Source organism: Anastrepha obliqua, chromosome 5 (genome assembly GCF_027943255.1).
Source record: "Anastrepha obliqua isolate idAnaObli1 chromosome 5, idAnaObli1_1.0, whole genome shotgun sequence".
Classification (NCBI taxonomy): Eukaryota; Metazoa; Arthropoda; class Insecta; order Diptera; family Tephritidae; genus Anastrepha; species Anastrepha obliqua.
This window is the reverse complement of record NC_072896.1, coordinates 119,985,515-120,191,310: the sequence shown is the minus strand read 5'-3', so window position 1 is coordinate 120,191,310 and position 205,796 is coordinate 119,985,515. Positions and strand designations below refer to the sequence as shown.

The 205,796-nt window shown below is 35.1% G+C and overlaps 3 protein-coding genes across 5 annotated transcripts; 2 read left to right on the top strand and 1 right to left on the bottom strand.

The window, feature by feature from the left end:
- Window positions 1–61,702: 61,702 nt before the first annotated feature.
- On the top strand, window positions 61,703–68,087 carry LOC129247985 (uncharacterized). Its single transcript, XM_054887375.1, has 3 exons — window positions 61,703–61,816; window positions 64,275–64,448; window positions 67,861–68,087. The coding sequence occupies exons 1-3, from the start codon at window positions 61,765–61,767 to the stop codon at window positions 68,085–68,087; spliced, it is 453 nt and encodes a 150-aa protein (XP_054743350.1). The 5' UTR covers window positions 61,703–61,764.
- Window positions 68,043–173,208, bottom strand: LOC129247983 (GTPase-activating protein skywalker). Of its 3 annotated transcripts, none has more exons than XM_054887371.1 (11): window positions 172,965–173,208; window positions 147,095–147,297; window positions 143,276–143,480; window positions 118,651–118,775; window positions 118,060–118,388; window positions 117,787–117,958; window positions 109,857–109,886; window positions 101,352–101,510; window positions 100,993–101,213; window positions 99,128–99,275; window positions 68,043–68,130 (listed from the first exon to the last, which is right to left on the bottom strand). In XM_054887371.1, exons 1-10 carry the CDS (start codon window positions 173,125–173,127, stop codon window positions 99,134–99,136), a joined length of 1,749 nt encoding a protein of 582 aa, XP_054743346.1. In that variant the 5' UTR covers window positions 173,128–173,208; the 3' UTR covers window positions 68,043–68,130; window positions 99,128–99,133. The 3 variants fall into 3 exon arrangements, with proteins under 3 accessions (XP_054743346.1, XP_054743345.1, XP_054743347.1); XM_054887370.1 differs by lacking the exon at window positions 68,043–68,130 and adding an exon at window positions 98,258–98,989 and having other exon boundaries at window positions 172,965–173,207; XM_054887372.1 differs by lacking the exons at window positions 68,043–68,130; window positions 109,857–109,886 and having other exon boundaries at window positions 99,001–99,275; window positions 172,965–173,201.
- LOC129247984 (uncharacterized) lies at window positions 74,615–85,195 on the top strand. Its single transcript, XM_054887373.1, has 4 exons — window positions 74,615–74,699; window positions 74,800–74,913; window positions 75,020–75,196; window positions 84,908–85,195. Exons 2-4 carry the CDS (start codon window positions 74,865–74,867, stop codon window positions 85,159–85,161), a joined length of 480 nt encoding a protein of 159 aa, XP_054743348.1. The 5' UTR covers window positions 74,615–74,699; window positions 74,800–74,864; the 3' UTR covers window positions 85,162–85,195.
- Window positions 173,209–205,796: the final 32,588 nt, after the last annotated feature.

Genomic DNA, 205,796 nt, shown 5'->3' with positions numbered 1-205,796 from the left:
GTTAGAAAAATTTACATATGCATGTAAATATGTATATGAAATTAAAAGCAAAACAAAAAATCACTTATATTAGCAAATATGTATATAGTAAGGAAATAGTTGGATAGAGGCACCTTACCTAAATAGTATCATAAAATCACAAATATCGGATTTTGATTACTTTGCATGCATTTCGAAATGCACCGGACGCATATACCGTCGTATACAGTTATTATGTGAGCCGTTTTCCACTAAACTTACCATGCAACTGACTTAAAATTTTCCACCTAAAAATTTCCCCTATATCTGCAATATTTCACTTTTTCCTATTGTTGAATATTCAACGAGTACTTTCAACAAACTCAACACTCGTCCCTTTCTACCACAAATCGTAGCCAACTCACTGCGTTTGCTGTAACTCACCAGCTCTATATTATTCGCCTACATACATTTGTATGCACTTACTTATTTACCTTAAGCCACGTGAAATCTTTATGCAAATGCTTTTATTGCCTTCGTCGCCGCCTTAACTACTACCACAACCGACTGCATACTTGTTTTTCCCGGCCGCTTTGGATGTTTGTTTTTATTTTTGTTTGTGTCACTTTGTTCCAGCCACAGTTGATGTTGTTGCTGTTGTTGACTTTTTCCCTCTTGCTGGCTGCCTTGCTCCTTAAGTAGGGATTTGCTGATTTGAAGCTCTGACGTAATTGATGGGTCGGTTTGCATAAGCATTCGTTGGCCAAATATTCGCTTCCTAGAGATTTTGAATGATTTTTTGTTTTTTCGTTTTTTTGTGTCTTTCACTTTTTTGGCTGGCGGCAGGTATTACCTTTTGTATTGTGTGCTTTTCATTATTGTTTTCCATTTGGTGCTTGCTTTCATTTCGCTGCCGCTAACGCATTGTTGCTTTGTGATCAGAATACAAACAACAAAACCTGTAGCATACATCCCGGCGCTTTAATGTGTCGCAAAGCGATTAGTAAGGTGAGGTAAGGCAGGGATAGCTGGTTGTTGTTTTGGGTTTTATGTTTTTTTTTCTTTTGGCTGCTTGACTGCTACAAAGTGTGAGGACATTTATTTGGCTTGAAGTTGCGCTTACTTCAAAACAACAGTCATTTTGCTTGTTGACGTTGTTGTTATGTTGATTTTAGCCAATTTGTTATTCCAGCTAAGCAGGCTAATTGGGTGGTTTTTTGTTTCGCATTGTTTTGCCGTGTGTTTACTTTGCTGAATCGGTGGTCATTTGTTTACGGCTAAAATAATTTACGCGCGGCTTGTTGACGCGCTAGGGGTTGTGAGTGCTGATGCTAGTGGTGGTGACAAAGGTGTTTTATGAGTTAAGTGGCGGGTGTGATGCCAATGATTTACGTCTAATGCCATACCAGTTTATCGACCTATATAAGTACTTAATTTGTTTATAAGCTGCGCTAAGGTCAGCTAATATTTCAAATTATAGTGGGAAGCAGTCAACTTAGTGGCCTTATGGCGAGGAGGTGTGAAGGACCCATTTGCTGTGGTATTGAAAATAAGGATTTATAAATATGTGTAAGCGAATATGTGTATGTATGTATGTATGTATATATGCAGTTATAATTAATATTTAAATTGAGCCATTTGAATGCTGTCATTGGCCTATGAAATATTAGCGGATTTCCCATTTTACCACATCCGCGTTTTTTCAGACGTGCCAATCATTCGAAATGGGGCGCAGCGCAGGCGAGTCAATCATACCACGCGCTGTATGTACTATAAGTATTTGTATGTATTGATATTTGCTTATTTATCTTACTTGGCTAGCGCGATTTTGCATACATTTCTATAACTTATAACGACAGGCGATGTTTTATCAACATTTATGTATCGCCGCGCAACTTGTGTGCCCCAACACACACCGCTTTGCTGCTGTTCAGCTCCATCGAACGTCTCGTATTTAACTCTCGTTCAGCTTTTACTGTAGGTGACATTAAAATCACATGCAGATCACATCGTCATAATCATTGGCTGCATTTGCGTTGTTTTTTTTATTGCTGTAAACTTTTTTGGGCCTTTAGCCGCTCAGCGGTGACATGTTGAACAAGGCAACTTTGTGTTTAACGCACACACGTACATACACACATACATGCATATATAAATGCAACTTTCAGCATCGTTGGGCACCCACACGCATATTCACCCACACACACGCACGCGCACCCATAATGGATGGATCTGCCTGTGTTGCATTTGTTTGCACATTTATCTGTTACAGAAAATGTAAAAAATGTAAATTTCGTTGCATTTGCAATTTTAATTGCATAAAATATGCGCGCAAACCATACAAACACCGCGTCGAACTAGTCAAATGGCGGTATGTTGTGATGCGGCGGCACGGCGCACTGTGGAAAGACTACGGCTAAAAATCTTATAATCGAAGCTAGATATGGAACTACTCGTAGAAATAATAGGTCAAGATTTCCACAACAAACAAACCAGATCTATGTACCGCAGGATAAAGAAACACACGAGCCAATTCCAGCCGAGATTGATGGCTTGCAAGAACAAGAACAAAAATGGTGATTTAGTGAGCGATAGAAGTGAAGCGCTCAATATCTAAAGCGTGGTTAAGTTTCAAGGGCCGATGTTGAATATGAACCACACCTAATCATCAACGACACCGTTGGACTTCTTTCTTTGCGGTTATATGAAAGAAAAGGTGTACGTCGATAAGCCAGCGACAATTCAAAAGCAAAAAGATGAGATCATTCAGCACATTAACGGCATAGAACCTCAATTATGCCTCAGCGTCATCGAAAATTTGGACCATCGGATCGAGGTGTGCCGCTGAGGCCGCGGCGGCTATTTCGCCGATATTTTGTTCTATACGTAATTGAGTCATACCAATATTATCATAATAAAGAGAAATGATAGTAACGCACTGCAACGCCAAGGTGATGATGAAGATATGGTAAGTCGAAGCAAAGATAAGTTTGAGGTCAATAAAATTAAAGCAATGTAAAAAAACATGGACATATCACGGATGAACAGATTTGAAGTACAATTTTTATTCTGATTTATGATTTTTCGTACGGTTGGCTTGTTTTTTTGGCCATAAACATTTCTTCAACTAAGAGAAATAAGGTAAATAAAAATAAGAAAGCCTTGATACGAAATTCGATATCCAAGAAAGAGAAGAAATTGCGGTAGCAAACACATTCTCTACCCTTTGATCAAAAAGTACCGGGAAGGTGATGTTGACTGTTTTTTTTCGATTGTCAAGTGGTAGTGCATCATGAGTACCTTCCATCGGGCCAGAAAGTCAATAAAGAATATTATTTATCCATTTTGAAGCGTTTGAGAGATGAAGTACGTCGCAAACGGCCGGAAATGTGGAATGTGGGCAAACAATTCTTGGATTTCTGTGTTGTGGCTGAACGAAGTCCATATATTTTTTAATATTTTTTTTATTATATATATTTATTTTTTAATATTATAGGTATTATATATATTTCTTTTTTCCGTAGTACGTTCTCGATGTATTTCTTTATCGCGCTCCAGCTGTCCTCGCGTTCGAGCATTTTGCTCATTATGTTGCTCGGCACGATGCCGCCAATCTGTCACAACTAAAAAACGTGTGTTCAGCGTCATCACTCGGCGTTTCGCCGTATATGCATTTGGAATCACTTACTTCGTGCCTCGAGAGGAACTGTGTTAAGAAGTAATTCACTTCCCCGAAGTTCCTTTGGATCCATTTGTATATTGATGGAATAAGTTTCGCCATCCATCTGCCACTCGATTCAGTGTACCATCGGTTTTGCCACTGCAGCATGGTTTGGCATCTCCGTTCCTCGACGCTAGTGATGGCGTGTTTCTTCTGGGAGTGTCATGCACCTGTTCGCTCCCAGGCCATGAGGTCGACGGGTATCTCCCCGCTGATCACAAAGACTGCTGCGCCAGAGAGAGCGCGCTAGGCTGAGGCAACTCTGAGTGCCGTTGTTCGTTTCACAGCTTCCCTGCTTATGCTGGGCTTTGCAATTTAGCTCATCTCCCCATACTTCCCTGCCATATAGGAGAATTGAGTTTGTGGTCACCATGTGCTAGACTACATGATGCGATGGTAGCCGCGTGCGTATTTGGGCCCAGAAAGTAAGCCTGCAGTCAAGTGGCAATGTGATCTCGTGTCATCAGGTAGACTTTCTCTATCAAATTCTCTCTATCAAATTTCATATTTTGACTTTTTGGGATAACGTAAAGCTATTTACGAAATTTCATTAAAATCCGAGCACTTTTAATTTTTCTGTACATTAGCGTAAGAGGCACGACAGTTGTACAATTTTCACCACATTTCAAGTTTCTGTTTTCTACTTCAAATGAAGTGCCTATAACGAAACCGGAACAAGCTAACTATTTTTGGCCGCAGCTCATGTAAGATCGCTTCACTGTGCGGCGTAAAGCTCTCGGCTGCTATGTATCTCGCCGTCGAAACGCTTGCAGGCTAAATGAAATTGCCGACGTCATAGTGTCAGCGGCATTGATGCTAGGATGAACGGATGGCACATAACATAACGAACATAACTTTAGCTTATACGCTAGCTCAACTGCCATCAGACGCACTTATGCATGTTTTTATCCCTGCGTACAGTTAAGTGAAAATCCTATGCAATTAAGGAAAAAAAAGCGAGGATATTTAAGAGCTACTTAGATACTGAGTAAATAAATATTTAGCTATTTAAGATATTTCTGTATAATAAAATATTAACATTCTTGATACTCAAAACGCTACCACCTAGGAAATGAGACTTCTTGTTCAATTTCAAACATTAACAAAAAATGGTTACAAATTTAATCTTCAAAATAATAGCCATCGCTAGCGGCACATTTTTTCCATCTTTCCCGGCAATTTGTGGATGCCGCGCCAAAAAAATTGGCCGTCTTTGGCCGCAAACCTATCATCGAGCCATTTTTTGGCTTCTTCGTGAGAATTGAAGCGCTGCTCGGAAAGTGCGTGGCCCATCAATGCAAACAAATTATAATCAGAAGGCGCCAAGTCTGGTGAGTAAGCCGCATGCACCAACGGTTCCCTATCGTACGTTTCCAATAAATTCCCGGGTCGCTCTTGTTCAAAATTTTTCAAATTTTCAAAAAATAAAAAAAAAAACTTTTTTCAAAATGTTTATTTTTAGTGAAAGTATTCTCTTTTTTTCTTTAATTTTAAGTAAAATATTAAAAAAAAGTAATTAAATATATTAATTCTGCTTTAATGAAGCTAGAAGTTTTTTATTCAGAATCATGATTTCCGTGCAAGCGAATGAAAAGTAAAAAAACAACTTAAAAGATAAAAAGTAAATAAAACAAAAAAATTCAAAAAGTAAAAAACAATTTTGATTCCAATTTCGATATTTTGATTTCTTTTTAAGTTGTAAGCCTAACAGTTGTCAACCTAAAAGAAAGTTTCTTCTTCTTCTTAATTGGCGCTATAATTGCTAACGCGAGTCGTTTCTTTTTCGTGCTAACCGGCAATTGGGCACACCAAGTGAAGCCAAGTCCTTCTCCACCTGATCTTTCCAACGCAGAAGAGGCCTTCCTCTTCCTCTGCTATCACCAGCTGGTACCGCATCGAATACTTTCAGATCCGGACGACATGACCCAGCCAACGTAGCCGCTGGATCTTTATTCGCTGCGCTATGTCTATGTCGTCGTAAAGCTCATACAGCTCATCGTTCCATCGCCTGCGATATTCGCCGTTGCCAACATGCAAAGGTTCAAAAATCTTACGCAGAATCTTTCTCTCAAACACTCCAATCGATGTTCTCATCGTCCACGCTTCTCCGCCATACATTAGGACGGGCATGATGAGAGCCTTGTAGAGTGTTACTTTTGTTCGTCGAGAGAGGACTTTACTGCTCAATTGCCTACTTAGTCCAAAGTAGCACTTGTTGGCAAGAGAGATTCTGCGTTGGATTTCCAGGCTGACATTGTTATCGGTGTTAATACTGGTTCCTAAATAAACGAAGTCTTTTATAGCCTCGAATTTATAACTGTCAACAGTGACGTGGGTGCTGATACGCGAGTGCGCCGACTGTTTGTTTGAAGACAAGAGGTATTTCGTTTTGTCCTCGTTCACCACCAGACCCATTCGCTTTGCCTCTTTATCCAGTTTGGAGAAGGCAGAACTAACAGCGCGATTGTTAAGGTCGATGATGTCAATATCATCGGCATACGCCAAAAATTGTACGCTCTTATGAGCGATTAAGTTCTGCGGCTCGTACGATGCTCTCCAACATCAGGTTAAAGAAGTCACACGACAGCGAATCACCCTGTCTGAAACCTCGTTTGGTATCAAACGGCTCGGAGAGGTCCTTCCCAATTCTGACGGCGCTGCTGGTGTTGAGCAACGTCATCTTGCATAGCCGTATTAGTTTTGCGGGGATGGTTCCATATGTAGAAGTACACGCAAGTGGGGAAAGTTACTGATCGCCATTCACTTGGGAGTGGCCAGGACGATTCTTCTGCGGATGGTTACTGATGATGACGCCTGCAAACGAAATAAGGAATATGATTTGAGGACGTGCACCATAAGTAGGCAACTGAGCAGTAAAGTCCTCTTTCCACGAACAAAACTAGCAATATACAAGGCTCTCATCATGCTCGTCCTAACGTATGGCGCAGAAGCTTGGACGATAACAACATCCGATGAAGCGACAAGATTTTTGGACCTTTGCATGTTGGCAACGGCGAATATGGCAGGCGATGACACGATGAGTTGTATGAGCTTTATGACGACATAGACATAGCGCAGCGTATAAAGATCCTGTGGCTACGTTGGTTGGGTCATGTCGTCCGAATGGATACAAACGCTCGGGCTTTGAAAGTATTCGTTTCGGTACCAGCTGGTGGTAGCAGAGGAAAAGGAAGGCCTCCTCAGCGCTGGAAAGATCAGGTGGAGAAGGACTTGGCTTCACTTGGTGTGTCCAATTCGCGCCGGTTAGCACGAGAAAGAAAGGACTGGCGCGCTTTATTAAGCTCGGCCAAAATCGCGTAAGCGGCTATCGCGCCAACTAAGAAGAAGAAGTACGATCTACACGATCAGCCAAGTCCAACCTAACCTAACCTTCATTCAGGCGGCTTTAGCAGTTTCTATTCTACCTCCTATTTCATTAGCATGGTCGTTCAGCTATACTCCTAGGTATTTGAAGTTGTTTACTCTTTCTATAGGTTAATTATTTTATAAAAAAAAAAATTGTTTTAGTTGCATTTTGCATTTGCGAAATTTGCCGAATTAAATAACTATTTGAAAGTTGCTTTCAAAGAATACAAATTGTTTTGAGACCGACTTAGTATTTGTACTCCCACAGAAGAATGTGCTTAATTTTTGCTCACTACTGTACGCAGGTATGCTTGGCGTGCGCTTATGAATAGGCTTGGCACAAAGTGGTATAATTTTTTACGCTACCGTGGCAATGGTGCCACTTTTTCCATGCACCTACAAACATACATTTACCTTCATATATTTGGTTATCTGCATACATACGCAACTAAGTAAGCATATATAGTATACACTTGGATGTATGTACTTATACAACTACATAAATACTTGTGTATACAAAGGAAGCTGTGCATCAGGCAGCGCGATTCCTGAGTAACCCGCATCTTCTTTGCCCTGGTACATAAATTTTACACGGCACGATTCGCACCGACCACCACCTACCGGTGTGGTGGAGTATGCGTGCGCCTCTACATTTGCTTAAACGAATAGGTACGTGTGTGTGTATGTACGTGAATTTTTCTGCTTATTCGCCTCTGAGCTGTGAGCTCTGTGTGCTTTGCATTTTGAATATTTAATAATATACAGAATTTTATTATTAATTAGGCAGTTGCAAATATTTGCGCTATCCTTACGATTTTTTGCCACTTCCTTTGTTTGCTTATTTTTTATGTTACTTTTTTCGTTTAATGACAATAATTTTCTTTTTTTGTCTTGTTTATTTTTGGTTAACACAGTGCTTAATTAATTTAATGGCACTGCCAATTATTTGAGGTGTTAATGAATGAGTTGACATATATTTACTCGCTTATGTACATACATATGTATGTAGTGAGGCATGCATTGGAATTCAATTTAAAAAAAGCTTCAACTAGTAGTAACGGTTATTCATAAGTGATTAGTTATTAAAGGCGAGTTTACATTTATGAAAAAGCTTGAATATTTATTTTTAGCTACCAACATTATTTTGTGTTGCTAGGTTAAAATAATTAAATCCCATAATTATTTCAAAATTTTTGTTTTCTCAAATCTTCTGTTTACACTTTATTAAGAATGTACGCATTCGCGAAAAAGTTCACTGCCCGCAGCTGATAATAGAATTCGAGTGTCGAAACAAAGCTTAGCAAATCAATATGAATGTATGTGGAGATTATGTATAAGAAAATAAGAGAATGCCAAGTACGTGTAAGGTATGTAGATGTCAGTGGCAAATAACTCCTCGGGCGGTACTGACAAAAAACTGGACACAAAGTATTGCTGAAAAACTTTCAACATCGATATCTCAACGTTCTCAACAATTAAGCATTCTTGAAGCGTCTGCTTAGCAAATTTTACCCGCGTCAAATTTGACAAATTTTTCTTTTTTTTTTTTTGAAAAACCCCTTATATGAGTCGCTCAATGCACACATCGATTAACTCCACTTTTTGAAATATCTTAAATTTGAGTGTCAAAGCCCTTGATATAGTCATAACTTTTTATATTTATAATAACTTTCCTGAATAATAAATATTAGCACCGTTAATGGCAAAGTTTTTTGGCAACTGAAGCCATTTCGCTTAACTCCATACTCTAATAAAGGGTGGTTAAATTTCAAGGGCCGATGTTGGATGTGAACCACGCCTAAACGTCAACGACACCGTTGGACTTCTTTCTTTGGGGTTATATGAAAGAAAAGGTGTACGTCGATAAGCCTGCAACAATTCAAGAGCTAAAGGATGAGATAATTCGGCACATTAACGGCATAGAACCTCAATTATGCCTCAGCGGCATCGGATGGAGGTGTGCCGCAGAGGCCGCGGCGGCCATTTGGCCAATATTTTATTTCATGCATAATTGAGCCATACCAATATTATCATAATAAAGAGAAATGACAATAATTTCCTAAAAAAATTGTATTTTATTCAAAATCAACACCGGCCCTTGAAACTTAACTACCCTTTATAAATCGTTTCAGTACATAAAGACTTACGCTGCAAACTTCGAAAAAATAATAACATATTCGGATTCGTGTACCGGTCAAAGCAGAAGTATTAAAACCGTCTTAAGTTTATTGAAATTTGTTCAAAGCACGGAAATCAAAGCTGAATCAATTGGCATGCAATTTTTGGTAAGTGGATACAGCTATTTTCCCAATGACTTAGATTTTGCCATTATTGAATCATGTGCGAAAAAAAATCAAAACATTTTTTCACCAGATGATTGGTACCATATAATCAAAACATGTAAAAAGAAAGCGCCGTTTCATCTAATCCAAATGATTCACCAAGATTTTTTGTCAACACAACCTTCAGAAGAGTCTATCATTAACAGAAAAGTAATCCTCACAGGGCTTCCAGTAAATTGGCTTAAAATACGCTGGATAAAGTTAGAAAGATCCAAAACCTCATACAATTCAAATGTGACTATAATGAAGATACAGAATTTCACTAAGAAAATCTTTAGTGGGTAGACCGCAAAGTTTGAAAAATATACAATAGATCAGCCTTTATTATATCCTAAAGGTAGAACTGTGACAAAAGAAAAATGGAGAGACTTGATGTACCTGTTAAAATTCATTCCTCCTGTTAAACACGATTACTTTAAGAACTTGTCAAAAAATCGAAATGATGAATCCTAGCATACAGCTGATGAAGAAGACATTATTTGTAATATTGCTGAATCATCCCAAAGAATAATGCCGCTAACATAAAGCTGCTATAAATTAATTACGAAAATTATTTCATAACCGAACTTCCAACATTAATTCTGAAAAGCTGTCATAAAAATGTATAATAACTAACTTTTTCTGTAATAAAAACTTAAAAATGAGAAGACTAAATTTAATTTTATTACTTTTTTCAGTTGCCAAATCGATTAACTCCATCAGTCACATAAGAACTGTAAAATTACTGACGATTTTTTATTGGCTATTCTTTCTTATTAATTTTATATACCGTTAAATGAAAGCTATATCTGCAATTATGCATTCCACATTATATATTTGAATTCGTATTATCAGAGGAATTTTTAAAAACAATATACATTACATTAATGCGTTTCTCAACTTTTCGTTTTATGCAGTTAATCGATGTGTGCACTGAGCGGCTCATATATTGGGTACGGGAATACGAGTAAGCTTCCGCCCTCGTAAAAGAGGTGTCTCTGCTGATATTTTTGTGTTCGGTCTACTAATATACTGGTGATTCGAAGGTGTATACGTGACGTCTCGATCGCAGTAGTTTATATTCGATTGAAGCGTAAATATCCTTTTTTATCTGACGTCAAAAATGTCTAAATGTTCGTCCCGAAAACACAGCATTTGCGGGAAGTCATGCTTCATTATTATCTTTTAAAGAAAAATGCAGCTGAAACGTGTCATATATAGATTGATATTTACGGTCATCATGCTCCACCAAATACAACTTGTAAAGATTAGTTTCGACGCTTCTAAAATGGCAATTTCGACGTGAGTGATAAAGATCTCGAAAGGGCACCAAAAAAAATTCGAAGATTCTCAACTAATATACAACAATTATTGGATGAAAACCATGTCGAGCCCTTGATGGCATGCCAAAAGAGTTGGATGCTGACAGATCAACCGTCGGTAAATGTTTGCATGCGATGGGAATGGTCCAGGAAGCAGATAAATGGGTGTCACATCAATTGAAAAAAAGAGATATCGAAAGACATTTGGTGACGTGTGGGAAGTTTCTTGAACAGTAGAAAAGAAAATGTTTTCTGTATCACATTGTCACTGGCAATGAAAAATGGATCTATTATGATAACCCTAAATGTCGAAAAAGTTGGAACCTGACAGGTGAACCAGGTCCATCGATAGCGAACAAAAATTAAACCATCTGATACCATCACTGGCGATCATTACGGCTGCAGGCGTTTGAATCGAGCTCTCTAAGAAAAGTGGCCGGAATGGGTCAGTAGACATGACAAACTGATTTTGCTGCATGACAACGCCAGTCCACATGTTGCTAAATCGGTACAGAGTAACTTACAGAGACTGAATTGGGAAATCTTGTCGAACCCGCTGTATTCTCCAGACATTGCACCTTCGTATTTCCATCTGTTCCTATCAATGCATTCATCCCTTATTGGAGAGCGGTTCACTTCTTACGAGAGCATCGCATAGTATAAATCTGAACCTACGAAAATGATCCAATACGTAAAAGGGCAAATATGGGTAAAAAGTTGAATTGTATACTATATTTAGCGCACACTTAAGGACAATTTGCATTTCTCTACTGAACTTTACAATTTGGATTTCTGGTTATTTTCACTTGAGCTCTTCTTTTAAGCAACGGTACTTTCGAACTAGAGAATAAAAGTGATTTACATTTCAGGTAATACTTCATGCTTTCAGTTACAAAAAAACAAACAAAATTACCACTGCTTGTAGTCACTTAAAAATGTTTGATTTTATTCAGAAAATATTTTTGATTAAATTTACTTGCCAAAAACGTTTGGGAATTAGTAAATTTCAGAGGAAATCCATATTTTTCTCTCCTGAATTCAAGCATACTCTTTTTCTATTTTAACCGCACTTTGTACTGTGCGTCATTGTCAGGTAACTGTGGTTCAGAAGGGCACACCGAAATTTCAATAACAATACAATTTCTATAAATAAAATGAAAAAAAAAATTGGGCCAGAAATTCTAAACGACAGAGTTGATGCCCCCGTTAACCTAATTCTAATGAATATCAACTCAACTGGATTGTCAGCTTAGCTAAAAAAGATTTGTGTCACGGAATGCAGAATAGGGTCGGATGAATGAATATTAAGCGACTGGAGTAAGCTATATGAATACTCTGTCCACAAGTTCGGCATGCAATGTGATTCGGCCATGGTAACTGTCGCAAAATCTCTGCCCATCAATATTTTTTGAGGTGTCTTCATTCAGAACATATTGGAAAATAGTTAAAATAGTCGCGTAATCTATTAGCAGTGCAGCGTGCAAAAAGTGGTTACCACCCATACACGCAATCAGCCAGCTCAGATCTCGTATTACTTTTAAACTGATACTGAATGTGAACGTAAAGATTGGGCTCGATTCGAATTAAATGTGTCACGCATTTTAATCAAATTTGCATGTTGCTCACGACGAGAACATTTGCCAAAAAATTTAAAACACAAAAAGCCAATGAACACATGTAGATGAAAATGAAATGAGGCCAAAGCCACGCCTATGAAAAAACGCCTATCCTAAATGACAGAGGTGTGACGCTCTTAGTGTCGAGCACTAATGATATAGTGACGACATGATGATGACGAAAGTGTGAAGAGTGGTCTTGAAGCAGCACACACAACACAGCCAATTTCGCTGCCACATACTAGGTTGTTCAACAAGTTTTGCGGTTCCATAAAAAAACACAAATACACTTTATTATTCTGTATAGTCTCCTTGAACATATAAATACACTTGTTCCAATGAGATTTCAATTTATGAATTCCAACCCTGCAGTGAGAATCTGGAAGGGCTGCAAACTACGCTTCCACAGCTGTTATGACCTCATCATTTGGTGAAATCCGCTTTCCACGCATGCATTTTTTTAGGTATGGAAACAGATGGAAATCGCTAGGGGGGCCAACTCTGGTGACTGCGGTGGGTGCTCCAACAATTCGAACTTTAATTAATGGATTTCAACCATTGTCAAAATGCTCTTGTGACGGTGCAGTGTCCTGATGAAAGATAATTTTGATCCTTTGCAAACTGGGTCTTTTTTCACGAATGTTTTCCTTCAGCTGGTCTAAAAGGTTTCGAAAATGTTCAGAATTTATTGTTTTACAATCCACCAGCATGTAAAAACTGTTTTGCTTTAGAATCATGGTAATAGACCCCCAAGTCTCATCCATTGTGATGAATCGAAGCACACAATCCACTTTATCCTTTCGTAAACGCTGCTGAGAAAGTCGCATTTGAATTCTGAAACCCAATACCTCAGTCAAAATATAGCTTAAACTGCCCAATGAGATGCCTTAGGCTTCTACTAAATATTTTTCGGTCACACGACGATTGCCGAATACGATATCCTGTATTTTTTCTACGATTTCTGGTGTTATTGTTGGTGATTTTTTAAGAGATATAGGAAAGTTTTTCAAAAAACACACGTAAAATTCAGAAAAATGCATGAAATTTTTATTTAAATCGATAGGATAGTCCATATAATTTAATGTTTAAAGACTATTTCATGCAAATGTTGACCGCTACTGCGCTTCAAATGGTCTATCCGCTTAGTCCAATTTTGGCATACTCTTTCCAATGTTTCGGCCGGTATCTCACATATAAATGCTTTAATGTTGTCTTCCAATGCGTTAATTGAAGCAGGCTTGTCTGAATAGACATGAGCTTTAACATAGCCCCACAAAACATAATCTAAAGGTGTTATATCGCACGATCTGGGTGGCCAATTGACAGGTCCCGAACGTGAAATAAAATGTTCACCGAACTCGCCTCTCAACAAGTCCATTGTTACACGTGCTGTGCGGGATGTGGTACCGTCTTGCTGAAACCACATGTCATGCAAGTCAAGCTCTTGCATTTTGGGCAACAAAAAGTTGGATATCATTTCACGGTAGCGCTCACTATTCACAGATACGTTACGATTCGCCGCATCTTTGAAGAAGTACGGTCCAATGATACCTCCATCCCATAAACCGCACCAAACTGGGACTTTTTCTGGATGCATTGATACATTGGTAGCTCTTGCAATTCTTCTGCCTGATCTTCACTCCAAAATCGACAATACTGCATATTTACGTACCCATTGATCCAAAAATGAGCTTCGTCGCTGAACACAATTTTTCGATAAAAAAGTGGATCTTCGGCCAACTTTCCAAGAGCCCATTCACCAAAAATTCTGCGTTGCGGTATGTCGTTCGGCTTCAATTCTTGCACCATCTGCATTTTGAAAGGCTTCACACCTATGTAAATGCTTTCGCAAAATTTTCCACGTTGTTGAGTAACAGAGGCCCAATTGCTGCGAACGGCGACGAATCGATAATTGGTGGTCATCATTAACACTGGCCGATACAGCTGCGATATTTTCTTCAGTTCGCACTCTACGAAAGCGTGTTGGTGGTTTGATGTCCAATAATGTAAATTTGGTTCTAAATTTAGTCACAATAGCTCGAATAGCTGCTTCAGTGGGTCGATTAAAATGACCATAAAATGGAAGAAGCGCGCGATAAACTTTCTTAACAGAACACGCACTTTTATAATAAAATTCAATGATTTGCAAGCGAAGATGTTCGACAGTGAAACAAAACACGAAACGTGCGTCAGCTGTTTAGACCAACTGTTTAAAAAGATAGTAACTAAAAAATCACCCTTATTTCTGGACGTCCTTGACGTGGATTGTCCTCAAGGATCGTCATTTTTCCACTCTACTAACTGATAGCGAAAAATTCTTATACACTTTTAACATTCGTTCATAAATTACCTTTGCTTTTCAACCTACCAACAATAAAAATTCAATCACTGCAGAATACTTGATACTAAATACTAAACTAAACTAGATACTAAATGGCTTGTGAAAAAAAAAAATGAGTTGACAGATTGAAAGCAAGAGTGTATGAAGTGGGCACCAACATAACAAACAATTGAGGTTATAGGCAAATTTAGTCTAAAGTAGCAACGCCCTCTCTTATCGAACCACAAAACTTATTGAGCAACCTAGTATAAGTACACACGCTCATACATACTTGTACATCACATACGCATAATGCATGCTTAAGGTAATGCAGCATACCGATAGGCTTAGTGAAATGGCAAAGTGTTAGGCAAAATGGCATGGAAAGGATATGAAAATCGTATTGAAAGCAATAAAATTGAAATGGAAAAACGTTTGTTGACAATTTCGATTATGTCGCTAATTTAGCGAGCTCACTTTACTCCGGCGTCAAAGTTGGACCAGAAATAGCATGAAGAGATGCTGATACATATTCGTCTCGCAGCATAATGTTGCATATTCGCATATGCGTGTGCTTATACATATACATTCACATTTTACAAAATCATAGACGTTTATGCTGGTGCGAGTTTGGCACTGCACTGTAGTGTGGGCAATTGAAATTGCGCTGCTGCAGCCGTGGAATTGTTTAAGCGGCCAAAAGTGACAGCAAAATTGGAAATGACAGGATGCTGCCGTTGGCAAGCAGCGTTCAGCAAGAGTCGTGCCGCATTGGCTTGTGCGCGGGCTTGTTTGTCGGAAAAAGCGCTTTTTGTCGGCTATGGCTGTTTAAGTTGTTATTTTTTCACATTATTTGTTGTTTTTTGTGCATTGCCTTCTCGTTTTTTTCCATATTGTGGAAATGCTGTTTAAATTTCCCAAAGGAAATTCCACTTTGAATACTTGTGTGCTGTGTGTGTGTGTGTGTGTGTGTGTGGGTATGTGATGCAGACACTGTATTGTTTATATTTGGAATCGTTGGGGATATGTACCTATATGATATTTTTCTTTTAGAAAATTACAAAATTTTGAAATATTGAAAGTGCAATATAATTGTATGTAAATGCAGATTTCTCTTACAAAGAAATGCTCTTGCGGATATTTAACGGTTGTGTTGCAGTTAAGGTGGAAAATGTTTGATATGGAAAGTTGTATTTCCAGAAAAATTATGTATTAAAAGAAATTTCTGCTCTATTCATTTCTGAGTTATTTGCTCATTTGTTGTTTATAGAAAAGTTGTCACGCATTGAAAATGATTGGAAATGATATGTGGTAATGTGGGTACTAAGAACAAGTTTTTGGCGGTGCACAGTTTTGACAGCAATAAAATAATTTTAAATAGAGGGTGAAAAATTTAGTGGTATCAGATTTTTGAATTGAAATAAAACAACGAAAACTCAAATTGATTGGGCAGTTTTCATTATTTTTGATATTTCAAAGATAATCCCTTTCAAATGTTGGCTGCAACTGCGCCGTAATTCGACCATCCGTAAACACCAATTTTGAATGACTCGCTGGAGGGCTTCGGTCGGTGTCTCGTGAATAACTTTAGTATTGTTGGCTTCCAAAGCCTCAATCGCAGCAGGTTTATCCACGAAGCAGTTAGACTTTACATATACCCATAAAATCCAAAAGCCCAAAGGTGTGATATCATATGTTCTTGGTGGCCAATCCACTGGTCCGAGACGAGCGATAAATTGCTTACCGAAACGACGACGAAATCCAATGTTTCACGAAGCGAAGTTATTCCTTCTAAAGTGTCAGTATGTTTGTGTCATCGGTGCAAAAATGGCTTTCGAACAAAGAGCTAATATTAAATTTTGTTTTAAAATCGGGAAAACGTTTACCGAAACATTTCAATTGATGAAAAAAGTCGTGCCAGAGTTTATGAGTGATGGTTGTGAGGACATAAATCAGAAATCACCGAAAACTCCATCGAAATTGTTTGTAAATTTATCAAAAATGAGCCGAAATTATGGTTGAAATTCATGAAATCGGAGTTGCATATCTCCAAAACATCATGTGATCGCCTTTTAACTGATCATTTGGGCTTACGAAAGGTCTGTGCATGTTTCATTCTGCACAAGTTAACTGAGGACCAAAAATTGCTTTGAATTCAACATTCGAAAGGCCTCATTAAAGAGACGAGGAAATACGAGAACTTCCTTTACATCAATGTAACTGGTGATGAAACGTGATGTTTCCAACATTAACTTGAAACTAAGCGTCAAAGTGCCGTATGGAAGACCCCAGACGAGCCAGCACCCACAAAATCGCATTAGGAGAAGTCAAAAATCAAGTCGATGCTCTTTTGTTTTTACGATTCCAAGGGAATTTTCCACAAGGAGTTCGTGCCAACGGGCCAGACCATCAATGACATTTTCTATCTTGGCGTTTTGAAGAGTCATCCTCATCGATCCACGCTTGTGACTGATTTTTTGACTAGAAATCGCATTTTAACCATCAAGCGCTCACCGTATTCATCTGATATGGCTCCCTGTGCCTTCTACCTATTGGAAAATTGCATTTGGCCAAAAAGCTTGCACCGACATCCTGAAGAACATTCCGGTCAATGACCTGAAACACTTTTTTGAAAAACTTTTAGATCGCGCAAAACAGTGTATCGAGGCCAGAAGGGACTTTTTGGAATAAATAAACTCGAAGTTATCAGAGCAAAGCTTCTCTGGTTTCTATTTTAGCTTATATATATATATAATATATAATTGGCGCGTACACCCTTTTTGGGTGTTTGCCCGAGCTCCTCCTCCTATTTGTGGTGTGCGTCTTGATGTTGTTCCACAAATGGAGGATCCTACACTTTTAAGCCGACTCCGAACGGCAAATATTTTTATGAGGAGCTTTTTCATGGCAGAAATACACTCGGAGGTTTGCCATTGCCTGCCGAGGGGCGACCGCTATTAGAAAAATGTTTTTCTTAATTTTGGAGTTTCACCGAGATTCGAACCGACGCGCACACGGCAAAATGAGGACTTTAGGAGGTCAAAAAGCGATTTATCAACTTGAAGATAAAGTCTAAATTAGTTTATATTTTTCGAGTCTGATAGTCGTTCCATCACAAAGCGAATAATTCACCTTTAATATGTTTACAATAAAGGAGTGGGAGGGCCCGGCAGATAAGCGAAATGATTGTACGTTTAATTTGCTTTCTACCGTCGAATGAACAATACGCATTGTTTCCTTCGCCTCGTGTTTAAATATCAACAGTAGTCAATAACATGGAATCTACAGGTATGTACATTTTATTAATACAGTAAAATTAAAAATAATGTAATCGTAAGTATTTAAATATCATATTGCATGTCTAGTTAAATTTCCTTTTATAATTCATGTTTACTTAGACTTACAAAAAAAGTTCCGCTAAGTACCGTTTTCTGTCTTCGATATTTGCAGTTAACAGTTAGTTGGCCGTTATTATTGTGAATTTTGAGAACTCAAACGAACTCATTGTGACACTATCCTCTTTTATTTACAGGTAGTCGGAGTGATCAAAGTCACTCGAAAATACATGTTAGAAAAATGGATCTGATTTTAGTGCTACAAAATGAAAACTTTTATAAATTATCATCGTCTAAGTGTGTGGAACGATTAACTAGTTACATATTGGACAATCATAGTATTTATAAACAATCAGAAGACAGTGCGTTACGAATAAAATGTGTTCTCAAAGTGTTTGTTTCTAACAAAATCTGGGAAAAGAACAGCTGCACGAATGGTGAACCTGGCATTGACCACCAGCCCTCGCAGATACAAACGCACAAAACAAATTCATGATACACCAAAGACTTCTGGTATCACACCCTATTCCCCTGAGGAGGCTTTAGCGTTCATCATTGACTCTGATATGGGTAAAGAAGATTACATTGACATGCAAAGAGGGGCGAAATCTCGGGGTGCCAATATATATCCTGCATACAATGTTATAGCGCAGACAAAGAAACAGTGCTACCCTGACAATATAAAAATATCAGAAACAGAAGTCCAAATCCCCGTCCAAGATGTTCTTGACCACACGGTACGCAGACTTGCAGATGTACAGCAGGATGTACTTCTTACACACCACGATCACGAAGAGAACGCACCCATTAAAGTGGTGTACAAATGGGGCCTTGACGGGAGTGGCGGTCATTCCATATACAAACAATGTTTTGTAAACAACTCATTATATGGTGACACTAACATTATTTTGTGTACTATTGTGCCATTACAAATGTCAGAGAACACAACAAGGAATGGAAAACAGATTATATGGCAAAACCCTAGTCCTTCCTCCTCAAGATATAGCCGCATTATTCGATTGCAAATTGAGAAAGAGACAAAAGAATCTGTGAAGCTGCATTACGACGAAATTGAAGAGCAAATATCGAGGTTAAAGGTTACGAAAGTAACTTTTAACGACAAAACATATACTTTCAAACATTATCCTATATGTACAATGATGGATGGCAAGACTTGCAACGTTTTAACTGACACATCATCAACGCAAGCTTGCAACATATGTAAAGCATCACCCAATGAGCTAAACAACATAGATTTGCTTTTGAGAAAACAATATTCCAAGGCTCCGTTCAAGTTTGGTATATCTGTGCTCCATTCGTACTTAAGGTGTTACGAGTATCTACTCCACATCTCGTATAAAATAGAGTTGCAGCAATGGCAAGCCAGGAGCACAGCAGCCAAAGAGAATATTAAAAAAAGAAAAAACGAGATAACTGAAAAGTTCTACAAAGAAATGGGATTGGTGGTGGATCAACCGAAACAAGGAGGGGGGAATTCCAATGACGGAAATACGGCCAGGAAATTTTTTGCTGAGCCTACCAAATCGTCTAATATAACAGGTATAGATACGGAAATCATCAAAAGATTCGCCAACACCCTAAGCGTATTATCATGCGGATTCAACGTAAATCACGAAAAATTCAAAAATTACAGTATTGAAACTGCAAAACTTTGCATTGATAGGTATGGCTGGTACAAAATGAGTGCTTCTGTCCACAAACTCCTGATACATGGAGCAGATATTATTAAGGAGCTGCCACTACCTGTAGGTTTATTCTCCGAAGATGTATTGGAGACCAGCCAAAAGGAATTTAAAAGCGTACGGCTTATCCATACTAGAAAGACCTCCAGGATCGACACCAATACCGACATTGCGCACTGGATGCTTATAGCTTCCGATCCTATAATTGCATCGAAGAGGAGGAGCCACTATAAAAGAAGGAAACCATTTGCTAAGGAGGTTTTAGAAATGTTGGAAAATCCTTCAATAGAAAACGTCATCAATAAAGATGATGATGACGAAAACGAAGATGATGGCCAAGAACATGAAGATGATGATGAAGCATCCAGATTACACTGGTTTACAGCCAAAATGCACCAGAGACGCCGTTATGAAATTCCTATGTAAAATCACCGTCTGATTCCGAAAATCAAGGTTATTTTTTATTCTATGGTAACGTTTTTGAGATATTTACGAATTACCGTTATTTCAAAAAAACAAAAAATTGGGCCCACTTAATCATATATATCTCGAAAACGAATTGAGCGATTCCAAAACCGTTTAAAGCTTTTAAAAGGTAATAAAATTTCCTATAAACTGTGTGTAAAACACTTTTTGCTAGGCCCTGCAGATTCAAAGATAACGAACTATCATAACGGATTTTTTAAATTTTTTTAGTAAAAATATAAAAAAAATTGTACTTTGAGAGAAAGGATCTCGAAAACTTTTTACTTTTTCGTGTATTTTTTGTTTTCACTCTAAGCTCTGTTTTATTACAAAAAAAATAAACTTTGATTAAACAAAATCGATGAACTAATACAAAAGTTACAAGCATTCAAGTAAATATATCCATATAGTAAAACTTAAGTATCCTACAAATAATAGCATATGTACTGTATGTATTCTGTCTTAACTCTATGATCTTATTTTATAATTGAAAAAGTTATGTGTCTTGTTTTGACGCTTATTTATATAAGGATCGGTTTCTCTTATGAGAAACCAACAGTAGTCACCCATCATAGCGACATCCCAGAATCCTTGATACCGACTTTCAATCATTTTCATTTGCTGGTGAAACCTTTCGCCATGCTCGTCACTTTCGTCGCCAAGATTTTGCGGGAAAAAATTTAAATGGGAGTGCATAAAATGAATTTTTAAAGACATATTTACTCCTGAAAGAAAATTAAAAAAGGAATTAGATAAATACGTAAGTGACACATTAGCATATAATTTTCTTAGGCTGGGTTAATCTTCCAATTCAGAACAAATTTTGGTCGTTCTTGTTTGTTCGGAGCAGGGCAATAAATTTAGATTAAGAGCTATATATTCTCATGTAAATTTAAAAATTTGCTTTAAAATTTTTTGTTTAGTTTTAAAGTTAACTGAGAAAACGGTCTTATATACATATATATATATATTGTATATATAACGGTCTTATATGTGTTTTTTATTTACCCATTTCCGCATTGTTTTTGATTAAATCGTTCTCTATCAGCTCGAAGGACTTTTGTGTTTGCCTAAAAAAGAAGTAACGACCTTTTCAAAAGAGTCCCACGCCGCTGCCTCCACTGGTGACAATAGTTCTTTGAAATGGGTATTGACCATTATTTTCCTTATTTGCGGCCCCACAAAAATCCCTTCCTTTATTTTTGCTTCTGAAATCTGTGGAAAGATTGTTTTCAAATAATGAAAAGCTTCGCCTTCTTTGTCCAAAGCCTTGACAAAGTTTTTGATAAGGCCGAGCTTGATGTGGAGCGGAGTATGAGTATTTTATGTTATCCACCTCAACTTGAAACGCGATTCGTTCTGGCCAATCCTTTATGATGTAGTGGTCTTGACGTGCTCGGCTATCTCATTTGCATAGAAAGCAACAGTATTTTGTGTATCCAGGTTGTAGACCACATAGCTTTCCAACGACTTTTAGATCGGTACATATTTTTCAATCATGTTCTTCGTATTTAATTAATTCAAGCAATTTTTGCATTGTCTCATATGTTTCCTTCGCATTTACTGCATGCGCGATCGGGATAGATGGCTTTTGGTTGCCAATATGCAATAATACGGCCTTTAAACTTAATTAATTGCCGTCTATGAACAATCGCCACTCTTTTGAATCATATGGTTCACCAAACTGTTTAAATAGACCAGCAATGTTTTTGCAATAACAAACACTGTTCTTCTTCGTATAGTGCTGGGAGAATTGTTCGTGACGAGTCCTATAATATGTTACCTTAACATCGGATGAAACAAATTTAAATTGTTGCATACGAGGGGCATGTAGTTCGGCCTTTTCTTTTGACAATTCCAAATCCCTTATCCAATCAGTGAGTTGTGCTTGTGACAAAGGGTTTCTTTCGTTTTCCGTTTGCAATTCAGTACAACATGATGCCGCGTAATCAGATACTGCTGTTGACAATGAAACTGGAGCCGAAACTAAAGTTAAATTTGATTCTGGCAATGTAGCTTCCGTTGAATTTAGTTCTGGTAATGACACTGTAGATACGCTCGCATAGGTTACTTTTCTTGACTTTCCAACCCCAAATACTTTTGTAGTACAAATATAGCAGTCCGTTGAATGGCAAGTTGGTTCCCTCCTCTTCATTGGTGTAATAAATTTCATATGTCGCCTAAATAGATAGTTTAAGAATCATATGTACATATGACAGAATCATATGTACATATGCTACTATTTGTAGGGTACTTAAGTTTTACTATATGGATATATTTACTTGAATGCTTGTAACTTTTGTATTAGTTCATCGAATTTGTTTAATCAAAGTTTATTTTGTTTGTAATAAAACAGAGCTTAGAGTGAAAACAAAAAATACACGAAAAAGTAAAAAGTTTTCGAGATCCTTTCTCTCAAAGTACAAATTTTTTTATATTTTTACTAAAAAAATTTAAAAAATCCGTTATGATAGTTCGTTATCTTTGAATCTGCAGGGCCTAGCAAAAAGTGTTTTACACACAGTTTATAGGAAATTTTATTACCTTTTAAAAGCTTTAAACGGTTTTGGAATCGCTCAATTCGTTTTCGAGATATATATGATTAAGTGGGCCCAATTTTTTGTTTTTTTGAAATAACGGTAATTCGTAAATATCTCAAAAACGTTACCATAGAATAAAAAATAACCTTGATTTTCGGAATCAGACGGTGATTTTACATAGGAATTTCATAACGGCGTCTCTGGTGCAGAAAAAAAGTTGAAATTTGTGATCCAGTGTTATTAATCATTATAAACTATAGATATACCTAAATAAGGGTCCAACCTATATATATTAGTATTGTATCATGTATAGGTATTGAAATATACTTACTTTTTTTCCTTTCCTAAATAAATATTTTTTATTTCTGTTAACTGTTTTGGTTAGTTGGTTGGTTGGTTGGTTAAAGTGGTGATTCTTCCAGAATCCAACTAGCGCTTTCGCGCCATTTTGTTGCCACATCCTCGTTGCCAACTTGTTTAACGGTTTTTTACAGCATAACTATATCCAGTCTGTGCGGTTAAGGAACCTTATTAGGTTGTTAACGTCGACGCCAGATAGTTGCTCGAGATTCTCGAACAGCGGTTGGCCCAGGGTTAACAGTCTGTCCTTCCATAGGGCAGGGCATTCACAGAGGAAATGGAAGATTGTCTCCTTTTTCTCCGGTTGTTTGCAACTGTGACAGTATGTATTGTGAGGGATACCCATTTTGGCTGCTTGTTCTCCGATAGACCAAAAGCCAGTTATGACCGCCGTTAGTCTCCAGGCATCCCGTCGTTTCATTCTTATTAATGCCGACGATTGCTTGAGGTTGTAGGTGGGTCATAACGTTCTGCTAATATTGCATTTCGTCTCCACTTTCCACCTACAGTCAGCGATTCGGAGGTATTTTTGGGAAATTGTGCTCTTGACTGCACCTAATGGTGTGAGTACCAATTCTGCAAGAGCGTTATTCATGGCAGATCCCCCTCTTGCCAGTTCATCTGCTTTTTCGTTACCTTCAATGTTCCGATGTCCCGGGACCCAGATTAAGGTAACTTTATAGTTTTCACTCAAGATGGTGAGGCTATTCCTACTTTGTTCCACCACTTTGGAGGTTGTTGTGGCGGAACCCAGTGCCTGGATTGCAGCTTGGCTATCCGAGAGAATAGCGATATTACCCTTAAAAGAGAACTCTGCGATTAGTAACCTGCAAGCTTCCCCAATCGCCAGTACTTCCGCCTGGAAGACACTGCTGGTATTAGGGAGCCGCACAGATTTCTCAATTTTAAGTCTGTAAGAATATATACCAGCTCCAACACCGCAGCCCATTTTACTTCCATCCGTATAGACTGTAGTGTCGAAGTTGTTTAGAGAGAATCCCTTATTCCATTCTTCCTTAGTTGGAAAGAGAGTGGCAAAATTCCTATTGAAAGTTACCGTCGGGACGATGTAGTCAGTTCTCACCGAGATTAACTGAGTTTGTCGCAATAATAGACTAGCATGACCATAAGTTTTTTCTCTCCAGCGACCCGCTTCGTTTAACCTAAATGCACTCATGGTTGCCGTCTTCTTAATATGTAGGTCTATTGGAATAACGTGTGTCAGTACATTGAGAGCCTCTCTAGGACATGATCTGATTGCACCGACCGTTATTGCACATGCTGATCTTTGTGTTCTGCCGAGTAGTTTGGTATTGTACTCTCTCCCTAGAGCCTTCCACCAAACTACCGAACCATACGATAGAATAGGTCGTATAACCGTCTTATACAGCCATAATGTATGTTTAGGCTGAAGACCCCATCTTCTTCCAAGCATACGTTTACAGGCATATAAAGCAATTTCTGCCTTCCTTACCCGTTCTTCAACATTTAATTTCCAGCTTAGTTTGGAGTCCAGAATTACCCCTAAGTACTTTGCGCTGGGTGATAGTGAGAGAGTTTGTCCGTTAATATTTGGTAAGGTAAAAGGTGGTACCTTATATCTGGTGGTGAAAAGCATAAGCTCTGTTTTACGTGGGTTTAAACCTAGGCCACAGCCTGTGGCCCAAGAGTTAAGCTCGCCTAATGCCCTCTGGATGATCCCACTGATCGTATTAGGACACAGTCCTGACGCCATTAACACCACATCATCAGCGTACGCCACCGCTTTTACCCCACCTCTATTAAGTTTTATTAAGATTTTGCTAATAACGCATAACCAGAGAAGTGGAGACAGTACTCCCCCCTGTGGGGTGCCTCTGTGGACCTTCTTGGTTATACTGATATTGCCCATATTAGCTTTGATGATCCTGGTTTTTAGCATAGAGATGACCCAATTACTGATGCAATTGTCCACCTCTAAGTCTATCAACGCCCGTTGGATCGCATCTGTACTAACATTGTTAAAGGCGCCTTCTATGTCCAAGAATGCCGCCATGGTATAATGTTTGTTCTCTAGAGAGCCCTCTATTGTTCCGATTACCTCGTGAAGCGCTGTCTCCGTAGATTTGCCTTTAAGGTATGCGTGTTGTGCAGTAGATATACCAGAGCTCTCCAAAGAGCTTCTAAGATATATATCCAAAAGTCTTTCAAAGGTTTTTAACAGGAAAGACGAAAGACTGATTGGCCTATAGTCCTTCGCTGATTCATGTCCCCTCCTGCCTATTTTTGGAATGAAGACGACCTTGACTAGTTTCCAACTATCTGGAATATGACCTAGGTTTAAACACGCATTAAAAATTTCCTCTAGCCATGGTAGGATACAGTCCAAGGTTTCCTGTAACATCTTTGGGATGATCCCATCTGGCCCCGGAGATTTAAAAGGTGAAAAAGATTTAATTGCCCATGCAACTTTCTCCTTTGTAATTATTTCTTTTGCGAGGTGCTGTGGATTATATTGGCTCCGCCTAATACTTCCCCTCCCACTTTCGTGGACGCTGCACCCCGGGAAATGCGTGTTTAGCAGAAGTTCTAGCGATTCCTCTGTCGTAGCTGTCCAAGTACCATCAGGTTTCTTGACCCAAGAAGCCATTGAATGATCTTTGGACAGAACACGGCTAAGCCTGGCAGAATCCCTGGTGGATTCGATTGACGAACAGAATTCGCTCCAGCTCTCTTTCTTGGCGGCCCTAATTGCCTTCTTGTACTGTCTCCGACTCTCTTTGTACAATTGCCAATTTCCTGTCGAGTAGCTGAGGTTAAACGTTGATCTGGATTTTTCCCTTAGTTTTGAGAGCTCACTGCTCCACCAAGGGGGATGGGATTTATTACTAAATTTTATGGGGCAGGACGTTTTGTAGGCCCTACTAAATGCCTTCTCCAGTGTTGTGACCCTACTCTCAAGGCTTTCGGTGAGAGTGATTTTGTGGATGGGAATCTCTCCTATCCTTTTATTGACTATATTTCTGAACCTTTTCCAGTTGGTTCTTAATGGATTTCTATACGGTAAGGGCGGATCAACATTAAGATCCAGATCGTACAGGATCCAGCTGTGATCCGAAAAAGACCTTTTATCAGAGACCCTCCAATTGTCTAACCTTACTGAGCTGCTTTCAGACATAAGGGTAACATCGATCACTTCCTCCCATCCCCTGAAGTACTCCGTACTCGGAAAGGTGAAAGTGGGAGTGTTACCCCTGTTACATACCGACAAGTTAGTGTTAATTATGAAATCATAAAGAGACTCACCTCGGTCGTTTGTTTCGGAGCTTCCCCATAGGGCATGCCTTGCATTGGCATCGCATCCGAGAAGCAGGGTTTTGTTCGGGTTTTCCTGCACAAGTTTACGAGCCTCCTCAGGCGGTGCTGGTCTTTCGTGTGCCATGTATATAGAGGCAAGCGTTATTCTGACTCCGTCAGTGGCTACCACCTCAACAGCCGTCACATCCTGTGAACTATATAATGGAATTAAAAATGTGTTTAAATGTTTTTTAGCTACAATACATGTTCTGGGATTACCTTCTATCCGTTTATAGTAGACATTGTAGGTTTTCCCAGTGAACCCTTTCACCTCGGTGCTCCGCACCCAGGGTTCCTGAATTAGTGCGATGTCCACGTCCTCCTCCGCCAGGAGAACGGTTAGGTTGTCCGTTGCACACCGTAACTGTTTTACTCCTATCACTTTTCCTTTTTAGTTATGTAGGTAAGTTTGTATAGGTTAGAAGTTAGGTACTTACAAGTATTTTTAAGTTCAAACACAATTAAGAAAATGTAGTAGTTAATGTACATAAATAATACGACACACACACCAACATTGTGCAAAAACAACATAATAAAAGTGCTTTGGGTAATAGGTACAGGCTTCCCGAGTACCCATTCATTCTTGTTTATCATTATTTTTCATAACGTATTGGTTAGGAACCCTAAAAAGTGCAAATGAATAATTTTTTTCAAATTTGTAGTTTTTGACCTCCTAAACTCCTCATTTTACCGTGTGTGCGACGGTCTCTCTGTGAATTGCGAATGGTAGTCACGCACCAACCCATTCAGCTACGGCGGGTGATCCATTTTAGCCATCTATTTAGCTTAGTCTTGCTTATTTTGGACTTCACCTTGTATATTATATATTGGGGGTCCAAAGTACCGAAACATATAAGTTCTAATGAGATCGGCCAAGTCAGCGAGTCATCAGCTGCGGTGAATTCATCGTACAGGCTTCGTCTTCAAGATTCTTTAGGTCGATATCCACTGCGTAAGCCTTGTAGATTCTAGTTTAAAAACATTCACCTGATGTCAATCGAACATTTTCGCAAAGTATGACCAATTCACCTGAATTTATGATCACGGATATCAATTCAAACTGGCATTTGCCTACCTCAGGTGAGGATTTGACACCCAGTTGTGGGGTCACATATGCACACAACAACTCTAAGACAGCGATTTATGAAGGTCTGCAGCCTTTTTTGTTGTTGTTTCATAGCCTTCTCGGAGTACTGCATTTACGTTGAACTTAAAAGTCCTTAGCTTCGTTTTCGTAGCTAGTTGTTTAGAATACCAAATACTTTTAGGTGAGGCAAATAATGCTCTGGCTTTAATTATTCTGCGTTCGATGTCAGCGTTATTTGGGTCATTTAGCGACTTAAGCAGGTAAATTTGTTGACATTTTCAATGGGTTGTACGTACAACGTGAATGCACCAGATCTGGAGCCATTAATGGCAATTGATTTTGTCTTGCTAACGTTTAAAAGGAAGCCAACGCCATCTGCATGCGTAGCTCCAGCGCCGAGCTTGCGTTTCATATGCCCCCTTTGTTGCGGCATCTATGCGATCTACATATTAGTAGATCAATAGCTAATCTATAAAAGATACTCCTCGCAGCATCGCTACAATTTGTTTTGTATTCCCATAACAAAGCCCATTAAATTAAATAAGTTACATTGACGGCCTCCTTCATGTCACAAAATTTGACGTATCCTCAGAATATTTCATCCTCACAGGCCATTAACGAGTACAACAAACGTTCAACATTTCATTTTCAATTACTTGTTTGCTGCAACCTTTGTGTTGTTGATGCCTTTGCACTTCAAACACTGCAGGGCACGTACAAACTAACAAACAAACAAACAAAGAAAAAATATAAAATAAGCGAACAATTTAGATTTAAATGATTTCCATTCAATCGTAGCCCTCGTCCTTCAATCGACTCCCTTGAGGTAGGCATAGCAATTTTTCCAGCCATTTCCATTTATTTCTATTTGCAATTCCTCATCAACCACTTTGTATTTGACAAGTTGTTGTTGTTGTTTTTTTTTAGTAAAATCGCTGTTGTCGCTGCAATGCAAGTAAATCCATTTGACATTTCAATACATAAAAGTTTTTCTATGCAATGCAAGGGACAGAATAAAACGAGCAAAATATTGGGCAAGACGGATTAGGAAACGTAGTGGGGGGATGCACATATATTCGAGCCGTTGGAGTTTTAGTTGAAAGTTTTTTTGCCGTCCAGCTTTCATAGAAAAAACTTTCTACTCATCGGCAACTGCAACATAGCAATGACGGAGCAATAACTGTCCGTGTAATAGAAATAATAATAACAACAGCACAACAAAATGTACAATCAACAACTTTTTCACAAATTTCCAAATTTGTTGTCAGTCAGAAATGCGATTTTCTGTAGAATTCTCTGCACGATGCTCTTAATTCCATTAGCATTTGAAGTACTCGCTTTTGCTGTTGTTATTGCATTCATTAGATTTATTTTTGACATTTCATTAGTTGGACTACACTGAACGAAATGATGTAGGGGAGAGCAAAAATATTCGGGAAACTTGCTATAAATCAAGGCGAATCTATTAAAGGTGGAGTTGGTAAATCAGCTGAGTTGCTTTTTTTCTTTCGCCGTGTCCACGTGGCTGTCAGCTCAGAATGAAACAAGGCGAATTCATTATTTGTTTCTAGTTTCTCAATACTTTGTTCTGACAATCAAACGTACAGAACAGTGTTGTTGGTCTAGTGCCACCACCTTTAATGTATGCGCCATGCTTTAAATTCAATGTTTCTTTATACAAAGTGGGGCAAAATTAATCCTCAGTTTTGTTTTTGATTAACTTTTTTAAAAATAACTTTTTTCACTAAATAAAAATAAAAGTTATTTTCAGTGATGGGAATATTTATCTTGACCTTTACCTCCTTCATTTCGTATCTGTTTGTATATTGCAGGTGTTTGTTTGCACAGCGCCATTTGCGAAGATTTCGATGGGGTGATTAATTTTGCGCCACCTTATTGTTGCACATGTATCAAGTAAAAGTTATGTAAGGAAAAGAAAATCGGAGCAGTTATATATACATATAGAATATTTGTGTCCTGGTACGTGTGCCAAATGTCATGTTACATGCGCAAATCTTCAGGCGCCTCATGCGTGAAGTCGGTATTGTTGTACAGAAGCGAAGCATGGCTGGTCTCTAACACCATCACACTGAGGCTGCAATCCTTCATCAACAAATGCCTCCGCATCATGTGCAAAATATTCTGGCCAAATATCATCCGTAACGATGCACTGTGGAGATTAGCGAACGAGGAACCCATTCTTGGGCAAATCAAACGCAGAAAGTGGCGATGGATAGGTCACACATTGAGAAAACCACCAGATAGCATCACGAGAATGGCACTGGACTAGAACCCGAAAGGGAGCAGAGGTCGTAGTCAGCCAAAAAACACTTGGAAAAGGTCGATGCTGCGCGAACTAGCAGATGCGGACATCTCATGGGACGGTGCGAAAACAACAGCACAGAACCGTGTACGATGGAAGAAACTTGTCGAGGTCCTATGCTCCCAAGAGGAGTGAACAAGGAAAACAAAAATATATGGAATATTTCATAGCTAGGCTAGGTTAGGTTAGAAGGTTGACCCAACGAAAAGAGGCTATTATTATTAGGTTACTGCGCACTGCAACCAAAAGCGATATATTGGCCAAAGCCTGCTGAGGTACCCTCTCTTTTAAGGCTTTTTTTAAATTTTAGCACATTCTGGGGTTTGCTTGGTTAGTTAAAGTGGTAATTCATTCAGAATCCAATTAGCGCTTCCGCACCGCATGACTACATCCAGTCTGTGCCGTTAAGGAACATTATTAGGTGGTTGACGTCTAAGCCTGACTGTCGCTCGAGACTCTTGCATAGTGGTTTGCCAATCGCTTCCATTTTCTCTGGTTCTTTACAACTCTGACAGTGTGTGTGTTGTGAGGGATGCCCATTTTGGCTGCTTCTTCCCCAATAGACCAAAAGCCAGTTATTACTGTCGTGAGTTCGCAGGTATCACTTCGTTTCATATTAGTCAATGTTGGTTGTAGGTGGGTAATAACGTTCTGCTAACTTTGGATGTTGTCTAGAGTCTTCCGCAATTCGGTGGTAGGGAAATTGCTTTCTTGATTGCATCCAGTGGTGTGAATACCGATTCATTCAGGGGTTTATTGTGCCGCACTTTATATGGATGCACGGCAGTACCACCAAGCCGTCTTCTGCCTAGTGCAGGATATTTACAAGGAATATGATTTGAATTTTCAGTGTCCATTTCACAGAATCGCCAGATGATGGTCCAATTTTCTTTAAGTGGCAGCTCAGACTACAATGGTCTGTAAAGTAACAAGTTAAAAGCCTTAAGTCTACTCTGCTGAGTGAAAGTAGCTTATCCGCGATTTCTTTGTACGGCGTTGAGAATAGTACTTGTCTTACCTTATCGCTGACCGATAGAATTTCGCCAGTGTTCAACGAATTTCTTCCCTTCCCTCATCTCTGAATAAGTGTCCAGTAAAATATGACTGGTTTCCTCTGGGTTTTTTGGAGTAGCTACCAATTGGTTTTTTCATATACTATATACCTATGTGTTTTTTTAAAGAATTTTTCGTTGGACATTTTTTATGTTTGTGTGAAGTAAAAATTTTAATTTTTTTAGGATAAAATATTCTTCTTCAATAAACTTTTGTTTATTTTATTTTATTTTTTTTATGAAAATTTTCGAATTAAAAATTATCTTCAATTATTTCTAACATTTTAAAACCTTTTGTAGCCAGTTTGCTAATTAAGTTAGGGTTATATTGTAAAGGGTTTTCCAATAAGAGGTGTTATGATCAATTGTTTCGTTGCTTGTGTGGCACTTAGCGCCGTCTTATTGAAACGTTGTCCAGATCAATACCATCCAATTCCGGTCATAAAAAGTCGTTAATCATCTCTGGATAGCGCAATCCATTCACTCTAACTGTTGCTCCAGCTTCATTTTCGGAAAAGTAAGGTCCAATGACTCCGCCGGACCATAAACCGCACCAGGCTTTTCAACAATAACTTTTTGATTTTCTGAGCGACAATTTTGCTTGTTGACGAAGCCACCGAGGTGAATGTAATGACGTTTGTGGAATGCCTAATTCCAAAGAACGACGAGGAATGGGCAAACCTGGGTTTTCTTCAACACTTTCGGCTATTACAGCAATATTTTCGGCTGGTCTTGAGCGACATGCACGGGTTTTATTCTTCACATCACTAACTCGTCCCAACAGCTCAAATTTTTTTCACCAAATTCTGTATTGCGGTCCGACAGGGTGTTTCACGGTGACCCAAAAATGTTCGAGTTTTACGAACCATCTCTGCCAAATTTTCACCATTTTCATTTAGTGAATTTTGTAATTTCAATACGTTTTTTAAGCGTGTATCGTTCCATTTTTATTAATGGCGTAGTTTCTACTTGTCAAATATCAAAAAATGACAGCTTGAAAAGTGGCATCTACCGAAATAGCGGGTTACTCAAAATAATACCTGTTATTGGAAAACCCTTTATATATCAGCTACGAGTAATAATAAAACTAATTTTGTATTTTTTAGAAATTTTTGTGGAATTTTTAAATTTTTTTTACTAAAACATGTTTTTTCGAATTTTTGAAAAACTACCCGATCAGATGTTACCAGTTTTTTTTTTTTTTTTTAATTACTGAGACAATGCGGCTCAGTAATGCCTGTAAGCTTCATAGTGGGATTCCCATAACTTTTCGAGTTGTATTTAAACTCCTACAGCGAACCAGTGAATCACTCTCCCTTAGAGGAGCATTGCCTTTCTAGCTTTTACTCTTCACTAAAAGTTCGAACATTTGTGAACAGCTTCACTGGATCCTGTTTACAGATTTTACCGATGCACTGCATTACAAAATCCTAAATGAAGATGGCATGCCTTTGAAAATTTGGGCATCGATTTTTTTGATAGAGCTGTTGTGACACCTTCAGCGCATACGAGTACTTTGAAGTTCAGTTGCTTTTTCGAGTTTTAGTGAAATTTCTTTTGAGGAATTTTTTGAAGTGTATCAATTTCATAGAAAAATTGTAATAGATTAATAGAACTTGAAAATTTAGAAATTTTGACTGGGGGCTGCATACATATTTCGCTTCTCGACTCTCCCTCTCGCTGTCGAAAGGCGGCGAGTATTATGCGGTCCAATACTTTTTTCTTACTTTTTTCACGATTTCGTTGATTTTTTATGCAGCAATTGAATCTGATGTAATAAATGCAAATAGGAATTGAGGCAGAGATCAACAATAGCAACAACAATTACAGCTGCAATATTAAAAGTACATATATCTATATCCGAGTACGGGTATATTCACTCAAATCACCAGTGCGCCAGGGAGAAACGCAAAATGTAATGAAAAGAATGAAATTGAATGACTGAATGATTGAATGAGCTAAGCTGAGCCGGAGCTGTATAGGGAGGCGAACTTGAATCAGTAGATTGGTAAAAGGTAGTAAATAAATAGCTGGGCGTTCGGTTGGCTTTGGAGTGATTGGGCTGGTTGTATAGCATGACTGCTTCGAATGGCTGGCGTTTCGCGTTCAGGGGCAGTGTGACAAATTTTACAAAAACGTCCATATCCTCAAGGGGCGAGCTAGGCGTGTGGTAAGGTGCTGAGGTTAGGATGATGCGCAAAGCGTGAAGGCGAAACAATTTAGTGTGGCCCATTACATTTGCTCAACTCACAGCAGCATGGCATCTGGAATCCGTTGTACGCCTCATATATGTATGTATGTATGTATGCACGGGCACATAGCAGAATGGCTGTGCAGTTGAGTTGAGTTGCCACTTTTTTGGCAATTCTCGTTCTTTTTGTGTTTCATTTTTTATTGTTGGCAATTTGTATGGGATTGGTAATTGAATGAAATTATTTGTGCTGGAACCAAAAATAAATTTGTTTATTTTGATTACTTTCCTCAATAACGCCCTTAAGCACAATAATTGTATACTTGTGGGCGTAAATATATTTGTGCGTGTATTGTGATTTTTTTTAAAAGGATATATATATAGGTTAACTAGATTGTTGACTTTTTAAGACAAGCTGGGTGTGGGTGCATCGACATCTTAAAGAAGAAAATTTACAATTTACATTTTTATTAAAGCACTAACTAAATAACAACATTTCTATTAAAGCGATAGCTGATGGCCGCAGCTTCAGCTGCGTATAAAATGAAATGCAATCGACTCTCGTTAATTCAAACCTGCGATATTTCGAAGCTCTCATTAATTCAAAGTTATCACGAGTCCCCTACAAAATCTATTTATATATCGAATTATGTCCATACATTTTTATGCACTCGGTAATTCGAACGAAAAAATTATTGCTTCGAACTCATATAGTCAAACACTCGACAAGTTAAATTTGCAAAGTTTCTTGGTGTGTTAGTAAGAACTTGGGACTTTGGGACTCCCCTGAAAATGCCTTTACTGTGCGTGGTTGCGTGTTACGCATAAAATATAGGCACATTTGGACGCACGCTTCCGCACGAATCGCTTCGTTGGTATACCGATTAAAAATTTGTATTAAATATGAGTCCTAAAAAGTATAAATGTTGACGATTGCTGAAAAGAAGAAATTAATTGAAAAAGTAGAAGGAGGTAAGAAGAAAAGCTATGTTGCAAAAGAATTTAAGACTCAGCACTCTCTCAGCCATAATAAAGAACAAGGAGAAAGTGACTGCTTCTCAAATTGCTGGAGCATGGAAAAGAACAACTAAAGGTGAATTTCCTCGTCTGGAAAAGAGCCTGGTCATTTGGCTTAGATAGTGTAGAGGACAAAAAAATTATCTATTAGCGGAACTTTGTTAAAGGAAAAAGCAAAAGAGTTCGCGTCTACTCTTAACATACAAAACTTTGCGGCAAGTGAAGGGTGGCTTACAAATTTCAAAAAGAAAAATGGAGTCGTGTTTAAGAAAGTTTGTGAAGAAAGTGGAACTGTTAATGATGCTGTTTGCTCAGATTGGCATGGTAAATTGAAGACACTGATTGAAAACTAAGATGCCCGATACATTTTTCAGTACTGATGAAACTGGCCTATTTTTCAAATGCTTACCGGACAAGACGCTTACTTTTAAAGATGAAAAGTGTCATAGTAAAGAGAAGTTGCCAGTTCTACTTGCAGTAAATATGAATGGATCGCAAAAACTTAAGCCTTTAGTAATAGGAAAAGCAATGAAATCGCGATGTTTAAAAGAGCGAAATCATTTCCTATTGGTTGCTGTGCTAACAAATTACTGTGCTTGGATGGCAACAGAACTTTTTAACGATTGTTAACGGAACTTTAACTGTTAATGGAAACATGAAACGACAAAACAGACAAATTTTACTATTTTTAAACAATTGCACTGTCCACAACACTCCTCCTACATTGTGCAACATAGAACTCTACTTCTTTCCGCCAAATACAACTTCCAAACTGCAACCATTGGAACAAGGGATCATCCATAATTTAAAGACGTTGAATCGCGAAGAAATTGTTAAGATCGTTATGAAATCTCTCGACAAGCAGCTACCTACGAATATCACGGTTCTGGCAGCTATTTTACTGATTGGAAAGGCATGGAGAGCTGTAACACAACTAACGAACGAGAGCTTCAAAAAATCGGGTTTCGTAAAAAAAGATCAGCACAATTCGCAAATAATTATAGTAGTTGACATCAGCGGCGTGAGTTTTTCTGACTATGTTCAAGTGGATGAATATATAGCTGTCTCAGGATCACTAACCGATGGCGAAATTTTATCTGCGACAGACCCGAATGAAAAGAGCAACAATGAAGATGAAGACGATACTTCAGAATCTTTGGCAGATGTGTCAGTTAAGGTAGCAAGATCCCCTTTCGATAACTTACAAAACGTTTGTCTACAAAACAAAACTGATGAAACATCATATCAGGCACTTTTTCCCCTTAAAAAAATTATTGAAAAGTCTGAGCAGCAGCAATGTGCTTCGAAGCAAACCCGTATAAATGAGTTCTTTTCAAAGATAAATAAATTCGAAGTTTTATTTATTTTCTTTCAAAAATTTCAAACCATTTAATATTTCAAACACTCGATAATTCGTAATATTTTAAGAGTCCCTCGAATCTCGAATTAACGAGAGTCGACAGTACTTTTAATAAAACCAGTTACCAGCATTTATTTTTTTTGTTTTAAGGGTAAACAGTTTTTAGTTTTAGCTGAAATTTTTGTTTTTTAAAGTATGCACATTTTTTTGTTCAGTGAAGTGCTTCTCTATACACTTTATTAAAATTATAGGCATCGCAAATCTGTGAGTTGCATACTCAGTCGGGTATATTCAATGTATAATTCACAGTTAGTACGCAGCTCAATACCTGCTCTTTGTTTAATTATCTGATGTGCCTTCATAATTGTTATCGCAATCAGCAACTGAAGTCGCTTTAATTTAAGTGGATCATTTGTTTGGATAATTGGAATTCGAGAAAGTATGACAGATTCTTTCTCACCGCAACCAGACAAATTAGTTGCTTAAAACATATTCTTTTGTGTTTTTTTTACCTCTCAAACGTGGTTCACTGCAACTTGGAGGCTGAAAGTATCTTAAAAGTATTATCGGCACTAAAATTTTTGATTTGGTTCGATGTGCCAGTACTCCTGAAGTTTTCAAGCTACTCAAAAATTCGACTGCGAACACTATCGTGAACAATTTTCATTTCGCTCAACAGCTGCATCTTTCGAAGTATAGGGGAGACCGGGGATGATTGACTAACTTTTGACTTAAGCTCGTATATCTCTGATGTTTAATTTAATATAACAAAAACAACAATTTCTACCGATAAAAGAACTATTCAGGTACCTAAAATACTATAATATGACCTATATATTCACTATTATAATACTTATTTTGCTGATTTTATAAACCCCTGAAGCTTGGTCAACCTACCCCATGTCCGGGGCAGGTTGACTATATGCATGCGGTATGTTGACTTAGGCAGTAATTAGTATAAATTAAGAGGATTGGTATAAAATAAAACAAGCGGCGAAATTCCGGTGACCCTGAATCCAGACTGTATATTATCGATTGTGGCCGCCATTGGAAGAGAAGTTTTTAACAATTCCGGAATATCATATATTGTGATCGTTTTTCCGGGGTGACGGGCTAGCCAGTTGTCGCTGGCTTTATTGAAATATGTATTGAGAGGGCCGTAAACGCTTCTGTGAAGTGGTTGTAGCTTATGGCTACAGTGAGGGGGGAATGACAAAACAGTCTTTGAAAAAATTAAGCACCTCCATAGATAAATGCAAGTCGTGGTTATCGAAGAGAAGAATAATAGGCTTTTCTTTACTAGGTTTGACGTGTTTCACAAAATCCTTTGCGTATTTCATGAAATTTTCTTCTTTCATCCAGCCAGATGGGTTAGCGTCACCTTCTGAACCTACAGGACCCGCAGTAAGAAAATGGTTCTTGAAGTGACCCCTTGGAAAAAAAAAGGAGGAACCATGTTGCCGAGAGCTGATATAGGTACGGCAATCGTTACTAAAGTGCCTCTTTCAGCCGATGTCATTTGCCTCAAGTTTTTAATACCTCGGTGATCTTATTGATAATGAGGGATGACGTTTTAAAAAATTACTAAGCCAATCTTCGCCAGCCATTAATTTTGTTTTCCAAGATCCAGGCATAGTTTTATTATTCTTTTTTGCGTATTCAAATGCAAACTTGCGTGCCTCATACGGTGTCAATCCATAATAAATATCAGCAGCCGTCTTCAAATAAGCTGCCAGTTTGTTTTCTTCCTCATCGCTAAATATCTGCCTATTTCTTATGTACCCGGCCGTGTCCAGGGCCAAATCAGCTCTCGTGAGATTACTTTCTAACTTATTTTTTAGTTTAGTTACATAACGATGCAACGTTTTGTACGGGATTTGGTATTGCTTTGACGTGGCGTTTATGCTTTCATTATCAAAGATAATCGCGTGGCAAGCTCTTTCTATGATATCTTTTGGAGAATTACCCCTTTCAGATTCTCTTTTGTAAGTCCTCATTGTCTGTATAAATACAACAGTAAATTAGAATGTGACAGAAGACTATAGAGCAATTTCATGAGAGATGATCATGAAAGTAGGAGCGACTGGGGTTGGTTGACTAATTAGTCAACCTGCCCCGAACAAAATTTGTCAACCAGCCCCTGACGCTATTTTGCATTTTAATTGCTCATAATATGCAAACTCTGGCACTAACATAGGAGCAATACTGCGTTATATATAATAGAACTATTATGTTTTTATTTGGCATAAGAGCAAAATTGTTTGTAACAGATACATAGGCACAATAACAATAGTCTACCTACCCCTATAGCCAACCATCCCCGGTCTCCTCTACGCGACTTCATCTCCGTTTATTTTTTCTAAAATTGTATGGTTTGTTACATAGTTCTTGAGTGCTCAATTTCCTACGTTAACAGAGCCCGTTCGTAAAGTCATGAGTTCTTGTGGTTCTACTGCTTTTCGTTTATGGGCAAAAGGCATAATTTATATAATTCCAATTGCAATACTTTTTGTATTAACAAATAAGTGGCAACTGCATTCAAAAAACTTTTTTTGATTAAAACGCTTCCAACTCAAATTTCAAGTCATCTGTACCATTTTATCTGCTATTCACCATTCTCGCTATAAGAATTACCGCTTTAAAATAATTGCAGCGGACAGCGGGTAACGGGTGATTGCGTACGCGCTGTCAAAATTAGACCACATTTAATACCATGAAAATTCACATAATTGTGGCGGGAACGGATTTCTTGCCGTTGGTTTTTTTACGGCCGCAAGATAATTACATTTATTTCTATTTTCTTCGACAGTTTGATGATACAGGGTTGCCTTTCTGACCACTTGATCGCAATTCGTTTGCTTACAAGCAACAGCAGGCAAATGACAAGCCAATAATATTCGATTTGCACAAGAAAACACGCAAAATATCGATAATTTAGAAAGAAGTTGTTTCTTTTGTAACAATGAGTTTCAATGATTTGCTTCACAAACAAAACAAACGAAAAGCTTTCATAACAAAATTAGTTTTATTGTAACCCCAAAAAGTCAGCTAAAAGCCGGCCCATCGCAATAGTGTTTTCCGTCTCCGTTGCAATTGTGTTTAACCGCCCGAATTTCCAACAGAAGTGGATCAGCTGACCAACACCCATCAATCCGCTGTCCCGGTGCAATTCTGTTCCGAACCTTAGGTGCTAACGCCATATACAAATAATTTTCACTAAAGCTTTGTTCATTCTTTCGAATACATTTTACGTGATACCCCTATCCTAATTTCCAATAAAATTTTGTTGTTAATGGAAGCGTTTGCTTTAAAATTAGGTGGCAACGCCATCTAAGTGTATTATTGGATTAAAACTATCTATACCTTTCCAATGAAATACGAGTTTGTTCATATTTTTTAAATTAATATTCGAATTAAGAAAAAATTTTAATTAATTTTCTAATTAAAAAAAGAGGTGGCAACACCAGTTAAAAATATGTTTTATTAAAACTTGTTTAAACAAAATATTTTTTTATTCAAGCCTGCTTAATAACTTTTAATTTAATACTTCTAATATATATCAATATTCCAGCGAGATCTTCGATAAGTCTCCATTTTACAGTAAAATGAACTGCAATTCTATATTTTTATCGAGAAATTTGGTATTTTTAAGTTAAACTTAGATATAAAACTGCAATTCTATATTTTTATCGAGAAATTTGGTATTTTTAAGTTAAACTTAGATATAAAACTCTCACTTACGAGCTTATTTGTTCTTCTTTCAAACTCTTCTCGCCCAAAAGATGGATTAATACGTGAAAGTTTTCGTGTGAAGATTTATTACGATTTTCGATGTGGATTATCGAGACAGGAGTGCATTAATCCTCTTACTTCGACTTTTGGTGTTCACACTTGATCACTGTGAAACGCTGGTACAACGAACTCCAATGCGTTCTAACGTGGTCATCGATTCTTTCAGAATGAATTTCGTGGAAGCCATCCAAGAACTGTTGTTGTGCTAGAAGCAATCGATAATGTTCGTCAATTGATAACGCAAGATCGTAGTATGTGACATATGGCAAGACAGAGGCATCCTTGAGCATTAGTGAGATCAGCAAACATTCAAAATGAAATTTGCATGAACATTTGGCCATCAAACAGATTTACCAATGACCCAAAAAAGACTCGTGTCGTTTGGTGCAAACAAAAAGGTTGAAGAAATTCAGCTGCGATAATTCAAAGTTTGTCTATGACATCGTAACGAATTTTGGATCTATGCATATGAGTCGGAAACAAAACAACAATTAACAGTATTAATATTAAAAGGCTAGTTTAATCCAATAAAAGTTGATCGCAGAAGAAGCACCTCAAAGCAAATTATGGCCTGTTTTTTCCAGATATTCAGTCGCAATTGAACGAGCACCACAAGAGAAACTTAAAATAGTCAATTGTAAGTGAAACGAGTACACAACCATTTGTTTGTCAGAAGTTTTCGCAGAATTAAGGGAAACGAGCTGCCAAAGATACATCATCCTTCACCAAGTCAATACTAGCTCTCACGTACCGGCTCACGCAATAGGGTCTTTGAGCACTCAAATTTTCTCATTAATGGGCTATGCGTCTTATCTGATTGCCTGATTTGGCACTTAATGCTTTCTTTTCTCTCCAAACATTAAAAATAAAATGCGAGGCTAACGCTTTTCCACGACTGAAGAAGCTGTTGAAGTCTTTAAACAGCTCGTTTTAGAGGTGTTCACTTCTGTGTGGCAAAAGTGCTTTGAAAATTGTTTCAAGAGTATCCAGAAGTGTATTGATTCCGAAGAGTGGAAATTTCTACGTTAATAAATTAAAATTTCTTGGCAAGAAGAGTCTTTTAATAATCAATTTTTTTCGGGAGTAACTGCGCACAACCTCAAATTATATTGGGTATGGGAATTAATTTCCGCCTCCGTAAAAGAGATGCCTCTGTTGATACTGAGCGAACACAGAAGCTCTACTAATATACTGGTGATTTGAAAGCTTATATGGCGACCGCCGTAGCCGAATGGGTTGGCCGCATGTCGAACTCTTGATGATATGTCTACAGAGTTGGATGTTGACAGATCAACCGTCGGTAAACGTTTACATGTGATGGAAATGGTCCAGAAAGTTGGTAACTGGGTGCCACATCAATTGAAGGAGAGGGATATCGAGAGACGTTTCGTGGCGTGTGAGAAGTTTCTTGAACGGTAGAAAAGAAAAGGTTTTCTGTATCACATCGTCACTGGCAATGAAAAATGGATCTATTATGATAACCCTAAATGTCGAAAAAGTTGGAACCTGCCAGGTGAACCAGGTCCATCGATAGCGAAAAAAATATGCATGCTTCAAAGGTTATGTTGTGCTGGTTGATCTGGTGGGATCAGAAGGGTGTCAGCTATTATGAACTCCTTAAACCTTCGGAAACCATCACTGGCGATCGTTACGGACTACAGCTAATGCGTTTGCATCGAGCTCTCAATGCAAGGCGGTCGGAATGAGACGATAGACATGACAAACTGATTTTGCTGCATGACAACGCCAGGCCACAAGTTGCTAAATCGGTACAGAGTTATTTATAGAGACTGAATTGGGAAATCTTGCTCCACCCGCCATATTCTCCAGATATTACACCTTCGGATTTCCATCTGTTCTGATCAATGGAGTCAGCCCTTATTGGAGAGCGGTTCGCTTCTTACGACACCATCGTAAACTGGCTCAATGAATGGATCAAGTCAAAAGAACTCGAATTTTTCTTCAAAGGAATAAAATAATACGAAATTCTTCTTTACTTCGAAATTTACTTCTTTACTAAATATTTTTCTTCATTTAAACTATGATAAATTTTCATTTAAGACCTTAATTGAATTTTACTTAAGTTCATTGCCATCGTCGTGTAAGAGCAAATAAAATACAATGACTTATAGCCACTTAGCACGGACAGACTAATAGAAGTTTATTAATTTCGAGATTTTCTGCCAATAAAGGACCCCCATCGCCTCTACCCTTTATTCCGCGAATGGGTCATTATCAAAGTACCGTTCACCAACAGTAATCAGCCATAAATTTTTGGCTGTCATTGCCAATGCCGCCGTTTCCTATGCTGCAAAGGTTGGCAGCATACGAGTTAAAGCGTACACACACATACAAACACACATACATACAAACGCAAGTATTCATGTGTGCATGCTTTGCTCCACCCCACTTTGCTGCTGTTGTTGTATGTATGTAGCTGGGTAGTAAATAGTAGCGAATGCTGCAAAAGTTGGCAATCGTAAGAATCCTAATTTCGGTCAGGTGTTGCACGGCTGTACTAAGCGAAGCGCCACAACCTACACGTTTGTAAGATGCCAACTACTACAAACAATAAGTCGCACATTTGTAATGGTGTGAAAAAATAAATTACGTTGTCATCTAAAGACCTAAGTACCTACAGCAGCAGCAATAAAAACAACAACAAATAGAAATTGTAATAGCGACAGCAACATCGACAGCAGTCGCCACATCGCCACAAAATCTATGAACAGCAGTATTGCATGCAACATTTGGCTTACAGATGTACGTAGCTACTTAACTGTGGCAAGGAAAGTGGCTAAAAAGCTGACACAAAACAAGGCAACACACTCCACCCGAGGCAGAACATTGGCAGCAACAAAGGGATGGTCAGCGTGTGTGCGCCACACAGAAGGTGCCATGCAGTGCAGTGGGTACCAATCTGCCATAAATAAAGGATAACAATTTGTAAGGCTCAACAAGTGGGTAACTAAATCAACGACCAACTACAACTTGCCTGGCTGCTTGCCCAACGACATGAATGCTTGGCTCGCAATGTAAGCTTACATATATTTGGGTGTGTGTGCGTGCTTATGTCTGAGTGGCTACACAGGGTTGGGTCGAGTGGCTGAGGAATTGAACAGGCATAGTTCTTAACGTTCAACAAGCTTTGTGGCATTTTTGTGGTGACACTGGCCATTGTGCTGCCCAGCAGGTGCGACAGAGTAGAGCAAAACGTAGCCAGCATAGGGAAGTATTGGTATGTTTAGTAGAAGAAGTGAGGGTTGACTTACACTTAGTAGATGTGTTTGACTTAACAGACTTTTAAGACAAAAGTAAGCGCTCTGCCTTTGATAACTCTGAAGTATTTGTGTAGCGTAAATTACTATGATACTTAAAGGAAAATTAAAAATGTGTCAGCTGTACTTGCAAACATCGACTTCCATTTGATTGGTGCCATAAGCCAACTGTGCTATTGGGCCAAGTTCCCAGCATCCAACCGAACTCAAGTGAATAGAGTTAAAGAAAAAATGTCCCTAGTGATTCTACAGTAATAAACACGTTGGCTATACCTTATATGCCACCTTGTCTAAAATTTATTACTTCAAAACAAAAATATCCTTTAATATTACGTGTTAAATTTCAATAAAAAATAGCACTAATAATTCTTTGAAAGTGTAATTCCAATGTACTATAATTATTGTCCCTCAAATGTTGCATAAATAATACTTTTTTTTAGTTTCATATTAATACAGTCTGTTACATAAGAGCGTGGTCACTGTTAAATAATAACAAGAATTGATTTTTCGAAAATTCGCAAATTTATTGATAATTTGGTCGTCAATACTCAATGCAAATACCTCAGTAGCAAGTCCAATCTCTTGCATTGTCACTTATGGCCTGTCACCGTCGGGGCATACTTTCCACTAGTTTTTCTGCATATTCTACCGGAAAAGACTTCCAAATTTTCCGAATTTGTCGAGAAAGTTGATCTAAATTACATGGTTTGCGTCTGCGAAGCTGCATTTTCATCAGAACCCACACATTTTCTATGGGATTTGCATCCGGCCAATCTAAAGTGACAACTCCGTTTTGCGCCTTTCACTCGCTACACGCTCCACTCCGATGTTTCGGATCGTTGTCCTCTTGAAGGATTCAGCTTTCATTTTTCTTGATACACCATTGCTTAGCAGATGGTAACAAAGACTTTTGATATATTTTATTCATTTTTTCGGCATTTAAATCCTCGATAAATAAGAACAAAGTACCGAAACCTTTGTTTGAGAAGCACCCCCAAATATGGACCTTGACGGAGTGTTTAACAGTCCGTTGAAGCATCCTACTGGTGGAGGTTGTCCAGGCGTGTTTGATGCTCGGAAATGCCCAGAAGGAGGATTCCATTCCACTCGTTTTTCAACCTGATTTGCACTCAACATTGGTTTTTCCAAAGTACTGCGATATTTCAGTTTATTGGCAAGCAAGTGCCTGCGAATCGTTCCGTAAGATATGTCAACACCTTTTGCTTTCAATTTCACAGCAGCTCCACGTAAAGTCAAAGTTGGATCTTTCGAGAACAATGCGAGAATCTTTTTTTCGTCTTTTTTTTGAGACTTTGCTTGCACTTCCGCGATCAGGAAAATCATCAACGTTACCGACCTTTTTATAGTGATTTATCCACTTGCTAACGAACTGCTTCGACTTTCCCCATATATTTCGCAGCAGCAGTTTGCGTTAATTTTGGTCCTTTTTCATGCAAACATAGAAAAATTGCCTCAAAGCGAGAGGCGTAAACAGCACTCTTTCCAAAAACCACTCAATTGAAGATTAAATTTGACAAACAGCTGACTTTTTACAAAAAGCATGAAGGACTGAGGTGCCCTCTATGTCATAGAAAAAGAAACAGAACGCTCTGAGTAGTAGTAGTAGTAATTCTTTATTTATTTACAAATATTGCCTCTTACATTTCAGTAATTTATACAATAATTCATTTAAATATGTAAATACATAAAGAAAGAAATAATAAATTTGTGGCAACAACAATGTTGTCTGTGACAGGTCGAAAATTAATCAAAAATAAACTCTGCAATAGGAAATTCTCTATAGCGTAAAGCTAAGTATATAAAGCAAGTTAGTATTTTCGAACTGTGGCCATTAAGTAGGTATATGTATATGAGCCCTTGATTTCGAAAGTGGTATAAGTCATATTTTCCTTGTTTCGAGATATTTAGAGTTTTGCATTTTAAAGGATTAAAAAATGTTCTCGTATTATGGAATATGATTTTGCGACAGTAAAGTAGTGCCAACAAATAAGAATTTATTATGATTGTGAAGTTTATAACCATTTTTAAAAGGAAATGTAGTTTTGAAAGATTGAAATGACTTATACCACTTTCAAAATTAACTGCATTACTTTAAAAATGGCTTATACCATGAAGGAAACATTTTTATTACAATAATAATTAACATTTTATTCAAACTCACTTCATTGTATCTAAGTAAATTATTTATTACAATAGTATTTAGGGAAATAAAGTGTTTGTGAAAAATTGGTGCGATATAGGGTAGTAAATCCATCCATCTTTAAGTTATTCTTCTGTTATTATTGATCTAATGGTTGTGCATAATGGAAGCAAATCAATATTTTCGTATATTCTAGGTCTTCCTCTTTTAGGTGAGAGGCCTAATACTTTGAATTCGGAATTGCCATCCAAGGACGTTTTATAAAACATTTTATATGGAGCTTTTTTTAGAAATCTGACCCATTGTATTTTTAGCCGAGACACAGCTTCTCGATTGGTTTTTTTCTTTCTACGAGGGGTGCCTTTTATTTGGCAGGATTTGGCAACCCTGGTGTTGCAATCTGGCAACTGACAGCTGTATCGCAAAGTTTGAAATTTTTTGGCTTTTACGTACTCAGAAAGTTTTGAAATACCAGCGCCATTTGTGTTGTTTACAGTAGCTTAAAAGATTCATCTCGGTCCAAAAATGGAATTAAATCGTGAACATTTTCGTGCGATTATTTTTTACAACTTTCGACGTGGATTAACTCGGCAACATTGCATGGATGAACTTAATTCATTTTTTGGCGATGAAGCTCCATCAAGGACCAGTGTTTATCGATGGTATGGTGAATTCAATCGTGGTCGTAGTTCACTCCAAGACGAATTTCGTGAAGGTCGTCCAAAATCAGTTGTTGTTCTGAAAACCATTGATGCTGTGCGCGAACTGATATTGCAAGATCGTCATGTGACCTATCGTGAGATTGAGACAATCTTAGGCATTAGTGGGACCAGCATACATTCAATATTGCATAAACATTTGACTGTCAAAAAAATTTGTTCGCGTTTGATCCCACACAATTTGTCAATCGCTCAAAAAAAAGGCTCGTGTCGATTGGTCGAAGGAAATGCTCAAAAACTACGATCGCGAGGCTTCGAAACATGTCTATGACATCGCGACAGGTGATGAATCATGGACTTACGCGTATGAGCCCGAAAGTAAACAGCAGTCGACTGCCTGTCGATGAGCCAAATCCAACAAAAGTTGTTCGCGCACGAAACACTTCCAAGCAAATGGTCGCCTGTTTTTTTCGCAAAAACTGGACATGTCGCAACCGTACCACTAGAACAACGCAGAACAGTAAATTCTGAGTTGTACACAACCATTTGTTTGCCAGTTGTCTTCCAAGAAATTAGGAAAACCAATCGCCAAAGACGGATCACTCTTCACCAGGACAATGCGAGCTCTCACACATCGGCTCAAACAACTGCATTTTTGAGCACCCAAAACATCGAATTAATGGGTCATCCGGCGTATAGTCCTGACTTGGCACCGAATGACTTCTTTTTATTCCCGTACGTAAAAAACAAACTGAGAGGTCAACGTGTTTCGACACCTGAAGAAGCGATTGCGGCATTCGGAATGCATGTTTTGGAGGTACCTCATTCAGAGTAGCAAAAGTGATACGACAATTGGTTCAAACGCATGCAAAAGTGTACGAATATAGATCTTCATGGAGAATATTTTGAAAAACAACAAAGTGATTTTCGATGATTAAAATTTGTTTTTGTTCTCTAATCCCGACATATAAAAGGCACCCCTCGTATTATTCGTTGATTCTTTTAGTTGTTCTGCCAAGATGACCATCCGTTCCAGGTATTTTAGCATTTAAGACACGGCTTAATCTTCCGTTAGATATTTTGAAAGTATCCAAAAAAAAGGTTTTGCTAACATAAACTTCTGAATTCCGTACATTTACATGAAACTTAAAACTACATTTTCTCATATATCCTTCGTAATTTCTGGATCGCCTTTGTTTTATTGATTTTTTTCGAACCAAACCATACAGAAATAATTTCTGTTTTTCGAGACTTGCTAATTTCCAAAAATAATCAAAATTATAGGACTATGAATATTCAAAGTATTGTCCATCGCTTACTACTACTTTTTCCCATCTTTCTGGCAATTCACGGATTCCCTTTGTGAAAAATTCGGTCGGTTTTGCCGCAATCCACGAATCGATCCATTTTTTGACTTCATCGTAATTACGGAAGTGCTGGTCAGCCAGGCCATGTTGCATCGATCGGAAGAGATAGTAATCGGATGGCGCAAGGTCTGGACTATACGGCGGGTGGGGTAGAACATCCCATTTGAGCGTTTCTAAGTATGTTTTGACCACTTGTGCAACATGTGGCCGAGCATTGTCATGTTGCAAAATAACTTTGTCGTGTCTATCGGCGTATTGCGGCCGTTTTTCTCGCAGTGCTCGGCTCAAACGCATCAATTGTCGTCGGTAGACATCCCCCGTAATCGTTTCATTCGGTTTCAGTAGCTCATAATACACAACACCCAGCTGGTCCCACCAGATACACAGCATAACCTTCAGGCCATGAATATTCTGCGCCGACGTCGATGTTGAAGCATGGCCAGGGTATCCATACGTTGCCCGACGTTTTGGATTGTCGTAATGGACCCACTTTTCATCGCCAGTCACAATTCGATGCAAAAAACCCTTTCTTTTGTGCCGTTGAAGCAGTTGTTCGCATGCCATAAAACGGCGTTCAACGTCTCTTGGCTTCAATTCATACGGCACCCAATGGCCTACCTTTCGGATCATTCCCATGGCTTTTAAACGTTTGGAAATGGTTGATTGATCAACTCCCAAAGTTTTTGCAACCTCTTCTTGCGTTTGAGCCGGATCTTGATCGAGCAATTCCTCCAATTCGGTATCCATGAACTTTGGCGGCGCACCCTCGCGTTCTTCGTCTTCCAAGCCAAAATCACCACTTTTAAAGCGTGCAAACCACTTCTGGCACGTTCGCTCAGCTAGAGCATGCTCACCATAAACTTCCACCAAGATACGATGACTTTCGGCTGCTTTTTTCTTCATATTAAAATAATGAAGAAGAATTCCCGCAAAAACACATTATTTGGCACGAAATTCGACATTTTCAAGTGTGGTAAAAATATTGTTGTTTACGCTTCAAATAAAAAACTTATACTGACGTTTGTGCCTTACGACAGTAGCTCTCCAATGAATGTTTGGAAATGTGGATCGATGGAATAATAATCAAGTTACGCCATCTGTTGTAAAACCGCACGAACTTATTCATAGTCCTATTAGCTTTCCTGTCTTCATATCCGATTCCATTTATACACTTTTTGAAACAAAGGCAATCTTTATTTTCGAAAAGTTCACCACTCGCATGCTTAGACTCTTTTGATTCATATTCCTCTCCACTATATCTATTCATTTTTCTTATATTTTGTGCATAATTATGTTGATTTCGTGTTCTCTTTATTGATTTCATGTTGCTTTCTTTCATTAGTAAGGGTTCTGTATTTACTTTTAAAGTATAATATAAACTGATTCATCAGAAGGCGATATTAGTCTTATTCGTTTCCATTTATTGGGAGCATTACTTATACTTCTTCGCCGTATAATGTCTACAATTAACTATAAATAGTAAGTTTTTACATTAAAAGGATTACTTGATCATACTTGAACCGATATCTGAAGACATTTACTAATTATTTTGGCATGCTTTGTGAACAGACTGGCTTATATACATATACATATATATATAATTGGCGCGTACACCCTTTTTGGGTGTTTGGCCGAGCTCCTCCTCCTATTTGTGGTGTGCGTCTTGATGTTGTTCCACAAATGGAGGGACCTACAGTTTCAAGCCGGCTCCGAACGGCAGATATTTTTATGAGGAGCTTTTTCATGGCAGAAATACACTCGGAGGTTTGCCATTGCCTGCCGAGGAACGACCGCTATTAGAAAAATGTTTTTATTAATTTTGGTTTCACCGAGATTCGAACCAACGCTCTATCTGTGAATTCCGAATGGTAATCACGCACCAACCCATTCGACTACGGCGGCCGTCGACTGACTTATACCACTATCAAAAAAAAAATAGTATTTAACCGTATTTTGTTTACCAACCAAAAAATAAACACATTTTATCGAGTTAACTTTTATGGCTTACTGCTAATCTCTTCAGATTATGTTATTTTATTAGGATTTGATATGAGATAGCTGATAAACTATGTAGATTTTAAAAATTTTTGACTTATACCACTTTCAAAATCAAGGGCTCATATATTACTTCTGCTTCATTCAGCTTCGCTGCGTTTAGGTTTCTTGTTCTGATCTACTTCAATACCGGACATCTTCCTAAGCAGTGCTTTGAAAATTGTCGTAATATCAGCTAGTCGCATATTTTCTTTAATATATTATATGATTCCCTTTTCGAGTAGTCTAAATGTTTATAAATTCGCGTCGCGCTTAACTGCGCTTTTTGCCTTTCCATGTTGAGATCTTTTATTTTCATTTTGGTAAGAAGTTGCTCACAGTGATCTTGCCAGTCTATAGCGGTGATGTTTTCTTCAAACTATAGACCAAACTCCATTGCCATGTCATTCGGATGCTTAAGCCAAAACACATTATTACTTCAGATGCCGTGTGCTAATTTGTGTGGGAGTCTGTTGCAATTGTATTTATCATATAAATGGTTTTCCAGATATACTTCATGTGCAGTTCTAAAGAATAAATGTGGCTATCTTCTAAATTAGTTTCTAGTGTTATTGCATAATTCGGAGTGAACTCGGGTAGTTTGAGGATTCTTTTCATGAAGTAACGTTGAAGTTTATTTACTTCGTCGAATAAGGGATACCCCCAAACTTGCGCTGCGTAGGTTTGTATCGCTTCCATTTTGATTTTAATGAAATGAAAGGCTTCGCTAAATAATCGTTCCATGTGCAATTAATACTAGCTGTTGCTGAAGTATTTCTGCCACTTTGGCATCGCTAACAGGATGTGCAACAAACTTTCTCTTATCGTTTCTGGCCGATTTCTTTACTTCCTTCGTCACCTCTATGTAGGCTGGCCGAAGGGAGCCATCGCTGATAAGTTGCCTTTGAAGTTCGTTTCTGCGTTGCATTATGCGCCAAGTGGTGTCAGAGATCCATGGTTTGCCGTTGGTGGTCTTTATTGTGCCAAGCTTTTCCTGAGCGATCTGCCTGAGCGTGGCATTTGTAGCTTCCCAATCAGTGTTGTTGTGGTTGATGAGCACCTTCTCGCGAAAGGCGCTAGTTGTTTCTTTTTTGGTCGCGGGATCGCGCAGCAGCTGGACGTTGAGTCACTTATGCCTGCGTGGTGTATAGTTTTTGTTACTGCATTCCAGCTTGATCTTGACGTCACTGTTAATTAGCTCGTAGTCGCTGTCTATGTCGGCTTCCCGTCTGTTCCTGACATCAAGCAACGAGCCTCTCCACTTTCGACTCACGTAAATATGGTCTATCTGGTTACGAGTCGCCCCACTGGGTGAGGCCCAAGTGTATTTATGGATTTCCTTGTGGGGGAAAATTGAACCTCCAATGATAAGCTCAAACGTCTAGCTCACATTAATTAGTCTGCTGTCGTTGTTGTTGCATAATCCTCAGCCATGCGAGCGGTCTGAGATTGGCTTCGAAGAATGCAAGGTGTTACTCATTTTCCTAGAAATTATAAGGCCGCTGTGCAGTTCTATGTTACCACACGCTGGCGTGCTTTCACCGCTGCCGTTCCATCTCATTTCTATGCCGATGTTCTAGATCGCCACCTGCAGAGAGAGTAATAACGTTCCATTGTACTATTCATGTCCTGGTATGTGTGCCAAATGTCACCATTAGAGGAGATCGCAGGAGATCCGAGGCTTTTGGTGCCAACACTCACAACCGTAAACGCAGGTCCCTGTCAGCTGTTACGATCAAACTAATGAGAGTCCCAAGTAAATGAAAAATTACTTTCTTTCCGTATCGTAGACTTTATCGCAGGATTTTTGAAAATTAAGGATTGCTCTCTCACCACACACTGTTGCCAAACAATACATTTCGAAATCATTTACAAAATAAACTTGGAAAAATTTCAATTTTTGTTAAAATAACTTCAAAACAATGTTGAATAATCTTAATTATAGATAAATTAACTATTTGCATTTGTTGGTTTTTGGCTTTGGTTTATTAAACAACAAAAAATTGTAACTGATAAGGCAGTTGTGTGAAAAAGTGTGTATGCAAAAATATCAATGGCAAAATCACACACAAACCGATGCATCCTGTAAATATGTAACTAAGAAAACGCAGTTGTTCACTACGGGATAAGTTTTGCTAAATTTTGTGTTCTCTACGGGATGAGTTTTGCTCAATTTAGTGTTCTCTACGGGCTGTGGTCAGGGACGTTAGTCAGTGCGCGAACCATTTCTCTTGCGTTGGTTACGTTAATATATTAGATTACTGACAGGGTACGTGATTAGCCTGCTGCTCCCAGTCCTAAATAGTGGAAATGCCCACCAGCCGTTGCTTAGGCACAACGCCTTCTTATTGCTTGGAGCGCCAACTGTGTTTTACTCTTTTCAACACAGTTGGTTGAGCACTTCGCTAAATGTGGTGTGTCTGCGCTATTACCGCGATTGCCCGCTTGCTCTTGCTGGCGCCACTGATGGAATGTGTAACCAGAGAATGTTAATGGAATGGAATGGATTCCATTAACATTCTCTGGTGTAACTGTGGGGTTTCCTTTGTGTTTGCTTATTTTCGCAGCCACAATGCAAATAATGCGCTGACTATTGAGCGGGAGTAAAGAAGGAAAGGATAAATTTTTGGTTTTTTAGAAACAGCTAAAGTAGGTAAATTTGGAAACGTGCGAGGATTCGAACCCACAACCTCTGGGATGGCAGGCTAGGATGGCCTGAAATTTCGACACGTCATTGCAGATGCGTCAGTATTTCTAAATATGCAACAATCATGAAAATCGGTTGGCAAAACAAACAAAACTGTCAAATCTCCTCTGTAAAAGTGCTGTAACTCCCTCAATTTTGCTCTGATTGGCCTGAAACTTTGACATATAGCCTTCCCGAGGAGATAGAAAGGCTGACGCTTCTGCAATTACGTGTCGAAATTTCAAGCCAATCAGAGCAAAGCTGCTATAAAACAACTAAGTAGAGAGCGACCGAATTTAGCATTCGGCCATGATCAGTGCTTTAAATTTCAGTTCGGGTTCGGTTCGGCCCTTTTTTGGCCGAGTATTGCTGTAGATATTTTTATGAAAATTTATTCCTATTATACTTTTAGTTTTTATAACATTTTCTCTCTCTCTCGTGCTTACCGGCGCCAGTTGGACACACCAACTGAAGCCAAGTCCTTCTCCTTCGTCTTCCTCTGCTACCACCAGCTGGTACCGCATCAAAAACTTTCAGAACCAGAGCGTTTGTATCCATTCGGACGACATGACCCAGCCAGCCTAGCCGCTGGATCTTTATCCGCTGCGCTATGTCTATGTCATCGTAAACCTCATACAACTCAACGTTCCATCGCCTGTGATATTCGCCGTTGCCAACGTACAAAGGTCCAAAAATCTTACGCAGAATCTTTCTCTCAAACACTCCAAGCGATGTTGTCATCGTCCACGCTTCTCCGCCATACATTAGGACGGGCATGATAATAACTTTGTCGAGTGTTAGTTTTTTTCGTCGAGAGAGGAGTTTACTGCTCAGTTGCCTACTTAGTCCAAAGTAGCACTTGTTGGCAAGAGAGACTCTCCGTTGGACAAGGCTGACATTGTTATCGGTGTTAATGCTGGTTCCTAAATAAACGAAGTCCTTTACAACCTCGAAATCATAACTGTCAACAGTGACGTGGGTGCCGATACGCGGGTGCGCCGACTGTTGGTTTGATGAGAGGAGGCTCTTCGTTTTGCCCTCGTTCACCACCAGACCCATTCGCTTTGCCTCTTTATCCGGTTTGGAGAAGGCAGAACTAACAGCACGATTGTTAAGGCCGATGGTCGAATGGTTTAACATTATAATAAAACATTGTTCACAACAAAAAAAAAAAAAAAATATTGTAAAAGAAAATTACTATATCTATACAAGTAAAAATAAATTTTTTGATATTTTTATAAACAAATTCCATTTGCCTTTTTTTCTTTTACAGGCTGGTTAAATTTCAAGAGCCGATGTTGAATATGAACCACACCTAAACGTCAAGTTTTTTTCTGCATTTGATTCGACATTTTTCAATTTCAGACTAACTCAATTTGAACCATGGAAGGATACACAATCGAGCAACGCATTAAAGTTATTCAGGCTTATTATGAAAACGGGCGTTCAAATCAAAATGCATATAGCGCACTTCGTGATTTTTTCGGTCAATTTAATCGTCCAAGTGTGCGTACAATCGGAAAAAATGTGCAAAAGTTTGAGGGTCTGTAGGAGATGTGAAAACACCAGTGCATGCTCGTACAGCTCGTACTGCAGAAAATATTGCTGCTGTTCGCGATAGTGTGGTTGAAGAACCGTCCACCTCAACTCGTCGTCGTGCCCAACGACCTCTCACGCTCGTCGTTGATGAACATTATGTACGAGGGGTGCCTTTTACATGTCGGGATTAGAGAACAAAAACAAATTTTAATCATCGAAAATCTCTTTATTGTTTTTCAAAATATTCTCCATGAAGATCTATACTCGTACACTTTTGCATGCGTTTGAACCAATTGTGGAAGCACTTTTGCCACTCTGAATGAGGTACCTCCAAAACATGCATTCTGAATGCCGCAACCGCTTCTTCAGGTGTCGAAAAACGTTGACCTCTCAGTTTGTTTTTTACGTGCGGGAATAAAAAGAAGTCATTCGGTGCCAAGTCAGGACTATACGCCGGATGACCCATTAATTCGATGTTTTGGGTGCTCAAATATGCAGTTGTTTGAGCCGATGTGTGAGAGCTCGCATTGTCCTGGTGAAGAGTGATCCGTCTTTGGCGATTGGTTTTCCTAATTTCTTGGAAGACAACGGGCAAACAAATGATTGTGTACCACTCAGAATTTACTGTTCTGCGTTGTTCTAGTGGTACGGTTGCGACATGTCCAGTTTTTTCGAAAAAACAGGCGACCATTTGCTTGGAAGTGTTTCGTGCGCGAATAACTTTTGTTGGATTTGGCTCATCTTGAAACACCCATACAGTCGACTGCTGTTTACTTTCGGGCTCATACGCGTAAAACCATGATTCATCACCTGTCACGATGTCATAGACGTGTTTCGAAGCCCCGCGATCGTATTTTTTGAGCATTTCCTTCGACCAATCGACACGAGCCTTTTTTTGAGCGATTGACAAATTGTGTGGGATCCAACGCGAACAAATTTTTTTGACAGTCAAATGTTTATGCAATATTGAATGTATGCTGGTCCCACTAATGCCTAAGATTGTCTCAACCTCACGATAGGTTACATGACGATCTTGCAATATCAGTTCGCGCACAGCATCAATGGTTTTCGGAACAACAACTGATTTTGGACGACCTTCACGAAATTCGTCTTGGAGTGAACTACGACCACGATTGAATTCACCATACCATCGATAAACACTGGTCCTTGATGGAGCTTCATCGCCAAAAGCTGAATTAAGTTCATCCATGCAATGTTGCTGAGTTAATCCACGGCGAAAGTTGTAAAAAATAATCGCACGAAAATGTTCACGATTTAATTCCATTTTTGGACCGAGATGAATCTTTTAAGTTACTGTAAACAACACAAATAGCGCTGGTAATTCAAAAGGTTCTGAGTACGTAAAAGCCAAAAAATGTCAAACTCTGCGATACAGCTGTCAGTTGCCACATTGCAACACCAGGGTTGCCAAATCCCGACATATAAAAGGCACCCCTCGTATAAAGACTTACATTTACTCGCTTACAAGGTGCAATTGACTCAAGAACTAAAGCCTCTTGACCATTTCAAGCGTCGTCAATGGTCAGAATGGTGGCAGGGAATGGGATCAGTGAATGACTAATTTTCGAAGAAAGTCATCTTCAGTGGTGAGGCACATTTTCACGTCAGTGGATTTGTCAATAAGCAGAATTGCCGCATTGGGGCGAATGATAATGCAAGAGTGATTGCCGAAAAACCAATGCACCCAAAAAGAGTGACTGTTTGGTGCGGTTTATGGGCCGACGGCATCATTGGGCCGTATTTTTTCCAAAATGAGGCCGGTCAGGAAGTTACTGTGAGTAGTATTCGCTATAGTGAGATGATAACGAACTTTTTATTGCCCGGATTGGAAGATATGGATGTGGACGATATGGGGTTTCAACAGGACGGTGCCACTTGTCACACAGCTAACGAAACAATGGCTCTTTTGCGTGAAAAATTTGATGGCCGAATAATCTCACGTCGCGGCGATGTCAATTGGCCGCCAAGTTCATGTGATTTGACACCGTTGGACTTCTTTCTTTGGGGTTATTTGAAAGAAAAGGTGTGCGTTGATAAGCCAGTGACAATGCAAGAGCTAAGGGATGAGATAATTCGGCACATTAACGGCATAGAACCTCAATTATGCCTCAGTGTCATCGAAAATTTGGACCATTGGATGGAGGTGTGCACACGAGGCCGCGGCGGCCATTTGGCCAATATTTTGTTCCGTACGTAATTGAGCCATCCCAGTATTATCATAATAAAGAGAAATGACAATCATTTCCTAAAAAAATTGCATTTTATTCAAAATCAACACCGCCCCTTGAAACTTAACCACCCTTTATTAAAAAAAATACTACATCAAAATCCATTTATTGCTTGAGCCCTTAAAAATATTTTGTTCGATTTCCGTACGATTTCAGCTGAAGTTGGCTTCGCCTGTAAAAATTGATGTTCGCTCGTTCACTACATCTAATCATTATAATTACGTATACGCCTCGTATACTTGTAGGTTGTACCTCAATAATCAGAGAGGACTTGACTTGGAAAATTCTTATAATTTAAATTTGTTTTGAAGTTGTATTATAATCATAAGGGAAGCATATTCAGTTTCAAAAAGCCTTATATCCAAGTTATCTCTCAGTAGACTACCAGATATTTTCAATTTTGTGCATCTACGTTATCAAATTTGCATATCGCTCGTATACTACAATATGGCCATAACTAAAAAAAGCAAAATCTCGAGAAAAACGGCTTCAATATTTTCAATTTAGTATGCCTCTCTAAGTAAAAGTAAAAACAAATTTTCATCTCATGAGGTGCTGTTAATGAGCGACGAGCCAGTTCAACTAATAAAGAGCGAAAATGTTATACGTTTCATCAAAGCGCAGCGGTTAAGATGGCTGGGTCACATTACAAGAATGGACGGTCCGAGGGCGCAGAAGAAAATCTTAGAAGCCAGAGCGTTCAACACGAGAGCAAGAGGAAGGCCGAGAACAAGATGTACCGACGAACTAGAGGACTACATCAAGAGACTTAGGATAGCGAACTGGAAAAAAGTCGCAAGCGTTCGAGACGTATGGAGGTCCCACGTGCAGCAGGCCAAAGCTCACAAAGAGCTGTAGAGCCAAAAGATGATGATGATGATGAGGTGGTGTTAATATATATCGATATGCATTTTTTACGCAGCATAAAAAAGAGCTCTTGGTCATATCTGCAAACTTATCTACTATAAATTTACATTTTTTATTTGGTTTATGACACTACTGAAGTAAATGAGTGATAGCTTAGGTTAGCCTGGTCGGCATTAAGCCCCCCATAGACCTTTTGGTCCCTAGCGATAAGTGTAGCGAGTTTCATCGAAAATATCTTAGGGAAACAATTATAAATATTTTTGGAAATATTTTTCCACTAATATCCGCCCTTTTTTAATCATAGAGCGGGTCACTTTACTTTCGTGAATGCTGAGCGTAAATCATAATTTTGAGCAGAAAAAGTTGTCAATGACAAAATAGCCTAAAATACCAAAAGATACTTGTCTTCGAACCACCCTATATTCGCTTAAAAAATTTCAATGCAAAGTTATTTGAGCAAATATCCACAGTACCTCAAATTGTATAGCTGCCAAGTCGCCATGCAGGGCAGTTTAAGCCCAAAACATAATAAAAAATGGATTTTCTGTGACAATTCACAACCTTTTTGTGCTAATCACTGAAAACCATCTACATTTTATTCTAACTAAGTAGTTAATTGAAATCCACTTGTCAGTGATAAATTGCCTGGTTATATGCCATAGACCGCACAACCTCTCTATTTGTGTGTGGCATTTAAACAAATTAACAGACACCCCCATGAACATTTCAGCAACAGTGGACACTCAGCAACAGGCGCCTGAAAAACACAAACAATAAATAAATAAAAATAAAAAAGGAAGGAGAGAGTTTTTCAAGACAAAAATGTAGGCCAAAGTAGGTCAAAGCAAGCGGGAGGGGTTTATGAAAATATCCAGATAAAATGAGGTCTAAAGTTTGGGTAACAGAAGTTATCAATGGCACAAAGTGTCCATAAAGGCGACACACAAACAAGCAAATGTAGGTATCCACACCCGCTATGAATCTATAACTCGCTAACATTTTGTTGTATTTAGTGAATTTTTTTAATTTTCTTTTTGTGATTCATAAGTCTAGACAAATTGACATAAATGTGAGTGGATGTAAGCGCAAGCCCTGTAGGAAATTAGAATGTTTAATTTACCAGAATTGGGTTTATAACGGAATACATGATAAAAAAGCTATGAATACAAATGCCTGCTTTTGAACAGCAAGAAATTGATTTCACTGAGCTCAGTTAAAATAGAAATTCTTGTACTGCAGTCAACGGTCACATTTGAAGTTTTAAACCTTTGCTTTTGTATGCTTTAACTTTTATTAAGGTCAGTAAGGAATAATGAATAATTTGCATTTGCTAGAGAGAGAGAGAGAAAAAATCTTGGAACACCACCAATTTCCTCTATGACTAAAAACAATGAGATACCAAATTTTTAATTTTTTCTTTTTTTTTTTTTTTGAAAATTACCATTGAATTTGCATAAGGAAAAAAGCACTTTTGTGTTAGTTTGATGTTATTTGATCTTCTCTTTTGATTTCCTAGTGCCAAGTGTCATTTTTTTGAATTGCCAAACTATTTTTTATGAATATTCTAAAAAAATTACAAATTTCTAGGTAGGTTAAAAAAAGTTATTGAAAATCAAAAATAAACCGTCTTGGGAATTTAAAAAAACATTTGCAACCAGATTTTCTTTTGTTATTAAATTTTTTAACCAAAACACTTTGAACATTTTTGTTTTCTGAGTTCTGAAATTATGTACATTTTGGAAGTTTTCAGTGCCCCTATAAAAAATTGCATAAAATTTTAAAAAGAAACAAGAAAAATATGTTTGTTTTTGAGCTTTTGAAATTTTTGAATATTTTTAAATATTTGTATTTTTTAATTTTTTTTAATTTTGTAGGTTTTCAGTGTCCTTATAAAAAATCGTAGAAAATATTAAAAAATCGAGTTAAATATTTTTGTTTTGTAACTTTCAACTTTTTTAGCCAAAGAAACGAGAATAATATTTTTGTGTCTTAACTCCTATTTTTTTCAGTTTTCCTCTAAAAATATTTTAAGCTATTAAAAAAACGAAATAAATATTTTTGGCTTTTAACTTCAAAAATTTGTTAACAGAAAAAAAACGAGATAATATTTTTTGTATTTTCACTTCTGAAATTTTTTAAAATTTTGTGAATTTTCAGTGTCCCTATAAAAAATAGTATAAAATATTAGAAAAAACCTGATACTATTTTTTGTGTTTTAACTTCTGAAATTTTTTTAAATTTTGTGGGTTTTCGATGTCCCTATAAAAAATAGTATAAAATATAAGTGGGTCATGTAAAATTTGCTTTTTGAATCGGCTATTAAAAAAAACGAATCAATATTTTTTGAAACTTTTTTTTGTGTTTTGAAGATTGAACATTATCATTTATGAATGAAGAATAATATCTTTCTGACTGCTACGATTGGCTTTACAGTAGGTCATTCGATAAACCCAATTTTTAAGCACATTTTCGATTGTTTTTGCTCCAATTTCACGAATGGCAACTTCGATTTTTTGTTTTAAAGCATCAATCGTCTCTGGATGGTTCGCATAGCATTTGTCCTTAACGACTCCCCACAAAAAATAGTCCAACGGGCTTAAATCACAACTCCGAGGCGGCCAATTGATATCGGAATTCAAAAACGGTAGCCAAAAGTTCGAGTGTAACTTTGGCAGTGTGACAAGTTGCACCGTCCTGTTGAAACCAAATGTCGTCCATGTCATCCTCTGCAATTTTTGGATACAACTCGTTGAGCATGTCACGGTAACGCTCGCCATTTACTGTAACCGCGGCTCCTCGCTCATTTTCGAAAAAAAATGGCCCGATGATGCCGCCAGACCAAAAACCGCACCAAACAGTGACTCGTTGTGGATGCATTTGCTTCCCTACAGGAACGTGTGGATTTTCTGAGCCCCAAATCCGACAATTTTGCTAATTGACGTAGCCACCGATGTGAAAATCAGAAAAGAAGAAGAAGACTCACCACTTTGGAAATAGGTTTTCAATATTTCCCAATTTTGTTCAAGCGTATAGCGTCCCATTTCGTAAATGTCAAACCTTTAAGTAAATTATGAACACATTTGACATGTCATTTGTGTTACCATTCTCAAAAAAATAGGTGGTTCAAAAAGCAAAATCTATATGGCCCACCCTGTATTAAAAAACGAGATAATATTTTTTGTGTTTCAACTTTTGAAATTTTTTAAAATTTTGGAGGTTTTCAGTGTTGCTATAAATTGATTTTTTTTTAAGTATTAAAAATAAACTACGACATAAATATTTTTGTTTTTTAACTTATAAAACTTTCTAAAATATATTTTTAATTTTTAATTCCTGTTTGTTTTTGTTTTAGAGGTCTCCAGTATACCTACAAAAAATAGTTTAAAACATTGTTCTTTGCTTTTTTAATTAAGCATAGGGTATCAATTTTCGACATTAAATAATATCGATATGCAAACAGTTTAAGCCAAGTTTAAGGAAAAGTAAATTTTTTTTATGCAAATTCAATGGAAAGTTTTAACAAAATAAAATATGTATAAAAATCTTTAGCATAGAACAAATTTAGCGGCTGTAAGAAGAAAAAACCTTTTTTATTTTCCCAAATTGCCGCTGAAACAGAAGTCTGAAGGCTTTGAAAATCTATTTCCAATTTGGATGAGTTTGGTTGAAATTTACCACATTCGAATTTTAAAGCCATAGAAAAGACATCTACATAAATGGTCTACAAAAAGTGACGCCTAGAAGTCAGTAGTGAATAATTCCTAAACGGTACCGTTTTTTATGTCATCTTTGGCATTTGTCAAATAGACAGATGTACAATTTTAGGCGATAGAACAACGCGTTAAATTATTGAAACTTATTATGAAAATGGGTCGAACTTTAAGCACAACACATCGTAAAATTCTTTGTTTTTGGTGGAAATAATTACCCAAGTGAGTCGGGAGTGAAAGGTTGGTGAAAATATTTCAAGAAAGTGGTTCTGTTGAGGATAGAAAAAAGAATGACAGACCAAAAACTGGACGTTCTGCTGAGAATATTGCAGCTGTAACGCAAAGTGTTGCTGAATAACCTACACCCAAAAACATCGATATTTCGACGTTCTCAATAATTAGGCATTCATGAAACGACTGTTTGGCAGACAAATAGAGAAACCTGAAGGAAACTAATTTTTTCTATGTTTTGTATTAAAACAACATCTAGGCGCGACTTTTGAAAGACTCTCTTGGTATGTTATTGTAACAAGAATCGATTTTGATATGAGTATATAATTTTTATTAGATCTCTTATAATTTAATATCAAAAGTTTATTCACAACTATTTTCTTCATCAACTGCCAGCAAAATAATTCAGTGTCGCCACACGCATATGCAACAGGCGACTCTTGTTTACAAATTTCCAGCAGGGCACGCACACACACATACCCACCTTAATATTTGTGGCCTGCCCAACAGGAGGTGACCGACAGTTGCATGCCAAAGAGTAATTAACACTGGCTAGCGCAGGCCACTCTCCCCTCCAAACAAACAAACACCAGCACTGATGAGCACTGCGCCTCGGCTAGCAAAGGAGAATATGGGCGAACGTCAACAGATGAATGGATAAGTCCGCTATAGTGCAAGAAAAAGAAGAAGAGAGGCAGCAAAAGAAAAAGTAATAGTGGAGAAAAATCTGACTGACAGCGTACATCTACATACACATAGACAAGGTGAATGCGGCAGAGGAGAACTCTACGTAAGAGATACCTCAAACGGACGGGAAAACATTTAAAAATACGATTGCAAATCTATGCAGGAAATTATTAATGTTAGCATGAACGCGCGTGTGTGCATGTGTGCAAATCTATATGTATGTACATACATACATATAATTTTAATTATTTTCAGCATTTATTGATGTGTAAAAGTTGTCTTTGGGTGTTTGGAAAATTCTCACATATGCCAGTACAAATTCGGACGCGACTTTGAGCGGTCCAAAAACGAAAGTCTCAAGAAAAAAATAATTAATTTTGCATGAAAGTGGCAGAAAGTGAGAACAGAAGGGTGGAAAACGCGCGAATGAAGTGAAGAAAAAGAGCGTGGATGATATGTGGAAGTTCATAGGAGATCGTGAGGTGGCGTAAGAGAGAAGCGTGGGGAAACTGAGAGACGATAAAGGCAAAGAAAACGTGATAATAAAATTTTTTAAGATATAATAAAAGTATTAAAATTGCATAAACAGAAAAATTTTAAAAAAGAATTTTAAGTACTTTGAAGTAAAAGCCAAATTGAACACACACATTCACAAATAGAGGAATATTTATACACAAATTTTCGTATTCTGCAGACCAGAGTATTCTTTTTAAATTCTTACGCTCTAGTACATGTATAAAGAATCTTTCGCCGCGTGAGTTTTTGAAAGCTAAAAAAAATAGCAAATGAAAAAATAGCAAATGAAAAAATAGCAAAAACGGAAATATACAGAAGTGGAAATTGCATGCCTTACAGCAAAAGTGCAAATTCCAAAATTTGAAGCAATTATTTACGTACATACATACAACATACCAAACATACACTTTTGTGAATTATACTTTTGGCGTGGAAGCGATTCAAAATTAATTGTGCAATCAATCTTTGCGTCTTCTTATAAATCATCGACATTTTAAAAACTCGCAAGCCCATAGTGTACGTATTGTATATAAACACACACACATAAGTGACATTTTGCGAGTGAGTGAAAGAAAGCTGCAGCGTACAAGCAAAAATGCAGCGATTCGTGTGCATAGGACTCTTGCTGCTTAGCTTGGCCACTAACGGTTGGTATTTTTTTAAATAATATTATTTATGAGAATTTCATAAATATATTTTCAGTAACACTATACATCACAGATTTTTCGATCAAAAAGATATTAGTTGGTTTTTGTAGATTTCTTTTAATTTTTTGTACTTCAAATACGATTCCGGTTTCTCGGCCTGGTTGGTTGTTTGGCTGTAGCGGTGATTCATCCAGAATCCAACTAGCGCCTCTGCACCATTTGGTGGCCACATCCTCGTTACAACTTGTTTAACCCTTATTTACAGTGCAACTGTATGCAGTCTGTGTGGTTCAAGGACTATATTAGGTTGTTGACATCTAAGCCAGACAGTTGTGTGAGACTCCCAAACAGTGGTTTGCCCAGGGTTGACATTCTCTCCTTCCATAAGGCAGGACATTCACAGAGGAAATGGAAAATCTGGATGACGACTTTGGCTGTTTGTTCCCTGACAAACCAAAAGTCAGTTATGACTGCCGCAAGCCTCCAGGCGTCTCATCGTTTCATGTTTATTAATCTTGACGTTTGTTTAAGGTTGTAAGTGGGCCACAATTTTCTGCTAATTTTGCATATCGCTTAGTATCTCCATCTACAATCCTCGATTTGGAGGTATTTTGACAAAATTGGATTCTTGATTGTACCCAGTGGTCTGAATACCTATTCTGCTAGAACGTTATTCATAGCAGATCCTCCTGTTGCCAGTTCATCTGCTTTTTCGTTACCGATGAGTGTTCTAGCCGAAAGTAGTACCTGGATTGCAGAATAGCGAGAGATAAGTAACCTAAAAGTTTCCTAATTGCCAGCACTTCGCCCTGTTCCAACACTACAATCCATTTAAGGGCCATCTGTATAGACTGTAGTGTTGTAGTTGTTTACTGAGAGAGTAGCAAAATTCCTGTTGAATGTTACCGGTAAGACCTCTCCGAAGTGTACTAAGTTTATCGCGATAATAGACTGGCATGACCATAAGTTTTTCCTTTCAGCGTTCCGCTTCATTTAACTTAAATGCACCCTTGGTTGCCATCTTTTTATACCACATCTTATTTAACAGATAATTTTGGCCAACAAATACATTTTTTCTGTTTTTTTTTACATTTTCGCCACTTTTTTTTTACATTTGAAATTGAAAATAGATCACTAAAATGTTGCTAAAATTTAGTAGTGGTTGAAAATTCAAGTTAATACTATGCTAAATTGCTTTTATTTACCTAACAATTGTACACAAGCGCTTTTCAAGAGCCACAAACATATAACAGCGTGTGTTAACATAGAGCTGTTAACTTACATAGATTGCCAGCGAACGAAATGGGCTGACCAAAGTGGCTAGAAGTTTAAATAGTGTTCGTGGAAGTCTGAGCAGAGATACTATGTATATTAAAAGAAGGAAAAACTAAGATGCCTCAACATTCATAAATTCATTATGAATGTATAAATATATAAGGTACAGCTGCTACTAGGTACCCATTTTGGCTTTTACGCTTTAGCCGCCGACGATGAGTATTTGGCAGTAGTATTTGGTATATAGCAGTAGTTTGTTGCTCGTGGACCGGTAAGTCATGCGTATACAAGAGGTATAGGAGAGGGCCTAGGATGCTTCCTTGAGGTACCACCGCGCTTGCTTTATGTAATGAAGAATAGGCGTTCTCAAATCGGATACAATGTCAAGTGGCACACCACAAATTGGAGGAGAAGTTCTTTTACTTTTTATTTCATTCTTCTAAATTCTATTTAATTCCGGGCTTCCTCACTTAAATGACTCTGTTCTCCGGCCCATGTTCTTGCATATTTGCAAAAATTGATTCAATTAACTTGACACTATATGGACTTGTCTTCTCTCTTTACAAGTACATATTTTTACTATATAATATGTCACTCAAATGTTTACGAGTGGGTTTACAATTAGAATGTGATTTCAACACTTTTGCTTTGTTTCCTCCTAAAATTCGAAAACTTTGATCGTTTGTCAAATTGGAGTTGAAAATGTTCTCTTCTATCATTATTGAAAAAACATTATATGTCATTGGAATATTTCTATCTACATATATGTATCTGTCATCCATTTCTATCTCAATCTCTATTTGTTTATTTTTTCTAATAGTAGGAAAGCGTCAAAAGCCTACTTTGCCAGTTGACCGTCAGTGTGGGAATTTAACCCTAACTAAAACCTCTTCTCGTCCGAGCGGTTGCTCTTAACGGAACCTTACGTCGGGACCGTTATCGTATATACATACATATCAATAAATAGTAACACCTTCGCTTCGTTTGCGCATACTTTTTCTTTCTCACACAACTGTACTTAGAAATTCTCGACCCTTTTAGCAAAATTTTCAGAAAAAATTTACGCAGATGTCTTGTCCCATCTTATCAAAGCTGTACAGTTATTTCGATTTACATACTTGTAGATAATTTATGTATGCACCTACCATTGCTAATCCTCTTTGGTTTCATCGTTTCTTCATAGCCTGGGCCATTCAATGTTACTCATGTGAATCTATTTACAACGAAAATTGTGGTGCTGATTTCGACTTGGATGATGATTTTAAGTGGGACTGTTCGCGCGTTGCGCCGCCTCGTTATCTAGAAAGCGACTTGGATGTACGAAATGCTACAGCTTGCATGAAACGGGAATACAAAGGTGAGAAACCATAATTTACAATGTACGTATGTATGTAGTATGTTGCTGTAACAGAGTTTTCAATCACAGTGTCTTATGTTTTTGAACTGTCATAAAGACAATGATTTTATTTTAATGCTAGATGGGGTATGTTTTTTTCTGTTTTTATTTTTTTATTTTGTTTCTCACAAATCGCAAATTAATCATCAACTCAGAATACGTATAGAATGTATGCACACATATAAACACATATATACAAGTAGCCACTTTCAACGCATTGAAGGGGGGGTAAGAGTTTGCACTTTCAAAAAATTGATTTTTTTTTTGTCTTATCTTATTGTTTAACATTTCAAGAATATATTCCCAAAATTTTAAGCCGATCTGAGCAAAACTTTGGAGTTATTGTCCAATTAGTCTCGGGTCTTAGCTCTGACTGGTGCGAGCGTTCGGGAAGCCAGCGCGGCTGACTCTTAAACTTTTAAACGTGTTTTCCCCAAAACTACTTTTTGAAAGTCGGTGATCACTGCCATTTAAAAACTACTGGACCGATTCATTCCAAACTTAGCACACATTTTCTTCATATAAAATGTCTCTCCTCAACGTTTAATTTATTTTGGTTTTTTGACATGAAGGGGGTTTCCCGCTCACAAACTGGCGTAAATTTTCCTTGAAAATAGAAGTTTTAACTTTAGACCGCCGCCAAAAATTTTTAAACGAAGAAAAAAATAAGCGGACAACGTTGGGGGGAAGATTTAATGATACTCTGACCAAATTTGAATTGGTTTTGGTTTCAAATAATATCCGACCGAGTTACAGTGATCACTGCAAAATGTTTTTTTTTTTCAAGACGTTTCCGGATATGGTCTGTCGCCGGCTTAGTTTTAAATAATTCCGCATGAAAAAATTACAGAATATAGTTAAAAGTATGCTTAATAACGTACAAAGGGTTTTAATAAATTTGCTCAATTCGTATTTAAGAAAAAAATTCCCAAAAATAGGGTTTATTTTTCCGCTAAAAAAATTAATTAAAAAAAATAACAACAAAAAATGTATAAGAAAAATTAAAAAAAAAATTAATAAAAAAAATTTAAGAAGAATTAAAAAAAAAATCAAAAAAAAATATTTCCGTCCCTTGGACGGACTTTTTTTCTACACCAAGCCTTAGGTATATCTGTTTGATCTGAATAGGTCTCACATAGACCACAAGGGACCGCCGTGTTTCCAGTGTTGTTGGAGTCGTGTTAGACATAGTTCATGACACACGTCTTGGCGAGTTTCAACAAACAGCTTAAACTTTTGTCAGCAACATCCTTGAGAGATGAAAAGTATACCGATCACAGGCAGTTGAAACGAGTTCTGCTCAGAGCAGGGCAGTGGCAAAGAAGGTGCTCTAACGTACCCCTTTTAAGCCGAGCCTTAGGTATCGGCACAAATTTTCCTGTTTTAAGCGGTAACCTCTCTTGGGCGGACAAAAAATGACTGACGGTGCGAGTCCGCCACAAGAAGGTTTGACTGTACAGTGTAACCTCCCCTAACGAACACCTTTATTAGACGTCTACTTGCCTTGGATGGATGATATTTTCTAAACCAAGTCTTAAGCATATCGAAACAAATGTTTATATCTTTAGCGGAAACCTCTTTTGGGTGAACAAAAACTGATTGACGGTGAATGTCTGCCAAAGGGAAGCTTCACTGTGTTTATTACAAATATTTTTCGCGCTTTCATTTTTTTACTTTTTATCGGAAGTTACGGAAAAAATCCTATTAAAAACATTCATTTTATTTTCTCATAGACTAACAGATATAATATTTGATTTACCAAACAAAAATCGAAATTGTGAACCCCTAAAACTCTGACTGTTTGCTAACCCCCCATTTGTACAATTCATGCTTATTTCCAAGAAAGTATTTCAGTATCTTAAATGTGGCTACTTTCGGCATAAACTTGCGTTTTGATATATCGTACACATATATAAGTTCAATGAGTCCGTTACTTTGGGATAGTACGGAATATTCACAAAATTTCGTCAAATTCGAAGTGGTGTAGGTCTTAGGCGGGTACAGTTGACGTGTTTTTGTAATTATGAAATAGCAAACAAATTTTTGTGTGTAAAGGCTCAGTATAGTAGCTGCAAAATTTAGTTAATGATTCCGTTCTTCTTTGTATAGTTGTGGCACTGAGTGCGCCTGAATTCATCTTATACAAAATGCCTACATTTGTAATTTATTCTTATAAATTTTTATTTAATCGCACTAACTACCAGGGCTATCGGCTTAGCCCAACATAATTGAGTCAAATTCATCCAAAAGTTAGTTAACATGCTCTAGTGCAAAAATAATTTCAAGGGAATTTGATCATTTACAGGGTCCTGTACTCGAAGTGTAACCAATTAAAAAGGTCATAAATTTAGTTTGGAAAATTACTTTTATTCAAAGTAAAAACTGTGTGAAAATAATACAAAATTAAGAATCAATTTACTTCTGCCCGATATGACCACCTTTTGGCTGGGCTATGGCCTTGAGACGGTCCAGAAACGAATCGCAAGCTACGCGAATGTTACTTGCAGGTATTTTGGCCCACTCGCAGACAATGACTTTTTTCAGCGCCTCGAGACTGGTGAATCGTTTAGTTCAGATTTTACTCTCCAAAATGGCCAAAAGAGAATAATCCATCGGATGCGCGTCTGGTGAACTTGAGAGCCATTGAGTGGACTTTATGAAGTTGGGTACGTTGTTTTTTAGCCGTTCTAGGTTCACTCGAGCTTTGTGAGACGATGCCGAGTTGTGTTGTAACGTTCATGGTCTGCCACCAAAATGTTTGTCTGCCTGCGGGTTCAAAGCAACCTTCAGAATACGTTCCCGATAATATTTCGCATTTATCTTGTCGCCAGGCTCGATGAAAACGATTGCAGAGCGCCCGTCTGTGATTACAGCGGCCCAAACCATTACTTGTAGCGGGTGCTGCCTCCTGGTGGCCAATCGATGACTTAAATTCTCGTATGAACAGTCGGTCAAATAAACCCTATCCTTTTGGGAGTTTCCGAGTTGCTCAATTTGAAAAGTTTTCTCGTGAGAAAACCCCAATGTTCGGAAAGCTCCGCTTTAGGACAAGCAATTCCTTCGCTCTCTCAAGTCATCCCTTAAATGGAAACTTACAGCCGTCCGAATTTTTATGTCCAAAAAAAAAAAAAATTTCAAAATCTGACGGCCAATGTCAATGGTCGACAGAGAAGCCATAATGACTTATGCTTCCCTATTCAGTTGTTTTTTTTTTATTTTTTGCTGCACTATATTCAACACGTTCAAAATTTGTTTGCAAATAAATTTCATAATTTTACTATAAAGCATTGGTTGCCTGTACATGTATTTGTATATGTATATATGTACAATGTATTAGTTGCATACTTGTTCAATATGCCTTTTCCATCCACAGTGAAAGATCTGCTTAGAATCGAACGCAGCTGCTTCTTCGGTGACGTCAACGATACGGTGAGCGGTTGCCAGTTGGATCCAACGCTAGAGGAGGCGGAGCCGTTGTCGTGTCATGTTTGCGACAATGAAGACTTTTGCAATCACAGTAATCAGCTGAAGGCATGGCCACAGTATTTAGCGGTTGTGGGATTTGTGTTAACAGCGAAACTCTTATATTGGCTGAGGTAAAACTTATGCAATGGAAGGGAATCATGGAGCTCAATCCGCTTATCTGGTGCCCAACACAATCGATACCAAAGGATAGAAATAGAATTATGTAAATTAATTAAAATATTTATTTATTATAATTTATTATTAAAAGTGGGATGATGTGCAACACTTACTTCGTGGTTGAAGGAACAGATCGATAAACTAGATTTTTTAATATAATCGACTATGCCATATAAAGAAATGGAAGTACAAAATGTTTACATTATTGAGTTTTCTAAACTTAAATATTTTTATAATAATTTTTAAAGAAATTAATAAAGTCAAAATTTCTGCACTATTAATTTTTTTTTTATAAAATGTAGGTAAAAAGATTATGCATGATTAGATTTTTGTAATAATTTTTTAAAGAAACAAATAAAGTATAAAATTTACGCAACATTAATTTTGTAAAACTTAGTATTTCATTATAAAATGAAATTAGGAAAGTAAAAATTTCTGCATTATTAATTTTTTAAAGAAAGCGGCAAATTAAAATTTTCTGGCACATTAATTTTTCAAAAATTAAAATTTTTTGTCTAATGTATTTTAAAGAAAACACGAATGTAGAAAAATTCTACATTTTTATTTTGTTTATCACAATTTTTGAAGGAAACTATAAAGCATTGTTAATTTTTAAAAACTTTAATTATTTTATAATAAATAAAAAAAATATTTTTTAAAATTTTTTTTAAAGAAATGAGTAAAGTGAAATAAATCTGACGCATTAATTTCTCCAAAAATTAAAATTTTTTTAAAGAAAATCTGAAAGTAAAAAATTTCAAAATTTTCAAAAATTAGAAAAAATAAGGAAAATAAAAACTTCTGCATTATTAATTTCTTGAAGAAAAGGAAAATTAAAAAATTTCTGGAACATTCATTTTTTAAAAATTAAATTTTTTGGTGTAATAAGTTTTTAAAGAAATAAGGAAAGTAAAAAAAAATCGGCTTTATTGATTTTTTGATAGTAATTTAAAAAAAATTATAGTGAAAATTTTCTGCAACATTAAACTAAACTATCAAAAACTAAAACTTTTCTTAAATGATTTTTTGAAGGAAAAGAAAAATACAAAATTTCTGCATTATTAGTTTTAAAAAATATAAATTTGTTTATCATAACTTTTTAAAGAAATACGGAGAGTAAAAAATTCTGCATCAATATTTTTTTATAATAATTTCTTAAAGAAGAGAGTAGTGAAAAGTGTCTGCAATATTAATTTTTCAAAAACTAAAATTTTTTTAATAACTTTTTGAAGAAAAAAGAAAAATAAAAAAAAATTCTGCATCGATATTTTTTTATAATAATTTTTTAAGCAAAGAAGGGAATACCAAAATTTCATACAAATTGCATTATTCATTTTTCAAAATTTAATTTCTTTTATCTAAATTTTTTAAAGAAATCAGATATATAAAAAAATGTTTCATTATTAATTTTTTAAAATAATTTTAAATTTTTGAGGAAAATGATGAAAGCACACAATTTTTATTATTTCTTTAAAACCTACTCTTTTAAAATAATTTTTAGAAATTTCTGAATATGCGAGTACTTTTAGGTGTTTTCCAAAAATGTGACGTAATATGCAACAACAGTGAGAGTACTGTAATGCATACAATATTATTCACATAAGTGCCTATAAATGATAAAGATGGAATTACTAAATAGAAACTGAACGAATTTTGAAGAAAATAAAAGTTTCAAATGCTGTAATTGAAAGATGGAAATTTATAAAAAAAACCATTAGGATTTATCCGATGCGCTTTCTTATTTAGATATAAAACATTTACAAATTCAAAACTTTTACTCAAACATTTTATTCAAATACGTTCAAAAAGTTACCATTCATCTGAATAAAATGAAGCGACCTTGCATGTAGACAAATTTCAAGAGCTGTGGAATGTCACCCAGTGTAGTGTAAGGAGGCAAGTAAGGAAGCCCCAGTAGCAGTTATGTAAGATAATCACACATGCATTTCGGCTGTTTGAAGGTATATGAAAAATAAATAATACAAATCTTTCACACAATAACAATGAATATGAAGTACAATAAAAACTGAGTCCGAAAAATGTCACTTGAATTTCATACAGCAAAACAATGTGCGTTTTACTTCGTATGTTACATTTATATGGCATGTAAAAAACAAAAACACTGTCAACAAAACAGTTGACTGTACGCGAGCCTGCTAAAATGTCGATGTGCAGACCAGATACGAATAACATTGCACATCACCCCACTTGACCCTATATGTATGCTAGATATGTTATCATACTTAAACAAGTATTTTAATTTTCGTTTTGGTAGACTGTAGTGCTGTAGGAAAATTGTATGTATTAATAAAGAATGTAAAAACATAACAATTCAAACTGTGCGAGCGAAGATGACTTATTGAAATTTACACAAATGGATTGTACACGAGGAAATGGTGTTAAGCAGCGCAGCTTTTTTCCACCAAATAAAGTCAAAGGCGCACTATAAAGGGTGGTTAAGTTTTAAGGGCCGGTCTTGATTTAGGAAATTATTATCATTTTTCTTCATTATGATAATACTGGTATGGCTCAATTATGCATAAAATAAAATATTGGCCAAAGGACGCCGCGGCCTCGGCGGCAAAACTCCATCCGATGGTCCAAATTTTCGATGACGCTGAGGCATAATTGAGGTTCTATGCCGTTAATGTGCCGATTTATCTTATCCTTTAGCTCTTGAATTGTTGCTGGCTTATTGACGTATACCTCTTCTTTCAAATAACCCCAAAGAAAGAAGTCCAACGGTGTCAAATCACATGATCTTGGTGGCCAATTGACATCGCCGCGACGTGAGATTATTCGACTATCAAATTTTTTGCGCAAAAGTGCCATTGTTTCGTTAGCTGTGTGACAAGTGGCACCGTCCTGTTGAAACCACATATCGTCCACATCCATATCTTCCAATTCGGGCCATACAAAGTTCGTTATCATCTCACGATAGCGAACACTATTCACTGTAACTGCTTGACCGGAATCATTTTGGAAAAAATACGGCCCAATGATGCCGCCGGCCCATAAACCGCACCAAACAGTCACTCTTTGTGGGTGCATTGGTTTTTCGGCAATCACTCTTGGATTATCATTCGCCCAAATGCGGCAATTCTGCTTATTGACGAATCCACTGAGGTGAAAATGTGCCTCATCACTGAAGATGAGTGCGCGATATGCATTTTGATTTGAACGCCCGTTTTCATAATAAGACTGAACAACTTTAACGCGTTGCTCGATTATATATCCTTCCATTGTTCAAATTGAGTTAGTCTGAAATTGAAAAATTTCAGATGAAATGCCGAAAAAAACTTGACCTTTAGGTGTGGTGCATATTCAACATCGGCCTTTAAAATTTAACCACCCTTTATGACCAACACAAGAGTCGATTTACGAGTATGTACTTAGCAAACGATTTAAAAGAAAAAGTTGAATTTATTTTAGTATTGCTGTAGCCGATTTAGAGCTTATGTATATGATACAAATCAACAACGACATTATTAATAACTAAAAATTCATTGGAGGCAGTCAATTTGATGAATAAATTTTTAGTCAATTAAATATTTTTCACTAAGAAGTGATTATTACGTTAGTAAATGAATTCTTTCGTGCACAATTTCAGTGCAAGCAAACCTTAATTAAGGAAATTGTGACTTATGTATGTTCGGGATAGTAGATTACTCCGAGGACACACACATACGAATGAAATGCTTCACGCTTGAAAGTAGTCGATGGAGCTTCCGCTGGTGATGGCATAGAAAGGTATAGGCAGCTACTGTATTGATTGTGGTTGGTGTTAAAATATCATAAAATCATTCCTATAAATTTTTGGATAGTTCTCCTGAAATGGCAGCTTTTGGCAGGCCAACAAAATGAAAATAATTTTTAATCTCACAGGCTTCTTAGTATTTTTCAAAAGAAAAGAAAATAAGAGGCAGGTTCAAAAAGTCCATGAAAAGTCAGAGAGATGGCACTACTGGAGCGTATCAAAGTCATGTTCAGTTAGTAGCATCTATTGAAAAACACACACTAAGTTTCAGGCATTTTTTCTTACATTCGCTTGAATCGAGAAAGCCGAGGGATAGGGTGACTAATTTTATGTCACCTTGTATAATTTGAGTAGCGCTGAATGAGTCCAATTGAAGCGTAGAAGACAAACTTGTGCAATGAATAAAACACCTCAAAGGTAGGTTCTGAATTCAAAACAAAAATTTATAAGTATGAGTAAATTGCAAAAAGTTATAAATATTTAAATATATTTCTTTTTATTTTTAAGTTTTCAAACGAAAACACCCGAACTATTCTCTAGCAAGGTTTTAGTTTCTAGTTGGCATTTTGAACGCATCATTAAAAAAATATTAATTCTAAAACTCTTTATACTCGTAAATGGAAACCTCTCTCTCTCTCTCTCGTCTAGCCACTGCAGAACGCCAACACAAATATGTAAATATATATTCATATATGTAACTAGAAATAAATTTACCTTTTATTTTTATCTGTTGCCTCTTGTTTTGTCACTTCTACTCGCGTAGATATGCAAAAGAGAAAATCTCCAGATGAGTCAATAAGAAAGACGCCACTTATACTACAAACATTTATTAGGGTGAGCCGTTTAAGCGGCTTTCAGCTCTCGTGCACACACACACATAACTTGAAATTGAAAGTAGCCTGCAAGCCATAATTTTAAAGTTATCTGCATAGAAAAGAGATGTTAAAGAATTCCCTTTCCGACTTTTTGCCATATTTTCAAAGATGAAATGTGGCGGGCAGGTATTGAGAGTATAATAAAGTTGTGGCGCACTAAAAAATCTGTTTTCTTGGGAGTTTGTGTTGCAAAGGTTTAATGAAGATAAGGTTTGGAAAAACTTTATTGAGGGTAAGTTTGGATATTTCGATATCAAATTATTGCAAATATTTCTTTGAAAAGGTGTCAAAGCAAGCGTTTAGAAAATCTTTTGAAAAAAGGAAGCCCAAAAATCTTTAAATTTTTTTTAGATTTATTTCAGAAGGCAAACACAATATTTTTATTGAAATCGTTTGTATCTTTATTGCGGAAAGTAAGCAAAATATTCTCAAGAAACCTCTTAGAATTTTCGTTCTGAAAGTAGGCAAAATATTCTCAAAAAAATCTTTTAGAATTTTCGTTCAGAAAGTAGACAAAATATTCGCTAAAAAATCTGTTAGAATTTTCTTTCAGAAAGTAGACAAAATATTCTCAAAGAAATCTTTTAAAACTTTCTTTCAGAAAGTAGACAAAATATTCGCTAAAAAATCTGTTAGAACTTTCTTTCAGAAAGTAGACAAAATATTCTCAAAGAAATCTTTTAAAACTTTCTTTCAGAAAGTAGACAAAATATTCGCTAAAAAATCTGTTAGAACTTTCTTTGAGAAAGTAAACAAAATATTCGCAAAAAAATTTTTTAGAATTTTCGTAAACAAAATAACTTTACAGAAATCTTTTTGAATTTTCATTCTTTCCTTTCAAACAGTTGGCAAAATCTTCGCAAAGAAATTTTTTAGAATTTTCATTGAAGAAGTAAGCAGAATATTTTTAAAGTAATCTTTTGGAATTTTCTTTGAGAATTTCTTTTCAGAAAGTAGGCAAATATTCTCAAAGAAATTCTTAAGAAATTTTCTTTCAGAAGGCAGGCAAAATATTCTCCTTCGTTTCAAAAAATTGGCAAAATCTTCGCAAAGAAATTTTTTATAATTTTCATTGAGAAAGTAAACAGAATATTTGTAAAGTAATCAGGTAAAATATTCTCTTTCCTTTCAAAAAGTTGGCAAAATGTGCGCAAAGAGATCTTTTATTTATTAATATTCGCAGAGAAATGTTTAGATATTTTAAAAAAATCACACAGAAATTTCAATACCATTTCGTACCAACCACCTCAAAGAAACTATATTTCAAAATTCGGAAGACATTTTCGCTGTTTTTAAAGAGTTCATTAAAAATTTGGAAAATTTGTTTGTAGATCAATTGATTTTTGGCACAGAAATTATGATTTTGATTAATTTTCTGCTTCTGAAGAGCAAACGATTCTTGACGAAAGCAATGCACTCGAGTGGCTGTCAAAATGCACATCGCACGGTATCCATTTTTAGAAATAATATTTTGAGGCTTCAACCCGTGAGTTTGGTTCAAACTCACAACCTAACAACTAGGGGACTTATAGCTGATAAGAACTTACCAGAAACCCTAAATTCAGCACCAACCAGTTCCATTTTGCAAGCTTCAGAAAAACATAAAAGTTATAGGCGAAAATGTTATAAAAAATCCATGTAATCACTTACATACCTAAGTTAATAAATTTTTAAAAATAATGTATTATAAAAATAGAAAATGTGCTAACGTACCACCCTAGTAAGCGTGCGATATTTACCTAAAGAATATAAGTAAAAATGAGCCAAAAATGTCATATCTGCCTTTTCAATTTGGTCATGGCAATCGGCTAAAAATGAGATACTAATATACTAATTTTATTTATTAGTTCATGGTTTCATTTCCGTTTCGATGAAAATTTAAAATTCGTGCCAGATTTTAGTTTCATTCCAGTTGAAAGAACGCAAACAACCAAGAAGGTGAGCGGCAGTCGGGAGTAATAAAATTGTTGAACATTTTATGAAAAGGTCAAAGGCCAATCCAAGTGTTTTTCGTTTTTTATTCTTGTTTTTTGCTTAGACCTGCGGCGCATTCGAAAGTAAAAAGTTGTGCATACACCTACACCTACAACTTACTTTTACAAAATGAAGCCAATATTAATATTTGTGTTCATTGGTGCCTGCATATCAACAGGTGGGTGAAAAGTGGCTGCATACCAACAACTTTTGATTTACTTATTTCGTTTTTTTTTATATTTATCATTACTCTCAACCTGCAAACAACTCTCGCTTCTCATCAGCATTTGGCATCGAATGCTACGATTGTGAGTCTGCGACTGATGCTCGTTGCAATCAATATCTCGAGCCTGAAGGAGTCCGAACAACCGATTGTGATGACGCGGATATGCCAGAATATTTGCATAAGTACGAGCGTCGCATAGCAGCCACTGGCTGTTTAACGAAGGTGCACGAAGGCTGTAAGTACTTGCATACACACACACATACATACATACATTTGAGCAGTCAATGAAGTAGCGAAATCATATTTATATGTACATTTTTGTTTGTGAATATAGCAGTGATTTTCATTCGAAATACCACATTTCAAAAAAACCGCCTTGATAATGGATAATACCTGTACATTTTGTAGTCTAGGTAGGCTGCCCCTTTAAAGGGTGTACTGACTGGCTGGTACATTTTTAAAACTTCTATAAAAACATGATTGAGTATTTTTCAGTATTTTTTTTTTTTTTTGCTTTATTCGAAAGTGTAAACCTAACGACTGATTGTGGAATATAATTGTAATTGTATTCCAACAGAACGCCTCCAGTGATCTTGCATTCCCTCGAACCAATTTTTCAACACACTGCCATTGCAATGGTTACCCAGCCTATCTCAGGGATAGCGCCTCCAGTGTTGTGTTTTGGTGTCTTAATCGTTTTTGGATTTACGACAGAAGATCGATCCCTACTGGCGCCTCACAAAATAAAGGGTGATTAATTTCGAGGTATCGGATTTTAAATTGAAACAAAGCAACGAAAATTCGAATTTATTTGCAGTTTTTATTATTTTTGTGTAGAACCTTTCATGATATTTAATTTTTAAGGATAATCCCTTTCAAGTGTTGGGCGCAACTGCGCCGTAATTTGGTCATCCGTGAACACCAATTTTGAATGACTCGCTTTAGGGCTTCGGTCGGTGTCTCGTGAATAACTTTAGTAATGTTGGCTTCCAAAGCCTCAATCGAAGCTAGTTTTTCCACAAAGCATTTAGACTTTACATACCTCCACAAATAAAAGTCCAAAGGTGTGATATCACACGGTCTGGGTGGCTAATTTACTGGTCCGAGACGAGAGTTGAATTGCACTCCTCGTCTTTGAAGAAATATGGGCCGGTGATTCCTCCAGCCTGCAGGCTGCACAAAACGGTTGCTTTCAATGGATTGAATGGCTGTTATTGAATGGCTGCGGGTTGCTCTTCGTCCCAAATACGGCAGTTTCACTTATTGACGTAGCCATTAAACCAAAAATGGATCTCATCGCTGAACAAAATTAATTGGGCTGAGCTCGCGATGAACACTTTCACAGAGCGTCGATTTTCGTAATACAATTGCCCGATTTGTAAACCTTGTTGAGGCGCAAGTCTTTCCATGTTGAAGTGTCAATGAATACTGAAAAAAATTATGTATTTATGATGTCCTGATCTGTCAAAAAACCTCCCTTTATATAAGAGATCTTCAAAACGGATGATTACATGATTATCGATTCTAGTGTGCAAAAGATCGTTTGCTGGGGATCTTGGGTGACACACCATCTACCTGACATCAGAGCTAGCGCACATAAAATTTCTTCTTACAACAGCTTTATGGCGGTTTTCTTGGACTGCATCTTACTATGTACAATCTTCATTTTCGCAAGTTGATGATGTTTGCTTTTAAGGAAATCGCCCCCACTTTCGAACTACTTTAAGCCCATAGAAGTGGACGATTGTTGTCTTCAATTTTTGAATTAATCGACTCGTATAAGGGAATCGCATGAACTTTTAGAAGTGAACCGAGTCATTTATGCCGAATTCCTCTCAAAATTAGTATGACTAATGATATTGAATTGAAACGGGATGATGATTTTTTTTTTTTAATATAATTTAATAAGATACTAACGCAAAAATGAGAAAAAAGTTGAAACAAAGGCCTTTTCAATTTCATGTAGTAATGTTTAGCCAATGTTTAAAAACAATGCACTTGTTCCTAAAATTATTTTGTAAAATTTTAATCAATCGGTCCGGAAAAACGGCTAGATGGATCCATTTAAAAATGTACAGTGCTATTAGTGGAATATTAACTGTAAAAATCCCTGCAAACATGAGTACACATTAATATTTGTAAGTGAGCGACAAATCTGATATCAGATTTCTATTGCGTGAGCAATGGAGCAATCCAGAATGCATGCAGGGAGGTTTGACGGATATTTTCTTTACTGATGGGTCCAAGACTGAAATAGGGTCTGGAGCCGGATGGTACTTAAACGATAGTAATAAGTATCACTATGCTATGGGGGGAATGGCAACTGTTTTCCAAACAGAAGTTTTTGCCATCCTAAAAGTAGCCGAATGGATAATCGAAAGGAGATGGAGCGGGAAACAGATTGGAGTTTTCAGTGACAGTCAGGCTGCATTGAAGGCCCTGGAGAACGCGAAGCAAACCTCAAAGATTGTTCAAGAATGTAAGAAGAAGCTTAATTCTGTCGTAAAACAAAACAGGCTTGTACTTATATGGGTTCCGGGACACTCCGGTGTTCAAGGAAGCGAAATTGCCGACGAATTGGCCAACCGTGGATCAGCGGTGCCCCCACAAGGGCCAGAGCCAATAATGGGAATCAGTCCCGCAGGAATCAATAACTGGATCAACGATTATGTAGGCAATCTACATAAAGAGCGATGGTCCGGTCTAAAACGCTGCAGAACTGCAAAGTGTTTTGTGACAAGTCCGAACAGAAAACTGTCAAACTTTCTACTAAAACTTAGAAGGAAAGACATTCGGTTGATGGTCGGTATTATTACAGGACACAACCCAAGGCTACGAGTATTGGGTTCCGATGTCATGAGAATGAGTAATATTCGTTCTCTAAAACTGGAGGATATTTACGGATTTACCAAATTACCAAGAAAATTCTTTCCTATCTCTTTCTCTGATACTTTTCTCCCTCCCTCCTTGACTATCTACTCCCTTTCCAGAGCTTTAAATACAATGGGCTCTTTAGCCTGAGTGTTTTAGGAGCCACCAAATCTCCTGGTGCTCCTTGGCTCGACCTTTTCAAATTCAAATTCAAGTGAGCGACAGATTTTCTGAAAAACCATAAAAAGGCGTTTTTTTGTGTTCACTTCAAACTAACGTTAGGGTAAAAAAAAATTTTTTCTCAAAAAATTAAATTGGGATTTTATAGAAATTTATTTTATTTTCAAAAACCATTGTCCGATTTATTTTGGGGTTATTAGTTGCTGAGATATTAATAATCAAAGATAAAATGGCCTTTTTCGTAAAATGCGAATATCTCAGAGAGAAATGATCGTAGCGAGAATTCAAAAAAAGCAAATTGAAGCTAGATAATCAAGCTAGTTGACTATATGGCTAGTTTTAGTCGGAAAAATTTTTCCAAGCCCGTGCAATCAATCAACAAAAAGGGAAAAAATTTCGAAAATTTTTGTGTCGCCCTTTAACTGACGATTACAAAATAACCGTTAAATAGAAAAATGTTTGCTCAAAGATCTTAAAAGTAGAAATTTAAAGCTTCAAAATACTTTTCGTCCGAACTCCGTGAAACCATTTTTCACCGAGATACAGCTTTTCAAAAATCACTAAGAAATTAAGGAAATTTTACTGTTCCCTTAATTTTTGTGAGAAGTGTAGTTTAGGGAAAAAGAAATCTATTGCTTTCTCGGTAGATGGCTGTAGTGATCGATATCTCGTAAAGTATTGATCAAGCATTTTAAAGTTATTTTCATACACAATTTAATGTATATTTCAAACTAAAAAAAAATCTTTTGATGTTTATTGTTTGTTCCATTCAGCTGTGAATTACTGGGTGTTAACAACGGGAGTCAACAAAGAGAAAATATTCGGTACGGTTTACAGTTTTTGTTTGATAAAGACGAAAATGCTAGCTAGGCCGATGAAATTGTGAATGGTGTTTATGGTGCCGATGCTGTAACAGCCAAGTAAAGAAAATGTCGACAATGTCGATAAAATCACAGAAATAATACAAGTTGATCGGCTCGCTGTTAGTACTCGTAGCAACGCACAGGAGCTCAAAATCGGCCATAAAACAGTTTTAAACAATTCGCGCAAAAATAATGGAATAATGGAAACAATATATTCTGGGGTTTTTTTTGAGCTACATTCATGGTCGCCTCGTCTTTGCTGGCAGAACTTCAAGGCCAAGATCCAATATTTGATGACTCAAACCAATATGTGCGACGTTATTCCAGCAATAGCATATCGAATGTTGCCTTCAAACTCGTTGAAAATGGTGGGCTTGTTAGCGTGCACTAAAGACATGGGCTCTCTTATTTTCTTGAGCTAAAGTTAATAGTTAAGGGATTATATGGGTTTCGTGGGTTCAAAAAATCGATTTTTTTGCTTATTAATTTTTACAACATCTCAGGAATATTATCCTAAATTTTCAAGCCGGTCCGAATAATAGTTTCGGAGATACAGCCCTTGGAAGGTGTGCGCTCCAAGCCACCTTTATTGTTACTCAAAACTTTAAACGCGTTTTCCTCGGAACCGTATTTTCAAAGTCGGTTGTCAAATGTTCTCGAAAACTGTCCAACCGATCTTGATGAAATTTTACACAGGTGTTCGAGATACAATTTACTCATGCTTGGACGAAGGATTTTTCTTTTCAATTACAACTATTTAAAAAAAAAACAAAATGTCAAGCAAATTTGACCGAAATTTTCATTTTTTTGGAAAAATGTCTGGCAAAATTTCAATTTTCTACTTTTTTTCTTTCCTTCGTTCAAGCACGAGTCTTAACTAAAACACTTATTTGTGTTTTTTTCATTTTCGATGATCCTGTCAGGAGTTATGCTGACAACGCGGACGCACCTTTTTTTCGAGGAGTCACCGGAAATGACGTCACAATGGAGGAGTTTGAATTAAATAACTAATTTTTTACATAGAAAAAATAATATTGAAAATAGGCATCTTTTTACCCGACGAAACCCATGTAACCCCTTAAGGGTTCTCAAGTCGCATGATAGCGGCAGCCAATTGATGAGCGCTCGCCCGGAGATGATTCACTTTCACAATTTCCAGCGGTGCATGGCTTGTGTGGCGTGTGGGGACGTCTTGTTGGCACCATCAACATCATCATTGTTAGCTCAACAACCCGATCCGGATAGTGGCTTGCTGTAACATTTGTCTCAGCTTCCCAATCTATGCCATCTAAAAATCGGAGCTTTAGTCCTTCTTTGCCTCCATTTCTTCTGCAGATACCCAGTAGGACTTTATTCGGTGGGTATGTTTCCGGTGGCCTTATTATGTGGCCAGACCATCGTAGTCAATTAAGCTTTATTTTCGAGATAATATCCACGTGTTCGTACTGTCCTTTAAGTTCGTGATTGAATCGTTTTCTCTAAATACCGTTTTCCCAAACAGCACCAAATAATCTTCTTAGAATTTTACACCCAGAGACGTTGAGTTTTTGTTCATCGGCTTTGTTTAGTGTCCAAGTTTCATTTGCGTATGTCACCACAGCTCAGTTATATCGGTGTTGTGGAGCTCTAGCCACAGAATATCCATTAAGACCATTGATGGTAACAGTGTCAATATCCTCATTTCTATGCCTTAAACTGCATCAAAGACAGAATCTTTTTGGTTGCATTAATGCTTGGTCGAACACTTGTTGCCTGTGTTTGCTCGAATAATGCCAAATCTGTTTGTTGACATAGCCGCTGAATAAAAAATGGGTCTCATCTGAAAAATTCACGTAGTGCAATTAAAACTGATACTGAGCTTCGATATTTTTTAATAAATTCCACAGTATGTCCAGCGTTAAGTGATGCTTGATGAAATACCTAACCTCACTGAATATTTTAACAGCTGAATGTCATTGGTAATTTTGTCAGCTGCTAAAAAAAATTATATATATTTATATACATAGATAATTGGCGTTTTCACCCTTTTTTGGGTGTTTGGTCGAGGTGTTCTTTCAATTTGTGGTGTGCGCCTTGATGTTATTCCATAATTGAAGGCATCTACAGTTTTAAAACGACTCCGAACTGCAGTTAGTTTTTTATGAGGAGCTTTTTTAAAGAAATACACACGGAGGTTTGCCAATGTCTGCCGAGGGACGGCTGCTTGTAGTAAATACTTTTTGGCGATTCGTTCAGCTGTGCTGCTGAAATAACGATTTGGGAAACTAGTTTTGCTATCTGGCCACACTTCAGTTCAAAGATAATGAAAACAGATACATATTTACCAAACACTTCGAATCCAGTCCCCATCTATCCTACTAAATATAGCAAAGTTGAATTCGTTTTTTTTTCTTTTTTTTAATATTAATATTTCTAAGTTTCTTGTATATCTTATCGAAAATATTTTTTTTAAGTATTTACTTACATACATAAAAGTTTAGGCGCGCTCGAAAACATAGCACATTTCCTGGTGAGCTGCCCAATAGAGAATATAGAAAAGTCTTTTTTGGACCATTTACCTTAAATGATTCACAACTGATGGAGATTCTCAATGGGGAAAATGATCATTGGGGTAAACTTTTGCTTTTTATTAAATATGCCTTTAAATACAGAGATTACTTAATAAAAGAGTTTAACTGGTTTTAAAAACCGAAAACTGGATAATTGTTTACGATGACAAATAAATCGTTATTGGTGTTAAATTATTGGAAATTTTTTCTTCTTTGCTAATACTAAAGGGTGGTCGGGTTTAAAGGGCCGGTGTTGATTTTATTTATTTATTTATTTATTTATTTAAGTCTATGAATTACAATCCTTACAGACTATGATACAAAAGTTGCTTAGATTACGCTACAAATATATTATATGTATTTAAAAACTATACTAGCTACTAACTAACTATAATATAGAATTCAAAAGATTTAAAAGTGCTGTTCTTGAAAGCGAGAAATCAAGAAGAACATCATTATGAACGGCATTTAATTCCCGTAAAGCACGAGTAATGGGAGCATTGCTGGCATACGTAGTTTTAAAGTTTCCCCCATAGTAAGGGTAGAAGTTCCTAAGAGATCGCTGGGGAACATTAAATCGAATCCTTTCCAACAAGTAGGGACAATCAATTACTCCAGTAATAATATTATGAGTAAAATACAGACACAGTATAGTCCTACGAATCTCTAAGGACTTGAGACTTATAAGCATGAGACGAGCAGAATATGATGGCATGGGATCAATAAAATTCAGGGATCGAAGGGCATATTTGAGAAATATTTTTTGCACACGTTCGATTCTATTAATAGCTTGCTGACTACAAGGTCTCCAAATAAAAGCAGCATATTCTAAGTGAGATCTAACAAAAGATGTATACAGTAACTTAATGGTATAGGGATCAGAGAACTTAGTGGCGTTCCGTCTGACGAAGCCCAACATCGAAAAAGATTTAGAAGTAATATAATTTATATGGTTATTAAAAGAGAATTTGTTATCGAAGATGACGCCAAGGTCCTTAAACTCACTAACACACTGCAGGGCACATGCCGAGATCCTGTACTTAGTGCACAAAATATTAGATGTTTTAGAGTAAGATATTTGGAAGCACTTAGATAAGTTCAGCGAAAGTCGTGAATTCTGGCACCAGAAGTAAAGCCTATTCATATCGGCTTGAAGTTTAGTGGCATCCTCTTGCGTCTTGATCGCTGAGAAGATCTTAAGGTCATCAGCATAAAGCAAAAATTTAGCAAATGTGAAACAACTTTTGATGTCATTAATAAATAACACAAATAAAAGCGGTCCCAAGATACTTCCTTGCGGAACACCTGAGATGGCAGCAAAGGAGGTAGATGAAATACCATCGATTGTTACAACACAGCGTCTATTGCTCAAATAAGAGTTTATCCATTGCAGAAATGTAGAATGAAAGCCAAGACTAGCTAATTTTTTAACTAAGATTCTATGAGAAACTTTGTCGAAGGCTTTCGAAAAGTCGGTGTAAATACAGTCAACCTGGAAGCCAGCGGAGAAAGAATCAATGCAGTATTCACTAAAAACGGCCAGATTAGATACTGTAGATCTGTTAGCAATAAACCCATGCTGATTAGGGCAAATTAAAGATTTAACGGCAAAACTCAGCTTTGCATAGACCGCATGCTCAAAAATTTTGGAAATAGTCGACAGCTTAGAGATAGGTCTATAATTTCTAACGTCATTTTTATTGCCACTCTTAAAGAAGGGCGTAATGAAAGAGAGTTTCCATGCGTCAATAAAACACCCCGACGATAAAGATTTGTTGAAAATAATTTTCAGGGGATAGACGAAGGCCGGACAGTTTTTTATCAAAACTGCCGAAAGTCCATCAGCATCAGTTTGAGAGGATGATTTCAATTTAGTTAAAGCATTACTAATATCCTCAGAAGAGAGGCAAATACCTCCAAAGTTCAGGGCATAATCTAAGTCAGAAGAAAAGTCGGATGGGCGATCAAGTTCGTCGTCAGCAAAATTAGATTTAAAAAATTCAGCAAACAAGTTTGCCGCTTCAGTTGGGGTTCGCGCTTGGCTATTATCGAAAAACATACCAGTGGGAACACTGGCACTACTCCTTCTAGATTTTATGTATTTCCAGAAGATTTTGGGATTCGCTTTAATGTTTAACTCTATATTGGTAATATAGCTGTTATAGAGAGATTTATTTAAATCGTTGAAATCCTTTAACGCTTGCTTATATTTAACGAAGTACAAATGATTCTTCGTAGATTTAAACTTCTTGAAATAATTATTTTTAAGATTTTTAAGCTTCTTCAGAGACTTAGAATACCAGGGCAATTTATAGGGCTTTTTCTTTCTGAGCGGAATGTTATCTAAGCAGAGTTTAGACAAAATGGACTTAAACGCAGAAAAACTACTAGATGTGTCAAGTTCAGCAAATAAATTATCCCAATTAATGTCAAGTAATAAGTCATTGAAATTGACAAAATCGCATGAAGAATAATTGAATGATTGCCTGACATCAGATGCAATAGTAGCATTTTGAATAAAGTACATTTTTTTTTAATTATTGTCATTTCTCTTTATAATGGTAATATTGGTATGGCTCAATTATGCGTGAAAAAAATATCGGCCAAATGGACGCCGCGGCCTCCTCCATCCGATGGTCTAAATTTTCGATGATGCATCATTGAGGTTCTATGCCGTTAGTGTGCCGAATTATCTCATTCTTTAGCTCTTGAATTGTTGCTGGCTTATCGACGTACACCTTTTCTTTCAATAACCCCAAAGAAAGAAGTCCAACGGTGTCAAATCAAATGATCTTGGCGGCTAATTGACATCACCGCGACGTGAGATTATTCGGCTATCAAATTTTTCGCGCAAAGGAGCCATTGTTTCGTTAGCTGTGTGACAAGTGGCACCGTCCTGTTAAAACCACATATCGTCCACATCCATATCTTATAATTCGGGGCATAAAAAGTGTGTTATCATCTCACGAAAGCGAACACAGTAACTTCCTGACCGGAATCATTTTGGAAAAAAAACGGCCCAATGATGCCGCCGGCCCATAAACCGCACCAAACAGTCACTCTCTGTAGGTGCATTGGTTTTACGGCAATCACTTTTGGATTATCATTCGCCCAAATGCGGCAATTCTGCTTATTGACGAATCCACTGAGGTGAAAATGTGCCTCATCACTGAAGAGGAAGTGCGCGATATGCATTTTGATTTGAACGCCCGTTTTCATAATAAGCCTCAATAACTTTAAGGCATTGCTGGATTGTGTATCATTCCATGGTTCAAATTAAGTTAGTCTGAAATTGAAAAATTTCAAATGAAATGCAGAAAAAACTTGACGTTTAGGTGTGGTGCACATTCAACATCGGCCCTTGAAATTTAACCACCCTTTAGAATAAATAATTATAAAAAAATGGGTATATCTTACTTTTATTTGCAATAAATACTACTACTAATCTCTTTTACTCGCCTCTCTTTAATCTTTCACCCTTAGTTGATGGCCGCCGATTTTATATTCGTCGTAGCTGCTACTTCGGTGACCCAGAAAATACTGATGAAGCTTGTGATGCACAGGATCCATTTGCGCCATGGGCCACTTTGCTTTCATGTACAGTCTGTACGGATGATTTGTGCAACGTAAATGCGATCAATACAGCTCAGCACAGCGTTAGTGTGTGGCGAAAACTTACTTTGCTCGGACTAACTTTGACAGCAATGGCTGTAAGTCCAATTTGTGTACTGTTTTAATTATTTCTTTAATGAAATCCATGTAGTGTGTGTACATAATTACTCAATAAAGAAATAATTTTTGTTTACTAAAATTTAAAATTTTTTTAATATTATACAATTTTTAATCACAACTCGATAGACCGCAAATATTGCTGCTCGTGGTAACGTGTAAACCAATGAAACCAAAAGGCTTGACTTAACTCAAACATCAATTTAGAATTTAAAAACCTTTTCTTCTGATGATGAGTAATTTTTTTGAAGGAATTTATGTTTTGCAACGAACCAGTAATTAACGAATAAAGGGAGAATTGTTGGATAGTCTCCACTGGGCTTCATTATAAGAAAGCTGGGATTGACGGAACATCTTCCCAATGAGCCCACCTGCATATGGGTGATCGAAGTGCCCAAAGCACAGAGGAATATCATTTATGCTCTTTCTTCCCTCCTCTTGAATGCACACTTTTGTAAGAGAGTGTCAAAACTTGAATGTCGCAATAGAGCAAACCGTTAACAATTGAATCATGCTAGGGTTAAATATCAGATTGTCATACGAGTGTATTACTGACAAAAACAGCTATTAGAAAATGGGCTGTAGCAAAAACTGTGAACCTTCATATAGCTTACCTCTGGAGCCGCTTATGCTAAGGTATTGAAATTCCATCCATTTACTTAAATTACGAAAAAGCGAAAAGTATAAGGAATTTGAAAATAATGCGTCTCACCTCTCATATAAATTTAAATCTCATATCAAAAATGAATCGAAATATAAAATAAATGAACCAACGGAAATTCCAAAATCTTGAAACAATTTTTATGGAACGCTAACAGGGTTTGAAAAAAGAATTGATCTATCATTTATCACAGGAAAATTTTGAAAACTGCATTATGAGGTAAGGAATCCCAAACGCAAACTCTATCCTATACAGAATTTCTTAGTATTAGTCAAGATAATCATTATGATTGCTATATGGTATAGTTACGGCCTTCCTACAAATGATTGTGGTATCACAATGGATCGGCAACGGTCTAAGCGAGTTGGTTTAAAGACCGACTGCCTACCTACAGGTCAGCCCATAAGTTCGTGCGTATTTTACCCATAATTTCACTTTTGTACGATTTTTGTAATTTACAAAAAATTATTCGCGAAATATAACTCAACTATTTATATTTTCTTTGATATATTTATTGTGCATTCAACAAGTGAGTTTAATCGCGGATAAAAGCACGTGCTGTTAAAAAATAAAATGGAATCTTTGAACGCGTACAAGAGGCATATTTTGTAATTTTTTATAAAAGTAGTAAAAATGCAACAACTGCTGCTGCAGAAATAAACACTGTTCACGGAGAGGATACCGTGAGTGTAAGGACTGCGCAAAAGTGGGTTTCAAAATTCCGAAGTGGTAACTGCGACGTGGAGGATGCCCCGCGCGCTGGTCCTCCTGAAGTCTTTAACTCCGACGCCTTGCTCGAACTCGTGGAAGCTGAGGCAAATTTGGCAGTCGATATATAGCTAGCGAAATAGAGCTCCGAGGTTAAATTCATCGCATGGAACAGTTCACAGGCACCTGGTTCAGTTGGGAAAAGTTTCAAAGCTGGGAAAATGGGTTCCGCATAGACTTTCCGTCGCCAATCTTCAGCAGAGAGTGAATGTGTGTTCTCAGCTGCTGCAATGGCTTGAAAATGAAAGTTTTTTGAACCGTATTATTACTGGTGATAAAAACTGGGTCCTTTACAATAATCCTGTTCGCAAACGCCAATGGTTAGATAATGATGAAACACCAGAACCGACCCCTAGAGATGGTTTTCACCCCAAGAAGATTCAGCTGTCTATTTGGTGGGATATGACCGGTATTGTTTATTATGAACTTCTGAACCCAAACCAGACGATAACTGCTGATTATTATTCCCATCAGCTATCAAACCTGAATGAGGCACTTAACAAACATCGACCGTCTTTAGTGAATAGACGCAACGTTTTGTTTCACCACCACAACGCAAGACCTCATACCGCAAGGCAAACATTAGGCAAGCTGAACGAGCTCGAATGGGAGCTAATGCCGCATCCACCATACTCTCCGGATATTGCACCTTGTGATTATCACCTTTTCCGTGGACTTCAATCCCATATGAGTTACAAGAACTACTCCGCAAAAGAAGCTATAAAAAGGGATATCGAAGGGTACTTTGGCTCCAAGGACAAACAATTTTTTGAGCAGGGAATTAAAAATTTGCCTACACGTTGGGAAGACATTGTAAATAATGAAGAAAAATATATTATTGATTATTAAATAAATCTTCTAAACATCTTTTTTATTAATTTTAAAACCACCTTTAAAAAACGCACGAACTTATGGACTGACCTGATATAATATAAATAAATTGAGTTAATTTGGCAACCCCAAACAGAGTCTTCATGCATTTCCATCAAAAATAAAAGTCCTCGATAATTCTTTATAATTCATCGCACATATTTTTTTAAATGTGTACTGTTTTTTTTTATTAAATTATGACAATTTGTTGTATTTTTGTATTTTATTTAAATATTTTATATTATCAACATATAGATATATTTCGTTTTTTATGTTTATTTTAAATCGAAAAATTCACGCACATTTTCAATAGTAATCAAAACTCAATATTTTCATAATAATAGTAATATTTTTATCATTTAATAATAATATTAATATTTTATAATAAACGGAGTAACTATAATAGTGGTTTACTTGTAATGCTAGCGCTAATTGTTAAAATGTTTACATGTTTGTATGTCAGTTAATGATTAACATATTTATTGTACTTTTAATATATAATTTTTGTTTTTATAATTATTTTTGATTTATGTTAATAAATTATTATTACATTCATAGCGTTGACGAATGATGACAGAGTTGAAAAATATCTACATACATACATCAACGCACTATATATAATATAGTTGTGTTCTCATGCATGACGCATGTTGACAAGTGTAACTAGATACAGATGTATATATGTATGTATATAAGTAGATGGTATACCAGATATTTGAACCATTCAACATTAATAGGTGTATATAATTTAAATGTGTATATGTATATGTATATCTACTATATATGTATATGCATACTATATAAATGAAGTTCCGCATACACTTAGATGGCTACACATCGATATACGCGCAAATGTATGCTATATTTTTTACCCATGCATATGCCTTTAACGAACTTAAGCCTTAAATGTACAAACAAACAAACAGAAGTTATTCACTACTACACATACACCGGTAAATGTGTATAGATGGGTATGCATATATATTTGTATTATATATTTAAATATCATAAATAAACATTTTATGTTGTATAGGTATGTAAACTTTTTTATTTTCATGTTGTATATATTTGTTTTTATTTTTGTAAATTATTTGTTTCATAGTATCTAACACACATATCTCAAAAACTACACATTTATTATAACAAAAAGACAACTCCGCCTAATTATTAATTTTTAATTTCTTTTTTTTTGCAATTTTCTTTGTTTTTTGCATACATACAAAGTATTCATGCATTTTTTCATCGACTTCACTTTTTGTTCATTACTTTTGGGCTCTTCTGGTGTCAAACTTCTTTTATTTTATAACATTACAATAACAATGACAGACCGTATGCATTTTCTTGAGAAATAAAAATTGCTGGCTTATTTCGTTTTGTTGTTGTTTCTTTAATCCCGAAATTTTTAATTTTTTTTTAAAGCAAAATAGTGAACCCGGTACACGTTGCGTGATTTAGCTTGGAAGCGAAATTCTTTGATATGCTCAACAATGCAATAACCGGTATTCATTTGAGCATTCAATGAAATAAAGCCAATTAAAATTTAAGATGAACTGATTTATTTTTTTTTTGTAGCTTGAGTAAGTTGTTGTCCTTCACAAATTTTTACAAGTGAAGCACCGGGATCCCGCTGCAATATAATTTTGCAAATTTTCTAATAAACAAATTTTTACTTCTTACATTTCAATATTTGATTTTTTCAGGAGTCCGAGATTAGTACAGAGAGCTCCCGACATTGGGACCCCGGTGGAATCAAAATTTGTAATATAAAAAGTTTTTATTTCTCTCGAAATTTAGACATTTTTCAGGTTCCCGAAATTCCTGCAGGACGTTCCCAACACCGGGATTCCGGTGTAATCAAATTTGTAATAAACAAATTTCTATTTCTCACAATTCGATATTTTCAAATTTCGTGATCCCGAAATTAATACAACTCAGCCACGATAGGACTTGAAATACATACGGATGGCGGTACTGGCATCCCTAACAGATATGTGTACATATGCACATATGTATGTATATATACAACTGACGCACACATACATACATACGGATGTATGTGATTGTTGTTGTTTTTTTATATTTGATATAGAAAACTTATTTCATAAAAACGAACTAATCATTTAAAATACTGATAAAGTTGTTTAATTCCATGCCGCACAGCACATAAAACACACAACAACAATAGCAACAAAAATTGTTACAATGTTCCTACACTTGCCTCCCTCCTCTGTTCTGCACTTCTCTTTTATGCTAACATCAACTCACCCCACCTCACTTTACCTCACCACATTTTACCCCACCTCACCTAACCTACACAACCCAGCATAAACAATATATACAAACTTATTTGTATTTAATGAAAACATTAAAGAAACAATAGAAAATATATAACAAAACGAATACATTTGGCCCCCGTTCAATTCCTGCTGCAGCTCCAGCTTCAGCACAAAAAACAAAAAAAAAAATACAATTGCATTCTAGCAAGGTTGCATACAGGTTGGCAAATGTATTCGTAAACAATAACAACAACAATTTTACATTTATAGTTTAACAGCGCTAATATAAATAAACACACATACAAACATACCTACAGCTGTATTGGAGCATATTTGCATGCGTAGGTTGCATACTCTTAAGCTAATTATATAATAAACTTACACGAATCGATGTATTTTATTAATTTCAATTAATTTTATAATATTTATTTGCTTGCTAATGTATCTCAAAACATCTCATAATTCCATTTATTTCAAAAAACAAATTGAAGTCAAAGTCATGGTTACGCACCCCCAAGCAGGCTAACAGAAGCCAAGCAAACTTGTAAGCGCGAATTTATATGGTAAATAAAATCCAGCAACGCCAAAACTGTATGTGCGCCTGAAAGTATGTAAATAACTGCAGCAAATTTTTATTTAATTATTTATATGAAATATAATTATAAATAATTGTTTAATTATCATGTGGGGCTATCGGCTTAAGTGTGGGAAAGTAAAAGTGACTATTACAGAATCTGTTACTTTGCAGTGCATCTTTTAGGATTAATACAGGGTTTCCCATATTCGACGGACCCATCTGGCAACCCTGTATCTTTTAACAGAGACGTCAGATCGCTTAGTGACATACCGCGTTGGAAGCGTCAGTCCAAGCAAATTTTTACCATGGAACAGTACACGCCACGCGAGCGCTCCCAAATTGTTGAAATTTACATTCAACAAAAGAAGTCAATTGTGAAAACTCAACGTGCGTATAAAAAATTAAATAATGTGAAAAGTGCGCCTTCTAAGAACACCATTTTCGACTGGTGATGCTCTTTCTAATCCAAAGAGGCCAAATCAAAACCGACCAAGGCGATCAGATGAGAATATTGCTCTTGTACGGGCCAGTGTTGAGACGTCGCCAAGGACATCCCAAAATCGCCGTTCTCAGCAGTTGGGCATTGCTCGGACCACTTTACAACGAATTATCCGCATTAATTTGCATTTATTCCCGTAAAAGATTCAATTGACGCAAAGATTGTTACCTGCGGACAAGCTTCGTCGATTGGAATGGGCCCAAAAAACACATGGGTCCGTCGAATATGGGCAACCCTGTAAATTTTTGAGCTAGCGATTTTCGCACCGTTTGGGCAGTAGACACGATTTGCAAGCATATATGTATATACGCAAGTATGTTTATAAGGGTTTTAATAGAAATTTAATTGTGTCAACTAATTTATTTCTCCCCTTTGTGATATTGGACTTGGATAAACCAGTATTTACGAAAGAACTGCAACTATTTTTGTAGGTGGGCGCGAGCTGAGAAAGAGTATGATTAAAGCGGGTCTACGCCAGGTTGGATCAATAAAAAACATGTAACCTTGAGCCAGCTTAAATTGAGCGGGCATTTCGACGAAATGAAGTTGAAAATTTCATCAAAACAACCAAAGGGACAAATATTCTATTCTACAGGGTGGTCGATCTAGCGTTAAGAGTTCGAGCTACTGATTATTTTGACTTTAACACAAAAACAACGTGATGTGTCAGAAATTTAATTTATCAACAGAAATTTAGTTTATCAACAGAAATTTAGTTTATCGGCAGAAATTTAGTTTATCAGCAGAAATTTAGTTTATCGGCAGAAATTTAATTTTTCAACAGAAATTTTATTTGTCGTCAAAAATTTAATTTCTCGTTAAAAATTTACTCAAAATGTCTGACTTGAATGCTTGAACAAAGTAGAAAAGTATTAAAATCGAATAATCAGCCGAAATGGTAATGTAAATTGGTCGCATAGAAGTTGAATTTTTACTCCATTCGATTATTTATGCTGTATAAAAAAAACGTACCGTGTGAAAACTTCAACCGATGATAATAAAATCCATCGAAAATAAAAGTAAACAAAGAATTTGGGGTTTCTTTAAAAGTGTATTGATAAAACACGACCGCTTGAAGTATGCAAAATTAAAAAGAATTTTTTAACTAACAGCAACAACAGCAACAACGCTCTTAAATAAATATTGCATACATTTAGGCGTTTATACATATATATATACAATATATATATATAAGTGACAATTACAGCCTTTTTGGGTACTTGGACGAGCTGCTTTTCCCATTTGCAGAGGGCGTCTTGATGTTGTTCCACAAATGGAAGGACCTACAGTTTTAAAACGAATCCGAACTGCAGTTACTTTTTTATGAGGAGCATTTTCATGGCAGAAATACACTCGGAGATTTGCCATTGCCTTACGCGGAGTGACCGCTTTAAGGATTTTTTTTTTCATTTTGGCGTTTCGCGGAGATTCGAACCAACGTATTCCGAATGATAGTCACGCTCCAACTCATTCGGCTATCCACCACTTTTTGAAAACCTTCGGTTGGGCAGCTGGTTCTGGCCTTCCTTCGTCTTGTTCGAGGATGCTTTTTAAAAGATTATATCCATAAATCGATAGAAAATTAAATTTTAGGCGGCTACCTGGAACACTCAAGTGTTTTTTTTCCTTGTTCACTCCACCCGGGAGCATAGGTCCTCGACAAGACTCAATCTTGCGTTGGTTACGTTAAACTATTTGCTTTCTGACAGGATAGCTGATTAGCCTGCCGCTAACAGAAGTGTACACACCCATTATTTATTTTATTTTGATTTATGCTTTTTGGCATTTATAATGATTTTCTCGTCACCAGTTGGCTTGGCTTCAAATAGTTCTGCTTGCATGCGTTACAACATATCTGTGGACTTTTTTAGCAAACAGCAAACAACTTCTATCGACTTAACATTTTCTACATGTCAAGCACTTAAGTGCTGTGTCTCAATGCGGTAATCGAATTAAGGGGGAACGCCACTGTGAAAATTCAAAAAAATCGATTTTTTTTTGCATAAATTGTTAGTATAACTACTCAAGAAAATGTGGTAAAAATTTTAATGCGAAATTCGCTTTCTATCTGCACTGAAGTGAGCGCCCGTCGGTTCGGCCCCGTAGCGCTTACGATACGATGCTTTATTTCAAACGCGTTTTTCTCGAAACGACTTTGTTTGATACGGTGGCAACGATTTCTCGAATACTAATGAACCGATTTTAATTTTCTTTTTTTCAAAATTTTTGTTTTCGCATTGGCTATCGTTGTACGTAGCCGATTTTCAAAATTTTGAAAATAACTATTTTTTTTGGCCTTTTGAAAATAAAAAAAAATGGTGAAAAACACGCATCAAAACTCAAATCACCATCAGTTTGTCTAACAAAAAAAAAAAAAAACCAACGGCTACGTACAACGATAGCCACTATTGTGTCGATTAATACAATTTTTGGTTTTTTGATTTCAGCTTATTATTCATTGCTGTGTCGCTGCCACCAGATGACGTCATTTTTTTTAACTCGTTACGTTTACTTACATAAATTTATCAATTTTCAATATTTTTTAATAAAAATTTACATCAACATAGTTTAGTACATACATAATAAATTGCCTTCTATCCGATCTTCGAATAATCATTCCTACTTATAAAAAAAAATTTCCCAAAAATCGACTATTTTTTTACCCCCCACAGCGGTGTTCCCCCTTAATAATCTTTGAATGCTGCTGCTTTAGAATTCATTGAAAAAAAGTTGAATTCCATGAAAGCTAAATTTCATTTCATTTCACTAAAAGCAAAAATATTCGAAGTCAAATAATTGCATTATATCAAAAGTCCAAAGATACATACAAACTCCAAATTAAACTCTTCGCTACTTCTTCCTCTTCTTCTTCTTATTTAACGACATTTGATTTCATTTACTTGTACACAAATACATACACAGGTTCATTAATATCTATAAAGTAAATCTCTTAAACGCTTAGTCATCTAATGAAAAACCAGTTGCTTATATAATTCAAGTGCATTTTTAATGTTTTTTTAATTTCCTCGTTTGTTGCATGTGTTAGTACTTCTTATCTCAATGAGTGCCAGTTGACTCGCAATTACGCATTTGTGTGTATGCATACTGATATTGAATTTAATTAATTTACTTGTTAACGCTTATTTACATATTCTTTACATAATTTTATGATAGGTAATGCATTATACTATACATATACATACATATTACTTGTGTTACATATATTTGTTAGTGCGCTCGAAAAAATTGAGCAGTCCATGTCAATGCAAATTCTTAAAAGGAAATTAGCATTTCAATCTTGTCTCATTATCGTACATACAAAAAAACGTTCATTAACAACATTAACGCATCAAAGTGACAAAAAAAATTGCATAACTTTGAAACAAATAACGAGAGTTGTTGCTGTAATAAAAAAGTGAACTTCTTACAAATACCAATAAACAATTCAAATAGTTGCTCAAACAAATCCGCGCATATCATTTATTAAAATTGTTGTTTAATGATAATAAACATAAAAATAATATTAAAAGCTATAATAGGTATTAATAGTAAAATTGGCGAAACGAAGTAATTAAAAATTATGGATTAAAAGTTAAGCAATAGCATAAATTAAAAACTCAATAGAAATTATAATGAAATCAGTCCGACGTTTCTTTAAACTTTCTTTCTTCTTAATTGTATTGAATCATTTTACATTTTATAACAACATTAGGGGTATATACACATATATGTACATATCAAGGAATATTTCCATACGCTCTGGCACAGCTCCAGCATTTAGACGAATCGTTAGGGAGAAATGAAGAAATAATGGGGAAAAAATTGTGACTGATTGAAAATTTGGTAACGTAAAAAATATTTTTCTTTTTAACTTTCCAGCATTTAGACGAATCATTGGAAAAAATTAAGGCATAAAAAAAATTTTAATAATTGAAAATTTCGTTATCTAAAAAATATTTTTTTTTACTTTTCAGCATTTAGACGAATCATTGGAAAAAATTAAGGTATAAAAAAACAATATTAATGATTGAAAATTTCGTTACGTAAAAAATATTTTTTTTAACTTTTCAGCATTTAGACAAATCGCTAGGAAGAAATGAAGAAATAATGGGGAAAAAATTGTGAATGATTGAAAATTTGGTAACGTAAAAAATATTTTTTTTTTTTAATTTTCAGCATTTAGATGAATCACTAGAAAAAATTAAGTATAAAAAAAATATATTAATGGTTGAAAATTTTGTAAGGTAAAAAATATTTTTTTTAACTCTCGTTAAGTAGAAATGAAGAAAGAATTTGAAAAAAAATTGTGAATGATTGAAATTTTGGCAACGTAAAAAATATTTTATTTTGTAACTCTCCATTTACCCAAAATGCATTTTAATACCTTGTATATGAAAAAAAAAATTAACTAACTTTGCTTTTTTTCGTTTTTTTTCTGTTAATTTTTACTTTGTAGTAGTGTGTGTAGTAAGCACTGAACAAAATAACTTCGACCCTCAATAAAACGTTCTGGTCTGTGGTTGGGAGGGAAATAAGGTAGCAGATCATCTAGCTAAAAATGGTTGTTGTTGTTGTTGTTGTAGCAGCATAAATATTCCCCATATATGCACGGGGAATGCTGCTGGAGTGACAGTCCTTGGCCGGATATAAATCTGGGTTATTCCGGTAACGTAGAACCGACTGCCATGCGAACATTCCCTAATTGGCACTGAAACTTTCTGTGGACTCACAAAGGGCCACATCAAAGAACTTCTCAGAAGGTGGGAGGAGAAAAAGTTCGTTGACCACTGGCGAAATTCTATCTATCAGCGACAAGTGAAACAATTCCTAACCCCGGACAGAGGAATTTTTGATAAGCTACTTTCACGCAGCAGTGTAGACTTAAGATTTCTAACTGGTTACTTTGAAGGCCACTGTGGGCTGAGATACCACTTAAACAAAATTGGTTTCTCTGTGCGAACAACATCTGCCGATTCTGTGAAATGGGCACTGAAAATTCAAAACACATATTTTGTAAATGTCCTGCACTAGGCAGAAAACGGCTGCAGCACCTTAGTGGTAGTCTCCAGACATACCATTGCTGCGACGGCAGCGTTGATTATGCATTAGGCCAATTAAACCGCCTCATCCGCAAACAAAAAAAAACAAAAAACTGGAAGAGTGTCATAAGCCAATAAAAACCAAAATATGGAAAAAACGGTTTCAATATTTTTAAAATATGAACTATACCTTCTTAAGTAAAAATGCAGACATATTTTCATTTAACGAGATGCTGTTAGTTAACAGATATCGCCAGGATTTTTTTTTTTTGCATGGCATGAAATAAAAACTTGTGGTTCCCACGACAGTTGGCCTGACCGGCCAAGGACTATCACTCCAGCAGCAACATGTATGCGAAATGTTATGCTGCTACAACAACAACAAGCTTGTGGTAATTTTTGCATACCTTTCCAAAAAAGAAAATATTTGTTTACACTAAGCCACTCTTGCAAAATTCTTCTGCTCAATAAATGGAGCATTAATACTACAAATAATAAATTTTTGGTGCACCAAATGTACGAACTCTTACTACTTTCCAAAGAACAGACACTTAATCGTAAAAAAAATGAAAAGAAAAGAAAAGAAAAAAAAATAATAAAATAAACGTAAAAAAAGTATAATAATAAAAAGGAAAAATATAGTAATAATATATAATAAAAATAACAAAACCACATAATAAAAACAGTCAAGCACAAAAATCTCATCTACGACTCGTCTAAATGCACGGCAGTGGCCAGAAAGGAAATTTGAGTATCGAAATAAGCCAATATCCAATATTCTCAAATTGAGCTACTTCAAAAGTATATCTATCTAAAGAAAATCAAATCGAATAGTGGCATAAATGTATGCCCTTTAGGAAATCACCGCCTTTAGAGGGGGAAAAATTATACAATTTCCGCTGCCGCCGCTATTAGTGCTAATGTCTATTTACATGATAAAGATTTACTTATGACGCAACACTAACTGTCTCACTTCAGCAGCAGCATTCCTTTCGATACGCGAGTATAAGTTTCCCATGACAGTGGCGATTTTCACTACGGCAATGACGCAGATCTATATCTGGTCAGGAACAATCATTCCGGCAACATTTTTCAAAAGTAATAGAGGAGCTTTCATGCTGCGCAGCGTAAGAAAGTTTTTTTCTTCTTACTTAGCATGGCAGTGCTGGGTGGACCACTGCTTCCGCAAATGAAGCTTACTTTAGATTAGTTGAAAGTGAACTTGGGACTATTTGCTATTTTAGCAATCAAATTATTTGCATAGATGCAGTTATGTAGGTGTACACTTACTGAAGTCAACTTGTAACGATGGAGATTTCTATGATTAAAAAAACGAAAACATATTCCGAAAACATTAAGAAATCTCAATTCACGGTTGTCATCAATAATTTTTCTCTCATTTAATATGCATTAATTCCAATTGGTTGTGTGTTTTCAAAACAAAAGAAAAACTCTTTTTACAAATGTTTAAATTTTTTTTAAATAAAAAAAAATTCACGATTTTTAAAACAAAAAATTTGTTTTACATTTAAAAAAATGTTTTTTACACATACAAAAAAATTTCACGATTTTAGAAATAAGAAAATTTTTTTTGGCGATTAAACCAACAAAATTTTTTCACAATTATTAAAATTTTTATTTTATTGAAAATCAAAAAAAAAATTTAAATTCACAAAATTTAAATTTCGCAAAAAAATTAAAAATTTAAATTTTTTTCACAAATTCAAAATCTAATTTTTTTTATTTTAAGAATTGTGAAAAAATTTGGTTTATTTTAATAATTGTGAACAAATTTTGTTTGTTTTAATATAAAAAAAAATTTAATTTTTTTTGTGAAATTTTTTATTTATTTTATTAATTGTGAAAAAATTTTGTTTGTTTAAAAACCACGAAAAAAAATTTCTAATTTAAAAAAAAAAAACTTTTCACAAAAAAAATTCAAAAATTTTGAAAAAAAAAATTTCACAAAAAAGATTAAAAAAATTTTTTTTATATTGTACAATATATTAATTTTTTTTATAATTTAAAATTTCTTTTATAATTTAAATTTTTTTATAATTATAACTCTGTTTTTTTTTTGTTTTTTAAATATACTGCACATTTAAACGATATAAATTTCTCGCTACAAAAATAGCATTTTTTAACAAATACAACAAAAATAGTTTTCGCTTCCCTTTGAAGCACAACTCATAATGGTTTACAACAACTGCTTTGCATCTTAGTTTACTTTTGAATATTATTTAATTTCATGATCAACGTCATATCCATGGGAATATGTATACATATATGTATGTATGTGTGTATAGGTATAAGTGCATAGTCACCGTGATATTTTCTGTTCTTACTCGCTCTCATTTGCGTTATTTTCTATTTTGCATTTTATATTTGTTTTTGTTTTTCTTCTTTTTTTCTACTCAACTCATGTTTGCTTGTCCAATCCCAATCCTGCTGCACTGAGAGCAAGGCTGTTTTGAACTGTCATCTTCCAATGCAATATTTATGCACATATGTATATGTAGGCATGCAACTATGTATTGTTTGTCAACGCCATGTGCTTTTATTTCAACTTCATTTCATTTTTTATATTTACTAGACATAATTTCAGATTTTGCATTTTTTTCTTTTCTCTTTTGTTTTTTGATTTTGATTTTTTTACCATTCACAGAGTATTTTCTTCGTTTTATGCTACTGCATTTTTTACAACAACATGTATTGTAAGTATAAATATTATTATAACTATATAGATAATATATATTACTGTGTTATTATTTCCTTTTCTTTTTTGCTTCTAACATTCATCAAATAGCGCGTTGGCAATTTAGCCACGAAAATTACATTTCAATGCATATATGTATGTAGGTATATGTAATAATATATACGAAAAATACTGCGCCTTGAACATCATCCACACTCCCCCTCCTATCCTCCTCAGCACGTTTGATTATCATTCAAAAGAAGACTTTCTCGGCGGGCAATTTTTGAATGAAATATTTTTTTTCTATAAGCTTTCACTTTAATTTTGTTTGCTTTGAATCGTACATAGCAGATTATGCGCGGGGATTTTGTGTTTGTTTGTGTTTTTGTTTTTTGCTTCAGTTTATTTTCCAGCTAAACATTCAAAGAGTCTCATGCCGAACTCTCATTGTCTTCGAAAACAAAACAAAACACGCATTACTACTCGCTTAACGCGTCGATTGAGCCATTGCGAGCAACAAATGCTTTGCAATAAGTGGCACATACATTGTGGGAAGGTGTGTAGGCTTATTTGTTTTGTATGTACGTACAGTCACTTAAACGCCATCAAAGCCATATACTTCAAGTACACGTATTTCAAAATCACCGGAAGGACATAGCGGCGGATTGTTGAACGTTTTGCAGCTATCCGTTTTGCCGAAACGTATATTCTCATCCATCCAAATGGCTTGGCCCTCACTGTAGGTGGCGAAAAAACAAAAGTGAATATGAAAAAGTGTTTTAATATTAAATAATATTGATATATAATGGGTGTTTTTTTATCTGCATGTGAACTATACATATCGCTAACAATGGTATGACAGCTGGGAATGGCAAATTGTGTTCACATTTCTGTTCATTAAGGCTTTTTTACGCAAAGCAAACCTCAAAGATTGTTCAAGCTTAATTCTGTTGCAAGACACAATAGCTCGTACTTATATGGGTGCCAGGACACTGCGATGTTCAAGGGAATAAAATTGCCGATGAATTAGCCAACTGTGGATCAGCGAGAGCCAATAACCGGAATCAGTTCCGCAGGAATCATGAATTGGATCAGCGATTATGAATGCAATTTTTATAAAGAGCGATGGTTCGGTCCAAAACGTTGCAGAGCTGCAAAGTGTTTAGTGCCAAGTCCGAACAGAAAACTGTCGAAATTTCTTCTAAAACTTGAATGAAAAGATATTCGGTTGATAATCAGTATTATTACAGGACACAATCCATGGGATCAACATATGACCACCATTGGAATCATTGAGAAGCCGATTTGTCTGTCTTGCTTGGAGGAACCGGATAGCACCGAGCATTTTCTCTGGGAGTGTCTGGCATTTGCTAGAGAAAGGCTACGAATTTTGGGTTCCTATGTCATGAGAACGAGTGAAATTCGTTCTCTCAAACTGGAGAGTATTTACAGATTTAGGAAAGAATTTGCAAAATTCTCACAGTTCTAATTATCTCTATTTTTGATTTCTGTCCTATCTTTTTCCTTCTGTTACCTCTCTCCTTTCCTCCTTGACTATCTACCCTTTCACTTTCCACAGCTTTAAATACAAAGGCCTTTTTAGCCTGAGTGTTTTTGGAGTTACGAAATCTCTCGGTGCTTATTGGCTCAACCTTTCAAATTTCAAAAAGTGTCAAAGGCTTGGCAAGTCATTATGAATCGTTTAGCGCCAGAACAAATTGTGGAAATTTACTTCGAAAAAAATAAATCTATCGCGAAGTTCAGAGAACACTGGCGGCATCATCGGTTCTTATTCCTTTTTAATATAAATGAGGAAGAAGCTGCCGTTCCGGTGAATGGTAAGTGCTTCGAGCCTTGCTGACTGAATATTCTTATCAAAAAATAAATGCCATGAAAATATCTACCAGGTAGGTGAAATGGTTGAAGTACCACTATGTCACTCCCCAAGTAGCACTAAAGCGCCGTTTTGATACCATTATGAGACCTCCAACAGGCAGATATCTACAGCCAGCCAGAGCTGATGGAGAAGATTGATGGGATTTAGGTTGGCGCACTGCCCCAGGTTGTCGAAGAGATTAGGGTCCAGTGACCTTAATCATCTAGCTGCCAAAACCCGCACATTTACTACATTTGCTCGACAGTCTCCTTCTCTAAAAGGTCCCCACAGCTTTTGCAATGAGGGTTAAATGGTAAACCTAGCTTTTCCGTGTGTGTGCCGACCGTCCAGAGACCAAAGAACTTTCTGAGTGCTTCGTATATCGTATTGAGGTCAAAGGGTTTTCGAAATAGCAAAGAAATGGAGCTCCTTCCATCTTTTCTGCGCTTTCCTGATTATATTAAATAAAAAAATGTATGCCAACAATATTTCTATTTTCTATTACCATTCTAAATTTTAAATCTCTCAAAAAAACACCCTTTATATATAATACATTCCCAGATTAAACGTTTAATTACCCGCCACCAATGGTTATCATTTTCGAATCGGCTGCCATAAATAGTTCTGACGCATGCCCCAAATCCTTTTCATTTTCAATGCCTACCCACGGGTATTTGGCGCGTTCCGGATAGAGTGAAAAGAGGAAGGTTTCGCCGGTGCCAAAGTAGGCCTGTCGTTGGCCTTTGTCATCTTTGACATTACGTTCGAACCAACGCGATGAGCAGTAGGCGCCAAAGACCTGTAATGAAAGCGACATTTGTTAAAAAAATTTTTCTGGTTATTTTTTTTATTTTTTGTTTTAATTTTATATTTTTTCGTTTTTTTTTTAATTTCGCATTTTTTCATCGTTTTATTTATTGCATATTTCTTCGTTTACCTCATTATTGCACGTTTTAATCATCATTAACGTCGGCTCATGCTGTTCCACGCGCACATAGAAGGTGGTCAGCGAGCAGCCATGTTCCTCTGTGGTGTAGAGCAGTACCGGCTGATACATTGTTATCCTGACGGGCAGCCATGACCAGAGTGTGAAGAGCTGAGGAGTTGGGAGAAAATAAATTATTAGGTTGATATTCTTTTGTTTTTTTTTTCTTTGATTAAATTAAGTGAAATAAAGTGATTTAGCGTAAATTAAATTAGAAACAAATAAAATTCATACATACAAATAAAACAATACACAATACATACAGAATAACTTTTTCGTTTAATACATAGCTAAATAAAATTGTAAAAACTCAATTGCATTACACAAATAAATTAAAATTTTTATTCTTAAATTAAGTAATTTTTTTATTATGCAAATTTTATTCAATTTAATTATATTATTTATTTACTTATTTGATGATGACGTTAAGCTTTTTGTGATTGACATGCGACAAGCGACAACTTAAAGCTGATTTTATTATTACTTGTGTTTTTTATTTGTCAGCTGTCATGAGCCAAAATCTTATTGTAAGTTAGTTATTAGAAGCTTTTCAATTCTCGAGTTTATCCTCCTTTACTTGAAATTTCACATTCGAAATTTTTTATTCGAAAGTTGACAGCTGATATTTGAAATTCGATATTTGCTATTTGCAGTTCTGCATGTGATATTTAAAATTTAAAATGTGAGATTTGAGATGTTTTATTTGATATTTGAAGTTTGGTATCTGAAATTCGATACTTGATATTCGAAATTTGACATTTGATATTATACCTAGGCTCGATATTTGATATTTGAGATGCCATGTTTAACATTTGATATTCGATATTCGAGACTTCAGATTTCGAGTTTCTGATTTGATTTTTACCATTTAATTTTCAAATTTCGAATTCGATATTTGGTATTCGAAATTCGCTATTTCATATTTAAAATTTGATAATAGAAACTTTTAAGTTTATATCTGAAATTCGATACTTGATATTCGAAATTTGGCATTGGATATTTTAGGCTCGATATTTGATATTTGATATGCCATGCTTGACATTTGCGATTCGATATTCGAGACTTCAGATTTAAAGTTTCTGCTTCGATTTTTAATATTTCATTTTAAAATTTCGAGTTCCATATTTCATTTTCGAAATTTTATATTTCGGTTTGGAAATTTCTGATTTGATTTTTAGCATTTAATATTTAATGTTTGATACTTGGTATTTAATATTTAAAATTTGAAATTTGTTGTTATGATTTAGAAATTTAAGGTTTGCGATTTGATCGACGAAATTTAAGTGTTGATATTTGAATATTTCTTGTTTGACATTTTGTTAATAATTGATATTCGAAATTTGACACTTGGCATTTACCTTTGATATTCGATATTTGATTTTTGAAACTTGAGTTGTACAATTTAAAATTCGATAGTCGAAATTTGAGATTTGATATGTGAAATTTCTTGTTGGACATTTTATGTTTGATATCCGAAATTTAACGTTTGATATTCGAAATTTGCGGCCGCCGTAGCAGAATGGGTTGGTGCGTGATTCGGAATTCACAGAGAGGTCGTTGGTTCGAATCTCGGTGAAAGCAAAAATTAATAAAAACATTTTTCTAATAGCGGTCGCTCCTCGGCAGGCAATGGCAAACCTCCTGAGTGTATTTCTGCCACGAAAATGCTCCTCATAAAAATATCTGCCGTTCGGAGTCGGCTTGAAACTGTAGGTCCCTCCATTTGTGGAACAACATCAAGACGCACACCACAAATAGGAGGAGGAGCTCAGCCAAACACCTAACAGAAGTGTACGCGCCAATTATTTATTTTTTTTTTATTCGAAATTTGAATTTCGTGAATTGAAATGTGACATTTGAAATTCGATGTTCGAAATTGGAGATTTTATGTCCGAAATTAGAGATTTGATATTTAAGTTTCAATATTTGACGTTTGATATATTACTTTTTTTTGTTTAATATTTTGCTTTTTATTTAATATGAAATATATTTGAAATTTGGTATTTGATGTTCGATATTTATTATGGAAATATTTTTAGCGAAAATTTATTGAAAATTTATTGAAAAACTATTTAAACTAATTTCATACAACCAAAAATTAAAACATAAGAAAAGTAAGTAGTATAAAAATAATCAACAACGTCATGCAAGCCCATCCATATACACTAAGAACTTTGTTTGCAAACAAAAATTATACTTTTTATTTGAAAAATAAAAAAATCTTACAAAAACAGCTAGACAATTGAACTATAAAGGGCTAAATAACACTATAAGTATGATACTTGCACCAAACATTTGAATTGCAAATGTCTTAAATGCACTTTTTTTTTTTTTTGAAATTTAAAATGCAATTAGCCCATATGCGTATATACACTCGTAAGTATAGAGATATGTTTGTATGTAGTGTGGCGCGATTTTGTTGTTGTTATTTTGAATTTACTATAAAATTGTATCGATTTGCAGCAGCGGCTACTGTGTTCAGGTTTCACGTTGTTGATGTTTGTGTGATTTTTTGTTTTTGTTGTATGCTATGTAGTTCATATACGAGAAGTACGAAAAGATTTGTTTATGTTTTTAACGGAGAAAAATTAAGTTAAAATATGCCACAACGTGTTGGCATGCAAAAGTTTGTAGAATTACTTAATTCACTTATGGAATAAAATGAAAATCTCAATAAAAAAACACCAAAAATTCTTCTAAAAAAACCAAACGCTTTCTATTTTAGTACAAACGAGTAATTAAAAATATATAAATATTTTTTAGTTCTTTATAATTATTTTTAATTTTTTCAAGTTCACGTTTTGGCCTATTTACATACAACTTTTAGTTTGAACAAAATGGAAAAACTGTTTTATTTTTCGAAAAAAAAAATATCTTTTTACCTGTTATAATCGCATTGCGACAAATGTTCTATTATTTTTATTAATATTATTTATTTTTATTTATTATTCATAATTCTACCACAAAATCCACAAAACCGAAATACTCCTACTCATTAAGAAATAAGTCACCAAACCAAAGTACGAAATATTTGAAATCCTGTATACTTTTTACAACCTGTCTTCGATGCCACCGCTTGCTTATTCGATGAACTCCATCAAAACAGTAATTCTATAGATGAAAATGAGGCATCTTTAATAAAACTTTAACGCTTCTAGGATATAAATTTATATGTGGATATTTTCATTTCACAAGCCGCTGTCGGTAATTTTTTTTTGTAGTTGAGAGAGTTTTGCAACATTAAGTAAATTGTGCTCAATACAAAAAGGAACATCGATCGAGAATTTTTGTAGTGCAAGAAACAGTACAACAAGTGGCTTTTTCAAATTAATATCTCACACCGCTTTAGCAATTTTTAATGAAGCTTTTATTCGAGCCATCATTCTGTGGCGACGAAGGTGGAGTCCTGCCTGAGCTAATTTGTACTCATGACGAAATAAGGATATTGCATATACATAATGGGCGCTTCCAACCTTTTTGGGTGTTTGGCCGAGAGCTCCTCCTTCTATTTGTGGTGTGCGTTTTGCAGTTTTTCCACAAATCGAGCGACCTGCAGCCGACTTCAAACGACAGATAGTATTTTTATGAGAAGCTTTTCCATGACAGAAATACACTCAGAGGTTTGCCATTGCCTGCCGAGGTGCCAATTGGTGTTTCGTTCCAGAGATCTCAAACCTATGCACTTCCGAATGGTAGTTATGCACCAAGGTGTGTTTTAGAAAATGTTCTGAGAGTAGTAAGATTCATAGAATAACCGAAAAGATCAGTTGGAATTTTTATTTTGTGTAGCTCTCAAAATTTCAGAAAAGATGAGGGATATGAGCTTGAAAACTGATCTTTTGCAGCAATCATATATGAAATGACCCCAGAAAACTATATTACCACTATTGCAAAGAAATCGGTGCAGCAGAAAACTGATATAAGTTGGGTGAGCTATATGGGTTAAACCAAGCTATTAGTTTGGGGAAAAAGGCATACATAATTTTCTCGGCAGATGGAGCTATACATCGACCACGAAAAAGTTTTAAGTCATTTGCGAAAAAAAATTGACGCAAAAATAATGAATTTCTTTTCCCCCAAACTAATATTGTTGGACACCATTTACAAGACAAAGTCATTTCAGAGTAAAATGAGCCTGCATCAAAAGCAAAAAATTATATCTCTGTTGCAATCTGAGCGCATAAAAATTAAAGTACGTGGAAACAGGAGCAAAGGAGGTACCATAAATAACTCAATCGTTTGCTTAAATGTCTACGAGATATGGCGGGGGTCCAATGATTTGTATTAAACATCTTGATTTTGGAAACTGAAAGACGCATGGCGCAGCACTCAGTGTGCAAGAAAAATCTTGAAAGATTCAAAAGCGTTTTTTCAAGTAACAACGCATTGCAGCAAGCAACTAGTGCGATAATATTATTTGTGGTCAGCAGTTGTATGCTCCATTTTAACAAAAAAAACACACAGTTTTTGTCGGCCGACGAAGACACCGATTCTCCTCCTCAACTGCCACCAAACTTGTGGTGCCTGGGCAAATATACATAAATCAACAGCATTCTAGTAGTATGGATTATATGTACGTATATGAGTACGGATACATATATATATATATATATCCATGTATGAGTATTCCTTGTGTTTGTATTTTGTGGCATTCATGAGTTTAAATTACAAAAGAAATGAAAAAAAATTGTTCAAAATTTTCAACACTTATTCTCCATTTTGTTCAAAAGGTTGTAAAAAAAAATATTTTAAAATTAAAATTATTATTATATTTTATTTATGGAACAATACAAAAAGTGCAAAATTACACAGCCTTGACTTCCATCAATCAGCAATGATCATCTAGATATATATATTCGAATATACCTCATACAAATAATTATGTGCATATTTGTAAGTGCATCGACCGACACTTTTTTCTATTTGATTCCAGATTCGAATCTGCACTTCATTTCGGCAATTTTTCATTAGTGTTTATCGTCGCTCAGTCGATTTACAATTGTGCGGTTACATACAAAGCTTAGAAGTGGCCGAGATTTTGGTAATAAATATGTACATATTTTTATGTTCATTTCACATTTAGCGGAAGATTTATATGTCCTGTATTCTCCTTATACGAAATGCGTTAAAATGCGCCCGCTCTCTATATTACCTAAGCAAACCAAGGTCGTGATATCGCTCGAAACTTCGAGCTTCTCAAAAAGAAAGTTGTGAAACTCAAGAAAGTAATTACGGTAAATTGTGCTCTAGTATTATTTTTTGCATGTTAATTTCCAAAATACCTGTGGAACTAGCCCTCTGGAAGAATATCAATATCCCTTGTAAAGTAGATTACAAAGCAGCTTAACTGCCATAGACTATTAGTAAGTTCTTAAAAAAACAAGAATCAAGCCTCTAGTTATCGTTAATCGAACGGGCGGTGGGCACGTTTTTATTCGTAGATACTTAACATCACAAGAAATATCGTAGAACATAATATAGTAGACACCTGATGTTAGACTTAGATCCATTTTCTTTATACAACTAATTTCTTTTTTTTTTGTCGGGATAGGTAGTCTGTACAGCAGAAACAATTAAGTCCATTGTACTGTACTCGGGTTCCCTTTTTAATTTTCTTTAAACCTACCTGACCTCTAAAAAAATCTAAGTAGGTCTTGTGGTGCCAAGGAGCCAAGGTGATTGCTTTTAACACATCAGTGCCAAAGACCTCAAGCCTGATTCGAGACGCACAGAAAGTGGTCCGCCATCTTATCCTCACCTCCACATGCTGAGCATATGGTCTGAGTCTGCCTACCTTTTCCATGTGCTTCGCCCAGAGAAAGTGGCCAGTCATCAGTCCAACCAACTGTCTGCAGTCCCTGCTGCTTAATGAGAGAAGGATCTGCGACAGTCGGTCGGATATGCGAGTTACATGGAAATAAGGTACCGGGTAAATTTTTTGGTAGTTTTTCAAAATATCTCGACCTCGAGCCAGCTAACGATTTATTCTTATTAATATTATTTCTATAGCTGAATTTGAAGTCCCTAACTCAACGGAGAGTTAAAAACAAACACAGTTTCAATTTTTTTCCGAACTAATATACCTGTTAAAGAAAAGATGTGTGCATAAGAGTATAAAAGTTATCCAACAAAAATCTCATTTACTTTAGAAACATTTTACAAGGTGGCGCAAAATTAAACTTCAATTTTTTTATATTTTTTTTTTTAAGGTTTTGCTACATGCACAAACAAATTATTTTGAGTGATGGTCCTCCAGCGGGTCATTCAAAATTGGTGTTTACGGATGGCCGAATGACGGCGCAGTTACTACCAGCATTTGAAAGGGATTATCTTTAAAAAGTAAATATCATGCATGGTTCCACACAAAAATAATAAAAATTGCCCAATCAATTTGAATTTTCGTTGTTTTATTTCAATTCAAAAATCCGATATTACTAAATTGATCACCTTCTACATCGCAGCTGTCTAATTCACAACTGCCAAATGATTGACGTACGATGCCATTGGCAAAAAATTATAAATCTTCCGATAGGGTGATTAAGTTTGCGCCAGCTTGTGCGATGAAAACGAACTTCTAATTTGAGGGCTAAAATTAAAAAGTCTTTGTGAACGCGCAAAGATTTTGTCAAGTCGACTTTAAGTCGCAGAATTGAGTTCAAAAGCGATGCACAAATACACACATACTTACAATTATTTGTATGAGGCATACTAAGTAGTATATAATTATGTATTTTTTTATTTTAAAATCAAAAAAAAAAAAGAAAAACATTATCCATACACTAAGCAAAGTCATGTTCCATTAACGGCATTACATTACATTTAGATATTCCATTACATAAGTGCGTAAAAAAAAAATTTACTTCATTGTGTCTTGGATAAAAAATATATACGTTTTTTTTTGTTTTTGTTTTATAATTTTTATGTTGTTGTTGTTTTTTTAGTTTACAAAAATCACACTTACATCTTCGGCGGAGCAAACTAGACTCTTTAGACTATGTATGGGATAAACGCCCATAGCGACTGCCCTGTGACCAGGCGATTTCTCGCCCTTTTGAGCGAGAGCAGATGGATTACATAATTTTTAAGCCATGAAAAAAGTATGGGTTTGAAGGTGAATATAAGGAAATTCAGGGCGGGGATAGCAGTAGAATTTAAAGCAGGAAATAAAGGAATGGAGTTTTTTTACAAAAGGTAGTTAGAAAATTAATTATACAAATAATGTACAAATTTGGAAAAGGGCAAAACAAGAATTAACAAAAAAAAATTTTGTTTAATATTTATTGAATTAAAAAAAAAATCAATTTAATAAATATAATTATTAAATTAAAAAAAATATTTTTCAATTTAATAAATTGAAAAAGGCAAAACAATTCAAGCGTGAAACCATAAATTATTAGGAGTTGGGAAATATTTCATTATTGACAGAGAGAAGGCAAAGGAGCGCGTGGGAGAGAGAGAGTAAATTTATTTATTCACATTTTTAAGGCAGCATTTCAAAAAGAGAAAAAGAAAGTATAATTAAATTTATTGCAACTATTTCACCTTAGTTAAAAGATTTAATTCAGATTTTTTCACAATTTTCAAAAAAAGAAAAACAAAAAAAAAAATATTTCACATCAAATTTCAGCCAATTGAAAAAAGTACTTCATAAATGGTTTATTGTAAAACACAACAAAACTTCAGTCCTTTCCTTGTTGCCAAATAACATATACATATGCACGTTTGTATTTATAAGAATTGAGGTAAAAAAGAAAGTACTGAAACAATCTCGAAACGATTTAGCAATTGAAAACTGAAAACAAGTGACAATTCATGCCATTTTTGCCAGCTGAAATGTGGAAAAATGAGAGAAAAGCGAAATTATGAAACGATTTTGGATGTTACGGGCAAAGGCAGCCATTCAATATAAGTGCGTTAAGTGGTAAACAGGTAAACAGGCGGTAGGTAAGCAAAACGAAGAAGACGAGGCACATTTTTAAATCTTTTTTCTTTTTTTTTCTGTTTAGCAAAAGCTGGAAAATCATATGTAGAAGGTAGCCAATTTGAAAAAAAAACAAACGAAAAAGGAAAAACGCATTTGTCACATGCCTTCACACACACACAGGCGTATAGACATTTCTGCATGCATGTGTGTAGGTGGCATACACAACAAGCAGCCTGACCAAAGACTTCATATAAAACAAAACAAAAACAATATTTGCAACACCGACAAATCATCTCCAAATCAATCAAGTCAAGTTAGCAGACAAATTAAGCGGAAACGCAAATGCAAACTGAAAAATTGAAAAACTGAAATTGCAATTCAACTCAAATCTAGCATACAAGTAGTAGAACCAGCTTTGCATTTGCATTTTTAGCAGCACTTAAAAACTATTATTGCTTATTTATTGTTTTTCTATTTTTTTCATGGTTGTATGTATTGATATGATAATAAAAGTTATTTTCAGTGTCCCATACCAAATTGCGACAGGTCTCGGTGTACAATCGCTAAAATGTTTCAATGCACATTTCGGCAGTTCGAGTTACGAGTTACGAGAGAGTTACAGATGAGAAAAAGTAAATGAAATAAAAAACGAGATATATGTAAATCAAAGTAAATACGATACTTGTTGTTGTTGTGGCTGTTTTTGTTGCTATATTGTGTATTGTATAAATAATTATTGCTGTTTTTTGTTGTTGTTGTTGATTTTGTAAAGCTATTTAGTAAAACTAAGCAGAACAAATATATGTGCGCGCAAGAGGCAAGGAGGACGTAAATTTTTTCGTTTTTGTTTTTGTAACATATGAAATGATCACTGTTCCTGTAAGAAAATGGTTTGCTTCCCGGAAGGCGCTGAACTAGTAAATTATTATAAAAATTTATTCAAAAAACAAAAACGTCTTATATCCCTATTTATCGAAAAAGGCGATATGAGAACAGAAGACAATCAAAAATTGGGTATCTCTGAAGTAATTGAAATGTTGGTGTTTCGAAAACTTAAATTTTTTAAATTTTTTTTATATATTTTTTTTTTGCGTATCTTTGAACTAATCGAAATGTTGGTGGTTCGAAAACTTAAAATTAGTTTGTTTTTAAATTTATTTTTTGGGTATCTCTGAATTAATTGAAATTTTGGTGGATCGGAAACTTAACATTTTTTTATTTTTAAAAAATTTTTGTTTTTAATGTTTTTAAACTTAACTTAACATTTTTTAATTTTTTGTTTAAGTTTTTTAAAAAAAATTTTTTTTTTAATTTTTTTTTTTGCGAAATGTTGGTGGTTCGGAAACATTTTTTATTTTATTTATTTTTTAGGTATCTCTGAACAAATCGAAATTTTGGTGACTCGGACACCTGTTTTTTAATTTTTTTTTGTGTATCTCTGAATTAATTGAAATGTTGATGGTTCGGAAACTGATTTTTTTTATTTTGCTATTAAAAGCATACATAACAAAAAATTATTATATAATTTCAAATTAACGCAGCGCTAGCTTCGAAGGCTTACGGCTAAGACTTAAAATTACAAATTTCTCCGCGAAGCAAATGCATAAAATTTTTTCAAAAAAATTCAGTTGGCTAAGGAGTCGAAATTCGATCATCCTATACAATATTTATACCTTTCGATTAGAAATGCCTCTAGTATTAGGTGAGATAAAAAGTTCTGAATGTTTTCCGTTAGACTGGCAAAGGTATTTGACAGTTTTGTGGAGGTAAAAAAGAGAGACAATTTGATTACAATTTTATACAAGGCCGACCAAAACGGCTGTTGTGCCAGAAATGATCGATGCTGTGCGTCAATCGATAACTAAAGATCGTCATGTGACTTATCGGGAGATAAAGACATCCTTAGGCATTGGTGGAGCCAGCATACATTCGATACGGCACGAACATTTGGTCGTCAAGAAGATTTCTTTTCGTTAGATACCGCATAATACTATTGACCATTGCTCAAAAACAGGATCGTGTCGATTGGTGCAAAGAAATGTCTAAAAAATTCAGTCGCGGTTGTTCAAAGTACGCCTATGACATTGTAACAGGTGAAGAATCTTGGACCTATGCATATGAGCTGGAAAAAACAGCAATTCTAAGACGAGCTTAAAAAACATTTGTTCGCAGAAGAAGCACCTCATTGAAAATATTCACCAGCTTTGTATGCCAGAAGTTTCCGGAGAATTATTTAGTCAGAACATATGTAAATGAAAAAAATAATTTAAGTGAGTTATAGAAAAGAAACTAAAAAGTTCGACCCAAATTGGGGGACATCAGAATTCATTTTAGAGGTATGGTTCCTTCGGCAAAGTTTCTTATTTTGATCCCTAGAATACGATTTTCACAGAGCAATGAGCGATTTTTAAATCATATATTAGGGCGGGTCGATTTAAAAATCGCTCATTGCTCTGTGAAAATCGTATTCTAGAGATCAAAATAAGAAACTTTGCCGAAGGAACCATAACTCTAAAATGAATTCTGATGTCCCCCAATTTGGGTCGAACTATATATATATGGGGCGTTCCACGTCAACCGGACCAAAGCTCTGTCCAAAATTCTATGGGATGAAAATAATCATATAATATGTCAAAATACTCGTAAACTCATGCCCTTTCAATTGCAAAGTGGCAAATTTGAAAATTCAAAATGGCGTCATTACCGTGTCACCTCAAAGACACTAAATTCCAAAATTTGCAAATATATCTATCAATTACTTTTAAAAATAGGTTCAAAAATAATGACTCATGATATATTTGAATGTTTTTGGGGTCGCTGATGACGAATCCGATGTCAGTTTTTCAAAATTCAAAATGGCGGATCCAATATGGCGGACATTTTTCGAAAATTTTTTTGGATTCGCTTGAAACTCATCACTTGGGGGTTTTCCGGGTCGCTGATGACGAATCCGATGTCAGATTTTCAAAATTCAAAATGGCGGATCCAATATGGCGGACATTTTTCGAATATTTTTTTGGATTCGCTTGAAACTCATCACTTGAGGGTTTTCGGGGTCGCTGATGACGAATCCGATGTCAGTTTTTCAAAATTCAAAATGGCGGATCCAATATGGCGGATATTTTCGAAATTTTTTTTAATTTGCTTAAAATTTGTTACTCCGCTAAAGTCAATGGAGAAAAACGATTATTACAAAAAAGTCTCTTGCTTACCGATATTAAAGTAATGCATGCAGAATTTAAGGAAAAATATCCTGATTTGCCGATTGGCATGTCAAAGTTTGCTGCTTTGAGGCCAAAAAATTGTGTTTGTGCGGGATCGGCTGGCACTCATAGCGTTTGCGTCTGCTTAATTCATCAAAATTTTAAATTAATGATTGATGAGTTGAATTTTGAAAAACTGGCACCTGATTCAGAGCTTTTAATTAAAAATTATAAGGATTGTTTTAATTTTGTTTTATGTAAAATTCCTCAGCCCTCTTGTTTTCTTTTAGAATGCACCTCATGTCCTGGAATTGAAACCTTTTTAAATAAAGTGTCAACTGCTTTAGAAGCTAATGAAATTAGTGAAATTATTTGTAGATCTTGGCAATCGACTGATAGGTGTACTCTGAAGAAAATGTTCTTTTCCTCAGAAGATTTTATAGGAGAAATGTCCACTCAGTTTAAGAAACTTTTACCGCATCATTTTATTGCTAAGAGGCAGTCTGAGTACTTTCAGGAAAAAAAAATAATCTTCAAGACGGCGAAGTAATATTGCAGTGTGATTTTTCTGAAAACTATGCTTATTTCATTATAATAATGATGAATGCACAGTACATCCTGCAGTTTTCTATTACAAGGAAGGGAATGAAATGAAGCACCGCAGTATTGTTTTACTGTCAGACTGTACAACGCATGATACTGCAGCAGTTTACATATTACAGCAGACAGTAATACCGGAAATAAAGAAAGTATGCCCAAATGTCAAAAAAATATACTATTTTACTGACGGGGCTAAACAGCACTACAAAAATCGGTACCAAATAATAAATTTAATAAACCACGAAAAAGATTTTAATGTAAAGGCTGAGTGGCATTTCCATGCAACTGCTCATGGGAAAGGAGCATGCGATGGCGTTGGAGCAGTTTTAAAAAGAGAAGCAACGCGTGCCAGTTTACAACGTAAACCTCAAGACGCCATTTTGAATGCCAAAGCTCTTTTTGATTGGGCAAAAGAGCACATTAAATCGATTCAATTTTTTATTTATTCAAAACAGCAACATGAAAAAATGAAACGTTCGCTAAACAAGAGATTTTCCGCGGCACCTTCTGTAACAAAAATCCAATCAGCACATTGTTTTATAGTTACACCACATAATAAACTCAACGTTTATAGGTACTCGAATGACCATGAACCGCTCGCCATTGTCCAATATTAATCAGCCGTTTTGAAATATAAAACCATTTAAAGAGAGTTACTGTCAATCAGCCCTTTTCAGAGCTAATAAATTAATTAAAACACCAAAAAATAAACCTTTAATCAGCCCCTTTCAGGGCTAATAAAGTAGCTAAAACACCAAAAAATAAACCTTTAATCAGCCCCTTTCAGAGCTAATAAATTAATTAAAACACCAAAAAATAAACCTTTAATCAGCCCCTTTCAGGGCTAATAAAGTAGCTAAAACACCAAAAAATAAATCATCAATCAGCCCTTTTTAGGGCTATGAAACAACATTGATTTGACATATTGGATCCGCCATTTTGAATTTGAAAAACTGATATCGGATTCGCCATTAGCGACCTCGAAAACCCCCGAGTAACAAATTTTAAGCAAATTAAAAAAAATATTCGAAAAATGTCCGCCATATTGGATCCGCCATTTTGAATTTTGAAAAACTGACATCGGATTCGTCATCAGCGACCCCGAAAACCCCCAAGTGATGAGTTTCAAGCGAATCCAAAAAAATTTTCGAAAATATCCGCCATATTGGATCCGCCATTTTGAATTTTGAAAAACTGACATCGGATTCGTCATCAGCGACCCCGAAAATCCCCAAGTGATGAGTTTCAAGCGAATCCAAAAAAATTTTCGAAAAATGTCCGCCATATTGGATCCGCCATTTTGAATTTTGAAAATCTGACATCGGATTCGTCATCAGCGACCCGGAAAACCCCCAAGTGATGAGTTTCAAGCGAATCCAAAAAAATTTTCGAAAAATGTCCGCCATATTGGATCCGCCATTTTGAATTTTGAAAAACTGACATCGGATTCGTCATCAGCGACCCCAAAAACATTCAAATATATCATGAGTCATCATTTTTGAACCTATTTTTAAAAGAAATTGATAGATATATTTGCAAATTTTGGAATTTAGTGTCTTTGAGGTGACACGGTAATGACGCCATTTTGAATTTTCAAATTTGCCACTTTGCAATTGAAAGGGCATGAGTTTACGAGTATTTTGACATATTATATGATTATTTTCATCCCATAGAATTTTGGACAGAGCTTTGGTCCGGTTGACGTGGAACGCCCCATATATATATATATAAAAGTGCTTTGACAATTGGTTCAAGCGCATCCAGAAGTGTACTAACTTCCACGCGTGCTAACCATAAAACAAAAAATTAACAAAGTACTCATAGCATACCACTAATTTATCGCAAGCCCTTACATAAATTTCTCGAAGAGATAAAAAAACACAGATAGATCTCAAACTCCACAAGCAGATGGTTAGAAAGATCTGACCAAAAATCAATTATCTCATCTAGTAGCAAGATTATTGTTCCAATTTTCTATAGGTCTAGTGATTTCTGACACTGAGGTCACTATCTACTAGAGATGCATACAAAAATAGCGGTTCATTTATCACGATTTTTGACACATCTGCAGGGGTGGAGAAAATTCAAGCACAACCAATGCATTTCAGAGACAGTTCCACCAGACGGTGCGAAAAAATAAAATAATAAAAATTTAACGTGTACGAGTATGCATTAAACTTTTTTATTTAATAACAACGCGCCGTCAAATGAAGTGCAGCACGAATTCGCACGCCGCCTCATAGCTAAAAACAGAAAAATCGGCCACGGCGTGAATTCGTTAATTTAGACTGTTAATCTTTGTTTAGAGAGTTTGGAATTCTAAGCACCAAAAGCAAACACAAAACACATTCCTCTTGTTGATTTTGCGCTACTGCTACTACCTATTCAATGTGCCTTGATTTTCCATCAATTTTTGGTGAAGGTTGCAGAAATGACATGAGTCCTTGACCGAATGAAAAAAACTCTAATCGGAGAGAGGTTTCTACCATTTGTAGCAGCATATCAATTCGTCAACTGTAGCTGCCACTTCTTCATTAGTGAGCACAATTTAACTCCCCCTGGCTTTAGATGGCTCCTAAGAGCATTGGGTGCCTACTGGGTCTAAAGTTGGTTTTATCGGATGCGGCTTGGAGACCAAGCTACATGCGTTATTGTTCCACTCTAACTTGATTTTGAGAAATTTTACTAACTTTTAATGCAACACATGAGCTGAAAAGTCCTGGGCCTAGCACATAGCAGGCTTTATTAGTTTTATTGCATTCATCTCTTTTTCAGTTAGTGCTAACCTTAAAAAGACAGCTGTTAAAATTTCATGATAGTTTACTCATTAGTTCGTGAGTTATTGAGCTAAGAGTGTCGCTAATTTTTTTTTTTTTTTAATTTAGTGTTTTAATTTTACACTGTTTCTTGCTGGGAAAAAAATACCGATCAAGCGAAGCAAATATGGTCTTACAGACACCGATGATGCAATGATGAACAACGCAGTAGACTTCCAAATGAGGCGGTAACAGCAGAAAAGATCACAAAAACCCACAAAACGGTTTGAATGAGCGGAAAGTGAAGTTGCGTTAGTTAAGATATCAAAAGTTGGCTTTATATTACGTGAGGATTTGACTATGAGAAAGCTCTGATCAAAGTGGGTGTCGCGTTTGCTCACTGTTGCATAAAACAAGAACGTGTTGATGATGGCAAAACAATGGCAAAACTACATGAATTGAACTTTGAATTGCTCCCACATCCACCGTATTTCCCAGATTGGCTCCCAACGACTACTGGCTGTTCATAGACCTAAAAAAATACTCGCCGGTAATAAATTTCGCTCGAATGAAGAGCTTATCGCTGTAACTGAGTTCTATTTTGAGGCAAAAGATAAATCGATCTACCAAAGTGGTATTGAAATGTTAGAGCGATGCTGGCATGATTGCGTTGTTTGGAAATTACGTTGATGAATAAAGCTAATTTGTAACAAACAAAATGAGACGTGTTTTCTTTGTTAGGCGCGGGACTTTTTAGCCCAAGTATGATTTTGTATATTAATGGCGAATTCGCCACGTCATTCTGCAAGTATATATAATTTTTAAAAACAAAAAAAAAAATATATTATATTTCTATAAAGGGTGGTTAAATTTCAAGGGCCGATGTTGAATGTGAACCACACCTAAACGTCAACGACAACGTTGGACTTCTTTCTTTGTATATATTTGAAAGAAAAGGTGTACGTCGATAAGCCAGCAATAATTCAAGAGCTAAAGGATGAGATAATTCGGCACATCAACGGCATAGAACCTCAATTATGCCTCAGCGTCATCAAAAATTTGGACCATCGGATGGAGATGTGCCGCCGAGGCCGCGGCGGCCATTTGGCCGATATTTTGTTCCATACGTAATTGAGCCATACCAATATCATTATAATAACGAGAAATGACAATAATTTCCTAAAAAATTGTATTTTATTCAAAATCAACACCGGCCCTTGAAACTTAACCACCCTTTGAATAAATGGTGAAATGTTTCTTCAATAAATTCGCAAATAAGTTTGCACTTAGTAGTGAATTTTAATTAAAAAATTATTAATAGTCATAGGCACATAATTTTTTTAGCAAACCTCTTGCACGCACATATTTGCACGTTCGCTTGATAATTTAATTAAAGCTTACTTAACATGTAAATAATTATTACTGATGTAGCTTAAAATTAAACTAAGCTGAATTGAAAAGCTGAAACATTGCATTCGACTCAAAATAAAAGAGGCAAATGTGTGTACATTGGATATACAAAGAGAGCTAAAGTGAGGAGGGATAATTTATTAAGAATAGCGAAAGATGTACTAAATAAAAGCTTAGTGGAGATTGCTTTGATTGAAAAAATACAAAAAAAAATCAGATGGCAAATGGAAATAAGGAAAGGGGCAAAAGTAGTATTAGATCAAGAAATGCAATTTCTCAGTGTCAAGAACAGCTTATCGGAGCGCTTGAAATTAATTAAACGAAAACATAAAAGAATTTCTTTTTGTTTTGATGTTTCATTTGATTTCAAAATCTTGCCGAACACCCTAGTAATTTAATATTTTTTGTTAATTTTTAGTACAGCTTCAGTATATTTCTTTTGTTGTTTTTAATTTTAGTTTCATATTTGATCGGCATGCATATAAGAAACTCACCTCACGTATGGTCAATGTGTGCGACATCATTTGTATATTGACTTGTGATTGACTCGATGGCAAATTATCACTGGATCGCGACTTAACTAATTGCTTCGATCCGCTATTCAATACGGAACGGCTCTTTAGTATCATTTCAGTCTTCATAAATATTCTAGAGATATATGTGGAACTGTGCGCGATAGAGAGTGAGAGAGAGAGAGAGAGTGGAAAAAGTTAAATGATTAAAGCCCATCGATATGATTAAATTCAACCAATTGCACCCACACTCACCTCAATCCCCTAATACTAAATGCGGCATGCAATAATTTCGATGGTGACACTGGTATCTTCTTGCAGAATTTAATCAACGCATTACCAATGTCATTTTTAATATTATCTGGACTCCATTCGTTGTTGGATTGACACTCTTTGTGGAAGAGATTGATTATCACGAGCGCGACACGATACAGCACCTTAATTCCCTCATGGAAATAGCAATCCATAATGCGTACTAAATGTTGAAATGGTAGGCCAGCTAATATCCACCAGCACCAATCCATGAAGACGCGTTCCAGTTTAACGCCAGGGCAGATGCGTTGAAAATAGGTCACGGCACTTTTCTGCAAATTAGATGAAGAACAATGAGCAAAGGGATGCTATTAAAGCAAAAAACAAAAACAAAAAAAAACCATTTAAACAAAGTTTTGATCCCTGTTTTCGCTGCTAATTTAAATGCAACGCACAAAAGTATGCTAATTAATTTGGTATAGTTTATTATTTGTGAGACATTAAATTTCGTGTGAGCGCAGTAAAGATAAACGTAGCATACTTTTTGGCTGCGGTGACTTCTTTAAGGTTACTGACCCCTTTTTTTATACTTACGCTGTGCTTTTTGGCAATTTGCATCACCGTTTTCCAGGTGACTTCATGCTGTAATTTGGTTTGTTTTATAAATACTTTTTCCTTGCTACCGACAAGCGCCGCCAAACAATGATACGCTTCCTCCTCTGAAATAAAAACAAAAAAAAACCATATGAAAAGGATGGATATTAGAAATTGTAAACTAAATAAATTGGCAATAAAACAAACAAGGTATTAAAAGAGAGCTCACAAGACACTCGTAGATGGTTCAAGTACATCAGAGTCGGGTGGAGTAAATTCGGAATTAAAGGAAGCAAATGAAATGCAGATATCACAATGGGACCTAGGGTCATCGAGTGTCTTGTCTCAGACAAGCAACCTGACTAGCCTAACCTAACTAAAATTCGGAATTATAAAAAAATTTTTAGGCTTCTTTTGAATTTCACTTATTGACTGTTATCGCCTATAAAAGCTCCAAGCCAAAGAAGCCAAGACAAAACCGAAATTAATATACGTATTTTAATGCCTGAGTCATTCCTTATGTATGCTGTTCTCTAACTTGGGTTTTATAACTTATATTTCACACATTTTTGTATAATTCCTCAGAATTTTAGAACTTCTATAATGAAAAAAAAAAAATAATAATACAAAAAAAAAACCGAAACCTCTGACAGCGCAAATAGGTAAATAGTACCATGCAGATTACCCCAAAACTGATTTAGAGTCACAATATAGGTTTTATGTCTAAGGAACCGTCATCCCCATCCAGACACTTGCACACAAACTGTATTACCTCCTAGACACACAGCAAAGTCTTACGAAACGTAGTGAATTTTTTTAATTCGATTTTTTGTTACCGATCAAAGGTAAGCCCGGCTCAGAATTTTATAGATAGACAGATTCATTTATCATTATTTCACAAAATTTCAGAATGTTATATTTCAAAAAAAAAAAAAAAAAAAAAAGACGCACGCCACAAATTCGAAGAAAAGTTATGAAGACCAAAGACGCCATACTATCATTATTAATATGATTTTTGTGAATCATCGCTAAAGGGTTAGCAGACCAAAATTCGCATTAGCCACGCGGGCACAAAATGATAACAGATGCCTCATAAGTCTTATTAACACACATTCATACGTACATATTCATATGTACATATAAAAATTATGACTTCAATATGACATTGAGCTGGCTAAGCATTCGCGATTGACCTATATGAGGTGGGAGATGGTGAAAGGAATTTTGTCAACTTTTTATTACTGCTTAAGCAGCCAAGTTATCATACGTAAATTGTTGAATATTTGAATTTAAAAATATTTTTGGATTAAAGCCAAACAAAGATACAAAATGCAAACAACAGGCGGCTATTTATTTTTTACAAGAAAATTTTCCGATGCCAAGATAGAAAATATTAAAAAAAAAAAATTCAGAGGCAAACAGGATGAGAAATTGAAATGGATAGAAAATGGTAATGTAGGTATAGAAAGAAAGACAAAATATTTAATGAATAGCAAAATACATAAATTAACAGCGGCACGAGCATTAGAAGAGGGATTATTTAAAAATATAAAAAAATAATAATAATTAATAAATATCATTAGGAAACATTAAATATAAATGTAGAAGACTAATAAAGATTTGTTTGCGGGTTTTTTTTCTTTTATTTGTACATCTACTTATAATACTGTAAATGATTTGAAATTGGAGTGTAAAATTGAGTGAGTAAAAATAAGTAAAGAAATGGAAATAAGAAATTTGCACGAAAATAAAATAAGTTATAAATAAAATGGCAAAAAACTAGAAAACAAAAAATAGAGAAAGAGAGAAGAAGAAATCAAGGAAAAGAAAAAGGAAAAGGGAAAAAACTAAAATAAAATGAGTCCAAAAAAATGAGGAAAAAATAAAAAATATTGTACAAGAAAATAAAATAAAAATAAAATGAATGAAACAGCAAAATGAACAAAAAAAATTATAAAATAAGATAAAAATACTGACAAAAGAAAGAAAATGTATATGAAGGATTTTATACTTGCTGAAGGTTTTTAATTTTTTTTAATTAAACAAAAAAATTAATTAAAGAAATGATAAAAAAAATGATGAAAGTATAAAAGAGGAAGTAATATGAGGAAACTAACAAATAATAAAATAAAGATCAAATGTATAAAGGTAAAGTTAGGTTGAAGCGGTTCTCCTGTGAGGCACACTCAGGCTCATAGCCCAATGTGATGTCGCATGGGGAGCTTTCTCTATCTCTCCTAAAACCAGTGTGTGCTTTTCAAATATTTTAGAATATCATCAATTTCTTCAGAAGTGAGATCTTAAATTTAAAATTTATAAAAAAAAAAACAGAAAAAAAAACAAAAAAAAAAAAATAAAAAAGAATAATGTATAAAAGAGAAAGTGTATTAAACTAAAAAATATAAAATAAATTTCGAACAAACAAAAAAATGAATAAAGAATAAACGATGAAACTAAAAAATTATAAAATAAAAGTGAGATCGCGGCCGCGAATGGGTTGGTGCGTGACTACCATTCGGAATTCACAGAGAGAACGTTGGTTCGAATCTCGGTGAAACGCCAAAATTAAGAAAAAACATTTTTCTAATAGCTATCGCCCCTCGGCAGGCAATGGCAAACCTCCGAGTGTATTTCTGCCATGAAAAAGCTCCGTTTCTGGACCGTCTCAAGGCCATAGTCAAGGTAAAAGGTGGTCATATCGAGCAAAAGTAAATTGATTCTTAATTTTGTATTATTTCAATACATTTTTTACTTTGAATTAAATAAAAGTAATTTTCCAAACTAAATGTATAACCTTTTTGATTGGTTACACTTCGAGCGACGGACCCTGTGGAAAGTAGATTTTTACCTAATACTCTTTTTACAGGAATTTTTTGGGTACGTACGAGTATCAATCATATAAAAAAGGGAAGTAGGTGCATAAACCTAATTGTGGAGTTTTGAAGAGCTGCCTGAGAGCTTCACTCGCAATGGCTTTAAAAAAACCTTAATCTTCTGCAGGATGCACTCAGATATATTGTAGCTGGTCCAGTAAGTATTTGGTGCTTGTTGCCCTTATTAGCGAGTTCAGGTTATGTAATTACTCGTTTTGACTGAAACACCTCAGTTAATTTACATCTTTATATGCACCAAACTAAATCTGCATAGCCAATTAACATCACAAATGGATTTACCACACACTTTCTAGAAGTGTCAGTCAGGCGCTCTCATCTCTTCTAAACAAAAGTGCATCTATAGTACGAAAATTTGCATGCGATTTTGTGCTGAGTACAAATTTGCTTAGCTTACAAATCTGCTTAATGCATTTTAAAGTGTGCAAAATAGATATTTGTTGTAAATTATGATGAACACAAACGTGATGGCCGATGTACTGGCAACGCCAAGAATAATAAACAAATGCAGTTTGGCAGCTATAAATAGAGTGAACGAAATATAAATATGTATGTATGTAAATAAATATATAATACATATGCATTGATGTGCATTTATAGCATTGCCATTATCGTCACCTGTTTCATATAAAATTAACATTTCCATTTGCCTACCAACAATGCCCAGTGGTGGGTCCTGGCTGCCCCAGCTCAGCTTTTGACACCTTTTTCTCCCCTACAGATGCACACAAACATGTACACACCCACTTGTAGGCGCTACATACATCTAGTTATATATTACACTCATACAAACGTAGCTATGAAGTGCAAGAAATATTAGCAAATTCACACAACAATTGCACTGGTGCCAGTGAGCTTTAGGTCAAGAAAATTCATTTTACAAGGCTGTCATGTCGTTGCTCGCCAATTGCAATCATTTCAGCAATAACAGAATAAAAACAACTAGAATAACGAAAACAAAAACAAAAACAATAACAGTGACAATAGAAAAAAGATAACGAGCGACGCAGACGTGCAACGACGCTTTAAAAGGCAAATTCACAAAACGTTGACAGATCGTAAGTCGTCACCGAGGAAAAGGAGGGCGAGGACGGCATTTGAAGGATGTCAGGGGGAGGCAGATAAAGAAAAAAACAATAAAGCGAACTATAAGCTGGACTCCCTGACCGCCCAGTCTCGTTAGTTATGTAGCTACATCTATAAATATGTACTCTGGTATATCTGAAATAAATTTAGTAGACTGAAGGCAGCGACGAATGGACAACCAGTGACTCTGACGTGCTACTGGCTGCTTGACCAATGGGACAACCAGCAAATGCCTCTCCATCCAATTGAGCTCCAATTCAGCTGGTAATTGCATTTACGGTGCAAACGAGGCGCAAGCGAACGAGCAAACTTTGTTATGTTCGTATGTGGAGAGTAGTTAGTAGGTGACTTGAAATAGAAATTGTACCGTCAAAGCAACTTATATAGAAATGCAATTTTGGTTTCTTTTTTTTCGTTTTTTTCTTTGATTAGTTACTCGTAGTAGTTATCGGCTGAGCTGCACAGCAAAAGAATAACTTGGTTGCAATTTTATGCGAATATGCAAAAGAAAAAGGAAAAAATAAAATAAAAACAGAAGAAAAAATGGATGTATGGATGCATTTGTTTGAGTGTCGAACGGGGTTTTACGGGCTTATTGTATGGCCATGTAAAACTACGTCAGCGCACCACTCGCGTATATTTAGAACAATCATTTGATTATTTTATAATTACCAGCAATATTTTTAAAATTGCGTAATTATCGTCGGAGGCTTAGAAATCAGCTGATAGACAGCAATTACTGCAAAATAAATTTCCATTTTTTGAGGTCATTGTGCCAAATTCACTAATAAAGATTGAATTACTTTTCATAAGAATACAAAAAATGTTATTGACTTAACAAAGTTACAAAAAAAATTAAATATTAAGAGATGAGAGATAAGGAATTAAATAAAATTAATAAAAACAAAATAATTATTGAATATAGTAGAACAAAAGAAGAAAAATATATATAAAAACAAAAATAAAATAAAATAAAATAAAATAAAATAAAATAAAATAAAAACTAAATTAAAATAAAATAAAAAATGAAATAAATAATAGAGATTACAACGAAAAAAAACTTAAAAACAGAGCAAAACTAATATTCTTATTAAAATAAAATAAAAATTAAATTTTCGTTTATTAAAAATAAAGAAATATTAAAAATGATCGATTAACAAAAACAATAAAACTGGAATAGCATAGGAAAAGAAAAAATTATAATAGAAAAAATTAGTTAAAACAGAATAAAGAAGTAAGTAAAAATCCTAAAGATTAAGTAAGGAATAAAAAAAATATAAAAAAATAACAAACTTATTTTTATTTAATAAAACTAAAGAAAAATAATTACACATCAAAAAATATTAAATTGAAAGAATTTGTTAAAACAGAATAATGTAAAAAATTATAAACAAAACTAAAGTAAAAATATAATAAGTTCGTGCGTTTTTTAAAGGTGGTTTTAAAATTAATAAAAAATATGTTTAAAGTATTTATTAATCAATAATATATTTTCCTTCATTATTTACAATGTCTTCCCAACGTTTAGGCAAATTTTTAATTCCCTGCTTGGAGCCCAAATACCCTTCGATATCCCTATTTATAGCTTCTTTTTAGAAGTAGTTCTTGTTACTCATATCGGATTGAAGTCCACGGAAAAGGTGATAATCACAAGGTGTAATATCCGCAGAGTATGGTGGATGCGGCATTAGCTCCCATTCGAGCTCGTTCAGCTTGCCTAATGTTTGACTTGCAGTATGAGGTCTTGCGTTGTGGTGGTGAAACAAAACTTTGCGTCTATTCTCTAAAGACTCTCGATTTTTGTTAAGTGCCCCATTCAGGTTTGATAGCTGATGGGAATAATAATTAGCAGTTATCGTCGGGTTTGGGTTCAGAAGTTCATAATAAACAATACCGGTCATATCCCACCAAATAGACAGCTGAATCTTCTTGGGGTGAAAACCATCTCTAGGGGTCGGTTCTGGTGTTTCATCATTATCTAACCATTGGCGTTTGCGAACAGGATTATTGTAAAGGACCCAGTTTTTATCACCAGTAATAATACGGTTCAAAAAACTTTCATTTTCAAGCCATTGCAGCAGCTGAGAACACACATTCACTCTCTGCTGATTTGGCTCAGCTTCCACAAGTTCGAGCAAGGCGTTGGAGTTAAAGACTTCAGGAGGACCAGCGCGCGGGGCATCCTCCACGTCGCAGTTATCACTTCGGAATTTTGAAAACCACCTTTGCGCAGTCCTTACACTCACGGTATCCGTGTTTATTTCTGCAGCAGCAGTTGTTGCATTTTTACCACTTTTATAAAAAATTACAAAATATGCCTCTTATACGCGTTCGAAGATTCCATTTTAGTTTTTAACAACACGTGCTTCTATCCGGGATTAAAATCACTTGTTGAATGCACAATATATCAATAGTTTATATGAATAGTTCCGTTATATTCCGCGAATAATTTTTTGTATGCAAAAATCGTACAAAAGCGAAATTATGGGTAAAATACGCACGAACTTATGGACTGACCTGATAAAATGTTTGTTACCGTAATGCCAATCAGAAAGTCAGGAAAGGTACCACTCTTCAACTGCTCAGTGAGAGAAGTGCCATTGGGATACCTATGGTCACGAGCAAATTAAAAAATCAAGAATATCTAAGAAAACAATAGAGCATGGAGAGATGAAGACACCTACGTAACAGCTGGGTTACTATGGCCGCAAATAAACAAGAAAAAAAGATAAAGGTACTGCTTCGCCTTTCAAGAGAGGATATCTCGAAGGTCGTGGCTTGTATAACCGGTTATTGACTATTTGGCCGGCATTCCTTGAGACTAGGAGTTTTCTCCCATGAAATATTGAAGAAGTGGTAGAAATGAGGAAGAGGAAGAGGAAGAGGAAGAAACAGTTCAACACTTACTTTGCAATTGCTCAGCCTTAGCTAAAATCAGAGCCGGTTTTCTAGGTAAATCTGTTTTCAATTCTCTTACAGAACATTTTGGCGTGGGGATTGGACCAATCCCGCGCATAGGAGCCACAAAATGGTTCCAGGAAGAAAAATAAATGAGGTTCCCGTGTCGCACAGTGGGATCACCACGGAGGTCTGTGAGGTCTAAGTAAATTGGTCGTACATACCGACCACCACCATAACATAACCTAACCTAATGTTAATCAGGTCGGCAGTAGCTTTTTGGTCGATGTCCAATACGAATATGAAAAGCACTTTTTCTCCTAGAATCACTCGAGAAGAAGCAAAACTTACTTTTGAACATAACAAAAAACGATGACAAACAACTTTAGCAAATTATAATTATAATAATACAACTTTAGAGCATCATTTTGGCGTTCGTAAATTGAAATTGAAGCAATTTGAAGCTATTTGAAAGTTCGACTGGCCTACAGCAATTACAAAAATTAGACTCTTCTGGGAACGTCGAGTGTAAATCTGATATCAAAACTATGATGTGTTGATGTCAGCAGTATCAGAAAATCAATGCCTTGTAATAAATTTGTGGCTTTACAAAAAAAAATCAATTTATTCTACATAATAGTTTTAGGGCCAAGGTGATGTTCTTAGTTGCCAGATCTACACAAGAAAAAAGCGAAATTTGCTCGGTGCTTCTTTAAAGTTGTTGTAGTATCACAAGCCTTTGCATTTCAACCTTTCAAGAATGCTGTTGAAGTCACAGTCTTGACCAGTAACCGCCAGTGCTAACTCATGTTAGTGTCGTTCGAAACTTTCCCGTAAACGCAACCAAACAAAAATGAGTGAGAAGTACGCGAAGCGTTTTGATGAGTTTTCCGAGCGCGGCTTGAAACGACTGATGACAAAAAACAGGATAAAGTGATCATCCAACTTTTTAAGCGGGACTCTTCTTTGCGACTACGCCAAGCACATACAATTCTTGCTAAAAAGGGAATAGATGTGAGTATCAACACCATCGAATGACGATTGATGGAGGCGAACATATCCCATCGTCCCACATTATAAAAACCACTACTCTCAGAAAAACAATCTGTAAGGCCTGGAAACAAGCAAATGGCGTCACAGTAATGGACTGGCCTTCCCAGTCCGCAGACGCCAATCGCATTGACAATGTGTGGGGAACTATGAAAACGCTTCTTGCCGGAAGGCCAGTTCATGATTTAAAGCAACTCGTGCGTCAAGTTGGCAAAATCCAGTCCTGTTTGCGGACGAGTTACGCAGAAAAGCTGGTTCAAAGCATGTAGAAGATGCCAGGCTATACTCGACAACGAAGAAGGCTACACGGCTTATTAAGTAATTGCGACTCGTAGTTTTGTACATATTTTGATGTAAAAAAAAATGTGAAATATATTTTTTTTATACTTCATGATTAATCGCGGTTCCTTTTTTCTGACAAAGACTGTATGTACTTATAGTAATATATATTCGGCCTATGTAGCCATGTAGCAAAGCTCCTTATAAGCTTTGTTTATGAACTTTCTTTCTTTTACACAGCTGAAAAGTTTACTTATAAATTTCAATGAAATTAATAGAGAAACTTTTCTTACAAGCAACTTATTTCATCTAATTACCCTACAAGGAAATTTTCTGATTTATAATTATATCGAAAATTCATACCAGACTAGACTATTAAACGAATACAAAAATTGTTAATTGAATACTTTTATTGCCTGTAAGAACTTTGTAACTAATAATCAGCCTAAGTGATAACAGATTCCTATGTATTTGTGTATAGACACATACATACATATTTTCACAATGCATGAACTAATTACAGTTTAGGTAGTTTGTAAATATTTTGATTGTTTAAGTGATAATTTACAATCAAAATGTACCAAAGACCCCACATTAAAGTGCAGGAGAGACGAAAATCCTTGACGCGTCCATCAATAATCCAAAACATTGATACTGATTAGCGTTGTCTTTCCGATTTTCTGTCAGCTGGTCGCTTATCAGCAAATGATTTACATACTTACAAATGCACACATACACACATAAGCTAGTATGTAAATGGGTATTTACAATCAACACAAACTGGTCGAAGCCGGTCAGGTGCTATCTCCACTACTCTTATCAGTTGATGCAATCAAAACAAAATCAATGTGAATAATAAATAAAGTAGGAATAGTTGAGTTGATTTTATGGAAGCAAGTAGACCCATTGACGGTGCAATGTGATTTGTTTGAGGAATTGACGTACCACACATTGATATACTTTGTAGAGGGCGCATGGCACAGCAGCTGCGCAATAAAATCCAATTTGCAATTGGAAATTTTCAAAACAAAAATTATATTTAATTGGCGTTTAAAATGCAGTTTTGCTTCATTAGTCACAACTCAAGCATTTTTGAAATTTCTTAAATAAATTGCAATGGAAGAAGTAGACTGTTTGCGTTTCCGCTTTATTGGCACTCCACAAAAACAGCGTGGGCTTCTTGTGGTCGAGTTCAATTGAGAATAAAGCATAAAAAATGCATAGGGAGCCGCGACGCTCTTTTAAATTTAATTAAAATTAAAATTAAGTGGCAACGAAGTTTAATTTCACAAGTTGAAAAATTTAAATTCCAGCATTCGTTTTATGGAAGAAAACAGCCAACACCGTCATCAGAAAAAATTGCCTAAATTGTGCCAGAAGTAAGTATACACCGGACACGTTTTCAATTTTCCCCCAATCGATTCCTTCAAACAACCTAAGTTATAACAAAATTGTGTTTTATTTACATGAATAAAATACAAAAATCATATTTAATCCAAACAATGACAAAATTTTAAAAAGGAACAAAATGATAGCTTTTTATATTAAACTTTATAAAAATTCATGTCTCAAAAGTAAGTATACAGTTCATCACATTATTAATTTGTGAAATCAAAAACATAATTAAAATCAAATCCTAGTATTTGGTAGGATAACCATTAGACTTTACAATCGCTTTAAGTCGTGATGGCATTGATTTCACCAAGTTTTCAGTTACAGCTGGTGGTATTTTATTCCATTCCTCTTGAAAGACGTTTTTCAGTTGTTCCTTATTTCTAATCGGATGTTTACGTATTTGTCGCTTTAAATGTTCCCATAAATGTTCGATTGGGTTGGTATCCGGGGACTGTGGCGGTGTTTTCAGCTGTTTTCGCACATTGTATAACAGCCACTCTCGTAGAATGTTGGATGTGTGCTTGGGGTCATTGTCCTGCTGGAAGATAAACGTTCCTTCAAGGCCCAATTTAGTAGTGCTTTCTTTTAAATTATTTTTCGAAATATTTAAATAACCATATCGGTCCATAATATTTTCGATAAATACCAAGTTTTCAACCCCGTTCGCAGCCATACATAACCAAACTATCACAGAGCCCCCTCCATGCTTCACAGTGCCGGTCATATTGTATGGATCCAGTTCCGCGTTAACTTTTCTCCAAACTTTTTCACGGTCATCAGATCCACAGATACTGAACTTACACTCATCAGAAAATATGACTTGGTTCCAAAACGTTTGGTCATATTTTTCATGATCTTTTGCGAACGAAATCTGTTTACACCGATTGGCACTACTCACGAAGGCTTTTTCCTAACATTGCGCCCATGATAACCAGCACTATGCAAAACCCGGCGAATAGTTTGGGTGCTAAATTGTTTTCCAGTCTCATTTTCAACTTCAGATCTCAATTTGGGGGCATTAATTTTGGGGTTTGTCCTGATTTTCCGTACGACTAAGCTTTTTTCTCTGGTACTTAAGAGCGGCGGAGGCCCACAACGCTCTTTATTAGTGGTGCTTCCCGCACTTTTATATAATATTTATTCACAATCTTTTGAACTGTAGCAAAACTCCTATCTATCAAACGTTCGATTTCTCGCAATAATTTATGTTCCTTGTGATATTTTATAATCAGTTTTTTTAAATCATCAGAAAGCTTTTTTTCTCTTGGTGCCATTACGCACGGGTGTCCGGTTATTTACGCGCCATTATATCGAAAACAAATCAATGACCATCAACATCAAAGTTCGCACATATAAGTCATGCGCACGGCCAATTAGAAAACATGAAACTGAAACTCGGACGGATACAACTACACCATAGCTGCGTTCACAAGGCGAGATCTTAAACTTAACGAGGAGATACGAGAGATGTTCGAAATCACTGACGTAATAAAAAAGAACTGCAAGAGGAGAAAATGAGGAGAATAAAGAGCAAAATTCAACCAACAAGTAAAGAGAATGGGAGACGATTGGTTGCCAAACATTGTGGTGAAAGGCCAAAACAATACGCCCTGCAGGAAGACCAACAAAACGTTGGCATGAGCATTACACGTCTGGATCCTGCAATAATTATATTAAAAAAAAATAAATAAAAAAAAAAATATAAAAAAAAAATATAAAAAAAAAATATAAAAAAAAATTAAAAAAAAAAAATTAAAAAAATAAACAAAAAAACATTTCTTAATTTTTTTCGTTGAAAAAACAGGACTTAGTTCTACAATAATGATGATGAAGAAGAAGAATTTCTCACACTTATCACACAGTTTGAAGTACGAAAAACCAAAGTTAGTTTCTTGGACAGAATAACTTTATTTTTCACCAGTGGTGTAGGCACTGAGACTTTATTAGTGCCGTACTTTTAACACCATTCGCCACTTCATTCCGAGGCGCCCCAAGAACCAGAAATCATACACCCCCCGAAATTATTATAGAGGCACACACTTTGACAAATTTGGACTATTTACTTATTTATTTTTTATGAAAATATACTTCATTCTATAACAAAGACCATAATAATCTAAGTTTCAAGCTTGATGATAGATTTATAAAACTTAAAAAAAAATTCCTAAAAATGTAATCTAAAAATAAAATAATTTTAATCAGAATATTTCGAAAAAATTTGAGTACGCAGTTTCACGCAGTGAACTTTAGTATAGTAAAATTAAAGTTGGAAATACCCCAAAATTCTCGTGAACTTTTAAGAGTTTCACCCGCCAGAAGGTGTTGCGCATTCCCTCCATATAACGAACACACACGACAGTTTTTGTTTTTATACGGAGAAAAAGCGTGAAAAATTATCAAAAAGAAACGAGAATTTTGAGCCATTTTAAACTTGTACTTTGTTTCATGGTGAAAATAATTCAGAAGTGTGGCCAAGATCAGACCGTAACCGGCTCTCAGCGAATGTAAAAGAAACAGCTGATCGGCTAACGTCACCGGGGTCATGGCAGCGGTTCCTTTGCGAAAAAAACTAAGTTTGTGTTGATGATATACGAAAAAATCAACAGAGGCTTCGCTCATGTTGTTTCATTGCTCTCTGAACAACGACTGATTGGACAAGTGTGCGAATGTGTGTGTGAAATGAGCGGGCAGAATTATGCTGCCGAGTACCCAGTAATGTGGAGGTTGCTCTTTTTTCGTTTTTCATCATAGTAGATTGGCCAAACACGGTAATCTATCATACTTGCTTTATTTTATTAAAATTTAATGGGCGTAACCATATTTTTTATTTTTTAATTCTGCTTAAAAGGCTTGATAAAAAATTGTCGATTTTTTATAAAGTTTCAAACTTTGATGTAAATGATATTTGTTGCAGAATGAGCTCAATAAAATTATAAAAAATTTATGAAAATTAAAAAAAAAAAAAACAAAAAACAAGAGAAAAGTAGTCAAAACTGTAGTCAACATCTCCTCATTCTATGATTTTGTCCATAGGTGAAGCTACTTCATTGCAAGGCGCCATAAAATCTGGGAATTCTATGGTCTGGCCTGTTATGCATTACAATTCCGCTTGAAAAGCAAAAGCAATTTTTCAAAATCACATACACACAAAAATACGCTAGCAAAAAGCAGGCATGTCACAAAGGGTGAGCACCGCTAAATAACCTGCTTTACCTTTTCTTTTTGTTAGCTGCTCAGGCATACCCCGACATCTGAGTTATCAGGCGAACTTTGTTTACTCGTGATTGTAGTTTTTTCCACATTTGCTTTTGCCACAACTGTACGTCTAATAAGCAGCCATCATTTGATTTGTATTTACAATTGTGCCTATAATAATTGCCCACTTTGTAATCAGTAATTGAGTTCTTATATTTGTAGGCACGAAATCATTTATTTGCACGAAGATACGCCATATTTGCACAACTATTGTTGCCACTTAATAACTGTTATTTGCTTATTAATCTAATTCAATATAAAGTGTTTACTGAAAGACTAAAATAACAGATTTCAAATTTGATATGAAAAGCCTCTTTACAAAAATTCCATTTGAAGAAGAAATTTTTATATGTAGAAGATCACTCAAGCCACCAGCCAAGTTAGGTTAGGTTAGGTTAGGTAAGATTAAAGTGACTGTCCCAAGAAGACACATTTCGACGTGAGAGCGAGGGAGATATTAACATTTTCTCCGATAGTCAAGCCGCGATCAAGGCTTTAACGACGCTATGGTACGGAACCAGACTAGTAAACTCCTGTAAGGAGGAGATCAAATCTCTTGGGTGTGCAGCATTTCTCTAATCTGAGTTCTAGGACAGGATGAGCTCGAATTGGCCTTAGAGACCTCCTACCCGGGCATCGGATCCCCCTGACAATTGTTAAAGGGGAACTGCACAAATTATTTCTCAGGAAAGCGCAGAAAAGATAGAGCTCTACTTCTTCATATGCTTTTTCGAAAACCCTTTGGCTCCAGTACAATATACGAAGGGCTCAGAAAGTTCTTTGGACTCCTGGCCATTCAATATCAAAACTCGTAGCTGTGTTTACTCGTACCGGTCATTGGACGATCGGCACACACGCGGAAAAGCTGGGGTTACCATTTAACCCCCATTGTAGAAGCTGTGGGGACCTTTCAGAAAAGGAGACTATTGAGCACTTTCTCTGTAAATGTTCGGGTTTGGCAGCTAGACGAGTAAGGTCACTACTCCTTAGCGCTCCTTTCTTCGACAGCCTGGGGTAGTGCAACAAACTGAATCCAATCAATCTCCTTCATTGTATCAACAGCTGACTGTAGATATCTTCCTGTTGAAGGTCTCATAAGGATATCAAAACGGCGCTTCATTGCTACCTGACGAATGCTAGACTGGCACTTCAACCATTTCACCTACCTACCTACCTACCATAGCTCATTGTCTAACAAAATCCATATAAATCCAATTTTATATTTTTATTAAAAAATATCATATCTATGCCTCTAGCACCTTATAAGCTACTAATAGACAAGCACGCCATCTTATAGGCAGGCAGACTGGAAGCTCCCTACAGACAACTACTGCAGAAGCTTTAGCGACACTGAAGAAGAGACTACAGAACTTTCTATGCGGGTGCATGGCTCTGGGTAGAAGGTTGAATATTCTACAAAAAAATTCTAATGAATAACTTGGTAGAAGTAGCCAATTTAAAACTAACAAGGATTGTTAGATACATTAAGGCCACAGGTTGGTTCAATGGTATCACAATGCGCCTACAGCAGGCCTAGCCTCCCAGCTGGTCAAAAAATATTTATTTTCACCTAAGTAATGTGTGATTTTTGGATACGAGCGGAATTTGCACACAAACAGGATATTTAGAAATATTTCGACGCTGGCGCCACTTGTAGACCAATGCTTGTAGGATAACAAGTAGCCTATAACCGCCTCAGAAGCTGCGGTACCTAACTCTGAAAGCTACATCAAATTCAGTTCATCCGTTTCGGAGATAAACGCTTACAGGCAGACGAAATTTAAAAAATGGTAAAATCGTATACCTACTTTAAATTTTGTGATTGTTATTATTTTTTAATAATTATTGTTTGCAAAAGAATAACAAAGCAGAAATTTTAAGCTCAAAATAATGGAAATTTATTGTTTTTTGTGCTTTACTTGAAAGCATAGCTTTTAAAAACACCCACTGCCACTAGAAATATAATACGCATTACAATAATTCCTTATTACTATGTTGATTATGCAAATTTATGCTATTAAATTGAAAAATTTTCCTTTACTACAATAACAAACAAGCAATGAGCAAAACCTGTTTCAAAAGTCAATGGGTATTGAGAAAAAAATTCGATAAAGTGCTATAGAAGCACATTGGCATGCATGTAGGCATGAATTACTTATTCAATTGCGAATTAATTCCAAACAAGTGACACACCCACTCGTCACACATTTTCCATATTTACATTTATTGCATATTAATTGCAAAACGTCGTACGGTCCGCCAGCGTTGCGACTACCTGCCTACAAATCGCTTCACAGCAAAGCAAAATAAAGCGAAGCCTATTTATTTGACTCATAAACAAACAGCTTACAACTCTATTGAGTTGCAGTTTTAATGCGATGATCACATCGCAAGTGGACACTAAGTGAGTCTATAAATTGTTTTTCAAATTGGATGGCGCAATAAATTTTCTACAAGTAAAAAAAAATGCATATGAGTTCATAAAACCACAAATATGGATGGGTGTAAGCTGTGCATCTTAGCATTTAAATTTTGAAATTGTTTTCATTATTGTTGTTTGTAGCCTATTCAAATTAGTATTCCTAATTCATGTGCCTGTGAAACAAATGGACCAGTGAAACAAATTTCTGAGTTGCATGGTAGCGACATTTTTCTTCAAAGTATTAAAGCATCAAAGGCAAACATTAGGCAAACAAAAACTAAGACCGCTTTGAACTTACGGTATACAATTCTGAGGATGCGCTAGCCAAAAATACATCACCCCTATCCAACGTCTGCAAAGCAAAATCCTATGGCGCATAGTAAACGCATCATACCACATAAGGAATAGCGACCTTCATCGTGCACTTGACGCACCAACTGTGACCGAAGTAACGAAGCAATTTGCGATAGCTCACAAACAGCGTCGAAAAAATCATGTCAGCAGTTCAGCATCCAGCTTACTTCGGCTGAATTATTCACGAAGACGTTTAGAACGCACCACGTTAGAAGACTTTATAGAGAGCGAGTAGCGACTTTATTGTAGACCTTCGGAGGGTTACCGTTGGGCAATCGGGTCTGGCCAGACTTTTTCGGTTTTGGACGTGAATTTAACACATTTCTATTATAGCTAACGACTTGAACTTCCACAGAGCTTCCTAAAGTTTAATTTTCTATCGATTTATAGATGCAACTTTTTAAAACGCATCCTCGAACGGGACGAAAAAAGGTCAGGTCAAAGGCCAACCGAAGGTTTTAAAAAAGGTGTCCAACGGAGGGGTAAGACAAGTTAAATTAGCAAATGAAAATGGCTTATTAGTATCCTTTAGTATCCTAGTATATATAGGTGCAATTATACAACGCACAGACGCAGCGATTCCAGATCGCAGCAACGGCACAAATTACCGCAAGGCAGTACTAATAAATCCGACGCCGGAATGGATAGCACTTTATAGTACCCACAAGCACTAGCCAGGAAATAAGCGCCCAAAAGTAGGCACCAAAAACACACCGCCAAAAAAATTGGGACCAAAAACACCCCAAACAGTAGGCACCAAGGAAATATAACGCCAAAAAGTAGGCACCAAAAATATACTTCCTACAAGTTTGCACCAAACAATAAGCGCCAAAAAGTAGGCAGTGTTATTTCTCACTAGAAATTAGCAACCACAAGGAAAAACTCAGGAAAAATAGCCTAAAGTGTGTTTAAGATATATATAAGGTATAGCTCTCTCTCTCCTTTTCCTCTACGTTACATCTTTTTTCTCTCTCACGGAACGAAAATGCCTAAAACGTTGCATGGCCTTGAAATGTTACTCTCCATTCTCGCTCGTCCATCGACGCCTCAGAAGTTTCACTTCAAAACACTTTTTCTTATTTTTTTTTCATTTCTCTGAATTCCAAATGGTAGTCACGCACCAACCCATTCGGCTACGGTGGCCGCCATATATGTACAACTTTACACTACTAAAAAATACGCATATTTTAATACAAGTAAATCAGTTTTTCCGAGTTTATTTCGGAAATTCAATTTTTTACTAAATGATTTTTTTGTTTTTATGTTTTTTAATTAGTAGGAAAATACATTTTGTCACCAAGAGTTTCCAAAGAAAATCTTTTTTAATTACCGTTTTTTTACTTAGGACCAATTTTCGAAAACTATAAATCTTTATGAGATTTCACGATTTCAACGTAACCTAAATTAAAAACTTGTTTTCTTTCTTATAAATCCTCGGGCCTGTTGTGTGTGCCAAATCGGTTTGGAAACAAAATGGCCTAGTTCCGTATGCTCCTTCGTGTTGATTCTTTCAATTCTGAGTAAAATGGAAAAATTTTTTTTTTTTATTCTAACAACTCAGGATCAACACTTTTATGAATTAAGAATTCGATGGAAATCAAGATAACGAGCATTATTAGATTCGAAATTTATAGAATTTATAGAAAAAATTTATAGACAATAATTAAAACAATCGAAAAAAGAGCTGAACGAAAAATTCCCCAAATGCTCAGACGGAAAGAGAAGCAACATAATCTAATCATGGATTTATATTCACTAAAAGCGCACCAGTTCAGTACCACCGGATATCCCGGCAGGGTATACATTCCGCTTATGCGCAGGTGGAACGTTGGCGCAATGGTTGCTGCGGTGAGAACTGAAAGTAGGCATTTTCGTGAATTTTTGATTGACGCACATCAAATATACGAGTAAAGTTTATGGCATCCGTTGGTTAAACATTTTCACAATAGGCAAATTAAATTCGTGAGCTACATATGTACACACATACATACATATAAGCATGAGAAAAGCTGCGTGGGTGGTGTCCAGGTCGTGTGAATATCAACTGCTAAAGGATGAGCATTTACATATTTTTATTGTACATATATACAGTCAACGTTAAAAGAAAATATACACCATATATTGACAAGTTTTGACAACAAAAACTATTTAAAGCAAAGTTCACAAATTTGTATAAAATGTGCGAAAATTCGGCCAAAATTATAAACATTTTACTAAATTTTTTTTAGAAAATTTTCGGGTATGCAGTTTGAGTAGTAGATCATTGAATTTTGGTACAATAAAGCGCAAGTTTCAAGAATCAGCAACTCACACTGATTTTTGAGAATTTTTTCTTCCTGCCAATAATTAATGTTCTGATACCCGCACGAGTACAGGGTTGCCAATATTCGACGGTCCCATCTGGCAACCCTGTATCTTTTGACAGAGACGTCAGAACGCTTAGTGACATACCGCGTTGGAAGCGTCATTCCAAGCAGATTTTTACCATGGAACAGTACACGCCACGCGAGCGCTCCCAAATTGTTGAAATTTACATTCAACAAAAGAAGTTAATTGTGAAAACTCAACGTGCGTATCAAAAATTAAATAATGTGAAAAGTGCGCCTTCTAAGAACACCATTTTCGACTGGTGATGCTCTTTCTAATCCAAAGAGGCCAAATCAAAACCGACCAAGACGATCGGATGAGAATATTGCTCTTGTACGGGCCAGTGTTGACACGTCGCCAAGGACATCCCAAAATCGCCGTTCTCAGCAGTTGGGCATTGCTCGGACCACTTTACAACGAATTATCCGCATTGATTTGCATTTATTCCCGTATAAGATTCAATTGACGCAAAGATTGTTGCCTGCGGACAAGCCTCGTCGATTGGAATGGGCCCAAAAAACACATGGGTCCGTCGAATATGGGCAACCCTGTATTTACTTTCGGCACTGCGCGACTGCCTACAACGAGCAGAATAGCAAACATTTCAGCGATTCAAATTTTCAAAAGACTTTCTAAAGACTTTATAACGAATAATGCAAGAAAAGTAAAGTAATGAAAAAATTCGAAGCAGATCACTTTGCAAAAAGTGTTAAGCAATCCAGCTCAAAATTGGTAGTCTTGTGCGTATTTGACAAAGCATTTAACAAGCAATCAAATCGAATTACATTAAATGCAGCTCGGAATAGAAATTAATTTTTAAATCAATAACTCAGTTTATGATTTTCTCAGCTCCTCATCTCAAGTGCTAAGTAAAGTGCTTTATGTGGATATCTCTCTGTATTTATGCACTCACACACACACACACACATAGATATGGGCTATAACTTTTGAGAGCCGGCTACATTACACTGTAAGCGTTAATTGCTTTGACATGACAGTTTGATTATATTTGAGAAAATCAAAAATGTCAATAGGAGCGCACTGCCTACACACATACATGCATGTACACACTTTGAACAGGGGTAGGTATGCGAGCCTCGTTGCTACTTCATTGAGTCAATTAACGTATGTAATTTAATTCAATTTTCCTGGCTAGTCAAAGTCAATTTTCACTATTAGCAAGGGGGCTGCTATTAGACATGTTACTATAGGTGTATGTGTGTATGTAGGTATGTAGGTATGTATGTAGGTATTTATGTATGTATGACTGTATTCAGGTATGTGTTGAAGAGCAGGCAGTCAGTTATACAGGTGATGGCTACTTTTGCAAAAAAAAAAAAAATTATAATTTGCTCTCGCACCGAGGTAACGTATGCGGATAGAAAAATAAATTTCTTTTTATTTGTAAATATTTGTATGGGGGGAAAAAAAACTTGAGCCCATACGGGGGAAGACTTTCGTTGCAAGCCCTCGTGCAGCATTAGATCTGTGAAAGCACAGTAGGGTCGTACAATTGAATGCCTCCAACTTAATTGCAGCACCATTGTGAATTCATTAGCTTTTGAGAAAATTCACAAAAATTAATCACAAGTAGACAGTTTGCAATTTAAAATGTTGTAAGGTAATCACAGGCAGCGTTGATCTATACACAAAATTTCCGGTATTTCTCAAACTCATCACACACACACACATACATGCATAAGTACTAGCGTATAAATGTACAAAGCTTTCGAGAATATTTTTTCTGAAGACATCTGTTCCTTGTTTATGTAGCGTAAATACAAAAAATATGTGGCGAAATACAAACACTTATAGGAAGTCGAGCTTTTTGTTGTTGTTGTTGTTGTATTATCTTGTTGTTTTGCTGATATCTCTCTGCTGATTGAAATGCCTCTTTAATTGGCTAGCAAACACAGGCATACATACATACATGCGCTCACTTGCAAATATGTATGATGTATGCGTCTACCAACTAATGAACCATGAAATATGTACGTATGAGCGCACACACACACACACATACATCTGTGCAAAGTCACATGAATGCTTTTATGATAAGAAATGACAATCGACGATTTAAGAGCACAGTGAACAATGAACAGGCGCCGTAGGTGGCGTTTAAAAATACTACTATTCCCCTCATACCCACATACGTGTATGGTATTTCTAAACAACAAGGAGAGACCCTGATAGAGGAGGTCAATCGGTTGCAGTTGTTGGCGCGCTCATTATAATATGTAATGGACCGTTACCTCAAGCGAGCGCGAAGACTATTGTTCGGTAATCTTATTTCAATTGGACCAATGCAGATATGTTTGACTCGATGTGCGTGTAGTGTGTGTCTAGTAAACAATATAATTGTGTGCATTTATTACTAGTTAATAAAAAAATAGTTTAATAATAGAAAATTATAATCGGAATCGTGTCAATGAAGCGCAGCAGCAAGCAAACAGACCATGGACCTGGCGAAGCAATGGCTCATACATACTATACATATATACATCCTTATGTGCTCCTTATCGGTGCACTCTCCACTACTTAGGCCCATAAAATAATTAGCGAAGTGTAACTTTGCAACTTTTAATGATTAGCAAATAATTCTACTGAGAGTTTAGTTTTTGTTTTTTTTTTTTCATTGACAAACAGTACAAATAAAATCTGAACGATGTTAAGCTGTTAAGTGAAAAATAAATATTAAAATAGAATAAAAATGATTGTGCGAGAGCGGAAAAAACAAAAACACAAAATAGCCAAGCATAGTTACAGTGCAGTGGAAAGTGGTTTGAAAACCAGTTTTCTCCAAATGAAACTCGAAAAAGTGCGAGCCCAACTTTCTTGAATTTTATTGTAGTTTTCTATTAACAAAATGCTCGTATTGCTATAGGTGGTGATAGAGGAAACCGCGGGAGCACTAATAAGTTCAAGTATACGAGTGTATGAACCTACATACATACACACGTACATATGTATATTATGTATCATACATACATAAGTACATGCATACATACGTACATAGATTCAATAAAATTGTATGAGAATCAAAAAACCCGCTTATTTTAAGGAGTGAATGAAGTAGATCTTAAATTTTCAGAAATCATTTAATTGCCATCGACAGACGTATTCCATAACATTTAAAAAAAAATTTGTTCTATTGAAAAATTTACACTACAAAAACTAATTAAATTTTTTGCCAATTTTTGTTTTTCTTCAGCCCTCGGCAGACAATGGCAAGCTTCTGAGTGCATTTCTGCTATTAAAGAAGATTTTAATGAAAAAACCAATTGCCGTTCGGAGGAGGCTTCAAGTTGTACGAGTAGGTACCTCCACTTATGGAAAAACCTTCAAGACGCAAACCACAAATAGTGGGGCAGGAGGAGCAGACCAAACACCAAATAAATTACATCCTTTATTGGAAACCAATTATTAGTGTATTTAATGGCCTCCATATATTTAGTTTTCAAATTTTTATTTTGTGAATTCAAGACCAATTTAACAATAAAATAACAAATAAAATTATTGCAATTATTTATTTGTCGATATATCGACTTCGATTGGAAATCATCTTCACGACCGTAGCTTTGATAATTTAGAACTAAAAAATGACGCTATGAAACCACTTATTGTTTTTTTTTGTTTTTGGTTTCTTGTTGTTGTAGTATTTTCAAAATAATATGTGATAAAAAACAAAAGCTTTCATTATTCGAAAGAAGCTTTAGTTTTTTTTTTAACCAACATCTATATATATCATGAAAACAGCGTTACTACGCCAACAACAAACAAATTTAAGAAAAATAAGTTTAAAGAAAACCTAGTGCACAAATATTCAATTAATTCTAAAGCATTTGTTTATGACAATCGGTTGAACGGGGCAGAAGTTGCTACTCAGCAGCGCCACCTCGAGGCGAGTGGCATCAATGAGCATATTCTACAATCCATCTCCGTGGAAAAATACATATATACCTATACCAATTTTTATAATAATCGGTCCAGTAGTTTTTGAGTTCATCGATAACATTCAGACAAACATTCATTTTTATGTATAAAAGATTGTATAGAAAAATTATTAATTTTTTATTTTGTAGTAAAAATTTATATAAAGAACGTTTAAAGACAAGAAACTGCAATCCTGGTTCGTTCCTCCAGTAAAACCCGGCTTCACCAGACCAAAACCATTTGAAACTAATTCAAATCAATTTTGAATCAATTTTTTTATGTGGTGAAATTTTTAGCTGTGTTTAAATAGCCAAACGGCCCGGCAACTCCTTCCGATCATCTTTGTATGTTTTTTGATTTATTTTATGGAAGAAACTTTAATTTTTTGTAAGAAAAAAATCTAGGAAAACTCTAAACAACAAAATCAAAAATTATGCGAACAAAAAAGATATAAATTCTTGTAAAAAAGTGAATACTTAGGAAACAGCTTTAATCTTTCGCTAAAAACCAGTTCCTAAGGAAACACTTACAATTTTCCACTTTTTCGGTAAACAAATTTTGTGTTTCATTGAGTTTTTCACCAAAAACTCCTAGTGGTAGAGCAAAATTTGATCTTAAAAATATCTATGGAAGAAGCTCTAGCTTTTAGGGTAAAATAGATTATTTCATGCTTTAAAAAAGCAACAAAGGTGTGTGCCATGGACATAATTTAGCAAATCAGTAACGACGCACTGTGGAGATTAACGAACGAAGAAAGTGGCGTTGGATAGGTCACACATTGAGAAAACCACCAGATAGCATCACGAGAATGGCACTGGACTGGAACCCGCAAGGGAGCAGAGGTCGCGGTCGACTAAAAAACATTTGGAGAAGGTCGATGGTGCGCGAACTAGCAGATACCGACATCTCATGGGACAGTGCGAAAACAACAACGCGCTATGCTCCTGAGAGGAATGATCAAGAAAAAAAAAACAATAATAATTTAACAAAAGCCTTCAGTTTCGGTTGAAAAAAAGTTCGAAACAGCTAAAATTTTCTACTTTTTCGGTAAAAACAAATAAATTTACCTCATTTAATGTTTAAACAAAAACATTTAGTAGTAGAAGAAAGTTAAAGATTTATTTACTGAGATCTTTTATTTTAGTTATTAAAAATGAGTGCACTTAAGTAAGTAAACAACATAAAGAGAAAAACAAGAGAGAGAGAAAAAAAAAACAACCGGTAAAATGCACACATTTAGTAATACTTGAAATTTTAGAGCTTTCAATGCAAAATAATTAAGTTTAAGTTTAGGAAAAAAGATTCAGTTTTAAGTTTAAATTAATATAATATTATATTATCGATGAACTAAAAACGACCAAGGAAAAACGATCGGTTTATTACTAGATTTTCAAGATTTTCAGCGCAAACTAACAAAACACTACGCTTTTCCTCATTCAATTAAGAGTTATGTATAAAAACTCACTGACAAGCGTTTCAAGTCACATTTCAGTTTATCTTTTGAAATTTCACATGATCGAGTTTTGCAGGTTATTATGCAGAACGATCGCTGCATGCCCATTTTGGTTTTTTTTTTCTTGTGTAAATGTTTTAAATTTCTTATTTTTATTTTTTAATTTTTATTGTTAATTTTCTTTTTTACTTTTTTATTAATTTTGTTTTATTTTTTTTAATTTTTTTTTTTATTTAAAAAAAATTTTTTTATTTTCTTTTGTAATTTTTGTAACTTAAGCTTTTTGTGCGCACAAACTTACGAAATCTGATTCATATCAGGCATTAAAAAGGCTGCTATTATTCACCTGACCTCTCTCACTAACTTAGTTATGGTAATTTGTGTCGCTCCTCTTGGAACATACCCCTCCATATACATACACACAAATCTACTTGTTAGGCAAATAATTACAACAAATTTCAGCTAACGAAAAATTCTCGCATTCAATTGATAATTAATTTAGATTCAGAGAGGAAAGCAAAATTTGAGGAACTATCGAATGATGCAAGCTACAAATGTACATACATGTAAGTATTTTAAATCTTACAAGATTGTAGCGTACAGATATACAGCATACACAAAATGTATGTGCCCCATTTAAGTAAACAATCACTCAAACTTAAAAGTAAATAACAGATATAAAATTGTAAACAGCGCTAAATTAACAAAAGAAACTTTACTGCCCCCAAGTACTTGTAATTTATACAAATTACACAGAGGAAAGTATTTTTAAACAGTTAAATATTTGTAAAGCTAATTTTAACGTTTCGACAAAATAAACAAAAACAGGCAACAGCAGCTGTATGCTCCGAATGCTCCGAAAACGTGAATTATTCAAGCAGCTACAATAAAATAATAAAAGGGAAAAATAACAATGTGGAAAAAGGAACAAATTAATTTCCTTGCAAACCGTGTAAAAATTTGTTTATTAAATACTATTTTCGCTGAGTATGACAACAACCATAAAATATTATAAAGCTAAACTATTTTTTATAAAAACTGTTTTATGGCTACCGTTTTACAGGTAGATAATTCTCGTGCACCAGAAAATTGCATTGCAAATTGGAGAAGTTCACTACGAGCGCTTTCTCATTATCTCAGCACTCAAATGGTACATATGTATCTATGTATATGTACATACTTGTGACTGCTCTCTTTATAGGTGTAAGTATTTATTTACATATTTACATTTTTCGTACTCACCCGACATGAAATGCAAAAGAATCGATGTAATCGGATACAATACTGGACTGTACGTAATATCGGGGCAATCGTAGCCTAATACATTCACAATACGATCGGCTACGGCGCGCCCGGTGCGTGTAAGGTGATAGGTTAAACAGTGAGCGGGATCGACGAAGGCGGGTAGCATGATCGGTTTTTCAGAGAGCTCCGTTGTGCCAAAGACCTGTGAAAGTGAAAAAGAGAAGAAGTAAGAAAATATTGTTTAGAAAGGCATTCAATATGCGAAGTGAGTTTTATGTTTTATGGATTGCGCCTAAAAGGTATGCAATTCTCAACAGAGCAGCCTGCGCTATTTGCCTAGCACAACTCTGCAACTCCTAAATGGCTTATAAAGAGTTTTTTATTTATTTATTCAAACACGCAATCTAGTGAATCAAAAATGAAACAAATCTTTCAAAGCAATTATTTGTGATATTTTAATATATTTTATTTATTTGTTTTCATAAATTTTTATTTAATTTTTTTTAATATTTTTTTATTATAAAGGATTTTCCAATAACAGGTGTTATTGGTGAATGTATTGCGCTATCGAGAGATGATTAACGATTTTGTATGGCCGGAATTGGATGGTATTGATCTGGACAACGTTTATTTTCAACAAGACAGGGCTGCGTGCCACATAAGCAACGAAACCATTGATCTTTTACGGGAAAAGTTTCCGGACCGTGTTATCTCTCGAAGAAGTGACCGCTATTAGCCACCGAGATTTTGTGATTTAACACCCTGTGACTTTTTTCGTTGGGGCCACGTGAAACAGAAGGTATACGCTAACAGCCCCGGGTCGATTCAAGACCTCAAAGTTGGAATTCGTGAGGCTATCGCGGACATAGGGCAGCCACATTGCAATTCGGTTATGGACAATTTCATGAAAAGGATATTGTCCTGTAAGCGTGGTCGTGATGGTCATTTGCCTGATGGTATTTCCCACTATTAACGGCATACCTTCCTCTTTATAATGAAATAAACATCCGATCATTTATGCATAAAAAAATATATTTTTTTTCTTTGAATATCAAACTAACACCTCTTATTGGAAAACACTTTATAACATTCAGTAGGGCGCCTCGGTGTCGCTTACATTGCGGCAAGTAGTCGATCTAATAGTGAATGATTCGATCCAGAATTCTGAATCCGCCAATACCATCTCGAATGTTAGCCTCAAACTTTTTCAAATTGGTTAGCTCGACTTAGGAGGTTAGAGATTACCTTGAGATTACCGAATTTATTCTTAAAGTGCAGTGATTAACAATAAATCCACAAAAATTAATTTATCTGTTCACCAATGGCAGATTAACTGCAACATTGACGATCAGCAGTCAGACTGGTTTGAGAAGTTTTTCGTCATTGAAATTGGTTTAGTGGAATATTTTAGATAGGCAATAGTTTATTTAATTGCGCAATTTGCTGCTAGTAATACTAGACAGGTGCAGGAAATTACTAAATGACGTCTATTGAGGTTGCAAAAGTATGGCAGCAATACGCATGCAAAGTTCGATATTACAATTTATAAGAAGCACTTACAAGCCCTTGGCTCCATGCCATCAAAAGTCGTTCTTGAAAAGAGATACAGTGTGGTGCTGCCAGAGGCTCAATTGTGGCCGAACTCTGAAAATGACCCCGGCTCCAGGACCGAGCATGGCTCCGGCTCTGGGGTCTACGTGGAATCCAGCGAGACAAAACTGCACTTTTCTCTTGGAATGCATGCATCTGTGTTTCAGGCGGAGATGTATGATGTTCAAAAAGCGATGAACTTTATTGAAAACAAATGGCGAGGGAGATCTATATGTGTATGCAGCGACAGCTAAGCTGATTTCAAGACCTTAGACAGCCCCCCAACCACATCAAGAGTAGTCGAGTCCTGTAAATCCAGGCTGAACTTAACGACCTGATGCTAACATGGGTGCCGGGACACGTGGGTATCGAGGGTAAGAATTAGAGAATTTTTCTTTGAATATCAAAATAACACCTCAGGAAAACCCTATATATTAATATACTTTTTTTATAACTTTTGTTTTTATATATTTATTCATTTTATTGCTTTTAATTTAAATTTTAAATTTTTTTATTTTTTTTATTTATCTATTTTTTGATTTATCAATTTTTTCTTTTTACTTTCTTTTTTAAGCAATTTAATTTTTTTTCTATTAATTTAATTTTTATTTAAATTTTTTATTTGTCTTTTACTTTTATTTTTTTATTTATTGTTATTTTTCGTGATATTTTATTATATTATTGGTTTTTATTTCTTTTTATTTATTTCTTTTTTATTTGTTTTTTTTCTTTTATTTTTTTTATAAATTTTTTATATATTAATTAATTTTTTTGTATTTTTTTTATTCATTTATCAATTTTTTATTTTTACTTCCTTTTTTACTACTTTAATTTTCTTTTTTATTAATTTAATTTTTTAATTTATTTACTTGGATTTATTTTTTATTTTAATTTATTTTATTTTTATTGTTTTTTTTATTACTTTTTATTCTTTTCTTATATTATTTTTTATTTATTTTTTTATAAATATTTTTTTTCTTCTTATTTTTTTATTTTTATTGTTATTTATTTATTTTTTATTCTTTTCTTATATTATCTTTTATTTTTTTTTATAAATTTGTTTTTTTTCTTTTGTTTTTTATAACTTTTGTTTTTATAATATACATATATTTATTTATTTTATTGTTTTTTTGTAATATTTTATTACTTATTTTTACTTATTATTATTACTACTTACTTACTTACTTATTATTATTATAATTAATTAAAAACATTTTTTAACTATATTATTTTTTTTGTATTGTTTTATTTATCTATTTCTTCATTTATCTATTTTTTATTTTTACAGTCTTTGTCTTTCTTTTTTCTCTTAATTTTCTTTTCTATTAATTTAATTTTTTTATTTATTTACTTGGATTTATTTTTTATTTTATTTTATTTTATTGTCTTTTCATTATTTTTTTTTATTCTTTTTTTATATTATTTTTTTATTTATTTTTTTTTAATTAATTAAATGTTTTTGATTTTTTATTTTCTTTTTTTGGTTTATTTTTTTTGTTTTTGTAGTAATTATTGTCTGTTTTGTATTTATTTATTTTTTATTTATAAATTTTTTTTATTACTTCTTTTTTTACAGACAATTAGTACTACAGGCTCACGCAAACTTAGTCATGAAGAGATACTCATTTCAAAAACGCGTAAATGAGATCCGAGCGTTTTATGGTAATCGTAGTCAGCAAAAAGTAAAACTGCCCCCGTACATCGGAAACAAAAAAATACCATGTAAAAAATAAATAATTGGTGCGTACACTGTTAGGTGTTTGGCCGAGCTCCTCCTCCTATTTGTGGTGTGCGTCTTGGTGTTGTTCCACAAATGGAGGGACCTACAGTTTTCAAGACGACTCCGAACGGCAGATATTTTTATGAGGAGCTTTTTCATGGCAGAAATACACTCGGAGGTTTGCCATTGCCTGCCGAGGGGCGACCGCTATTAGAAAAATGTTTTTATTAATTTTGCTTTCACCGAGATTCGAACCAACGACCTCTCAGTGAATTCCGAATGGTGATCACGCACCAACCCATTCGGCTACGGCGGCCGCTACAAAAAATACCATGTAGACCTGTGTTATTTTGACCATCGTAATGTAAGGATATTTAATATCTAACGAGTTCTCCTTAGTCCGCCTGACACTCTATAGGGATCTGAGTTTGTTTCGAATAACTGGTAGTCCGTTTCATCAAACATATGTATATATATACATAAATACATTTCATTTGCGCACTCACCTGATGCACCATATCCCAATAGAAACCATCCAACATATTCTGTTTCGTCTGATGTTGAGCGCACAGCGTGGGCCATAGCTGCGCACGTATGGGCGAATTGATAGGCCATGAATTCTCACGCAGAATACTCTTCACCTCACGTTTCTTGCCTTGCTGGAGTAATTGTTGTATTTCGGTGAACGAACGCAAGGCTGGTTCTTTGCCTTCAAATAAAGAAAAAAAACAAAAAAGGAATTAAATGAGAGATAAGCGCTTTTCATGTTAGTAATGACAGCTGTATAAGAAAGTAGCAGAAAGAGAATAAGTCATTGGGGTAGGCCTTGATGACAGTTTTACAAAAAACAACAAAAATGTCTGGGCTTTTTTTTGTTCTTGCATTTTTTTTTCTTGTATATTTTTGCCACTTTTTTACATAAATTTCTAAGCATATTCTACATAATTTTTTATTTTTATTATATTTTTTTGTCCTTTAACACCTGTTTTCTACCGAAAATCACACCCGTCACATCCCTCAAAAAAGTGTTATTTAGGTAGAATATTCATCACAGACAAAATCTTCTTCAATTCTTCAACCTGCTTAAAAAATAGAAAATAGTGAGCACGTAAGTGGTATTGAGTGAAATATGTACGTATGTACATACGTATAGATTTCGAGTACCTAAATAGCACTCATGCCGTATTTTCCAACATTCCCAATGCACGAGGGTGTCAAAACACTTAAGCTGATGAGATTAGAAATATTGCGTTAGCGTGATTGGACATTGAGATAGTGCATGTGAAGTATTGACAATTATTGGTAATTATAATTTTTTTCTTCTAATGAATCAATATTTCGAAAACCACTTAGTTTAAATTCTTATCAATCAATAATTACAAAAAACAAGTTGTTATTTAAAAAAAGTGTATTAAAATTCTTTCCTAGGCAATAAATTTAGGGCACATTTTTGAGTTACAAATATCAACACACTCTCTTTTGCTTAGGTAGAGGGACCGACCTATTGTAGAAAAGGAAAATGAAAAAGCGTGATTGAGATAGGTTAGGTTAAGTTAGGTTAAATGGCTGCCCTAGCTAAAGGGCTCACTTGGACAAATGTTAAGAAATTCGTCCGTTGTGGTACCATACAGAGGAGAGGAGAAAGGAGAAAGGAAGGAAGAAGGAGCCTTGGGATTAGAGGCGATGATGACCATGCATTTTACAACGACACCGACGGTGGCTGATTTGCGTTCGTAGTTAGCCGCAACAAGCTACTGATGAACTTCACCAAATTTATGATATTTAGACCCGCGTAGCGAAAAAATGAGAGCCCAGATGTCTAAATCTTTGCCAGACGAGAGAAGGGCAGCTGAGAAGGTGTTGAGATGATTCCACCTCGTCCTCCAGACAGCTTCTGTAGAACGGACTTGAGGCAATCCCAAGTCTCACGGCATGAATACCTAACGGACAATGTCCGGTAAGAATACCCACCAAATTCGAGAGCTGGGGCTTTGTTAGCCTTAGGAGTTCCCTCGCGCGTCCCCGATCTACCCGTGGTCAGAAGGATCTCGCGACCTTGCACGTTTGCGCACTAGCCTAGCGCTTGCTGAGTTGACTAAAGACCCATCTTTCCAGGAGCAGCCCACAGGTTCTTAAGGGAACCCCAATTCTCCCATTTTACTTCCTTTACGGTAATTACCGAGGTAAGCAACCAGTCCACCGCTTCCTTAATTGCGGATACCTCCGCTTGGAAAACACTACAGTGGCCCGGAAGCCTAAATTTAAGTTTCATTGGAGGCTCTTTACAGAATACTCCCTCACCAACCCTTCCGTCCAATTTTGAGCCATCCGTGAACATGTTTGCCATGGCTTGCCGCCAAATGTTGCTGGAGCTGCATTACTCTTTCCGTGCTGGTGTGTATTTATTGAGCGCTAAGAGACCAAAAAGTATGTAACATATTTGAGTTTGATCGCTTGAGTGAGCCCTTGCTGCCGGTATATTTCCTGAGAGTTTGATTAACTCCTACGTTGGAGAGAATAATGACAAGCGCCATCTGGTCCATCGCGGTCCCGTTACTTTGCTCTCAGCAAATTTGACAATTTCAGTGACGTCACACTAGCCCAATGAGTGATCTTTGAAAAAGGGGCGGAAAACACTTTTTTGGTATGTTTGGGGTTATGTAAGAAAATAAAGTTCCTTTTTCAAAAAGGTCGTTATGGTTTCTGTAGTATTATCTGCTATTTTTGTGCTTATTTTTACCATGAATACACCTCTATAGCTTTAATTCGTATTCAGTAAATTCAAAGGCTTTTTTAAATTTATAAAAAGGTGTTAAATGTTAAGAATAGTTGAGAGAAGAAGATCGAATATTCTTGCGTAGCTTTAAAAGGAGCAAAAACTAAATTTGCAATTTCAAAACATCAAATTCTATAAGAATCAACAAATTTTCAATAGCAGTAAAATCTGCTCAGAGTGGTTTTTTTATAACATTTTTTTTTAATATACAAATTTTTTTGTTAATTTACAGTTTTGGTAACTTCAAACTAAACAAGGGAACAAACACCAAACCAAAAAAATGTTCGCGTTTTGTGTATAAAAAAGCATTAAATTTATTGCCAAGAGCAAAGAGTTTGCAACCCTGCACTACTAGGCTAGGATGACGTCACGCGCTCTCTGTTGGGCGCAATCTTGTTTAACTCCTATAGCAATAACTCAGATGTAGTTGTGAGTCATACGGAATAATTTAATAATTGTTTAACACATTCAGGCATCAGAATATAAGGAGTATGCTCTAGGAGTATTTCTAGATATATTAGGGGCCTTTAACAACGTGACGAAAGATGCTATTTACAATAGCTTAGAGTCACTTAATGTGCAACCCGCGATTTATCTTTGGATAAGGCGGCTATTAGATAGCAGAAAGATAAGAGCGGAATGGAACGATACGAGCGTCACCAAATATGTATGCAGAGGCACATATTTCCGACGTGGAACCTCCCGAAGCTAAGCAGGTCAACAACGAACTACTTCTCAAAGATCATGCAAGGTACCTCGGAGTAAATTGCTGTGGAAGCACAATGTTGAGGAAAGGGTGAAAGAGGCCAGTAATGCGTTGCACGCATGTAAAATAATGCTGGGCGCTACTTGGGGTCTATCACTTTAGACAGAGTGGGAGCAGGTATTTACTGCTCAAAACTAGGGATAAGGCAGCCTATCAAGCTGCCAGACTACAGCAGTATTTTCCAAGCGGGAAAGCCGCGGAGCTAGCCTACACTAGAACAAGAAAGGACTCAACAATTAATATGTGAACGGTCAAGCAGCAATAAAAGCAATAAGCTCATATTGTATTAAGTCAAAAAATACCAATCTGACCACTTGAAAAGCAGCAAAAGTTATGTGTAGAACTAACGACAAAAAACTGACTCAATTCGTACTTACGCTCTCGCGAAAGGACTGCAGAACTATCAAAGGTATGCTGAAAGGTCATAATCTACTGGCTGCATATGTGTACACATAAACCAAAAAAAAAGAAAAAAAAAACAACACTCTCAACAGTCTCAATAAACAGTTTGCACATTTTGCCTTTTCAATTTCTTTAGAATGTGTTGCGTGATTAACTTCGATTTACCGTTATCTCGGTTTTGCAACGATCACTTTGATGCTTTCGTTTTATGATCCAATGGCATTATCATTCTTGACATATTGTATCGGGTGTGCAACTAATTAATTTCGTATTTGTTACTAACCTCATATCTATTTATGTAGTCAATATTTTGACAGTGACAGCTATCAAGTAAATTTGATATGTCACAGTGAATATTAGTAAACACACAATTTTTTTTATTACAGTCCAAAAGTCAAATTACGTTCCAACAAAACAGCATTTGCGGGGAGGTTTGCTTTTGTTCTTCAATTTAAAAAAAGTGGCAACAGAAGCACATCGTTTACTCTCAGAAGCTTACCCTGAATATGCTCCAGAGGTTAGAGTATGTCAGCAGTAGTTTGCACGATTTAAAAGTGATGATTTTGACACAGAAGACAAAGAGCGATCAGGCCCATCAAAAAAGTTTGAAGACGAAGATTTGGAGGCATTACTCGATCAAGATCCATGTCAAACTCAAGAAGAACTTGGAAAAACATTGGAAGTCACTCAACAAGCCATTTCTAAACGTTTAAAAGCAGCCGGACACATTTACAAACAAGGTAATTGGGTGCCACACGAATTGAAGCCGAGAGACGATTTTGCATGTCTGAAATGCTGCTTAATCGCCACAAAAAGAAATCGTTTTTGCATCGTATTGTCGCTGGCGATGAAAAGTGGATTCATTACGACAACCCAAAGCGTAAAAAACATATGTGAAGCCAGGCCAACCAGCCAAATCGACACCAGAACCGAATATTCATGGTTTGAAGGTAATGCTCTGTATTTGGTGGGATCAGAAGGGTGTGCTGTACTATGAGCTGACGATCACGGGAGAGCTATAAAGGCAACAATTGATACGTTTGAAGCAAGCAATAGCAAAAAACGGCCAGAATGGGCGACCAGACACGATAAATTGATTTTCCATCATGACAAAGCTCAGCCACATGTTGCAGTGCCGGTCAAAAGTTATTTGGAAAATGCCGAATGGGAAATTCTACCTCACCCGTCTTATAGCCCAGACATATGTATATCCTTCTGATTAACACTTGTTTTGGTCGATGCAGAATCACCTTTCTGGAATACGGTTCACCAATGTTGAAGGTATTAAAAAATGGTTTGATGACTTTCTCGCCGCAAAAGGTGAGAAATTTTTTTAGGATGGAATCCATAAATTTCCTGAAAGATGGGAAAAAGTTGCCGCTTCCGATGGACAATATTTTGAATAAAATATTTTTTCACTTTTATACTTAAATTAATGGGTTTTTAACAAAAAAAATACGAAATTAATTAGTTGTACAGTAATATTTATTAAATTATAAAAAAATATTATTATTATTATTATGTGTTTCGTCACTCAATATCCAGAACACTACGCAATCGTAGCATTCCAATGAGAAACAGATATTAAGTTTAATCATAGTCCGAGCCGACAGGTACTCCTTACAACACACACACTATCTTTCGCTCTTTCTCACTCTCTCTCTCTCTCTGCAATTGGAACCAAAGGCTATTAGTGTGTGAATACTTCTTCGCCCAATCGTGACTGAGTGGCATGAGGGGCCCATCACGAAAGCCGAACTTATTTGCTCTCACTGAAAACATGTGAGATCTCCACAATATTAATTTTTCATAGCACCAATACGTGCATGTTAACGGTATGCAAAACAACCCCATCTCGCAAATGAGCTCTCTAAAACCTACCAACTTATTGCGATTTATTTGGAAATACAAGGAAAATAAGCAAACTAATAACACAAAAAAATTCAGCATGTGCGTAAAAATTTTATTCCCCATGCAATGTATGTCTGCATGTGTGTGTGTGTTTGTGTGTGTGTAAACAATTTGGCATATAATGAAATCGTAAAACCATTGATGTGAGCGAGCGTCTGCGTCAATGTTGCCTTCCTGCCTTTTTAACAATAGATTTTTTTCTATACGTGACTGTTATCACATACACAGAGGCTCTCTTTTATTTGAATATTCATTCAAACGGCTACACTGCCACTCACATACTAATTGACTTATAAACAAGGCTTGGGGGTGTGTATGACGCTGATGCGAGCACAAAAGTTACAATTAAATAAATTTAGACAAACAAAATATTTGTATGGCTAATTAATAATTCGATTTAGAAATTTGCTGAATTAACTATGTTAACTACGTAAAATCGCATAGCATAGCAAGAAAGGCAGCGAATGAATCACTTTTGGTCAAGAACACAAAGAGTAAATAGTGGAACGTTTTGCCGCATTTCCCTCATTCAATGTTGTAATAAATACTTGAATGTTCTGTTAATAATGAAACCACAAAAAAAATAAAATACCAAGTTGCACCGAGCCCAAATTCCATGTGACACTTGCGAAAAGTCTTTTTTTACAATTTTATTTTTGATAGCTGAAAGAAAGCTGAGCTGATAAAATCAATCAACGTTCACATACCCGCATACATATGTTTGCACAGAAATTATCGTACTGCCCGCTACATATGTACATATGTTTATTCGTGTGTTCCATGTACAGACAAACAATTATCTTGTGTGGAGCGCTGGTCATATGCAAAAGCTATGTGCGTTGATTGGTGATAGAGCTATCATTCGAGGTGTGATATACATACATAATTTTTATTGGTATCGGTGTGAGTTTGTCAAGTGGTTAGCATATATACATACATACATACATACAAGTATGCGAATATTTACATGCATTCATACAAAATGAGAAAAATAAGTGATTTGAAGTGATAAAAATTAGAGAACTTAGTGAATTCCAAACTTCATAAAATTCGTAAACACAAACACATATTTTGCACGACACTCAGTTATCGTACACAAACAACAAACATATTTTTAATTCGCATGTGTATGGAGAAATAAATTACACACTCGCAAGCGTTTTTATTTTGTCTAATTATGTACCTAAAATACTTTTGATCGATTAACAACTGCATACATTTTTTGTCAGCTGAGCGTCAGAATCTTTCGCTTGAGGCAATAAGTTAATTTACGATATAAACAAAAATCAAATGGGCCACTTGCTTATTTGCTTTGAGTGTTGATAAAGAATGCAATTAAGATAAGATTAAGCGGCCATTTGTATACAGGTATTTATGTATAGTTATTATTATTATTAGGTTAATTGTGGAATTATAAAGACCGGCATAATTCACGAGTTTCTGGCGCAATGATTGATTTTAGCCATAAACTTGAGTTGTAAATAAATTATAAAATCATAACACTGCAAGATTTATCGGTAATTGCCGGGAAAAACCGCTATTTATAATGATAATTAAAGTTGGTTGTATTTTAGGATAAAGAGAATCATATTTGATCATAACTAAAATAAAATGAGTAGCAAAAAATGGAAATGAAAATAATAATAAAATATGATAGAGAACAAAAGGAAATAATCAAAAAAACTAAATTGAAGACAAATAAATTACAAAAAAGTAAAATAAAAAATATAAAAATAAAAAATTTAAATAAAAAAAATATATAAAAAATTAGACAAAAGGTATGATATATAGTAAATAATATAAAATAAAATATAGTCATAAAATAATAAAACTTAACATTAAATGATATAACATAACACACCATAACCTGAGATAACATAGCATAACATAAGGAGATAATAAAAAAGTAAAAGGAATAAAGAAAATAAACAAAAAAGTAAACAATAAAAATAAATATAAAAATCATTAAAAAAAAATTATAAAATAAAAGAATTAAAAAAAATCTATACAATAAAATAATATCAAAATAGAATAAAACAAAACAACTAAATATAAAATAAAATAAAGCCATAAAATAATAGGACTATGAATAAGTTCGTGCGGTTTTTTCGAAATTTGAAACTTTATTGACGTAAAATGGTTACAAATTTAATATTCAAAGTATTGTCCATCGCTTACTACTACTTTTTCCCATCTTTCTGGCAATTCACGGATTCCCTTTGTGAAAAATTCGGTCGGTTTTGCCGCAATCCACGAATCGATCCATTTTTTGACTTCATCGTAATTACGGAAGTGCTGGTCAGCCAGGCCATGTTGCATCGATCGGAAGAGATAGTAATCGGATGGCGCAAGGTCTAGACTATACGGCGGGTGGGGTAGGACATCCCATTTGAGCGTTTCTAAGTATGTTTTGACCACTTGTGCAACATGTGGCCGAGCATTGTCATGTTGCAAAATAACTTTGTCGTGTCTATCGGCGTATTGCGGCCGTTTTTCTCGCAGTGCTCGGCTCAAACGCATCAATTGTCGTCGGTAGACATCCCCCGTAATCGTTTCATTCGGTTTCAGTAGCTCATAATACACAACACCCAGCTGGTCCCACCAGATACACAGCATAACCTTCAGGCCATGAATATTCTGCGCCGACGTCGATGTTGAAGCATGGCCAGGGTATCCATACGTTGCCCGACGTTTTGGATTGTCGTAATGGACCCACTTTTCATCGCCAGTCACAATTCGATGCAAAAAACCCTTTCTTTTGTGCCGTTGAAGCAGTTGTTCGCATGCCATAAAACGGCGTTCAACGTCTCTTGGCTTCAATTCATACGGCACCCAATGGCCTACCTTTCGGATCATTCCCATGGCTTTTAAACGTTTGGAAATGGTTGATTGATCAACTCCCAAAGTTTTTGCAACCTCTTCTTGCGTTTGAGCCGGATCTTGATCGAGCAATTCCTCCAATTCGGTATCCATGAACTTTGGCGGCGCACCCTCGCGTTCTTCGTCTTCCAAGCCAAAATCACCACTTTTAAAGCGTGCAAACCACTTCTGGCACGTTCGCTCAGCTAGAGCATGCTCACCATAAACTTCCACCAAGATACGATGACTTTCGGCTGCTTTTTTCTTCATATTAAAAAATTCCCCGCAAAAACACATTATTTGGCACGAAATTCGACATTTTCAAGTGTGGTAAAAATATTGTTGTTTACGCTTCAAATAAAAAACTTATACTGATGTTTGTGCCTTACGACAGTAGCTCTCCAATGAATGTTTGGAAATGTGGATCGATGGAATAATAATCAAGTTACGCCATCTGTTGTAAAACCGCACGAACTTATTCATAGTCCACAAAATTTAAATTAACATAACATGAAAACATAACATAAGATAATAATCTATATATATAAAAATGAAATGATGTTCGTTTGTACGCATTTTTTTGGGCCGATACGAGGCCAATTTTATTCGTTCTTTTTTCATATTATAGGGATCCACTAGGGGAAGGTTTTTAGCAAAAAAAATTTTTTTTTATTGTAATAATTTCTTCATATAAAAAAAAGAAAAAATTAAAATATTGTAAAAATTGTGTTTTTAGTGAAAATTGCCGCAGAACTTGCTCGATTCTTAGATTAAGTTTCGAATTAACATTCATTTTATATGTACAACCTTTTTTGAATAAATATGGGAATTTTTCGTTATTGTGAAACGATTTGTGTCGTGTTGCTAAGTTGCAAATTTTTTTCGACGGGTAGTAAACATAAACAACAACATGTTTATGATGCAGTCATGAATAATGTTAGCCATGGAACTGATGGATTGTTTTTCTTGGATGCTTCTGGGGGAACAGGAAAGACCTTTTTGATTTCATTGATATTAGCAACACTTCGATCAGATATGTAATAACGTTGCATTGGCACTCGCTTCTTCCGGAACTGCGGCTACATTACTGGAAGGCGGTCGCACAGCACACTTTGCATTAAAGTTGCCTTTGAATATGCAGGTAAATGAAACACCAACATGTAATATTTCGAAAACATCTGGAATGGCAAAAGTTCTTAAAGTATGTAAGCTCATCGTATGGGACGAGTGTACTATGGCACACAAGAAACCATTGGAAGCACGTGATAGAACTTTGAAAGATCTACGAGGAAGCCAAACAGTCTTTGGAGGTGCCATGATTTTATTGGCTGGAGATTTCAGGCAAACATTACCTGTGATCCCAAAATCTACGGCTGCAGATGAAATCAATGCATGCTTAAAATCATCGTATTTATGGAGACATGTAAACACGTTTACACTTGCTACAACGTACGTGTTCAACTACAGAACGATCCATCAGCAGCTGAATTTTCACACCAATTACTGAAAATCGGAAATGGCCAAATGTCTGTCGATCCAACAGGAATGATTACATTGCCTAACAGCTTCTGCACTTTTGCATTGTCTAAAGAGGCATTGATACAAAGTGTATTTCCAAACATAGTTCAACATTACAAAAACCATGATTGGCTCAGCGAAAGAGCAATTTTAGCTGGGAAAAATAAGGACGTCAATGATATAAATGCAGCTATTTTGGATCAAATACCTGGTGACATAGTTGCACATAAGTCAATGGACTCTATTACTGATCAAGATGATGTCGTAAATTATCAAACTGAATTCTTAAACTCACTCGATTTGCCAGGCCTACCACCTTATAATTTACGATTAAAAATTGCAGCACTGATTATTATGCTGCGCAACAGTAATGTGCCACGACTTTGCGACGGTACCAGACTTGCTTTGAAGAAGGTAATGGGTAACGTTATCGAAGCAACAATTTTGAAAGGGAAGTACAAAGGAGAAGATCACTGATTCCGACGGGATTACAAATGTTTGCAGTTCCCTATTCGCCTTGCCTTCGCTATGACAATTAATAAGGCGCAAGGACAGTCTCTACAAATGTGCGGTATTAATTTAGAATACCCAATTTTTTCTCATGGACAAACGTATGTAGCTTGCTCACGAGTAGGTAAACCATCGTCATTATTCATTTACGCGAAAGATGGAAAAACCAAAAACGTTGTCTACCAAAAAGTGTTACAATAAAGTTCGAATGAAATTGTATCAAAGAACTTGCTTTGTTTTGTATTAATTTTATTCTCTTTTAGCAAATCATTGAATTTATCGCCTAGCGAAGCGGGGGAGGGTACGCTAGTAACAAATAAAAAACAATAAAATAAAATTAGGATAGTAATATAAAAATAGTTTTAAAAAGTTACAAAATGAAATAATTAAAATAACTGGTAAAATAAAATAATATGACAATAGAATAAAATAAAATAAGTAGTAAGAGGTACACCCTGGCGAATTTAACTCACACTCGATAATTTTGTGGTTCCTGTCACAGGCAAATTTTTCGTCAAGCGCCCAACTAAACACAGCCAGCAAAGAAAGTGGCGAATCGAAGGCGGCGTATGTTTTTGCGTGACTACTATTTGGTGTAACCGCACTCCAACATGTGGATATGGAGCATCAAATAATAAAAAATTTGTATGTTTTAGTTGTCGACCTGCGGTAGGTAAGCAATGGCAAACCTCCAACAAATGCATTTCAGCTGTAAAAAACCTTCTCATGAAAATCATATTACCATTCGGAGTCAATACAAAACGGTAAGCCCCTTAATTTTTAGGACTACATCACAACATACAACACAAATTGAAGGAGTAAAGCCCAGCCGTTGTGAAACATTTAACAAAGCACGAGAAGTATATCGAATTCTCCGAAAACAACAAGTGCCACAGCGTGCGCTGGTATTGAGCAATGAACTCATATCTCACACACTTCGGTCACCTTTGTACTTTTTTTATGCACTTTTTCGCTTTTCATTAGCGGATTTTTCACAACATCAACAACTCAATAGTAGCTGCAAACGAACTGGGCTTAGGGGGGGTCGCTAAGTAATTTGTGAAATATGACACCCATGTAACAAGTTAGTCGGCCGACGAGTTTGTGAGTGGCAGCGCGGCAGTTAGTTCTACTTATCACACATGCACACACACACACATACACATTCCCCTACTAGAGGAGTTAAAAAGTCATTGCATTACCTATGTACGTAGTTTCACACAATATCATATCGTTGCTCTAACATCACAATTAAAAGAAAAAAGTAGTTTTCCTTACACAGCGATGAGATGAGGCATTGCACACGCCCGCTAACTTTCTCGACAGCCAACCGCTTCTGCGGCTTACCAGCCTCTTGCCGCGCTAAACACCATCTTCTATGGAATCTACGCTATAATGCAATACTGTAATTTGCACTGCTCTTGTATGTGTGCATATGTGTGTGTGCATTTGTTGTGGAGTGGTTTTATGCCTAACCGCTAAATACGATTTTTCGCTTTTATTGCTTTAATTGCATTGTGTGATTATAATACAGCGGTCAGGTTTCAAAATTTTATTAGGTGAAGTAAAAAGTTTCGAATATTTTCCGCTTCATAAGTCTTTAGTGAGGCATATCGCGCAGTGTAAACTATGCCTCAGGTAATAATATATGGAGATTTAAAGGTTAAAAAAGTAAACAGTTTTGTGCAGTCAGTTGTGTGTTACAGCTTTTCAAAATTCAAACGAAACAACACAGAAAAATTTCGATGCATTATTCAGGCATCCACTGACAAGGATGAAACGTAGGAGGAGGCAGCCAAGAAAATTTTTAATGTTTATGGATGCCTTACAGCATCGAATGCCATAGCACGGAGATGATGACAACAATTCATTTTTGGGCATATGGGCGACGTTGAAAATCGTTAAAAATATAGACAAAATCATAGAAGCAAGCGTGTCGGAACGGTAATCGTGCAGTTTTTCCATTGCTCGGGAATTCAAGATAAGGCGGAAAGTATTTGAAAGCATTTGTTTTAGGATAATTATAACTACACTGCGATAAATAAATATTGGCACGTTTTGACGCTTAATTTGTGATCAGAACTAAATTATTTAAATTAAATAAGAATTAAAAAAAAAATGATTAAAAAAAATTGATTTAAAAACAATATTTAAATTTATAAAATATTTATAGCACAGGACTTATTGACAAGTTTTGACACTTTACTTGTGATCATAAAAAAATTATTTAAATTAAATAAGAATTAAAAAAAAAAAAATATTAAAAAAATTTGATTTTAAAAAATATTTAAATTTATAAAATATTTAAAACGCAAGACTTATTGACAAGTTTTGACACTTTATTTGTGATCATAAAAAAATTATTTAAGTTAAATTAGAATTAAAAAAAAAATTATTAAAAGAATTAAATTCGAAAAAGTTTTTAAATTTATAAAATATTAATAGCACAAGACTTATTGACAAGTTTTGACGCTTAATTTGTGATCAGAACTAAATTATTTAAACTAAATAAGAATTAAAAAAAACATTATTAAAAAAATTTAATTAAAAAAAAATATTTAAATTTATAAAATATTTATAGCACAAGACTAATTGACAAGTTTTGACACTTTATTTGTGATCATAAAAAAATTATTTAAATTAGATAAAAATTAAAAAAAAAATTATTAAAAAATAAAAACAAAAATTATTAAAAAATAAAAAAAATATTTAAAAAAAATATTTAAATTCTTATTTACTTTTTTACAAAAATACAGCTCATTCTCCTGCAAACATCATAGGTATTTTAATTCCAAGTTTCAAATTTTGTGAAAATTAACAAATAGTGCAACTTTTTCTCTACAAAACGAATGAGAAAACAGCCAACACCATCAGCAGAAAACATTGTCAAAAATCAACGAGATTTTAGAGCTACTTGAAACTTGCACTTTATTTTTACTAGAATTATGTAGAAAACTTTCTAAAAATTCTGCCCTTTTGATAAAAAAAAATTTATAAAATATTTTATTTTTTAGACAAAGTTTGAAACGTGGATTTATAGGAGATGTGACTTATATTTTTGTAAATAAAACTATTAAAATTCAATGAGCAACAAACAAATTGTTAATAAATCCTAGTAATACAGATATTTAACGCAGTGTAAGAAAATTTCACGAATTTCAAAATTTACTTTTTTTATGGAAATTTCACAGCCGAAATGAAGCGAAAATCTTTGAGAACATTTTACTTCACCTAATATTTATATTATATTAAACTGTATTGTTGTCTTTGTTTCTCGCCTACGACTGGTGCTATTAATTTGATATTAAAAAAAACAAATGTTTATTTTACAATTTAACCGAGAGCAGTTATTAACGAGCTAAATGTCACTTTATTATGTCATTAAGGCAATTCAGATTTGCAGGTAGAAAAACATTTATCACACAGTGGTTGAGATTGAAATGATTAAATTATAACGAGATAAACAAGGAAAGCTTGAAGCAAATTAAATCAGAAGGAAATGGAAACAAGTGAGCCCTGCGGGGAAAAAATAATTAGGTACACAAGTGAAGCCAACATTTACTTATTTTGTATTTTTTGTATTATTTATTGTATTTTTTAAATTGCTATATTTAGCTTGACAGTTTTATGCTAAATTGTATTATTTCTGATCGACAAGTTTGTATAGCGCTTTATTAAAGGGTGGTTAAATTTCAAGGGCCGATGTTGAATGTGAACTACACCTAAACGTCAAGTTTTTTCTGCATTTCATTTGACGTTTTTCAATTTCAAACTAACTCAAGATACACAATCGAGCAACGCGTTAAAGTTATTCAGGCTTATTATGAAAACGGGCGTTCAAATCGAAATGCATATCGCGCACTTCATCTTCAGTGATGAGGCACATTTTCACCTCAGTGGTGATTGCCGAAAAACCAATGCACCCACAAAGAGTGGCTGTTTGGTGCGGTTTATGGGCCGGCGGCATCATTGGGCCGTATTTTTTCCAAAATGAGGCCGGTCAGGCAGTTACTGTGAATAGTGTTCGCTATCGTGAGATGATAACGAACTTGTAATGGCCCGAATTGGAAGATATGGATGTGGACGATATGTGGTTTCAACAGGACGGTGCCACTTGCCACTTGTCACACAGCTAACGAAACAATGGCTCTTTTGCGCGAAAAATTTGATGGCCGAATAATCTCACGTCGCGGCGATGTCAATTGGCCGCCAAGATCATGTGATTTGACACCGTTGGACTTCTTTCTTTGGGGTTATTTGAAAGAAAAGGTGTACGTCGAAAAGCCAGCAACAATTCAAGAGCTAAAGGATGAGATAATTCGGCACATTAACGGCATAGAACCTCAATTATGCCTCAGCGTCATCGAAAATTTTGACCATCGGATGGAGGAAGCCGCGGCGGCCATTTGGCCGATATTTTGTTCCATACGTAATTGAGCCATACCAATATTATCATAATAAAGAGAAATGACAATAATTTCCTAAAAAATTGTATTTTATTTATATTACATTAATATTATATTATATTAAAAATTGTATATTATTTATTCAAAATCCTAACCGGCACTTGAAACTTAACCACCCTTAGGAATAGTAAGAGTGTTAACGTTTCTCTGTTTTTTGTTTTTTTTTTTTTGTTTTTATCGGGACAAATAGATATGATAATTTATAATATAATATTTATAATATTTGTTCTAATTTGTCCCGACAAACAAAAAAAACAGTTTTTTAAAATGTACCAATAAAAGTAGATTTGAGAGACTAACTGGAAAGCCAATACAACTACTACCAAAAAGGCAGTTGCAAGAAGGTAAGATTGTTAAAAAAAAGTCTTATGAACTTTTACATAATTTTCAATTTAATTTTAGCCACTCAAGTATGCCCTTACAGCCAGGGGGGTGTCGTAAATGAAATACATGGAAGAAAATGAGAATAATTTAGCAACTTCAGTGATGATTTCTTAGAGTTCTTAAAGTAAGGTAGTAGCACTAATCAAGAGTCCCTAGCTCAGCGCCATTTATACTATAATTAAATGAAGGATTCATTTATTCAGAACTTTCGTAATGTATAATGAAGTTTGATAAAAATATGCTTTGCGTATTACTTTTTTGCGAATAAGACTTTGACTCTTATGCCAGTATTTAATTAGCATCTCAAGAAGGCAAGAGTTTATAGGCATCTCGAGCCAACTGACTATACTTTGGCACCAGCTGCGAATTTCACTATTTACTGTACTGTCTGTGAATTTTTAAAACATCGACAACTGTATTTTTTGGGCAATACATAACGCAAAAAAACAAACAAAAAAAATAAAGAAAATATCAAAAAGACAGAAAATAAACAAACAAAAAACACCAAAACAAAAAAATCCGCTTGCAGACAGGGCGAAGCTGCCTAGGGAGGGTCCATTTATAGGGCATAAGGCAGCTCGGCCTAATTATCCGCTAAATATTTATAAATTACTATTTTCATAAAATATGGATAAAATTTAAATATAATACTACAGCTTAACTATTCAAAGAGCTTAAAAAGTATGTGAAAAAGAACGTTTGGCACTTCAATTTGCTTTATCTGATCAACTAGCTGAGAAAGGAGGGAAACATTTAGCGGCAGAACTTTTTGTATTCCTTTTTTTTAGTTTTTAACTTTTTACATTTTTTTTATTTATTTAATTAATGTATTAATTTATTTTTTCCCCCTTTTCTCTTTAGTTAATTAATTTTTTATTCTTTTTTTTTTTGTTTAATTAATTAATTTTTTTTATTCTCTTTTTTTGTTTCATTTTTAAGTTTTTTTAGCTTTTTTAAAATATTTGTAATTTTTTTCACTTTTTGAAACATTTTTTAATTTTTTTAGCTTTTAAACAACTAAGAACATTAAAGTTTTTTAAACTTTTTTTTAATTTGTTTTAAATTTTTTAATTTTTTTAACTTTAAATCTTTTTTTTTACTTTTTTTTTATTTGTTGATAGAATTTTCAATTCCACTTCCACTGTTGCTCTCAGATATAAAAGAAATAATATAAGATATTATATATAAAAGAAATAATTTGATTCCATCACGAGGTTGGATATGAAAGCTAACACAAAAATATGTTTTGTTTTTATTTAAAATGTTTATTTCAAATTTTTTATTTCTTTTGTTGCAATTTTTTTATTCACTTTTTGGTTTTTAATTTTTTTCTTACATATTTTTTTTTTACTTTTTTATATTAATCTTTACTTAGAATTTTTTTTTTTTATTTTTTATGTTAATCTTTTCTTAAAATTTTTGTTGTTACTGTTTTACAAATTTTTTTAACTTCTTTTTAAATTTTTGTAACATTTTTATAAATATTATGTATTTTATTTTTTTTTTTGAGTTCTTAATCTTTTTTTATTTATTTTTTGTAATTCTTTTTTTTAATAATGGTTTGTTTTTTTAATTTTTTTTTGTCAACAGAATTTACAACTTCACTTTCACAGTCGCTCTCGGCTGACTTATTAGGTAAGCGTAAGCAGATAGATAACCAATAATTTGAATCCAACGCGAGCTAGGTTTGGACAATATGAAGACTCAGACCCGAGCATCCTACGGTTTTTTTTACCTAAAATTTTATTTTTAAATTTTTTTTTGGTATTTTTTGTATTTAGTTTTTTTATTGTATTGTTGTTTTTGTGTTTTTGTTTTATCTAATACATGTTTGTAAATTTTTTATTTTAAGTTTTTTTTTTTTAATTTTTTAATAAGAACTTAAAATTTTTTTTTTAAAACAAATGTTTTCTTCAACATTTTTTTTTTTTTGTTGTTTGATTATCATTTTTTTTTAAGTTTTCTTAATTTTTCCATACATATTTCTAATTTTTTTTTTATTATTTTACAATTTTTTTTTTTTTTTCAAATAATTTTTTTAAGAATTTTTATTAATTTTTTTCTTTATTTTTGGTTTAACAAATTGTTTTTTAAGTTTTTGTTTTTATTTTTTGGTTTTTAATTATAATTTTGGTTTTCTAAGTCTTTTTTAGTTTTTTACATTTTTCTAAATCTTGTTTATTATTGTTGAATTCTAAATACAACTCTGCAAACCAATCCTGCTTTCTTATACGAACAATTGTACTTCACTTACATGGAACTTTGCACTTGTACAATTATACATTAGATAGCAGGCGATGCCAAAAATGTAAAACGGCACTTAGAATAAAAGCGTGAAATTACATCGACACGATTTTTTCTTTCTCTGCGCGGAAATACTGCTTCAATTATTTTACAATATTGTTTTCATTTTTTATAAAAATTTTGTGTTTTTATAAAAATGTTTTTTTTTTGTTTTGCTTGAAGATATAAGGAGGTAGAGAGTAGTATTTGAGGAATTCATTTCCTTCCAATAATTAAAAAATACAAAATAATAGCAAAGAACTATTCTCAATTTTGCCGAAAATATCCCTCTTTTAACATACTGTGCCGCAGCGATAGTTATAGCTGATTAAAGCCATTAAAGCTGGATAAATCAGTTCCCCAACAGCTGTGAAAAACATAAACAGATAATCGCTTTGCTTTAAAACAAATTGAAAGTCATCGCATGCCTTCTGAATGTTTGCTGAAAACGCGTTTGGTTGCGTATACGCAGTGCAGGTCATAGGAGGTGAGTAACAAAACGGAGAGAAGTGAAAGGCGCACTAGCAGCAGCTCATCAATGTCGACTTTCGACTTATTTTAAATACGAAAATGCACTCTTCAAATTCTATGTACTAAGAAAGAAAATTGAAGGAAATCAGAAATCAATTTCTAAATTTATCAAAAATGCTACAAAACGCTATTTGTGATATTTTCGAACACTTCTTTTTTACCACGAGTGCCGTAAAAGCACGACGTGGTAGAAAGCGTTCGAGTCGTATTCAATACGCAAAACATAGTTCAGTTACTAACGAGACAATTTTTAATACCAAAACAAGAGATTTTTGAATATTAGTGACTATAATCTCGCAATTTTTCAAACACTGCTCGCAAAAAAAAATCTATGGGCAGGCTCCTGTGACTAGTGACCTATCTGAGTTAAATGATGTTCCTATTTTGGACACTTCACTGCTTTATAGAGGTGTCTGTACTCTGTCATATGATTGCTTTTAAATAGTTACATCAATTCGGGCATCACGCCCGCATAAACGTAAATTTATTAGCTATTCGTAGAAATGTTGACAGAGTCAAGAATATGAAAAAAGCACCTATTATCATTTGTGCTCCACAGATGACAAGCCAAACCAAGTGAGCTGGTACAAATGGCAAAAAGTTAAAGCCTCTGGAGAAAATTTTAATCACCCTGCACCACTATATCCAGATAGTCAGCAGCACGTAGAGCCAATATTTTTAGATTTATCACGAGATGAATTGCTCGAAAGATGTTTGGGTAGTCACACGCAAAACGCAAATGAGAGTTTCAACTCTACCGTTTGGCGTCTCGCTCCAAAACACCTACATTGGGGGTCAAAAATGATTGAAATGCTCTCATACAATGCCGCTGGATTATTCAATGAAGGATATATGTACATCGATTTTAGAAACAATGAACTTCACAAATATAATAATTGGCCGACAATGTAAATCTTACGCCGAAAAACTGGATGAAAAGAGAGTGATTCAAGGAAATCGGCTCAGCTCATTAACCACTAAACAAGCACGTAAAGCACGTCAACAGCAACTAATTGAACAGAATGAGTTCTACGAGGCTTCAGAAGGACAATTATATGGCGCTGGAATTGCTGATTAATCGATAAGTCACAAAAATCATTGCATTTTCATGTATCAAACTTTAGACGCGTTTTTCTCAAAACTATGTTTTTCGAATTGGCGTACACGATAACACGAAAAGTTATTGACCGATCTCCCTGAAATTTTGCACACATCTTTTTTATGATTATATTACTTTCTATTTTTTTTAATTCATATAGAAATTATAACATTAATAAACAAAAAATGTTTGGTTTTTTGTATTCAGGTCACTGACGTCGATGCTACAATGCCCGCCGATTGAGAAGCCCCGCTGCGGAAGAATTGAGGTGTATACCTGCCATTTTAAATGATTAAAATAAAATAATAAAATAATAATAAAAAAATTTTATATAAGGTTGTCAGAAAAGTCTTGCGGTATTTCCGCAAGTTTGTCTTTGCAAGCGCGTAGTTCTAGTTGTATTCGTCGCATCGGTTCACGCTAGAGCTTTTTGGAAAGCTCTTTTCACGTGCTAACGTGTTTGATTAATTATTGTTTGCTTTTAGTCGTTCGTGAGTTATAGCGTCGCAAACATGGAGCAAAATAAAGAGAAAATACGGCATATTTTACAGTACTACTACGATAAAGTCAAAAACGCATCTCAAGCTGCCAATAAAATTTGTGCAGTTTATGGACCGATACAGTTTCCATTTCCACCGCACAACGATGGTTTCAACGTTTACAGAGGTGCAGAGGTGATCGAAGATGCGCCACGGTCCGGAAAGCCTGTCGTCGAAAATTGCGATAAAATCGCTGAATTGATCGAAAGAGACCGGCATAGTAGCAGCCGTAGCATCGGCCAAGAGCTGGGCATGAGTCATCAAACCGTTATAAACCATTTGAAGAAGCTTGGATTCAAAAAGAAGCTCGATGTGTGGGTGCCATACGACTTGACGCAAAAAAACATTTTTGCCCGTATGGATGCATGCGAATCGCTTCTGAATCGCAACGAAACGACCCGTTTTTGAAGCGGATGGTGACTGGCGATGAAAAGTGGGTCACTTACGACAACGTGAAGCGCAAACAGTCGTGTTTGAAAAGCGGTGAAGCTGCCCAGACGGTGGACAAGCCTGGATTGACGGCCAGGACGGTTCTTCTGTGTGTTTGGTGGGATTGGCAGGGAATCATCCACTATGAGCTGCTCCCCTATGGTCAAACGCTCAATTCGGACCTGTACTGCCAACAACTGGACCGCTTGAATGCAGCACTCATGCAGAAGAGGCCATCTTTGATCAACAGAGGCCGAATTGTCTTCCATCAGGACAACGCCAGGCCACATACATCTTTGGTGACGCGCCAGAAGCTCCGGGAACTCGGATGGGAGGTTCTTTTGCATCCACCGTATAGTCCGGATATCCCACCAAGTGATTACCACCTATTTCTGTCCATGGCGAACGAGCTTGGTAGTCGGAAGTTGTCCTCAAGAGAGTCCTGTGAAAATTGGCTCTACGAGTTTTTTGACAATAGGGAAGTGAGCTTCTATAAGAGGGGCATTATGAAGTTGGCATCTCGTTGGGAACTCGTCATCGAACAAAACGGCGCATATTTGACTTAAATCGCATTATTATAACCAATTTTATGAACAATTAAAAATTCAATAAAAATACCGCAAGACTTTTTTGACAACCTTATATTATTTTAATGTATAAGTAAACTGTATGCCAATTTTGAAAAAAATATATTGTCTTCTTCGTTTTAAATAATTTTAATGAAAATCAGGGAAAATATGGAAGTTTACAGGTAACTGCCTCCTTAAGATATCAAAGCTTAACAACCTAATCCTTTCTTTCTTGGTGCGGCGGCAAAAGAAAAATTATTCATATGTCATACGGAATGCGTTCCTCGTGTCGGTCAGAGCAATTCGGAGTTCTATTAAAATACGTGAAGGCACTTCATTTACCCTTATTTTCTTATTTTTTACAAGCATAATCATCACGTGATTAAAATTAACGCTATCAAATCCATAAAAAAATATGTATACAAATTTTAACAATCACTTTTTATAGGCGTATCATTTGGTATATCGACATAAATATTTCTGTGTGTGTGTGTTTGTGTGCGAGCTTTTGGTGCAAACAGCACTTTTTATGATGCTCCGTATACACTCACGTACACTAGAGAAATATTCTACCAGCAGAGTATATACAAGTAGATATGTTTGTGTACACACAGTTCAGTGTAAAAAATGATAAAACAGGCGAAAAAAGTGATTTGCAATTCTAATTTTTCTACCAAATAGATACTTACTCCGAAAAGCAAGTCTTTTGGAAGTTAAGTTGGGACTGAAGAAGCAATAATGAAATGAATGAAATTAGTATTTATAATTTAAAAAGCTTTGCTTTGAATGAAGTAAATAAAAAGTAAAAAAACAAAACATTGAATTAAAAAGAAGAAATTTAGTGGGTATACAAATTAAGAAATATTGGCTGGACTACATTTACGGAGGTAGCGAAAACTTCTGGTTTCAATTTTTTCGGTGTTTTGTTTTTGCTTTTATTTTGTTTCAAATTGTCTGGTACAACTCTTCACAAGTATTTTTTTTCCACAAGAACACCACGTGACAAACGCTTTAAGGTGGAAATTACTCAAAAAGTTTAGTTCATACTTTTTTTTATTTATTTCTTGTTGCGTCAAAGCCTTACAAGAAATCTACGAATTACTTATGGCCATGGGGATAATAATATATAAATAGCAATTGGCGCATACAACCTTTGTTGGGTATTTGACCGAGGTCCGCCTCCTATTAGCGGCGTGCGTCGTCTTGTTGTTTCCCCACAAATGCAGAGACCTACAATTTTTATGCCGCCTCCGAACGGCAGAAGATTCTGTGGAAATTTTCATGGCAGAAAAACACTCGGAGGTTTGCCATTGCCTGACGAGAGAAGGTTTTTTCTAACATTTGTTATTTCATATCCGGGGTTTCGAACTCGGCGCCACCGAATGATAGTCACGCATTCGACTACGGTGGCGGCCAGCCAATGTTCAGGAGGATACTAAGACAAAAGACAAAATAAGACAGCACGCAAATAATTTTAAAACCAAGACTAATTTTTGCAAAGACAGATATGAAAATCGGAAATGCCTAGGATACATTTGAGATACGTTAGGCACACTTGCGAAGGCACTCTTGAATTGATGGCGACAGCAGTGGCTAAGACGAAGATCTCTTTCGAGGGTTATCAATATCTCTACGTTTCCACGACAGTCGGTTCTACGTTACCGAAACGACCCGGATTTATATTCGGCCAAGGATTGTCACTCCAGCAGCATTCCGCGTATGTAAGTATAGGGAATGTTTATGCTGCTACAACAACAACAACAACGAAGATTTTCACAGCGGAGATCCCTACAGCAGATGAAGAGCTCCAGCTTCCCCGTGAGACCTGCGTAACACTGGCACAATTACGTTCTGGATATTGTAGCAGGTTAAACTCCTACTTATCAAGAATTGACTCCGACATACCAAACATATGTCCGGCATGTGAAGGCACCCCGCACGGCACTAACCACCTTTTCACATGCCCCTTAAAACCTACTGATCTAACACCCCTCTCCATCTGGACCCAACCTGTCGAAATAGCATGTTTCCAGGGCCTTCCTTTAGATGAGCTAGACGAAGACGACCCGTGATATATCTACCCTACCCTGACGGGGTTTGTATTACTGCTACAACAACAACATGGAAGATCTCTCAACGCGGCTTCCATGCTCCCGATCAAGCAGCACTGTAAAATGCTCAGCAACAATTTCTGCCTGGGTGTTATGCTAGGAATCACGCCTGCTGGCATTTACTAGAGCCTGAGCCACCTCACAGGCGTATCAGTAGACAACTCCTATAATACACCGACGAGATTCACGACCAAACTGCGAATACTGGATCGGACAGTATATGGACAGACATTAAACTACATTCAACATGAGACTCTTAGCACCTTCCTAAACTCCCGACCCACGAATGCCGTTATTAGAGTCCAAGCACCATCCATTGCAGAGGAAGAGCTTCAGTGAAAGCCGTCAAAAGTGAAATTACTATTTTCTAGAGATTCTAAATTCATTTTCTTTAGCCGAGAATTATAGGCTGAAGAGCAAGGGACTCAAATCGTTAGGAACGTAATGCCGGCTTAAGAAATATTTTTTGAGCGCAATCTATTTTATTCATCGAAAGTTGGTCGTATGGTTTCCAAAAAAAAAGCGTATTCTAAGTGAGAACGAACAAGAGCCGTACATAGTAGAAAATTCAGATGCATTGGGACGAATGAAGCCTAGAAAAGCGAATACGATTTTGAAAGAATAAAATTAATGTGGCCACTGAAGGAAAATTTCGCATCGAATAATACTCCAAGACTCGGCAGAATACAAAGATCAGCCTATGTAATAACGGTCGGTGCAATCAGATCATATCCTAGAGAGGTTCTCAATGCACTGACACACGTTGTTCCAATAGACCTACATATAAAGAAGGCGGCAATCGTGAGTGCATTTAGGTTAAATGAAGCGGATTACTGGAAAGAAAAAACTTATGGTCACGCTAGTCTATTATTGCGACAGGCTCAGTAAATCACGGTAAGGACTGACTACATGGTCCCGATGGTATCTTTCAATAGGAATTTTGCCACTCTCTTTCCATCTAAGGAAGAATGGAATAAGGGATTCTCTCTCAACAACTTCTATGCCACAGTCTATACAGATGACAGTAAAATGGATTGCGCTGTTGGAGCTGGTATATATTATCATAGACTTATAGTGGAAAAATCTGTGCGTCTCCCTAATGCCAGCAATGTCTTCCAGACGGAAGTACTGGCAATTGGGGAAGCTTGTAGGCTACTAATCACGGATTTCTCTTTTAAGGGCAACATCGCTATTCTTTCGGATAGCCAAGCTGCAATCCAGGCACTGGACGCGACTATAACAACCTCTAAAGTGGTGGAGCAAAGTAGGAATAGCCTCACCACTATGAGTGACAACCATAAAGTAACCAAGAATGCAATTTCCCTAAAATACCTTCGAATCGTTATGGCCCACCTACAACCTCAACCAATCGTCAAGATTGATAAACATGAAACGACGGCACGCCTGTAGACTAACGGTAGTCATAACTGGCTTCTGGTCTATCGAAGAACAAGCCGCCAAAATGGGCATCCCTCACAACACACACTGTCACAGTTGTAAGCAACCGGACAAAGAGGAAACAATCTTCCATTTCCTCTGTGAATGCCCTGCCCTATGGAAGGACAGAATGTCTGGCTTAGACGTCAACAACCTAATAAGGTTCCTAAGCCGCACAGACTGGATATAGTCTTGTTGTTAATAACTTTTAAACAAGTTGGTAACGAGGATGTGGCAACAAAATGGTGCGGAAGCGCTAGTTGGATTCTGGATGAATCACCACTCTAACCAACCAACCAATACTCCAAGATCCTTAAACTCTGTTACACTTCGTAGTACATCATTAGAAATGGCGTAGGATCTGCTAAAAATGTGAGCATCCACTGAGTCCTTAACAGATGGGAAAATTTTTTTACTATACTGCAGTCTGATTTCCACCCGAAAAAGATACCTTTTTTCAAAAATCCGCCTTTTTGTTATTTTTCCCACTATAGCACCTGCCAGAATGACAAACCTACATAATAATATAATAATCAGTTTAACTTTTTCGTTTCAGATGTCCTGAAGAGCCCAAATCCTGTTGACAAGCCACCTATCTTTTTTTTTAAGACGCTTACTTTGGTGCCACACTACTACAAAAAAATATGTCAAAACTAAAAAAAAATTGTATGTGTACTATTTAAAGTCAATAATAACATACAATACTATAATATCAAAACGTTCGCATTTTAATCTCTTAAAAAAAAATTTCAAAAAATATCTATAAAAAAGTTTTTGACTACCTTCAATCAGCCGGGAGGCAAAAAATTAGAAAAAGCAAAACATTTGCTAATTTCATTGATAAAAATGACAAAAAGAAGTGGCCCTAAGAGGCTCCCTTGGGGGCACCAACAAAGTGGTTCAATAAAACTCTAGCGATTTTTACCACGCACCATCTGTCCGTCAACAAAAACTTTGCCGAAAGGTTGAGCGAAAGTCCAATCAAGCTAATTTATTTACTAAAATCTTGTGCGGCACTTTGTCAAAGGCTTTAGAGAAGTCATTTACACTGATTACCACTGACAATCAAATTGGAGTCCTTTGGATCACATTCGAATTCTGTATCGCTAAAAACAACAAGCTTAGTAGCTGTAGAGCGGCCAGCGGACAAAACCATGTTGGTTAGGGTTAATTAAAGACTTAAACGCAAAATAAATTTTGTCCTTTAGAATGCATTCAAACAGTTTAGAGATGCTTGATAGCTTGAAATCGACCTATAATTTCGAACAACATTTTTTCTTCAGCTTCAAGTGCCCGTAGATGAAGATTTCTTAAAAATAATCTTAAAAGGAATTGCCAACGTCGGACAATATTTGAGCCAGATAGCTGCAAGGCCGCCGTCGGCATCTGTATGAGACGAAAGCTTGAAAGAATTTCTACGCAATCAAAAGCAGTTACGCAGCCGGAAAACACAGTACAGAGTACAACTCGTAAATAGAAACTTTTTCAAAATTTAGTTCACAATATTTGAGTCACGTAGTCTGAGTCATTAAGCCCTTTTTAAAGAAAAATGATTTACAGATGCGTAATCGGCTTCTTCAACAAGAAACAAACGCATTAGCATTAAAGCCTAGCAAGAATAATCAGCATACAGACAAATTCCACCACACTGGGCGGCGCTAACTGCACGAATAACCGAAGAAAAAAATTTTTTTTTAAATAAAAGTTTATTCTGTGCGTTGTGCGTTGTTTGTTTTTTGATTTTTGTTTTTTGTTCTTAAATATTTATATTGTTGTTGTTGTTTACCTGGGCTGTATTGCCAACAATAGCATTTCGTTGTCATATCTGTGGTGCTGGCCGCAATAAAAAGCGGCATTTCGAAAAATTTATCACATTCTGGATCCACATAAACGCTGCTGCGACGACTGAAATTGTCCATGTCGCGCAAAGCGATGATTTTGCCAACCATTTTTGCGCTTTTTTAAGCTCTTTTATAAAAAAAAATTATTTTCACAAATTTCTAGCTGTTTAATTTGTAAATTGCACTTGAAAACAAAAATAAGTTTAAATATAAGTTTTATTACTTTTTATAAATACAATACTTTTATCTTATTTTTTACTTAATTTTTTTTTTGTTGATTTCGGTTGATTTGCACACTTTTCTAAATACTAAAACTTATTTTTTCATAATTATCACAATTTGCTGTATACAAAATTTTCGGTGCTCAAAAATGTATCGTATCCAATGAACGCCGCACAGTGTAACGTTTAACCTTTCAATCTACACATTTCCACTTTTGACTTGCGTACTTGGTTCGGTTGCGGTTGCTTTATTTAAAATAAACAAAATTTCTCAACTAATATATTTTTATTCGCTTTACATTCACTTTATCCTCGAGAATTTGCTGTTTTCGCTTTTTTCTTTTTTTTTTTTGGTAAATTTGCCGTCGCACGGGTACCCAAAATTACACAAATTAATTAGTTACAGCAAAATCAGATCAATTTGTATCGCTCGTTTCAACAACAAAATTTTTGCCGTTTTTTTCGTATTTTATTTTAAGTTGTATTTGTAATTTGAACGCGCGCGCGCCACCTTAGCTGCCACTGCGTTTGAGTACTACTGGTCGTTGACTAGCTCAGTGATCGAATGCCGAACGTCCCGGTATTTAGAACCAGTCCGCATAAAAAATATGTCATGCACTCGTAAATAGGCAAACACAGAAGAGAAGACACTAACAACAACAGAATATTACGCTACTTGCTAATCTCGCTCGGCGCTCGGTGTTCGGTGCTCGCAATCATCAGCCGGCCTCTGCTGGTTCGATGTGTGAGCGAGCGACGTACGTGTGATCAGCTGCTACGATCGATAAAACACCAACATTAGCGGCAATTATAGAAGCAAATACAGATGTAATTACATATAACAAATTACATGACAATGACATGAGCAGCAATCCATTGTTCAGGTGTACAAAGCTTTTTCCCCAAGTGCATGCAAATGAAGATGCCCCCCAACTTCCTTCGCAAAGGGTTGATTGAAATGAGCGCAGTGCCCAAGTTCTCTAATTGTGACTACTAGTCTACCACCGCTCTTGCACTCTCTTATGTTCAAACACTCACCGCAAGCGCACGCACATACACACACGCACACACTAATGTGATGGCGTATGTAATTGTAAAAGCTTAAAGCTTTGCCTCTGCTCGTGTTCTGGTTTGCCGGTAAATAAAGGTCGCGCGCTTCGCAATCGTGATATTCACCGGTGACGACGACTAGCAGCTGATATTTTCACGTACTTCGTCGTATTTTGTTTACGTTTAGAATTTTAGTCATCCAAGCACAACGTCGCAGCTTTTGTTTTGACGCTGAATTTTCTGATACTCTTGTCGGTATCTAATTCTAATGATTTCATGGTACGCTCTGCTCTGTTGACTTGTAATCTCTTAGAAATTTAGATAAAAACGCAAACTTAATATGCGGCATTACAGGGAATGAGGGACTGTTGTATTAAGTATCATAAAAATCGTACTTAATTCGCTTAATATTTTTATTGTATTTGTGAATGGTTTTAGAAAATCTCATTTTTATAGCGTTTCATAAAAACATTTATAATTTTCAATTGCTTAATTTTGTTTAGAAATATTATATTTAGTACTATACGTGATAGATAGAAAAAAGCGAAAAGTGCCTGCTGCATATTCATAAATAAAGGAAATAATATGAAGAGATAAAAGAGGGGGGTACCAGACATAGAACCACTTCAGCGTAACTGGAATATTTTATGCCACTAATGCCTTCCCAGATGCAAAGCGGATATAAAAGGAGTAACCAAGGAACGATATTTGGCCTACAATTAGACAACCAGAAGGTTGCGTATATCGAGTTGCGTATATCGAGTTGCGTATGAGGTTGAACCCTTCGGTTCTCAGTGAACATGAAAATGTATCTGATCTAAAAGTGTAGTTTCATAGAATAACACAAGATGACAAGTCTGTCATTTGAAGGATTGCTAACACGGTTAAGAATGTAGGGTTTGCCCAGGCTACTCAGCGAATGGCACAGAACAAGTTTTCACGAATAAAAATTCTGAAAACAAATCACGAAGGCACTATTACAGATACTATGCTAGTATTTCTGACGCAATTAAATTTTTATTAAAATGATTTTATAAAAAATTATAAAACAAATTATAAAAAATATAAAAATAAAAAAAATTTAAAATGAATAAAAATTAATTTGAAAAAAAATATAAAACAAAAATTATAAAGAAATACAATACATTTTAAAAAAAAATATATAAAAAAAATATATAAAAAAAATATATATAAAAAAAATAAATTAAAAAAAAAATATAAAATGTGTATAAAAAAAATATTAATATATAAAATGTATACTAACAAAATATAAAAAAATTATAAAAACCAGTATAAAAAAATGTATAAGAAAAAAATTAAATACATTATTTTAGATATTTTTTTTTAATAAAATTAAAAAAAAGTGAGTGTACAAAGGCGAAAAAATTATAAAAAATATATAAAAATTAGTTTAAAAAAAATTTTGTAAAAACAATTATAAAAACAAAATATTATAAATTAAATTATTATAATTTAAAAAACTTAATTTTTATAAAAATGCATTTGTAAAAGACAAAATAACATAAAAAATATATAAAAATTAATTAAAAAAACTACATATAAAAATAATATTATAAAAAAATACTCTAAAATGTTTAGAAAAAAATATAAACCAAAATAAATATAGAAAAAATTATGAAATGTTTATAAAAAAATATTATAAAATTTATATCAACAAAAAATATAAAAAATTGTACAAGAAAAAAATTACATAAATTACATTTTTTTAGTTTTTTCTTTAAATTAAATTTTTATAAAAATGAGTGTCTAAATGCAAAAAAATTACAAAAAATATAAAAAATTAATTAAAAAAATAGTAAAAAATAAATATAAAAACGAAACTAAAAACAACATCACTATATCACAAAACTTGTAAAATTTGTACAGGAAAAAAATTATAAAACTGTGTATAAAAAATACTAGATTAGATTAGGTTTGTGGGCGGTTGGACAAGTTCAAGCACTCAGTCAGTAGACCATTGTACTACACCCGCATAGATATCAGTAGAAAGAATAGAGATAGGAAAGATAAAATTTTTTAAACAAATGAAAACAAAAAAAAAAAGTATAAGAATTTTTATAAAAAAAAAACAATTATATAAAAAAATTATTAAATTGTATAAAAAAAATCATTTTTATAAAACACTGTGCATAGATTTTTTGTAGTTTTTTTTTTTAATTAAACAATTTTTGTTTGTTTAGCACTTACAACAATTTTTTGTAATATTTCTAAAATTTATTTTACTAACTGTAGATATGAATGTAATCCAGTTATTTTCCTTTTTAAATTAGTATAACAAACTTTTCGAAAGAAATTAAAGCTTATTCGTGCATTAATTTGAACGTGAGCAAGTTTAAAGCAAATTCCCTCATAGAGAGCGTTGCTAATTCAAATTTTAGACATCATCGCATTATTCTTCAATGAATTTGGAAATCATTTGCCACAGTTATGTGCGTAAAAGATCAACAATCAGAAAAACCGGTATTCGGTCGTATTGTGAGTAGTTTGCAACAATAATCTTTTTTTTAAATTTCACAAAAATCCCCACCTTTTTTTTAAATACATTTAAGCATTGATGACTAACGAAAGTGTATCCTTTTCACAATCTTATTTTTCACGAATGCTGCCACCAGGCATTCATCAGTTAGGCGCATAAAAAATCAGCAATGAAAAAAGAGCAAGTCCACTGATTTTTTGGGTGTTTTCCAACAAGAATATTTATTAAAATAAATTCACAAAAATTCCCAAACTTTTTTTATCAGATTTAAGCATTGATGACTAACTAAAGTTTTATACTTTCGCTTTCTAAAAAATAAAAAAATGAATCTTTCCTCTAAACAAGCGACTACTAAATATGTAGATATTTGTATGTATGCTTGTATAAATAAATACTTTTCTTATTTATATGCATTTTTCATTTTATTAATAACTTTCATAGAATTTTTCCGGAATTTTTGTTTTTTTAATTTTTTCCTATTTATTCGCGAATTTTAATAAAAGTAATATTTTCGTTACATTGTGCCATGCAGAAATTCATTATTGAAATCGGGAAATTTATTTATAAGCTGAAAGGTGATGGTTTGCGAGGAGCAAGAAAAGAGAAGCCTGAAAGAAGACATGAAATGAAAATATTTGCGGTCACTTCAAGTACTTGCATCGCTCTGCTGAAAGTATTGCAAACACAAAGGTGCTAATTATAAAGCTATTAGTAGGTGTAGGTACTTATAAACAAGGTGGCACAAAATTAATCACCCTATTGGAAAATTTATAATTTTTGCCAATGACGTCGTACGTCAATCAGATTTGACACTTGAGAATTGGGCAGCTGCAGCATACAAACAGGCAAGCAATGGAGCGCGTCGTAGAGGTCTAAACACAGATTTCTATTGTTCAAAATGATTTTTATCATTATTTTTTAAAATTTTGTAAATACATATACAGTTGCGGTCAGAATGTTAGTAGACTTCGACTCGCCAAAGAACATATAAATTGGCCTTCGACCAAATGGCGCAACATTTTGTGGTCGGACGAGTCGAAGATTGTCTTGTATGATGAAAAGGGATCGCGCCAATATGTAAGACGACCACCTAACACCGAATGCCAGCCAAAGTATACAACAAAAACAAACTACGCGCTTCATATGTTGATATACTCAAGGACATGATGCTGCCATATGCCAGAGATGAAATGCCGCTTGCTTGGACGTTCCAGTAAGACAACGACACCAAACACACGTGCAAAGCTGCTAAAAGATGGTTGGAGGATAGTCAGATTAACGTAATGGCATGGCCGCCACAGTCACCAGACATAAACCCTATTGAAAATTTGTGGGTTGATGTCAAGGACTCAATTTCGATTGAAAGATGCCAAAAACTTGTTGACTCAATGCAACACCATTGTGCTGCAATTCTAAAGAATAAGGGTCATGCAACAAAATACTTATTAAATACTAAACAAAACCCCATGTAAAAATAAAAATAAAATCTCCATCATACAAAAGTTTTTTTCTTACAATTTCTTCTGCCTAAGCTAAAACGAGTCACAATCCAGCTATCCAAGGAAATTAAATATCTTGGAGTAATCCACAATAGTAAACTCCTATGGAAATGACACGTTGAAACAAAGACATCCAAAGCACTGACAGTTTTCTGGCCTCCGGCTCTGGGGTCTACGTGGAATCCAGCGGGACAAAACTACACTTTGCTCTTGGAATGCATGCATCTGTGTTTCCAACGGAAGTGTGTGCTGTTTAAGAAGCGATGAACTTTGTTGTGGAAAACCGATGGAGAGGCAGATCTATATGTGTCTTCAGCGACAGCCAAACTGCGCTTATGGCCTTAGACAGCCCCCGCAACCACATCAGGGGTAGTCGAGTCTTGTAAATCCAGGCTGAACTATGTCGGTAGACATAATAGCCTGATGCCAACATGGGTCCCGGGACACGTGGGTATCGCGGGTAACGAGACCTCTGACTGCTTAGCTAAGATGGGCTCTGAGGCCAACTTCTTTGGCCCAGAGCCCGTTTTGCCACTCCCTTCTGCGGCCATCAAAGCCACGATAAGCAAACGACGCGTTCGACTGATGACGGGCCAGTTCCTGTGGGCGAAGCACATGGAAAGGTTGGGCATCTCAGACAGTGTACTTTGCCCAGTTTGTGAAGAGGAGGATGAGACGCCGGACCTCTTCCTGTGCGTCTGCCCCACCTCCGCTCGAATTAGGTTTGAGGTCTTTGGCACTGATTTGTTAAGAAGCGACCATCTTGGCTCCTTGGCACCACAAGGTCTACTCCGATTTCTTCGGAGATCGGGTAGTTTTAAAGAAAATTAAAAGGAAATCCAAGCGTAGTACAATGGACTTAATTTATGTCTGAATGCTGCACTTGCTTGTTGTCCCGACAAATAAAAAACAAAAATGCAACTGTTAAAATAAGAATAAAAAATTTTCTTACTTAAAGATTTATTGTCATAATTTTAACCTTAAAGTAAGACAACATTTTTTTATTATTATTAAATTTTTTTTTTTTAACTTTTCCCACAGCTGAGCTATACCAATGGCCTTTAAAATAATACTAAAATTCATTGGGCTATAAATAAAAATACAATGTAATTTTGCGTACCTGGAAAAATTCTAAACATTTTGATTGAAAAGTTTTAAACTTTGGCTGGAATCTGCAGAATTTTTATAATTTCCATAATTTTTGTACAAAGTTTGAAAATATTACGATTTTTTTTTTGGTGCAATGAGTTAAGCTTGTAGCAAAAATTCATAAGTAAACAAAAGTAAAATAGCTTAAATTGGTCAAAATTGTCGCACATCTATTTTATGCTCCACGAAATGAATTCTAAATAGTTTGGACTAAAAATGCCACTGTTAAAATTAAAATCATTAAAATTGTGAAAATAAACCTTAAAATAAGACACAATTTTTAAATATTGTTTTTTTATTATTATGTATTAATATAATTTTTTTTATAACATTTTCCCCAGTAGAGCTTACCAATGGCCTTTAAAACTAAATTAAAACTGTCGCAAACAATAACAAGTGCACTAATTTTGAAATTTATGGGCGCGGTATTTAGGTTATAATGTGATTCGCGCGCACACGTAGAACCCATTCTATATATATGCATACATACCTACACACATACATACATCTGGACATAAATTAGTTTGCCCAAACGTGCGCGAAAATTGTGAATACTTTGTCGACTCATCGAAATTTCCACGCCTACATTTGTGAACGAGATTTTTCACGCGTTTAAAGAATGTCGCTAGAAATACAAAATGTTTACCTACATATGTAACGGGTGTATTTTTCGGTGGCAAAGAATTTTTTTGCACAAATAAAAGCACAAAAAAAATTAAACACAAAATATTTTGGCTCTATTAGCTTGAACATTTTTCGTCGTATTATTCATTAATGAATTGAGGCACATGACGCACTCGAATGCTTCTCAAGTGAACCATCAATCAATCAGTTAAATTTTTCGCCACCTTTTCCATACAAAAAAATGTATGTATGTTTACTTGTATAGCTGATTTGTCATGAATTATCATAACCAAATTTCTAAATGTCATAAAAACACCCGTTATACACATATACTTGTATTTATACACACTTCAAAATGTATATGGCAAAATAATTGCTCTAACAACTGAAAAAGCGCAAAATATTTTCTATAATAATTAAATATAAATTGACAGTTGTGAACACCAACACAACAAAGTGACGTAGAGTGATATGATTTTAGGTACTACGGGAATTTTTTTTTAAATTAATTTTAAATTTGTATGTTGCCCCACTACGTCAGTGGCGCACGCGTCTTAAAAAAAGTCAACTCAAGATTGAGATATTTTACTGGTGCATATGTATATATACTCATACATACATACATATGTATGTTGGTACAGTTGAAAGTAATAAAAATGCAACTGTCCTTTATGGAAATTGCCACTTTATATTAGGTTAGGTTGACCTGGCTGGCTGAAAGCCATCACATAGACCTATTGATCCTTAGTGTTACCAAATGGAGCTAGGCCCTTACGTTTCTTTGTAGTAGATATCTTGTAATACGTCTGCGTCTTTTGCAAATCTAAGTAAACTTTGGAGCTCTATCCCCGAGCACAACTGTTCACAACTGTCAAATATGATTCACGTACGACACCATTTGCAAAAAGTGTAAATCTCCCGATAGGATGATTAATTTTGCGCAACCTTGATAATAACTTTTCCAATATTAAATTGATTTTTGTATATTAAACTTCAACCACCTCGGGAATGCATTTATTTTCTGCCTCCGATTGCACTATTATTGCTTGCTACTGTATGTACGCACACAAATCAGCATATACATATATGTACACATGTGCTTACATATACATAGGTAAGTATTTCAAGTTACGCGTCACGCGCGTACAGTACTTGATGCTAAAAATAAACTGGCCACCATAGCAAACAAATCATAAATTTCATTTTTTATCTGTGTGTAAATAATCACTTCTCTCTCCTCTAATTACTAGTTATGGTAAAAATGCACAGTTATTACTGTTAAGCATAAAAATATTTAATATATATATACGAATTTTCTCTGGACATTATACCAACGAGTAGAAAATCACGTGAGTTAGATGAATAACGAAAAACACAAGCAACAACAATTGGATACTGAAAATCAAAGCTGTGGGGGAAAAAGTAGACTAAAAATCTAATCACTTAGGTGCCACTCAATATAGTGAGCGCTAACAACTAACACAATGTAGTAAAGGGGTTTTTTGAGTTTTCAAGTTGATGTCAAATATCATTCTTAACTACAATAGAACTCCAACCGTTGCAAACTACTCGACTCTCAAGTCTACTCAACTGAAAAGTTGATATTTAACCGCGATTTACTCAATGTGACAGGAATATGATGACATGACATGACATACATATAGGTTGTATGTATGTGCCATATCTATAGTTCTGTGAGCAATTTTGCAGAGCTCTTCAGTTTTTTTTTTTTAAGTAATCAAACCTCTTGATTTAATCTGGAGAAAGTAATTAGATAACACAGGCCTGCAAAATTTCACTTTTTTACAGCTTCTAAAACCGCTATGGGTGTTTCTTGAAGGTTTTTTTATGCTGAAAACGAATATGACCTTGAATTGACCTTGCTCCAGCACGTCAGGCCCCTGTAAAGGGCGAATTCAAAATAGTATAACTATTTTTATATTAATCGCAAAAATATTTTTAAAAATGGATTTTAAAGCTGAAGACTAGTACTTTGCGATGCCGTTGTGGAAAATAAAAAAAAAACTTTACCTTGCTCAAAAAAAAATTTAAAAAATGGCCAAAATCTGCATTTTTTGACTATTTAACCTCAAATTGCCAAAAATCCTGACGTGCTGGAGCATTTTCAAGGTCATATTCGTTTTTAGCATAAAAAACCTTCAAGAAACACTCATAGCCGTTTTAGAAACTGTACCTCGCAGGACTATGAAATACTATATCCGCTACATTTTGGTACATAAACTTTATTTTTACTTAATTGTAAAATGTGAAAAATTGATGGGTGATATAACTGTTTAAGACTTTTTTTCGTAATCAGGACACCAAATTACAAAGTAATAAGTTAAAATTATCGAACAAGTTTTTTGGTTGTTGGCCTGTGTAATCACTCTTGAGAACTACTGCTAAGAATCAACCTGAGTAGTTTCCGCAAAACCTTAATTCCCCTAGATATTTGTACAGTTATGTTAACAATTTACCACTACTCACTCTCCAGCACCACTTACTTTTATAAAAAAGAAAAAGAAAAACCAGTCCTGATACAATGAAAATACACTACTTCCGAAATTGTTAATTTATTTGCAGGGCAAAAATGTGCTAAGAGCTAATTGGCTTTGCATCGAATTTCGAATATAAATATTTTGCATGTTTTTGCTTCACACCTTCGGCTGTTATGTTCATATGCACATGAATTCTTATACTGGTATGTGTGCATACATATGCAAATTTAGAATTTATATGCACATGATGTTCATAAATTTTGTTCGTGAGGTTTTTTTTTGTTTTTGTTTTTTGTATTCCATCTCTAATTTGTTTACAAATTTTGCACGCAGTTGTTGATGTTGTTGTTGCATTGTCGTCTCTGCGTCTCTGCGTCTCTGCGTCTCTGCATGACTTCCTAAGACATTTCTGAGTGCTGCTCTTTCTTTGCTCTTCGTTTATTGATGTTCCACTTTATTTTAATTTTTTGGCACAACAAATGCAAAAACCACAAATTGAAATTGAAAATTCAAGAAGCACTCAAACACAATAACAGCAATGTCAACGAGCTAACAGAGTTGATGACAAATTTTAATTTCTGAGCAATGAAAAATAAATATGAAGAATATTTACGAGTATGTCTTTCTTTGGAATAAACCGAGACGAAAAAGTAAATTAAATAAAATAAAATACAATAAAATGAGGTAGAAATGCAATCAAATATAATAATATATAATAATAAATTAAGAAAATTAAGAAATTAAAAAAAAAAATAAATAAATAAAAAACTTTAAATAAAACAAAAAATAAATAAATAAACTTGAAATAAAATTACAATAAATATAAAAAATGTAAGTAAACTAATTAAAAAAATTAAATTAAATAAAAAAGTTAATAGAAAATAGATATAAAAAATGTAATTAACCAAAAGTTCCAAATCGTTCCGATCGATCGATCGAACACTTACAAAAAACATTATTTAAAAAAGTAAATAAATAAAACAAAACTAAAAATTGAAAAAAAAAAAATTAAATAAAACCAAGCATAAAAATTTAAGGACAATAATAAAAAAAAATACAAATAAAATAATAAAAAGAATATTTATTAAAAAAATTCACACCGGTTCACGTACGTTTTGAAATAAATTAAGGTAAAAAGTAAATAAAAATTTGAATAAAAAATTTATTAAAATCAATTATAAAAATGCAATAAAATGAATAACAAATTTAACATAAAATAAAATATCAAAAAGTAAATTAAATACTAAAAGCAAAGAAACAAATACAAAAATAATATGAAAGAAATTTAAGTAGCTAAAGAGTCCAAACCCTTCCACGTACACTAAAAAATAAAATAAAATAAATCATTAAGTAAAAAATAAAGCATTTAAGGAAATATTAAAATAAAACTAAAATTGTGAGCAAAAAATGTAAAGAATAAACTAAATAAAATAAAGTTACAAAAAACAAAACAATTATATTCACTTCAATAAAATAAAATATGTAGGTCCACAACCTCCATTTCAGGAACTATAGAAATCTAAGGCTCAAAAAATAAAAAATTCAAGAAAAGTAAATTTAAACAAAGAATTAAACAAAAACTCAGTTTAATAAAAATTAAATAGAATAAAAAAAAGATGAAATATTAAGAAAAAATAATAAAAAAAATTTATTAAAAACAAATAAAAATAGAAAAATTAAAATAAAATACTAAAAAAATAATTTTTTTAAATTTATACATATGTATATGTATCTAAAAATGATATAAAAATATTAAAAAAATAAAAAAACATAATATTGTAGAAAAATTAAAATAAAATAATAAAGTGTATACAAAAAAAAATATTACAGAAAAGAGTTACACTAATTAAAAGAAAAAATAAAATTAATTAGCATAAATTAAGTAAAATCAGTTCAAGCACTCCGCCATACGAACCTTTTAAAATAAAAAGGGGGTAAATTAAAAAATTGAAAATAGTAGATGACCTAAAGTTAAAGCTGGCAAAGAAAAACACTTGGAAAAATTGATAGAATGCGTAATTAGCTTCTCTAAAGATATCTGAATGCCCATAGGATTTGATAAACGCCGAAAAACAAAAATTGGAAAGTTCAAAGTCATAAATATTGAACCGGATGCAGATGACAACATCACAGCGAACATTAGGGGAAATGGAAAAAGGTGAAGTTTATCAGTACTTTAGTGAATTACAAAACAACAATGGTGAAGCAATGCAAATGATAAAAAAAACGTATAGCCGAGTACAAAAGACGCCTTCACGTACTTTGCAAGACACACCTGAATGGCAATAACCAGATCAGAGCTATCAACTCCTTTGCAATACCTGTAATTTCGTATAGTTTCGGCATAGTAAAATGGTCAACAACGGAACTGAACAACATGGAACGCATGATGCGGACAATAATGACTAAACATAAATGTCGTCATCCTAAAAGCTCTGTGTTGAGATTTGCACTGCCTAGGACTGCAGGACAAGCTAATCTTGAAACTTCGAAATTACTTCTGTGAAAAAGCCGGAAACTCAGCACTTCACATGCCGTCAGTCAGTGCAACTGATGACAAATTTACACCTCTTAGAATGATGCATGAGTTTAACAGCAGGAACACTACAACAAAAATAGACAAAGTTGAACAATGGTCACGGATGCCCATACATGGCGTATATTGCAATGAATTGAAAAGCCCGCATGTCGACGCGAAACTGTCGCACTTATGGCTAATCAATAAGGGAATTTTCGCGGAAATAGAAAGTGCTATATTTGCTATGCAAGATGAAGTAGTACCGATGCGAAATTATGTACAGTACGTCATTAGAGATCCCAATGCTTCGGAAGACATATAGTAATTGGCCATTGAATTATGACCGATAGCATTTTTTCTGAAAACTTCACGTATCAGGTAAAATTTTCAATTTAATTTGGGCTTTTCCAAATAAAAAAGGGTTTTAAGGAGTTTTTAACCTGTTCTTAGATGTTTTTAAGAATTTCCGGTCAATTGGCCTGCGACGATTAGGAAAGCATCAGTTTTTTTGCTTATAAGTGAAAAGTCAAATGTGCAAGTGCCAGTGCGAATTAATTCGATCTTGTGTGAGGAGCATAAAAAAACTAATTGAGATCGTCTGAAAAGTGAAAGAATTGAATGGTGAATATTCATATAACTAAAATATAACAACTGTAAGTAAAAAAATTATACAAATATTTTGAATTTGTCACGTGGATTATCCTTTTTTTCAATTTCACCTGTTTTTTTTAGGAAATGGGCCGAAAGTCGGATTTTACATCGGGATAAAAGCAACAAATTGCAGTTCTTTTGAAAGCCAAGAACTTGAGCTATGCAAACATAGCAAGAACCGTTGAAATATCCAAGGCGTCTGTGGTAAATGTTGCCAAAACGTTGAAAAATACCAACAACGTTTTAGCGGTAACTTCAAACAATCATTTAATTTAGCGTACGATAGTTAAAAACTTATTAAAACAGTGTAAATATCTGACTTGCAGCTAAGCTGCGGCCAAGTTGTGTAAGTGCCCCCAAAGAATAGGATGTTTGAAGAAAAAAAAACTTCATTTTAACAAAAAACAATATTTCTTTAATACGCAATGCGCCTCATTCAGGAAGAGATCTACATATTCCAAAAAACGCAAGCTTATAAATAATGAACCCGCAGCGAAAACTTAGTAACCTTTTAAGCCCATTTCACACGTTAAGCATTCCATTTCATGTTCCACAACCAAACCACCCATTGCCTTACTTAGCAAATTTTCAGAATTTTTGTTTCGCACAAATGGCAATCAAATGCTGCTTCGTTGGGCGGCGCTGAAATTTTACTTGCCAAAAATAGAATATGAAACTTGTATACGAAGAGGTGAGAAACAAAGAAAAAAAATAGCGCATAAAATACGGGAAAAAGCTTGTAAAAATTAGCAAAAAATGGGAAGATAAACGGAAAAGCGTCATTTGCAAAAAATAAAACTGGCAAAAATAATGGGACTGCAAGTACGTATACAAAAACAAAAATAAAAAATAAAAAACATAACAATTAAAATAATCGATTTGAAAAGAAAAAGTTAAATGGGGAGCCAGCAATTATGTGCCCACACACACATACACTGGGGTTTGCGAAAAATAAAGGAACTCATGAAGAGAATATATGGCATGCGATAAATATTATACTTAGTAGAATATTTTTCCTGAAGTAATGATATTTAAGCTATCGAAAAAGCTAAGCCGTAAGGTACAACAAACACCTGCTATGAATATATATATAGGTATATGTATATATAATTGGCGCTACACCCTTTTTGGGTGTTTGGCCGAGCTTCTCCTCCTATTTGTGGTGTGCATCTTGATGTTGTTCCACAAATGGAGGGACCTATAGTTTCAAGCCGACTCCGAACGGCAGATATTTTTTATGAGGAGCTTTTTCATGGCAGAAATACACTCGGAGGTTTCCCATTGCCTGCCGAGGGGCGACCGCTATTAGAAAAATGTTTTTTCTTAATTTTGGTGTTTCACCGAGATTCGAGCCTACGTTCTCTCTGTGAACTCCGAATGGTAGTCACGCACCAACCCATTCGGCTACGGCGGCCGCCTGCTATGAATAGTGTCGTTTAAAAGCTGCATAAAATGGAAAATTAATCAAGTTAGTCAGTTCCCAACTAGTCGATTACCGTGGAGAGAGAGCAAAAATTTCTATGCTCAATGAATCAAGGAAAACGTTTGCGTTTGGTTCTCCAAACGAAAAACCTTTTGAAAGAATGAAGAAAAAAAAACAGTCAGACAATCAGAACGACATGCCATGGGGTCTCAAAAGAAATATAGCATCTCAACCCGTCAGTAGTACACCAACGCCAGTATTATTATTCGAAGAGAGTCGAATCTACGTTGCAGAAACGATCCGGAAATGTAGCCGGCCAAGGAGTGTAGATTACGTTCGGTTTTCGTGGCAGTCGGCTTAGAGTAGCCAACTCCCTTTGACCATGTACATAGGTCCGTTGTGGTACCACTGTGTGACACGGAAACCTTACTGTTTATTTTTCGTGGAACCAGTTAGACTCTCTTAAAGAGCGTAGGACAGGTTTTATCCCACGGACTGTACTTCGGACATTGGGTACACTACAAAATATGTTTATGATGCTACAACAGCAACAACAACCAACCAACCCGCCGGATTTTTCGAACAGAAACATGGCTTTTATCTGTTCCAAAAGAGCGATTCGATGTCAAGTAATTCAAGTTTTTTGGACATTGTAAATTTTTTTGAATTTTTTTGTGGTATAGAGATTTCAAGTAAGAGAAACTTTTGAAACAAATTTAAATAATTTGGTATGTAATAATTTTATGTATTTCAGTAAAATAAGAAGTAAGCTAAAGCAATTTTGAAAAAAAAAATAATAATAATAAGAATTTTGTGATTTAATCAATGCAGAAAATTTTAGCATAGAGATTTCAAGTAAGAAAGTTTTGAAACAAAATTTAACAACTTTGTGATTTAATGAGCGTTATAAATCTTCTAGTTTTTTAAACATTTTTATGAATTTTTGTTTTAATTTTTGTTTTCATCTTTGTTCACATTTTTGTCTTTTTGCCATTTTACAATAGGTTAGCTTTCGAGGGTCAATAATAAATAGGGCAATGGGCAAAAACTGAAATGCGGAAAATTAACATGACAAATTTCTATAAATATGAGCGGAGCAAAGAAAAGGTAGCCTGTTTCAGCTTCTCGGAAAATCATAACATTGACAAAATGCACATTCACACTAAATAACTAACAGATGGGCGCATCCTTGCAACTGATGGCGCAATTAATGTTGATTTGTGACAAATACATTAGCATTCTAATTGTTGTTTCCCCTTCTTCTACATTATTGCTTCTTCTTCTTCAAATTTGTTGCTTATTATCCGTGGCAAATCAGGCAAGCCGACGGTGCAAGGTACGGTGCCCAAAGGGTTGGCAATTCGTGTGGTAATAAATCAAATATGCAGTTGCAATTTATTGTGTTTTGTTGTTTTTTTCTTTCTTTTTTTTATTGTCTCTTGTTTTTTTTTATTTATTCTTTATTTTTTTGGTATTCTTTACTTTTCTTTTTGCCTAAATTACGCTGATAAACTAAATTTAGCGCAAATTTTGCTAAAAATTGGCAGAGAAAATGTTTTCGTCGAGTTCTACACCAACAATTTTATGAAAATTTTATTTTAAGTAACATTGATGTAGAGATTTCGGTGAATTGTTGATTGCAGTCGCCTGCCGCCTGTTTGTCACTCAGTCGGCTGTTGCTGTTTGCAATCTTTTTTAGTTTTGACGCGATTTCTGCTATTGTTGCAAGTGGCATATGTTGCAATATGGCAGACGTTGTGTTCTTGCCACGTCATTAACATTTTACAAGAATGCATCTGACGTGATTGTAATTGGCGCGATAGCAGAAAATTAGCGAAAATATTGATGAGGTTGGCGACACCAATTTCGTGGTTAATACCCGACATACTTTGATACCAGAAAAAAATTTAATTTTGTAAATAAACGAAGTTTTGTAAAACAAAATTGTTTTGTAAAAAAATGAATTTTGTAAAACACTTGTTTTGCAAAATTATCATAAATAAAGTTTTGTAAAAAAATTTATTCTATGAAAAAATTTATTTTGAAAAAGAAACAATTTATTTTGTAAAAAAAATTATTTTGTAAAAACATTTAATTTTGTAAAGAAGTTAAGTTTTGTAAAAAAAAACTAATTTTGTTAAACACTTTTGTTTTGCAACAAAAAAAACAAATTTGTAAAAAAAATTATTCTGAAGAAAACTTTTATTCTGTAAAAAAAATTTAGATTGTAAAAAAAAAGTGATTTAAAAAAACATTGAGTTTTGTAAAACCTTCAACCTTTGTAAAAAGGTTGTTTTGTAAAAAAACATAATTTTGTAAAACACTTTTGTTTTGAAAAACAAAAGTGTAAAAAAAATTATTCTGAAGAAAACTTTTATTCCGTAAAAAACAAATTAGTTTTATAAAATCAATTTAGTTTGCAAAAAAAGAGTTATTTAAAAAAAAATTAGTTTCGTAAAAAACATTACTTAGTTTTGTAAAAAAAAACTTTTTTGTAAAAAAATTGTATTCTGTAAAAAAGTTTTAATTTTGTATTAAACAATTTATTCAGTAAAACAAAAATTTATTCTGTAAAAAAATTTAATGTTGTTAAAAATATTTTTTTAAATTTAATGTTGTAAAAACAAATTTATTTGTAAAAAATATTATTTTTAGTAAAGTCAAAAGTAAACTTGTAAACAAAATTTTATCCCGTACCTTTTTACAAAAAAAAATTTTAATTGTATAAAAAACAATTTATTTAGTAAAAGAAAAATTTATTCTGTAAAAAAATTTAATTTTGTTAAAACAATTTTTGTAATAAATTTTGAAAAAAAAATTATTTAATTTGTCTTTTGTTTTTGTAAATAAAATTTTATCCCATAAAAAAATTTAATTTTGTAAAGAACATTTAATTTTGTAAAACAAAAAATCATTTTGTAATAAAAATTTAATTTAAACAAAGATTCAATTTTGTAAAAAATAAAATATTTTGAAGAAAAATTTTATTCTGTAAAAACAAATTTAGTTTTATAAAAAACAATCTAAATTGTAAAAAAACAAGTTATTTGATACAAAAAATTAGATTTGTTAACAAATCATGTTTGTTCAAAATTGTTGGCTAAAATTTTTTTTTAGATTATTAATTGTGAAAAAAATTTAAAAAGTATATGTTATCTTAAAAACTAAAAATAAAGTTTATGGAAATGTTAAAAAGAATCGAATATATTATATTTCACTCTGAAAGCCAAAATTTCAAAATTATAAATTTTTTTTAACATTTTTTCCTTTTTTCTTATTGCACTCAAGCCTACAAACAAATAAATTTCAGAAAATTTTCCAAAATATTTGAATTATAGATAGGTACGAGTAATAGAGAGAGACTTAAGTTCTGTTGCACAGAGGGTAGCCGAAATATAACAGAGAGGCAGCCACCACTTTCAATTTAGCAAAACTCAGGATATGTGAAGTTAAAGAGACATAAAAAACAAAATGTTAGAAAAGAGGTTGTTGATCTAAGATCTATATAATATAGTAGATTGTAGTCTAGATTCATTTAGTATGTATACTAGATATTAGGTTCATTCAAACTAAGAGGAAGAATTTAAATTATCGGGTATCGCAAGTACTCGGTATCGCATTTGTACGCAATTCGTGGAACTTCAGTACTTCCTGTGAGCTTCGACGACATCAATCGGCCTACGTTACCGGAACGACACGGGTTTATATCCGGTCAAGCACTGTCACTCCAGCAGCATTCCTCAAACAATTATGCGGAATGTTTATACTTTTACAACAACAACAACTAGTTTAGAGACCTCCTTAGTAGTAGTTGAAATCCATACCGATCAGACGCGTTGGGGCTGGAAAATGAGGGTGATTTGCATGCGCACAATGCGTGTATTAAATATTGAATTGGCGGCTTATTTCACTTTCTATTTAGAAATCGAATGGCCGGTTTTGTTCTTGAATTACAAGTGCAGTATTGCGCAGATAAAAGTTACCGAAATTTGTATCAACCAAATTTTCGAGCTGTCAATTGATGTTTTTTTTACAGAAATCATTAAATAGATATTCCAAGACAATTCTAAACATTTCTATAAGGCAAAAAAATATTGTTTATTTCTTTTAATAATTTTAGATTAGGTTGGTGGTTCAAAGGTATTGTAAATGTTGCATTGTCTTGTGTCGTAAAGTTTTAACGATTAAAAAATGTTCAGCGGACTTGAAACCAATACTGAGTATTTGTAACAGTGCGAGAATTCCTAATACGACCTGTATGGTACCTTGTGAACCTCTTTAGCATATTTTTATCTCTTTTACGTTTACACAACAACAATCCACTTACGACACCTTTGTGAATACCGCAAATAATTTGCAACAATAAAAACATTTTGTTCTAGTGCTGAACGAAGCTGATATGAAAAGGTTAATATGGAATAGCAATGGAAGCAGTGACGATCCAAGGCTACTTGAAAACTGTTGGTCGATCCTGAAGGGGTCTATGGCTAGACAGAACCCAAAAAATTAAATGGACTGCAGAAATAATGCAAAACAACTTGACGTAAAATTTCGATTAATTTCTAAAACAAAAATTTGATTTTAATAAAAAAGTTTATATGTATTATTTTTATATTTTACTGTTAGCAGGAAAAGAACTAGGTTTACATAGATGTTTACATTTATTAAAAAAAAACAATATTTATAAAATTACAAAAAATATATTTACAATACATTTTATAAACAAAACAAAACTATCTTAAAATGTTTATAAGAAAAAACCTATTTTAAAATGTTTATAAAAACAAAAAACAAACTACATATTTTAAAACTGATAATAAAACATTGTCGTTAAACAAATATAAAAAAACTTATATTAAAAAAGAAAATTATAACTGTTTATAAAATATTATATAAAGGGTGGTTAAACTTCAAGGGCCGATGTTGAATGTGAACCACACCTAAACGTCAGGTTTTTTGTGCATTTCATTTGACATTTTTAAATTTCAGACTAACTCAATTTGAACCATGGAAAGATACACAATCCAGCAACGCGTTAAGGTTATTCAGGCTTATTATGAAAACGGGCATTCAAATCAAAATGTGTGGGTCCGTCAATAAGCAGAATTACCGCATTTGGGCGAATAATAATCCAAGAGTGATTGCCGAAAAACCAATGCACCCGCAAAGAGTGACTGTTTGGTGCGGTTTATGGGCCGGCGACATCATTAGGCCGTATTTTTTTCAAAATGAGGCCGGTCAGGCAGTTACTGTGAATAGTGTTCGCTATCGTGAGATTATAACGAACTTTTTATGGCCCGAATTGGAAGATATGGATGTGGACGATATGTGGTTTTAACAGGACGGTGCCACTTGTCACACAGCTAACGAAACAATGGCTCTTTTGCGCGAAAAATTTTATGGCCGAATAATCTCACGTCGCGGCGATGTCAATTGGCCGCCAAGATCATGTGATTTGACACCGTTGGACTTCTTTCTTTGGAGTTATTTGAAAGAAAAGGTGTACATCGAAAAGCCAGCAACAATTCAAGAGCTAAAGGATGAGATAATTCGGCACATTAACGGCATAGAACCTCAATTATGCCTCAGCGTCATCGAAAATTTGGACCATCGGATGGAGGTGTGCCGCAGAGGCCGCCGAGGCCATTTGACCGATATTTTGTTCCATACGTAATTGAGCTATACCAATATTACCATAATAAAGAGAAATGACAATAATTTCCTAAAAAAATTGTATTTTATACAAAATCAACACCGGCCCTTGAAACTTAACCACCCTTTATTACATTAAAATTAATTTTGAAAATAATTGTTTTTTAATATTTTTTACAATTTTTTTTTTTTAATGATAAAATTTTTATAAAACCTGTTTCTGAAATACGTAATAAATAATATTAAAAGTTTAGTTTTTTTAATGTTTTTTAAATACTTGTTTTTTTTTTATTTTTATTTTTTTTATTTTTATTTTTTAATTATTCTTTTTTACATTTTTTTAATAAATAAATTGTTTATAAAAATTAAATTTTTGTAATATTATTTTAATAATTTTATAATTTTTATATTAATTTCTTATAAAATATTAAAATGTAATTGTTTCTAATATTTTTTAATTTTTAAATAATTTATTTTTAAATATTTTGTTAAATGTGTTTTATTTTTTGTTTTTAATTTTTATAAAAATTTAATTGTTTCTGAAATACGTATTTGTTTTCTTTTTTTTCGGATAACACTTGATTGATACTTCTTAATTACTACTATACAGGGTGGCGCAAAATTATTATAATCATCTAATTTTGTTTTTGAGTAACTTTTTTACTAAATAAAAAAAAAACGATTTTGAGAGTTGGAAATCTTTATTTTGACCTTTGTGCGCTCCGTTGCTTGTCTGTTTGTATACTGCAGTTGTCTCTAGTTCACAAGTGCCAAATATGATTGACGTGCGACGCTATTTGCAAAAATATAAATCTTTCGATAGGGTGATTAATTTTGCGCCATCTTATAAATTCGGCTCATAAGCACTGGCAGCTACTACTCTTTGCTAGTTTGTATTTAGATATCAGCAATTTTGATATATGCGTCTAATAAATTCTGTGATATTATTCCCCATTATTTTCACGGTAGCTGGCTGTAGTGATCGATATCTCGTAAAGCATCGACACAAACTAATATTAATAAATTCGTGTAGATTTCCCCAAAAATTCTCGAAAAAAACATTCAACTAGCAAATAAATTGTCATAAAAAAATTAGTTGATGTTGAAAAAGCAGCATTGTTCGTAATAAAATTTCTTTCGACTATGAAAAATGCAAGTAGTGGTACCTTTTATCTGAGCAATACTGTGTGCATCAGCAAACTGGATCATGTAAGCGTTGGCATAATTACATAGTAGCGTATAAATATGTATGTATGTGCGTATGTATGGAAGTGTGATCAGCGCTTAATGATCAGTGATCTGCTCGAGAAAAAAAATTAATAATACGGTATGCAACAATATTCAACCACAAAAACAATATTGAATTTCTTAATTTGCATGCATATATCAAACAAGTAGAATCTTATGACTTCAAATAGTTATTTAGTTGCTGGCACTTTGCACCTAAACACACACACGCACACACTCTTACAGCGTTCATCAAATATTATTCTCAATATTCAATTATTTAATTAAAGTAGCCAGAGCAGCTCGCCCCACGAGCCCGGCAATTATTGAAAGGCAAAAAATAGCTCAATAAGAAAATATAAAATTCATAGCAAAATGTCTAAATGGTGCTAATTTTACTTAATATTTTTCTCTTTGCTATTTATACTTTTTTGAATACTTTAGCTGTTTTTAGATATTCGCTGTAAATAAGTGTCGCACGAATTTGACAAATTTTCATAACTGAGCAACTTTCGGAGGCAGAGTCAAATCAGCGTCAACGTCGAAATTTCACTTTGCAAATTTTATATAATTGAAGCTACACTAATGGCACTGGGCAACATGAATTTTCGCCCAAAAGGGAAAAACTGGAAAAATATTTCAAATTGATCTTTTTTTTCAGGGATAAAAAAATTAAAAAATATAAAATAAAATAATAAAAATAAATTTAAAATAAAAATAAATAAAAAATAAAAGTAAATAAAAAATAAAACATTACCCACAAAATTTTTATGATAACGACGTCAGCTCATAACTAAAACTTAAACTGAAATAGACATAGAAATAGAAACTGAGGCAGGAACAATGAAAAATATTTTCTTAAATTGGAAACGAATGAAGTAGAAAACGGGAGATAAGAATCTGCATCAGACAAGTGGCATAAGCGCCACATGACGAATGTCAAATGCCAAATTAGACGAACACGCCTCTCTTCCTGGCTCACACTTGACACTTGATTAATCATTCGCATTTTGTGTAGCTCGAAGCTCAGCAATTCTTTCCATGGCTGCTGATTGCCTCGTTATTGGAGCAAACAATTATGATATAAATGAGAATTCGAAATAACAGCAATCACGCGAGAAATTTCAGATTATTTGCAATAACAATAGTCAGAAGAGCTAAGTGAAATCGCTGCTTACAATGAGTGACTTATTTTTAGCTTTGCTGTGAAGGTTGAAAAAACTGCGTAAATGTGATAAGAAATCGAGAGGCTTGTGACAATTTCAGATGAAGTAATTAAAAAAATAAAAAGACAAAAAAATCAAAAATCAAATTAAAAAGAAACATAAAATGATAATTGAAAAAACAAAAACATTTAATTAACACAAACAAAAGTAAAATAAAATAAAATAATATAAATAAAATCAAATAAAAAATAAATAGGAATATAAAAGTTAAAACCAATGCATAAAAAATATAAATAAAAAATAAAAAAATAATAATTAAAAACGGTAAATTAAATAAAAATTGTATTCACTTGAATATAATAATAAAAACGAAAAAATAGTATAAATTAAACTAAAAATGTAATTCAATTTAATTAAATAAAAAAAATGTATTAAAATACATTACTAAACTGAAATAAGTTTCAACAACAAAATCATTAAAACTTGAATAAAAAAAATTAAAAAGTAGGCAAACTCAAATTAAAAAATTTGACTAAAAATACACAACTACAAGTTTAAGCAAAAACAAAATTAAAACTTATATGAAATCAAATAAAACAAAGTGCGATAAAAAAGTAAAACATAAAAATTTTTATTGTTTCCAATTTAATTCAAAATATTAAGTTAAATAAACCAAAAAAATAACATTGCCGGGACATATAAGTCCCGTTCGGACCGAAAGGGTTAAACAAGAAACTAAATAAAAAATGCAGTACAATGAAATGAAATTAAGCAAAATAAAATAAAACAAGCACAAAAAAAGAAAAGCATTTTTAAAAATTTGAAAAAACGAATTACATAAATAAACTTTTTTAATGCAAGTAAAAAAGTAAAATAAAAATACTATTCAAAAAAATCTTAAATAATGGAAGTTATTTACTTAAAAAACCGATGAAAATAAAAAAAAATTCAAATTATAATCAAAAAAATTTTACAATAAAAATTTAAAAAACAAACTAAATAAAAAATAATAGAAGATATTAACTTAATAAACTAATGAAATTAAAAAAAAATCAAATTATAATCAAAAGAATTTTTAAAATAAGTTCAATAAAAAGTTTAAATAAAATTAAAAACAGGTAATAAAAATAAATAAAATAAAAAATATAATAAAATAAACCAAACTCAAAATTACTCAAAAACATGAAGCTAGTTAAATAAATAAATATTTATATAAATATTAAAAAAAAAATTACTACAATAAAATATGAATATAAAAAAAAATATTTACAATAATATCAAACAATAATTTAATAAAATTTAAATATAAATAAAAATCTAATATGAAAAAAATTTAAAAAATAAAACAAAACAAAAAACTGAATTAAGCCATAACACAAACTAAAATAAGGTAAAACAAAATAAATAAAATAGAAAAAAGAGGTAAAAATTAAAAGAAAAATAAATAAATTTATTAAAATAAATAAATTTATTAAAATAAATAAATTTTACAAAAGTTTAAATTTTTTATTTGCCAAAAGAAAAGTTATGTTAACTAAAAACACAAACTAAAAAGAAACGAATTAAATAAACCAAAAAGTAATATGCAAAAAACGAGATGAAGATATTGATAATTTAAAAAGCCCTTCTAAAGTAGTTGGCAACAAAAAAAATATCTATATATATACATATATATAATAGCGGCCTCGGGAGTCTAGCGTAAGCGCACTAGCCTGCCATTCCAGAAGTTGTGGGTTCGAATCCCACGTAAAGCACGGTCCTCGCACTTTTCCAAACTTACCTACCATACTTACCTAGTTTCTATAACAAAAAACAACAAACACAAAAATCCTCAACCCTAACAACCTTATCCTTCCAATCCTTACTCCCGCACAAAAAGTTAGCGCATTACTTGCATTGTGGCTGCTAAAACAAGCAAAAACGAACAGTTACACATTGCATCAGTGGCGCCAGCAAGAGGAAGCGGGCAATCGCGGTAATAGCGCAGACACACCAAATTTAGCGAAGTCCTCAACCATCTGTGTGATCCTTCTGCCAGAAAAATTTGACACACAGATGGGGCTCCAAGCAGTAACAGAGCGTTGCTCCTAAGCAACGACAGGTGGGCATTCCCACTACTTAGAACTGGTAGCGGCAGGCTAATCACCTACCCTGTCAGAAAGCAAATATATTAACGAAACCAAAGCAAGACTGAGTCTTGAGGCCCTATGCTCCCGAGTGCAGTGATCAAGGAAAAAACAAAAATAATATAGCGCAAAATTAGTCACCCCGTCGTACGTCAATCATATTTGGCACTTGTGAACTAGAAAGCAGCAGCATACAAAAAGCCAAGCAATGGAGGATGTAAAGGTACAAATAAAGATTTCCATCCATCAAATTCCTTTTTTTTTATTTAGAAAAAAATTTATTCGGAAACAAAATTGAATGATTAATTGTGCCCCTTCTTGTATTGTAGCAGATATGAGGCATTAATCAAGTTTTATCCAAAAAAAGATTTCCATCAAGGAAAATAATTTTTTTTAATTTTTTATTATTAAAAAAGTTATTCAAAAACAAAATTGGATGATTAATTTTAGATGTGTGGACTACATATACAGCTTTATGCCGCCTCCGAACAGCAGATGGTTTTTTATGAGGCGCTTTTTCATGACATAAACACAGTTTCTGTTTGCCATTGCCTGTGTTTTTTTAAATGAATGTAAATTAAAGAGAATATCGGGCGCGCTGAGGAATTCTAGGCCTAGTCGAAAGTTTCACACGCAATATTCTTTACTTTTATTTCTTCATTATTATTATATTTCCTTTTATGAATATCCGCAATTTTTTATCTAAGCTTAACAAAAAATATTAAAAAAAAGGAGATAAAATAAAAAAAGATTACAGTAAAAAACACGAAAAACCTATGTGCATACAAACATAATCAATGAAATAAAATTTTTACGCCGAAAGCTTAGAAATTATCTAAAAATCGTAATTGCAACTAATTAAAATTTTCCCTTTCTATAGCATTTGCTCCCTTCCCCTAGCATGCGGACCAACTGTCGAATGCAACAATGAGCTTTATGCGAATAGAATCTGCAGCGCATTGCTCTCGCACAAAGGAGTGGGCACAGCCTAATTGAATTATTTAGGGAAAAGTAAGGAAATCGCAGAAAACCTAAAGGAAATTATTCTATTGTATATAAATTAGTTAAGCAATAGAATACATTTGAAAAATATGCTTTACAGCGACAATGAAGAATATAAACAAGAGAGAGAAAGAAAGAGAGCTCGATGCGCCAAAGCGCTGAAGTCAAACGAATGGCCAAACCATTGCCGATTGTCATAAATGATAGCTGATTTGAGAAAAAAAGCACGCTATTGGCAAAGTGGGTGTGTAGAGTAGTTTAGGCGCGCGGGCAGGGGCAGCCACAGCTACCCAATGTCATAGTGAATGGAGAAACGAAGCACGAGACTTTTCACAGCAGCAACAGCAACAATAACCCACTGAACAACAGTTGAAGCAGCAGCGCCGAACTCGCCGTTTAGCGCACTTGTTGCTGCGTTACAACAAAAAGAAAAACAAAAAAAAACAAAAAACCAGCTTTACAATTCCCATTCCAAAACATATTTGATTTGTTTACTTGGCTTTGCGGCCAAGAGCAAAGTGAAGAGAGCACGCAATAAATGTTAAACTAACGAACGCGCGAACAGCCACACAAACACCTACATACGTAAGATATAAATGCTGATATCACGTACGCACGATTAATCCCGCGATCAGCAGGCAAAGCACGTTGGTGGTTGAGAAAAAAGTGCACAAAAGCGAAAAACAAAAAGAATAAAAATAAAAAAAAAATATAGGAGCACAGATAATGAAAACACGAATGCAACAAGCTTAATTTGTTTTATCTCCATTTAACGAGTAGAAGCGTGCGCTTTTAATGATGCCTACTGGTCGATCATCGTCGTTCAATCGATCGGTCGGTTAACACGAACGGACAAAAGAAAACTCATACCACAAACTATGTATGTATGTATGTAAAATCGCGTAGACACTTGCACAATGTTTTATTATTTTTATTACTTTTTACCGGTGTACTGCACTGTCACAGGGCGAAATCGATACTAATTCTTACGCTGAGAACGAGTGTACATTTAAAGTGATCTCGTTGTTGCATGTGAAATAGGAAAATGATGATTGGCATCGCAAAGAAAACTAATAAAAAGGGGGAAAATAGGCACAAATGAGCGCATTCACAGCGGTTTGTCATTTGTTGTTAGTGTTGAGCGGCAGTGTTTGTTTCTTGTTCGTTGAAAAATGCGGTGAAAATCAATGCAACTGACGATGATCGTGACGAATGATGATGACGTGATGACGTGCTGACGATGATCGCCGTCGGAATGCGCAATGCAACAAAGAAAATGAGTATGCGGGACGTGGTGCGTACTGGTGGAGTTCAAGTGAGCGTGCAATGAGCTTTGTTTTGAGCATGGCTAGCAGGCAGTCGATCGCTCTCAGACTGCGAGTGATGATAGAAGCGCGCGACCTCCTGCTGGTTAGCTAGATATCGCGATTTTTGTTGTTGTTGTTTTTGTTTTGCGAACTTATCTTTGGAGTTGTTTTTGAAACGTATCCGCTGCATTTCAACTAATGTCGTTCTAATTTTGAGTAAACTGTAAGCAGTTATATGCAGATCAGCTGCTGACGCTGTCGACACATATCTTATGAGATAAAACCAAAACAAGGTTTTAATGCATGCACGATTTTTGTATTTTTATTTCAGTGTCTAATAAAGCTCAAGCAACCGTGTAGGGAAAGCGGGCCCTAGTGAAACAAAATTCTGGTTCAGCAAAGGTTGGTTGGTTGGTTGGTTGGTTGGTGATGGCAGCTTCACCTACTACTACGTCGACTAAAAAATACCCAATCCGCGCTCTTCCTTGGATTCTCTGATAACGTCGTCGGCTGTCATAATTCACTTCTTCACTTCAAACCATTTGGACGTCTCATTGAATCTATTTACTTATCTTAGTTACGGGGCACTTGGAGCTCTTTTTCAGATTTTGTTTGAAGAAGCAGGATTTAAGGTGTCTGGTGTTAGACACCCATAAAATGATAGGGAACCACTTTACCGTGAAAAAAAAAACAATTGGCACGTACACTTCTGTTAGGTGTTTGGCCGAGTTCCTCCGCCTTTTTGTGGCGTGCGTTGATGTTGTTCCACAAATAGAGGAACCTATATATAATTTTAAGCCGACTCCGAACGACCAATGGTTTCTTTTATGAGGAGCTTTTTCATGGCAGAAATACACTCGGAGGTTTGCCATTGCCTGTCGAAGTGTGACAGCTATTAGAAACAACTTTTTCTTTCATTTTGTTGTTTCATGCATGGAGATTCGAATCTACGCACTCCCGAATGGTAGTCACGAACCAACCTATTCGGCTACGCCGGCGCCACCCTCTTACAGCCTTCAGATTTGTAGCTACGGCACCGAGTATTATGCCTATAGGACATCTGCTTTAGCAGCATGTTCTGCTAATCGCTTCAGTTAGGCTAAAAATATCTTTTCAGTGCCTTCTTAAAACGTCTTATCTTTTGGACTTTTAGACGTTCTAGTCTTCTCTTCATCACTTCTTAATAGCTCTTATCTTTTGGACTTCTTAGAACGTTTTATATTTCGTATTTCTTAGAAAGTCTTCTTTTTATGACCTCTTAAAAGGTTTTATATTTCGAACTTTTTAGTCCATCGTCTCTTCATGACTTCTTAAAAAATCTGTTGGAGCACATTCGGTTCGCTTTTCCGAGTGTCGACAGTACCTAATAACATCAGCGGTTCGCAATGTACAAATTGCAGCCGTTAGTAATATGCACACTCGCGCATACATAACTACATACTCAACAGGATCATCTATACACATTCATACATACATAGTAGCTGCACTGGCTGCGCTCTTGCAGTCCTGATAACAGACCGCTACACTCAGCGCGCTCTTCTTTTCACCTCATGACATTCTCTTCGCTTATCACTCTTTCGTTAAGTGCATGGCAGCGGTACCAAAGATGCTCTTAGTGATAAGCGAAACTTATATTTTGTCAACTGTTTTAATTATATGGGTCATCGACCTAACAGATGTAAATATGCATAAATATAACATGTAAATTTCAAGGCCAACGCATAGCGGTGCATATCTTAGCAAATAGGGATATAAGGGCACACTGAACTAAGTATGACACAGTTCACTACGCCCTTGCGCAGACCCACTAAGACTGCGCTATCAATAAAACGATAAGTTTAAGCATTCGTGTTTTTATTCAAGCAATTTTTGATTGTTAGTGAAGGTATGTGGAAACGCCCACTCTGCTCACCCATGGTCTTACATTTTAGACCGTCTTGTGTTTTGGACTTCTTAAAATGTATTCTCTTTGTGACTTATCATTTTTGGGCCAAATCTATTTCACAATCTCGCTACATTCATTGCTGATTTGTCAGCCCCCTCGTTATCGTGCATATTCCCATGTCTGGAGACTCAAAAGACGGTGTGGTCTTGCCAACGACTTGCAATGTCTAACTATTTTGGAATTTTCTTTTCATCTTTTCGGATTCAAGGGCTGTTGCTAATTTTGTAGCATCATAAACATTCTCCATTCCGTGGGGGATGCTGTTGAAGTGAGAATCCTTGGCCCGATATAAAACCGAGTTATTCCGGTTACGTGGAACCGACTGTCCAACTTGTTGTTGTAGCAGTTTACTAAGCCCTGTCAGTGCGGTGTAATCACCGATCGTCATCGTCTAGCTCATCTAATGGTATGCCCAGGGAAAATGATGTTTCGACAGATTGGAGAGAGAGAGGGATGTTAGGTGAGTGGGTTTAAGGAAACATGCGAATAGGTGGTTGGTATGGTGCGGTGTAATTTCACACGCCGGACATATATTGAGTACCCCGGGGTCGATTCTGGTTAAGAAGGAATTTAACCTAGTACAATATGCAACCCGTAATAGAGCCAAAGTTATGCGGATCTCACTAGGCAGCTGAAGCTCTCTGGTTGGACTGTCGTCGCAACCCTCTGACTGCCTCTCTTGCAGTACACTTTTATTTCCCCATACTCTACAGATCTTCTAGACCCGTAGTACTGCTGCTCGAAAGATGTGGGAAATGCGCGGTAATTGTTATGAGAGAGTAATTCAGAGAATGTGGATACCCATTGGTATGATAACAATACACACCTCCTCATTTTTCAGTACTAATTCACTATTTACAGGAGCGCCAACCGTCACTGATTTCACAGTGTGACAGCTTCAAGTTCGAAAGCCGTCCGACCCGCTCAGATCGGCGCTTGAGAGATCTTGTACTTCGTCGATTAGGGCGCCAAGCTAGAAATATATTTGTGCACCAGATTCTCCCAAGTAAGTAGTATAACGCAAGATGTACAAAATGGAAAGATGTGGTCAACATCAAAGAGGTAAGGGGCTCTGAGTGAAGTTGAAGGAATCAGCTGCATTTCACAATACGTGCACAATTCTGCTGTCAAGTCCCCAATGCTAAAGTTACCCTTAAAATTTCTTGTAACCTATCATTCTTAGTATAACAGATTAGACACTCGAAGTAGTAAACACTCAATTTTCAGAAGAATCGGAAGTACCCGAATTTCAAATATATCGCTACTGAGTATTGAGAAATACTCAAAAATACTCAATAGTAGATATTAAATTGAAAATTGCGCTCATTGAAAAGTGACACTGTGTCGAATCCCGAATAATAAATAAATAAAATCTCCGCGTTGCTGAATTACAGTACTCAAAAGCAGTCAGTACTACCATTGCGAAAAAATTCAGAATATGTGACCAATGCCAGACCGTCAACAGGCTCTCAGCGAATTTGAAAGAATCAGCTGATTGGCTGAAGTAAGCAGGTTTATAACAGCGGAAAAATGTGATTGTGTTGGTGATATACGAAAAAAGTCGACACAGTCTACGCTCTATATTACTTCGTTGCCGTTTGAACAACAACTAATTGGATGAGTGTGTCAATGCACGTGAAATGATTGTGCAGAATTTGGCCGCCGAATCTCTCTTGTGACGTGCCAGCCGAAGTTGCGCTCAGAATTTTCCTTTTCATCGAAGCTAAAAAGCAAACTTTGTAAATCTTTCATCCTTGGAAATTTGCTGCCGAATCCCTGATGACGGGGCAGCCAAAAATTACGGCTCAGTTTCGTTTTTGATCATAGCTGAAGGCCAAACTTGGAAATCCATCATCCTTGTAAAAGCAATCGATTCTCAAAAGCACTCGTTACTTCCCATATTAATTATTACAAATTACCAAAGAGGAAAAGAGAAAATTATTCATTTCGATTCTAAATTCACTAAAAGTGCACTCGTTCGATACCAATGGACTTTCCTGCAGGGTAGTCGCAAAATATCTAAACAAAGTTGGCCAGCACGTGCCAGCGCTTTTAACTCATTTCAAGCATGAATTTAAGCGTACAGGCGGGCGCTTCTGTGAGCGATCAATTGTCTCATTCAACGCCAGATAAATGATACATAACAACAACACCATATTTTTTTAATAAAAATTAAACTTTCAGCACTCTAACTCATGATATCGGGTAAGTGCTGCTGTGATCGTCGGAATATTTTCTTTTTTTTATTTATCTGAACATCAGCAACTACTTGAGTTCGCCACATCAGTCCTTTCTCCTTCTCCTTCAGCAGCTCAACACCTTGTTTGTTATCGACAGGCATACGGGTATGTGCATGCATACACACATACTTACATAGGTATATATGTAGTGCATATACAATTTGAATAAACCTACTGATCTTTCATACAACAAATAACTCGTTGTTTCTGCTCACTGCGAACAAAATGCAAATTAATTATTTCATTTGAATGTGTGGATTTGTGTAGTATAGCGGCGCATTTGTGTTTAACGATGTGTGATCGGATCGCAAGTGATTCTCGGTATCTGATATAAACAACAACAAAAGCAAAGTGTAATCTTAACTGAGTGCAGGCAAATTGAAAATTGAAAAAGTTGATATGCATTTATTTTGAAATTCCTTCATACTTCAAAATCCAATTTCTATATAACGAAGAATTCTAGAATTTGCGAAACCATTTTAATATCTTTACATTAAGCGATCGCGCAGGAACTTCTTTGTAACTAAAAAAAAATGTATGTATGTTGCTGTGGGTAATTATTAATAGACAGTGACAGTATCTTTTTCGTTAAGCACACTTGCAATCGCTCTCTCTGTTTGCTTCCTCAAGAGTCTTACAGCCTGTAAACAAATCCATATCAGGCTCGAACTGCATTGAAGCGTAGGTGTGCATGTATGTATGTGTGTGTATACAAAAGCAAGGTCACTTTCTCTGTCTGGACCTTGGCATCATCAAGTAATAAAACATCAAATATACTCTCTCATAACCAATCAATCCAGGTACAAGAAAAGAAGCTAAATGTACTCTACAGGGTTGCCAATATTCGACGGACCCATCTGGCAACCCTGTATCTTATGACAGAGACGACATACCGTGTTGGAAGCGCCAGTCCAAGCAGACTTTTACCATGGAACAGTACACGCCACGCGAGCGCTCCCAAATTGTTGAAATTTACATTCAACAAAAGAAGTCAATTGTGAAAACTCAACGTGCGTATAAAAAATTAAATAATGTGAAAAGTGCGCCTTCTAAGAACATCATTAAACGTTTGTATGCAAGGTTTTCGACTGGTGATGCTCTTTCTAATCCAAAGAGGTCAAATCAAAACCGACCAAGGCGTCGCCAATGACATCCCAAAATCGCCGTTCTCAGCAGATTCAATTGACGCAAAGATTGTTGCCTGCGGACAAGCTTCGTCGATTGTAATGGGCCCAAAGAGTCATCGAAATCCGTCGGGTCCGTCGAATATGGGCAACCCTGTATAGAAAAGCTTCAAATTGACTAAATCATCATCATAATCCCTTCGTCTCCGTTGCGAAAAGTAAAATTTTTCCATTTTGTGCGATTCCCAGATATATTTTTCACTTGCTGCCAGGTCTTTGCTTTGTCCACGGCTTTGTATTTCTCTTCAATGGCTCATCGCCAAGAGCCCCTAGGTCTGTCTCTTCTGCGCTGTCCTTGGGGGTTCCAGTCCAGCGCTTGTCTGTTGATTTCAGTGCCACCTTTCCGTAGGGTATGGCGAAGCCATCTCCATTAACGTTCTCTTATTTCAGTTGCAATTGCTTTTTGATTGACTAAATCGCCTCCTTAATTAACGTTAGTCAGCCTTCAAGTTTCAATGGCGAAAATTAACTGTCATTAAGTAAAGCCCTGCAAGTGCATTGAGTGCTCAGCTTATCAGCCAATCATAGAGTACTTTGAAGTTGACTTGACTTTGCAATGTTTACACTTGAGATAAATATTAGCAGCAACGTGTGAACAAGTGGAACTTTTGTAGGAAATTTGTGAACTTTATCGATCATTAGGGAGAGTCATGCTTGTGAGGTGATGATACACTAATGATTTGTAATAGACTCTTGAAAAATGTTCCAAAGAGGTGCATTGCCTTTCGGCCCATTGCAGCCTGAAGAAAGGCATACACCCTCAGTCCAACCCAGCTCTATCTTGAGCTTAATAAGGGA

What these genes read in the sequence shown, in the direction of transcription:
- LOC129247985 (XM_054887375.1), top strand. Translation starts at nt 61,765, where the DNA reads ATGCAGCGATTCGTGTGCATAGGACTCTTGCTGCTTAGCTTGGCCACT. An exon ending in GCTTAGCTTGGCCACTAACG is followed by an intron (nt 61,817 to 64,274) that starts GTTGGTATTTTT and finishes GTTTCTTCATAG; the next exon opens with CCTGGGCCATTCAATGTTAC. An exon ending in CATGAAACGGGAATACAAAG is followed by an intron (nt 64,449 to 67,860) that starts GTGAGAAACCAT and finishes TTCCATCCACAG; the next exon opens with TGAAAGATCTGCTTAGAATC.
- LOC129247984 (XM_054887373.1), top strand. Translation starts at nt 74,865, where the DNA reads ATGAAGCCAATATTAATATTTGTGTTCATTGGTGCCTGCATATCAACA. An exon ending in TGGTGCCTGCATATCAACAG is followed by an intron (nt 74,914 to 75,019) that starts GTGGGTGAAAAG and finishes GCTTCTCATCAG; the next exon opens with CATTTGGCATCGAATGCTAC. An exon ending in AACGAAGGTGCACGAAGGCT is followed by an intron (nt 75,197 to 84,907) that starts GTAAGTACTTGC and finishes TTTCACCCTTAG; the next exon opens with TTGATGGCCGCCGATTTTAT.
- LOC129247983 (XM_054887371.1), bottom strand. Translation starts at nt 173,127, where the DNA reads ATGGTTGGCAAAATCATCGCTTTGCGCGACATGGACAATTTCAGTCGT. An exon ending in ATTGGGATATGGTGCATCAG is followed by an intron (nt 143,481 to 147,094) that starts GTGAGTGCGCAA and finishes TCACTTTCACAG; the next exon opens with GTCTTTGGCACAACGGAGCT. An exon ending in CCGAGACCTGTCGCAATTTG is followed by an intron (nt 101,511 to 109,856) that starts GTATGGGACACT and finishes CCAACTCCTCAG; the next exon opens with CTCTTCACACTCTGGTCATG.